Source organism: Trichomycterus rosablanca, chromosome 8, assembly GCF_030014385.1.
Source record: "Trichomycterus rosablanca isolate fTriRos1 chromosome 8, fTriRos1.hap1, whole genome shotgun sequence".
NCBI classification, from domain to species: Eukaryota; Metazoa; Chordata; class Actinopteri; order Siluriformes; family Trichomycteridae; genus Trichomycterus; species Trichomycterus rosablanca.
In genome coordinates this window covers 22,317,496-22,605,853 of record NC_085995.1, presented here as the reverse complement: position 1 = coordinate 22,605,853, position 288,358 = coordinate 22,317,496, and the positions used below count along the sequence as shown (strand labels likewise).

Sequence of the window (288,358 nt, the reverse complement as noted above, 5' to 3'; positions counted from 1 at the left end):
AGCGTGTCTGTCCAGCGCTGCTTTGGGCGGCCTTTTGGGCGCTTTCCGGGCACTTCAAGGCTGAAGCCGATGTGTGCAAGTGAAACGGCATCTGAACGAAGTACGTGGCCGTACCATCGGAGGCGTGCTTCACGCATCTTCTCTGTGATGTGAACGACGCCGTAACGCCGGCGAATGTCGTCGTTTCGGACGTGGTCGAAGCGCGTGTTGCCGCTAATCCAGCGCAGCATCTTTGTCTCCATGACGGCAAGGCGGCACTCGATCTCCTTAGTGGTGGGCCAGCACTCTGAGCCGTAGAGAGCGACTGGGCGGATGACTGCGCGGTAGATCTTTGACTTTAGGCAATCCTTCGTGCGGTGGTCACAGAGCACCCCGGTAGTGGAGCGCCACTTCAGCCAAGCAGCATTGACCCGCGCGTTGGCTTCATGCTTCAGGCTACCATCAGCCGAGATCGACGAGCCAAGATATTTAAAGTGCTCTGTGCGGGTCAGATCAACACCGCTGACCTTGATTGTGCCGTATACGTTCACATCTGTTGTCAGGTACTCGGTCTTTTTGAGGTTCAGTCCGAGCCCGTTTTGTGCGAGGCGATCGTGCCAGGTCTGGACGAGCAGCTGCAGGTCGGTCTTGTCGTGGGTGGCGAGGAGCACATCATCTGCATAGAGCATAGTATAGGGCGGCGTTCGTTGGAGGTCACGAGTGATGGTGTCCATGACGAGTATGAACAGCAAGGGTGAGAGGGCAGAGCCTTGGTGCACGCCTACAGAGATGTGCAGTGGCTTTGACGTTCCGGCAGCGCTTCGAACTCGAGTCTTTGGGTCGCGGTAGAGGAGCTGGACCCAGGTGACGAGTTCCTCAGGCACTTGGTGCTGGCGCAGCGCATGCCAGATCAGTTTGTGTGGGACCCGGTCGAAAGCTTTCTCAAGGTCAAGGAATGCGACGTGAAGCGGCCTCTGCTTCTCGCGATGCTTCTCAATGAGCAGTCGGGCAGCATGGATCGCGTCGGTCGTTCCGCAGCCTTTCACAAAGCCAGCCTGGTTAACTGTCAGCTGGATGAGATCACGGATCCGCTTGTCAAGGATGCGCTCAAACACCTTCATGGTGTGTGAGAGGAGGCGAATCGGCCTGTAGTTGGCGCAATCAGCGGGGCAGCCTTATATATATATATAGCAATTATATGTGCTTCAAACTTTGCAGCAACAGTTTAGGGAGGCCCATTAGCTCCCCCGCGCACAAAGCAAGGAATTAACTTGAACATGAACATCAATTGGGGCTTTCTTGACCAACATCAGTGCCCAGCCATACAAAAGCTTTTTTGACTGAATGGGCTCATCTTTAAACTCTTCTAAAAGCCTTCTCAGAAGAGTGGCTGGTGTTGTAAGTGAAAAGTTCACATAGAGATCACACTTACACAAATAGTGTAAATTAGTGTGTAAATAAGTTAGTGTGTGTCTTGTAACAAACAGGGTGCATTCCTGTTGTGAGCCTAGTGTTTATTTTTATCTCGCCAAAATGGGTTTTAATGAATTTAGATTTAAATTCTGTTAATTTATTTATTTATTTATTTTTATGAATTGTTTTATTCAGACCAGGGTCACAGAGGCCTTCGTTCCGTGAAACACTGTGCCCTATAGATCAATACACCATAAACAGGGCCTCTTTCAATCACAGGCCACTCAAACATTTATTCGTTCACTCAGACATATGAACGCCCTCTGCATATTTATGGAAGATAAAAAAATATATAATACTCATTACAGACAGTAAACATAGATGAGGATTGACCCCAGGTCTCCTACTCATCTTTGTAGCACATGAATGTACAATAATACAGCTGGCAGAATGGGTGTAACATAGCAACATGTTCCTGTGTGGATACTTCTTTTTATAAGCATGCAAAAGTGGATTGTTAATCTGTAGGCGTCTATTGCCATTTGATTGCCTAAGTAAATGCAGTTACTGTCTTTAACAACTGTCTACATGTCTGTAGACATAGCTATATTTGAACAAAAACAGACACTGGCGCAGCTGGTAGTGCATGGCAGCATCAGCAACATGGATCCTGGTGACATGGGTTGGAACCTTAACTTTGATCACTATCTGTGTAGAGTATTGCATGTTCTCCATGTGCCTGTGGGGTTTGCTTCCACATCCCAAAACATGAAGAATTGGATACTTTTAAATTGCGTCTAAAAGTTTAATTGCATGAGTAAATGTGTGTGTTTTGCCAAGCAAAGAATTGGCACCAGGGTGTATACAATGGATTGCACCGCAACCCTGACTACATTTTCATTTTACATTTTCGGCATTTTAACAAACGTTTTTGATCCAAAGCGACCTACATTTGTGACAGTATACAATCTAAGCCATTCTGGATTAAGGGCCCAACAGTGGCAACCTGGCATAGGTGGGGCTTGAACTGGCAACCTTCCGATTACTAGTCCAGTACCCTAGATAAATCAGTTAGTGTTTCCTGATTGCTCTTATGCCAGCATTCTTATACACACTTTTCAGACGGTTGGCTGCTACACAATATTCCTACTCTGTGCAGGTAGCATTACGCATGGTAGTGGCAGTCCATCTTTGCTATTGGTTTAGCTGCTGTCGAAGTTTACTGCAGTTGGTCTGTATTCTTGACAGCCTTTGCCAGTGGATTAAGTAGCTGATATACACTGATCAGTCATAACATTAAAACCACTTCCTTGTTTCTACACTTACTGTCCATTTTATCAGCTCCACTTACCATATAGAAGCACTTTGTAGTTCTACAGTTACTGACTGTAGTCCATCTGTTTCTCTGCATGCTTTGTTAGCCCCCTTTCATGCTATTCTTCAATGGTCAGGACCCCCACAGAGCAGGTATTATTTGGGTAGTGGATCATTCTCAGCACTGCAGTGGCAGTGACACTGACATGGTGGTGGTGTGTTAGTGTGTGTTGCGCTGGTATGAGTGGATCAGACAGAGCAGTGCTGATGGAGTTTTTAAATACCATGTCCACTCACTGTCCACTATATTAGACACTCCTATCTAGTTGGTCCACCTTGCAAACGTAAAGTCAGAGACGAGCGCTGGAGTTTCAAAACACCTCAATGTCACTGCTGGACTGAGAATAGTCCACAAATCAAAAATATCAAGCCAACAGCGCCCCATATGCACCGTTCTGTGACCACTGATGATGGTCTAGAAAATGACCAACTTAAACAGCAGCAATAGATGAGTGATCGTCTCTGACTTTACATCTACAAGGTGAACCAACTAGGTAGGAGTGTCAAATAGAGTGGACAGTGAGTGAGCCACTGCTGTGGCTGATCAGTCTATGAGGCAACTCAGTTTTTATACTTTTATACTTTTTGATCTCATCTACAAACTTTTCCAGAAAAGTTGGGGCTTTTGTAAAATGCAACAAAGGTGTATCTGATTAAAGTAAAATTAAAAGATTTCAATATAATGAACAGTAGATGGTAAAAGACATGCAATCTTTTATTAAGAAATGTACTTTCTGAACTGACTGGCAATTCTTTCTTGATGTTTGGCACAAAGTGGTGAGACACAAACCAGCATTACTTGCAAAGTCATGTCACTACAATATACATAGTCTTAAAACAACTTTACAGAATAACCTCTGAAAAACCTTCTGTTGAGCAAGTAGAGGCAACAGTGGCAAAAAAAAACTTTGAGAGGAACCTGACTTAACAGGGACCCATCTCACTTGGGTAGCCTAGAGGATAATTTAAATACAGTGGTACATTGTAACTCGACGTCCCCTAAACTCGAGAAATTTGTACCCTTAAACTTGACTGTGACTGTTGCTTTGGTCAGCGCTCGGTTTAAACGGTGCAGCAAAACATCATCAAAGTATTAATATGGACATTATTCATAACAAACAAACCTTCAGAATCTCACAATCACATTTATGCTGTCCGTCTTACTTCAAATAGTTGTGAAAAATCCCGAAAAAGTTTAATATTTGGTAATGCTTTGCTATCATTGCAAAATGAAAGCGCACAGTAAACAGCAGCACCGTGACTCAGATCAACCACACAGCAGCATAAAATCATAACCTGCTGCTTACCTGTGACCAAATCTGTATCAGTGTGTTGTTCCATTAGGGATATAATCCACTTGTTTTTCTTCTTGGCGGCCATTTTGTATGTTTCCAGAACATTTCCAGAATATATAAATCCATTTCCAACTGTTTTTGTCCACCTAACTAACGAAAAACATTTTAGTCGGATAATTTATTCTCTCGGCTGATAAAGCTGAAACTGGTAATTCGTTAACTACGCTATCACTTATAGATATACAATAAAGAGAGAGTTTCTCATTGCCAGCTCACCTGAATGACACAGAAATAAAAAAAATGTGCATATATTGCTTTGAATTAGATGAACAACTGAAATTCCACCTAAAATCTGAATTCGGAAGCTCTGATTGGTGTTTTCAGCTGTTTTTCAAGGTTTGAACCATGACTGAATATCTGAAATGAATCTCTTCCAAACAAATGAAGCTTTACCACAGATAAGAGCTCAGCTCCCTGATTCGACTCCAATGAATTATTCGTTTGAAAAGAGTCATTTCTGACTTGTTTTACTCAGTGATTCAGTTTGCTTTTTCACAGACTGACGTGAAGAAATGGGGGAGGGGTAAATTTCATGTGTATGGACAGAGTCTGACAGAGCTTTAGAGCCAAAAAGGCACAAATGTATTGAATAATGACACTATAAAGTACAAATAATTTATCTTACATATTACATGCAATATAAATTTTTTTTTTTTTTTTTTTTGCTTCAAAGACCTTTATGGATAGATACCAACATGGATTTCAAATAATAAGTAAGAAGCAAAAAATTGTATGGTGATTGTAAACAACATTTACCACAGGAATAAGTTGTTGGTAATGATATTTCAGACCTGCATTTCTACTTACATTCACAAAACTTTGGATTATGTTTTTTTCTGATACTTTATGGGGTTTTCGTATAACATTAAACTATACATTTTGTCTTATATGCTTTCTGAATAAAAAGCTTTAAAACTAGGTATGTCCTAGTTGTACAAAATGCACAAAAACAGGCCTGACAGCCAAGAGGTTAACTTTTAAACCTGTGTTATAGCTCAGGGTGCTGAGAAATTGTGAAAATCAGCTTTTTCCAGAGAGTCTAAAATGCTTAGCATTGAAAAAAAGGTTAATGTGACTTTGATTAAAAGAATAACACAGAAAAACTAAACTTCTCTTAATTATTACTGCTCATAAGTTCTCTCCACTAATGAAATTCCTCGCTCGTTGTTTTAGTAAAATAAGTCACGTTAAGCTTTGTGCACCGCCACACTCCATATGAAATAATTACACAGTCGGCACAAAAGCGCTCATAAGAATGCTTTTGCAATTTAGTGTTATTTTCAGTGTAGTGTCAAAAACAAACCTATTATTTAGCATTAGCCTAAAATACTGTATATGCAGTTCCACAAACCATGGAACACATTAACAGGTTTCCCATACATCCTTATAGGAAAAATACCTTAAAACTCTTAACTTAACGCCACTCCCAAAACCAATTGATGTTGGGTTTCAAGATACCACTGTAAATTAAAATCAAACAAACCATACATATAAAACAAACTTCATTTCTAACCAAAATTACAACAACTAAAAAGCACAAAAAAAATAAGTTTATCACCTTTCAGTTCACTCTGTGGTAAAGTGTAATAGTGAGTTCTGCACATTAAGAGTACTGACATGGCAGATTCCCATCATATCCAGCAGGAGTGCTACTGTTGGCATGGCAGCCTCAAACTTGCAGGCTCAGGTAGGTTTAAAAAAAAAAAAAAAAAAAAAAAAAAAAAAAGCTTCACACCGTGCCCAGTGTTTTATTCTGATCCAGAAAAAAAGTTGTTTTAAATGAATTTATATAAGTGTGTTCATTTATTTCTTTATTTTTATGATTCACAGGTTCACAGTGGCTATCATGCCACATGGAAACACTGTGCCCTATGGAGCAATACTCCCTAAACATGGCACCATTGTATTACAGACCACTCAAACTTTTTTTTATTCACTCCAAGGGATATTTTAGAAAATCCAATCCACCCTCTGTACATTTTGGGAGGTGGAGAAATATTTAATATCGAACAAAAATGATGATTAACCCCAGGTCTCCTACTCATCTTTGTTAAGCCACCTTGGGGTAAAAAACAGAGGATGTAAATGTGAACAAAATCATTAACAGTAAGATGTCAATTGTGCAGAGAACAGCATGAGACTCCGGCACCCCCAATTATTATAGCATAACTAAAAGGGAGAACTAGGAGGTAAAACAGCCATGAGGGCTTTCACAGCACATCAGCACACACTTCCCCCACCATCAAGATCACACAAGAGAGGCAGAACCACAGCAACCCAACATCCCTGATCACCACAAATCTCTATGAAATAGAACCAATACGCTCTGTCTTTGTCTATAGTTAGGAGGAACAGTCTAGGTCCTAGCGTTCTAAACCAGGCACAGCCAGATGAGACAGCATATCATAACCAGGACACCAATTCTGACAGAACATGAGCTCACCAGACTGCCCAGACCCTAGACCACTACAAACAGAGCCACACATCTCTGGTTTGGAAAAAAAAGTAAAGATGGACCTGTTACCAATTTACCTACTTAATGTGGAATGCTGGAATCTGAATATTGTTTAAACTTTTAACTCTTTTTGCCTCTTTTTTGTGTGTTACAAGCTTCAAATTATGAATGTGTTTCTATTTACAAAATTGATTGAAACTGATAAGTGAAAACAATGGAATTCTTTTCTTGAGTTTAAAAAAGATTCAAATAAATTAACAAATCAGAGTCTTCTTTTTATTGCTTTTATAAAACATACCAACTTTTTCTTGGAAATAGGGTTTGTATTTTTTCAGATTTTCCTAGCAGTCAAGCATTTTGATTGGGACTTATCACAGATGTAGAGCTCTAGTAAGCTTTACAGCAGGAACCCAGTGCAATGACCCAGCTCTCTAACATAATGTTCTGGGCTTGGCAGATGGGGCTGAGGATAGTGGGTTCTAATCAGGGCCTTTAGGTGTAGTTAAGGAAGGCTTACTGGCAGGTTGTGCCACTGAGGTTTTTGGAGCTGGTGTAGCAGTCTAGGCTTGGACTAGGGTCTGCAAAAGGCCCAAAATATGCTGAAGCACCTGTTGATGTTGACTTCAAATGTCACACTACCCTGACTGGAGCTGAGTGGCTAAGTAAATATACGATGTAGCTCATGAACCTATTCTACAGACAAACTCAAAACAGTTAACTAAAACAAAAGAGTAGAATGCGCTAAGTTGGTACTGCAACCGAACATGACAAACCAGCTACTTGGCTTCTCCCTTAAACGATAGCTTAAAAGGCACCTAGGTGGCACAGCAGGATATTCTGCTAGCACACCAGCGCCGAGATTCTGAACACCCCTGTTCGAATCTCAGCTCTGCTACCTGTTGGCTGGGTGCCATCTAGCAGGCATAGTTGGCAGAGCCTGCAGCAGACACAAATCGGCCACTGTGTCTGCTGGGTAGGGAAATGACCGGACCAGGTGAGTGGGGTCTTTAAAATGCTGTGCAATGACCCTGGTAAGCCGACGAGGCAATGCCTAGAAGCATAGGCATAAAGAAGACGTCCGCTAAGACTGCGCACGTGTTGAAGGGCACGTGAGCAGCATTATACCCTCCTCGAATGCAATTAGTGATCCTCAGCAGGGGAAAACAAATTGACTACGCTACATTTGGGGAGAAAAAGGGAGAAAATGCATAAATAAATAGAAAATAATAATACTAATAATAATTATTATTATAGCTTAAAGTAAAAAGAAACAAAGATTTCGTGGAATTGAGTCCTCAGATCAGACAGCATTTAAATAAAGCAGAGGAAACGGTTTTTAGTGATGATAGCTCTCATGGATTTTCGTTAAAATGAGTAGAACACAGCACCAGCTGTCTACCTTACTAGCTGGATTATGCAAAACACAAAAATCATGAGCCATTCTGAGCTACCCACACCTTCTTTAAGCACTGAGCTCAGGTGTGGTGCATTAGCTTTAATGAGCATTGCAGAACCTAGAAAATCTCATTTTTACTTACTAGTTGACCTGCACTTTCTTTTACTGGTGAAAGCAACAATTACAGATACAAACGATTTATTTACTGCATTGTTTTTACTTGAGACTAAACTTCATTTAGACTACATTTAGCTATTCACGTCAAGTTCACAAGTGATTTTACAGCATTTTAACTTATGATTTCATTCAAAGCAACTTACAGATTTCACCATATACGATTCAAGCAACTGAGGGTTAAAGACCTTGCTCAGCATTACAGCCTAACAGTAGTGAGGTTTGAACCAAGGACCTTCCGATTACTAGTCCAGTACCATAATAGCAGAACTACCACTGCCCTACACATCATGTGCTAAATGTAGGATTTGGCACACAGCAGTTCAGAACACTGCTGTATTGGCTTTAAAATCACCCAACAGACCCAACAGAAGTTTTAATCTCATCACAGTATAAATCTGGCGCCACAAGACTATTTATAAACTCAGTTACCTGGCAAAATATTGTGCAGCATGAGAAAGAATTTCATGTTTTTGGAAATTTTTGAACATTTTAAAACTTTTTTAGTTTGTTTAAAATTGATAAAAGATTTTGGTTGTTTTCTTTTCATTTAATATAGTAACCACTTTATTATAAAACAAATTACCAAAAAACTTAATATGGTAATAATAAAAATAATTAAAAAGGTAGGCCGCTCAGGCGGCGCAGTGGTAAAATATGCTAGCACATCAGAGCTGGGATTTTGAATACATCGTATCGAATCTGAGCTCTTTCATCCAGCTGGGCTGGGCGACTATATGAACAACGGTTGGCTGTTGTTCATCCAAGGAATTATGCTGATCAGGGTGTGTCTCTCCGTGCACAAAGCTGATCGCATATGAACTTGCCTCGTGCAGGTGAAAGAATACAGTCGGCTACTGCTCACGTGTTGGAGGGCGTGTGTCAGTTCGCTCAGCACCAGTAGAGAGGAAGCATAACGCAATTGGGTAAAAATTGGACCCACTAAAATCGGGAGAAAAAAGGGATAAAATGCATAAAAAAAGAAATAATAATTATTAAGGTGAACAAGAACCACCTAATCTCTTTTTTTAAGTTAAGTTTTTATTTGGTAATAATTTTTTAACTGACAGCTGAATATAAGCATTAAGGTTTTTTTCAATAATGATTGATGTTGTTTTAAACTCTTAATTGGTTGAGTTGTATTCTTTCTCACCTAAAACAGCTACTTTGTAAAAAAAATTAAAATTAAAAAATTAAAATTAAAATAAAAAGGCACCTGGCAATTGAATTAATAAAAAATTCTAATCTTGTGTGGTAAAAAAAAAGCAGTAAGAAGAGCACTTCTTCAAGCGCAACCAGCATAATGAAGAAAGAAAATAAAAAATCTGTTAGAGTAAAGAATTCACATGAACAGGTCAGGATGACAGGTTTGCTAATATTTTCACAGGGGCCAAAAATGTGTTCAAACCACACAGAAAGCTATCTCAACAATGGCAAGTTACCCGAACATACTCATTTCATGACCTAGGTTTGGGGTTTGGCTGTTCTTCCGGGATATTCACTAGGACAAACATGAGAACAAATGTCAAATACTGTGGCTGTTATATAAGAGGCCTTTACAACTTATATCATGCTCAAGCAGGGTGGATTTTTTGGGAGGTTTTAAAAACTAATCACACGTCAGGATTTCTAATGTTTGTTTACACTTATGTTGTAATAAAATTCAGGTGATTCTTTTTTAAATCTAGTGCATTTACCCATTCACTCAAACATACTGACAATTGGATTTCGAATACATCATATCGAATCTCAGCTCTGCCTTCCAGCTCTGGGCTGGGCGGCTACATGAACAACGATTGCTGTTGTTCATAGGGTGGGACAAGCCGGACCAGGGTTCCTCATAACTGGTGCAATTACGACCTCTGCTGGCTGATTGATGGCGCCTGCACAGAGTTGGGGAATAATGCTGATCAGGGTGTGGCTCTCCGTGCACAAAGCTGATGCGCAGGTGAAAAGATGCAGTTGGTACTACACACGTCAGAGGCGGCGTGTGTCAGTTGCGAAGCTCCTCAGTCAGCAGTGGAGGGTTGTTTCAGTAGAGGTGAAGCGTAAGGCAATCAAGGTAACTGGATACGACTAGATTAAGGGAGAAAATTGGGGGGAGCGGGGGGAATTGGAGAAAAAGAAAAAAAAAAAAAATAGGGACAATTTTAAGTAGCAAATTCATACATTAAAATATTAGAGGAAACCGGAAAATAACAGAACATACAAAACTTCTTGCAGATTATAACCAAAGGTATCATTCCAACCCAGTAGGCATCCACTCTATTAGTCTTGCCCACATGCCAAACTAGTTTATTTTCCATTTGATACAATTTGCACCATCATGCTACTGTGAAAAATACTCTTAATATGAATGTCACCAAGGTAAGAAGTAGTGTTGGTGTAGAAATAGTGTTGGTACACTGCCACACAGCTTTAGTGCCCAAGGTTTGATCCCCACCTCCAGTTTTTGTAGGTTTATGCTTGGTTCTATGTTTTCCCCAGTAGGTAGATATTCCACGTTCTACTTTTTGTGATTAAATGTCTGACATCCATGACGATTCAGATACAATTTACCTACCGCCTGATGGTAGAAAACCTACAAAGACATATGGAAAATTGTATAGCTTCACACACACAGTAACTGGAGCTTGGGGTCAAACCTTGAACTATAGCTCTGCTAATACTACTTGATGCACCATTGTACCACCCATGCATACATATTAGCAGTTTGAACCTGGAATGGCAAAATGGCAAGATGACTAAGTCCTTGATGTTGATTTATTACTAGGACCGGCTCGATACCACTTTGTATGTCCGATACCGATACTGCAAATTGAGTATCTGCCGATACTGATACCGATACCGCATATCAATGCACCATGGTTAAACTAGCTATCTAAATAACAATACTGTGACAAATATTCTAAAGGAATAAATACAGAACCTACAACATCACACTTATGCAAAACTACTGTTTTTATTTTAACTTTTACACAGAACATTTAGCAGCATTTTTGGTTTCACTTACATTCAAGCTGTTGTTCACGTGACACATCTGGCTTTACGGCGTGTCATCCAAAGTGTCTACAATTGGAAGATGTGGATATCAATCAAACGCCATGAACCAATTAGAATTGATGCAGAGTTGAGATTTTCCGTTCTGTCACGTTTTTAGATGATTAAAAACCAAAGCGCGCTTATTAAAAAAAAAATGTTTTCCTTCCGATATCCGATCCAGTGATTCGGGCCAATATCGGACCGATACCGATACAGTATAGGTGCCAGCCCTATTTATTACATTTAGAGGGTTTTAAATAAAGAAAGAGAAAGAGACCTAGGTGTAAACCTCACACAGCTGCTAGATAGGAAAGAGAAACTATTTGCAGATATTTAATAAATGTGAAAAGATACTGTGACACAAAATGACAATATGTAACCCTCCTTATTTTATACAGGCTTGGGACCAGCGCCTCCCAGTGGCGGGGCAGTTCGGCCAGACACACCAGAGCAAACAGACAGGACAAAGGCAACTCAAATCCAAAATAGTCTCCAAAGACTGGTCCACCACTGCCTTCTTTTATGTCCTATGCTTCCCCTTAAACAGGGTGCAGCTGTTGGTAATTAGCAGCCAATCATCATAATGGGCAGCCAATCATCATAATGGGCGTTGCTTTATCACTGACAACAAGCTTTCCTCTAACATGTGCACCTGGAAAGGTGGGCGTGGCAGGTACACTTGAGTTCCAGAAGCACGTAGAGGCTGGAATCGTGACAATTATTATTTATTATTATTATTAATATTGTTATTATTGATATTATTAATATTATTATTAGAAATGGCATGTTGGTCATTAACCCCCTTTTTTCAGTTCTTCTCAACCACCCACTCACCACATAAAATTAGATAATGGAGAATAAAGATGATGAAAAGGCTGATTTACCAATTGTCATAAAATAGACTTACAAACAGATTAATTTAACATGTCACCTGCTAAAATATTTTATGTCTAGGAGGGTATAGTAATCTGTGACTTGAATGTTTATATGTCATTAGGAGCCATTGGAGGAAACTCACCATGAAGAGGAGACACGACAAGCAGCTGTGTCGCGCCACTGAAAGCCCCTTAAGCCCCAACAGTTTATGGTCACTAAGGTGACCTTAGTGCTCATATTTCATATGTGACTTTGTCGGTTGCCGTGGAGAAGAAGTGCTTCGGGCTCTCCCTTTGGTGACAGCTAATCCTTGAAAGTTCAGGTGACACTCTGTACCAAGGCGATGGCATGTCAGTGCTGCCGCAGCAGCACCCTGGCTGCTGATAATTAAACGCAAGACCTTTTTATCTTCACATTTATATCTGCCTAAATGAATGCCATATTTTCCCCAGAGATATCTTGTACCAAGTTACAGTCGTAACTCATCTTAGGTAATGAGGAATTAGCCTGGTACACTGCACAGTAATGTCAGTTTGAAATTACACATGGTTGTACTCTGATTGTGAAGACTAGATGGTTTGTGAATGAATTTGAGAACTGAAGTCGTCTGTAAAATCCTTTATGCCTTTAATGCCTAGTTCACACTACACGATTTTTGCCCTGATTTTCGCTCGGCGACTGGTTGGCGCTAGATTTGCCGGCTCGGGAGCAACTCGGCGTTCGCTCGGCGATCAAAACTCGGCTCTTAATCGCTAAGTGTGAACTACTCAACAACTTGATCCGACCGGCTCGCCGAGCGCTCGGCAACCGGATCGAGATTTCTAACGTCAGACATCTGATCTGAGTTGCACGTCTGGCAGTGAGTGCTGTGTCGAACAGCCAATGAGAGCGCAAGATACAGTGTGAGGGGAAATGCAGGAGAGGAGTGTAAACAGGTGGGACAGGGGTGTAATATAGTTTATATCAGAATACACCGGCACACACACGTTTTACAGTATTTCTGACTTGATCGTTCTCTACAAAACACCAACGTTGCATTGCAAAAATATTAATTAACCTCCAACTATAGAACAATCCATACTGTTCGTGTTGCCAAATCCACTCAGATTCATTTATTTTTCCTCCTTGATTTTAAACTTTGATCACTCGCTACTTGTTGACGTGCATTTTTGGAAGTGGTATCATTAAACCCCTCATCACTTCTCGCGTTTGTTTTTGTGATTCCAGTTGGTGATAGGTTGTGTAGTGTGGAACCCCCTATCGCCGATCAGTCATGTAGTGTGAAATACACACCGACTGAAAGACTCCCGAGTGCAAAAGATTCAGTCGTGTAGTGTGAACTGTACAGCGACCCGACAAATCATAAAGTCGTGTAGTGTAAACTTGGCATAAGTCTAAGTAAACGAGGTTTAGTCCCCAAGTTCCAGTGAAGAAGATATACCAATTTTGTGGCAACATTTTTGGGAAAAACCCAAAATCTCGGTCCATGCCCCTGCATACAAAGCAACCATAATTTGATGTGGAGGAACTCCAGTGGCCTGCACAGAGCCCTGAGCTCATTCCTTTGGGATTAATTAAAATGTCAATTTTAAGTAAATCCTTTACAACCAACATTAGTGTTTGACCTCAGCAAGGCTCTTTTGACTTAATAGGTACAAATTTCAACAGACACACTTTAAAATCATGTGTCTTCAAGAGTTCATGCAGTTAAATGCAAAGGTGGAGGGGGACTCATATGAATATGTAAGCTCTTGGTTTTGGAATAGGATGTCCATAGGAAGCTTTGGGTCAGATGCTCATATACATTTGGCTATGAAATGTATGTGCATGTTTGTTTTAGTGAAAAAAGCATAGTACTTTTGCTTGCTAGTGCCAATAGATGAGATATGTGTAGTGAATTTAGAAAGTAATGAGACCCCATGAGTTTGTGTACACTTTATTGTGTTGTGGATTTAATTTTAGGAAAAAGCGGCCATTTGTTTCTATTAATCTACACTTAGTTACCCATAATATCAAAGTTAAAAACATGTTTATAAAGTTTAAAAAAATGTTTTACTTGAAAAAACTGTTTATTTAATACTTTCCAAAAGCCCATTTGGAAGCAATAATCAGCACCCCATTATTTATAATTAGGGCCCTACTAAATTCACAGGAAAAAGTGCGACATTTTACAGCAGTCATTAAACACTATAAAACACTTAATAAATAAAAGCTACAATACAGCTCAGCATCCACATAATTGGTTGAAAGTTCTCCAAACTCAGTTACCCGAGTAGTGTTTTCAGCTTCTTTACACTTCGACATCTTGGACATTTTGTTTAACCAAGTTATAAAGAAAGAAATAAACTCTACATAGACAAAATATTGAGAGCATAATACTTTACTGGCTTGTTCTTTTGAGGCGCAGCACAGTGAGATGATCACATGTGTAGAAGGGCACACTTTATGGAACAAAATGCACTCAATACGTAAACACATACATTAAACATTGTTAGCACACTACACCACCGAAAAGTCTGTTATACTAGCTTAATTATGATGCTGTATGATTGCTAGGAGCGCCTCATATTGCATTTTGCGCCTCATATATGCTCAGCGAATAAAAAATTTGAAATCGGTAAACACAAACCTTAAATTTTGAATTTGACAGCAAACTGCATATTACACGGAAAACGGCTCATTTCACGGGAAAAGACTCATTTTATGGTCTGTGATGCGACTTTTGTAGCTGTGAATTAGGTGGAGCCTTATTTATAACATATCCAAGATCTCAACCTTTAGATTGGATGGCAAGGGTTTGTGTGCACTCTAGAAAAGGATTCATTTCAAGGATGTTTTTTTTCATTTGGCTACACTTATTCTTTAATTAAATAATTAATTCATCATCTATTCAGACAAGCAGTGGGTCTAATTCACTGGACATAAGGTAGGATACACCCCGGACCGTTCTCCAGTCCATCACAGGGCATGGCTTCATTTATCTGTTCATTAATCTGTTCTTCCATCCAACGTTTCCTATCTGTGTACAGTGCAGGAAGGTTCATGAGGTTGTTTCTTACCTATCTGACCAAGGCCTTTCTTGCCTATAACTGGATGTGCACCTTAAGAAGGTTTAATATTTTGCCAAGCTTCTTCTATTCTAAAATTATAAAGACCACTGTGGTTCCACAAACACTACAAGCCTTGGATAATTTTTTATTCTTGCCCTAATTTGTGAATTGCCACAAAGTGGAATTGACACAGTGATCATGGAGATCCACAAACAGTTTCTTGGACTTCATGGCCTATCTGTTGTTCTGATATTGCAGCGTAAATAGTGGGCCCTTATAGACCCAGGTGTGTGTCCTTCCAAATTACGTCAAATTAATTCTAATTGCAGGTGACTTCAAGTTCTAGACACATCTCAGGAATAATTTGATGACAATTTTGAGCACCACAGCAAAAAAAGACTCAATAATTTTGGGAATAAAAGATTTCTATTTTTGATTTTATATATTATTATAAATAATTGTTTAAAAACTAATTAAGTAAGGCCGCTCAGGTAGCGCAGCGGTAAAAACAAACGCTGGAACCAGAGCTGGGATCTCGAAGATATTATATCGAATCTCTGCTCTGCCTGTCGGCTAGGCTGAGCGGCCACATGAACAACGATTGGCCTGTTGTTCAGATATGGGTGGGATTAAGCCGGATTGGGTCTCTCTCATAACTAGTGCAATTACGACCTCTGCTGGCTGATTGATGGCGCCTGCACAGAGATGAGGAAAGAGTGCTCTCAGGGTGTGTCTCTCCATACATAGTGCTGAGCTGCACTGCACTCGTCAAAGTGTAGGTGATAAGATGCATACGGTATGCTGCCCAAGTGTCGGAGGGGGCGTGGGTTAGCTTCGTTCTCCTCAATCAGAGCAGGGATCGGCATTGGTGAAGAAGAAGCATGACGCAATCGGGCAATTGGACGCGCTAAAAAGGGTGAAAATGCAAAAAAAAAAGTGTAGATTAATAGGTAGGAAATGTCAGTAATATTAAAATCAAAAGGAGGCATGGCGGTCCGTGTACCTTTGGTAATTCGTTTTTCATCTCAAATCCCAAAGTTGAAAAACAAGAAAACGGGTCGTTTTTCGTTTTTCATTTCAAAAACCAATACTGAAAAACGGGGAAACGGGGCGTTATTCGTGTTTCGATTTAAGATCAAAAATCAAATAACAAATGAGCAGAAATTGAAAAACGGGTCGTATTTTAATTTTCCAAAATCAACATTTTTTATCAGTTCAACCAGAAATAAAAGTGCGAGCGCGTGCACGTGCTGATGTGCGTATAAATGCTTCATATAAACTGTAAATAAGGTACAAGTGTTGAGAAGGCGGAGCAAAAAGTCATAATAAAGTTACGCCGCGTCCCCTGTTCCGACTTTTGTGTCTGCCGTACTTTTTCCTGCCCTTGTAATTCACACAAGAACTATTTATCCTAAAAAAATAGGGGGCTATTCTAAGAAAAAAGAATGCTGCATTATTTTTTACATTATTATTATTATTATTACCGTATAGGACGCAATTCTGTAATACAGGCATAACTAATCGTACATGTCACATAGGGGTGGTAAATTCGGTTCTTTTTATAGACTGGGGTTAGTCTGAGTCACTCAGTGATGTGATTCGGTTCACTGGAGTCACTTGTACTGACATCTTGATTGCGATTGATTTACTGCATGAAAATGCATCCAAATATCACTTGTCTTCCGTGCACTCAGAGCCAGTGCCAATCAGAGGACCTATAGGACCCGGGTTAATTGAGATCTCGGACTCGTGATTCCTGATTCAGTACGAAGATTCGAATCCTTAACCGAGGCGATTCAATATTTCTTGTTCTCGGCCAATAAACATCAAAAAAATTATAAAATTGCACGAACTAACTCTGCAGTAAACAAGGAGCAACAACAGTCAAATATATTTCAAAAAGTTATTTGGTAAATAATAATGCTGATTTAAAAAAGCATTAGATGTTGTAATAGTTTCACCGTGACATGTACGATTAGTTATGCCTGTATTACAGAATTGAGTCCTATACGGTAATATGGTCCGTGTACCTTTGGTAATTCGTTTTTCACTTTAAATCCCAAAGTTGAAAAACAAGAAAACGGGTCGTTTTTTGTTTTTAGTTTCAAAAACCAATATTGAAAAACGGGAAAACGGGGCGTTATTCGTGTTTCGTTTTAAGATAAAAAATCAAATAACAAATAAGCAGAAATTGAAAAACGGGTCGTATTTTAATTTTCCAAAATCAAAATTTTTCATCAGTTCAACCAGAAATAAAAGAGCGAGCGCGTGCACGTGCTGAGGTGCGTGTACACGCTTCATATAAAGTGTAAATCAGGTACAAGTGTTGAGAAGACGGAGCAAAAAGTCATAATAACGTTACACCGCGTCCCCTGTTATATTACCGTAATACAGGCAATACCGTAATACAGGCTTATTTGTTATTTGATTTTCGTACATGTCACGGTGAAGCTATTACAACATCTAATGCTTCTTTTTAATCAGTGTTCTGCCTATTATTTACCAAATTACTTTTTGAAATATATTTGATTGTTGTTGCTCCTTGTTCACTGCAGAGTTAGTTCGTGCAATTTTATAAATTTTTGGATGTTTATTGGCCGAGAACAAGAAATATTGAATCGCCTCGGTTAAGGATTCGAATCTTCGTACTGAATCAGGAATCACGAGTCCGAGATCTCAATGAACCCGGATCCTATGAGTCCTCTGATTGGCCCTGGCTCTGAGTGCACTGGATGCATGGATGCATTTTCATGCAGTAAATCAATCTCAATCAAGATGTCAGTACAAGTGACTCAAGTGAACCGAATCACATTACTGAGTGACTCAGACTAACCCGAGTCCATAAAATGAACCGAATTTACCACCACTATGTGACATGTACGATTAGTTATGCCTGTATTACAGAACTGAGTCCTATACGGTAATAATAATAGTAATAGGATAAATAGTTCTTGTGTGAATAACAAAGGCAGGAAAAAGTACAGCAGACACAAAAGTCAGAACAGGGGACGCGGTGTAACGTTATTATGACTTTGTGCTCCGTCTTCTCAACACTTGTACCTGATTTACACTTTATATGAAGCGTGTACACGCACCTCAGCACGTGCACGCGCTCGCTCTTTTATTTCTGGTTGAACTGATAAAAAATGTTGATTTTGGAAAATTAAAATACGACCCGTTTTTCAATTTCTGCTTATTTGTTATTTGATTTTTGATCTTAAAACGAAACACGAATAACGCCCCGTTTTCCCGTTTTTCAATATTGGTTTTTGAAACGAAAAACAAAAAACGACCCGTTTTCTTGTTTTTCAACTTTGGGATTTAAAGTGAAAAACGAATTACCAAAGGTACACGGACCTAATATAACAGGGGACGCGGCGTAACTTTATTATGACTTTTTGCTCCGTCTTCTCAACACTTGTACCTTATTTACAGTTTATATGAAGCATGTATACGCACATCAGCACGTGCATGCGCTCGCACTTTTATTTCTGGTTGAACTGATAAAAAATGTTGATTTTGGAAAATAAAAACACGACCCGTTTTTCAATTTCTGCTTATTTGTTATTTGATTTTTGATCTTAAAACGAAAAACGAACCAATTTCAGTATTGGTTTTTGAAACGAAAAACGACCCGTTTTCTTGTTTTTCAACTTAGGGATTTAAAGTGAAAAACGAATTACCAAAGGTACACGGACCCATTGTTTTTGTAAGATTCAGTAAAAAAAAAAAATAATTGCTTTTTGTATGTGTATGTACAGGGGTTGGACAAAATAACTGAAACACCTGTCATTTTAGTGTGGGAGGTTTCATGGCTAAATTGGACCAGTCTGGTGGCCAATCTTCATTAATTGCACATTGCACCAGTAAGAGCAGAGTGTGAAGGTTCAATTAGCAGGGTAAGAGCACAGTTTTGCTCAAAATATTGCAATGCACACAACATTATGGGTGACATACCAGAGTTCAAAAGAGGACAAATTGTTGGTGCACGTCTTGCTGGCGCATCTGTGACCAAGACAGCAAGTCTTTGTGATGTATCAAGAGCCACGGTATCCAGGGTAATGTCAGCATACCACCAAGAAGGACAAACCACATCCAACAGGATTAACTGTGGACGCAAGAGGAAGCTGTCTGAAAGGGATGTTCGGGTGCTAACCCGGATTGTATCCAAAAAACATAAAACCACGGCTGCCCAAATCACGGCAGAATTAAATGTGCACCTCAACTCTCCTGTTTCCACCAGAACTGTCCGTCGGGAGCTCCACAGGGTCAATATACACAGCCGGGCTGCTATAGCCAAACCTTTGGTCACTCGTGCCAATGCCAAACGTCGGTTTCAATGGTGCAAGGAGCGCAAATCTTGGGCTGTGGACAATGTGAAACATGTATTGTTCTCTGATGAGTCCACCTTTACTGTTTTCCCCACATCCGGGAGAGTTACGGTGTGGAGAAGCCCCAAAGAAGCGTACCACCCAGACTGTTGCATGCCCAGAGTGAAGCATGGGGGTGGATCAGTGATGGTTTGGGCTGCCATATCATGCCATTCCCTTGGCCCAATACTTGTGCTAGATGGGCGCGTCACTGCCAAGGACTACCGAACCATTCTGGAGGACCATGTGCATCCAATGGCGGTGCCGTGTATCAGGATGACAATGCACCAATACACACAGCAAGACTGGTGAAAGATTGGTTTGATGAACATGAAAGTGAAGTTGAACATCTCCCATGGCCTGCACAGTCACCAGATCTAAATATTATTGAGCCACTTTGGGGTGTTTTGGAGAAGCGAGTCAGGAAACGTTTTCCTCCACCAGCATCACGTAGTGACCTGGCCACTATCCTGCAAGAAGAATGGCTTAAAATCCCTCTGACCACTGTGCAGGACTTGTATATGTCATTTCCAAGACGAATTGACGCTGTATTGGCCGCAAAAGGAGGCCCTACACCATACTAATACATTATTGTGGTCTAAAACCAGGTGTTTCAGTTATTTTGTCCAACCCCTGTATGTTCGTGTGGCAGAGGCCTTGTGTCTGTAAATCCAAGAAGGCATAGTTTTTGTACGTTTTAACCCATTTAATCCCGAATTTTTCCCAGACATGAAAACATCCAAATCATGTGTTATGAGTAACCCTTTGAAATAATCCATCATTATTTTTTTTAAGTTCCATGAAAAAATAGGTAAAAAATTCTATTTTATGTGTGGTCACAATTGTGACCGGTGGGATAATGTGATGCATTCACTAACAACAGTATTGCAGTCATATGGTTTATTTACACTGAAGATAAGGATAGCATTTAGGATAGAGGCAGCCTTTACATATACACAGATCAGGCATAACATTATGACCACCTTTCTAATATTGTGTTGGACCCCTTTTGCTGCCAAAACAGCCCTGACCCGTCAAGGCATGGACTCCACTAGACCCCTGAAGGTGTGCTCTGGTATCTGGCACCAAGATGTTAGCAGCAGATCCTTTAACTCCTGTAAGTTGTGAGTTGGGGCCTCCATGGATCGGACTTGTTTGTCCAGCACATCTCACAGTTGCTCGATTGGATTGAGATCTGGGGAATTTGGAGGCCAAGTCAACACCTCAAACTGGTTGTTGTGCTCCTCAAACCATTCCTGCATCATCCTGCTGAAAGAGGACACAGCCATCAGGTAATAGCGTCTCCACGAAAGGGTGAACATAGTCTGCAACAATGCTTAGGTAGGTGGTACGTGTCAAAGTAACATCCACATGGATGGCAGGACCCAAGGTTTCCCAGTAGAACGTCGCCCAAAGCATCACACTGCCTCTGGCGGCTTGCTTTCGTCCCATCCTGCATCCTGGTGCCACGTGTTCCCCAAGTAAGCAACGCACACGCACCCGGCCATCCACGTGATGTAAAAGAAAATGTGATTCATCAGACCAGGCCACCTTCTTCCATTGCTCCGTGGTCCAGTTCTGATGCTCACGTGCCCTTTGTTGGCACTTTCAGCGGTGGACAGGGGTCAGCATGGGCACCCTGACAGGTCTGCAGCCCCATACACAACAAACTGTGATGCTCTGTGTATTCTGACACCTTTCTATCAGAACCAGCATTAACTTCTTCAGCAGTTTGAGCTACAGTAGCTCGTCTGTTGGGTCGGATCACACAGGCCAGCCTTCGCTCCCCACGTGCATCCATGAGCCTTGGCTGCCCATGACCCTGTTGCCGGTTTACCACTGTTCCTTCCTTGGACCACTTTTGATAGATACTGACCACTGCAGACTGGGAACACCCCACAAGAGCTGCAGTTTTGGAGATGCTCTGACGCAGTAGTCTAGCCATCACAATTTGGCCCTTGTCAAACTCGCTCAGATCTTTATGCTTGTCCATTTTTCCTGCTTCTAACATCAACTTTGATGCCTAATATATATCCCCCACTAACAGGTGCCATGATAAAGAGATAGTCAGTGTTATTCACTTCACCAGTCAGTGGTCATAATGTTATGCCTCGTCAGTGTATTTAAGGATAGAAGTATTAATAAAATAAAATAATCAATAAAATGAAGGCATAAACGTATGATTCAGAACCAACTGCACGATTAGATTGTGCATCACACTTTTGAACTACTGCCCGTGGTATTTCTTGAAGTACTCAATGCAGGGCGAACAACAGATGATTGTGCCTCATGGTTCCAGAGCTCCCATATCCTCTTTTTGTCATTTCATCAAGGAGTGCAAGTGAAGTAAAGAGGTTGTCATGAAAAAACTTGCAACCTTGAGGCACCTGAGCTTGCTCTGCAAGACCAAGGACAATGCTGGGTTTCTGACCCAAGCCAGTCTCAGGCAGGAGAGTATGGGTTCCACCATGAGGCTCCATGTGATACATATAACCACTGGATGAGGCAAGGCTCCATAGCTTGTAACCAAAGCGGATTGGTTTTTGCTTACATCCATGTCGGTCATAGTATGGGATCATGCTCTCATCCACTGACAATCATTCCTGAAATGGCATGACTTTATATTACTGATTGAGCTCAGAGAAGATAGGTCTAACTTTAAAAAATGGGTCATCAGTGATTTTTTTGTGTTGTTAACAACATAAACTGAGGCCATTGTTTCATCAAAATGATTTCTCCGCATGGCATCTGAAATGCTTTCATTATGTACATCACTGTCATGTGACCAGTACATCTGTCTTCGTGGAACAGAGCTGTACCCAGATGTGATAAGGATCCCATAGAATATAAGGAGCTCATCCATACTCAGATACAGTTGTTTGTCTTTGGTCTGGATTGAGTAGAGATTGGACATTGGTAGGGAGTGAAGGAAGTGGTGCCGTGGATGGAGGAGAGGTGGTGATGGGTGGGAGGTCATCATCACTAATAAAGTTGTCTCTGTCATGCTCTGCTTGCATAAGTTCAGCATATGCATTCAACAGCCTGGCTGGCAAATGGCTGTCTCACCTTCGTACTCCATATCTGACCCATCACTATCACAATCACTGAAGACAGCATCTTTCTCATTTAGAGGAATATCTGCAATGCTGCATGTTTTGTCTGGGGAGTCACCTAGATCCAAAATATCCAACCTGACTCAAAGTGAAACTAACAGAAAGAGTAGATAATAAGGTTAGGCAGAAAAAGAACTAATATATGTGCATATGTATACTGTATATGCACTGTGTTATCCTGCCGGTCACTATTGTTGCCATCAACATATTTGCTCATTCTGTGACCTCATTAAAAAATAATTGAGTTATTGCAAATGCAAATATCAAAACTAGACACCCTAAAGACGATATGTTCCAAAAATCTTTATTCTATCTTTATATAAACATACATTACTAATTGTTTTTTGGGGAGCTGTGGTGTAGCCATCCTCTTTTCATGGAACAAGCAGGAAATAAACAGCTTTGGTCATGTGACAATTTACACAACATGTATGACACTACACATATATTTTTCAGACCCTTTATATTTTATTTTTTTGCTAAAATCATATATATACAGTGTATCACAAAAGTGAGTACACCCCTCACATTTCTGCAGATATTTAAGTATATCTTTTCATGGGACAACACTGACAAAATGACACTTTGACACAATGAAAAGTAGTCTGTGTGCAGCTTATATAACAGTGTAAATTTATTCTTCCCTCAAAATAACTCAATATACAGCCATTAATGTCTAAACCACCGGCAACAAAAGTGAGTACACCCCTTAGTGAAAGTTCCTGAAGTGTCAATATTTTGTGTGGCCACCATTATTTCCCAGAACTGCCTTAACTCTCCTGGGCATGGAGTTTACCAGAGCTTCACAGGTTGCCACTGGAATGCTTTTCCACTCCTCCATGACGACATCACGGAGCTGGCGGATATTCGAGACTTTGCGCTCCTCCACCTTCCGCTTGAGGATGCCCCAAAGATGTTCTATTGGGTTTAGGTCTGGAGACATGCTTGGCCAGTCCATCACCTTTACCCTCAGCCTCTTCAATAAAGCAGTGGTCGTCTTAGAGGTGTGTTTGGGGTCATTATCATGCTGGAACACTGCCCTGCGACCCAGTTTCCGGAGGGAGGGGATCATGCTCTGCTTCAGTATTTCACAGTACATATTGGAGTTCATGTGTCCCTCAATGAAATGTAACTCCCCAACACCTGCTGCACTCATGCAGCCCCAGACCATGGCATTCCCACCACCATGCTTGACTGTAGGCATGACACACTTATCTTTGTACTCCTCACCTGATTGCCGCCACACATGCTTGAGACCATCTGAACCAAATAAATGAATCTTGGTCTCATCAGACCATAGGACATGGTTCCAGTAATCCATGTCCTTTGTTGACATGTCTTCAGCAAACTGTTTGCGGGCTTTCTTGTGTAGAGACTTCAGAAGAGGCTTCCTTCTGGGGTGAAAGCCATGCAGACTAATTTGATGTAGTGTGCGGCGTATGGTCTGAGCACTGACAGGCTGACCCCCCACCTTTTCAATCTCTGCAGCAATGCTGACAGCACTCCTGCGCCTATCTTTCAAAGACAGCAGTTGGATGTGACGCTGAGCACGTGCACTCAGCTTCTTTGGACGACCAACGCGAGGTCTGTTCTGAGTGGACCCTGCTCTTTTAAAACGCTGGATGATCTTGGCCACTGTGCTGCAGCTCAGTTTCAGGGTGTTGGCAATCTTCTTGTAGCCTTGGCCATCTTCATGTAGCGCAACAATTCGTCTTTTAAGATCCTCAGAGAGTTCTTTGCCATGAGGTGCCATGTTGGAACTTTCAGTGACCAGTATGAGAGAGTGTGAGAGCTGTACTACTAAATTGAACACACCTGCTCCCTATGCACACCTGAGACCTAGTAACACTAACAAATCACATGACATTTTGGAGGGAAAATGACAAGCAGTGCTCAATTTGGACATTTAGGGGTGTAGTCTCTTAGGGGTGTACTCACTTTTGTTGCCGGTGGTTTAGACATTAATGGCTGTATATTGAGTTATTTTGAGGGAAGAATAAATTTACACTGTTATATAAGCTGCACACAGACTACTTTTCATTGTGTCAAAGTGTCATTTTGTCAGTGTTGTTCCATGAAAAGATATACTTAAATATCTGCAGAAATGTGAGGGGTGTACTCACTTTTGTGATACACTGTATATATATTAGGGCTGTCAAACGATTAAAATTTTTAATCACGATTAATCTCAGAATTTCATATAGTTAATCGCGATTAATCGCATTTTTTTTTTAAAAAGAAGAAAACAAGGATTTTTAAGTGAAATGTTACAGTTAAAATGGTGAACACATTTTATGCTAAATGTACTGATGTTAAAAACTGCTGGGACAAGAGAAAACTGTAATTCACTCACATACTAGGCAGAAATACTATCCAGCAGAGACCCCTGACTTCGTATATATGTCAGATTGTAGGTTAGAATTTCTCCAAATATTGTAGATCAGCGGTGCTTTAGGTGGGATAAGGTGTAGTTATTGTAACAGACTTTTCTGTGCTTGTATCGTGACATTTGATGGACGTTTCTACACGAAGTGAGTGTGTTTTGACCCCTTGGGGCTTCCATAGTTCATGGACTAGCATGCTTGGCTAACGCGATGACTCCAGCTGTCCGGTACCGTAACAGAAAAAGTAATAAAAGTTTTCTGCTCCCGACAACTTGTGAATATACCGTGTATTTATTTCTTTATTAAGCAAGTGCATCACTACACGCTTGGTTACATTATGATAACAAACCGCAAATGAAAAACGCTGGTAAGTCTCAACATGAACTACGGATGACTCGCAGGGCCAAATAGAATTTGCGTTAACGGCACTATTTTTTTTAATCGCGTTAAATTGAGATTGCGTTAATGCGTTATTATCGCGTTAACTTCGACAGCCCTAATATATATATATATATATATACAGTGTATCACAAAAGTGAGTACACCCCTCACATTTCTGCAGATATTTAAGTATATCTTTTCATGGGACAACACTGACAAAATGACACTTTGACACAATGAAAAGTAGCCTGTGTGCAGCTTATATAACAGTGTAAATTTATTCTTCCCTCAAAATAACTCAATATACAGCCATTAATGTCTAAACCACCGGCAACAAAAGTGAGTACACCCCTTAGTGAAAGTTCCTGAAGTGTCAATATTTTGTGTGGCCACCATTATTTCCCAGAACTGCCTTAACTCTCCTGGGCATGGAGTTTACCAGAGCTTCACAGGTTGCCACTGGAATGCTTTTCCACTCCTCCATGACGACATCACGGAGCTGGCGGATATTCGAGACTTTGCGCTCCTCCACCTTCCGCTTGAGGATGCCCCAAAGATGTTCTATTGGGTTTAGGTCTGGAGACATGCTTGGCCAGTCCATCACCTTTACCCTCAGCCTCTTCAATAAAGCAGTGGCCGTCTTAGAGGTGTGTTTGGGGTCATTATCATGCTGGAACACTGCCCTGCGACCCAGTTTCCGGAGGGAGGGGATCATGCTCTGCTTCAGTATTTCACAGTACATATTGGAGTTCATGTGTCCCTCAATGAAATGTAACTCCCCAACACCTGCTGCACTCATGCAGCCCCAGATTATGGCATTCCCACCACCATGCTTGACTGTAGGCATGACACACTTATCTTTGTACTCCTCACCTGATTGCCGCCACACATGCTTGAGACCATCTGAACCAAACAATCTCATCAGACCATAGGACATGGTTTCAGTAATCCATGTCCTTTGTTGACATGTCTTCAGCAAACTGTTTGCGGGCTTTCTTGTGTAGAGACTTCAGAAGAGGCTTCCTTCTGGGGTGACAGCCATGCAGACCAATTTGATGTAGTGTGCGGCGTATGGTCTGAGCACTGACAGGCTGACCCCCCACCTTTTCAATCTCTGCAGCAATGCTGACAGCACTCCTGCACCTATCTTTCAAAGACAGCAGTTGGATGTGACGCTGAGCACGTGCACTCAGCTTCTTTGGACGACCAACGCAAGGTCTGTTCTGAGTGGACCCTGCTCTTTTAAAACGCTGGATGATCTTGGCCACTGTGCTGCAGCTCAGTTTCAGGGTGTTGGCAATCTTCTTGTAGCCTTGGCCATCTTCATGTAGCGCAACAATTCGTCTTTTAAGATCCTCAGAGAGTTCTTTGCCATGAGGTGCCATGTTGGAACTTTCAGTGACCAGTATGAGAGAGTGTGAGAGCTGTACTACTAAATTGAACACACCTGCTCCCTATGCACACCTGAGACCTAGTAACACTAACAAATCACATGACATTTTGGAGGGAAAATGACAAGCAGTGCTCAATTTGGACATTTAGGGGTGTAGTCTCTTAGGGGTGTACTCACTTTTGTTGCCGGTGGTTTAGACATTAATGGCTGTATATTGAGTTATTTTGAGGGAAGAATAAATTTACACTGTTATATAAGCTGCACACAGACTACTTTTCATTGTGTCAAAGTGTCATTTTGTCAGTGTTGTCCCATGAAAAGATATACTTAAATATCTGCAGAAATTTAAGGGGTGTACTCACTTTTGTGATACACTGTATATATATATATATATATATATATATATATATATATATATATATATATATATATATATAATAATTTCTTAGCATTTTACAGCACTAAAACTTACAAATATTTTTGCGGTCACAATTGTGACCAATGGGATTAAATGGGTTTCCATAAAAGATGTGTGGCCTTTGTGCATGTCAGTCCCAGTGAAAGATGCATGACCATCTGTGCCTTTTAGTAACAGTAAATAAGGCTTTGACTTTTAGAATGTCAGTCCCAGTCCCAGATGTGGCCTCTGCACATGTCAGGACCAGAAAAGATGTGTCCTCTGTGCACGTTTATTTCAGTAAAGGTTTGTTTTAGAGGCATAGGTTCTGTACCAGTCATTTCCAGGACTTTCTGTCAGTCATATTAGGGAGATAGGGCTTCTTTTGTGTCACTTAAAAGTACTAGTGAATGGAGGATTGATCTTTCTGCTTGTCAGTTCCAATAAAAAAGAGTGGCTTTAGCACCTGACAGTCTTACTAATAGAGGCTAGCCTGTGTTTCTGCAAGTATTATTAAGAGGTATGGCCTCAGTGCCAGTCAGTCCTATCAAAGAAAGTGTGCCTTTAGTACCTGTCAGCATTACTAATATAGATATGGCTCGTAGTCTATTAGTTCCAGTACAGAAGGTGCAAACCTTCTTTTTAAAGATTTCTTAAATTAATTCAAGTAACAAGAAGTCCACATTACAGTGGGTGTGTTTAAAAACCTAGTGAGCTCTCTACATAGACAGCAATTTACGTCATCCTATGCGCACTCCCAAGAAGATGACTTCGAATTCCTAGATACCTTAAAATGCTGCCTAGTAAGGTACCTTAAATTTGAACAGTATATATATATATATATATATACAGTATATATACAGTGTATCACAAAAGTGAGTACACCCCTCACATTTCTGCAAATATTTTATTATATCTTTTCATGGGACAACACTATAGAAATAAAACTTGGATATAACTTAGAGTAGTCAGTGTACAACTTGTATAGCAGTGTAGATTTACTGTCTTCTGAAAATAACTCAACACACAGCCATTAATGTCTAAATAGCTGGCAACATAAGTGAGTACACCCCACAGTGAACATGTCCAAATTGTGCCCAAAGTGTCAATATTTTGTGTGACCACCATTATTATCCAGCACTGCCTTAACCCTCCTGGGCATGGAATTCACCAGAGCTGCACAAGTTGCTACTGGAATCCTCTTCCACTCCTCCATGATGACATCACGGAGCTGGTGGATGTTAGACACCTTGAACTCCTCCACCTTCCACTTGAGGATGCGCCACAGGTGCTCAATTGGGTTTAGTCCATCACCTTTACCTTCAGCTTCCTCAGCAAGGCAGTTGTCATCTTGGAGGTTGTGTTTTCGAAGGGAGGGGATCATGCTCTGTTTCAGAATGTCACAGTACATGTTGGAATTCATGTTTCCCTCAATGAACTGCAGCTCCCCAGTGCCAGCAACACTCATGCAGCCCAAGACCATGATGCTACCACCACCATGCTTGACTGTAGGCAAGATACAGTTGTCTTGGTACTTCTCACCAGGGCGCCGCCACACATGCTGGACACCATCTGAGCCAAACAAGTTTATGTTGGTCTCGTCAGACCACAGGGCATTCCCGTAATCCATGTTCTTGGACTGCTTGTTTTCAGCAAACTGTTTGCTGGCTTTCTTATGCGTCAGCTTCCTTCTGGAATGACGACCATGCAGACCGAGTTGAAGCAGTGTGCGGCGTATGGTCTGAGCACTGACAGGCTGACCTCCCACGTCTTCAACCTCTGCAGCAATGCTGGCAGCACTCATGTGTCTATTTTTTAAAGCCAACCTCTGGATATTACGCCGAACACGTGGACTCAACTTCTTTGGTCGACCCTGGCGAAGCCTGTTCCGAGTGGAACCTGTCCTGGAAAACCGCTGTATGACCTTGGCCACCATGCTGTAGCTCAGTTTCAGGGTGTTAGCAATCTTCTTATAGCCCAGGCCATCTTTGTGGAGAGCAACAATTCTATTTCTCACATCCTCAGAGAGTTCTTTGCCATGAGGTGCCATGTTGAATATCCAGTGGCCAGTATGAGAGAATTGTACCCAAAACACCAAATTTAACAGCCCTGCTCCCCATTTACACCTGGGACCTTGACACATGGCACCAGGGAGGGACAACGACACATTTGGGCACAATTTGGACATGTTCACTGTGGGGTGTACTCACTTATGTTGCCAGCTATTTAGACATTAATGGCTGTGTGTTGAGTTATTTTCATAAGACAGTAAATCTACACTGCTATACAAGCTGTACACTGACTACTCTAAGTTATATCCAAGTTTCATTTCTATAGTGTTGTCCCATGAAAAGATATAATGAAATATTTGCAGAAATGTGAGGGGTGTACTCACTTTTGTGATACACTGTATATATTATTTATGCATTTTCTCCCCCTTTTCCCCCTTTTAGCGCATCCAATTGCCTGATTGCGTCATGCTTCCTCTCCACCAATGCCGATCCCTACTCTGATTGAGGAGAATGCAGCTAACCCACAGCATGCCTTATGCATCTTATCACCTACACTTTGACGAGTGCAGTGCAGCTCAGCACTGTGTATGTTGAGACACATTCTGACAGCACTCTTTTCTCATCTCTGTGCAGGTGCCATCAATCAGCCAGCAGAGCAACCATATCTGAACAACAGGCCAATTGTGGCTGCTCAGTCTAGCCGGCAGGCAGAGCTAAGATTCAATACGATGTATTCGAGATCCCAGCTCTGGTTCCAGCATGTGTTTTTACCGCTGCGCCACCTGAGCGGCCAATATGAACCTTATTTTGACTGAATAATGAGGGAGCATCCAATGCTTCCTTAGCACTGAAGGCAATCCCGGCATTCAGTGCGGTACAACTTTTAAATAATAAATGATCATTGATTTTTTATTTGTGTAAACATGTACAAGATAAATTTATTTGCAAATTCAGTGTTTTTGGTCCATGGGGGAGATGTTAGTTGACATGCTAGTGCGTTGTGCCACCTCATCCCATTGATTTGAATGGCATTATGCTAACTGTGTTAGCTTAGTAAGCGAAAACTGATGTAATTGCTGTTTAAGTAGTGCGTCTGAATAACCTGAATTATCAAGTCAATGACTTTTTAAAATCCTCTCTACTTAGGCAGCTGCACATGTAGGCAGGAGACAGCAAGGTAGCTCAATAGGTTTTTAAACACACCCAGTATCATGAATATCTGCCATGCCATTATGTGTGGGCAGGATGCATGGAGGTGAAGATGAGTGCCCAGTGCTGTATTCTTTAGCTGTCTGTCTCTGCACCTCAGAAAGCCAGAAAGTGGTGCAGCCCATCAGGGTGGCAATCCAGTTCTTCTGTGTTCTCTTGCTGATCTAATCTTCTCTGCTTTACCGTGTAGCCGTGTGTTTGGTGGGGACTTAATTATGTCCCTATGGAGCAAATGCATGACCACCCGTGTATAATGGATTGGCCTATTCAGAGTGAATTCTCACATATTTCCAGTATGGGTTTCACAGTGACCCTTATAAGATTGTAGGTCTGTGATTTGTTAACTCTCTTAGTCCTCTATGTAATGACAAAATAAAAAGGAATGTAAGCAAAGATTGTGGTTGTGGCTAAGAATGATCAAACAGTAAAAAATGTTCTTGGTTAAAGATGGTAAATAATTAGGTCTTTTAGCATAATGACAAGATAATGTGAGCTTGTGTGGCATAATGTACGAACCATGTAAGACCCTACAAATTGGCACACTTTGTGCATTATGTGAATTTATGGCTAACCGTGATATACACCAATCAGCCATAACAATAAAACCACCTCCTTATGTCTACACTCATTGTTTAATTTTATCAGCTCCACTTACCATATAGAAGCACTTTGTAGTTCTACAATTACTGACTGTAGTCCATCTGTTTCTCTGCATGCTTTGTTAGCCCCCTTTCATGCTGCTCTTCAATGGTCAGGACTCTCCCAGGACTACTACAGAGCAGGTATTATTTGGGTGGTGGATCATTCTCAGCACTTCAGTGACACTGACATGGTGGTTGTGTGTTAGTGTGTGTTGTGCTGGTATGAGTAGATCAGACACAGCAGCGCTGCTGGAGTTTTTAAACACCTCACTGTCCCTGCTGGACTGAGAATAGTCCACCAACCAAAAATATATCCAGCCAACAGCGCCCTGTGGGCAGCGTCCTGTGATCTCTGATGAAGGTCTAGAAGATGACCAACTCAAACAGCAGCAATAGATGAGCGATCGTCTCTGACTTTACATCTACAAGGTGGACCAACTAGGTAGGAGTGTCTAATAGAGAGGACAGTGAGTGGACACGGTATTTAAAAACTCCAGCAGCGCTGCTGTGTCTGATCCACTCATTCCAGCACAACACACACTAACACACCACCATGTCATTATCACTGCAGTGCTGAGAATGATCCACCACCTAAATAATACCTGCTCTTTGGTGGTCCTGTGGGGGTCCTGACCATTGAAGAACAGCATGAAAGGGGGCTAAAAAAGCATGCAGAGAAACAGATGGACTACAGTCAGTAATTGTAGATCTACAAAGTGCTTCTATATGATAAGTGGAGTTGATAAAATGGACAGTGGGTGTAGAAACAAGGAGGTGGTTTTAATGCTATGGCTGATTGGTGTATAAAAGAACTTCCCCATGAGGCACAGTTGATTGTCAATCTAGACACATCAATCAAGACAATCAACTCACACGTAAATCCTCTGTGCTTCCATGCCCCCTTTGCCGGCCAAAATGGCAATGCAGAAGAACATAACGAACTTAACATGACTCATTGTTGAATTCATTAGCAGATGATCTACATTACAGTTTTGTATTGAAACCTGTTAATTATATTAATAAATAAATAGGTTTAAAAATATTGTTTCATATACATCTTATCATATGTTTTGGATCCCATCAGCACTTCTTTTAGAAAGACTTGTATGTTTTTGTTATGGTTAGAAACACAATCAGAATGAGGAATAAAGTGTCAGTACATATGTATTTTCTTCAGGAAAAGCGGGAGCTGTGGCTTCCCACACTTGGCCTGTTTCCCATCTAAAAGCCAAACCTACTGAAATCATCTGTGAGAAGACTAGGTCATGTTTTCCATCTGTGCCGGCATGAACTGCGGTCATATGCAACAATAAAAGCAGTCATAATTGGGAAGGGTGAGAGTACATGTGAAAGAGGAATACATCTGCTAACGCTTACTGAGACTACTCTGCCACGTCAATGTATGCGGCACAAGAGAGCACATACCACAGTGTTCAAATAATGCATGAAAAATGTGTGTAATATTCAGCAAATACCTCATATAAACTTAATATACACACATATATATATATATATATATATATATATATATATACAGGGGTTGGACAAAATAACTGAAACACCTGGTTTTAGACCACAATAATGTATTAGTATGGTGTAGGGCCTCCTTTTGCGGCCAATACAGCGTCAATTCGTCTTGGAAATGACATATACAAGTCCTGCACAGTGGTCAGAGGGATTTTAAGCCATTCTTCTTGCAGGATAGTGGCCAGGTCACTACGTGATGCTGGTGGAGGAAAACGTTTCCTGACTCGCTTCTCCAAAACACCCCAAAGTGGCTCAATAATATTTAGATCTGGTGACTGTGCAGGCCATGGGAGATGTTCAACTTCACTTTCATGTTCATCAAACCAATCTTTCACCAGTCTTGCTGTGTGTATTGGTGCATTGTCATCCTGATACACGGCACCGCCATTGGATGCACATGGTCCTCCAGAATGGTTCGGTAGTCCTTGGCAGTGACGCGCCCATCTAGCACAAGTATTGGGCCAAGGGAATGGCATGATATGGCAGCCCAAACCATCACTGATCCACCCCCATGCTTCACTCTGGGCATGCAACAGTCTGGGTGGTACGCTTCTTTGGGGCTTCTCCACACCGTAACTCTCCCGGATGTGGGGAAAACAGTAAAGGTGGACTCATCAGAGAACAATACATGTTTCACATTGTCCACAGCCCAAGATTTGCGCTCCTTGCACCATTGAAACCGACGTTTGGCATTGGCACGAGTGACCAAAGGTTTGGCTATAGCAGCCCGGCCGTGTATATTGACCCTGTGGAGCTCCCGACGGACAGTTCTGGTGGAAACAGGAGAGTTGAGGTGCACATTTAATTCTGCCGTGATTTGGGCAGCCGTGGTTTTATGTTTTTTGGATACAATCCGGGTTAGCACCCGAACATCCCCTTCAGACAGCTTCCTCTTGCGTCCACAGTTAATCCTGTTGGATGTGGTTTGTCCTTCTTGGTGGTATGCTGACATTACCCTGGATACCGTGGCTCTTGATACATCACAAAGACTTGCTGTCTTGGTCACAGATGCGCCAGCAAGACGTGCACCAACAATTTGTCCTCTTTTGAACTCTGGTATGTCACCCATAATGTTGTGTGCATTGCAATATTTTGAGCAAAACTGTGCTCTTACCCTGCTAATTGAACCTTCACACTCTGCTCTTACTGGTGCAATGCGCAATTAATGAAGATTGGCCACCAGACTGGTCCAATTTAGCCATGAAACCTCCCACACTAAAATGACAGGTGTTTCAGTTATTTTGTCCAACCCTTGTATATACACATGCTAAGTATTACAAACATTTTTATGCCTTATTTAAATTATATGAAATATCGAATAACAGACTATAAAAGACACTTTTATAAGTATCTGAAGGTGTCCATAAATTTGGGTGACTGTCAGGTTTTATCGGGGAGGAAATAAATGGGAGTGAATGGGAGAAACAGGGGATGAGGGGAAAAAAGAGAAATAAACAAGTGCGGGTGCGAGTCAAAACAACTTTGAATTTGTGGTGGTGGCCCTGCCCTGAGATAGTACATCTGAAATTAGGTCTTTTGTTCAAGCAGATGTACAGTACATCAATGTGTCTTTTAAAAAAATAAATCGGTGAATGGGACAAGAAAAGGCAATAAAAACAGGTGTGGTGGGTGAACAAGTGAGCGTAGGATGTTAGCGGTCAAAAATCTGACAGAATAATAGAAAGAATTTACAGTCGGATAACGATAATAATAATAAGTTACACTTATATAGCACCTTTAACCATGCTCAAGGATGCTTTACAGAGTACAACAGGCAAATAAATTTGAAAAAGAAGCATAAGTGTACGTATATACACATGCACATATACTGTATATATTTATTTAATTAAGGGAAATAAGTATTTGATCCCCTACCAATCAGCAAGAACCCCCACAGACCGGTTATGTGCACAAAAGGCACACAAATTAGTCCTGTCCCTGTATGAAAGACTCTTGTCACAGAATCAGTTTCTTCCATTCAAATCTCTCGACCACCATGGGCAAGACCAAAGAGCTATCAAAGGACGTCAGGGACAAGATTGTAGACCTGCACAAGGCTGGAATGGGCTACAAGACCATCAGCAAGATGCTTGGTGAGAAAGAGACCACTGTTGGTGCGATAATTCAAAAATGGAAGAAATACAAGATCACAGTCAATCGCCCTCGCTCTGGAGCTCCATGCAAGATCTCACCTGGTGGGGTAAGAATGATTCTGAGAAAGGTGAGGTCAGTCCAGAATTACACGGGAGGAGCTTGTCAATGATCTCAAGGGAGCTGGGAGCACAGTCACCAAGAAAACCATTAGTAACACACTTCGCCGTAATGGATTGAGATCCTGCAGTGCCCGCAAAGTCCCTTTGCTCAAGAAGGCTCATGTACAGGCCCGTCTGAAGTTTGCCAATGAACACCTGAATGATTCAGAGAAAGCTTGGGAGAATGTGATATGGTCAGATGAGACCAAAATTGAGCTCTTTGGCATCAAATCCACTCTATGCCCCCAGCTCCCTGTACACATACACATATATACAGTACATACATACAAAAAAAACATACAGAGGAATTATAAAAAATGTTCAGAAAAGAGATGTGTTTTCAGAAGAGATTTGAAATGAGGGAGGGAAGAAGAAGAAAGGAGGGTCGGAGGGAGAGAATTCCAGAGATGAGGGGAGGCACAGCTGAACGACCTGCCACCCATAGTGGAGAGCCTGAACCTGGGCACTGCCAGTGAGGTGGGGCGTTTAAGTAAATCAGATAGGTAGATTGGGGCCATGCCATAAAGAGCTTTAAAAGTAAGTACTAGTATTTTATATTGAATCCGTTTAGAGATGGGTAGCCAGTGTAATTTTGCCAGGACAGGAGTAATATAGTCATATTTTTTTTAAAAAAAACCAGGATGGTAGCGGTCAAAAATCTGACAGGAAAATAGAAAGAATTTACAGTCGGATAACCACAGTACAATTACGAATAATACTTAGGACGAACTGCAATCACACAAATAGTAATACTTAAAAAGAACAATAGTGAGATTGTCTACTGCAACCACACTAATAATAAATTTTTATATGCATTTTCTCCCTTTTTCTCCCGATTTTTAGCGTGTCCAATTTTTACCCAATTGCGTTATGTTTCCTCTCTACTGGTGCTGACCCGCGCCCCTGATTAAGGAGAGCGAACTGACACACATCCCCTCCGATACGTGAGCAGTAGCCGATTGCAGTTTTTCACGTGCACCAGCCGAGTTCATATGCGAATCAGCCCTGTGCATGGAGAGCCACACCCTGATCGCATCCCATAATTGCATCATTTATGAGGTCCCTATCCGGCTTCCCGCACAGTATGAACAACAAGCCAGTCGTTGTTCATATAGCTACCCAGCCCAGTTGGATAGCAGAGCTGAGTTTCGAACCGACGAGTTCGAAATGTGTGCAAGCGTGTTTTACCACTGCGTCACCTGAGCGGCTTACTTTGCTTATCTTTAATCTTTAATATTATATAAAAGTAATTAGTAGATTATCTGAAACATATGAAGACATCTGACACATTCAAAAATAGAAGAAAGTGGGCAAGCATTACATGTTTAGTATTACAGTATTTACAGCACTATATATGATCCCAAAAACACCATGCCTACAGTAAAGCATGTATGTGGTAGCATCATAATATAGCAGCTTCTCTGCAAACTGTACTGGGCCATCACACTTCATCAAAGAAAACATGAATAAAGTGATGTATTAAAACCTATTGAAGAAGAATTTATTCTAGAAAGTAAATTTAAAGAAAATATATTTTAATAAGACGAGGAACCCAAACATACAGCTGAATAACTTCACATTGATTTCTAAAAAAAAAATAATAATGGACGGTCCTTGCATGGACTTAAATCCAATTAATTATCTTGTATAAAAGAATCCTTGTAACATTAAATACTTGAAAATGGTTTGGGCTAAAATTATCGCAGGTGTCAAAAAACTGTAATTACCAACCATGACTTTGCAACAACTTTAATGTGTGGTGTTAAATCATTTCATGTATCAGTTTTGCTTTTTGTACATATCTTTTTATGCTTATAAACATATAGTTTTTTTGTTTGTTTTTGTTTATACTTATCTGATACATGTATTGGAAGTATAATAAGCAACTAAAACAGAAGTGGTTGAATAATAGTTCCATCTTACTTTAAATGTTCCTCTGTAAGGTATTTAAAATAACATATCTCGGCCGCTCAGGTGGCACAGCGGTAAAACACGCTAGCACACCAGAGCTGGGCTTTAGAATACATCGGATCGAATCTCAGCTCTGCCATCTGGCTGGGCTGGGCGGCTGCATAAACAATGATTGGCTTGTTGTTCATAGGGTAGGATGAGCCGGACCGGGTTCCTCATAACTAAGTGAATTACAACCTCTGCTGGCTGGTTGATGGCGTCTGCACAGAGTCGAGGAATAATGCTGATGAGGGTGTGGCTCTCCGTGCACAGAGCTGATCGGCATATGAACTCGCCTCGTTCAGGTGAAAAGATGCAGTCGGCTACTGCACGTGTCGGAGGGGGCATGAGAGAGTCTCGCTCTCCTCAATCGGGGTGGGGGTCAGCTCCAGTAAAGAGGAAGCATAACGCAATTGGGTAAAAATTGGACGTGCTAAAAATCGGGAGAAAATGCAATTAAAAAATTTATAAAATAACGTATCTCTCTCTACCAGTAACATTGCTAGCTAGCTATCTAGCTGATTGATGGTGCCTGCACAGAGTCAAGGGTCAATGTGTTGATTAGGGTGTGACTTTCTGTACACAAAGCTGATTCGCATATAAACTCACCATGTGCAGATGAAAAGATGCAGTCGGCTGCACACCTGTTGGAGGGGGCGTGTGTCAGTCTTGGCTTTCCTTAACCAGGGTGGAGATCAACATCAGTAAAGAGGAAGCGTAATGCAATCGGGTAATTGGATACAACTAGATTGGGAGGAAAATTGGGGGAAATTACAAATGACAATATTAAGAACAACAGTACATAAACTTGAATGTCTATGAGTGCAGGCATCTTCAGCTGTTGTAAATAAAGAGATTATAAGACTGTAAGAGAAGTGAGAATGTTCAGTGTGGCTGCAGACAGATGACCCCCCATTTATTTATTTATTTATGAAAAAGAGCTGTGAAGTAAACAGGTAGGAGATGGAAGCAAATATTAATCAAGGTGGAAGGAAGGGAATGATGGGTAAATATTGAGGCGATTCGGCATACCTCATGCGCTCCACCGATGTAAACACCATTCCATCTTGTTCTGCTGGCTCGGGGCTTCAGGTCAGGGCACAACCACCCATGGGGCCATGCGCCACCTGTAAACTGAGCTAGCAGAAACTTGTAATGATAATGGTTTGTAATAAAACAGTGATTAGGACAATTTGTGTACTGTAGACGAATCAAATCATGTGTGTGTTGAGTTTGTGGTTTATTCACAATTACCGTGTTGTTAAGAGTAACTGGGGCCCTGCCCTATTTTGTGCATGTATTCATCTTTGGGTAGAGGTAGTTGCCTGTACCTGTTCTTTCAACCACTGATTTACATCAGCGAGTGAGCGAGTCCTTTTTAATAAAAGGAGCAAAATGATTCCTTGTGACTCGTCTCAGTCTGTGTCGATGCCACAATATATACGCGGTCAATTAGAAGTTGAGAGGAGGTTCAGCCGAGTCCTTTCCTTAACGGCTGTGACTCAATAAAAACAACATTCTGTATTGTCTTCTCAAAACAGTAGCTTAACTTCTGGTCAAAATCTAATTTCTCACATTATTTAACAAAACAGGGCGGCACGGTGGCTCAGTGGGTAGCACTGTTGCCTCACAGCAAGAAGGTCCTGGGTTCGATCCCAAGGCGGGGCGGTCCGGATCCTTTCTGTGCGGAGTTTGCATGTTCTCCCGGTGTCTGCGTGGGTTTCCTCCGGAAGCTCCGGTTTCCTCCCACAATCCAAAAACATGCAGTCAAGTTAATTGGAGACACTGCCCTATAGGTGAATGGGTGTGTGTGTGTGTGTCCTGTAGATGAATGGGTGTGTGTGTGTGTGTGTGTGTGTGTCTGCCCTGCGATGGACTGGTGCCCCGTCCAGGGTGTTACTGTGTGCCTGGCACCCATTGAAAAGCTGGGATAGGCTCCAGCACCCCACACGCGGTTAAGAAAGTGAGTGAGTATTTTATAAAACATAGGATGTTATCTGGACTGCAATAACTCTCCTCTGCTTTGTGTGCAGCCTGATATACTGTAGTGAGTTTCATACCAATATACAGTATATCGTGCATGTGATGCTCTATTTTCTCTGTGTTATATTTACATTTTCAGGATTTTATTTTACTCTATTACCTCAAATTATGATGGGTGGGGGCTTCAGCCCAGGCAAACAATGTCCCTTCTCTTTCCAGTGCCTGTGGCATAACAATATGGACACATTACTTAGAACATTGTATGGCAAGTGTCAAACTCAGTATAAATTTGGCATTTTGACACCCAACATAGAATTTAGCCTCCAGGAAAACCACAATTTGTCTAAGACTTAAAAGGCAGACTGCAATCACTATCACAGGCCCTTTGAGGGCCACCATAATGCAGATGTGGTGAAAATGAGTTAGAAGTGATCATGTGCGAGCCTTAATTTTATCTGGTCACATATCACCACCTTGTGGTTGTAGATGGTGCATGTTATCTTTATAAAGTACAAATGTGTTTCATGATGTAAAATAGTAGAGCTGAACTCTACTTTAGAGTTCTAATTTGCAACAATCAGTTCAGATTTAGAAATGATTCAGACCCCTTTACTTTTCTATCTCTTATTCACAAAGGTAATACGACCCATTTCCTTTCTATACTTTGTTAAAGCTCACTTAGCTGCAATTACAGCCACAAGTGTTCTTGGGTATGTACTGTATCTACAGGCTTTGTACACCTGGATCAGGACAGATCCTCTCAAGCTCTGTCAGAATAGGCTGTGAGTGGCAGTGTACTGCCATCCGTAAATCTCCAAAAATGTTTGGAGTCCACTTTAAAAAGCTGTCCCTGCAGCTAAGACGCACCCTCATAGCGTGATTCTGCCACCATGCTTTGCTGCAGTCATGTGATGCCCTACATGCCTACAAGACAGAGTAAGCTGTTTTGCCCAATGAGCTCAATCTTTTTTCTTTATGCTGCCTTTTTAGACATTTAGCAAACTCCACGATGGCTGTCATATGCCTTTTACTCAACAGTGGCTTCCGTCTTGCATCTCTGCCATAAAAACCGGATTTATGAAGTGTTGTAGAGATGGTTGTACAGTGGTGTTCAAAAAAATAGCAGTCCAACATCATTAACGTGATAAATCACTGTTTTTAGTAGAAATGCTATTTCTACATAGCAAAAAATTTACTTAAAAGTGTAGTAGAGTAATGAAAACAAAACAAACCCAACAATTAGGACATGCATGCCGCTCATTCTGAGTAATCGAAGCATTGATTTAAAGGGGGTTGTTCAAAATAATAGCAGTGAGGAGTTCAATTGGTGAAGTCATTCATTCTGCAGAAGAACGGGTGTCAATTTTGGCCCTTATTTAAGGTAGGAGGGGGCAAATGTTGCACAGCTTGGTCATAGCGCATTTCCTTTTGAAATACTGGGTAAAATGGGTTGTTCCAGACACTGTTCTGATGAACAGCGTACTTTGATTAAAAAGTTGATTGTAGAGGGAAAAAACATACAGAGAAGTGCAGCAAATTATCGGCTGCTCAGCTAAAATGATCTCAAATGCCTTGAAGTGACGACCAAAACCTGAAAGACGCAGAAGGAAGCATGGAACTACTGTTTGAATGGATCGAAGAATAGCCAGAATGGCAAATACTCAGCCAGTGATCACCTCCAGAAAGATCAAGGAACATCCGAAGTTACCAGTGAGTACAGAAGATGATTAAGTGAAGCCAATTTACCAGCAAGAACTCCTGCAAAGTCCTGTTGTTAAGAAAAAGACGTGTCCTGAATGGGTTACAATTTGCCAAGGAACACATTGACTGGTCCAAAGAGAAATGGCTCAACATTTTGTGGACTGGTGGAAGCAAAATTGTTCTTTTTGGGTCTAGTGGCCGTAGACAGTATGTCAGACGACCATCGAGCACTGAATTCAAGCCAAAGTTCACTGTGAAGACAGTAAAGCACGGTGGTACAAAATGATGATATGGGGATGTTTTTCATACCATGGTGTTACACCTATTTATCACAGACGAGGGATCATGGATCAGTTTGAATATATCAGAATACTTGAGCAGATCATGTTACCCTATGTCGAAGAAGAAATGTCCTTAAAATGGGTGTTTCAACATGACAATGACCCAAAACATCTTGGTTACAGACAAACAAGATTGAGGTAATAGTGGCCAGCCCAATCCCCTGACTTCAATCCCATAGAGAACTTGTGGGCTGATATTTGAAACATGTCTTTTTAAGATAAAACCCAAAATTGCAGAAGAACTGTGGAATGTAGTCTAATCATCCTGGACTGGAATACCTGTTCAGAGGTGCCAGAAGTTGGTCGACTCCATGCAACACAGATCTCGGAAACAATTGTTATGCCACTAAATATTAGTTCAGTAATTTAAAGTAAAGTGAAACCTCAAACATTTTTTTTAGTTTATACATACATTTTTTGAGTTTTTAAAAGAAAAATGCTGGCACTGCTATTTTTTTGAACAACCTAATATTTGTTTTTTTTTAACTTTCTGTAAAGGAACAAACTGGCTAAATTTTGTTAATGTGTTGATTTAGAATTGAAAGTGTAGTATTTTCAGTGCGTTTGCATTTATGGAAATAAAAGTTATTATATTGATTTTGCGCTTTATTCACCGTTTTAAAATCACTGCTATTTTTTTGAACACCACTGTATGTTAAACATGTCCTTCCATCTCTCCAAAGGACATCTGGAGTTTTTAATGCCTTTCTTGTCTGGATATCCAGTTTATCCAGCCAACTCCAATTGCAGCATTTAGCAGACGCTTTTATCCAAAGTGACTTACAGTACTGTGACAAAATATTGTCTAAGCAATTGAGGATTAAGAATCTTGCTTGAGGGCCCAACAGTGGCAATCTGGCAGCGGTGGGGCTTGAACCAGCAACCTTTTAATTAATAGTCCAGTATCTTACCTGCTAGGCTACAACTGGTCTGACTCCAGATAAGGTCAGAGTTGTACCAAGCTTCGTCCATTTCTATTTTATTGATTTGTGGTTCCTGGAACATTCCAAGTCTTCAATATTGTTAAATATCCTTGTCCACATATAATTACAAAGCTTCACAAAGAGTTCCTTAAATTGAATGCCTTGATTTTTGTCCTGGCAATGCAGTGTAAATCGTGGGCCCTTAGAGAACCAGGTGTGTGTCTTTTCAAACAATGTCTAATCAATTCACATTGCAAAATGTGGACTTTTAGACACAGATGATTTTTTTTTTTTCTGTATTCAGAAGTCTCCACAGCAAATCATTCTGGTCTGCATACCTAAACTGGCAGTTTTTACAGGTCTTCTTATTGTATTTGGGACCGACACTGAAAGCACACTGCCAAATACACCTTACAATCTCTAGGATGTTCGGCCACCCCAGACATAGCTTATCATGTGAGAGCCCTCGACCTCAGTGGTAGTGGGCTAGCATACTGTACCACCCAAACACCCTCTAGACACATTTCTAGGATAATAAAAAACTAATTAATCCCTAAAATATGTTTATAAAGTAGACTGTCATTTTTTGTTATTCTGGGTGATCAAGGGGTCTAAATACTTTATGTATCCAGAGTAGATAAAACTCATATTAGACCAATGCTTAGTAGTCAAGTTCCCGAGCAAACTTACATTAGGCTAACTGCTAAATATTGTGGTTAAACCAGACACCAATGTCCCTACTAAGGCTATTACACTGCAAAATAAAAGCAGCTGTCAGTTAAAACAGTCAACTTTTCACATCTGGTATTAATCAGTATTTAAAGGTAACAAACTAACATTTGAATAACTGTCCTATTGTTGTCTGGTTAAACCAGAGATGAGAGTCCTTAACCAGCTACACTGAATAATGAGTATTATATTTTGTAACCTGAAGATACAATCGGTGGAATTTCCCCAGTGGTCATACTAGGTAAACTTCAGATATTTTGAAGTCATAATGAAGATCATCAAACTGTATCCCCTCTGTAAATTATATCAACTTTGGGGTGGCACAGTGGCTCAGCGGGTAGCACTGTCACACCACAGCAAGGTGGTCCTGGGTTCGATCCTCAGGTGGGGCAGTCCGGGTCCTTTCTGTTTGGAGTTTATCACCGTGTCTGCGTGGATTTCCTCCGGGAGCTCCGGTTTCCTCCCACAGTCCAAGGACATGCAAGTGAGGTAAATTGGAGATACTAAACTGCCCAGGACTGTGTTTGATGTTAAAACTTGTGAACTGATAAACTTTGTGTCACGAATGTAACCAAAGTGTAAAACATGACATTAAAATCCTAATAAACAACAAACCAAATCATCTTTGTCTTATTTCTTTGGCATCATGACAATTTGTTAGCGTTTTTTGCTTGTCTGGCAGTGCTATACATTAAGCCCCAGACTGGCATGTGCATCTGTAAATACAAAACCATATGTGTACAAAAAAAAAGGGATGTAAACAAGCCAGCAAAACTTTGTTTACCAATATTGAATATGGTCAAGCTGATAAAGCTTATTAAACTGCAAAGGAAAAAAGAATGCAAAGTAATGCTTAACCCCCATGTACAGCCCAAATGTTTGAAAAGAACTGACCACACAAATGCTTTTTAGAAAGTAAATATGCAATAAAGATTTTATTCACACTTTACAAAAATCTACTAAAATCTACTACAATACCTTCAGCAATGCAATATGTTTAAGAGGACAGATATGTGACACACAATATAAAATTCATGGTGCAGAAAAGCCATTTGGGATTTTTTTAAACTGCTAAAATGATTAAAAATATCATCTTCTGCATGACCAGATTAAGATTAAAATGTTTTTAATATTCATTGTAACTCATGGTACAAAATCAGTGTTCGTTCATGAGTAGAACGTGCTGATGAACGTGTAGAAGTGCTGAAGCATTTGATCTTAAACCATGACCCAACATGCCAACAATGGTTAGAATGGCTTGTCGTCTAGTTTGGTCCTTAAGCTTTTAACATTATCATTGAGTTGTATTGGGTGGAGGCTGTCACTCACACTTTGACCAGATCAAGTAAAAAAGGGAAATCTTCTCCAAGTGGCTTTAAAAAAAAGGCTGCACCATGTGGCACTACACAGGAAAGAACATGGCCATACTGAAGCTATTACAGCGAGATGCCAAACCAATGAGATCAGAAACAAAAAGCTCAGATTCTACAGAAAAAGACATTTCTACCAAACATGCTTAAACTGGTTTAGAAATAGGAAAGCTATATCAGAGCCATAATACAGATGCTTCAGCTATAAAAATAATTTGTGATATTACAGACCTGATTCCTTGTGTGGTACAGTAGTTAAGAAACCAACAATGATACGAGGTGTACATCTAACATGACACTGCTATCCAGAAGCGGTAAACGAGAGAAAACAAAACATTGAGGATGATTATGGAACTGTTAAAGGATAAGAGGTTGTTCAGGTGGTCACCGATAGTGCAAGAAAAAGACACACCGAGGCACAATGCAGAGTACATTGCAGACTACAATCCAGACTCCACCGCATGAGTCTGACCCGATCGAGACGGGCAAGGGTGAAACGATTCAAAAATGGATGGATCCAATAAAAAAAAGGAGGAATGAATGCTGTTGTAGAGTGCAAAAGAGTGGCAGTGACACCTGGGGACAACCTCTTCATCGTTTCGAAGCTGGTAAATTTGATTGATAAAAATGCAGTCATATAATACAATCTTTTGTTCAGTTTTTCTTATCCAGATCATAATTTATCTATAGTACAAAAACACACTTAAAAAAGCATTCTGCTTGTGGCTCATATACAACAAAGTAAATTAAATCTGTGTATAGTATATTTGCCTCAGTTTGTAAAAATACTTGGAAAAGGTTAACTGATTACCAGGCGTAAAACTACTGGCCGCAAGACAGTGCTACACAGCTTGAAAGTATGAGGTTGTACACGTTAGGTTCGGGGAAACGGAATCTTCCTTTTCCACGAAACACAGTGAACTGATGCTGGTTGAATACAGACCTGCTGTGAGCTGATTGAGCTTATCATATAATACAACCTCGCATTTTAAGAAACTCAACACACACTGAGCAATCCCAGGCAGGAGTTTCCACAGTGATCTCATCCAATCTTGGTTTTAAGCTAAACAGAACCAGATGCATAGCTCAGTCACACAAGCAGAGGGAAATGAATTAAAATTTGGTTCTCATTAAACGAGCCAATCATGACCTCTAAGAGAAAAGAAATAGTAGAATAAGTGCACTGGAGGAGATTTCATACGTAAGCTTATATAAAAACAATGCCAAAGCTTATCTTCACAATGTTCACGCTGTTGAAAATATTGCACCTTTAAGAAGTAAACGCACAGGACCGAATCCGAACTGCACTCGAGTCTTCACGTCACCTCTGCACCCCTTGGTCCTGCAGCCACTAAGCCTGGAGGACGTAAAGACTGGCACTCATATAAGCAACACGTACACTTTCCGAAGCCGTGGTTTTCTAAAAGCATACAGTTTTTAAATAAAACTGAAAAACGTTTACAAAAAGCACAACTCCTGGATGTGAGCTATTGCTTGTCTGATATGTGTAAAGTTGAGACTTTGAATCCATTCAGGGCTTCGAAAGGAAAGGAGGAGGTTTAATGCACTTGGGTGAGGATTCTGGAATCATTGCTGGCTTTAGATTATTAAGAAACATCTGAGTGCCAATGGCATTATGACCTCCGTTTCCTCCAGCCCAGGCTGCTTTTGTGGGCAGACATACTACACCCTGATGCAAGACCATGTGCCTACAAACTGCTCACAACTATATGAGAACAAAGGACTTGAAACAGTGATTGAACACAAATACAAGCAGTATCCTGCTATAAAACAAAGCTTAAGGAATCGAAATAGATGCCAAGAGGCTCGGTTTCCTCTAAAGGCTAATTTGGCTCCACTTAAATTAAAGAAAGTAAGGAACAAAAGAAAGACATTCAAAACTGCACCAAGAAAATCATTTTTTTTTTTAAAATGGCGTAGTTTAGAGGACGAGTCGTTTCCAGAATTTCCAGAATAAGAGGTGGGAGTGTGCAGCGCCCCCAGTGGCAATAAGGGGTCACTACCTGCATGCAGGTAGGTGGACCCCATTGATAGGGGGATGCTGAGGCAGGATCAGCTCCAGCTGTGCAAACAGAGAAAAGTGATCGGAAGGAATGTGAGGGTGTGGACAGCCAGTGACGCTGTTTTCCAAAAGCCAGTCAGAGTCCAGAGGCCCCAAAACTCCCAACACGTTCAGCTGCGGCTCTGAGCAAAAGATGTAATCGATCACACCCTAAAAAAAGAAAATAAAACACACCTTAGCATAAAAATGTTTCAAAATACTTAGTGTGGCATGTTTATGTTTAAGAACATTACTAAATTTTTACCCTCAATAAAAAAAAATACCAGGAACAATGAATATTAACACATTTAATCAACCGCTTTATCCTAGTCAGGGTTGTGGCGAGTTCAGTTTTAGCAAGAACAATGCAAGGAACTGACGACACCTTGGCCATGAGAGGCCAGGCACTGTCCGGCACCAGGAAAAACCAAGGGCCCACTGCACCAGCCTAAGATCTAACAATGCTTTTATGTACCTAAATTAAATCTTTAGAGCCAAACAGGGTGCCGCTGGCAATCTTGTGGACGTTTGTGCAACCCTCCAAGTATATCCCTCCCCAGACCACCTCTAACCCACTGCCAAACCGGTCATGCTGGATGATACTGCAGGAACACCCTGGAAAGGGCACCAATCCAACACAGGACTTCAGCAGCCATCCCATAGCATGGCCAAACATTTCTGTGTAGACGCCCGGCCAATAACATAGTGAGATTCAAACCTGGATCTTAGCATTGATGGGCCAGCGTACAAAACCGCACCACCACCCCACACACTGGGTGTGTTCGAAAAGCTAGTGTGCTGTCTACATAGGCAGCATTTTACGTCATCCTGTGCGCGCTCCCGAGAAGGAGGCTGTTCGAAATCCTAGATGCCTTAAAATCCACACTTCTGAGGTATCTTAATATTTCAATGTTATTTTGGCTCAAGAACGAGTGAGCATCGGACGCTGCCTTAGTGATCAAGACAATCCCAGCATTCATGGCTGACGGGGCGGAGAAACGAATGGAGTTATTTGTAAACGTAAATAAAATATTACTGATTTTTAACTTGTATAAACTTGTGTTTTTATTTGCAAGTTCGGGCTTGTCAGGAAATTTAACCGTTATCGGTACATGAAAGGAGATGTTATTGACGTTAGCGTGCTGTGCTACCTCAGTTTATTGGTTTTAATGGCGAGATGCTAAATGCTAAACGCGAAATGCTAAACCCGATGGAATCGCTATCTAAGTAGTGCGTTCGAATAACCTGCCTTTTAAGTCACTAACTTATTGGAATCCTCTCTACTAAGTCAGCTGCCTATGTAGACAGTAAGACAGCAAGGCAGCTCCCTAGGTTTTCGAACACACCCACTGTCAAACATTTATACATTTAAAAAACAATTACAGGTGGTACCTTGTAACTCAACATCCCCGAAACTCAAAATCTTTGAAACTCAACATACTCATCAAGAAATTTGTACCCTAAAATTTAACGTTTCCCTTAAACTCAACGGGTGTGCGACTGCTGCTTTGCTCAGCGCTCGGCTTGAGCGGTGCGGTAAAACGTCATGCGAACGTGAGACGAATCTGCATGTGTGTGGAATAACCATAAAATTCAATCTGAACACTCCACATATATCCGTGTTGAGCTGGATTTATCTCCTGTTTCGCTTTGAAACTTGTTACAGCATGGGGTTCTGAGAAATTGCAGGGCTCTAGACTAACTTTTTGAACTGGTTGCACTGGTGCGCCTAACTTTTTTTCTTAGTTGCACCAGCACAAATTTTCGACCGCATCGCATTTAACACCTGTTTTACAGGTTCACTTTTTTTCTTTTTTCTTTTTTTCAAATCGCTGTCCATATAGGCACTATTGACTTGTAAATGATTAACTAACAATCTGGTCAACATAAAGTTCTTTATTTGAAGCACAATTCTACAAGAAAAGGTAACTTACTGAAAAAGTGTTGGTGCTTAAAGTGCTTCACTGAGCTGAAATTTTTACTCAAGATAAATTAAATAAAAAGAAAATCTAAATTAAAAGTGCAAGTGTTTTAAGGGTTTCAAACTGCACATCTCATTTAATGATAAGAATATTACATATGGTTAATGCAGTAACGCGACCCATATTATTCACATAGGCTACATCACATGACATTATTACATTTTGAGTCGGTTTGCCGCTGATATTTTTAAAGTGCCTTAAAAAAAGATGAACTGTGTGATATGACGTGGTAAAAGTGACCCGGACAGAACGAACAACATTTAACATGAAATATAAACAGCACACGTGAAGTAAATCCAGCTAAACACAGATACATGTGGTTTCTTGGTTATTTCACACAGATGTTTGTTTGTATTATGGAACTTTAATGATGTTTTATCTCTTGAGTCGAGCGCTGAGCAAATCGGTTATTTGCGCCGAGAGTCGCGGTGAAAGCTAAGCGCAAAACTCTTCTCACGTCAACGAACTAAAGAAAACAACAACTGAGACAAACAGTCACGTCTTCTAATCACCGATATTTGATTGATGTTTGTACATAAAAACCAACATCTGTAACAGCAGCACAAATGCTCGCACATATTCTACACACTCCGCCATGATATTACTACTCTTAACTTCCGTGTAACGCCCACCGTTGATGAGGCTGGTCCCGCCCTTCACTATCTCCGATTGGTTAGACATATAGATATGATTAGATATGGGCCTAATGTGTGTCTGTTGTTGCACCGGAGACTTTCAGAGTCAGAGACTTTTTTCTTTCCCCTCGAACGGCTGGTCGCACCTGTGCGACCTCAGATTTTTTTCAGTCGCACCATTGAGAAATTAGGTCGCATGTGCGACCAAATTGGTCGCACTCTAGAGCCCTGAATTGTAAGAATCACCTTTTCCGAGAGAGTCTAAAACCAAAATAATGTTTCTTAATGTTAAAAGAACGACACAGAAACACTAAACCTCTCTTAATTATTACTACTTGTAAGTTCTTTTCACTAATTAAGAAGCATAAGAAAAAGTTAAGGGAAAGTGCAGGCTTTATTGTACGTATTTTTATATTGATTTTCAATTGTAATTCAGTGTTTATATTATATTTGTGTTATTTTCAGTGCATAAGCGTCAAAAACAACCCCATTTTTTACATTAGCCTAAAATCTACACAGTTCCATAGGACCATGGAACACATTAACAGGTTTCCCATACATCCTCATGGGAAAAAAAAAAAACCCTTAAAACTCAACACCACTCCCAGAACCAATTGACTGAGTTTCAAGGTACCACAGTATTTTTAAAAAATTACCTACTTCTGATATTTCCTATGACTTTAAAAAAGTTTTTACCTTGAAGTCGAGGGTGTAGTTGGTATAAGGCATGATCCCGTTCTCGTAGGCACTCTTGAGCTTAAAGCCATGCGTAATCCTGGCATTAGAAGAGCTGGTCTTGCCGTTGCAATTGAAGTTGGTCAGACTGTCACTGTAGCGCAGCTCCTTAAAGTCTTTGTGAGTGCAGTCCACTCCACCTGTGCTGAGGAACTCCACCACTCCTGTACAACAAATGCACAGAGCAAAATACATTTTAACAGCTACACAGGCAGGATTTTCTACTTTTATTTTTAATCCTTTAAGTGTAAACTCACAGTGCGGTTTGACAAATGTTACTTCATGGCATATAAGAAAAGACAATAAGAAAACTGGTCTTAGTGGCTGCCAAAAGGCTTACAGCAAGATAAAAGAAGCTGCACACATTTCTGGCAAGCAGTGGTTGTGTAGTACATATGACAACAATCTCCCGTATTCTTCATAAGTCTGGACTAGGGGGTGGGGCGGTAAAAAACCATCCAAGCCTAGCTACATTTCATAAAAACCTACATCAAGCCTGCCAAAAGCATGTGGGAATAGGTGTTATGGTCTGATGAGACCAAGGTTGAACTTTTTGGCCATATTTACTAAGATATGTTTGGTGCAAGAGTGAAATGTCTATAGAATATTTAAGTTACAGCATCCCACAGTAAACAAATGAACTTGTAGCAGGTGAGGGAATCATGATTAGGTATCCCTTTGTGCCAACCTTTAGGAGACAATTGCTAATCAGATTTCTTCTGTTCATATTATTGTTTAAATATTTCGGGAAGACCTCAGTCTGTGCAGGGCAAAACCGAAAACACTGTTCTTTGCACTTTTATCAGTTAAAAAACGTAAAAATAAAGCAACAAATCACATATTCTTCTTCTTATTGCATTTTACAAAATGTCCCAACTTTTCTGGGTTTGTATTAGATTATGGTTGTGCATATTTATGCAACCACATTATTGTAAGTTTTTTATGCCACAAAAACAAGGGTGTTCATTTATAGGAGAAAGAAGCCCCAATTAAGAGCACTTGGCTGGCACACATGAACAAGTACTGCTACTGAAAATAAACAGTGTAGATATACTGAAACAGAATTTGTATTAAATATGGACTAAGTGTTGTGCTTCTCTCATTTAAAACACCTGTCAGACAATAGATCCCTCTAGCCTCTTACCACCATAACTCATGCAATCAATGAAAAAGAATATTTCACAAGAGAATACAAACCAGAGTCAGGCAGCGAGTTGAGATCAGCACAAAGCACCAGTGGAATGCTGTTGACTTCTCCAGAAAGAGATGAGAGCTTGAGGCTGCGTGTAGCTTTATCCACAATGTTCTTCACCTCAGATAGGAACATCATAGTCTGCACCAGTTTTACGTCGCAGTACTCCGGGTCCCAGTGCATATGAGCATTGGCCACCAGGATGAGCTGTTTCTCTTGGTTATGGAGAGACATAGCTATACACGAAGAGAAAAAGCCACAATCAGAAAATGAACCTGCATTACCAAAGTAAGTCGGTGATGCAAATAAACAGTTTGAACGTGCGCCTTTTCCATGTCTTGTATGAACAAGCATTGTGTGTTAATCTAGGGAGGGACTTACGTGTCAGCTCAATCCTTTCCTGGCGGAGCTCCAGCAGCATAGCGACTCCAATGTTGTCCTTGGTCATAACTCGATTTAACATGGCTTCAGAACCCTCAGAGTTAGCCATTGCCAGCTGGTTAAACTCCACGGTATGCTTCTGCACCACACTAAACCTGAATACGAAACAGGTCTTATAAAATGTGCTTGTCAAACTGCAGTTTTACCACAGACCACATACTCCATACATCTATTGAACAGAACATTGCAGGTTTGGTTTGGCATTACATTTGTTAATATACATCTATTCCTGCATTTCAGGCCTGCAATGTTCCAAAAAAAAGTTGGGACAGTAAAGCATATACCACTATGTATTGTTGCCGTTGCTTCCCACAACGCTTAAAAGTGTTTTAAAAAATGCAAACTTTTTGTCTTAAGGTGCAACAGTACAGGGTTGTCTTCATTGAAATTTGCATTTTAAAATTCTCCACACATTCTCTACTCGAGACAGGTCAGGACTGTACCCATACCCTCTTTTCCTGCAACCATGCCTTTGTAATGTGTGCAGCACATTGTTTTGCATTGTCTTGTTCAAAATGGATGGACATGCCTGACAAAAATGACATATTGAAGGCAGCACATGTTGCTCTAAAGTCTTAGTGTACTTTTCTGCATCAGTGCTGCCATCACCCTGGCTTTTGAACTTGTTGCTCATGAGTCTGGATGGTCCTTTTTGACTTTGGTCCTGAGAACATGTTGTCCATTTCTTCCAAAAAGATCTGAAACACTGATTAGTATGACCACAATACACGTTTTCACTGTGCAATGGACCATCCCAGATGCCTCCAAGCCCAAATATACATGGTTATATCAGCCATTAATGAATGGCGGTTCTTGATGCAGTGCAGTCTGAGGGATCAGAGATTACGGGTGTTCGGCTTAGGCTTGCACCCTTGCCCTTTATGGACTGAAATTCCTTCCGATTCCTTGAATCGTTTAATAATATTATGCAGTGCAGAGGGAAAAATATGCAAATTCCTTTTAAACATTTCAATCTTTTTCTCACAGATTTGTTGACAAACTGACAATCCTCTGCCCACCAAGACTTTTGTAAATACTCTTATTGTACTAAATCATGATTACAATCACCTGTTCACATCACCTGTTTAAAATCACATAATTATTTTTTTTGTTTTACCTCATTGCTACCCCTTAATTGTCCCAGTCCCAATTTTTTGGGAATTTGTTTGCAGGCCTGAAATGTAGGAATGGAAAACATTTTTTCCATTTGCTTGTCCATACTGTCCGAATGCTTTTTGATTTGGGGTTGTATCTCAGGTATGCCAGACTCCAGACTTTAAGATCACCATGAGTTTTCCATTACCAACCAATTCAGCTCCTGAAAGGCCAGCTAATTATAAAATAAGCATGGTCAGACAAAGTCGAATGCTGAGCCGTGCAGGGCTAAGGGTTCCCATATTAAAGAGTGAAATGAGCTGCACCCTACTTTTCAGTCTTGTAGAATATTGCACATCCATCCACGTGCTTTCTGTCCGACTCTGACATGGTTCTGGCTCGAGACTTTGGGCTGAAGAATCCATCATATCCCTGCACTTTTAGCTCCAACAGGAAGTAATTATAATACTGCTCAGTCTCCACTTCCTGTACAGCACAGAACACAAGGTCTTTAGAAACACTGGGAAATAGGGCACAGTTGCACTAGACAAGCACTTTTTCATATATACATATCTGATGCATTTACTGATTATTTTTGAGCTACACCTACAATACAGATGTACTTTGTGGACATACATTTACTGACTGTAGCCCAATCTGTTTACTTTTCACCTCCCTTTACTTTAGGGCTGCAACTAACGATTATTTTAGTAGTCGACTAATCTGACGATTATTTTTTCGATTAGACGACTAGTCAGCGATTATTTATGTCATACCCTCCATCTCTGCCTTAACATAACAAAACCCTGTTATGTTATTTAAGTTCCAATATCAAATTAAAATAACGACCCATGAAACATGAATATGAAACTTAAGCTTGATAGTTTAATTAAATATATTTGAAACATTAATACACAATCACAATAAAAATAATTCAATGAAATAAGAAAGCTTTGGACAGCATTAGAAACTGTTATGTTTCAGAAGTTATCACTCTGGAAGTCAAAAACATTTATAACATGTGGTTGAGAAACATGTGAATGCTGTCTGTGAAGACCTCAGCCATCTGAGGGGTGCATGAACCTCTTCTCTTCTGATCCACTCCATTGCTTAGTGCTATTAATAGAAAGAGCAAAAGAGAAAGCTGTATTAATGATCACAAACTGAAGGCTATGTATCATAGTTTATTACAAATAGTGTACTGGCTATGCCAACTAAACCATAACAGGTTAAATATCTTAACTGAATTATCTGCTGCGCTAACTAGCTATCATTAAGTGGAGGAGGCTTATTATTTAGAATGAATGCTCTCATTAACGAGAACAAAAAATATGGAAGACGAGACAGGGTAACGTTAGGCTATAATGTTAAGTTATATAACGTTACTCATATAAATGACTGGTTAACTATTGCACTTAATGAGTTAGCTAGCAAACAAACCTGAAAAATAGCGAACTCTTAGATCTGACAAGTACTCTAGCATTAACAAACATTAACTACGTTGGTTAAAGCACAAAGCGGTGTAAAAACTTACCGTAATAACGCTGCTCATCACAGCTGCAAGGCGTTTCTCCGTGTTGCTGGTGTGAAACCATAACTCTGCTTTGTAGTGTCTGCGTCCAGCTCGTTTCTTTGGGTTATTTTGGCTGAAATACTTTAGAAAGTTTCAGTCTCTTTATCTTTGCCTCTCTGTCTTCATAAACTCCCCGCTGCACCATGGAAGCGATGCTGCGCCCCCTGCAGTCCCTTTAGTGCATTGCAATAATAACGACGCGTCGACAATGAAATTCCACTTCGACAAATTTTTTATAGTCGACGTTATCGATTACGTCGACTAATCGTTGCAGCCCTACTAGATCTAAAGGAACACCCACCTACCAGACATCATTTGGTCAGTAGACAATTCTCAGCACTGCAGTGACACTAGAATGGTAATGGCATAACAGTGCATGTTGTTCAGATATGAGCGTAGCAAGTACAGCAGTGTTGTTGGGATTGTTGGGCTTAGAGGAAGTGTGATCAAAGAAACTAGAGGAAGATTTGTCTATAAGTGTATACCTACAATGAGTGCTAACACGCTATGTGTTCATAATAAACAGGCTAGTCAGTTCAAACAGTACTTAAAAATCCCAACAACACTGCTGTACCTGATGCACTAACACCAGAACACCACACACTACCATGTCATTACCATGTCAGGTCTTTTTCAATTGATAAATAAGATACAGGGCAGTGAGGAAGTGTGCAGAGCAATAGATGGGCTACAGCTAGTAATTATATACCCACAAAGTGACAAGCATGATACTGTACCTGCAGGCTGATTATGTCTGCGTTGCAGTCAAGGATCTCTTGCATGATGGCTTTCTTCCTGTATTCCCAGTTAAGAGCCCAGGGTGGGCAGTAGCCGTATAGCTGCCGTGTGGCATATTTATCACACAGAATGTTGTAGCACATTACTGAGAACAGGGCTGTAAAGACAAAAGGCAGCATGAAGTAAACAATGGGTCTGGTATGTCTTAGCCATTAGCCAAAAATCTGCAAATGAACAAAAAGTATAAACATGTTGGTAAACAAAAGTGGTTACCTGCAGGGCTGGATCCGTCAGGTTCTTGCAGTTCAATCCATGACCTGGGCGGTGGTTGCTCTGTTGGGACTAAGGATGAGAATAAAGTTTAAATCAGGATGTAATTAAACAAATGAAATGAAATAAATGAAATTCCATCACATCCTCAAAATCTAATTCAGATAAGACAGAGTAAACATGCATGGTGCAGGCACAACATTTTAATCCACTCTTTTGTGTAGCTGTTTGCTTGCATGTATATTTTACTATTAAGGGTAGCCATTAGCAGCTAACAAAAGTAAGTATTTTACCCCTTTGCAAGAGAAGTTAATTAATTCTCTGGAAACTTTATTTAACTGACTAAAGTTCAAAGACAATATTCCTGATATACAATATACTTTTACAAACTCCCACAAAGTTTGGCACTTGCTTGCACCTATTTATGTGGAATGTTTAGATAGTGCTGACATATTTTACAAAACATTCCCTCTTAAGTTAGCACAGTCACACTTTCAAGTGTGTTGCATTAAAACATCAGTTCGGTTTGTACTTGCCAGTTAAATAAAGGCTTGAGTATGAACAAAGCACAGAATTTTACACCATGTTCCAACTTTTCCACAAACAGGGTTTATATTTTGAAAAAACAAAAAAATAATAAATTTCAGTGCCTTCAGTTTTCCTGAGCCACTGAGAGCCCCACTTCAAGACCCACATAAAGCGGGGAATATTACTTAATGGGGAATATTAAGCTTTATCAGAACTGGCTCAGTAGCACACTGCTAGATATGTCAGATTCTCTGATCCGAACCAATGTTCTAATAGGGAAAATTAGCAACCACGTTATGTCACCAAAAAAATATTTTTTGTTGTGAGGCTATAATATCAGATAAACCTTAGGTAAGCTTACTTGGACTTTACATTTTAATCTTTTTCAGGTCATACAAACAAAACAAAATATGATTTCTAAAAGGAAAACACATGTGATATAACTTTCTAGTACAAGAACTAGGGCTGGGCGATATGGATCAAAAATAATATCTCGATATTTTTTAGCTGAATGGCGATATACGATACATATCTCGATATTTTTTAATCCCACACGGTAATAACAAAAAGACACTTCTGAGACAAAGCTACATGTTCCAAATGTTATACAGGCACTTTTATTAACATTCCACTGTAGATAAACATGAGAAATTCCTCAAAAATAAACTATTGGCAAATATTAAATCAGGGGTCACCAAACCTTTTTGAAACAGAGGGCTACTTTAAGGGTACTGAGTAAGCCAAAGGGCTACTTGTAGGATACAAACTTCCTGAATAACATAAGGTTGCATGGTTCACCTTTAATGATAATGTTATGATTAATAATAATAATAAATTTTCATATATGTGAAGAGACTGTCTGATCACATGTTAATTATTTCTTGCAATAATTATTAACAATGATTTACCATGGCAGGAAACACAGACATATTTAAACATGTAAAATATGTAAAGTAAGTCAGAGCAATCATAGCTCTGATATTTTTGTAAATATTGTTCCTGACGGTTTTGTATGAATGAGCACATTTGTAGCATTTTGATCAAAATCACACAATTTTTTTTTATTTTTTTATTTTTTTATTTTTATAAATTATGACTTCTGTAGCATTTTTGTAGGAAATCATTAACAGTCCCATCTTCAAATAATGTCCCGTTTGTTCTGATCCCGTTTGTACTGATCACTACTTTTGTTTTAAAACAAATCATGAACTCTGTCCCATGTTTGTACAAATGATCAGTTAAGTAAGATTTTTTAAAAGCTCCGATTTAAATAGACGTTTCTGTGACACGTACTGAAGCCTCTCTCCACACTGTGCCGCTCTCTGTCGTCGTCCCCCGAATGAAACACACACATTTCCTCCCAATCATTGTGAAAATATTAAGTTTTCTTTTGCTTTTCTTGTGTGTTTTTTCATTATTATTTTTTCGGGGTAAAACCCGCATCTCGCTCCCCATGGTAGCTGCGCTCGCTCGCTCGTCTCAGCGTTCTGCGCCCGATATAAAACTCTGCACCCAGACCAGATCAAAGCCCATATAAACATCAAACAGTTTTGTTCTTGAAATTTTATATTCAGTTTTGTCATTTTCAAATATACATCAGTGCAAGTGTTATTGATTCAAAGAGATCAACAACGAAAATATCATTTTTAGACGGAGCTCTATAGTCACTAGAGCTGTTTAGAACATGCCCTGTGGGCGACTCACGTGGTGGGGCGGGGCGAGTTGTGTTCAGTGAGGGAGAGGGGCGGGGCAGGTGAACATGTGCAGAGACAAACTGGGAGAAGAGAAAGACGAACTGTCGGATCTAACTGGAACGCAACATCTATATCGATATAAGCGATATTGTCTTATCTTATATCGCGTATGAAAATATATCGATATATCTTTAAAACTCGATATATCGCCCAGCCCTAACAAGAACTATTAAATATAACTACAGTAAAGGTACATCAATGCATTTTGTGAGTAATTGGGAATTTGCATACCCATTCCCAACCTAAAGAGCTAAAAAAAAGACTCACATCTTTAAGGTTGCAGGTTTGCCTGCTTAAAACTAATTTGCATAAAATAAAACTAATTTGCATCTGAACAAGGCAAGAGTCCAGGACCAACACTCTCCAACAGTAAACACCCTAAAGAAGTGGAAGATAAAACCTACTGCGTTTAATAGCACCGGCAAGATTGTCCAAAAGGTAGTTCAGCAGTCGACGAGTGCCATCTGGCTCCTGGTAGAGGCTCATAAGCTCCTGTGCAAGTGGATTTCCTGTGAGCACAGAAAGCAGAGTTATGCTATATACAGGCTAAATGTTGCCTGCTTCAACATAACTGGGTAGGCAAGATGGACAGGTTAGCACATAAAAGGCCGCACTCACCTTTTAACCCCAGTGTTTGTAACTGAAACAGTTTCCCCAATTCGAAAGGCAGAACCCGCAACTGGTTGTTATTTAAAAGCAGTTCCCTGTGGAGGACACAGCGAAATGAACAATTTAGGACAAGCTTAACAATTTTAATACGCCTGGACCTCTTACTGGAGGTCAATACCAACATTATTATTCTTGCATAATCTGTAGGGGTGTAACGATACTTCGTTTCACGATGCATCGCGATGCAAAAATGTAGCGATGTGCATCGTGGACATCTGCGCGATTGTACGAGTGCACGTGCGTTCTGTAATTTATTAGTGATGGGTCGGTCGTGAACAAGCCGGCTCTAAGAGTCGGCTCTTTAAAATGAACGGCAGGATACGGAGCCGATTCGGTTTTTTTTCCCGGGTTTTTTTTTTTTCCGTTAAAGCCGCACGTGATTGGTCAAGATGCGTGGTGACGTTTGTGTGTTTACACTGAGCAGGAGGGGCGGGGTTACACACACACACACACACACACACACACGGACAGCGTGCACATGAACAGGAGAGAGAGAGAGAGAAAGAGAGCACTTGATGAAGTTTTACATTGCGCTTTACGTAGCCAGACATTACACGCTGGAAAGGTGAGGAAAATGAGTGACAGGAAACAGTAAAGTTTGGACACGAGGAACCACTTTAACAGAGAAGTTCAGACCCACTGAGACCCACATCTTATACATGTCACTGTGTATTGTAGCAACATCTGTCCCCTCAGAGAGAATCTTTTCCAAAACAGGGCAGATCATAACAGAAAGGAGAAACAGGATCAACCCCTCAAAGATGAGCTCGGTTTTTCTGAATGCCAATCTTCACTAAATACTTACAAATACTGTCACCTGGATGCTGCTTTTTCTTTTGCACATTTTCATTTATATTTTGTTGAGTGATGCTTTGTTGATGTGTTCTTTCACTCTAGATGCAAATTTACAAGTAATATACACAATCAGACCTTTTGGTCTAATTGAGATGGGTCTTTGTTTTTGTATTTTATAATTTATTGTTGTAGCACTCTGTTCCATGTTGAGTATATAAATAAAGCCATTTAAATAATAAACATTTGATACAATGTTTTTTTTACATTAGTAATTCATTTTACATGTAATTTGTTAATACATTAGTTCAAGCAACAAAGAAAATTTGTTTAAAGACTCAGCTCAGCTCAATGAGCTTGTTTGATTACTTTGATTTTCAATTTAAGATGGCAATAAGTAACTTAAATTTGGTAAACCTGTTAGGTTACAGTAAAGTACTCTGTTCTTGGTAATTACCTTTAATTGCAAGGGACTGAAGTTTTTTTTTTGTTTAAAAAATTTACAAGAAAATGTGCATTGTTTTGCACTGTTTACACTTCAAAAAAATAATCGTGAGAAAATCGAATCGTTAGCTCAGTATCGTGAATCGAATCGAATCGTGAGCAGAGTGTATCGTTACACCCCTAATAATCTGTCATTTTCTTTTGTTGGCCTGAATATGCAGCATTTCCGACTAGCTAATGTATTACACAACAGTAACAGCAGGACAAAAGATAATGAACACCCAACACTCAAACATCAAATCCAAATTTCAGCACCATTTCTTTAGGACAACACTTTTAGCATGTGTGTATGATCATGCTGAATCAGGTATGGGCATTCCCCCAAACCATTGCATCAAAGATAAGATCTTCCTTTTTAAAACCAAGATTAAGCATAATTCCCTCTCCACTGCACAAATGACACTTAGTAGTACACCAGTTGACTTTTAGTACAATAATTGACTGATTTGTTGAAAAGATGGGTCTGTTTGAAAACCTAGTGCCCTGCTGTCTACTGCCTACCTAGGTAGCTGCCTAAGTAGAGAGGATTCTAAGTTATTGACTTATAAGACAGGTTATTCAGACACACTACTTAGACAGCAATTACATCACAACATTTTTAGCTAACTAGAGATGCATGAGTACCGATACTAGTATCGGGTATTAGCCCGATACCGCGCTCATTAACTCGTACTCGTACTCGTAAACGAGGCTCCGATACTAAACATCCGATACCTTGTGCCTAGTGCACGTTGCTGGCTGCGTTAACGCAGGGATTTTCAACCTGTGGGGCGCGAGTGCCTGACCGGGGGGCGTGACATTGCGAGATTTTTTTACTTCTAAAACTAAAGCAATTCATTTTTCACCCACAGGAGACAGATTGAATTATTCTCACTGACCACGCTCACACGCACGTTTAATGTTATTTAGTTCCGTTTGAAAAAAAAAAAAACTTAAAAATAGAGCTAACAGTGAAGATAACCGGTTACAAAAGCAGCGACCGCTGTTATAGGACGTGTGTGTGTCTTTAATACTCTGTTCACAGTGTCGATACAAGTGATTCAGGAGTCGACTCATTTTAAGCTTCTTTTCTCAGTCATCTCTCCGTGTTTACTGTTATAATGAATGATGCGGTTGTAAATAAACACCAACTACTACAGAACATTTTGTGTGACTCGCTTACATTATAAAGCTCAGGCTTAATTATACTGGTTATTACCACAGAGTGGGAGCCGACTCAGTCGTTTACGATTTACCGAGGTGAACCACGAATGTACAGGGGTTGGACAAAATAACTGAAACACCTGTCATTTTAGTGTGGGAGGTTTCATGGCTAAATTGGACCAGTCTGGTGGCCAATCTTCATTAATTGCACATTGCACCAGTAAGAGCAGAGTGTGAAGGTTCAATTAGCAGGGTAGGAGCACAGTTTTGCTCAAAATATTGCAATGCACACAACATTATGGGTGACATACCAGAGTTCAAAAGAGGACAAATTGTTGGTGCACGTCTTGCTGGCGCATCTGTGACCAAGACAGCAAGTCTTTGTGATGTATCAAGAGCCACGGTATCCAGGGTAATGTCAGCATACCACCAAGAAGGACAAACCACATCCAACAGGATTAACTGTGGACGCAAGAGGAAGCTGTCTGAAAGGGATGTTCGGGTGCTAACCCGGATTGTATCCAAAAAACATAAAACCACGGCTGCCCAAATCACGGCAGAATTAAATGTGCACCTCAACTCTCCTGTTTCCACCAGAACTGTCCGTCGGGAGCTCCACAGGGTCAATATACACGGCCGGGCTGCTATAGCCAAACCTTTGGTCACTCGTGCCAATGCCAAACGTCGGTTTCAATGGTGCAAGGAGCGCAAATCTTGGGCTGTGGACAATGTGAAACATGTATTGTTCTCTGATGAGTCCACCTTTACTGTTTTCCCCACATCTGAGAGAGTTACGGTGTGGAGAAGCCCCAAAGAAGCGTACCACCCAGACTGTTGCATGCCCAGAGTGAAGCATGGGGGTGGATCAGTGATGGTTTGGGCTGCCATATCATGGCATTCCCTTGGCCCAATACTTGTGCTAGATGGGCGCGTCACTGCCAAGGACTACCAAACCATTCTGGAGGACCATGTGCATCCAATGGCGGTGCCGTGTATCAGGATGACAATGCACCAATACACACAGCAAGACTGGTGAAAGATTGGTTTGATGAACATGAAAGTGAAGTTGAACATCTCCCATGGCCTGTACAGTCACCAGATCTAAATATTATTGAGCCACTTTGGGGTGTTTTGGAGAAGCGAGTCAGGAAACGTTTTCCTCCACCAGCATCACGTAGTGACCTGGCCACTATCCTGCAAGAAGAATGGCTTAAAATCCCTCTGACCACTGTGCAGGACTTGTATATGTCATTTCCAAGACGAATTGACGCTGTATTGGCCGCAAAAGGAGGCCCTACACCAAACTAATAAATTATTGTGGTCTAAAACCAGGTGTTTCAGTTATTTTGTCCAACCCCTGTATGTGCTGATAGAATCGGCTCAGATGGGATCGGACTGTATTGTCCTTTTAAAGTAAATATTTCAATCAGCAGACAATCGCATCGCATGTATGATGTGCACAACGTTAATTACGTGCGTTTATTAATGAACATTAACTTGTCAGAAGCTTTCTCAATGATGTCTGTGCGGTGTTTTGTTTTTTTTACAATTAGTGATGGCAACCCAAGCAACTGTTCCACTGCACTATTTTACACTAAAAACTACACTATTCCATAATGCTCCAGATTGCATCATTCTAAATAGGAATCGGTATGGGTATCGGCGAGTACAAAAATACATGTACTTGTACTCGGTTGGGAAAAAAAATGGTATCGATGCATCCCTATAGCTAAGTAAGCTAACACAGTTGGCTGAGGCGGCACAACCCATGAGCATGCCAGCTATGCCAGAGTATTTCTCAGTTTCGAAGAGAACTTCGTTCATTGCTCAGCATCCGCCTTTATATCTTGTGAGAAAATGCTGGGATTGCCTTCACTGCTAAGGATGCTCCCTCGTTATTCAGGCAGTTTATCACTTCAAAATAAGCCATCTCATAAGGCAGCATTTAAGGTATCTAAGAATATCAGGTATCTAAGGTATATAAGGTATCTAAGAATTCGAATTCTTCTCGGGAGTGTGCGTAGGATTACATAAAATGCTGTCTATGTAGAGAGATCACAAGGTTTTCAAACAGACCCTATAACAGTGTTGCACAGACTGTTAATCAGCTCTTCAGTATGACACATTCTATGTCTTTCACTTTTAAACCTGCATGGCTGTGTGCTTGCTTGTTGTGCCCGGTAGAAATGTATGCTGCTAAAACAGCTGAAGTTAAAAGGGCTGTCTTTATACTTTTGAGCAGAACAGAGCTTACTCAAACAATACTACAATGCAAATATGGTCCCAGACCTTCTATTACATCTGACCACAGTGAAAAGCACACGCCAGCCTGCTGTACTCACCTGAGAGATACCATGTTGCCGAGCTCAGCTGGGAGGCTCCTGATCTTATTGGACGACAGGTCCAGGTACATAAGGTTGTGCAGCTTGGCAATGTCGGGTGGAATGCGTGACAGCGAGTTGTCACTGAGGTGCAAAGCTGTAAGGTGGGTGAGAGACCACAGGGCTGAGCTCAAACTTCGCACTTTACCTGAAACCCAAGGAATAAGAAAAAATGTAAATACACACTTCACACATAACACTTTTTTAGAATTCTAATAAGCAGGACTTTAAACCTGTGTATATGTTCAATTGCTCAGACTGTATACTGTAATTGTAATGTAAGTCGCTTTGGATAAAGGCGTCTGCTAAATGCTGAAAATGTAAATGTAAATGTAAATGATGCTTTAACAGTTTTTGCACACTCATGGCCATAAGTACAAATTTTGTTTTAGTGTTTACATTGTAAAGTCATGCTTGGGTGGCACTGCGGTCTATTAAGCTAGCCCTCCACCACTGAGATCTGGATTAAAAATTAACCTCTGCTATTGGTCGGACAGACGTCTACACAGACAATGATTTGCTATGTCTGAGGGGAGAGGGGGGTGGGATGGTCCAAGTCATGTGATGGACTGCTACCCTGTCCTGGGTATTCCTTCCTTGGGCCAGGTGTCTCCCAGTGAATTAGGACCCACCGTAACCCTGAGCAGGATAAAACAGTTGATGAAAATGAACACTAAAAATTGTAGTGATCAAAAGTGAAATAAAAAGCTGGTTCAATTGACGGTAGACCCTGAGATATTTGCAACATCCATAACAAACTGAACAATAAAAAGTTTATAAGTAAACTAGTCACTGAAGTAACTACTTTTAGACACTTTAAAATTAGGACATTTGATAAAATAAATGTTTGATATATTACTCAGTATGATCCAAAGCAGATGTTAATAGAGTAGCTAAAGTCTGAAGACAATATTTCAAGCAAGGTCTGCACAACACACTGATGCGCTAACAACGCCACTCTATGCTTAGACAGTTTTGCATGTTTTTGCATCTGTATTTTTTTTCGAAAAGCGTTCGTCGTTTGTTTATTAGGATTTTAACGTCATGAAAAACTTTCATCGTAATTTCAGCAGTGTAAGGGTTGGGAAAACATGACACAGGGAACTACTGCTCATAAAGCTCTGTTCATGCTAACAAGAAAAAAGCTGCTGATTTTGCCTTTTGTAGGAGTGTGAAGGAAGCTGCTAAGTTCAGTAACTAATCAGAAAAAGCACCCGGTCAAAATGTATACAGTCTAGCATATAATAACTACATATTGCTGTTTTTTCCTGGATTTTCCCCTTTATCTCCTCATCTAGCCAGTTCCACTTCCTGATTGTGAATCCGCTGCTGTTTGCACAACCCCCAATCTGACCAAGGAGAACCAGATTATCGCACACCCTCTGTGACATGTCCAATTTGTGGTAGCATCTTATCGCCTGCCTATGTTGGGTTCCCACACAAAGCATTATAGCATATGAAGAGCCAAGCTAAGATAATAACTACATATTGCTGTTTTTTCCTTATCGCCTGCCTATGTTGGGTTCCCACACAAAGCCTTATAGCATATGAAGAGCCAAGCTAAGACTCACCCCACCCCCCAATCCACTTGCGTAGATGCAGTCCAAAAAGATTATATACTGCAGCGGGAAGAGACCCTGTCTGCCCTTTCCTTCCTCAAACACAGTCAACTGTGTTTGTGTTTATGCCCGGCTATGTCCCTCTCAAGTTTAAGCACTCAGCAGTGGTGGGCTAGCGCGTTAAACTGCTGTGCCATTCTAGCCATTCTGTATTTTTATTTTATATTTATATATAGTGTATCACAAAAGTAAGTACACCCCTCACATTTCTGCAAATATTTTATTATATCTTTTCATGGGACAACACTATAGAAATAAAACTTGGATATAACTTAGAGTAGTCAGTGTACAGCTTGTATAGCAGATTTGTATAGATTTACTGTCTTCTGAAAATAACTCAACACACAGCCATTAATGTCTAAATGGCTGGCAACATAAGTGAGTACACCCCACAGTGAACATGTCCAAATTGTGCCCAAAGTGTCAATATTTTGTGTGACCACCATTATTATCCAGCACTGCCTTAACCCTCCTGGGCATGGAATTCACCAGAGTTGCACAGGTTGCTACTGGAATCCTCTTCCACTCCTCCATGATGACATCACGGAGCTGGTGGATGTTAGACACCTTGAACTCCTCCACCTTCCACTTGAGGATGCGCCACAGGTGCTCAATTGGGTTTAGTCCATCACCTTTACCTTCAGCTTCCTCAGCAAGGCAGTTGTCATCTTGGAGGTTGTGTTTGGGGTCGTTATCCTGTTGGAAAACTGCCATGAGGCCCAGTTTTCGAAGGGAGGGGATCATGCTCTGTTTCAGAATGTCACAGTACATGTTGGAATTCATGTTTCCCTCAACAAACTGCAGCTCCCCAGTGCCAGCAACACTCATGCAGCCCAAGACCATGATGCTACCACCACCATGCTTGACTGTAGGCAAGATACAGTTGTCTTGGTACTTCTCACCAGGGCGCCGCCACACATGCTGGACACCATCTGAGACAAACAAGTTTATCTTGGTCTCGTCAGACCACAGGGCATTCCCGTAATCCATGTTCTTGGACTGCTTGTCTTCAGCAAACTGTTTGCTGGCTTTCTTGTGCGTCAGCTTCCTTCTGGGATGACGACCATGCAGACAGAGTTGATGCAGTGTGTGGCGTATGGTCTGAGCACTGACAGGCTGACCTCCCACGTCTTCAACCTCTGCAGCAATGCTGGCAGCACTCATGTGTCTATTTTTTAAAGCCAGCCTCTGGATATGACGCCGAACACGTGGACTCAACTTCTTTGGTCGACCCTGGCGAAGCCTGTTCCGAGTGGAACCTGTCCTGGAAAACCGCTGTATGACCTTGGCCACCATGCTGTGGCTCAGTTTCAGGGTGTTAGCAATCTTCTTATAGCCCAGGCCATCTTTGTGGAGAGCAACAATTCTATTTCTCACATCCTCAGAGAGTTCTTTGCCATGAGGTGCCATGTTGAATATCCAGTGGCCAGTATGAGATAATTGTACCCAAAACACCAAATTTAACAGCCCTGCTCCCCATTTATACCTGGGACCTTGACACATGACACCAGGGAGGGACGACGACACATTTGAGCACAATTTGGACATGTTCACTGTGGGGTGTACTCACTTATGTTGCCAGCTATTTAGACATTAATGGCTGTGTGTTGAGCTTTTTTCAGAAGACAGTAAATCTACACTGCTATACAAGTTGTACACTGACTACTCTAAGTTATATCCAAGTTTCATGTCTATAGTGTTGTCCCATGAAAAGATATAATGAAATATTTGCAGAAATGTGAGGGGTGTACTCAGTTTTGTGATACACTGTATTTAACTTTTTTTTTAATGGCTTAAAAACCCAGAATAATATGAAAACAGTTAATATTCCTTTCTTTTCCAGCTAAAGGGGCACTAAATGCAAGATAAAAACTAAAACTGTAGGGATGGTCTGACACCATACAATTAGTCTGTTGTATATACTGGAGCCAATAACTGAGATTTGTAGTGAATAATTCCTAATTTGCCAAAACAACTGAAACGTTGCATAATGCCCTAATTTCATTTTGTTTGCAGCTGGCACTGGAATCAGGGCACCCCGTCATGCTTCTATTGAAGAAATGAAGGTTTGTCTTTCTCTGTGGCACAGCAGGTGACATTTAAAATGAAACGCTGCTCTGGTAGAAAGATACAGGCAAACAAGTGGTCATTCACAAACCCAATTTCCAGAAAAAAATAGGCCATTTTGTAAAGCACAGTAAAATAATTTATTTAAAAACTGTATTTAACTAACAACAGTAGAATAAAAAGACTTAAAATGTTTTCACTGATCAACTTAATTGTATTTTGTAAAAATAAACTTATTTTGGAGTGTGTTGCAGGCATCACATTTTAAATATTTGTTACAGAGGTGTGTTTACTCCTGTCGTCAACCACCTTTCCTATTAAAAAGACTTTTAACTAAGGACACTGGGAGGGCACTGGCAAGTGCTCCTCCCAATCGCTAGACTGTTCAGCCAAAGGTGGAACTTTTGAAAGGCATGGGTCATGTTACAAAGGCCACATGGCCAACACTGCATTCCACCATAAAAAAAAAACTTTTTTTCACTTCAATTTACACAATGTCCCAACATTTTTGGAAATGGGGTTTGTATTTTAAACATCATAGTAAACCATAATAAAGCAGTACAAAAGGAATGTGTTGTATGTAATATTGGCGCGTGTCTAGGACAACATGCTACTCACCACTAATCTCAAGCTCAGGCCAGTAGGACTTTTTCCCACTTGCAGCGTCTTCGTTGGACATTATCGTGTACATCCGCCGAGGATCCGGCGGCTCATACTTCTCTTTGGGCATTCCTGGACCACTGCATGGTAACAAAAATGTATTTACATGGCATATAGCACAACAACTTTCACCTTTGTAGGAAATGAAGCTGCAAAAGTAGTGACTTGCAGAACCTAGTGTACCTTTTTACTCAAGCAAGATTGCACTTTTTTTTTTTTTTTTTTTACTTAGTTTTTTTTCACTTACAGTTAAAAAAAGCTGAAAAATCTAGCCAGGTATTTCAAACCAATGCTAATTTACTTGGCAAACTGGCTTAGATAGCTGTTAAAAGATAAATAAAAGAGAAAAGACGTTTTAGCTTTCTTTGATTTGAACGTACTACTGGAGGAAAAAGCTTTTTTTCTTCAGTTGCTTACATGTCACCACAGCATATCATTTTGGTCTGCATACTTGATTTAACACAGTTTTTACCCAACCATCTTGATTTTTATCTGGGCATGGGGCCAGCACTTAAGCTAGACTGTTCTACCAAAGGTGGTACTTTTTGAAAGGCATGGGTCCCATTAGAACAGCTGCAAAGTTGTGACTGCATTGCACCACAAGAACATCATACCAACAGTCAAACATGGTGGTGGTAGTGTGATGGTCTGGGGCTGATTTGCTTCTGCAGAACCTGGACAACATTTCATAACTGATGAAACCATGAATTCTGCTCTCTATCAGAAAATCCTGATGAAGAATGTCTCTCCAATAGAGCCAAGTTTACATTTACATTTTCAGATGCCTTTATCCAAAGCGACTTACATTACAGTTACAGTATACAGTCTTGCTCAAAGACCCAACAGCAGCAGCCTGGCAGTGGTGGGGCTTGAACGAGCGACCCTCTGATCAATGGTCCAGTACCTTAACCACTAGGCTACAGCTAAAACCACTAGGCTACAGCTAAAACAATTTAGAAGAGTAAGGCAAATTTCCTGTACAGCAATCTAAAAGATTCAACAAATGTGTACAGTTTTCATGATTTACACTTAAGTGATAAAAACTTTACCACATTCCTTGATGCAGCAATAAACTGTTCCTTCCACATGAAGATTCATAAAAATTGTATCATATACCTGTGCACTATTTAAGTGTTGCAATCTAGTGTCATCTCAATTTCTATACTATGCAAATTGTTTACATGGTGCAATTGTATTCTAGTTGCAATATCACTACAAACCGTATCTTTAAATCCTTGGGAAATATAATTTAAATATGCAAGATGACGGATATTATCTAGTTTCTTTAATAAACTATTAAAACAATTACCCCCTTTAACGAACTATTAAAAACAATTACCCTAACAACAGCTACACATGTATATGTCTATTGTAATAGATCACATATCTGTTTATATGCATTTACATAAGTTTATTTATATCTGCACTTTCCTTACATTCGGCTTGAGTTTATTTAATTAAAATAATTATGCCTATTTTTTCTGACTGTAACGTTAGCTTTCCAGCACTTTCACAAGCTAAATGGTGTAGATGGCTAAAGCTAACAATACTAACAATACATAAAATAATTTGTCACGACCATTACAAATTTAAGTTTAGTTTGGAATTTGATTTTTGTACAAGACCAACTCTAGGTGTTTAGGACTAATTTAACGAATAAATACAGAATTCGTCGTTTTTTGGTGGCTAAGCTAACGAGAAAGAGCAATGCTAATGCTAGCTTGGTAGTCGCAGTTTGTAAACGATGCGCAACAAACTAGCTACAAAACAAAGCTATGCTAAGCTAAGGTGAGCTAAGCTAGCGTTGGCGATACTTACAGGAAGTCAGATTATACCACTATAAACAAATAAATTCGGTTTTTAACTTCAACGTTTCGGGGAAAAGTAACATGTAGAAGATGTATATTCCTAAAACAAATAATTTCCATTAGCAAAAACATTTAGCTCATAGATATATGATAGATGCACGTATATGTATAATATATTCATATATAATTGAACTATATAATATAATTATAAATAATGCATTATATAAGTATATGTAATAATTACCAGTAAAAGCATATCACCCGACTGAAGTAAAATCGAGTCCTGGTTTAGGATTAGCTGCACTGGTTTCTCGGTTCAGTATTAAAGCTACAGTAAGCAGAGCAGCATGATGCGTTAATGGTGATTACATGGCACTGAGGGCACAACCTGCTTTAACTGCCACTTCACCAGGTGCTTGATTATTAAGACTCCTGTATCGGCGGTTTCACATTCACACGGTTTTATACACGAATCGAAGCATTACGGTAATAAGATTTGTATGTACCGTGATGACTAATAAAAATGTTATTATCTGAACTGCTAATTACAGCTATATTTTATATGTAAACACTGCAATGCTGATTGTTGCCCAGACAATATGTCCATGATAGGCCCATACAGAGCTGGAGGAAGTGAGTCTAGTCTCCTAGGACTCCTTAGTACTCATTCACTGACTGTCTCAGTTTTCATTTCTTTCCAAATATAATTGTGTTATTTATTCATTCCTTGGTTTCTGTTCATATATTCTATATAACTGCTTTATGTTGGATCAGGGTTGCGCTGAAGTTTATTTTGTTTAATTTAAAAAATCAAGTTTCAACAACCCCAAATCAGAAAAAGTTGGAACAGTAAGGAAAATGCAACTAACATAAAAACTCAAACAGTAAAAACCCAAGATATTTTATGCTTTGTCTGATCAATATTACTTCATTTGTTCATATACGTCCATTCCTACATTTCACTTAAGCTGACTTGTACTTACTTACTAACACTTTTTCATTTCTTAAAAAAAAAAACTTTGGTTCTAACAGGGTTTCAGCAGATTTGTGTTCTTGAACTGTTGTCTACTTAAACTAGAATAATGAAATGTTTGCTATGGAAGCACTTCTGTAAGTCGCTCTGGATAAGAGCGTCTGCTAAATGCCGAAAATGTGAATGTAAATGTAATGTAAATTTCAAGCCTGCAACACATTCCAAAAAAGAGTTGGGGCATTTGGAATTTAGGGCTAGTAAAAAAACAAAATAATAATGTGATTTCAAACACGTGATGTCAACAGTTGATTGTGCAGCATTCACAAAAGGTCTTGAGGAGTCTTTGTGGAGTGAAAATGAGCACAGAATCTCCAGCTGGTCCATTTTTTGGAATGTGTTGCAGGCCTAAAATGCAGGAATGGATGTATATTAACATGAAATGAAGTTGACCAGGCAAATCATAAATGATCTTGGATACCCATATTGTCCCAACTTTTTCCGATTTGGAGTTGAATTGATGCCTTGCAGTGTTTTTGTGTGGCAACAGTCCCATCATGACCCCGACTCTTATGAAGCAGTGTTAAAAGGAAGCATCATTCTTGAATGTTTAAACTTGACCCAGACTCGACCCCTTTTAGACTATTATCAAAGTACCTTACCTTGACAAAGGTGAATCCCAGGTGATTGAAGGTATTCTACATGCTGTCCAGTGTTGAATGTTCACTGTCAATATTTTCTACATTGCACCAGCTGATTTCACGACAACAGCCAAAATAACAATTGTTTTATGTTGTGATTAATTATATTGTTTATTATTAAAATGATTGTTTAACCATTTTAATAATTTTAATATATTTTTTAAATCATTTAACATAAAGTAAATATAAATATAAAGTCAATGTCAATGCAGTTGTCAGCACATATCTTAACAATTATGGGATTGAGTAGTAGACTGCTCCACCACCAGAGCACCAACTCTGACCTCATTTTAGTCAATTAAAAAATACACATAACACAAGAAAGAACTCAATCTATAGCAATATATACATGTATTTAAAAATTTCAGAGTAATAAAAAAATATTACAAAATTTTTAGACAATATTCTATTTATGTAAAGAGATGGAAAGTAAGTGTTCCTGCAGCAGTGATAATGACTCTTGTATATGTGATGGGAGATCATGGCCAAGATCCTTCACGGCACGTGACAGAAATGCTTCAGCTGCCTCCTGAACTGCAGCTTGGGTCAAACGATCATTTTGAGTCCACATAGGGGTGCGATTCACTCCAAACCGCTCCGAAATGGGGTAGCGGAGGTGACCTGGTGGAGAAAGGCAAACATTGAATATGCATTATTATATGCTGGTTAAGCAAGCAGTTGAGTAAGAATGAAGTTATTTACCTGTTATCACTTCTTCATAGCTGAGCATCAGCATCCAGATAAGCTGCAGAAGTTCATCCCACCTTCTCCATCTTTCTGAACCATCCTGGTACAAAAATTAAAACCCACGTAAGTCGTTACAACACTGATGTAAAACACTAATTGTCAAGTATTAAAACTCTTATATGAACTGGTTAATAACTGGTGAATGTGATGTGCTGCAGCCTTACTAATGGGTCAGGTGCCAGTGTGGAGCTGTGAAGGAAGTGCAGCAACAAACTAAAGGACATGGGGAGTGCTTTCTTTTGAGAACAGGCCTGATCCAGCAACAGCTCCACCAGCTTACACCTCAGCAGGTTACTCTCCAAAGTGCTTAGCAACAGAAACCTAGCATGAACACACAAAAAGATACATTCAAAATATACAAACTGAAAATGCCCATGATTTTAGAATGTGAATCATTATAATTATAAGTCATTTATTAATAGTGTAGATAATGTTAGCAAACATTTACCAGGCTATCTAATAAGCCTAGTTTACTTTACAGGTAGAAAGCTATGAGTTTACAAAGCCTTTGCATTATGGTGGTTAGCCTTCCTCAAACTCTAAATTAATATAAAGACAAGGTTCCTGAATGGCATTCCTGGGAAGCATCATTTTAAATACAAATAGTTTAGAAGTTCAAATTTGAAACTGTTTTGCTTAATGTGGAGTCAGTCTGTGCTGAACTTTGCACATGTGAATCTGTGTGAAATTATGTGGATGTTTTGGATCATAATCCAGTATTAAGGCTGTACTCTGCTAATCACCTTATAATAACTATGATGTCTTTATTCTTTGATTCCCTACTGGGTTCTGCTCACAGTGGTTATGTTCCTCTTACTGTTCTACGTTATTGCCACATTTACTTCATTATGCTCCATTTATTAAATAGGGTGGCATGGTGGCTCAGTGGGTAGCACTGTCGCCTCACAGCAAGAAGGTTCTGGGTTTAATCCCCGGCTGGGGCGGTCTGGGTCCTTTCTGTGTGGAATTTGCATGTTCTCCCTGTGTCTGCGTAGGTTTCCTTCAGGAGCTCCAGTTTCCTCCCACAGTCCGCAGGCATGCAGAGAGGTGAATTGGAGATACTAAATTGTCCATGACTGTGTTTGACATTAAACTTGTGTATTCAGACAAAACATTTTGGATATTTGTTTAGATCTGTTTATAAATCAGATATTTTGTAAAAATGCAATAAAACAAGAATCTGTAATTTATTCATTCTCTTAAACTGTTATTCTGCGGCCAAAATACAAAGAAATGTCTTTTAATGTTTTAGTCTAAATATGTTTAGGGCAAAGCCAGAAACAGCTGTTGAAAGTGCATGACCTTCAAGCCCTTTACGGCACTATATGAGAAAACATCTTACACCTGTGATAATTACAACCACTTGGCTTGATAGTACTTAAAAAAACCATTGTTATTTAACACTGCATCAAGAAATGTAACCTGAAACTCTATTATGCTAATAGAAAGCCATACATCAATTCTTAGCAGAAACATTGTCATGTTCTCTCGGCCCCAACCTAATAAGTATGGACTGCACGACATTGGGATTGTGTGCTGTGGTCAGTCCCCTTTTCTGTTTGTTTTTGGGGGAAAAATAGACGTCGAGTTCTCTGTGCTAAAAATGGAATGGACCATCAGCAAAAAGTGCAAAAGCCAGCATCTTCATAGTATGGGGGTGCATCAGTGCACACAGCATGGGTTATTTGCATATGAGGAAAAGTACAATTGACACAGGTGTATGTTGGTATTTTAGAGAGACAGATATTCTGCCTTAAAGGCAACCACAGACACAGTTGTTCTGCAAATCTTGTATCAGGCAAAATGGACTGCAAAAATTCCAGTTGCAGTCCAACAAATTGAACAATTAAAAAGGATAACTGTGTGTGTGTGTGTGTGTGTGTGTGTGTGTGTGTGTGTGTGTGTGTGTGTATGTGTGTGTACCTGTGGAACACTAAAGCAAAGAAAACAACTTGAGCCAAACAAATGCATAGCATCTTAAATGACATTCATCATGTGCGCATAATAATTAAAAACAGTTGCTTTAAGTGATTGGTAATAACTAGGAAAATTACAATAAAAGTAACCACCCAGGCGAAAATAAAAACTGTTACTGTTACTTCAGTTAATAAATGTGATTTACCTGAGCCGTCTGCATGGGGCTTGACTGTTGAGGCTGATACGGAGCTCCTGAGAGAGCTTACTGGAGCTGCAAGTGGGTCTGAGGTCCACTTCCATGGATAACAACAGCATTCTCTGTAGAATTAGCAGCATCCTATGAAGATCATTGAAGGCAATATGTTTAGAAACTTTTTCCTTTAATGCTATACATGCAAAATTACAATCATGCACTGAACAGACATGAGTCAACAATCAGTTATTCAGTATATTCCTCTATGTTCTAAAGAAAACTGTCCAGATTAGCAAAAGTTTTGGGAAGCATTTGCACTTCTTACTTTTTTTAAAATCATTTTTATGTTTACCATCATTTCATCCTGGACACGGCCATGGTGGAATTGGACACAATGCAGTAACACACCCTGGACAGGACCCCAATCCATTGTGGGGGCACGGCCACCCACCTTTACACATAGCCAACCATGTCTGTATGTAGACACCGAATTGGCTGAAAGCACCTCTGGGGTTTCTAGCCCTGGATCTTATTGGTATTGGCCTAGGGTAATTTACTGCTGTGCCACCTGAGTGCCCCTCTTCTACCAAAGCAGACCTGCTTCCAAGGAAGGTAATCACTTTTTTTTAACTGAAAGGAAGTCCCTTAACATTGATAACATGGATAGATGGCTCTGGACCACCCTTAACAATTGGATGAATAAATTCTATTCTTTTGCCCTCTTCTCAACATTAAATTACACCCTTGTTTATGTACCTTATTTAAGAAAAAGCAACATTTTTTTATAATACCCACCAAAAAATGACATCCTACTAATGCCTCTGATAGGTCGGTGAGCACCTTGTGACAGAGGCACCTGTTCTAAACCCACACCTGAGATATTAGAAGATAACCCGAATTGCTGGCGACTTAACCAGTGAAGAAAGGAGAAAGCGAAATAATAACAAACTAATGTATAAAATAGAACTTGAGAAATGAAAGCATACCACTTGGCCTGCATTGAGCCATGACCTCAACCACACAACACTTTTGGGATGATTTTAATGGCAAGCCAGTATTTCTCAACCTACATCAGTGCCTGACCTTACAAATGCTTGGTTGGCACTAATTGTCACATATTTATGGGGCTCCAGGAATAAACCCATGCAGACATGGTGAGAACATGTAAACTCCAGTTCCCACATACACACAAAGAGCCCAACTCCATAACAATGCTAATGGTTTTAAAATGACATGGTTGTGTGTCTCCATATATATTTTATTCATTTGCATTAGTCGCTTTATCTGGGTCAATTTACTTTTTTTATTTTTATCAACTTACTTGAGACAGCCGTTTTGCTCCGTTTTTGGAATTTCTTTATTATCAGATGTATTAAAAGACTGCTTTGCTGTATCCATCAACCAGTCAATGAGTTCCCTACAAGAGAAAGTTAGACAACATGTTTAATGTAATTAAAGATCCTTTATTTAAATATGTATGACTGCTAAAATTAAGTATTACACAGAGCCAAATCTTATTCATCTTCAGTAAGTCTTCTATTCTAATCAGGCTGGAGGTAGATCCAGAGCTCTCACATTAACCCATGCCTTCACTCTATTTAATTTAGGAGTAATTTAAAAGGACACACAAGGAATACATGCCAAACTCTTTATAGACCATCACCAGAGGATTAGGTTGCTGGCAGGTCCACAGAAATCTGATGCTGGTACTTGTGGCTCAGCGAGAACATGACTCACCTGACCTGTCTGAACTTCTTGTCACATGACAGCATTTGATTAGCAACAGAGAGATGAAGCTGCTGCATCGGGAGCTTAAACTGAAAGTCGTCTTCTAAAACCTTCAGCATGTACTGAAACAGCAGGCATCGTACTTCACTCCGTAGCCTCTTGGTCTCAACCTTACAAATAACAAACAACAATCCAAACAGTAAGTATGGGAATTATTTTATCTGTATCAACAGTTTTGATACTTAGCAACTAAACAAATTCACTCTGTCCCTCAGTGTTTCTTTATGAGCCATGCACTGAACACACATGCATTCTAACATGATGGACTGACAAGTAGAATGCTTTATATTATCTGCTAGCACACCAGCACTGAGATTCTGAGCTCCCAGGTTCAAATCTTGGCTCTGCTTACTGCTACTGGTTGGTTGGGTGCCCTCACCTGTTTCCCTCTAAATGGCTAATGCCTGCAGCAGACAAAATTGGCTTCCAGTCTGCTGGCTGGGAAAGACCGGACTAAGAGATTGGGTTATCAATGCTGTGTAAGGACCTTGGTTGCCCAGGGCACTTATACAGAAAGTGGAGGAGCGCACAGATCGGGGCGTGGCTCTCCGTTTGTGAAACTGACCTCATGCACAAAAGCACTGAAGTATGGGTAAATATAAAGGGATTGGTGGACTGCGCACACAATGGAGGGAGTGTGTGTCAGGCGAATATACACCCTACTTGGACGCCATTGGGGTCCCTAGCAGCGGATTGGCTATGCTAAATGCAGAAACCCTGTTTTGAACATTAGTGTTATGTAGCGCCCCCTACCTGTTCAGCCATTATTGATGATAATAACTCCCAGTCTAAAGGAATAGATGATTTGTCTGCAGGGTGGTATCTGGAATTTTTGGAAAAAAAAGAACATGACTGTACATGTAATGGAATATTATAACTTTTTAAAGAAGTCATTACTATGTTTAATAGTTAAACTGGCTATTATTTGCTTGATCTGATTGCTAAGATCTGCTAGCAAAGCTATAACATTTTAATGTAATTCGAGCTAACGGTTCAAGCTTAGGGTTATGCCCCTGTATAGAATCTTTTCATAACTACTGGAGCAACATGCCTACTGCATAAACATTAACTGCCACTGCTGGAGAAGTCTGGCAGTTTGTTAAAATGCCTACTGCTGAAATGTAAACTGATAGTCTACCATAACTACTGAAGCACCATACATACCATAAGAACATTCAAAAATGAAGTCTATGTCTGATTGATACTGCGTGTTAAAAAACAGCTGATGCTTAACTTAAATTGAGAGAGGAGCTACATATCTCTACAGAGTAAAGTCTATTTGTAACGTTCTCTCAACCACCCTCACAATAACATCACAACAGTGAAGCTGTGTTGCTTTAGTATGGATTCACAGTACATGGTAAACTCTGCACATGTAAAACTGTGTACAATTATTATTACACAGTTGAGTCACATTATTATGACCACCAGCTAATATCCAGAGTAGAGGCGGGTTGGGAGTGACTCAGTGAGGTCGTGGTAGGTTGTCACAGGTATCTGGAGCCATGCTGACTGCAGTGCATCCCACAGCTGCTGGAGGATCCATAGAGCAAACACAACAATCAAGGTGGTCCCACATATGCTCAATTGAGTTCAGCGAGGGATATACAGTGTATCACAAAAGTGAGTACACCCCTCACATTTCTGCAAATATTTTATTATATCTTTTCATGGGACAACACTATAGAAATAAAACTTGGATATAAGTTAGAGTAGTCAGTGTACAACTTGTATAGCAGTGTAGATTTACTGTCTTCTGAAAATAACTTAACACACAGCCATTAATGTCTAAATAGCTGCAACATAAGTGAGTACACCCCACAGTGAACATGTCCAAATTGTGCCCAAAGTGTCAATATTTTGTGTGACCACCATTATTAGCACTGCCTTAACCCTCCTGGGCATGGAATTCACCAGAGCTGCACAGGTTGCTACTGGAATCCTCTTCCACTCCTCCATGATGACATCACGGAGCTGGTGGGTGATAGACACCTTGAACTCCTCCACCTTCCACTTGAGGATGCGCCACAGGTGCTCAGTTGGGTTTAGTCCATCACCTTTACCTTCAGCTTCCTCAGCAAGGCAGTTGTCATCTTGGAGGTTGTGTTTGGGGTCGTTATCCTGTTGGAAAACTGCCATGAGGCCCAGTTTTCGAAGGGAGGGGATCATGCTCTGTTTCAGAATGTCACAGTACATGTTGGAATTCATGTTTCCCTCAATGAACTGCAGCTCCCCAGTGCCAGCAACACTCATGCAGCCCAAGACCATGATGCTACCACCACCATGCTTGACTGTAGGCAAGATACAGTTGTCTTGGTACTTCTCACCAGGGTGCCGCCACACATGCTGGACACCATCTGAGCCAAACAAGTTTATCTTGGTCTCGTCAGACCACAGGGCATTCCAGTAATCCATGTTCTTGGACTGCTTGTCTTCAGCAAACTGTTTGTGGGCTTTCTTGTGCGTCAGCTTCCTTCTGGGATGACGACCATGCAGACCGAGTTGATGCAGTGTGCGGCGTATGGTCTGAGCACTGACAGGCTGACCTCCCACGTCTTCAACCTCTGCAGCAATGCTGGCAGCACTCATGTGTCTATTTTTTAAAGCCAACCTATGGATATGACGCCGAACACGTGGACTCAACTTCTTTGGTCGACCCTGGCGAAGCCTGTTCCGAGTGGAACCTGTCCTGGAAAACCGCTGTATGACCTTGGCCACCATGCTGTAGCTCAGTTTCAGGGTGTTAGCAATCTTCTTATAGCCCAGGCCATCTTTGTGGAGAGCAACAATTCTATTTCTCACATCCTCAGAGAGTTCTTTGCCATGAGGTGCCATGTTGAATATCCAGTGGCCAGTATGAGAGAATTGTACCCAAAACACCAAATTTAACAGCCCTGCTCCCCATTTACACCTGGGACCTTGACACATGACACCAGGGAGGGACAACGACACATTTGGGCACAATTTGGACATGTTCACTGTGGGGTGTACTCACTTATGTTGCCAGCTATTTAGACATTAATGGCTGTGTGTTGAGTTATTTTCAGAAGACAGTAAATCTACACTGCTATACAAGCTGTACACTGACTACTCTAACTTATATCCAAGTTTCATGTCTATAGTGTTGTCCCATGAAAAGATATAATGAAATATTTGCAGAAATGTGAGGGGTGTACTCACTTTTGTGATACACTGTATGTGCAGACAGCCCATCACACTCTTTATATACACCAAGCCAGGTCATGAAACATGACTACCTTTATGAGCTATGCACAGCCGCGTCGAAAGTAGGAAGTGGTTATAAAGTGTGACTCGACTGTGTATTCTAATTATTATTCTTGTGGTGTACTTATGCCACCTCTGCTGGTGACAATACACATGCTGGAGGAGACAGGTCATAGGGCACGTTCGATGGGTGGTACAAAATAAATAAGTTGAAGAGTAAAAACATTGGAAATCTGTTCTTCGTACTTTTGTCAGTTAAATAAATGTTCAACCAATCACAGAATCTTGTTTTATTGAGCTTTAAAAATAAAGTTTATATAATATGTATGGTATAGAGTAGTATCTATCATATGTATAGTATTGTAAGGATGTTGATCAGTGTTACTGATGATCACTCACTTCTGTGTTCTCATGAGCAGATTGTAAGCTTCCATTGCCAGCACTTTACTACACTGTGGCTCAAGCAGGATTCCTTTCAGAAGGTGGGAGATGATATCAGCTGGAGGGTAATAACATGGCTGAATAAAGTCAGACAGCAGTTGCAGAGTGCCTTCAGGGTAGTTCTCTTCAATAGTACTGTAGACCAGACTTAGGCTCTGTCTACACAGTGGTTCAGCCAGACCAAAGTCTTGATGTTCCTCATCAGCCACATTTAGCTTAAAAGAAAGAGGTGGATTACATCAAGCCTATTCAACACAGTAAAGTTCAATACAGTTGGTTTATACAGTACAGTAATGCAGTGATATACACTGATCAGCCAGAACACTAATACCAAACATCTCCGACCTGTCAAGGCATGGACTCCACAAGACCGCTGAAGGCGTCCAGTGGTATCTAGCACCAAGACGTTAGCAGCAATTCCTTTAGGTTGCAGGGTAAGGCCTTCATGTATTCTTGTTTGTCCAGCACATCCCACAGATGCTTCATCAGATTGAAACCTGGGGGAATTATAGCCCATCCAACACCATGAATGCTTTGTAATGTTCCTCAAACCAATCCTGAACAGTGTGGCAGGGCACTGGCAGGAATGCTGTTGCCATAAGAATGTTAAGATAGATGGTATGTGTCATTGTAATATCCACTCAATGTCAGGACCCAAGGCGTCCCAGCAGAACATTGCTCAGAGCATCACCCTACTTCCACCCGCTTGCCTTCTTGTTAAAGTGCATCCTGGTACCATTTCTTTTTAAGGTAAGCAAAGCACACACACCCGGGCATCCATATGATCTTTAGACCAAGCCACCTTCTTCCAGTACTGCGTGATCCAGTTGTGATGCTCACATGCATCTTGTAAACGCTTCAGGCAGTGGATGGGGTCAGCATAAGCACTCTGAACAGTTTGCAGCAGCACTGCTACAGTGCTACAGGATGTTTCTGCGTAATTGGACCAGAAGGGCTAGCCTTCGCTTCCCATTCACATGAATGAATCCTTGGGCACCCATGACTCTGCCACTGGTTTACCTGGTGTCGTTCCTTGGACCATTTTTGATAGGTACTAACCACTACATACTAGACACACCCCACAAGACCTGCTGTTTTGAAGATGGCCCAGTCGGCTTGCCATCACATTCTGCCCCTTATTCAAAGTTGCTCAGATTCTTACACTTACCCATGTGTTCTGCTTCCAAACATTAAGTTCATTAACTGATTGGTCACTTGCTGCCTTATATATCCCACCCCTTTACAGGTGCTATTGTAATGAGAATCAGTTACTCAACAGTGGTTTTAATGTTGTGGCTGATGAGTGTAAACTTCAGCAATAAACAGTATCAGTGTAAACAGTGCTGATTTACACAGTCATTATAGTGCATCATTTTCATAATTAATTTGGTTCATTTGAATTATTGTTGTTCCAAATGTTATACTCACAATAGGATATGTTTGTTTTTATAGGACCCAATAAAAACTATTCAGAAATAAACTTATGTACCTGCCTATTTAAGGGGACATGTCATGTCTGTTTCTCAGTGTTCTAATACTGAGATACTTAAGATACTTAATGTTGATGATTAATGTTGTTTAGTCAGTTATTCTAAAAGAGCCAATAAAAGATACAAACTACAACATTGCTTATCAAAGCATAGTTAGTAGTATATACAGTGCCTTGCAAAAGTATTCACCCCCCCCTGAGCATTTTTCGTGTTTTGTTGGCTCACAACGTAAAATTAAAATTGATTGTTTGGGGGTTTGCATCATTTCATTTACAGAACAGGCCTACACCTTTGAAGATGTGAATTTTTTTTTATTGTGAAGCAAACAACAAATAAGACAAAATAACAAAAAACTTCAATGTGCATAACTATTCACCCCCCTAATGTCAGTACTTTGTAGAGCCACCTTTTGCAGCAATTATAGCTGCAAGTCGCTTTGGATAAGTCTGTATGAGTTTGCCACATCTAGCCACTGGGATTTTTGCCCATTCCTCAAGGCAAAACTGCTCCAGCTCTTTCAAGCTGGATGGTTTCCGCTGGTGAACAGCAATCTTCAAGTCTGACCACAGATTCTCAATTGGATTAAGGTCTGGGCTTTGACTAGGCCATTCCAACACATTTAAATGTTTGGTCTTAAACCACTCGAGTGTTGCTTTTGCAGTATGCTTAGGGTCATTGTCCTGCTGAAAGGTAAACCTCCGTCCCAGTCTCAAATCACTGGCAGACTGAAACAGATTTTGCTCAAGAATATCCCTGTATTTAGCACCATCCATCTTTCCCTCAATTCTGACCAGTTTCCCAGTCCCTGCTGCTGAGAAACATCCCCACAGCATGATGCTGCCACCACCATGTTTCACTGTGGGAATGGTGTTCTTGGGGTGATGAGATGTGTTGGGTTTGCGCTAGACATAGCGTTTTCCTTGGTGGCCAAAAAGTTCAATTTTAGTCTCATCTGACCAGAGCACCTTTCTCCATACATTTGGGGAGTCTTTCACATGCTTTTTGGCAAACTCAAAACGTTCTTTCCTATTTTTATCTTTAAGTAATGGCTTTTTTCTGGCCACCCTTCCATAAAGCCCAGCTCTGTGGAGTGTACGGCTTATTGTGGTCCTATGGACAGATACTCCAGTCTCTGCTGTGGAACTCTGCAGCTCCTTCAGGGTTACCTGTGGTCTCTGTATTGCCTCTCTGATTATTGCCCTCCTTGCCCGGTCTGTGAGTTGTGGTGGACGGCCCCCTCTTGGCAGATTTGTTGTGGTACCATGTTCTTTCCATTTGATGATGATGGATTTGATTGTGCTTCGGGGGATCATCAAAGATTTGGAAATTTTTTTATAACCCAACCCTGACTTGTACTTCTCAACAACTTTATCCCTGACTTGTGTGGAGAGCTCCTTGGTCTTCATGGTTTTGTTTGGTTAGTGGTGCCTCTTGCTTAGTGGTATTGCAGCCTCTGGGTCCTTTTAGAAAAGGTGTATAGATACCGACAGATCATGTGACACATAGATTGCACACAGGTGAACTTTATTTCACTAATTATGTGACTTCTGAAGGTAATTGGTTGCACCAGAACTTTTTAGGGGCTTCATAGCAAAGGGGGTGAATACATACGCACACGCCATTTTCCAGTTTATTATTTAAAATTTTTATATACATATTTTTTTTTTTTCTCATTTCACCTCACCAACTTAAATTACTTTGTGCAGCTCTATTACATAAAATTCAGATTAAATAAACATTTAAATTACAGGCTGTAATTTAACAAAAGAGGTAAAAAGTCAAGGGGGTGAATACTTTTGCAAGGCACTGTATGTCTTTATTTATAAATAAAATGTTTATATAGCTTTGTAACTCACAAACCTTTTTATGTTAAATAATATTAAAACATAAAAATAATATGCACAGGTTTTGTAGCACTAGCCCAATTTAAATCCTCTAAAGGGCTATAAAAATCATTTTTATCATGTTTTGACCAATTTGCTGATCTAAAAGTTTTAAAAGTTACTTTATTTAAAGACATGTTGAATTCAACAGCCTCTTCACAGCAGAAAAAAACTTTTAGTTTACACTTTGTCTACTTCAGTATATTAATTGAAGACATTTTATTACTGTGCTGTTGTGTAATGGCTGTTTGCGTGTAGATAAAGTGTAAATAAAAGGCTGGGGGATTATTTATTAAGTTTTTATAAGATTTGATTCTACTAAACTACTGCATTGGTATGTTGATTGACCTAAACATTAAAATTAAAATTAATGTTGATATATCATCACACACCTAACTCTGGGTTAAGAAGACACTTCTAGCATTTCTAGAAGGAATTCTCAGTTAATTAGCTAATCTATGTATGATGTGTATGTCCAATCGTTTTCTGCTGTGTCCCTCCTGGTAGATATAAATAGCATACAATGAACAGAGAATAAGATAGATTTACCTTATTTTTTTCTGGTCCTCCAATTAAGTGTTTCAGCTTTCTAAGCTGCACCAGAGAAATTTGCTGTCCATCTTGTGTATTAGGTTCTGGGACATCTATCTCCACACCCAAGTCAGTTCTCATCCACTGACTAGATGGAAGATATTCTGATGATACTGAACCCAATCCTGAGTCTTTCATACCTGATGCCACTGTCTCTGTACAGAAGAGTAGGTGTGATTGTGGACTGGGCAGACTGAGACTACAGGATGGCAAAGGACTGCTGGGTAGACTCTCTAGGTCCAAATCAGACCCAATTTCTAGAAAATCCCAAGCGGGTATTTCTGTAGATGTAGGGCGGATGGGTTCCTCCTGCCCACATGGCAGGCTGGAGATGAGAGATGCTTCACATGAGGTAGGTAATGTCTGAGCATAAGAAGAATTTTTGTGCAAATGTGTTTCTATGTTAGTCATACCGCTTGGTGTAGTATGCTGTCCAATAGTACCTTCTATCCAGGACTCGTCGGAGAATACCATAGCATCTATTTCACTTGGGCAGTGGTATGAACTGTCAAGGCTAAAAGGAGAGGGAAGTTTGTCTAACCAGCTTTGACCACAGTCCAACGTTTCACCGAGTTCAACGTCCTTTTCAGCAGCAGCCGGTGATGAAGACTTTTGTGGGAGTTTAGTGTTTTGTGTTTCCTCAACGTTAACACTGTTCTGCAGCTTATGTGTGGGTGACACCTGGAATCCGTTTGAAATATCAAAAGTCCAAAAGTCCAAAAGATCAGAATTTGAATTATACTGTGACCCATGCTGAGAGAAGCTTACTGATTTTTGATTATTTCTGTCCTCCAAACACGAATGAATCTCATCATGCTGATTTGTTGAAACCTCTTCTTGTCCATCACCAGAATCCAAATTAATTACATCTTTATTTGAGTTTCCATCTTTATTAAGAATTCCGGACTTGACAGATGATTTAAAAAATCGATTTGCTGTTTCATTCAGTGTGTGATCTGATGTGATGCTCTGCGGCTTTTGTCTAGGAAGACTGGGATTACACAGATCTATGACTTCTATGGTAGAACACCGTAGTTTTGGTACTTTCTGTGAGTGTCTTGGTCCATGAGAATAAAAGGGGCTCTGCTTGATATCAATAAGTACCTGTACAAAACATGAACACAAACATGAGAACCAAAAACGCATTGAATAAAAGTAAATTTATTATTATCACAAAAATTAACAATAAAAGTTAACACAAGATTAACTCAGCTAATTACTGGTATCTAATATGATTCTGGACTGGTATTTACTCAGCTCAATTCAAGGTAGTGGTAGTTAATAGAGAAGCTAGCTCTATATGGACATACACCGATCAGGCATAACATCATGACCACCTTACTGATACTGTGTTGGTCCCCCTTTTGCTGCCACTGAAACACACTGTGTATTCTGATACTTTTCTATCAGAACCAGCATTAACTTCTTCAGCAATCTGACCTACAGTAGCTCGTCTGTTAGATCGGACCACACGGGCCACGTGCATCAATGAGCCTTGGCCGCCCATGACCCTGTCGCCGGTTTACCACTGTTTCTTCCTTGGACCACTTTTGATAGATACTGACCACTGCAGACCGGGAACACCCCACAAGAGCTGCAGTTTTGGAGATGCTCTGACACAGTCGTCTAGCCATCAGAATTTGGCCCTTGTCAAACTCGAACAAATCCTTACGCTTGCTCATTTTTCCTGCTTCAAAAACAAAAACAACTTTGAGGATAAAATGTTCACTCGCTGCCTGATATATCCCACCCACTAACAGGTGCCGTGATGAAGAGATAATCAGTGTTATTCACTTCACCTATCATACCTGTCATAATGTTATGCCTCGTCGGTGTAAATAAGCCAACTCATATTACTAACAATTGAATTTGTTAGTTGTCTTGGTAAAGAGTAGCTGTTTATGTATTAAAGTTCAATAACATTGTTGCATGGAAATTTATGCATTTGTCAAATACACATCGCCATGGTGCCGCTAATTACATTAACTTACTTTGCCAATCCAACTCTCACCCCCTGAACCCAACCTTCCACCCAATACAGGTGTCTATTGCCCCAAGCTGCAATCCTCCCCCAAGCGTCCTCTTTTTTGAAAACCAAAACATGATCATCCTACTTCAGACAAATAAAGACCTCAATTTAATTTCAATCACATGATCCCACTCTGTTCAAGACCCTTTAAGTCAAACTGCTAAATCCTTACACCAATACGGGTGTGTTTTGTTTGTTCACATAAAGCATTGTTTGTACAGAAAACATAAACAGTAACTTACAGGTGTGACGGGGAGCAATTCAGCATTGATGAACGGAACACCTAATTGTGTGTTATCCTTAAAACTGCTTACAAACTCTACATCCGAGTCCTCTTCACTGTCCGAGCTCAACGAAATAACATCATCCATTATTACCGGTTTCAGATTAAACCATATAAAAATTACATCGCGCGATTTATCATACTCAAGCACAACTGCTATTAACGGAAGTCCGCGGTCTTCATGTTTGCAGCCAGCTTAGCTTAGCTTAAAAAAGCCAACATACACAGCTGGCAAATAATTAGCTATTAACCACCCTGTGTAAATACCAAGCTAGACTAGCTTTAAACCAGCATTTAAGATATTTGTAATTAAAAAATAACAACATTACGTGACTAGGTGTAAAGATAAATTCAAACGCTGATACACCCGAGACTCTTAACGCGAAGCTGACTGACGGCGTTGTGACGAGTTTGAAAGTGAAATTGAAAATAGTTAGCATGTTAGCTTGTAGCCGTGAATATAAAAAGCCGTGTTGTGAGACGTGTGTTCAGTCAGGGGATGTAGCTCAGTGGTAGAGCGCATGCTTTGCATGTATGAGGCCCCGGGTTCAATCCCCGGCATCTCCAGACACATTATTATATTTTTCATGCTGTGTCATTAATTGTGTAGTATACGTATTGAGTACTTTCACGTAGTTTCACACAGCGTTAAATGTTTTCGGCATAGTATTCTTAATAAAATTGTGTTTCCGTGTCTGTCAGAGGCCCCTAGTGGACAAAAATATCAGCATGGCTGGAATAGAAAGCAGACGTTACAAAAGTTCTCACTAAATATTAGTGGTGGTAAATTCGGTTCATTTTATGGACTCGGGTTAATCTGAGTCACTTGTACTGACATCTTGACTGTGATTGATTTACTGCATGAAAAATGCATCCAAATATCACTTGTCTTCCATGCACTCAGATTCTGTAAATAAATCCTTCTCTCTTAATTTGTCAGTAGGGTTGCCAACTTTCAGAACTGGAAATAAGGAACACCCTGGGCTGGCAGGTTGGCGGAAGGCATAGGGTGGGGGTTGCTTTGGCATAAAAACCTATAAAAAATATTAAGGGTCTTACACCGTCATAGGAACATTATCAAAATGTTTAATATAGGCTGTTTAACATATATTATTTTCGCTCTTTATAACAATAAATCAGAACCATATTTTAGGCAAAACAACATGCATGAAGAACATCATGTAACATTTTTTCTCAATGGTGCAAACTATTGCAAATTTCACTTTAAAAAAAAAATAAAACAGACCTGGTATAAAAAATGCTGAACATTTCTCAAAATTTTTGTCTTGTTTAGTTTATGTATTACAGTGGGCACTGTTTGAAATAAACTCAACTGTGTTAGAGTACGTCCCTTAGCTCTCCATTTTCCCCAAGTCTTGTTATTTTACCCCGGTCCCTTTCTGTGAGTGTGTTGTGTGTGTGTGGGCGTGTGCGGGCTTTCAGGGATCTATTGGTGGAGCGAGTTGTCTTCAGAGCACCAATCAGATCTTCCAGCCACTGCTACCTCTCACCTGATCCTCATTACCTCCTCGTTAAGCAGTGCATAAAGACAGCAGCTTTCTCTCCACTCCTTGCCAGATCGTCTGCGCTACGTTGCTGGTATTGTGCTGAAGCACGAAATGCTAAAGCTACCTTTAGGCTCCTATGCCTGTTGTATTTCCTGGTTTGTTCACTGCTCTTGTTTTTTTGCCTGTTTCAGTTCCTACCTCCTGCTTAACTCCGTGGTACCACCTCCCAGCTGTGTTCCTCGCCGCCAAGACCTTCCTGTCCTGACTGTCCGGATTCAGTCGACCAGCTTCTTGTCTCGTCCTGCTACGCCACACTCTCTGCCTCCTGCCTGTCCGTCCGGTTCTGCCCTCCTGGCCCCCTTGCCGTGTTTCCAGCCTCGCCAGTCAGCTCCCTGTTCCCATCCAGCCTCTACCAGTACCTTTACCTCCCTTGTATTTGCTATAGTTGTTGTTAATAAACTTATCGCCCCGTACCTGGTCTTAGTCTTATTCTCTGCATTGTGGTTCCATCTTTCTGTCCAGTTGGTCTTAGACCATAACAAACTGTGTGGCATCTTTTGCTGGCATGTTACTTTTTTGTATTATATTTTGTTAGAATTTCATATCACACGTACACTGTCAATTTGATATTTTCTTCCACAAAGTAATTTTAGTTAACAAACTAGATTTCTTCCTAGGGTAATTTTGCTGTAGTTCAGCTTCTTCCAGTGTGGAAGTCTCAGTCTAATCTGCAGCATTTCTCTCCCATTGATAAAATTAATTGATAAAAATACGGAATAAAGCGCATTCCATATCAGTTCAATACGGAACACGACATTTAGTTTCCAAATAAGGAACAATTCCATATTTTACGGGACGGTTGGCAACCCTACTTGTCAGTGACAAGTTGACACTTTTTTCTAAGTGGAATCTTGATCATGGGGGATAGGGACAAGGAGGGGGGAGAGGGGGGAGAGGGGGGTGAACTCACCTACCAATCAGATGGGTATATTAATGGATCAAGGGTTCAAGGGGGATGGTCAACAACAAATTGCCATGGTAACTTGACCCAGTCAGGCAGCCACAGTGGCACCAAAACAGTCAATAAATTACCATGGGGAAGGCTATGATACTCATTAGGAAGTGGTACAGTCCTAAAGTAGCCTGTAAACATTTGCATTTTAATAATAATATAACTATATTTTGTTGTTGTTTTGCTTACAAAAAATATGCTGCATTACTAATCTATACCACTACTACTGATAAAAAAATATTATTATTATTATTATAAGAACAATAATAATAGCATGTGCATAAAATCGGCCACATAACAAACACCAGTGTGTTTAACCGCTTGTTTATTGGAATATTTAACTTATTACTTAGATTCACGGACTGGAGTAAAGTCGGTTCAACCAAATCACAGTCCACGGTGTTTCCGGTGAGTCTGCTCACTTGCATTGTGTACTTAGCAGCAGCCAATCAGAGGACTCATAGGATCCGGGTTAATTGAGACCTCGGACTCGTAATTCCTGATTCAGTATGAAGATTCGAATAATTAACCTGGGTGATTCAGGAACCACCCAGCTCTACTAAATATACACACAAAGACACTGCACAATGTTGTGGTAAACTTTCCTAGAGGAGTGATGGTTGTTAACTATAACTGAAAAGCCCAATATTGAATGTCTGTGACTGTCAACCTCTTTGATGTCACTGCATTAAATCTGGCATGCTTCTATAATAAATATAACCACATGAGCTTGGTAATACTTTTGAAAATCCTTTGTCAGTAAACAGTTTCTCTTTGTACCTACAAAGGCAAGTTAAGATTCTACAATGCAAAACAGAAGCAATAATAATAAGCAATATTCAAAAACGCTGCAGAGTTTAAGCTCATCTGAGATGAACTACCACAAAGTGGATAGGTGTGCTGTGGTCTGATGTGTCCACTTTTAAATTGACTTAATATATATTAAAATAAATAATGGACATTGTGATCCCCAATCAAGGCCCTACCTAATTCACGTCCGTGAAAATCGCGTCATGGACCGTGAAATGACCCGTCTCCTGTGTAATATGCAATTTGCTGTAAAATTCTAAATTTAAGGTTTAGCAATTTAACATTCACGTAGCATATGAAATATGAGGCGCTGCACACTATTCAATATGAGGCAGTCCTAGCAATCACATGGCAATTACCTTAATGTAACAGACTTTTCTGTGGTGTAGTCTGCTGACAATGTTTGATGTACTGTATGTGTTTACATATTAAGTGGTTTTTGTCTCTTTGGGAATTCCATAAAGTGTGCTTCTCTACACACATTATCATCTCTGTGTAGTTTGTCTATGTGCAGTTTATTTCTTTCTTTATAAACTCAGCAAATTCCAAAGATGCTCAGTTACATTAGCAATCAGTTAGAAAAAATGTCCAAGATGTCGAAGTGTAAAGCAGCTGAAACCACTACACGTGTAACTGAGTTTGGAAAACTCCCATTATGTGGACGCAGAAGATGGTGTGTCAAAACACGGATGAGCATTTTGGTCTTTGAGAGGGAGCTATTAGGGTAGCTGTGCTGTGTATTGTAGCTTCTATTGATTCTATCATTCAGTTTATGTGTGTTATTTAATGACTGTTGTAATATGTGGCACTTTTCTTTAAAAATCGGTGTAATCTCTGATTAGTGAAAAATTAGGTCCGTGAAATTAAGCACATTTTCCTGTGTGTGTTGATGACAATGATATGGGTAACTTGCATTTCTGTAAAAGAAATAGTTAAATTCCACTTTTACAACAACAACAACTGGTGATACTTATAGTATATGATCCAGAAACTGACCAGATTAAGTTGTTACTTAATACAGTATGTATGAATGTCACCATATACTGTAAATAAAGCAACAGTGGATTCAAAAATAATTGAAAACTCTTGATTTTTTGTGTTGACTTGTTTTAGACTGAATATATTTTTGCCAACCAATGTACACTTAATCACTCATAATGACAAAGTAAAAACATTTTTTACAGAAGTTTTCAGACACCTCATTAGTCGCAGTTACTGTACATCTGCACATTTTGTTGGATATTTACAAGAATGGAACACCTGGATTTGGGCAGTTGACCATTCTTCATGGTGGACTAACCTCCCTTCCCTCTCTCTTGTTCCTTTAAGTGTTTACACATCTAGTGAAACCTATTCAAATACAATCCATGATTAAATATGTTGTTACTGGGCTAGTAAAAGTGTGTTTTGTTTGTCCCACTTAAAGGTCAGTTGTGTCAATTCGAGTTTAAAAATTTAGTCTATTTTGGTTCTGAAAACACTTTACGCCTTAGATATTGTTTTATATCCTTGTCCTGATCCATGACGTGCCACATTTAGAGTGAAGACAGTTCCTTGGGGGCAACATGGTGGCTAAGTGGGTAGCACGGTCGCCTCACAGTAAGAAGGTCCTGGGTTCAATCCCCAGGTGGGACGGTCCGAGTCCTTTCTGTGTGGAGTTTGCATGTTCTCCCCGTGTGTGTGGGTTTACTCCGGGTGCTCCGGTTTCCTCCCACAGTCCAAAGACATGCAAGTGAGGTGAATTGGAGATACAAAATTGTCCATGACTGAGTTCAATATAACCTTGTGACCTGATGAATCTTGTGTAACGAGTAACTAGCGTTCCTGTCAATAATGTAACCAAAAGTGTAAAACATGACATTAAAATCATAATAAACAAACAAACAAACAGTTCCTTGGACATCATGGCTTGGTTTCTGTCCTGGCAGTGCAGTGTAAATTGTGGGTCATTAAAAACCAAGGGGTGTGCCTTTAGAAAGTACGTCAAATAAATAGAGATTGCATCTCCAAAAGTTTTAAAGATTTATTTAAAGTGGTAATATATTTTGCTGATGGTCAGTAGGAGCTCTCTCTAATAGATTCATAAATTCATACAAAATTATCAACTCGGTTAAAATGTGGTGACTATGAATGTCACCTGTTTACTGATTCCTTTATATCAGTAAAGCTCCACGACTTATCATATCAATTTTTAATCTCATGATCACACAATTAGTTGTTATGAAGTCATCATTACAAAATAGATATGGTTTGTAGTGATTAACTCATCTCACATTCTCTGGTCTTCATTGTCGTATGATCATAAACATGTTCCTGTTGGCTTCTCTGTGGCACACAATGGCTATCTATTGTACTGGTGAGTTCCTCAGAGGGCAATCTCAGTTGTTAGGGAAACCCAAGTTCACAGGGTTTTTTGTGGGTGTTCGATCATTCTGTCTGCAACACACAACCCCATTCACACACAGTCCTAAAATACAGTGCATACTATGCTACCAGCCCTCCAGCTTGTGACCTTTAAACTGGGTTAGGCTTGTCACTATGTCAACAGGAGCAACAATGCAGCCTTTTGCCATTTTTAAGCACCCTTAATCCAATAAGTTGTTTCCTGTTACGAAATAAATTATAAAACACATTAACTGTGAACGTTGGTTGTTGTCAGTTAGGTTGTGTGGTTGAACAGTGGACCTCTGATAATGATGATGAACTTCATGCAGACCCTGTTTACAAAAGTTAAGTTCTCTGTGCCAAAGATTAAATGGACCATCTAGACTGTTATCAGAGAATGGTTCAAAAGCCAACATCTGTCATGGTATGGGGGTGCATAAGTGCCCATGGCATGAGTGACTTGCGGAAGCGTATGTTGGGATTTTAGAGAGACACATGCTGCCACTAATGCTACATCTTTCTCCAGGAGGTCCATGGTTATTTCAGCAAGACAATGGCAGGTCTCATTCTGTATGATATGCAACTGTAGACTTTGAATTTATGGTTTAACATTTCCACTTGCAAAATTGTAACAATTAGTGTCCCTAGTTCTCAAACCATTAAAAAGTCTCATTAATAGGAACAGTGGTGGAATACAGCAGCAAACACACCTTTGTCCCAATTTCTTCGGAGTAAGTTACAAGAATCAAATTCTAAATGTGTTTATATTTACAAAACACAATGAAGTTGATCAGTGAAAACATTGGAAAACTTTTACTTGTACTTTTATCAGTTGAATAAAGATTCAAGATACGTAACACTGTGCTGATTCTTATTTTATACATTTCAACTTGAAATGGGGTTTGGACATACAGCAACATCAAGTAAAGTGGTACCTTAAACTCAACATCAGTTGGTTCTGGGACTGGCATTGAGTTTAAAAGGCGTTGAGTTTCAAGGTATTTTTCCCATAAGGATGTATGGGAAACCTGTTAATGCGTTCCATGGTTATGTGGAGGCATATGTAAAATAATGGGGTTGTTTAAAAGTGAAACAGTAAAAATCCAGCTAAACACAGATACATGTGGAGCTTTCAGAGTGAATCTGACGGTTATTCCACACAAATGCAGTTTCGTCTCTTATGCACACTTTGATGACATATTACTGCACTGCTCAAGCCAAGTTATTGTTAATTTAATGAAAATTTGAATAAATACATTTTTAAAAAACAAACTGAACACATTGAGTTTAAGGGAAATGTTGACTTTAAGGGTACAAATTTCTTGACGAAGGGCGTTGAGTTTCAAAGATTTTGAGTTTAGGGGACGTTGAGTTACAAGGTACCACTGTAATAAGCAATAAACTCTGAAGTAAAGTGAGAAGAAACATTCTTGCATGTCTGCTTCTGAGCCCATGGTGAAAGTCACTTGACTATAGACAGTGTCACCCATGTTCCAGCCGCTTGTGACTTATGGCAAACCTTTTTTCCTGACCATTTAGACAAATGTTTCTGTCTGTCTGTTCCTGTCAGTACACTATGTTTGTATGTCTGATTCACTGTAATAAATTTTGAGACTGTTTTGCTTCCAACATTAAAGGATCTTATACTTTTTATAAATGATACACCTGTAATTTAGGCACATATTTGGCCTCTTCTTGGCAGTGTACTGTTTTAAAATATCAAATACCAAATTGGTAATTGTCACAGCACTGATGCATACTGATAATTAACAAATAATCTAATAGACCTTCTTGTACAGCCAGGATTATAATTTTGATTATTTACTCTATAGTCAAGTACTTTTTGTGTTTTTGTGTGTTTCTGTTATCTACTGTCCACCATGTGTGTTGTCATGTACACTCACTGACAAGGTACCCACAAATTACTGGGTGGCATGATGGCTAAGTGGGTAGCACTGTCGCCTCACAGCAAGAAGGTCCTGGGTTCGATCCCCAGGTGGGGCGGTCCGGGTCCCTTCTGTGTGTTCTCCCCGTGTCCATGTGGGTTTCCTCTGGGTGCTCTGGTTTCCTCCCACAGTCCAAAGACATGCAAGTGAGGTGAATTGAAGACACTAAATTGTCCAAGACTGTGTTTGATATAACCTTGTGTAATGAGTAACTACTGTTCCTGTCATAAATGTAACCAAAGTGTAAAACGTGTTGTTAAAATCCTAATAAACAAACAACCCCACAAATTGCTTTACATGAAAATTATCACAAATATGATGCATGAATTCTAAAAACTCAGTTCCATCCTTTTACACACTTGACATCAAGCAGTTTAGCATATTTTGAAGGACAAGCTGATTCACAAGCTGTCAGAGCCTTGCCTCAGAGGGTGTTTTTTTATTAGATTAATCTTCTTGAACCTAAACAGTTCTACCCTGTCCGAGAGACTGACATCACATCTGGAATTTCTCTATGTTCTATCTGTTATAGTCTTAAACTCTTTTAAGATTGCATGTAAGAGTCCATGTGTAAATGTACTTATCTCCAAATCTCTCTGTACAAATTGTTTATCTTTTTTATTCATCTTTATCCTCTATCAAGCAGAAAGTAGCTGACCTGTCTAAATCTATCTGTCTATAGTTTTTATTATTTTTGTTAAATGGGTTTTGTTAAAAAGTAACTATCCAGCACATTCTGCACACTTCAGACAAACCACAAAAATCACAGTAATTTATCCACAGATGTTGTACACAGTAAAGAATGGCATTATTACATGACAAAGGTTAGTTTGAATTGCCTCTGTTGCATAATTGTCCCACTGGATTATTTTAGATCATTACACAATCAATTAGTTCACCAGATTTATCTAGCAATAATATTTAGTCCTTATCATGCTGCTGTGTATGTTAATCAAACATGGGAAGGTGGTAAGATGAAAACCACAGATGATCAACAACATTTTGCTGATGTCTGGCTTTTGCAGAAATGAGACATTCTGGCATTTGCAAAAATACACCTAGATGATCTGCACAATGTTCTATTTTTGTAACAAGAAGGGTCTCATTTTATCCTGCAAAAAGGAACTATAGCAATAATAGTAAGAACATTATACCAACCAGTCAATCATAATGGTGGTATTGTGATGGGTATGGAGTTGTTTGGATCTTGGTGTCTGTAAGAAAAAAGACAACTCGCTGTTATAAAAAAAAATCCACCCCTATCATACAGTTCTTAAGAATAATGTAAGTGCATTTGTCCATGAGCTAAAGCTGGGGTGTAATTAAAAGTTAGGTTGTGCCCTAGTCAAAGTTCTACATTTAAACCAATCAAGTTGCAGCAAGTTGAGACCTGGAACAAGTAATTGATGCCCAAACCTAGCATTGTGTCTGATTTAAAGTAGTTCTGGAGAAAAGAGTGGGCTTCATTTAATCCGAAATAAGGTGCAAGACTAATATCAAATCATAATAGATGTTTTGACAGTCATTGCTTTCTGCAGTGGTGCAACACATGCATACTATATTACTATGGCGATATGGTTATTGGATAATTTTTTCTCAAACAAACAAGCAATGTTTTTGTTTGCTTTGTGTTTATCTGTGGTTAATAATCTAAAATTATTTTGTGTTATAATATCCAATAATAGAAGCAACTGTTAACATTTTATAGCTGTGCAAATATAGGCTCTATATCTTTTTGCACAAAACATCGGTGTTAAGTAGATCTTCCCTTACAAACATTCACAACTGGCCAGTGTGTTCTCTTGTGACACGGGGTGATTTGGGGAGGGTTGCCAGATTTAAGAGCTCATTGTGTTAACAGGGTGGTCATGAGGGAGGGGATACCCGGGGTGAAACTACAGGAGTTGAGAGAGACACATCTGTTCAAAGAGACAGAGACAAGAAAGGAAGTGAAGGACTGGGCAGGCAGAAGCAAAAAGAGAGAGATTTGGATCAGAGGGAAGGTAAGTTCTTACTTGTTTATTTAAGAAAATTCTAAATTCTTTTGTGGTCTTGCTTTGTGTATTTAGGAACAGGAATTATGTGTATGATGTCGAAAACTAGATTTACAAACTTTGTTTTACCATAGATTTACATTTTTATGTAAAACCACATCTGGAAGAATTTACTATTACAACTTTTATTAATATTATTATTATTTAAATGAACTGTCTTTTGGGACTGCTTTTGTTTCTGCATATGTGTCACCCACAATTGTTTATAGATCATTTAAATAATATAACACAAAGGGAACTGGAGTAAAAACTCATGATTTAAAAGACAACATTATTCAATTCCAATAACCTTTTGGTAAAAAAAAAAAAAAAAAACATAATTGCATCACCTTTAGCAATAAATGTTTAGCAATTTAAATGTTTAGAATTTAATATTACTCGTCCACATCACTGTGGCACTTCTTTGCATAACAATTTTAAATTAGACTGCCAGATTTTTACACTGCTTGTTTCAGGTGTCACAAAAGCATTTGGTTCCAGTCCTCACTTTAACTTGGCCTCTCTAAAAAATGAATTCTTGCTTTTGCATTTTAAACCATTTTAAACCTGCTGCATAACCCTCATTAAACCTCATGGACAGATAACCCTATGTTCCTTGATGTGGAATTCATTTACATTTAAATTTTCAGCATTTAGCAGATGCCTTTATCCAAAGCGACTTATCATTGAGAGTATACATTGCAAGCAATTGAGGGTTAAGGGCCTTGCTCAAGGGCCCAACAGTGGCAGGCTGGCAGATGAGGGGCTTGAATCAGCAACCTTCTGATTACTAGTCCTGCACCTTAACTGCTGAGATACCCCAGCCCCTCATCATTTTCTCAATAACTGCAGTTCAGCCAGGTCGTAACAAGGGAAAGCATCCAACACCACCACAATAGCACCATCATGTTTGACTGTTGCTATAAAGTTCTGGGTCTCTGTTCTTTGCGTCTTTCATTTTTCATTTTATGTTTATGTTTTTCCACCACTTTATCAATGGGCACAATATAGTCACACATCGTGGTGCCTTGGTCATTCCTCACCCAGACATGGCCAATCATGTCTGTATGTAGACACCCGACCAGCCAATAGCACAGCGGGGGATTTAAACCCTGGATCTCTCTACCATCTTTCTTGTCTGGCCCTTTTCATTATTCTGCTGCTGTTTACATGCATTTTTCTTTTGCTTTTTTGTTCACCCTGCCAGGAAGCCCCCTCTCTTTAATGAAAATGCCACTACAAATTAAATTAAACCCCTGCACCCTACATGCTACTCAGTTCTCCTCATCCAATATTTTATATCCCCACCCCCTGTCTTTTTTCATCTTCTCTCCTCCTTTTTAATCATGCAAATTCCTCTTTCTCTGATCATCTCTTTAGTCAGTACATTTAATATTTAGAAGTAGATTTAACAGCACATTTACAGCATTTCTTATTAGAGCTGTTTTTACTAGACTATAGATTTGTTTTTGTGCAAAAGCATTATTTTTTCAGTTATTAAGAACTTACATTATTATTTAAATTATTGACACAAAATGAATTTATCTTTCCTTATTTAAAACAATACTTTGTTAATATATTTTTTAAAATTGAAAAGCAACAAAAACGTGTTTAAAGGACTAAATTTTTTCTCTAGTATATAATATGCTGCAAGTGGAAGTGCACACAAAATGGCAACAGAAAAAGCTTCAGACAAAAATGCAAATTGAAATTATTCTCAAGATGTCATGCTCACACTGATAAACTCATTGAGCTATCATAAAACCTGAAGAAAATGGTCATTCTTTACTTATTTAATATAGTTTGTTTAAAGGGCATTTTCCAACAGAAAATACTTTCACTAAGTGTTGTTTTCTTATTTTTTTCTATTTTGTTTTATGCATTTTCTCCCCAATTTAGCGTACTCAATTTGTCTTCCGCTGCTGGGGGATCCCTGATTGCTGCTGAGGTGGGTATATTGCTGCTCAGGCCTCCTCCGACCAGCACGCAAGCCCTTAGCAGAACTTTTTTTCACCCATGCACTCTGCACAGGCGCCTCTCTATCTGTTAATCAGGGTCCTTACACAGCGTTTGATTTATGTATACACAAGTATAGATTTTTAGATAAAATGTATAAAAGCCATGAGATTTTATTATTTGCTATTCATTTTACAGATTTAAATGACCTTTGTATTAAATCATATTTCATTAGAAAATTACTTTTCATCTGGTTAAAAAGCCTTAATTTAATTTAAGTAAATTAAAGGGAAAAATACAATTATGCACAGCGTGTCAATAAATATATGACGATAACAACACAGAAACATAAACTGGATACTATGATTTCTTATTGTATTGTATTTTATTTCATGGTGTCGTCTTTTTGAAAATGACTCTTTTTCATTTCTGTAATATCTTTCTTTTGTAGGTGTGAGGTCTGACACCCCTCCTCTCAAGTACATTAATTCAGTAAAGATGAAACCTGTAACATTTTCACCTGGATGAAGGGCAGTGTGGCCATTGCATATCCAAGCTCAGAATGTGGTGGTTATCATATATCATGGATGTGATACATGTTCTCAGCTTGAGGGTGGTGATACTGCTTGGGCTCAGCTTGTGTAAACCTGAATGGACAGTCTCTGCCCCGCTGACTCCACCTACTGAACTAGTGGAATATGTGACACCCACAATAGATGAGAGCGCAAGACTAGTGGTGAGATTCTTTCCTTTGTAGTAAAGCTTTTTTTCCCTATGTTTCCACCAAAAAAGGAGGTGCCAGGATTGGTATTATCTTGTTATCATGACATCAATCAGATTAAATATTTCAATTGTGAGTCAATGGACACAAAAATGTAACAACTAAATCAGAACGTCATTGTGACACAGCTGGTAGAATGAGTACCACACAGCACCTCTTTAAAATCAATGTTCCTCAAGGAAAGATGGGATTTGCATGTTTCTCTCTGTACAGTGTATAATATAATTAAACAGTTCAATAAATCTGGAGAAATCTCAATCTCTCAGATGGCACTGCATCAAGAACACATTCATCAATAGCTAATATACCCACATGGGCAAGGGATTACTTTGGCAATCCTTTGGCACTACAAAAAACAGAGTTACAGTTAAATCTTTACTATACAAAAAGAAGCCTCATGTTAACCATGTCCAGAAGTTCTCTGGACCATCACAGAGTGCACGTGTGTATTGTGGTCAGAAGTATCAGTATTCTAGATTTTTTGGGAAGGAGTGCTCCAGACCAAAGACTAAAAGGACCACCCAGAGTCTGTAATGGTATGGACAACCAGGGTCTGTTATACTATGGGACTGTGTCAGTGCCCTTGGCAAAGATAATTTACACTTCTGTGATGACATTAATGCAGAAAAGAAAGTTTAGAGCAACATATGCTGCCTTCAAGATGACATTTTTACAGACTCATGCATTTTTCAACAAGACAATGCTAGACCACATGCTGCACACATTACAAAGGCATAGCTACAGAAGGAGAGGATATGGGGACTGGACTGGCCTGCCTGCAGTCCTGACCTGTCCCCAATAGAGAATGTGTGGAGAGTTTTAAAACGAAAAATGCAATGTCAACTACTGTTGCACACCTTAAAACATTTTTGCAGGAAGAATGGGACAAAACAACACCTGAAAAACATTATTACTTTGTATCCTCAGTACCAAAACATCTTCTGAATGTTGTGAGAAGGAATTGCAACATTACAAAGTGTTAAATGCTTTACTGTCCCAACTTTTTTTTGAATGTGTTGCAAGCCTGAGGTTCAGGAATGGATGCATATTAACAAATTAAATAATGTTGACCAGAAAGAAACCCATAAAATATAAAAATAAGAAACATGAGAAATGAAAATCAAAGTAAATGTAAGAAACACTGTGGTCCATGCTCTCCCAACATTTTCTGATTTGGGGTTGTATATATTTTCATTTAGGATGATGAATTCATGTTTGTTTATAAGTACAATGTCCAAAGTACTTTAAATAATATATTAAAGAGTAAATGTAAAATTATAATATGTGGAACAGAGATTTACACATGTACAAGTACAAGGCAACGAAATGCAGTTTGTGTCAGATTTGCAGTTTTTATTACACTTTCATTGTTATCACTAATTAGAAGTACATCCTTCAATATCTTTGATAAATCTTCTGCTGGTTTTATAGGATTGGCTGACAAAATATGGCTACTTGTCTCAGCCTGATTCTTCCACTGGCCAACTTCAGGCCTGGACAGCTGTCACAGAAGCACTGAAGGCCATGCAGAGGTTTGCTGGTCTAGAAGACACTGGAACTTTAGGTATGAATACAAAGCTCTGTTTAAATGTATTCTCCTGCTATCAATGATCAATGAACTGTACATTGTTCTTTCAGATGGAGAGACATTAAGATTGATGCAGAGCCCACGCTGTTCACTCCCAGATAATGACGGCAGTCAGATCAGTCCGGTGTCAGATACTGAGGATCATGGTAGAAGGACAAAAAGGGAAATATCTACATGGACTCGACGGAACATTAACTGGAGGTTTGACTCACACTGCAGTCTTGATCTTAAATTCCTGTTTCTCTTTTTCTTTTGTTCCTTTAATGTCTCAAACATTTATGACTAAGTAGTTGTACCAAACAATTGCAGGGTGGCATGGTGGCTCAGTGGGTAGCACTGTCGCCTCACAGCAAGAAAGTATCTTAATAAAGTATCTATCTATCTCTAAGAAGGTCCTGAGTTCGATCCCCAGGTGGGGTGGTCCGGGTCCTTTCTGTGTGGAGTTTGCATGTTCTCTGTGTTTGACATTAAACTTGTGAACTGATGAATCTTGTGTAATGAGTAACTACCGTTTCTGTCATGAATGTAACCAAAGTGTAAAACATGACTTAATCCTAATAAATCCTTATAAATAAATAAACCAAACAATTGCAAGTTATTTATCTCCCATTGCAAATTATGTTTATTAGCAAAATCTACAAGTTTTCAGCTGTTTGCAATAAATTAGTCAAACAAGAACAATTAAAATAGCTCAAAACTAATGAAACAAGTTTCTACAAATTAAACAAAATGCAAAATGACTACTGCAGTCTTAGAATTATATAAGTAATTCATGACAAGCTCTTGTGTCCAATGTTTTCTGCTTGGTGCCGAACCCACAGCAACCCTGACCAGTATGCTCTTGATGAAAACAAATAAATTACAAGTATAAAAGGTACTTCTTAGCATTTAATTTGGGAACATTTAATTCCTGTTTTTCCATTTTTTTCCTCTCATAGGTTGCGTTCATACCCTGTCTCCCCGACTCTGTCCCGTGACATAACTCGCTCTCTAGTTTTCTATGCTCTGAAGGTGTGGGCAGAGCCAACACTGCTTGAGTTTCATGAGGTTAGCCATTACTAGTTTCATTTATACACTAATATGAATACAGTTAAGATAAAATTTAGTTGCTTCCTGTCACTGCTTCATGTCACACTCTGAAATCATCTAGGTTGGAGGACCATCGGGGGCAGATCTGCAGATTGATTTCTTGCATGGTTTCCATGGTGATGGGTACCCCTTTGATGGGGTGGGTGGAGCTGTTGGTCACGCCTTCTTCCCCTCTGATTCCGACAGAGCAGGTGAAGTTCACCTGGATGCACAGGAGGATTGGGCTTTCAGACAGCCAGGTGACTTTAAAACATACATACAAGCTGTTATTTTCAGCTGTCCTTGTTTAAAAAAGTTTATTATAGTAATTTTCCATGCATACACATTGTATTAAATTCTAAAGTAATAGTTTTAAGAATTCGATCAAGCCAATCAGTTATGAGATGAAAACAATAGCTAGATCCATTGTTACTGGTAAGATTGATGGTTTTTGCTTTGAGGTTGTGGATAATTTAAGGTAGTAGTTGTAGTAATTAATAAGGCAATTTTCAAACTGATAATTGTTAAGTGCCATCAAATCGATTCTTACTCCTTCCAGCAAGTTCAAAGCCACCAATATTCTTTCTGTACCATATTTTTGCTGTCCAACTTTCACATTCATAAAGGACTATAGTGAACACTGTAGTCTGAGCATATCTGATCTTTGGATAGACAAGATCTTCTCCAGTTCCTTCATTTTTGTTCAGCCAGTGACACTCTGGGTCTTATCTCTCGACTGCAACACAGCTCCTGCTATTCCTATTGCCCACCAAAGGCTTCCTGAAACTTTCTTCTCAGAGTGTTTACCCTGGCCAGTTCTGTATGTCCAGCCCTGATAGTGCTTGGGAATTTTAACATCCATGTTGATATTAGTTGCTCACTAATAACTGAGTTTAAGAGCACATGGCCAAACACTGGATGTAATCTGTTCTGGTCTATCTGTTACCTCTATATCTGGCTGTTGTTGGTGTTTCTGACCATGGACTTGTTGAAGCAACAGTTAACATCTTAGTCTCACGCTGGTGCAGTAAATCAAGAGTCTCCTTTTGTAACATCAAAGCTGTCGATCTTTAAACCTTTTCTGCTCTTCTTTTATCTATTTCTCAGCTGTCCTGTCCTGATGATATTTTGACTCTCTTTAATGGTACTGTCTCTGAGATATTAGACCAAGTGGCTCCACTAAAGACTAGACAGGTTCCTGCTGGCTGCTCCTTCCCATGGTTTAACTCCATGGTTAACCTTACCACTGAAAACCACTGGTAGGTGTCTGGAGCACCGTTTTAAAAAAATGGCCACATTTATTTGCATATACAGACCACACTATTATTTATAGTGCTCCATACATTTCATCACTTATTAGTGGCTGTGGAAACAAGCCCTAAATACTTTTCACTACTGTTAAGAAATACATTAAGCCCCCGACAACCTGAACCTGAGCAATGTGAGCAGGGCCGGCGCTAGGGTGGGGTATTTCTCACTACCTAACCCAAAACACACAAGTGCAACGCAAGCAAAGGCTATTTTTTTTTAATTATCTCTGAACCTGTAACAGGGCGAGCGGCTTCAACGTTTGGTTATTATTTTAAGTAGTGGTTATTATTTTAAGTATTATTTCACTTTTAGTCTTAGTAACGCCGTGTGTGCGCAGGTTATATCAGCATTACAATGCGTTTAATACACCGCTGTTTGAGTAGTGCAGTGGGCAGAGCGCATCTCGCATATTTTTCCTAATGTAAAACATGCAGGGCCAGTGTTATGGGGGTGCTGGGGTGGATTTTCTCACTGTCCCCCCAATCAATGCAGTCCAGAACCGGGGCTGAATGTGAGCAATGTGACACTTGGCTACTTGTATAGTTTGCTGCATTCTAGACAGCTGGCAGACACTAGAGGAGTGGTAGCTGGCATAATGTCCTTTTCCTCATGATTAATGATCGTTACCTTGATTTCAATAATGGCAAATCACTAAGAACTAAAATATTTAAAAGAAACTAATAAGGATAAAACAAAGTATAGAAAGGTAGCAGAGCAAAGCAGAGACACATTTGTACGGCAGGAAGCAGCAGAAAACCATGGATGCCCTTAGCAACTTGAGGTTCTCTTTCATATCTTCTGTAAAACAATTTTTGTTTTTCCACAATTGTTTCCATCATCAATGTCTTTACAGATATTTTTAAAGTACAACATAAAAAATACACTAAAAATACAGTGTTTTCCTTTTTCTGATTTCCAACGTTGGCAATCCAGTTTCCCATAACCATCAGGACATCTTGTTTGCAGGTCCCATACATTTTAGTTGGAACTTCATCATGAAACCTTACCATGAAAGTCTTTTTTGCTTCTTTACTGTTCTGAGCTGTTAACCATTTCATAACTTGTGTATTTTACAGGGTCAAAAAGATAAATAAATAACTTTTATTTCTAACCTCAATATTTCCAAATGTTAAAATAATTAATAAAGAGCCTGCATTATGTCCTGACAGCTTCTAAAGGCACGGATACATTTACAGTACTGGTGCACGAGCTTGGACATGCCCTCGGACTCTCTCACTCATCAGCACGGGGATCTGTTATGAGGCCATATTACCAGGGACCTCTGGGGGACCCACTGCACTTTAACCTTGGGTCTTCGGACCTTGAACTTATCACTGCACTCTACGGTAACTATCACCAGAAAATCTGTCTATATGTCCATCCATCCATTCATCCATCATCACAATCTTCATAATCAATATTACAGGTAGTAGAATGGGTCATAATAAAGACCTCATGGGATGTCACCTTTCCATCAAGTGAGTTCAGGAAATTATAGTAAATTTAGCCCTGTAAGACATTACGTGTTTACGCACAACCTGTTTATTTAAACCTTTATTTATTGGATTCTCGTGGCTAAGCAAGCACATTTAAGCTCACATTATACATAAAAGTTGGACTAAATAGTCTTATGCTTAAAGCACACAGTGACATTCTAGAAGGTTGTGTGGCTGCTGTTCGCAGAAGGTTTTAACATAACATCGTCCCCATGAACAACAATGGGGTCTATAAAACAATGGTACCATATTTGATGTGGAAAAGCTTGACTGGCCTGCACGGTGCCAACACCCTATTTTTTATTATTCAACATCACTCAAGTGCAAAAGTGAAACTGTACATTCATATTTTCATTTCTATTAAAAGAAAAGTGAATACAAAAAGGACCAATCCTTTATTGATCTGAGCTGTCCATAAACTTTCTGTTCAAGACATACGGAGTTCCTATCTGAAAAGGCTTTCTAAGATTTTATTTAATGTATGCATGCGTTGTTCTTTTTTAGGAAAAAGGGGTGATCCTTTACAGACAGACAGTCCTCTTCCAGAAGCCGACGTCCAGCTAAACCAACGTGGAGAGTCACACAAACTTACACACAGATACCCACAAAGCCACCAGGACAGGTGTAAAAATAATTTATGCACTAACTCGAATTTTGTGTAGTCTGTTCAGAAAGTGTATTAACTTAGTTTAAAATTTGTATTAGTTTTTCTTTTATAATTTTAACATTTCCTATCTAAAATTACACAAATAATTCCAAAATTGCTTCTATCAGACACATAAAATGTCAAGTAAAAGCAATATTTGAAATACTTCTGGAAAATGCAATATTAAGCAGCAGAACTGCAATAGGTGTTATGCAGATGTAGAAACTAATGTACACAAAAGCACACCCACCAGAGCTGACATTTCGAACTTGTTGGTTCGAAACTTAGCTTTGCCATCCAGCTGGGCGGCTACATGAACAACGATTGGCTTGTTGTTCATACAGGGAGGGACCTCATAACTGATGCAATTACGACCTCTGCTGGCTGACTGATGGCGTCTGCACAGAGTCTGGGAATAATCAGGGTGTGGCTCTCCGAACACAAAGCTGATCCGCATATAATTCGCCTTGTGCAGGTGAAAAGATGCAGTCGGCTACTGCACACCTGTCGGAGGGGGCATGTGTCAGTTCGCTCTTCTCAATCGGGGCGGGGGTCAGCACCAGTAATATATATATTTTACTTCACTTTATTTGATAAGCTTGTTTAAGTAATTTTTAATAGGTGTGTTTAATAGGTGGCTCGTTTGTTTACATTCCCCCCACGTTCGAATGTGATATTCAAAAATTTGCCTTCATTTTAAAAAATGATATTTATCAATTTCCATTTACAATAATTATTATACTACAGCAAGTAAATACATAATATTCATAATGTAATTAAAAATACTGCAAAGTTACTTTTCTGTAAAAAAAATTATTGATTTAAATTAAATTTTAATAAGTTGTTTATATACAGAACAATAAGGTTATTCATATTCTTAAAATGTTTGCTTTATTCCAGTCATATGTTGGATAGGTGCAACACAAGTTTTGATGCGGTTGCTAAAATCAGAGGAGAGACATTTTTCTTCAAAGGTATAATTCTTATTATTATTAAACTTTATTATACAGATTCTTATTAACTGTGGCTGTGAGAATGCTCTAACAGTTGAATACAGTAGACCCTTGACTTACGAATTTAATTGGTTCCGAACGGTTGTTCTTTAGTCAAAATGTTCGTTAGTTAAACCTGTTTTTCCCAGTAGAAATCATGTAAACAGAATTAATCCATGCCAGACCTCCCAAACCCCCCCTTACCTAACCTTTCTAATGTCTTAAATGGTCTTTTTTGTTATAAATACAACTATATTTTCCCTTAAATCTTAAATTATAGAATAGACATTCCTGTAATAAACAATAATAAACAATAATACACAGTATTACTGTACATAAGACACACATCACATTTCAGCACAGTATGTGCTGTACCATACACCATAATAATTTCCTTCTTTTTATTTTATAAAATGTATCTACCAGAAACAACAATAACTCTCATATTTCTCTAATATTTCCTTCTTTATTTCAATAGTGTTGTATTTTGTAGTTGTAATTTCACGAAAAAAAGAATACTTTACTGAGCCGAATTCCTTCTTCTCTCTCACTCACTGTCCCCTCTGTCTGATACACAGTGACAGCTACTGGCAGGAGTAATTATACAACAACAAATAGTAATAGATTTGTTTATTTTCTCAGCACTACACTTCCTCTGCAACTTCTTTGAAGCCATTTTAATATTGAATTTTACAAAATGTAAAGAAAACACCGAAAAAACACTGTCCACATTTATACAAACTAATAATTTCTGATGCTGAATGCAAATGTGTCAGAATTTGGCATAGAAAGCATTAATTTATGGACTCTGTCTTGCGTCTTTAGTTCAGGCGCATGGTGGTGATGTGGTGAATGTTTCTTACCAAACATTGGACCCCTTAATCGAGTTGTTTGAATGCTCCAACTTAAGCAAGACCACTGAATCCATTTGATGACCACAATTAATCCTCCTACCATGGCTACATACAGCATGATTCTACCAAATCAGAAGCAATCTCAACTCTTGACAATGACAATAAGAGATAGGTATATTTTAGTTGAATGTATCTTAAGAGGGACGGCATGGTGGCTCAGTGGGTAGCACTGTCGCCTCACAGCAGGAAGGTCTTGGGTTTGATCCCCAGGTGGGGTGGTCTGTGTCCTTTCTGTGTGGAGTTCTGTGTGCATGTTCTCCCTGTGTCTGCGTGGGTTTCCTCCGGGAGCTCTGGTTTCCTCCCACAGTCCAAACATGCAGTCAGGTTAATTGGAGACACTGAATTGGCCTATAGTTGAATGAGTGTGTGTGTAACCCCAACTGAATGTCCAACTGACAATTCTGCAGCAAATATGTAACATAATTATGTCAACATGGACCACATACTTAAAGAAATGTTTGTTCAACACCTTGTAAACTCCCTCCACAAACAACTAAGGTTGTTCTGAGAACAAAAATAGTGGAAAAAGGTCCTATGAAGTCCCTAATGACTGAATGTGTGCAATTTTATATTATGGTAATAGTGGTAACAATAAATATTATGATATAGTGCTGGTACTAGTGGTTCTGCTTTGTGTATGTTTAAAAATGTATATTTACTGGCATAGCTAATGGGCCCTTTAATTATAAACACCACTCATTTATTTCTCATTACTTGCTTTTATTTGATTTGATATAAGCAATATACAGATGTGTGACAATTTACAGCACAGCATTAATGATGTGTCTATTATCTATAGCATAGTCCAAATGGTAGAGACAAAAATACTATATAATTGAAATAAAATCTACTTATAGGTCTTAGTATGTGGAGGGTACATACAGGAGGTCTGATCTCTCGGAAAGCTGTGTCTGTGAGGAGACTTTGGGCCGCTTTGCCCACCTCTCTACCCCCACTGAGAGCTGTTCTGGAGAGACATGAGGATCACGCCATCATATTTATCAGTGGTCAGTATCCCATATGAACATTTTCCATACATAATTAGATTACATCTTACTCAGAAACACATATGGTGATAAGCCAAACATTAAAACCATCAGCCCCTCCCAGTCTATATTTTAACATTGAGTTAGATAAGGACCAAATGTGAATGACTTTGTTATGAGCCAAATTGGTATTTATGGAACAGCAAGGGTTGCCTACAGGCAATGTTGTGTGGCACAGGCCAACAACAGTGCCACTGTGGCTTTAAATGCATATAAGTTTAATACTGGTGATGAGATAAATGTCACAATGAACAATGCATTGAACACTTCTGTCACTATAGTCACTATACACAGGGCCAGTCAAGCCTCCCATGCACACTCCTGTGCACCTACATTGTGCACAAAGACTGGATATTGGAGTCATAAGTAAACCGGTGTATTGTTTACCTGCAGAATGCACTGTAGTAAAATGTCCTGGTACCATATACCAGCCTTTCTCAACCGGGGTGCCGCGGCACCCTGGGGTGCCGTCTGGCTTCGTCAGGGGTGCCGTCAAAAATATTCTAATAGTGATGAGTTGTTCGCGAACGATCCGATTCTATTGAACGGCTCTTTAAAATGAACAAAAGGAACCGAGTCGCGCCTCTGGAAGCCACTATATATGTATATCTTTTTATTTCTGCGCAATTCTTATCGACTGTAATCCACCCAGTCCGCTTCTATCAGTGAAGGGAATTGATCAGTGATAATAAGAGCTGTTTATTGTCGAAATTCAAATCCGAAAACGGAAAGCGGAGAGCGAGCGAGACACACACACACAAACTCAAAAGAAGCTTTATTGGCATGACAAATAAGGACATTCGTATTGCCAAAGCAAGTTACAGAGAAATAATAAAAATAACAGTAAGAAAGAACAAATATACAAAAGTTACATGTGCAAAAATATAAAATAGAATAAAATAATAATAAAAACAGTGCAAAATATTAACAATAAAAATTATAATATTTACATTAATGAGGTAGTAATAACGATCAGTTAATGTGCGCACACAGAGAGAGACTGATCGTTATTACTACCTCATTACTGTAAATATTATAATTTTGTTATTATTTTGCACTGTTTTTATTAATATAATAATTATTTTTGCACTTGTAACTGTTTTAGTAAGTAAGTAATTTATACACATTTACATTCAAAGTGCTGTTTTGTATATATTTGTTCTTTCTTACTGTTATTTTTATTATTTCTCTCTAACTTGCTTTGGCAATATGAATGTCTTTATTTGTCATGCCAATAAAGCTTCTTTTGAGTTTGAGTTGAGAGAGCGTAACCGAGCTACAGAGAGAACATGCAGAAAAGAAGCAGTGCTCTTATAATGACAAATAATTGAGAAATAAACTATAAACTTGTTTAATTATGGTAAATCTGATTTGTTCATGGCGCAAACTGAGCTTTTCGAGCGTAACTTGCATCAAGAACAAGTACAGGGAGCGACTGAGGGCTCTGGACCAGGGCTCTCGACTGTCTGCCTCTCATCCATCCCTGCCAGAATAGGGTAAATGTGTGCATCATCCCAGGCTCAGGTTTCCCACTAAAAGTATGTCACGTTTACCCCTCCCTCCCTAAATGACACCTTATGGTGTGTGTCCGTGTGTGTTAGCAGTCCGAGGGATGCAGAGTGTAAGTTTTTTTAATACATTTTAGACTGGGGTGACTTGAGATTTTGCATACTTTTAAAGGGTGCCGTGACTGAAAAAAGGTTGAGAAACACTGCCATATACCACAGGACTACTTCAGATGTCTTGTGAAGTCCCTGTCTGTGTTTATTTATAAAACACAACAGACCCACGTCTCTGAAACTAAAATTACTATAGCTCAAATAAAAAATTTTACAAAAAAAGTAACAAATCTATTCTAAAAACTAATTTTAAACATTGACTTACTGAACTACTAGCTTTTTATATATTGTATTTACTAATCGCATTTGTATCAATTTAATTTCCTTCATATTCATGTCACTGTGTGTTTCAAGGCTCTCAGTTTTGGATGTTTAAAGATCTGTCTCTTGAGGACGGCTTTCCCAAGCTGCTGTCTGATCTAAGTCCTGCAGGATCGGACGCACCTGGGTATGGCTTACACTGGGACCCTGATAAAGGAGTGACGTGGGGGCCTGTTGAAAAAGAAGGAGACAAAAGAGAGGAGGAAAATCACATGTGGACAGAGCTGACTAAAGAGGGTGTGAATGGAATTATCAAAGATAATAATGGTGAGAGAAAATATGTTTTGGTTTGCATGATCAGCCATAATATTAAAACCACCTCCTTGTTTCTACACACACTGTCCATTTTATCAGCTCCACTTACCATATAGAAGCACTTTGTAGTTCTACAATTACTGACTGTAGTCCATCAATTTCTCTAAATATTTTTAGCCTGCTTTTACCCTGTTCTTCAATGGTCAGGACACCCAGAGGACCACCACAGAGCAGGTATTATTTAGGTGGTGGATCAATCTCAGCACTGCAGTAACACTGACATGATGGTGGTGTGTTAGTGTGTGTTGTGCTGGTATGAGTGGATCAGACACAGCAGCGCTGCTGGAGTTTTAAAATACTGTGTCCACTCACTGTCCACTCTATTAGACACTCCTACCTAGTTGATCCACCTTGTAGATGTAAAGTCAGAGACGATCGCTCATCTATTGCTGCTGTTTGAGTTGGTCATCTTCTAGACCTTCATCAGTGGTCACAGGACGCTGCCCATGGGGCGCTGTTGGCTGGATATTTTTGGTTGGTGGACTATTCTCAGTCCAGCAGTGACAGTGAGGTGTTTAAAAACTCCATCAGTGCTGCTGTGTCTTATCCACTCATACCCGCACAACACACACTAACACACCACCATCATGTCATTGTCACTGCAGTGCTGAGAATGATCCACCACCCAAATAATACCTACTCTGTAGTGGTCCTGTGAGAGTCCTGACCATTGAAGAACAGCATGAAGGGGGCTAACAAAGCATGTAGAGAAACAGATGTACTACAGTCAGTACTTGTGGAACCACAAAGTGCTTCTATATGGTAAATGGAGCTGATAAAATGGACAGTGACTGTATAAATAAGGAGGTGGTTTTAATGTTATGGCTGATCGGTGTATATTGTGTTGCAAATGCATATACAGTATGCATATACAGTATATACTGTATACATATATGCATGAGAGCAATCTAATTTTTTATTTAAATGGATATGATACATTTATACCTACAGTTAAAATCTAAATAACACAGCTCTCATTATAAATTAGGTTGATTTGCAATCAGCTGTTTGCAATCAACCAATCAAACAAGAACAATTTAAATAGCTCAACACAACTAATATAACTAGTGGTTTCTCCAATTTCAACACAAAATGCTACTATTAATGACTACTGCAGTTGTAAATTACTAAACTCCTATATAAATATATATATACTATATATATACACAGTGGGGGAAATAAGTATTTGATCCCCTGCTGATTTTGTAAGTTCACCCCCTTACAAAGACTTGAACAGTCTATAATTTTTATGGAAAGTTTATTTTAACAGAGAGAGACAGAATATCAACAAAAAATCCAGAAAAAAAACATTAAATAAAAGTTATAAATTAATTTGTATTTAATTAAGGGAAATAAGTATTTGATCCCCTACCAACCAGCAAGAATTCTGACCCCCACAGACCGGTTATGTGCCCATGAGGCACACAAATTAGTCCTGTCCCTGTATAAAAGACTCCTGTCACAGAATCAGTTTCTTCCGTTCAAATCTCTCGACCACCATGGGCAAGACCAAAGAGCTATCAAAGGACGTCAGGGACAAGATTGTAGACCTGCACAAGGCTGGAATGGGCTACAAGACCATCAGCAAGAAGCTTGGTGAGAAAGAGACCACTGTTGGTGCGATAATTCAAAAATGGAAGAAATACAAGATCACAGTCAATCACCCTCACTCTGGAGCTCCATGCAAGAGATCACCTGGTGGGGTAAGAATGATTCTGAGAAAGGTGAGGTCAGTCCAGAATTACACGGGAGGAGCTTGTCAATGATCTCAAGGGAGCTGGGAGCACAGTCACCAAGAAAACCATTAGTAACACACTTCGCCGTAATGGATTGAGATCCTGCAGTGCCCGCAAAGTCCCTTTGCTCAAGAAGGCTCATGTACAGGCCCGTCTGAAGTTTACCAATGAACACCTGAATGATTCAGAGAAAGCTTGGGAGAATGTGATATGGTCAGATGAGACCAAAATTGAGCTCTTTGGCATCAACTCCACTCGCCGTGTTTGGAGGCAAAGAAATGCCCGGTGGGGATGGTGTTCTTGGGGTCATATCCAGCATTTCTCTGCTCCCAGCTCCCTTGAGATCATTGACAAGCTCCTCCCGTGTAATTCTGGACTGACCTCACCTTTCTCAGAATCATTCTTACCCCACCAGGTGAGATCTTGCATGGAGCTCCAGAGTGAGGGTGATTGACTGTGATCTTGTATTTCTTCCATTTTTGAATTATCGCACCAACAGTGGTCTCTTTCTCACCAAGCTTCTTGCTGATGGTCTTGTAGCCCATTCCAGCCTTGTGCAGGTCTACAATCTTGTCCCTGACGTCCTTTGATAGCTCTTTGGTCTTGCCCATGGTGGTCGAGAGATTTGAACTGAAGAAACTGATTCTGTGACAGGAGTTTTTTATACAGGGACAGGACTAATTTGTGTGCCTCATGGGCACATAACCGGTCTGTGGGGGTCAGAATTCTTGCTGGTTGGTAGGGGATCAAATACTTATTTCCCTTAATTAAATACAAATTAATTTATAACTTTTATTTAATGTTTTTTTCTGGATTTGTTGTTGATATTCTGTCTCTCTCTGTTAAAATAAACCTTCCATTAAAAATTATAGACTGTTCAAGTCTTTGTAAGGGGGTAAACTTACAAAATCAGCAGGGGATCAAATACTTATTTCCCCCACTGTATATACTGTATATATATATATATATATATATATATATATATATATATATATATATATATATATATACGTATATATATATATATATATACAGGGGTTGGACAAAATAACTGAAACACCTGGTTTTAGACCACAATAATTTATTAGTATGGTGTAGGGCCTCCTTTAGTGGCCAATACAGCGTCAATTCGTCTTGGAAATGACATATACAAGTCCTGCACAGTGGTCAGAGGGATTTTAAGCCATTCTTCTTGCAGGATAGTGGCCAGGTCACTACGTGATGCTGGTGGAGGAAAACGTTTCCGGACTCGCTTCTCCAAAACACCCCAAAGTGGCTCAATAATATTTAGATCTGGTGACTGTGCAGGCCATGGGAGATGTTCAACTTCACTTTCATGTTCATCAAAGCAATCTTTCACCAGTCTTGCTGTGTGTATTGGTGCATTGTCATCCTGATACACGGCACCGCCATTGGATGCACATGGTCCTCCAGAATGGTTCGGTAGTCCTTGGCAGTGACGCGCGCATCTAGCACAAGTATTGGGCCAAGGGAATGCCATGATATGGCAGCCCAAACCATCACTGATCCACCCCCATGCTTCACTCTGGGCATGCAACAGTCTGGGTGGTACGCTTCTTTGGGGCTTCTCCACACCGTAACTCTCCCGGATGTGGGGAAAACAGTAAAGGTAGACTCATCAGAGAACAATACATGTTTCACATTGTCCACAGCCCAAGATTTGCGCTCCTTGCACCATTGAAACCGACGTTTGGCATTGGCACGAGTGACCAAAAGTTTGGCTATAGCAGCCCGGCCGTGTATATTGACCCTGTGGCGCTCCCAACGGACAGTTCTGGTGGAAACAGGAGAGTTGAAGTGCACATTTAATTCTGCCGTGATTTGGGCAGCCGTGGTTTTATGTTTTTTGGATACAATCCGGGTTAGCACCCGAACATCCCTTTCAGACAGCTTCCTCTTGCGTCCACAGTTAATCCTGTTGGATGTGGTTTGTCCTTCTTGGTGGTATGCTGACATTACCCTGGATACCGTGGCTCTTGATACATCACAAAGACTTGCTGTCTTGGTCACAGATGCGCCAGCAAGACGTGCACCAACAATTTGTCCTCTTTTGAACTCTGGTATGTCACCCATAATGTTGTGTGCATTGCAATATTTTGAGCAAAACTGTGCTCTTACCCTGCTAATTGAACCTTCACACTCTGCTCTTACTGGTGCAATGTGCAATTAATGAAGATTGGCCACCAGACTGGTCCAATTTAGCCATGAAACCTCCCATACTAAAATGACAGGTCCAACCCCTGTATATATATATATACAGTGTATCACAAAAGTGAGTACACCCCTCACATTTCTGCAGATATTTAAGTATATCTTTTCATGGGACAACACTGACAAAATGACACTTTGACACAATGAAAAGTAGTCTGTGTGCAGCTTATATAACAGTGTAAATTTATTCTTCCCTCAAAATAACTCAATATACAGCCATTAATGTCTAAACCACCGGCAACAAAAGTGAGTACACCCCTAAGAGACTACACCCTAAATGTCCAAATTGAGCACTGCTTGTCATTTTCCCTCCAAAATGTCATGTGACTTGTTAGTGTTACTAGGTCTCAGGTGTGCATAGGGAGCAGGTGTGTTCAATTTAGTAGTACAGCTCTCACACTCTCTCATACTGGTCACTGAAAGTTCCAACATGGCACCTCATGGCAAAGAACTCTCTGAGGATCTTAAAAGACGAATTGTTGCGCTACATGAAGATGGCCAAGGCTACAAGAAGATTGCCAACACCCTGAAACTGAGCTGCAGCACAGTGGCCAAGATCATCCAGCGTTTTAAAAGAGCAGGGTCCACTCAGAACAGACCTCGCGTTGGTCGTCCAAAGAAGCTGAGTGCACGTGCTCAGCGTCACATCCAACTGCTGTCTTTGAAAGATAGGCGCAGGAGTGCTGTCAGCATTGCTGCAGAGATTGAAAAGGTGGGGGGTCAGCCTGTCAGTGCTCAGACCATACGCCGCACACTACATCAAATTAGTCTGCATGGCTGTCACCCCAGAAGGAAGCCTCTTCTGAAGTCTCTACACAAGAAAGCCCGCAAACAGTTTGCTGAAGACATGTCAACAAAGGACATGGATTACTGGAACCATGTCCTATGGTCTGATGAGACCAAGATTAATTTGTTTGGTTCAGATGGTCTCAAGCATGTGTGGCGGCAATCAGGTGAGGAGTACAAAGATAAGTGTGTCATGCCTACAGTCAAGCATGGTGGTGGGAATGCCATGGTCTGGGGCTGCATGAGTGCAGCAGGTGTTGGGGAGTTACATTTCATTGAGGGACACATGAACTCCAATATGTACTGTGAAATACTGAAGCAGAGCATGATCCCCTCCCTCCGGAAACTGGGTCGCAGGGCAGTGTTCCAGCATGATAATGACCCCAAACACACCTCTAAGACGACCACTGCTTTATTGAAGAGGCTGAGGGTAAAGGTGATGGACTGGCCAAGCATGTCTCCAGACCTAAACCCAATAGAACATCTTTGGGGCATCCTCAAGCGGAAGGTGGAGGAGCGCAAAGTCTCGAATATCCGCCAGCTCCGTGATGTCGTCATGGAGGAGTGGAAAAGCATTCCAGTGGCAACCTGTGAAGCTCTGGTAAACTCCATGCCCAGGAGAGTTAAGGCAGTTCTGGGAAATAATGGTGGCCACACAAAATATTGACACTTCAGGAACTTTCACTAAGGGGTGTACTCACTTTTGTTGCCGGTGGTTTAGACATTAATGGCTGTATATTAAGTTATTTTAAGGGAAGAATAAATTTACACTGTTATATAAGCTGCACACAGACTACTTTTCATTGTGTCAAAGTGTCATTTTGTCAGTGTTGTCCCATGAAAAGATATACTTAAATATCTGCAGAAATGTGAGGGGTGTACTCACTTTTGTGATACACTGTATATATATATATATATATATTGTTCTTGTTTTATTGGTTTATTGAATAGAGCTGAAGGTTTATGGCATACATTTGTATACATACACTCTAAAATGTGAAAGGCCTTCCTAGTAGAGTAAAGACATAATAATAAAGTACATGCAGTAATAATGCATCATAGCAGACTTCTGTACTTTTGTATAGAGGCGGATCCAGGCATTGTCCACAGTTGAAATCTGATAGTGTTGTATTTGGATATAAATGGACAGTAAAGTGAAACTGCTTTATTCCACTGTCTGTGCTGTCAGACAGTCTCCTGTCCAGACATGTTGCCTGAACCTAATGTGGTTTTAAGGCTTTAACTATCTATAGTACACTATTTGGCCAAAAGTATGTGAATAACTCCTCCTAATGAATAAATATAGTTTTTTGCCACATCCATTGCTAACAGGTGTATTTATATGACATAAGGTAATTTATATAATTTTAATGTTGTGGCAACAGTTGGGGGAAATCCTTTTTTCCTTTTAGCATGAGTATGCCCCTGAGTACAAAGCAAGGCCAATAAAGACATGATTTGACTAATTATGTGCAAAAGAGCTTAATTTGCCTACACAGAGCCCTGGTCTCAGCCGTACTAAACACCCTTGAGAAGAATTACCCTTGGATTGTGAGACAGGCCTTCTCCTTTAACATTAGTGCATGACCTCACTGATTCTATTTACTGAATGGGTGCAAATTCTCACAGATACGCCCCGAGGTCTTGTAGTAAGACTTCCTAGAAGAGTGGATGATATTAAAACTACAAAGAAATTAGGGACAAAGGAAAGAGGTAGCATTGTAATGTAAATGCCCATGTTTTGGAATGTTCAGAAAGCTCACGTTCCCTGTGTGAGTGCCCTGTTTATTACACAAAGCAGTAGAGCCAACATTAAACAAGAAAATATTAGTATATTATTGTATAAACTCACTGAATGAAGAATTACGCTTGAATGTAGGACATTATATGGACAAAAGTATTAGGACAACCCTTCTAATTATTAAATTCATGTGTTTCAGCCAAATCAGTTGCTAACAGGTGTTATAAATAAATCATATAAGGAAATTATATGTTTAGGGTAGGCCCCTTCCTACTCCAGTATGACTGTGAATGTGCACAAAGCAAGCTTTATCAAATCATGAAGAAAAGCTTGGTTTAAAGAAAATTCAGTAGCCTGCACAGAGCCCCGACCTCAGCCACATTGAACAGCTTTGGAATCAACTGGAACATCAATTGAGGCTTTCTTGACCAACATCAGTGCCCAGCTTTCCAAATGCTTATCTGACTGAATGGGCACAAATTCCCAGAGACATACTTCTTAGAAGAGTGGCTGCTGTTATAGCTCAGGAGATTACATTTAAAGATTACTCTATTTGCCGCTCAGGTGGCGCAGCGGTAAAAACACACGCTGGAACCAGAGCTGGGATCTCGACTACGTCGTATCGAGTCTCAGCTCTGCTGAGCAGCCACATGAACAATTATTGGCCTGTTGTTCAGATAGGGGTGGGATTAAGCTGGATGGGGTCTCTCTCATGGCTGGTGCGGTTGCAACCTCTGCTAACTGAATGATGGTGCCTGCACAGAGATGGGAAAAGAGTGCTGTCAGGGTGTGTCTCTCCGCACACAGTTTTGAGTTCTGCACACAGTTTTGAGTTCTGCACTGCACTCGTCAAAGTGTAGGCGACAAAATGCACACGGCATGCTGCCCACATGTCGTAGGGGGCTTGGGTTAACTTTGTTCTCCTCAATCAGAGCGGGGATCGGCATTGGTGGAGAGGAAGCGTGATGCAATCGGGCAATTGGACAAGCTAAAAGGGAGAAAAAGCATAAACAAAATGTATATAAAAAGATCACTCTATTTCAGTGCCATTTGTTGTTGAACTGAGATGTTCAACAAGCTCATAGTCAGATGTCCAAAAACTTTTGGCCATATTGTGTGTCTTGGGTCCCTTTGTTTTGAGCATGGCCCATTTGTAGCCCCTGATTTTGAAAAACCTGTGACAAAATAATTGAAAAATGTCAAAAAAGTGTACATTTGAGGTTATTTTTTTCTACTAGTTACTTTAAGGATGAGGTGTTGGCTGAAGAACCAGGACACAAATGCTCAGACGATTGCAAAATAGCAACTAGCAAAACATTAAGCAATATGAAACTAGGAATAGACCAATGGCAAAATTAGAAACACAGAGACACAGAACAGAACAAACACTACCATCTATGAATAAATCCACCACCATGCGGCCTTTAAAACACAGTAAATGCTAATACTAAATATATGCTTACATGACTATCGTGACTCTTAAATTACTGAAAATAACCAGAAGAACCAGAAGAATAATGAAACTAATCACTATGCTAACCCTAAACTATGAAACAGGAGAAGAACAAAACTAAAAGCTATGCTGAAATCAAATAGAAGCCAACATAATGCAAGACAAAATGAAAACGGAACAGAATGGTCCCTACTGTATAGAAAGAATAATCAAAGGAAACATTAGGAGCAGGTGAAAGCATTACACAATGGAAGAAATCACAATTAAGGGCTGGGAAATGGAAGTGGAATACATGACAACAAAAATTTGACTACAGCTGGTGACTTCTCTTTGTCTATAAAACTGGAGCTTTGGTTCAGCTGCACCCATTACAAATTACATAGAACAGTGGTCGTTTGGCTCAAAATGATCAGAAACCCAGACTATTACTTTATGCTTGGAGGAGATTTGAATCATAAAACAGTCAATTGAATGAGAGCTTGCAAAAACACAGGTGACACTGTCAACAGTTAAGTGAGCTTCAGATTGCCAGACAATTTAAAAATGTGCCAGGTTCTGTACATTCAGTAAAATTTGTATGTGCCAGTTTTGGAACAGAGGCTTTTTTCTTGCCCTTGACAATGCAAAGCATATGGAAATGCAAATCTTCAAGAGCTTCTTATTCATAATCTTATTCAGACCTGTTCTTGTTGTTAACTTGTGGACTTCTTAATAATGCAATTTTATGTCCACCCTGTCCTGAAAAACATGTAGGAATACAATTATTGATAGTCAAGCCATCATTTTTAGACTTTTAGATGCAAAAAAGTTAAAATAATTGGGGTTTAAGGCGATAAAATAAAAAGGGTCGGTAGAATAATGTGATTTATATAATGTACTTATTAAATTACAACCCCAAATCAGAAAAAAGTTGGGACGGCATGGAAAATGCAAATAATAACAAAAACACAGAGTTTCTTACATTTACTTTGACTTTTATTTGGTTGCAGACAGGATGAACCTAAGATATTTCATGTTTTGTCTGTTCAACTTCATTTCATTTATTAAAAAACAGTTACAGTTCCAAAAACAGTTGGGACAGTAAAGCATTTACCGCTTTATAATGTTGCCATTCATTTTTACCACACTTTGGCACCGAGGATACCAAGCGATTTAGTGTTTCAGCTTTTATTTTGTCTCATTCTTCCTGCAAACACGTCTTAAGATGTGCAACAGTACGGGGTCGTCGTTGTCGCATGTTTCGCTTTAATATTCTCCCCCCTTTTTTTTTATTGGGAACAGGTTAGGATTGCAGGCAGTCCAGTACCCGTACCCGTACCCTATTCTTCCGCAGCCATGTCTTTGTAATGTGTGCAGCAGGTGGTTTTGCATTGTCTTGTTGAAAAATGCATGGTTGTCCTTGGAAAAGATGATGTCTTGAAGGCAGCATTTGTTGCTCTAAGATCTCAATGTTCTTTTTTGCATTAATGCTGCCCTCACAGAAGTGTTAATGACCTTTGCCAAGGACACTAACACAGCCCCCATACCATGTGACACCCTGGCTTTTGGACTTGTTGCTGATAACAGTCTGGATGGTTCTCTTCGTCTTTGGCCTGGAGCACACAACGTCCATTTTTTCCAAAAAAGACCTGAAATGTTGATTCATCTGACCACAATACACGTTTCTCAAATAAATCACATCATTATTTAGTTTCACATTACTAGCCCTAAATTGCCTCTGTCCCAACTTTTTTTGCAATTTGTTGCAGGCCTGAAATGCAGGAATAGAGGTATATTAATAAATGAAATGAAGTTGTGCAGACAAAACATTAAATATCTTGGGTTCATCCGGTCTGCAATCAAATAAAAGTCAAAGTGAATGTAAGAAACTCTGTGTTTTTATTTTATTAGCATTTTTCATACTGTCCCAACTTTTTCTGATTTGGGGTTGTACTTTAAACATAATAACAATGCACTTGTGTGCCAAAAATGTGATCGTGTATAAATACCATGTACAAGAGCATGTACATGTGTTCCTATGAGACTCAATAGCATCGCCAATTTTTTTCTCCACCAGGTTCATTGTACCTCTTCAAGGGTTCTTCCTACTGGAAATTTTCCCACCCCTTCGCTGCCCCTGAGAAAGGATACCCTCGTCCTGTGGCCACAGACTGGCTGAACTGCCCAGACCCTACCCCTCATAATCCAGCTGGCGTCTCCCTGACATCTATAACTGGTCAGCTTGAGCTGCAAAAGAGAAAAAATCAAGGAGCAGCAGACCAGATCAGGCACAGAGACAAAACCGCAGCAGGACCCATACAAGATCAAAAGGACTGTCACTGTTTCAACGAAGCAATGCAATATAATATGGGTCTGGTTTTAGTGATGCTTAGTCTACTCTTACACATGGGTCATATTTACTAAGATAAATGCTAATTGCATATATTTTAGCAAGTTTGTTTAGTGACACAGATATGGTATCTGTATAAATATAAACACAGACAAAGTTTGCCTGATTAGGATATGCCTATAACCTATAAAACATTATAACCAGTATTAACCTTTGGAGTCTGTAGGTCTTCCTTTCAGCAAAAGCAGAGGGTGTACTGCCATGTGCATATTGCTTGACTGAGAGTATCTAATGTCTGTAACATTATTATCTTATCAAAAAATTATCTTTTAAATTAAAAACATATTTGTCTCAAGCTAAAGAGGAAGGGGTTTAGTTTTGTCTGCAATTTCCCAGTGCCAGTTTGAGCATGGACATTGAAACACAGATGGATACCAGGAAACTATACTCATACATTATACAGTAAATTAATGTAAATAAATAGAAAGCAAAACAAAGCAGACAAATAAAATGTCTTAGTAAATTCATGTCAAAGTAATATTTATTATTTTAAACCTTATTAGTGTGATTGCAGAATGCAAGCACACTATTGTTATTGTTATTTTCGTTTTCAATATATTATTATTATTCTGCCCGTTTTTTGTCCGTGCTTCTTCTCCCGCAGTTTTCGAGATATCGACCCCGTTCCAGCGCCAAATCGTCCGGCCCATACGGGAATAGAGCGCTTGTATACAACTTTTGGATCGAACCAACACTGTGGGCACAGTGCCCGTTTTAAGGTGCCCGTTTTTCCCCATTGACTCCCATTCATTTTGAAATGAATTTCGAGCTATCAACGCCGTTCCAACCCTTGATCGACCGGGTCATTAATTAGCGCCCAAATCCAAAAAATCATCCGGATACGCCCATCCGTGTGGCATTTATGCCCGTTTTTGCCCGAATTTTTGGACAAAAATCTTGACACCTTTGGCTTTCCACAGAACGTCAACGTGATGACGTAGACGGCATCTTCAGGCCGTTCTGAGAATAGAAAATGGCGGCCGCCAAAAAATCTGACTTATTTTGGTCTGTAACTAAAGTATTAGTGATTTTTAAGATGAAAACGCTGCACAGAATGAAATTATAGTGCAGTTAGACTTTGCAGTGAGCGTCATATCGTTCGCGCTGCAACAGAAACAAAGATATTTATATCCGTTAGCTTCAAGGCTAACGGATGCATTGAAATCAATGGGAATTGCTAAATGCTAAAAGAGGGACCGAAGTCTGAGTGCACTATGCCTGAAATCTGTAAATGAGACACAGCCGATCATAGATTGCGCAATACCATGGCCCCTGCAGTGATAATCACATGTAAATGAATGAGTACTGATTTGTAAGCAGTACAAACGTGCAGAAATGCATTTTTTTACAGGTTTGGCTTTTCAAACACACCCAGAGTGAACTTGTGCTCACACCACAGCTTGTGCACAGATACAGTGGCCTGTCTGGGAGAAAGTATTCACACCCCACGCACCGCACCACTTCTAAACGCATGCGCGCCCCCGACCTGCGCACGCCCGCCGACCGGCACACGGCAATCACACTCGCATTTTCTCCGGAAATGCACTCTCTAGTTATTATTATTATTATTAATAATAATAAACTTTATTATTATATTTACATTTACATATATTTACATCAGCATTCAGCAAACGCTTTTGTCCAAAGTGACTTATAGTGTTGTGACAGTAAATTGAAGTAATTAAGGGTTAAGGACCTTGCTTAAGGGTCCAACAGTGGTAACCTGGCAGTGGTGGGGCTTGAACCAGCAACCATTTGATTACTAGTCCAATACCCTAACCGCTACATTGCCCACAGTTATTATGCCCACAATTATTATTATTATTAATAACCTTTTTTATTATTAGTGTGATTGCAGAATGCAAGCACACTATTGTTATTGTTATTTTCGTTTTCAATATATTATTCTTATTCTGCCGGTTTTTTGTCCGTGCTTCTTCTCCCGCAGTTTTCGAGATATCGACCCCGTTCCAGCGCCAAATCGTCCGGCCCATACGGGAATAGAGCGCTTGTATACAGCTTTTGGATCGAACCAACACTGTGGGCACAGTGCCCGTTTTAAGGTGCCCGTTTTTCCCCATTGACTCCCATTCATTTTGAAATGAATTTCGAGCTATCAACGCCGTTCCAACCCTTGATCGACCGGGTCATTAATTAGCGCCCAAATCCAAAAAATCATCCGGATACGCCCATCCGTGTGGCATTTATGCCCGTTTTTGCCCGAATTTTTGGACAAAAATCTTGACACCTTTGGCTTTCCACAGAACGTCAACGTGATGACGTAGACGGCATCTTCAGGCCGTTCTGAGAATAGAAAATGGCGGCCGCCAAAAAATCTGACTTATTTTGGTCTGTAACTAAGGTATTAGTGATTTTTAAGATGAAAACGCTGCACAGAATGAAATTATAGTGCAGTTACACTTAGCAGTGAGCGTCATATCGTTCGCGCTGCAACAGAAACAAAGATATTTATATCCGTTAGCTTCAAGGCTAACGGATGCATTGAAATCAATGGGAATTGCTAAATGCTAAAAGAGGGACCGAAGTCTGAGTGCACTATGCCTGAAAGCTGTAAATGAGACACAGCCGATCATAGATTGCGCAATACCATGGCCCCTGCAGTGATAATCACATGTAAATGAATGAGTACTGATTTGTAAGCAGTAGAAACGTGCAGAAATGCATTTTTTTACAGGTTTGGCTTTTCAAACACACCCAGAGTGAACTTGTGCTCACACCACAGCTTGTGCACAGATACAGTGGCCTGTCTGGGAGAAAGTATTCACACCCCATGCACCGCACCACTTCTAAACGCATGCGCGCCCCCGACCTGCGCACGCCCGCCGACCGGCACACGGCAATCACACTCGCATTTTCTCCGGAAATGCACTCTCTAGTTATTATTGTCATCATTAGTAGTAGTGGTAGTATTATTATTAGTAGTAGTATTATTCTTAGTAGTAGCAGTATTATTATTCATTGTCTGTATTACCACCACCCTATCCTATTCAGGGTTGTGGTGGGTTCGATTCAAAGGGGGAAAGGCAGGAAACATCCTGGACTGGTCACCAGTCTATCACAGGGCAGACACACACACATTCACACACACACGCACACTCATGCATGTATTTGGACTGTGAAAGAAAACCTGGAGCACCCAGAGGAAACGCACACAGACATGGGGAGAACATGCAGATTCCACACATAAAGGACCCGGACCGCTCTACTTGGCAATCGAACCCAGGACCTTCTTGCTGTGAGGTGACAGTGCTACCCACTGAGCCACCGTGCTGCTGTAATATTATTATTATATTATTATTATTTTTTTGTTTATCATAGAAACAAACATTAAAAACAACATTAAAGCTGCAGTGCATAACAGTGCACAACCTGTGGGGATCTTTTTTATTTAAAATGTGTTAGGTAGAGGATCATAGTTAAATACTCCAGGTTAAATCCACCTCAGCACTTTGTGGGGGTAACTTTTTAATCCTGAACAACTCTTTAGTACTGCAGCTTTAAAAAAAAAAGTGCTTCAAGGGTTTGTTAAAACAATGTATCATTTAGATTTGTTTTAAATTTTATAGACCTGGAAAATCTTTAGAAAATCATTCAGTAATAATTGCCACATAAATCTGAGGCTATAAAACTTATGCTGCTATGTTTGACATTGTAAAAGTTATATATTATACAAATAGAGTACTTGATTACAGTGTTATGTGTGGACAACCAATCACCATGCATCCAAGTAAGTCATACAGCTCATACATGGGCTTTTAAATAACAATAACTTATTTATAATATAAAATAATGCAGAGGAAACTTTTAGAACCTCAATCTATTCGTCGTAAAAAGTACTAATACAAAGTAAAGTGGACAGTGAGTGGACATTTTAAAACTCCAGCAGCATTGCTGTGTCTTATCCACTCATACCAGCACAACACACACTAACACAGCACCACCATGTCATTGTCACCTGCTCTGTAGTGGTCCTGACCATTAAAGAACAGCATGAAAGGGGGCTAACAAAGCATGCAGAGAAACAGATGGACTACAGTCAGTAATTGTAGAACTACAAAGTGCTTCTATATGGAAAGTGGAGCTGATAAAATGGACAGTGAGTGTAGAAACAAGGAGGTGGTTTTAATGTTATGGCTAATCGGTGTATATAAAGAGGTGAGTAAGGTAAATGAACATAAATAAATAATGTAATTGTGCATATATAGACAGGTGAGTGAGGTAAATGAACATATAGAGAGATAAATAATGTAATTGTGTGTATATAGACAGGTGAGTGAGGTAAATGAACATATAGAGAGATAAATAATGTAATTGTGCGTATATAGACAGGTGAGTGAGGTAAATGAACATATAGAGAGATAAATAATGTAATTGTGCGTATATAGACAGGTGAGTGAGGTAAATGAACATATAGAGAGATAAATAATGTAATTGTGTGTATATAGACAGGTGAGTGAGGTAAATGAACATATAGAGAAATAAATAATGTAATTGTGCGTATATAGACAGGTGAGTGAGGTAAATGAACATGTAGAGAGATAAATAATGTAATTGTGCGTATATAGACAGGTGAGTGAGGTAAATGAACATATAGACAGATAAATAATGTAATTGTGTGTATATAGACAGGTGAGTGAGGTAAATGAACATACAGAGAAATAAATAATGTAATTGTGTGTATATAGACAGGTGAGTGAGGTAAATGAACATACAGAGAAATAAATAATGTAATTGTGTGTATATAGACAGGTGAGTGAGGTAAATAAACATACAGAGAAATAAATAATGTAATTGTGTGTATATAGACAGGTGAGTGAGGTAAATGAACATACAGAGAAATAAATAATGTAATTGTGTGTATATAGACAGGTGAGTGAGGTAAATGAACATACAGAGAAATAAATAATGTAATTGTGCGTATATAGACAGGTGAGTGAGGTAAATGTACAATATAGAGAGGTGAATGAGGTAAATCTACAGAGAGGTGAGTGATGTACATGTAGAGAGAGGCAGTAGGGTAAATATACACAGTGAAGTAAGTAAATAATGTAAATGTGTGGATATAGACGAGTGAGTGAGCTTAAAGTACTATGTAAATGTACAATGTTAATGTTAATATAAAGAGAAGTGAATGTGGTAAATGTGTGTATAAAGAGGTGAATAATGTTAATGCACATAGATAGAGAGGCACGTTGGGTAAATAAGGTAAATGTAAATGTAAAGTGCAAATTAACTGGTGGAGGGATGAGTAAATATACTGGTACTAAGCTAAGTACTGTATAGTACATGTACAGGTAGAGGGGTGAAAGAGAGAAATGTGAAGGGAGGAGCTTTCACTGAGCAGGTAAGGAGACAATGCCATTATGTCACACAGCTCGTACCATCAACCGGCTTTTTACTGAACACTCGCTGTGACACGGAAATGCAAATAAGAACAGGTCCTTATCGTGTGGAATTTTTTATTCTTGGTTGGACTTTAACGCGTAACGGTGGTACAGATCGGTACACATGTTGGTGTTGGGAATGAGATGCCACGACAGATTTGTTGTTCTCACCTGCCTACTATGTGGTGGGTTTCTAGTCCTGACCTCCTGGTACACTACCTCCTGGTACACCACCGAACAAGGTAAGCTTTTCCTAATTCATCCCAGTACAAACTTAACTCAAACAATGAGGTATTTATACCACTTAGTATACATCCAAACACTAAGTTATTCATAATTAACTTTGAGCATAGCTCTGAGGATGGGCAGAAAGATGGGGAGATGGGGTTGGTTGTCAGCTCTCAGCAGGAGACACTAAATTTAGAGATTGGGTACAGTGTATATAAACCCTGCATCTTTCTTTAAAATTGTCACTTGTTAAATTACAGCTTTATTTACTCATTATGCCTTACAGTATTTAAGTAAGATAAGTATTTAAGATTTTGATAATGAATGAAAAAGAAAACCTTAAAATACAGGGTTGAAAAAGTGATCAGTCCTCTTTATTTAATACTTATTTAATAAAGCCACATGTTTGTTTGAAAAAGTCTCTACCACTCTTGCACACATATATAAGAAATATTTGCTATTTTTCCTGGCAGAATTCGTGAGCAATTTACAGTGTTTTTTGTTTGTTTTGTTGTTTTTTATTCATCCACAGATGATTTAGGACCTCTCTCAGGTAGGGATTATCCTTGACTGGTTTTGAAGTGTATTTAAAGTGTATATCGTGACAAAAGGTGAGGATTTTGACAGGATTTTGGAATTAGCCTGGTGTGTGATCTGAGCGGTGATATGTTATACCTGAGCCAGTTTATAATGATTACTTTAAGAAGCTGAGTACTTATTCAAACCAGGTATTTTACTAATTTAATTTTAATAATTGATTGAAAATAAAAAACAAATGTTACTCTCGCCGTTATGTCAATGGTTATAAAGTGTAAAAGCAGCTGTTTGTTACATTCATGACAGGAAAGGTAGTTCAGATTCTTCAGTTCACAAGGTTATATCAAACATGGACAATTTAGTATCTCCAATTTACCTCACTTGCATGTCTTTGGACTGTGGTAGGAAACCGGAGCACCCGGAGTAAACCCACGCCGACACGGGGAGAATATGCAAACTCCACACAGAAAGGACCCGGACCGCCTCATCTGGGGATCGAACCCAGGACCTTCTTGCTGTTTGTCATTTTAACGCCATGTTTTACACACTTTGGTTACATTCATGACAGAAACGGTAGTTACTCGTTACACTAGATTCATCAGTTCACACGTTTTAACGTCAAACACGATCATTGACAATTTTGTATCTCCAATTCATCTGACTTGCATGTTTTTGGACTGTGGGAGGAAACCGGAGCTCCCGGAGTAAACCCACGCAGACACGGGGAGAACATGCAAACTCCAGACAGAAAGGAGGCTGTGGGGCGACAGTGCTACCCACTGAGCCACCGTTCCGCCAAAATGCGGCTGTAATTAATGTACATAGTGTATACTGTGACAAAATGTAAGAATTTTGACTGGGTATGATGATTTTTCTGTGAGCATGTGCATGCGTGTGTGTGCTCAGATGCAAAACTTCTGTGACGTTTTGTACTTACCATTGTACTGTTTTCTAATTTGTTTACCAAGTTCTAAAGAAAGAACTGCTGTAGGCAGTGCAACTGTAATTTTATTTTTTGTCCTGTATAATGTGTTGAACAAAAATACAAGTTATGTCTTGTACCCTTCACCACTTATTCACTTTTCTTTTGATTTGTCCTGAGAATATTTTTACACAGGTAAAAATGATTGGGGCTAAATACGGTTTCAAAGCTTTATTCTATGTGTCAACCAGGTAGACATACAGTATATGGGTCATTATAACATCAAATGAGATATTATTTAATAAAATACTATAAATCCTTGATTTGCTTATGTAGCAATACTTATAAATATTACAGAGATAAGATGTAGCACCTACCTACAGAAATATCTATAAATCTGGCTTATCTTTGGGCTGACTAACTCTAAAGCTGATAACAGAACCAACTCCTAGAGTCCACCTAGCAGCACTGTAACCTTTAAACCTTGTTTTGAAAGCCTTAATCATAGGCAATATAGACGTCTTCTAGTTGTATAGTCTATTTTTAGGAACAACAGCAATGACTATTGCTAAACACTCTTTACTTTATTAATTATTATAATACAATATATGTCATAAGCGCTTGAGTGGGGCAGAAATCTATTTTGCTAGAACACCACCCCTGAGATCCGGATTAAAATCTCAGTAGTGCTGTATCAGCCCTGTGCTGGATTGGTGCCCTGTACAAGGTGTTGCTCCTGCCTGGCACCCACTGTTTCCTGGGGGAACCAGAACTGTCAGGTCATGTGGCAGTCTCTAAATTTCAGTTCTTTCTGCTGCTGTTTTTCTTCTGATTAAATGATTAAAACAAATACTTTGTTGGTGAGCTCTTAAACACATTTAAGTCTATAACTTTTCTTTTCTTTCTAAATGGGGTGAGTTCAGGGAAGGTTACTGTAGGTTCTCCATGTTGTTAAACAACAAGTAATTGATGTAAAATTAGAAATGTGAAAGATCTATAATTAACCATTATGTGTGCTGTATGTACTCTATATATGTATTGTCATATTTTATAAAAAACAATAAAACTATAAAACAACTTAAATGTATGAAAGTGTTTACAACACAGTATATTTGAATAATTCCCTCACGTAAACAATCCCAAGACAATTCTTCTTCAAAGTTAAGTGTTTCATAGCATATATTTAAGCCAAGCTAGAACCCTATCTTCGATTGTGGTTTTAGAGGGACTAGACCAATTCCAGGACCTCTACATGAGGCTGATGATAGCTGAGCAACATGGAGAGGTCGTATCACACAAACTGCTTCAACTGCTGAAAAACATCACAGTGACTACTAATTCCACTACTGACAACCCATTAGGTAAATCTACACAAACATCCATGAATATAAATCCATACATATACTTTATTATTTGGTATTACAACCATACAACTGTTCTTACTATTCATTCTGACCCTTCCACCAACAGCTCTGTTGCCAGAAAGTAGTGCTGTTTGGAGTTTTTTATCTCCACAACCTAGTGCGCTTCTGTACCTGCCACACCTAGGAGAGCACCGTGACAGCCTGGAGCCCAACATTCACCTGGGACAGGGACGCACCGGAGGTCAGTGACTGTTTCAGTTTGATTTTATAGGCAACCAGGGTCAGTGGACCAGTAGATCTTTTTTGAGTTCCATTGCTGGTGGGCTAGTGTTTTAGATTTCTAGGCTTTGTGAGTCATCTTTTAGGAGAAAAGCTGGTCCAAAGGATTTGTAAAAAGACTGTAATATGCACTTGTATGCAACCATTTGGGCAACCTGGCATATTTTGGCAGGCAATTTTTCAATTCTTCAACACAACCTATGCACTATTTTTTTTTTTTTAAACTGCAGACGTTAATGCACAGCTCATTACCCCAATCCATTGACTCTTCTGTGAAGGTTTTGTCACCAAGTATTTAAGTGTGTCTGTGGAAGTCAACAGATCATTTGTGATGTCAGACACTGTTGTTAGACGAAAAGACCTGTTTCAGTTCATTGACTTCAGGAGAAAACAGCCCACGCACACCCTATCTACATCAGTGGCACTCCTGTTAAGATTGTCCAGAACATAAAGTTCCTAGGGGTCCACGTTACGGACAACCTGACCTGGTCCTCTATGGTCAAAAAGGCTCACCAGCGCCTGCGTTTCCTACGCCGATTGAAAAGGACACATCTCAGCGCACCCATCCTCACCACTTTCTATAGAGGCACAAAAGAGAGTGTTTGAACCAGCAGCATCTCTCTCTGGTATGAGAGTTGCAACACCTCAGAAAAAAAGGCCTTGAGGAGAGTGGACTTACCCTCTGGTAAAAGGTACAGTAGTCTACGCTGCAATACGGTCCGATTTAGGAATAGCTTTTACCTGACCGCCATTAGACTCCTGGACAGAACAAAATAACCAAATCTGATGCATATTAAACCATTTTATATCCTTTATTTTATATATGCTCTATATTTTAAATTTGCAGTGTTTTAGGATGAACCGAATGCTCGCAGTTTTGTTTTTCTATACACTTTGGTGTACAGTAAAATGACAAAGTTAATGTTGAATCTTGAATCTTGAATCCCAAAGGTGCTTTTCCTCTACACCATGTACTTGCTTTGTGCACAAATGTCGTCCCCCAAATGTTCACACAAAAATGGAAGCATACATCTATTTTATAGACTTACTTTTACGCACCTGTAAGCCATGGGTGTTGCTGAAACACCAGAAATTAGTTCCTATAGTGAACGTGCCTCATTAATAGACACCTTTAAAAGCAGTTTTAAACACACATACCCTGGGTCTTATGTTTGAATGATATATTGATGCCCATGGTTTTGAAATGGAATGTCCAACAAATTCATCCACATAGTTTTGCACATATAGATTTGCCATATATTGTAGGTAAAGGAGGAGATATAGGAGTTATAGGAGATGTGTACTGCAGGATCTAATACGATCCTTTCTCTCGTCTGTGTTCATGTGTGTTCAGTGTCACTGGTGTTAGGGGTCCCCACGGTGCAAAGACCAAAGGACAGTTATCTAATGACCACATTAAGCTCTCTTGTCTACGACCTCTCACCTGAACAGAGGGCGGACCTAATCATTATCGTTCTTGTAGCAGAGGTAAGTCTACAGAAATCTTTGATTGTTTTCCACTAGTCTCTTTTGCAAGTTTTTGCCAATAGTCAGACATGAACCACAAATCCCTGTTTGTTCATCATATGTGGCTGTTGTTGATTGCTGGTTGTGTGGCTTGATAAATACTCACCAGCTACAGTTGACTGGTGTTAGCCATGGCAAACTAAAACTGATGAAGAGGTGGAGTTAAGGTCTAAAAATAAAACTTTGGTGACTAAATGAATGTAACACGCTCATGTAAAATTCAATTTACTGTGAGTTTTTGTGGGTTGGTTTAAAATTGGACATAACAGGGTATATGGTGCTTAACCTGTTTCACCTTTTTTAGCAGCATTTGATAGCCATGAACCAGCCAAACGAGGCAGAATTCTGGATCTTTGTCCACTTGCAGAATTAAGTTTAATTATTTGTTTAGAACATAGTTTTTAGCGAAGTCCACAAATGTTTTTTAGCATTGCAGTCAGGACTCTGTAAAGACTATTTTAAAAGCTCATTTGTGCTGGACACAGTTGAGTTGCTATTCTGAACTTACCAAAAGTAATGCTTGTGGCTCAGTCTAATGAGTGCAGTTAAACTAGTCTTTATACGACGACCAGGCATAACATGACCACTGACAGATGAAGTGAATAACACTGATTATCTCTTCATCACGGCACCTGTTAGTGGGTGGGATATATTAGGCAGCAAGTGAAAATTTTATCCTCAAAGTTGATCTGTTAGAAGCAGGAAAAATGGGCAAGTGAGTTTGACAAGGGCCAAATTGTGATGGCTAAATGACTGGGTCAGAGCATCTCCAAAACTGCATCTCTTGTGGGGTGTTCCCGGTCTGCAGTGATCAGTATCTATCAAAGGTGGTCCAATGAAGGAACAGTGGTAAACTGGCGACAGGGACATGGGCGGCCAAGGCTGGCCCGTGTGATCCGATCCAACAGATGAGCTACTGTAGCTCAAATTGCTGAAGAAGTTAATGCTCCATACCTCAACGGGTCAGGGCTGTTTTGGCAGCAAAAGGGGGACCAACATAAAATTAGGAAGGTGGTCATAATGTTATGCCTAATGGGTGTATGTGGGCAGAGAGAAGTCACCAGATTTTGTCAGTCAAAGTAACTAATAAGACATTAAGAGGTCAAACCACCTCCATAAATAGCGTTTTACAACTTTATACACCAAGCTGCTGTAGGTAAAGTTTTTATTGCAAAGATTTTATCATATTATCTGAAACACACAAAAAGTGTCATGTTTTGGACAAAGAATATGTCTCAATAATTCAGTCACAGTGAGCAAGCATGTAGTGAAAAAAGACCATGATCTGGTTGATGCCAGTATCATGCTATGGTTGTGCTTCTTTGTGGCAAAGACAAGGAGACTGGTAAAAAGATGAATGCAACAAATGTAGCGCACTGAGATGACAGTTTACCTTTCAACAGAAAAAAGATGTGAAACATACAGTTACAACCATTCTGAAGCAGCACATCTGTGAATGTCCCTGAATGGCCTAGCTTAAGTCCATAATTAGTACCCACCCAGCATCTGTGGAGAGAGTTGAAGATGGCAGTTCACAGAAGCTTACCATCCAATCCGAAGATGCTTGAGAGCATCTGCCTTAAAGAATGCAACAAATTATTGAATACAAAGTGTAAAGACTTTTGTAAATGATATCCAGAATGTTTATGCTCTCATACCAGTGCCACTGCTTAATGGTGCATACATGTTACTATAATATACAGCGTATCACAAAAGTGAGTACACCCCTCACATTTCTGCAGATATTTAAGTATATCTTTTCATGGGACAACACTGACAAAATGACACTTTGACACAATGACAAGTAGTCTGTGTGCAGCTTATATAACAGTATACATTTATTCTTCCCTCAAAATAACTCAATATACAGCCATTAATGTCTAAACCACCGGCAACAATATTTTGTGTGGCCACCATTATTTCCCAGAACTGCCTTAACTCTCCTGGGCATGGAGTTTACCAGAGCTTCGCAGGTTGCCACTGGAATGCTTTTCCACTCCTCCATGACGACATCACGGAGCTGGCGGATATTCGAGACTTTGCGCTCCTCCACCTTCCGCTTGAGGATGCCCCAAAGATGTTCTATTGGGTTTAGGTCTGGAGACATGCTTGGCCAGTCCATCACCTTTACCCTCAGCCTCTTCAATAAAGCAGTGGTCGTCTTAGAGGTGTGTTTGGGGTCATTATCATGCTGGAACACTGCCCTGCGACCCAGTTTCTGGAGGGAGGGGATCATGCTCTGCTTCAGTATTTCACAGTACATATTGGAGTTCATGTGTCCCTCAATGAAATGTAACTCCCCAACACCTGCTGCACTCATGCAGCCCCAGACCATGGCATTCCCACCACCATGCTTGACTGTAGGCATGACACACTTATCTTTGTACTCCTCACCTGATTGCCGCCACACATGCTTGAGACCATCTGAACCAAACAAATTAATCTTGGTCTCATCAGACCATAGGACATGGTTCCAGTAATCCATGTCCTTTGTTGACATGTCTTCAGCAAACTGTTTGCGGGCTTTCTTGTGTAGAGACTTCAGAAGAGGCTTCCTTCTGGGGTGACAGCCATGCAGACCAATTTGATGTAGTGTGCGGCGTATGGTCTGAGCACTGACAGGCTGACCCCCCACCTTTTCAATCTCTGCAGCAATGCTGACAGCACTCCTGCGCCTATCTTTCAAAGACAGCAGTTGGATGTGACGCTGAGCACGTGCACTCAGCTTCTTTGGACGACCAACGCGAGGTCTGTTTTGAGTGGACCCTGCTCTTTTAAAACGCTGGATGATCTTGGCCACTGTGCTGCAGCTCAGTTTCAGGGTGTTGGCAATCTTCTTGTAGCCATGGCCATCTTCATGTAGCGCAACAATTCGTCTTTTAAGATCCTCAGAGAGTTCTTTGCCATGAGGTGCCATGTTGGAACTTTCAGTGACCAGTATGAGAGAGTGTGAGAGCTGTACTACTAAATTGAACACACCTGCTCCCTATGCACACCTGAGACCTAGTAACACTAACAAATCACATGACATTTTGGAGGGAAAATGACAAGCAGTGCTCAATTTGGACATTTAGGGGTGTAGTCTCTTAGGGGTGTACTCACTTTTGTTGCCGGTGGTTTAGACATTAATGGCTGTATATTGAGATATTTTGAGGGAAGAATAAATGTATACTGTTATATAAGCTGCACACAGACTACTTTTCATTGTGTCAAAGTGTCATTTTGTCAGTGTTGTCCCATGAAAAGATATACTTAAATATCTGCAGAAATGTGAGGGGTGTACTCACTTTTGTGATACACTGTAGCTATATATACAATATATAGCAGTGTTGTGGCCGTAGCACTAATTTAGCTCTGGTCCAAAAGCTTGTTTAAAAGAAAATGATAGATTTAGGATTTTCCTGTCTTTATACCACAAAACAAGTTTCAGAACAGGTTAAGCAAATTAGAGATCAGAGTTAATGTTTACATACAATGTCTTTTGTTCATTGCTCCTGAGATTTCACTCATGTCCATTGATCTTGATATTTAAGTTGGCCCTAAACATTTGATTGATACATTTATTATTTTTTTCATTTTACCTTCATTCCCCCATTTCAATCACCAGCTTTTTTCCATTTACAGACAAACAGTGAGTTTTTAAACAGCGTGGCAGCCAGCATTCAGAGAAAGTGAGTTATCATTTTTATTTTTAATTCCATTGCATTTTATTGTTTTTAAACCATGCAGTGTTCTTTTAGTTGATTTTTAAGATTGCACATATAGAACATTTTGGGATTTAAACTCAAAACTATCAGGTGATCTCTGAAACAGTGTACAAAGGATACACAGGCATCATAAAGGCACTTAACATACCCCATTACTTAAGTTTATTGATCTTAGAGCAGTTATAAATAGAAAATAGAAATAGAAAACCATGGCTACTATATGGATCAGCCATATTAATGTATTATGAGAAAATACACTGATCAGCCATAACATTAAAACCACCTCCTTGTTTCTACACTCACTGTTCATTTTATCAGCTCCACTTACCATATAAAAGCACTTTGAAGTTCTACAATTACTGACTGTAGTCCATCTGTTTCTCTACACTTTTTTAACCTGCTTTCACTCTGTTTTTCAATGGTCAGGACCCCCACAGAGTAGGTATTATTTGGGTGGTGGATCATTCTCAGCCCTGCAGTGACACTGACATGGTGGTGGTGTGTTAGTGTGTGTTGTGCTGGAGTTTTAAAATACCGTGTCCACTCACTGTCCACTCTATTAGACATGCTCCTACCTCGTTGCTCCACCTTGTATTGCTGCTGTTTGAGTTGGTCATCTTCTAGACCTTCATCACTGGTCACAGGACGCTGCCCACGGGGCGCTGTTGGCTGGATATTTTGGTTGGTGGACTATTCTCTGTCCCGCAGTGACAGTGAGGTGTTTAAAAACTCCAGCATCGCTGCTGTGTCTTATCCACTCATACCAGCACAACACACACTAACACACCACCACCATGTCAGTGTCACTGCAGTGCTGAGAATGATCCACCACCCAAATAATACCTACTCTTTGGTGGTCCTGACCATTGAAGAACAGGATGAAAGGGGGCTAACAAAGCATGCAGAGAAACAGATTGACTACAGTCAGTAATTGTAGAACTACAAAGTGCTCCTATATGGTAAGTGGAGCTGATAACATGGACAGTATGTGTAGAAGGAGGTGGTTTTAATGTTATGGCTGATCGGTGTATATTTATATGGCATAAAACTACAACATTGTGTGTGTTTGTGTATGTTTGTGTGTAGTTTTCCAGAGGAAGTGAAATCTGGGCTGATTGAAGTAATTTCACCCTCTCAATACTACTATCCAGACTTTACCAACCTGAAGGCAACCTTTGGCGACTCGAAAGAAAGAGTCCAGTAGGAGTTTACATGTTTACCTTTATTTTAATTTAGCACTCTGTAATCACTGTGCAGATTTATATAAAACCAATTATGCAAAATGTTTACCTCTAGATGGAGAACCAAGCAGAACCTGGACTACAGTTTCCTTATGATGTATGCTCAGCATAAAGGTGCATACTATATTCAGGTAATACCTAAATAGATTTTACATGCAAAACACATAGACCAAAAAGTGCTTTGCTCTGCAAATGTCTCAATGATTACGCCTGGGTTATTACAGCTGGAAGACGACATTGTTGCTAAGTCAGGGTACAGTGAGGCTATAAAGGCCTATATCAGTACTGTGAGAAGTCAGAAGTGGTTGTTCCTGGAGTTTTCTGCACTGGGCTTTATTGGTAAGTTTCATCTTTTCTAGTAGTTCTATTCTTGTCTCTGTTGGTATTTTATATTTATATATCTATGAAATTACAAACAAATGTTCAACATTAGCCTGTTACATTCCACCATAGCTTATACAAAGAATGATTGTCAATGATTGTCAGAAATGTTCTTTTAAAAAGCCCCATACAAAAAAAGCACACAAATACATGCATGCATAATGTCACATTTATGCTAAAAGCAAATAACAATAATTTTCTGTCTATAACGGATGGGCTAGACGAGACAAGCGGGGACGGACACACACGCAGAGATGCTTAACAAAGTATTTATTAATAATAATAATAATAATAATAATAATAATAATAATAATATAAGACAGGTTACACAAGACAAGACTCTCCAACACATTACTTAAGCTAAATGCTAAGCTAACTGCTAAACTAAACACACCTTAGACCTGACCATACTATTCTAGACCCTAAGCCAAGCTAACCATGCTAAAGCTAAACATGAACAATACTAACACAAAACAAACATGGGCAAGAGCAAAACAACATGAACATGAACATGAACATGAACATGAACATGAACATGAACATGAACATGAACATGAACATGAACATGAACATGAACATGAACATGAACATGAACATGAACATGAACATGAACACCAGTACATGACAAACCAAAAGCATGACCATCAAAGCCAAAATAGTCTCCACCAAAGGATCCACAGCTCCCTTAAATGCCCTGAGCATTACCTGCAATGAGGAGCAGCTGTGGATCATTAGCTTCATTGACCAATCATTATGAGGAGGCGTTGGCCTGACATCCTAAACAAAGCCTCCTCCACTGTGTGCTCTCAGAGACATGGGTGTGGCACCTACGCACTAAACATGCTCTGGGAGCACAGAGGGGCTGAATTCGTGACACTGTCTGACATTTCAGAAAATTAATACAGCTGAAACTATAGGGACATTGTAGCTAATATGATACATAACTTAGCCTGATTTAGCCTAGTTTCAGGATGCTAATTTATTCATACCTTGTGTTGTTAATTTTAAATTCTATTTCTGTTATTATCAGGAAAGCTTTTTCAAGCTTCAGACTTGCCAACTGTTGTGGAGTTTTTTCTCATGTTTCACAAGGACAAGCCCATTGACTGGCTGCTGGATCACATCCTCTGGGTCAAAATGTGTAACCCAGAAAAAGACTTTGTAAGATTCAATTACATAACATTTATTTAATTTATTTAAAAGTGTCTTAGTCTATAAATTTTCCTCTTACATTTTTATAAATATAAGGTGACACAGTGGCCAAATTGTTATGGTTAAATAACTGAGTAAGTTTAAAACCGGAACTGTAGGGGCCGCTCAGGTGGCGCAGCGGTAAAAACCCACGCTGGAACCATCTCGAATACATTGTATTGAATCTCAGCTCTGCCTACCAGCTAAGGCTCTGCCTACCAGATTGGCTTGTTGTTCAGATATGGGTGGGACTAAGCCCGATAGGGTCTCTCTCCCATGACTGGTGCAATTATGACCTCTGCTGGCTGATTGATGGCGCCTGCACAGAGATGAGAAAAGAGTGCTCTCAGGGTGTGTCTCTTCGTACACAGTGCTGAGCTGCACTGCACTCGTCAAAGTGCAGGTGATAAAATGCATACGGCATGCTGCCCACGTGTCGGAGGGGGCGTGGGTTAGCTTTGTTCTCCTCAATCAGAGCAGGGATCGGCATTGGTGTAGAGAAAGCATGACGCAATCGGGCAATTGGACGTGCTAAAAAAGGGAGAAAAAGTGGAGAAAAAGCATAAAGAAAATATAAAAAAAAAAAAAAAACGGAACTGCAATATGGTCGTCTGGAAGAGAACGCAAGACATCATCACAATTGATATTTGTCACATTTTTTAATGTGTCTGGGTCTATTTTAAAGGCTTTACCTTGTGACATAAATATCATTAAAATACATCTGTATAGTGTTTCTGAAACTACACCATCTAATGTAACTAATGTAATGCCTATTTGGCTTTTGTCTAAACAATATAATTACTGCTAAAAGACTAACTGCAAAAGCTACCAGCTATGATGGACCAACGATCCCTCTAGAATTGCATGCAGTGTAAAAAGATGGCCTACATTAATGGGTTTGGATCCTAAGCTAAGGGCTGGGAATTTATTGAAGGACACAATTCACATGACAGTTTGGTTCTGCTGGATTGTGGTCATGCGACCCAGATCCCATAGGTAAAAGATCCCTTTTAAATTAAGCAGGCAGCTTTTTCTGCATCACAATTTGGCAACTTGAATTCCTTGTGCACTCTGAAACAGTGTCGGTATTGTTTTGCTGTAAGTGCCAGCAGGAATCGCTATTGTAGCAGAAAGGTTAATATCCCTATGTGGTCTATTCGCTCTCAGACAAGACCAATTGTGTCTGTTGAGTGTACAACCAGGATGGTGGCACATCTAAAACAGCTAATAAAAGGGTCAATTAAAAAGATCAATTAGAAGATGCTTGGGGTGTTCTGGGCGCCAATTGTATCAAATGTCATAGTCGGAAAATGTCCAGCAGTGTTTATGTGATATTTTGTGAATGAGATTGTTTCTCCATGGTATTCCTGCCTTGCACCCAGTGTTTCCCAGTTGACCCGGACCCGCAGCAACCCTAATCAGGAAAAAGCGGTTGATGAAAATGAAATGCTTTAATAACCAGCTTATATCACTGTGGTCTTGTTTGCAGAAACACTGCAATAATGAAAAGGCCAAAATGAAGCGCACCTACAAACCCTCCCTGTTTCAGCATGTGGGTCTGCATTCATCTCTGCCCGGCAAAGTACAGAAGCTGAAAGTAATGCTCATTTTCAGTTGGCACATATCTTTTTATTTGTTGGTGGTTTATTGTTGCAGCTTGCTTTTTTATTCTCTATTGTCACAACTTGTGTTTTACAGGATAAAGACTTTGGAAAACAGCCCCTGTTTAAGCCCCACCCAAACCCATCTGCTGTGTTGAAGAGCAGCCTGAAGGTTTATCAGGTCCACTCTCTGGACAGGGCTTATAGAGGACAAGACTTCTTTTGGGCTCTGACACCCTCCAAAGAAGACTACATCCTTATCACATTCAACCGACCGCAGAACGTCAATGGGTTAGAGCACACGCACACGTTTAAATGTACATCATTATGTCACTTAGTTCTGAACAGTTTAGTGCCTAAAACCCCAATGTCTGAGCCAAATGTCATGTACACAGATCAGAGTGGCAGAGAGGTCAGATTCCCTCTTACTTCTAGCACTTTTTTCATATTATCTTCATTTTTAAAGACCCTGGCCATCAGTAAACTCTTAGTGTACACTACTCTTAGTGTTTCTCTACTCCTCAGGCTAGATTTTTTTGCATTTATACAAATTTGTTTCAGGTTAATGCCTCCCTTTAACAGCCAGTAAGATTGTGGTCATTTTAAAGACTATGTTTATGGTACAAGTGACCTAACTCCAATGTTGGCTTTATGTGATAGCAAATATTGGAATAATTCTGACATTTATAATTCCAGTTTGGACCACTTTTGGAAGTGATATGTAGCTGATTTGTGGTAGTGTGACCTAATAATGATTAGATCATGATTGTAGAAGTTATTACAATGATTTATTTTGTCAAGGTGGCTGTCAAATTTCTTGTTCATTGATACTATCCTCTTTATCTTGGGTAAGGTCATGCTTTGTCCAATGCCTATTCACTTAACACTGGGTGCAAGAAACACAGGGTATCCCACACTTTTTTGAGTTTTTTGAAGGAGGAAACCAATGTATCTACTTAGATTGACAAAACAACTCAGGTTCAATTTGGGGCCCTGTAGACTGTGAGACACTAAAGCTGTGCACCTAAGTGTGCCACCATGCTGCCCTAATTAAGATTTGCTATTGTGCATTTACCCGCACATTTTTGTTGCTGATGATTTACATTGCCTGCATTCCTTAGTATTTACCTCCCTTTAACTTTTTCCCTTTAACATTTTGTGCTATTAAAACTTGGAATTAAAATGAATTTAAGTGGACGAATGTTTGAATATTTAGCATTTGACTAACGTTATATGCCCAAAGTTTTAAATGTCCACAATATGATTTTATTTTATATTCATTAGAACAAGACAATTAATTAAAGTAAACACACAACCAGTCCTCCTGGACAGGTCTATATTTGCTTTACACATTTGGATCCTGATATTTTAATTAGAAAAATTGGGACACATATTGGGTATTCTTCGAGAGTCCTGGAGGAGCTGAAAACACACCAGGCTCGGGTGGGGAAAATACCACAGATTGGTGGACACCGCGGCTTCCGGTTGAATATGCTGAATATGCAGCACCAATAAGTAAGAGGGAGAGCCACTGGAACCACGGGCAGTGCTCCCCAGCAGCACAATGCACCCCAGCAGCACGACGCACCCCAGAGACATGACACAACCCAGCAGCAGAAAGCAGAGGACGCCATTAAGGAGCTGTGGCAACGGAGCAGCGAAGGCCTGACACCAGAACAGCGTAACAGTCTTTAAGAGCCTTTGGATGGTTTTTGTGATGTGTTAAGGCAGACTGCGAGTGAACACACCTGGTCCAGCACATCATCGCCACGGTGACAGCAGCACCGATTAGTTTGAGACCCCACTGTTTGCCACTAGTAATACACTGCTGAGAATTTAAGGATTAAAATCGATACTCTGATAGTAAAAATTTCAACTTGTTTCTATTTATGGCTAATACATGCTGAGGTCACTAGCACCTGTGGCAGCATGGTGGTAACCAACCAAAAAGCAAGTTCTGCATGTTCTCCCCATGTCTACAAATGTTTCCTAACAGTACTGTGCATGTGTTTATTTGGTGTGCCTCTAGGTACCTTTTCAGAAGTGGAAATATTGAGACAAATTCAGATAAGTTTTACAACACTACTGTGGAGGTGCTACCAAGTGACGTAAGTGATACTCTGCTCTAATACATTGTAGCCCACAACTGATGTTGAGCTCAGTGTGGTTTGTGTATATATAAAATGGATTTAGTGAGTATTCAGAAACCTCTATTTTTTTGCACACATTACTGTGTTGTGGATTTTATTTTGAATGGGTATTTTAACCATCAATTATACTTATTCGCCCATAATTAAGTGAAAACATGGGTAAATGGCAGTTATATCTATTTATAATCAAAGCAACAACTCAATAATGTGTACAAGAAGTTGCTTCTACTACTTGCTTCAGTTTAGAATAATTCTGTAGTATGATTTATATCTAATCTGTGTTTTTCAGGTTGCAGTAAGAGAGACTGGGGAGAAAGGACTGCTCCAGTGTTGTAGACATTCCTCAGATGGCTTCGTAGTAGTAGGTAGCATCATTTGTTTACAATTTGCTTCAGCCCCCTTTTCTGTTCCCTGTATTGTCATTGTGAGCATTTGCATAACAAGAATTTGAATGTCTGAAGTGAGGAGTCTGATGCCCAGAGTGAAGGAGCAAACTTTTAACTTCTGGACTGGCGGCCTTTTTATGTCAATTTTGCTTGTACATTAATATACAACACATTTTGTATATAGTATTGTATATAGTAAAGCTTTTTGGTGGCTTGGCTGGCACAGTCTAATGCACAAGGCCACCATCACTGTGATCAGAGTTTGAATCAACATTTACATATCTCTCTTTAATTTAAAAGCTTTTTAAATAGCTACTATTTAAAAGCTACCTTTTCATGTGTGTAACTGTTGCTTTGTCTCTCTTATAGAACAGTAGAGGTACAATGGTAACCTAATGAGTTGAGCTTTGGGCTATCAATTGAAAGGTTGAGAGTTAAAATCCCAGCTCTGCTATGCAGCCACTGTTGGGCCCCTTGAGCAAGGCCCTTAACCCTGTCTGCTCTAGGGGCGCTGTACTATGGCTGACCCTGCACTTTGACCGCAGCTTTCTAACAAGCTGGGACATCTAAAGAAAGAATTTCATTGTACTGTACATGTGTACAGTATATGTATATATGACAAATATATACATATGTTGTAACCTAGTGGTTAAGGTACTGGACTAGTAATCAGAAGGTTGCTGGTTCAAGCCCCACCACTGCCAGGTTGCTGCTGTTGGGCCCTTGAGCAAGGCCCTTAACCCTTAATTGCTCAAACAGTATACTGTCACAGTACTGTAAGTCGCTTTGGATAAAGGCGTCTGCTAAATGCCGAAAATGTAAATGTAAATAAAGGCATTACATTCTATTAAATATACCTACACTTCATCTTTGCATTAATGGAAAGAGGGGTACATGTTTGCTGTCTAATTGAAGAGAAAAAGAAAACTAGAACAAGCTACTGTCAGTAATTAAATACATTTACACATAAGGCGGTTGCCCAAAAGTGTGTGGCCCATAAGTGCAGGAAGAAGTGCAGGAAGAAATAAACCTTATATGCTCATAGCTAGGTATATGTTCATATATATATATATATATATACATATACTTATGGGCCACACACTTTTGGGCAACCGCCTTATGTGTAAATATATTTAATTATTGACAGTAGCTTGTTCTAGTTTTCTTTTTCTCTTCAATTAGACAGCAAACATTTACCCCTCTTTCCATTAATGCAAAGATCAAGTGTAGGTATATTTGTAGGTATATACATACAGGGGTTGGACAAAATAACTGAAACACCTGGTTTTAGACCACAATAATTTATTAGTATGGTGTAGGGCCTCCTTTTGCGGCCAATACAGCGTCAATTCATCTTGGAAATGACATATACAAGTCCTGCACAGTGGTCAGAGGGATTTTAAGCCATTCTTCTTGCAGGATAGTGGCCAGGTCACTACGTGATGCTGGTGGAGGAAAACGTTTCCTGACTCGCTTCTCCAAAACACCCCAAAGTGGCTCAATAATATTTAGATCTGGTGACTGTGCAGGCCATGGGAGATGTTCAACTTCACTTTCATGTTCATCAAAGCAATCTTTCACCAGTCTTGCTGTGTGTATTGGTGCATTGTCATCCTGATACACGGCACCGCCATTGGATGCACATGGTCCTCCAGAATGGTTCGGTAGTCCTTGGCAGTGACGCGCCCATCTAGCACAAGTATTGGGCCAAGGGAATGCCATGATATGGCAGCCCAAACCATCACTGATCCACCCCCATGCTTCACTCTGGGCATGCAACAGTCTGGGTGGTACGCTTCTTTGGGGCTTCTCCACACCGTAACTCTCCCGGATGTGGGGAAAACAGTGAAGGTGGACTCATCAGAGAACAATACATGTTTCACATTGTCCACAGCCCAAGATTTGCGCTCCTTGCACCATTGAAACCGACGTTTGGCATTGGCACGAGTGACCAAAGGTTTGGCTATAGCAGCCCGGCCGTGTATATTGACCCTGTGGAGCTCTCGACGGACAGTTCTGGTGGAAACAGGAGAGTTGAGGTGCACATTTAATTCTGCCGTGATTTGGGCAGCCGTGGTTTTATGTTTTTTGGATACAATCCGGGTTAGCACCCGAACATCCCTTTCAGACAGCTTCCTCTTGCGTCCACAGTTAATCCTGTTGGATGTGGTTTGTCCTTCTTGGTGGTATGCTGACATTACCCTGGATACCGTGGCTCTTGATACATCACAAAGACTTGCTGTCTTGGTCACAGATGCGCCAGCAAGACGTGCACCAACAATTTGTCCTCTTTTGAACTCTGGTATGTCACCCATAATGTTGTGTGCATTGCAATATTTTGAGCAAAACTGTGCTCTTACCCTGCTAATTGAACCTTCACACTCTGCTCTTACTGGTGCAATGTGCAATTAATGAAGATTGGCCACCAGACTGGTCCAATTTAGCCATGAAACCTCCCACACTAAAATGACAGGTGTTTCAGTTATTTTGTCCAACCCCTGTATATATATATACAGTGGGGAAAATAAGTATTTGATCCCCTGCTGATTTTGTAAGTTTACCCCCTTACAAAGACTTGAACAGCCTATAATTTTTATGGAAGGTTTATTTTAACAGAGAGAGACAGAATATCAACAAAAAATCCAGAAAAAAAACCATTAAATAAAAGTTATAAATTAATTTGTATTTAACTAAGGGAAATAAGTATTTGATCCCCTACCAACCAGCAAGAATTCTGACCCCCACAGACCGGTTATGTGCCCATGAGGCACACAAATTACTCCTGTCCCTGTATAAAAGACACCTGTAACAGAATCAGTTTCTTCCATTCAAATCTCTCGACCACCATGGGCAAGACCAAAGAGCTATCAAAGGACGTCAGGGACAAGATTGTAGACCTGCACAAGGCTGGAATGGGCTACAAGACCATCAGCAAGAAGCTTGGTGAGAAAGAGACCACTGTTGGCGCGATAATTCGAAAATGGAAGAAATACAAGATCACAGTCAATCACCCTCACTCTGGAGCTCCATGCAAGATCTCACCTGGTGGGGTAAGAATGATTCTGAGAAAGGTGAGGTCAGTCCAGAATTACACGGGAGGAGCTTGTCAATGATCTCAAGGGAGCTGGGAGCACAGTCACCAAGAAAACCATTAGTAACACACTTCGCCGTAATGGATTGAGATCCTGCAGTGCCCGCAAAGTCCCTTTGCTCAAGAAGGCTCATGTACAGGCCCGTCTGAAGTTTGCCAATGAACACCTGAATGATTCAGAGAAAGCTTGGGAGAATGTGATATGGTCAGATGAGACCAAAATTGAGCTCTTTGGCATCAACTCCACTTGCCGTGTTTGGAGGAAAAGAAATGCCCGGTGGGGATGGTGTTCTTGGAGTCATATCCAGCATTTCTCTGCTCCCAGCTCCCTTGAGATCATTGACAAGCTCCTCCCGTGTAATTCTGGACTGACCTCACCTTTCTCAGAATCATTCTTACCCCACCAGGTGAGATCTTGCATGGAGCTCCAGAGCGAGGGTGATTGACTGTGATCTTGTATTTCTTCCATTTTCGAATTATCGCACCAACAGTGGTCTCTTTCTCACCAAGCTTCTTGCTGATGGTCTTGTAGCCCATTCCAGCCTTGTGCAGGTCTACAATCTTGTCCCTGATATCCTTTAATAGCTCTTTGGTCTTGCCCATGGTGGTTGAGAGATTTGAACGGAAGAAACTGATTCTGTTACAGGTGTCTTTTATACAGGGACAGGACTAATTTGTGTGCCTTTTGTGCACATAACCGGTCTGTGGGGGTCAGAATTCTTGCTGGTTGGTAGGGGATCAAATACTTATTTCCCTTAGTTAAATACAAATTAATTTATAACTTTTATTTAATGGTTTTTTTTCTGGATTTTTTGTTGATATTCTGTCTCTCTCTGTTAAAATAAACCTTCCATAAAAATTATAGACTGTTCAAGTCTTTGTAAGGGGGTAAACTTACAAAATCAGCAGGGGATCAAATACTTATTTTCCTCACTATATATATATATATATATACGTATATATACAGTGTATCTCAAAAATGAGTACACCCCTCACATTTCTGCAAATATTTTATTATATCTTTTCATGGGACAACACTATAGAAATAAAACTTGGATATAACTTAGAGTAGTCAGTGTACAGCTTGTATAGCAGTGTAGATTTACTGTCTTCTGAAAATAACTCAACACACAGCCATTAATGTCTAAATGGCTGGCAACATAAGTGAGTACACCCCACAGTGAACATGTCCAAATTGTGCCCAAAGTGTCAATATTTTGTGTGACCACCATTATTATCCAGCACTGCCTTAACCCTCCTGGGCATGGAATTCACCAGAGCTGCACAGGTTGCTACTGGAATCCTCTTCCACTCCTCCATGATGACATCACGGAGCTGGTGGATGTTAGACACCTTGAACTCCTCCACCTTCCACTTGAGGATGCGCCACAGGTGCTCAATTGGGTTTAGTCCATCACCTTTACCTTCAGCTTCCTCAGCAAGGCAGTTGTCATCTTGGAGGTTGTGTTTGGGGTCGTTATCCTGTTGGAAAACTGCCATGAGGCCCAGTTTTCGAAGGGAGGGGATCATTCTCTGTTTCAGAATGTCACAGTACATGTTGGAATTCATGTTTCCCTCAATGAACTGCAGCTCCCCAGTGCCAGCAACACTCATGCAGCCCAAGACCATGATGCTACCACCACCATGCTTGACTGTAGGCAAGAGACAGTTGTCTTGGTACTTCTCACCAGGGCGACGCCACACATGCTGGACACCATCTGAGCCAAACAAGTTTATCTTGGTCTCGTCAGACCACAGGGCATTCCAGTAATCCATGTTCTTGGACTGCTTGTCTTCAGCAAACTGTTTGCGGGCTTTCTTGTGCGTCAGCTTCCTTCTGGGATGACGACCATGCAGACCGAGTTGATGCAGTGTGCGGCGTATGGTCTGAGCACTGACAGGCTGACCTCCCACGTCTTCAACCTCTGCAGCAATGCTGGCAGCACTCATGTGTCTATTTTTTAAAGCCAACCTCTGGATATGATGCCGAACACGTGGACTCAACTTCTTTGGTCGACCCTGGCGAAGCCTGTTCCGAGTGGAACCTGTCCTGGAAAACCGCTGTATGACCTTGGCCACCATGCTGTAGCTCAGTTTCAGGGTGTTAGCAATCTTCTTATAGCCCAGGCCATCTTTGTGGAGAGCAACAATTCTATTTCTCACATCCTCAGAGAGTTCTTTGCCATGAGGTGCCATGTTGAATATCCAGTGGCCAGTATGAGAGAATTGTACCCAAAACACCAAATTTAACAGCCCTGCTCCCCATTTACACCTGGGACCTTGACACATGACACCAGGGAGGGACAACGACACATTTGGGCACAATTTGGACATGTTCACTGTGGGGTGTACTCACTTATGTTGCCAGCTATTTAGACATTAATGGCTGTGTGTTGAGTTATTTTCAGAAGACAGTAAATCTACACTGCTATACAAGCTGTACACTGACTACTCTAAGTTATATCCAAGTTTCATGTCTATAGTGTTGTCCCATGAAAAGATATAATGAAATATTTGCAGAAATGTGAGGGGTGTACTTACTTTTGTGATACACTGTATATATATATATATATATATATATATATATAATAAAATGTGTGTGTTGCAGGCTCTTTTTTAAATGGAATAGCAAAAGGTCAGATTGCCCCGGAGCTGCATAAGGTAGCTGCCATGCGTATGACTGTTCATTCCAACTTAGAATCCTGGGTCATCCTAAGTGAGGTAAGTTTCCCACCTTCCTGCTAAGCTTATTCTAAACATCAGAAGGGAATGATAGCTTGTACCAAGACATGAACTTACATGAAATCATTTAATGCCCTAAGAAACCAGGTTAGGGTGTTCGGGTGGCTGTGTAGTCTAATGGGCTAGCACAGCCTTTCTGAACCGGGGTGCCGCGGCACCCTGGGGTGCCGTCTGGCTTCGTCAGGGGTGCCGTCAAAAATATTCTGATAGGGATGAGTCGCTATATATATTTTTAATTCTGCGCAGTTCGGCTGTAATCCACCCAGTCCGCTTCCATCAGTAGAGGGAATTAATCATAATAAGAGCTGTTTATCGAAATTCAAATCCGAAAACGGAGAGCGGGGAGCGAGCAAGACACACACACACACACACACACACACACACACACACATACACACACACAGAGCGCGAGAGAGAGACACTCAAACTCAAAAGAAGCTTTATTGGCATGACAAATAAGGACATTCGTATTGCCAAAGCAAGTTACAGAGAAATAATAAAAAATAACAATAAGAAAAAACAAAAATATACAAAACAGTTACATGTGCAAAAAATATAAAATAGAATCAAATATTAATAATTTAATATTTAAATTATTAATATATAAAGACACACAAACACACAGAGCGAGCGACACACACGCACACACACAAAAGAGAGAGAGACACGCACACACACACACAAACACACACAGAGAGAGAGAGACGCACACACACACAAAGAGAGAGAGAGAGATACACACACACACACAAACTGATCGTTATTACTACCTCATTACTGTAAATATAATATTTTTTATTGTTATTATTTTGCACTGTTTTTATTAATATTTTATTCTATTTTATATTTTTTTATATAACTGTTTTGTATATATTTGTTCTTTCTTATTGTTATTTTTATTATTTCTCTTTAACTTGCTTTGGCAATACGAATGTCCTTATTTGTCATGCCAATCAAGCTTCTTTTGAATTGAGAGAGCCGTAACCGAGCTACAGAGAGAACATGCAGAAAAGAAGCTGTGCTCTCAGTATAATGACAAATAATTGAGAAATAAACTATAAACTTGTTTCATTATGTTAAATCTGATTTGTTCATGGCACGAACTGAGCTTTTCGAGCCAAACTTACATCAAGAACAAGTACAGGGAGTGACTGGGGGCTCTGGACCAGGAGCTCCGTTTCTGCCTCTCATCCATCCCTGACAAAATAGGGCGATTGTGTGCATCATTCCAGGCTCAGGTTTCCCGTTAAAATTAAGTCACGTTTACCCCTCCCTCCCTAAACGACACCTTATGGTGTGTGTGCGTGTGTGTGTGTGTTACCAGTCCAAGGGCTTGCAGACCCCTGTTGGCTGATGGCGCCTGTGCAAAGACGAGGGATAATGTGTTGATCAGGGTGTGGCTCTCCATACACAAAGCTGATCCGCATATGAACTCGCCTCGTGTGGGTGAAAAGATGCAGTTGGCTACTGCACACGTGTTGGAGGGGGTGTGTGTCTCGGCTCTCCTCAACCAGGGTGGAAATCAACATCAGTAGAGAGAAAGCGTAATGCAATCAGGTAATTGGATACAACTAGATTGGGAGGAAAATTGGGAGAAAAAAAAAAAAATTACAAATGAGATTTTTATGAGGTTTATCATCTACCGGACATAATATTGTGAAAATCTGGAGAAATCTTAATCCATGTATGGATCCATGTCCTCAGATGGAACTGTATGAGAAACCACCATGCTACCATGATTAATATAACACTGGTTTGGAAATACTTCAGTAAACAATTGTCACTTAACACAGATCATCACTGCATCAAGAAATACAACCTACATTACAAAACACACCACTGTATTAATGTCATTGCAGTGCTGAGAATGGTTCACCACCCAAACATTACCTGGTCAGTGGGGTCCTATGGGTCCCTTACACTAGATAAACAACATACAGCAAGGTAACAAAGTGTACAGAGCAACAAATGAGCTACAGTTAGTAATTGAATACCCACAAAGTACAGGGGTTGGACAAAATAACTGAAACACCTGGTTTTAGACCACAATAATTTATTAGTATGGTGTAGGGCCTCCTTTTGCGGCCAATACAGCGTCAATTCGTCTTGGAAATGACATATACAAGTCCTGCACAGTGGTCAGAGGGATTTTAAGCCATTCTTCTTGCAGGATAGTGGCCAGGTCACTACGTGATGCTGGTGGAGGAAAACGTTTCCTGACTCGCTTCTCCAAAACACCCCAAAGTGGCTCAATAATATTTAGATCTGGTGACTGTGCAGGCCATGGGAGATGTTCAACTTCACTTTCATGTTCATCAAACCAATCTTTCACCAGTCTTGGTGTGTGTATTGGTGCATTGTCATCCTGATACACGGCACCGCCATTGGATGCGCATAGTCCTCCAGAATGGTTCGGTAGTCCTTGGCAGTGACGCGCCCATCTAGCACAAGTATTGGGCCAAGGGAATGCCATGCTTCACTCTGGGCATGCAACAGTCTGGGTGGTACGCTTCTTTGGGGCTTCTCCACACCGTAACTCTCCCGGATGTGGGGAAAACAGTAAAGGTGGACTCATCAGAGAACAATACATGTTTCACATTGTCCACAGCCCAAGATTTGCGCTCCTTGCACCATTGAAACCGACGTTTGGCATCGGCACGAGTGACCAAAGGTTTGGCTATAGCAGCCCGGCCGTGTATATTGACCCTGTGGAGCTTCCGACGGACAGTTCTGGTGGAAACAGGAGAGTTGAGGTGCACATTTAATTCTGCCGTGATTTGGGCAGCCGTGGTTTTATGTTTTTTGGATACAATCCGGGTTAGCACCCGAACATCCCTTTCAGACAGCTTCCTCTTGCGTCCACAGTTGGTTTGTCCTTCTTGGTGGTATGCTGACATTACCCTGGATACTGTGGCTCTTGATACATCACAAAGACTTGCTGTCTTGGTCACAGATGCGCCAGCAAGACGTGCACCAACAATTTGTCCTCTTTTGAACTCTGGTATGTCACCCATAATGTTGTGTGCATTGCAATATTTTGAGCAAAACTGTGCTCTTACCCTGCTAATTGAACCTTCACACTCTGCTCTTACTGGTGCAATGTGCAATTAATGAAGATTGGCCACCAGACTGGTCCAATTTAGCCATGAAACCTCCCACACTAAAATGACAGGTGTTTCAGTTATTTTGTCCAACCCCTGTAGGTGTAGATTATAAATTATATTGAATAATTCATTCATTTTAAAATAATTTTTAGTTAATAAGTAACAATTGTTTTAATTAAAATGTGTAGTTTGAATCTTAAATACATAGCCAACCATTCCAAACTGAAATGTAGAACCAAATAAAATACATTAAAAATAATAAAATCAGTCAAAAACAGTTAACATTCTCAGCATAATAATAAAAGCCAATGTTTAATAAGAAATCATGTCTTCTCTCTCTTACTAACAGATCTCTATTAATGTGCAATGAGCCAGCAAGAGCAGAAAGCTGAGATCATCAACAGATACTTCTTCTGTTCAGAGGAAACAAGCACAACAGGACCAATATTTTCACCTGGATTCTTTATTTTTCCAAAAGCTGGATGTGCACTTGCTTAAAAGCAGCAATAAAATGTTGCGAGACAATGTTACCCTGCAACAGCACTCTACCTCAGTGGAAGACAACACTATTGCTTTATGTTGATAAATGTGCCTTTTGGGTTTGTCTTTTTTTCCAAATAATGGACACTAGACCTTGTGTATTGGAGATATTTTTTATAAACACATTTGCATGTGAGTAATAACCTGATATTTGGTTGATTATGTATATATATCACATTATTATAACCACCAGCTAATATTCAGAGTAATCGCAATGTGTAGCACGGACAGAAGCTAGACTGGCTGGGAGTGACTCAATAAGGTCCTGGTAGGTTGTCACAGGTATCTGGAGCCATGCTGACTGTAGTCCATCCCACAGTTGCTGGAGGGTGCGCAAGGGAGGATCCATAGAGCGAACACGATGATCAGGGTGGTCCCACAGATGCTCAATTGAGTTTAAGTCTGGGGAATTATGGGTCCAGGGTAGTACATGGAAGTCTTGGTCATGCTCTTCCAACCAATGTCCGACATTTCTAGCCATGTGACATGTCGCATTGTCTTGCTGGAAGATCCCATTCACCCCAGGGAAGACAATTGTACCCATGATACTTTTACCCATGATACTTTTACCCATGACAGTATCGAGGGATATATGTGCAGACAGCCTATCGCACACCTTATATAACCACCAAGCTCACAAATCATAAATTCCTTCATGAGCGATGTGCTGCCGCCATCGAAAGTAGGAAGTGGTCATAATAATGTGACTTGACTGTATATATATATGTGTGTGTGTGTGTGTTATTACACATTATTACAAAGTATACTGATTTACAAAATTACAATAAAGGTCAATATATTATTATTATTACTTATTTCATCTCCTACTGTATACCACTATAGCAGAAGGCATTGAGAACGGCCAATTTTTAGTCATCAGTCTCGTCCCACCTATCACAAGGAAAGCTCTATGAGGATGAGATGAAGCCCAGTCTTCTTAAATATTAAACCTATTAATACGCTTAAGTCACATAATACTGTTCCAATCATACATTTACATTTTCTGCATTTAGCAGACACTTTTTTTTCCAAAGCGACTTACAGTTGTGACAGTATACAGTCTAAGCAATTGAGGCATAAAGGCCTTGCTCAAGGACCCAACAGTGGCAACATGGCAGTGGTGAGGCTTGAACCGGCAACCTTCTGATTACTGGACCAGTACTTTAACCACTAGGCTATGAACTGCCCTATTATACAATTTCACAAAAAGAACAGTTGTAGAAGTTATTATCCACATTATTTAATACAATCGTTAAGAATGTGTGTGTCCAAAATACTTAAAACTGGGAGGCAGCATGGTGGCACTGTCACCTCACAGCAAGAAGGTCCTGGGTTCAGTTCTCAGGTGGAGCGGTCTGGGTCCTTTCTGTGTGGAGTTTGCATGTTCTCCCTGTGTCTGTGTGGGTTTCCTGTGGGAGCTCTGGTTTCCTCCCACAGTCCAAATACATGCAAGTGAGGTAAATTGGAAATACAAAATTGTCCATGACTGACATTAAAGACTTGAACTGATGAATCTTGTGAACTGAGCAACTACCTGTTCTTTCATGAATGTAACCACAGTGTGTAAAACATGACGTTTAAATCCTAATAAATAACAATAATAATAATAAACTTAATGTGATAAGGGTTACCCACATATTTTGGCCATGCAGTGTAGAATCTGTGATTTGTTCATTCTTTTGAATCAACTTTTATTTAACTCACCATCCCAATTTATTAACCTACACTATAATAAAGTTAAGAGATCCACAAAAGAGTCTGAAGGGGTTCTTTAATCCCATAAAGCATTACTGCAGCTCAGTGGGTACCACTGTCGCCTCACAGCAAGAAGGTGCTGGGTTCAATCCCCAGGTAGAGCAGTTTGGGTCGTTTGCATGTTCTCCCTGTGTGGGTTTCCTCTGGGAGCTGCTGTTTCCTCCCACAGTCCAAATACATGCAAGTGAGGTAAATTGGAGATACAAAATTGTCCATGACTGTGTTTGACATTAAACGTGATGAATCTTGTGTAACAAGTAACTACCGTTTCTGTCATGAAAAAATCCTAATAAATAAATAGACATTATAGCAGATCTTTCTTTGCTAACTTTTTTTTTATCAATTACTTTATCCTGTCCACTGGGAAACACTGGGCACAAGAGCTTGGACAGTCAATCGCAAGGCTTTAGACACAGCCAATCACATCTGTGTACACTGAACCCAGGCACGGATCTCAGCAGCTGCGTACTTTGCTAACATACTACAGTATTACTAATTACTAAATGCAGGGTTGTAGGTATGACTTTATTCTCTCCGAAAGAATACTTTTTACTGTAGATTTTAAGATTGTTTTCTTTCAATACATTTACTTCAAATAACATTAATTGCTTTTGTTTGTTTAATTTAAGACTGATCTGATTTATCCCAGACATTTTTAGTGTGCAAGTAATTCTGCAGCTGGCCATTTAAAAACAGGCTTTTAAGAAGCATTACATATTGGTATATGATCCTTAGCCAAAAAAAGAAATAAATGAGCCAGAATTCATGACATTTATTTAAACAGGTTTGATAATAACAAACAATAGTAAAATATTACATAAAAATGCTAGACTGTTCAGGTATGTGTGTGTGTGTACACAGCTGTGATAAAAGCTTGTCAAACTACTTACTTGACTTGAATGACCTATCAGGTAATCTAAAACACACAGCAGTTTCACACTGTAATTCATCACAGCTGTGTTCTCATCACCAAAACAACTATATATTATAAACAAATTGACACAAAAACGTAACAAAAAATAACCAAGAACATGTTAACCACAATTAAACGCCATCGATAAATTAATGGAACTTATTATATTAGCAGCCTGCCCTAACATAAGGCAAAATAATCAAATATAACTGAGAATAAATACATGATGGTTAAAACCTTTTTATATGGTGGTAGATAAAACAGGCTCGTAAATTAAACCTTCACTTAAGCTGTGTTAGCGGTACATAAAGCTCAATGTCAAGCAGCATCATCGTTACTTTTGTTAACAGTGTCTGAAAAAACTCTATATGACATGAAGGAGAGTGAAGAACGTTAATGAAGCCAGATTGCAAAGAGTTACTGAATTCCAGCTGATCCCAGGACAGGATTCTTCCTCACTTCCGTTTGCTTTTGGAGTCAGTGGTCTGAAAAACGCTGGATGCCGACATCAGGTTCTCAATGTACTGACCCAGAACCTGGTTCTCCGATTTGAGCTTCAAGTTCTCCTCTTTTACAGCATCCACTCGTGCTGACAGATCTGGAACAAAGAAATTACATGTTGTGTCGATAATATGATCAAGTGAGTTTTTGAAATTAAATCTGATTCTGTGTATGGGATTTCCCACGCTCAGCAGGGTTTAAATTTTTTTGAGTATTGAGCTTTTTGACAAATGAAGAACGCCTGTAGCACAATGGCTAAGCAGTGGCTCTTGGCTCTCAGTGTGTTGCAAATGAAATCCTATTCAAATGTAATTATTTACAGGTCTACAACACATTTACAAAATATTGAAATTTTAAGGAAGACTGTAAAAATGTGATACAGGTTCAGCTCTGCTACCAGTTGGCTGGGCGCCACCTAGCAGTCACAATTGGCAGTGCCTGCAGCAGACACAATTGGCAGTGCGAACTTACCGAAGGACTTATGGACTTACAAAAAAAAGAAAGAGTGGGGGGGTCTTCAAAGCTGTGTAAGGACCCTGGTTCATCAGATCAGGGGTTGTGCAAGCAACAGCAGACTCACAACCATAAATCAGAAATGAGTAGTTTGGTAGATAAAGGTAAAAATTCAAAAAAAAAAAAAGTGCAAATAAAACATTTTAAATGTTTTTACTGACCAAATTATTTGTATTTGATCATATTTAAATTTGATGCCTGCAACACATTGTAGAAAAAAAGATCTTCTAAATATAGAGACAATTCTGGACATCAGTGGTCTCTCAAAAGTTATGTCAGAAAGACATTTTATTGCAGACAACATAGGTAAGGTGGTCCATGGATCATCTGATCCAGTTCCAAGCAACACAGACGTTTTTACAGCTTTTGGCATACGGTTGTTTGTACCTCATACCTTGATGGCACCAAATGTATTTCTAAAATCTCAATATATGCCTCTGTGTTTACCGTAGCTTGTATATGCAAGTCACCCAGGCCATAGGCACATACCATGACAGTTGTTAGTTTTTCCTGATAAGTCTAGATGGTGCTTTAAGTCTTTGGCATGGGAATCCTAGCATATGCTTTTGCAAGAAAATCTGACACATATTTGACCTTTTTTTCATATAAATCAATAGCAATAGCTCCTTCATTTTATGCCATTTTGGTTTACTAAAAGTTTTTAGGAATGCTTCACTTTCAGAGAACTAGGGATATCTGTAAATTCCCAATTTTTATTTCATTATCCAATTTAAAAAAAAGTTTTTAAACTTTTGGGCTCTTAAAAAAGTTTCTGCACTATTTTTTAACTATATTTATTAGGAATTTCAAAAACAAATTACATCTACATTTCTACAGTCACCTTCCGATGCATTTTTCCCAGTGTCAACTTTTTAATGCCATCAGCACAAAATGTTTTTGGTTGAGCGTGTAGCCATAAATGCATCGCTGTTTTCACATCATCATCACATGACAACCTTCTTCCCCTTAAAGCTTCTTTGAGCGGTCCAAAAAGGTGGAAATCAGATGGCGCTAAATCTGGACTATAAGCTCTCTCTCAGTCTATCAGTCTAAACTTTTTGAAGATCCCTCATATATTGCCCTTTCTGTTGAGTTTATGCCACTTTTTGAATACAAACATAACAGTGAACTGATGCATGCTTATTATGATTAGACGATTGTGTAACAATCATAAACAAGTACCAGTTTCATCACTGGCACTATATTGGTCACAATTTTTCCATCTCCATCCCCTTTTCTCCCTATATATCAAATTAAAAATTGCACTTGCAAACTCGGTCAGCTTCTTTATAATGGAAAGCTATGAATTAACCCAAAGAGCTTTTTTTATTACCTTCAAGAGTGTTTTGCAGCTCCAGCACCTGGTTTATGAGCCTCGTTTTCTCCTCCAACTCCACCTGATTTTCTAGGTCACCTACACAACAGAGAATCTATGAGCATTCATCATTTCATCCTTCATTCTTCCAGTGATCTGCTGAAGAACACTAGTCCATTGTGGACAAATTGTATATATAATTATATAATTGTGTATGTAATCAGGTTTTGTTTATTGTTTATTAGGATTTTAACATCATGTTTTACACTTTGGTTACATTCATGACAGGAACGGTAGTTACTCATTACACAAGGTTCATCAGTTCACACGAGGTTATATCAAGCACAGTCCTGGACAATTTTGTATCTCCAATTCACCTCACTTGCATGTCTTTGGACTGTGGGAGAAAACCGGAGCTCCCGGAGAAAACCCACGCAGACACGGGGAGAACATGCAAACTCTACACAGAAAGGACCCAGACCGCCCCACCTGGGGATCGAACCCAGGACCTTCTTGCTGTGATGAATCAGGTAAATGTAGGTGTCCATTTGACTAAAACCATATGCTTTAAACTGGTACATTTTAGCTTTTATTCTTACATAACCAATAGAAGCAGAACTAGTTCAGCGTTCTGAATGCAGATTTTAAACAAAGTCAGCAGCAAACAGTTCATTACACGGGCTAAAAGGCTTGCTAATCTCAGAACAGAGATCCCGGGAGTATATTAAAGCTCTTCCTGTCGACATTAGTATAGTCTTTATATGATACGTTGAGTTTTACCTCTATGCTGGTACATGATGTTAAATATCCAATCCATTATTGTAAACAACTATAAATAATATTACACACAAATTCAGAGCTTCACTGTTTAATTTAATGTGTAATAGTGTAGTCGTTCATGAGATTATTTATATATATATAGTAGGTATCCGGTTAACTGGTTAATCATTGACATCTATATTTCTTACTATATAATTTTGCATCAAATATCCACAGTTACTTTCTTACCATCCAGGTCAGGGTTCATGGTGAAATAATCGTCTTCCTTTTTGGGATGCAGGGCTGCGGCTCGGGTGTACTGAAATAAACCATAAAGGGTTTAGAAAATGGGTGCATCAGAGAGCAAATCTAATAACTTTATGTGGTTTGTTTTTAAAATGTGTATCCTGGGAAACATAAGAAATCTGTTAGGGAAACAACAGGAAACAATTACTGTAATTAAAAAAAATCAAACCTGGTTACATTTTCAGCATTTAGATGACGTTTTATCCAAAGTGACTTACAGTAGTGTGACAGTATACTGCCTTAGCAATTGAGGGTTAAGGGCCTTGCTCAAGGGCCCAACAGTGACAACCTGGCAGTGGTGGAATTGAATCAGCAACCTTCTAATTACTAGTCCAGTACTTTAACAATACCTGTTTGTAAGTACTGTTTTATTTTCTATTGCAAACAATATTGACAATTTAACTCTAATTGTTAAATGTATGATATAAAACGGACAGTTCCGGTCCTAAAATCTGATTGGCTGAGCCGTGTTCGAAGTCGTTGTAAAATCCCCGATAAACTCACACCTATGACCACCTCACATCATTCCATATTAATACGCCACTGAAAAGAAAAAGTACAAACTTGGTTGAACACTATTTTAAGTCATGTACTATACATGGAAATGTCCAGATTAATATAAACAGTAATCTTAATCATTAAGCGGGTGTTTCGTCCAAGAAATAGTGTAATAGTGTTTGTGGAGGAATGTTATGTTCGCCCTCATGTTGCCTAGCAACACTGTTAACGAACTACCTGATTTCACGGAAGAATGCTTTTTGTAAGTGTTTTTGTAAATAAAAACATTTATAAATTGAACATTGTTGTATTTTATTATATTTTATGTTGACCGCCGTTTTATAAAAGCCACAAGCCACTCCGCTTCGCGTCGTGCCAAAACATCCTTCCCCGTGATAAAATCGCAGTGACGCACGGTCTCTCGCGGCTTATTGCTTTAGTATGTATATACAGGGGTTGGACAAAATAACTGAAACACCTGTCATTTTAGTGTGGGAGGTTTCATGGCTAAATTGGACCAGTCTGGTGGCCAATCTTCATTAATTGCACATTGCACCAGTAAGAGCAGAGTGTGAAGGTTCAATTAGCAGGGTAAGAGCACAGTTTTGCTCAAAATATTGCAATGCACACAACATTATGGGTGACATACCAGAGTTCAAAAGAGGACAAATTGTTGGTGCACGTCTCGCTGGCGCATCTGTGACCAAGACAGCAAGTCTTTGTGATGTATCAAGAGCCACAGTATCCAGGGTAATGTCAGCATACCACCAAGAAGGACAAACCACATCCAACAGGATTAACTGTGGACGCAAGAGGAAGCTGTCTGAAAGGGATGTTCGGGTGCTAACCCGGATTGTATCCAAAAAACATAAAACCACGGCTGCCCAAATCACGGCAGAATTAAATGTGCACCTCAACTCTCCTGTTTCCACCAGAACTGTCCGTCGGGAGCTCCACAGGGTCAATATACACGGCCGGGCTGCTATAGCCAAACCTTTGGTCACTCGTGCCAATGCCAAACGTCGGTTTCAATGGTGCAAGGAGCGCAAATCTTGGGCTGTGGACAATGTGAAACATGTATTGTTCTCTGATGAGTCCACCTTTACTGTTTTCCCCATATCCGGGAGAGTTACGGTGTGGAGAAGCCCCAAAGAAGCGTACCACCCAGACTGTTGCATGCCCAGAGTGAAGCATGGGGGTGGATCAGTGATGGTTTGGGCTGCCATATCATGGCATTCCCTTGGCCCAATACTTGTGCTAGATGGGCGCGTCACTGCCAAGGACTACCGAACCATTCTGGAGGACCATGTGCATCCAATGGCGGTGCCGTGTATCAGGATGACAATGCACCAATACAGACAGCAAGACTGGTGAAAGATTGGTTTGATGAACATGAAAGTGAAGTTGAACATCTCCCATGGCCTGCACAGTCACCAGATCTAAATATTATTGAGCCACTTTGGGGTGTTTTGGAGAAGCGAGTCAGGAAACGTTTTCCTCCACCAGCATCACGTAGTGACCTGGCCACTATCCTGCAAGAAGAATGGCTTAAAATCCCTCTGACCACTGTGCAGGACTTGTATATGTCATTTCCAAGACGAATTGACGCTGTATTGGCCGCAAAAGGAGGCCCTACACCATACTAATAAATTATTGTGGTCTAAAACCAGGTGTTTCAGTTATTTTGTCCAACCCCTGTATACTTGCATGGACAATGTATGTCATGGCTGTTTGGGATCTCGAAAAACACTTTTATTTTTCTATGACTGCAGAAACACATACACTATAAAGACAAAAGTATTGGGACACACCTCTTATTGTCAAATTTCATTGCCAAAGTATAAAACCTTCTTTCAGAAATCGTCTGCCTTTATAAGCATTTGTGAAAGAATGGGTTGTTCTGAAAAGATCGCTGAATTTGAGCATGGTATGTACTAGAATGCCACCAATGCAACTAGTCAATTCATAGATTTCCTCCCTTGAATTCGTGAGTGGTATTATTAAAAAGCGTTTAGGAACCAAAGCACCTCACTCCCAAAGAGCCGAAGAGTGGGGTCGCAGAGTGCATAGAAGTCCCCAACACTCTGCTGACTCAAAAACTGAACAGTTCCAAACCTTCTCTGGCATTATCAGCACAAAACTGTGCACCAGGAGATTTATATGGGTTTTCATGGACAAGTTGCATGCAAGCCTTACATCACCAAGCACAATGCTAAGCGTCAGATGGTGTAATGCATGCCACCACTGGACTCTCGAGCAGAGAAAACAAGTCACGCTTATCTGGCAGTTTGTCGAACGAGTCTGGGTTTGGCGAATGCTGGAAAAATGTTATCTGCCTGACATTGTGCCAGCTGAAATGTTTGGTGGAGAAGGGATAATGCTGTGGGGTTGTTTTTCAGGGGTTATTATAGGCCCATTTGTTGGGAAATGTCAATGCTTCAGCATACCAACACATTTTGAACAATTAAACAGTGGAAACTGCATAGTTTTGTTCCACTGTTCTTCAGTATAATAATATTTCTACAATTGCTTTCGATGAGCCTGCAGTAGAATACACAGTAGCATAAAAAATATAACTTGAGGGTAATTAGTTCAATTGATATATTTTAAAAACGTCAGCTAGCTGACGAGACTGGTGTTTTATCTTCCACCTGTATTGCAGCAAAGCCCGCCTACTACTCTAAAATGGTCCAGTCATCTGCGCTATAAATAGTACGTAATAGGCTTATCGTCCAATATGCGGTCTGCTATTCATAAAAAAACCCACCAATCCATGCACAACAAGGAGGGGCAGGGTTTGCCGGAAAACGGGTGGGAAAAACAAACCGCCGTCCTGGCCAACATAGCTAACATAACGGTAAAATTTTAGGCAGTTCAAAAGCACAGAAATTGCGCTTAAAATAAACATTGTTTATTCACAACAATAAATAAACAAAATGGAAAGACTTTTCGATCATTTGAATTAAATACAATTCAAGCAGCTAGTCGCTATCACAAGCTGAACTAGCTAGTAGACCTAATAAACAACTCATTGCTGTTTTGTCTTTCTGTTGTTTAAAGATGGTATTAATTAAAATGCAATCGTAGTTATGTGGCTTGAGATGTTAATAATTCTAGTGTACTTACCTTTTAAACAGAGTAAAGGGGATGAGCTAATGTCTGATGTGATTCAGAGTGAAGCAGTCCGAGTCTATGACGTCACTAATCACTCAAACATTAACCACTTCATCACTGCGTTCAGTGTAGTTTTAAAATAATCACAATTATAATAATCATTAAGCGAAATTTTAAAATAAAAATGCTGTATTACAAGTAAGCTTTTAATAATATTTAAGATCTGGTAAGTAACCTTTATTTTACAAATGAACAAAACGCCATTATAAAGTCAGTATATGGTTCAGGAATGTGACGTCATGCCCTGGTTGGTTGCCAAAATGTCCAGATTCACTGTTTACTATGTAACCAGCAATTTTATTTATTTATTAGGATTTTAACGTCATGTTTTACACACTTTGGTTACATTCATGACAGAAAATGTAGTTATTCGTTACACAAGATTCATAATTTCACAAGTTTAATGTCAAACACAGTCATGGACAATTTCGTATCTCCAATAAAACTCACTTGCATGTCTTTGGACTGTGGGAGGAAATCAGAGAACATACAAACTCCACACAGAAAGGACCCAAACCGCCCCACCTGGGAATCAAACCCAGGGCCTTCTTGCTCTGAGCAGTGCTTCCCACTGAGCCACCGTGCCCCTCTTAGCCATTTTAATGCTTGCAAATAATTGTTGTTTGTTAATCAACAACACAGTGTTCAGATCTAAAGTGTACAGTAACACATTAACACGTATTTATCTGTAAACAATAACACATTTTACATGAAAAATGTAAAATCAAATGTATATTATCCAATTTGATGACAAACTTATGAAAACAAGGAATTCATTCAACTCCTTAATTAACTGTGGTATTCCTCAGTGGGTAGCACTGTCACCTCACAGCAAGAAGGTCCTGGGTTCAATCCCCAGGTGGGCGGTTTGGGTCCTTTCTGTGTGGAGTTTGCATGTTCTCCCGAAGTTTGCGTGGGTTTCCCCCGGGAGCTCCGGTTTCCTCCCACAGTCTACAGAAGTGCAAGTGAGGTGAGTTGGAGATACAAAATCGTCCATGACTGTGTTTGACATGAAACCTGTGAAATGATGAATCTTGTGTAACCAGTAACTACCGTTTCTGTGATTAATGTAACCAAAGTGTGTAAAACATGACGTTAAAATAATAATAAATAAATAAATAAATATTACAGGTGGCTGCAAATATCCACTTACAAATTATACATGATCCTCAAGCTATTCAAAATTCAAAACGTATCTAAAGTGTAAGGATTCTTGTAGAATACAATATCTAAACCTAAAATAAAAGCAATTAAATACAAAATTCTAGTAAAAAAAATAATGGAACTGGCATATGAAATGTAAACAAAATAAGGAGTTCAGTCCTGACCTTTGGTGCTGTTTTCTCAGACAAGCCACAAATCTTTTCTTTATAAGATATGTAATTTTCTTTTTTCCAGCAAGAAGCATAAAATATTCATTGTTACACATTAATTTACCTTGACCCATTTTGATACCAGTGCTTGTATATGTAGATTCATGTATTACTTTTGGTTGAGGCATTTGTAGTTGCTAAAATGACCAGGTCCTTTATTCCCGCAGCCATCAGGGCTTACAACAACATGTAATATATCACTCATATACTGATCAGCCATAACATTAAAACCACCTTCTTGTTTTTACACTTACTGTCCATTTTATCAGTTCCACTTGCCATATAGAAGCACTTTGTAGTTCTACAATTACTGACTGTAGTCCATCTATTTCTCTACATACCTTTTAAGCCTGCTTTCACCCTGATCTTCAATGGTCAGGACCCCACAGAGCAGGTGTTATTTAGGTGGTGGATGATTCTCAGCACTGCAGTGACACTGACATGGTGGTGGTGTGTTAGTGTGTGTTGTGCTGGTATGAGTGGATCAGACACAGCAATGCTGCTGAAGTTTTAAAATGCTGTGTCCACTCACTGTCCACTCTATTAGACATTCCTACCTAGTTGGTCCACCTTGTAGATGTAAAGTCAGAGACGATCGCTCATCTATTGCTGCTGTTTGAGTTGGTCATCTTCGAAACCTTTATCAGTAGTCATAGGATGCTGCCCATGGGGTGCTGTTGGCTGGATATTTTTGGTTGGTGGACTATTCTCAGTCCAGCAGTGACAGTGAGGTGTTTAAAAACTCCATCAACATTGCTGTGTCTGATCCACTCATACCAGCACAACACACACTAACACACCACCACCATGTCAGTGTCACTGCAGTGCTGAGAATGAACCACCACCCAAATAATACCTACTCTGTAGTGGTCCTGTGGGGGTCCTGACCATTGAAGAACAGCATGAAAGGGGGCTAACAAAGCATGCAGAGTAACAGATGAACTGCAGTCAGTAATTGTAGAACTTCTATATGGTAAGTGGAGCTGATAAAATGGACAATGTGTGTAGAAACAAGAAGGTGGTTTTAATGTTATGGCTGATCAGTGTATATACACTTATGTCTGTAGTGCAATACAAAAAGTGCAATATGTAGTACATTTTTTATATTTCTTGTTTATTATATATATATATATATATACTGTATGTGTGTATATATATATATATATATATATATATACTGTATATATATATGTATGTATATATATAAATTAAAGAGAATCCTTTGTGTGCAATTTTGTCTAGCAACTTCTAAGTTTTTCACTTTTTCACAGTTGTATTTTTTCTGTTTTTACCACTTTTCTTTCATACTGCTAAAACAATTTAATTGCCCCAAAGATGTTCATAAAATGTTATCTGGAACTCTGGAACTCTCTTCCTCTCCCTCTTCGTCTCTCTTCCTCTCTCTCGTTGTTTAAATCTCTTCTTAAAACGTTTTTGTTTACTCAACACTTTCATTCTCGTGTTTTTATTTGATTGTTGTTCTTGACTGGAACTACTTTGTGAAGCGTCCTTGGGTATTATGAAAGGCGCTATATAAGTTGAATGTATTATTATTATTATTATTATTATTATTATCTTATCTAAAATAACCAAAGTCACTTAATTAGAAAGGGTGTCCACATATTTTGCCATATAGTCACAACAACATAAAACAGAGTTTCTACTACACTACTACAGAGAGAGAGAGAGTAGACAGAACAAACAGATTGTCCTTTAAGAGAACGTTTCGGGAACCGCTGATCTCGTTCCATTTTGAGCTGCTCAAATTCGCTGATTTCTATGACGTTCTACCACAGCGACCCCCCTGAATATGACTTGTAGACCAGCGGAACTACCCAGCGCATGTTTAACCACGCGTTCTCTCTTCCTGCCGGAGTGGGTTCAGATCAGGGTGTTATTCAGTTTGTTTGCTGTATAGTTCTTGTGTACTTGCTAAAGTGATGAAATACATGTGGAAATGTATTTATATATTGTATAGGGATTATGGTGAGCGTTAATTGGATGCTCACGCTGTAAAACGGCTGTACCTCAGTACTTTTTTCGGTGCGGCGGGTTGTACGGACGGACACTTAAACTAAACACTGAGATTATTCTGTAGCAGATAATATTTTTGCTTAAAATTGTAGTTGAAGTAAGCGTGCAGAAAAATGGACAGCGACGACGACAACGTGGAGGAGGTTGTGGAAGGTACAGTACGTACGGTTCTATTCATACACACAGCGCGTGCGTAACGGACGCTACTACGTCACGTGCACGTTGCTTTCTTAATGCTGCTAATTGTGTTAACAACATTAAGGTGGGGCAATCGGACCGGGTCCTTTCTGTGTGGAGTTTGCATGTTCTCCCTGTGTCTGCTTGGGTTTCCTCCGGGAACTCCGGTTTTCTCCCACAGTCCAAAAACATGCAAGTGTGTAACAAGTAACTGGGTCAATAAAACAAACAACATTAAGCTCTCCATGATCTACTTTAAATACTGTGTTTTCTTACTTAAGCATGTTCTGGATTCAGAATAAGCTCACAATCTTTCATTCATAATGGTGTGAGGTTGTGTTGCATAGACTTCTACAACTTTAACATCGAGTTTTAGATTATTTATATGCAAGTTAATAAAACTAATACATTTAAATGTATTAAAAGCATAAATACAGAGACTAACAAAAGCAAAACGTTATGGAGTGTTACTATTATGACCTGTGTCATCAAAGGAACATCAACTTAACTTTTATGTCATCTATGTAGATGAGTTGGGATACTTTGTCACAGCTGAGCCAGTGTATTTATTATTAAGATTGTTAAAAAGTCCCAGACCTAGTGTTGTCCCATACACACTAGCCTATTACTAATTCACACATTGTAAGTTTTCTGTGCTGACTGACCATGTCTTGTTCACAGGGCCACTGGATGAAGATGATCTCCCCCATGGCTACTGCACTGTCATATATTCCTCCAGTGACCGCTTTGAGGGCCACTTTGTTCACGGAGAGAAAAATGGCAAAGGCAAATTCTTCTTTTTTGATGGCAGGTACAAAACTGCACTAATACTGCAGTGTTAAACTTTACTTTCTGATTTACAGCTTAATGTTATTTATTGCTTTTATACAGGGCATAGCTTGCTTGGATTTTCAGGCATAAGCAGTACTCACATTTCAAATGAGTCACTCTCTTACAAATTTACAGACAAATGTAGCTCTAACTGGACTGATGTGAGTCATATGTGCTATGTAATACCAGTCCGGTAATAACTCCAGTTTGTAACCTCCTATAACCTTTGTTCTGTCTGAGACCAATGCAAAATCAATCCCTTTGTTTATTCATAGAAGTCTATAAAAATCTTATTTTTGGATTCAATGCTATCTATATTCAATGAGGTCACAAAATTAAATACTCAAAAGGAAACATACCAAATCTGTAGATAGAAATATAGAAAGAAAGATTTCCAATGTTCTTACTAATAAACTTCATTGTAGTTGGCAAATAAAAACACATTTAGAATTTGATGTTTGCAAAACACTCCAATAACTTTGGGACAAAGGTGAAATAAGAGTTAGAAGCTTATAGAATATTCAAGTTACAGTGTTTTAAAACATCCCACAATAAGCAGGTGAATTGGTAACTGGTGAGAGAATCATGTCTCGATATAAAAGGAGGATCCACCTAAGGCTCAGTCTGTACAAGCAATGATGGGTCATGGCTCAACTTCATGAGAGAATTGTCAATCAGTTCAAATAATTTAGGTCTTTCACCATTTACTGATAACAATATTGTGAAAAGTTTCAGGGAATCTGGAGAAATCTCAGTCTATGTAGGCTAAGAACATAAACTACTACTGAATGTGCGTGACCTTTGAGCCTTCAGATGACATATGCTACTGTGATAGCCACAAGGGCTTCGGAGTACTTCAGAAAACTGCTGTTACTTGACTGTACACCTCTGCATCATGAAATGCAACCTGGAACTCTGTTACACAAAGAGAAAGCCAGACAATACCATGCAGAAACACCACAGAGTTCTCTGGGCCCAGGCTCATCTCAGATGGACTGAAGGACAGTGGAAACATGTTCTATGAGCAGTTAAATACACAAATTATCTTGTTTTCTGGAGAAACAGTTGTTGAGTTCCTTGTGCCAAAGATAGAAAGGACCATCCAGACTGTTATCAGTAAAAGCTGCAAAAGCCAACAATTGTCACAGTATGGGAGTGCATCAGTGTCTACAGCTTTGGTGACTTGCATATGTGTGAAGGTACCATTGATGCAAGGATATATACTGTATATTGATTCTAGAGATATGTGCTCATTTTGTACAACAGAGTGTGTGTGGTCTTAACTTTTTTGGAGTGTGTTGCAGGCATTAAATTTTAAATGTGTTTATGTTTACAAAATGTTGATCAGTAAAACATAAAAAAAAAAACATTTTATTAAACTAATATTGTCAGTTAAATAAAGATTCACCAGAATTCACAAATCACAGATTCTGCTTTGAATTGCATTTCACAAATTGTTCCAACTTTTTTGGAAATGTGTTCTGTATACACAATAGCCTAGGCTAAGTCTTCAACTTGACTTTTTGCAGACTTGTTGGGGCTTTGGAATAAATTTTGAATGGAAATAATTGCAATTTCACTCATGAATCTACACTTACTGTGCTAGGTGGCGCTATAACATGCAAGATAATGTTATACTAACAAAGATTACCATGAAGTTTGAAATAGTGCTTGTCCTAGGTGTTCAAGTGCTCCCATACTCATGCTAGGACACTGGAAATTGCAGCTTTGTGGCTATGTTTCTTCTTTTTTGTCTCTTTGCAGTACACTGGAGGGCTTCTATGTAGATGATGCTCTACAGGGTCAGGGATTGTACACGTATGAGGATGGTGGAGTGCTTCATGGCACCTATGTAGATGGAGAGCTCAACGGACCCGCTCAGGAGTTTGATCCAGAAGGACATCTGGTCTTTAAGGGCCAGTACAAAGATAATATCCGCTGCGGCATGTGCTGGACTTACTACCCAGTGTGTTATACTTTCTATTTTTTGTTTTGTTTATTAAGATGCCATAACAACTATGTACATGGTGTTTATCTGACATTAGACTTCAGAATTATCACACTTTTGGTAATGAAAACGACAAACACAAATGTGAACAAATACTTATTTATACATAAATACTAAGACAAATCAAAATTTTACTGAACTAAATGATGATTGGTTATGACTGAATGATTGGTTATGTCTATGGGTGGGCAGGCCAAGGGGATTACCCATTGCTGCTGCAACACAGAAAGAGAAGATGTGCATAACTATATACAATATATTGGAAAATAAAGGGACAAATGCATTAATAAAATAATTTTAAAAAAACATTTGATTTAATTTCTTAGTTGTGTTAGTGTGACCATGAATAACAAAACTAAAAGCTGGCCTTGATTTTAATGCAGTGCTGTCAGATGATAGTCTGCACTATACCTAACATCTAAAATGATTATTTAATGTATCAATTTATCTTCCGCTTTGCTGATAGGACCGAGGCTGTGTGGTTGGAGATGTCAATGATGATGGCGAGATGACTGGTAAAGCAGTGGCTTATGTTTACCCCGATGGACACACAGCTCTGTATGGCAGTTTTGTGGACGGAGAGCTCATCGAGGCACAACTAGCTACATTGAATAAGCAGGAGAACGGCAGACCTCACTTTACTGTTCAACCCAACAGTTAGTACAGTTTATGGTTTATGTTTCGATTCATGAATATTTGGCTTGGTCATCATCATTTCAATTTTTCTTTTAGATTATTTATGACAAGTGTGACTTTTTGTATAGATATTAGTCTTGCAGGGCCAAACATAAAGTCTTAAATGATAAGTCTGGAGAAACCTGTGAAAAATTTTGGCTTGCTGAAGAATAGCACTATAGGGTTGTGTTTCTAACCACACCCTACATGACTGAATACTTTGTCTAATTACTAATTAGTGCATTACATATAGTAATTACACAAAGCACAAGTTACCACTTGATGAGATCACTTAAAAGTTTGTCAGCTATGTGTGAAGTCCTGTTTTATGTGGACAACAAGAATTGGCAGTTTTGGTTATAAAAACATATATAAAAAAATAACAGAAGAAAAAATCAAAAGGACACCAGTGCAGTAAAACACATCAGAGAGAACTGAATCAAATGACTCATTAGTGACTCATGTATGAGCTTGTGAGTCATCATGGTAAAGAGCTATGCTGGTAACAGCAATGGCATTACCAAAAACTGGAAATCTCTTCCAAATAAGAAAACTGGTCTGCAGGGCTGCCAAGAGCAAGTACTTGTTGTGCACCACATGTGACAACAATCTCCCTTATCCTTGTCTGTGCTGTGAGGTAGGGTGGCTCGACAAAATCCTTTTCTAACTAAGAAAAATTCCAAGCCTGGCTACATTTTGCGAAAACCTACATCACATTTACCAGAAGCATGTTGAGTTTTGGGGGTTCGAATCCCAGAACAGGCTCACAAATGCTAAAGGCACATGGCAGCATGTAAACCTTGATATATGGGAAAATAGGAAAAAGGAATAGGAAGGGCTGAATGCATACAAAACTATGCAAAGTCGGGTATACGTTTGAATGATCTGCTGTGGCAACCCCTAACGGGAGCAGCTGAAAGGTGTCTTTCACATTAATGTAACCTGAGGACCATTTGGCTGTGTGCTGCCGTCTTTCAGGAGCAGTGTCACTGTGTTCCAGACAGTTTAACTGTTGCAGAATTAAAAGGACTTATTTATTTACTACTAAACACCTTTTTATATATATTATTATTTTAGTTATTTAGAGCTAGAACAGTCTGTACTATGGCCTCTTTGTTTTCATCTGAGTATTTTGAGTAAGTCATAGTTAAGCTTTATTTTATCCTGAGGATTGACCTATGCCCTTCAATGGATTGGCGTCTTTTTCAGGGTTCTTCCCTGCACCCAGTGTTTCCTAGTGAAACCGGCCCTGCCACGGTCCTGATCAGGAAAAAGTGGTTGATGAAAATCAGTTTTTGGCCTACTGGTTATTAGGTGTGTGTGATATAGCCAAAATTCTGTATCACAGTAATCGTACTGTATTTGTGAAAATTTAGTATAAAAGCTTGTTGTTCTTATTTTCCTATTATGGTCTCTTAAAGTTAATGTTCCCTCTGCTATTAAAGCCACATTTTGGTTCTCCAAGGGACTTTTTTATCATATTTGGTTGGTGCTACAGTGAGCTGAATAATCAACACCAAAAAGAATGTTCCTTACATACATTTATACTGCTTCACTAAGATAATTCAGTAGTAAATTTGAGGCATTATTAAAATGTTATTGAAGGACAATTTGTCAAAATGATCTTAAGAGAACCTTAACATGGTTCTTTCATGCAACCACTGTAAAGAGTCCTTATAGTCATCTTTATTTTCAAACCAAATTATTCACACACTTTTAGTTCTCCTGTACAGGGGTATCAATCAAATGTCACTCATGTCTCTGTAGTTTTGTACATTTCATCTTAAAAATGATGTTTGAAGTTTGACAAAAGCATCTTATTTATAGCACTGTTGATATTATGTTTTTTATCTCTTCCAGGTCCTGTTTACACCTATGACAAATCCACTTCTTCCTGTATTGCTAGTCACAAGGTGATGCCGGACCCATACGAGAGCCAGCGGTTGGTACTATTTAATACTTTCTGTGACTAGTTAGTTTGTGTTATGCCATTTATTTTTATAAGAACAATGCTTTGACAGATCATATGCGCAGATGCATGGCATGGCATGCATCTAAATGGCGCTCCATTGTTCTGTAATTATGAATTTGGCATTGTAAAAGTCCCTTCCCCCGATATTTTTCTTAATAAAACACTTAACAGTTTCTTTTGTCATATAATTAACTTCCACGTTTTTAATGGAAGACAGGTTTGGACTACAGACAGGTCAATCTAGCACTTGCACTCCCTTACAAAGTCACAGTGTCTCTGGAAAAGGTCTAGATTGCAGCGTATGTTCCCTGGAAAAGCTCTTGATTGCAGCATGTGTCACATATCTTTTCAATGTTTTCAAATTACTGCTATTTGTTTTTCTCAACATTTACCTGCTGTCCAACCTTTTTTGAAATTGGAATTATATTTCACAAAAGTATAGCTGTATCATTTGTTCCTCTGCAGAAATACAGAGACAAGACAGGGTGCCAATATATCACAGGGTATCACTCACTCATTTAACCATGCATAGGTGTGGTTTAACCACAATCGTGCATGTGCTTGACTGGCCTGCCTGCAGTTCAGAGCTGTCTCTTATTGAACATGTATGGTGCCACATGAAGAGGAGAATCAGATAATGGCGACCATAGACTGTTAAGCAGCTGAAATTGTCTACAATTTGTGTTTAGTTCACAAACCATTAAAAAGATTCATTCTTAGAAAAGGTGATGGAACACAGGGTAAACACACCTCAACTTCTAAGTGTGTTACAGGTATCAATTGTGTTTATATTTACAAAATACTATCAAGTTGATCCAAACAATGGAAATCAGTTAAATAAAGCTTTTTTTCAGAGTTGGGGTTTGTAGTATGATTTGGATGACATGTGCTTTTACATTAAATAATCCAAATGAATAAAGTAGAAGCTGGTTATGACACAAGTCAGTGATGTATGTGTTGTACTTGGCATTAGCATGCCACTGAATAAACATACTGCTTTGTGTGTTTCTGACAGTGTGTATGTGGGCCAGTCACTGATCCCTGAAGCAGGGGAAGGCTTGTTTGCCAAAACCGATGCTGATGCTGACACAGTTATGGCTTTTTACAATGGTGTGCGTATCACACACTCAGAGGTACGTTTGTGTGTGATGTTATGATGTGTGAGAATACTCAAAAACAGTTAAACTTGACTTGGAAAGTAGAGACAAGATGAAAAGTATAAAATATTGTGTAGTGCTGCTTTCCAAACTTAGTTCACAACAATTATTCACATTTCTGGAAAAGTTAGGACAGGAAACATTAATAAAAACAAAAATGTGTGATTTGGTAATTTTTTATTTAACAATGTACTAATAAATGACATTTGATTGATTGTATTTTGTAAATATAAATGCATTTTGAATTTGACGACTGCAACATGCTCAAATTTCACCCTCTAACGGACATAATATTGTGAAAGATTCAGGAAATCCTGTGAAATCTCCATTAATGTTGGGCAAGGCTGGAAACCACTGGTAAATCTGTGACTCTTGAGCCCTCAGACAGCATTGCTTGACAAATCATGAAAGGAGTACACCAGAAAGCTTATGTTACTTAACATAGTCCACTGCTCTATTATCTACTACTCTATTACCATACATTAATTCTATGCAGAACTGAGTTCCCTGGGCTAAAGCTTAACTCACATTAACGTAGTATTAAAGTGGAAACATGTGCTGTGGTTAGATGAGTCCACGTTTTAGCTTGTTTTAGGGGAAAATGGATGACAAGCTCTCCATATTAAAGACGAAAAGGACTCTGCAGACTCTCAACATCTGTCATAATATGTGGGTGCATTACTGCCCACTGCATGGGTGACTTGCATATGTGTAAATGTACCTCTGACTCTGAGGCCTATATTGGGATTTTAGAGGGATGTAAGATAACAGCAAGACAAAGTCTAGTTATTTCAGCAAGACAATGCAAGGTTTACTTCTGCACGCAGTAATGCAGTGTGGCTTTGTAGACACAGTGTGTGTGTGTGCTTGACTGGCTTGCCTGCAGTTCAGATCTGTCTCCTGCTAAAAATGTATAGCACATCATTAAGAGAACAGTGACCACGGGCTGTTGATCAGCTTAAGTCCGCTGTCAAGCAAGAATAAGCAAAAATTCCACATGCAAAACTGCAAAAATGTGTATTCTCAGTGTAATTACATAGGGAAGATGATGTAAGTGTTAAACATGCCATGTGAATTCAAGGCATCAACTCTAAATTTGTTTATAATTAAAAAATACAATTAAATTGAAGTTGAAAGTTAAACATTGGAAATCTTTTGTTTATATTTTTTCAGTTAAATAAAGGGTAAAATGTTATTTTTGTGAACAAAACACAAGTTCTTGTTTTTATTGCATTTAATAAAAATGTTCCAAATGTTTTTAAAATAGGGCTTGTCTTAATATTTTAATTTTGTACTTAATGTGTAATCACCAGATACTTTTGCCACACCAACTGACTATACTTGCGGGAAAGTACTTTTGTGTTTTTATGTGTTTAATCGACAGGTGGATGGACGTGATTGGTCGATGAATGGAAACACCATTTCACTTGATGACGACACAGTAATTGATGTACCTGTACCTTTTAACCTCACTGAAATTTACTGTGCTTCACTCGGACACAAGGCCAATCACTCCTTTACCCCTAACTGCAAATATGATCCGTGAGTATGAAAGTGTCATGTGCCTTCTGGTGGTTGGGTAAGAAGGACGAATAAGGTTGTTTGGAAGAGTCATTCCACTAAATAATTTATTCAGTCTATGCCTACCATACAGATTAACCTTGTGGGTACACAATTACCAACTGCATTTGTTGCTCTGTATACTTTGCCACCCTCTGTGCTCCACTAAGAAATTGAAAGAAAAACCACTAGGACCCCCTCTGACTAGATCTTATTTGGGTGGTAGACCATTCTCAACACTGCAATGACACTAACATGGTAGTGTATGTTTAAGTTGTAGAAATAGAGCAGGTGCAGCAGTGTTGCTGGCAAAGCCTTAATCACAAAATATATTGGGGTAACACGCGGTGCCCCCCAAACTTCAGATATGTTTTAGAATAAACATGCCAGGAGTTTTTTTTTGTTTTTTAATTTGACCACCCAGATTGTGTTGGTGTTGAGTATGTTTTATATACAATTTTGCAGCAAGGTGCTTGGCGTGCATTTTTTTCTAGTTCTTTCCAACTTTCTGACCAATGATTTGTACAATGAGTTGTAACAGGGTATGTCCTTTTTGAGCTCTCTCTAGATATAAGTCTATTATACAGTAATGCTTGTAAAATGGAACAGTATGTGTGTAGTAAACAAATCGGTCATTAAAATAAAAGTCCAATTAAATTTGTTTGTAGAGTTTTAGTAGTTTCGTGAATCCTAAATATTCTCGGATTGTCTTTTTGTTTCTTAGGTTTGTTCATCCTCGCTTTGGAGCAATAAAGTGCATTCGAACTATCCGAGCAGTTCAAAAAGATGAAGAACTCACAGTTGCCTATGGTTACGACCATGAACCTTCAGGAAAGTCAGGTCCGGAAGCTCCAGACTGGTACAAACAAGAGCTACGTGAATTTCAGCTAAAAAAATTAATGAATAAATAAAAAACTCTTGGTTCATGCCGGGAGTGTTCTACTACCCAAACCTTATCTTTTACTCTCTCACTGGTGGCTAGTGCTAACAGCATTGTCTTAAATACTACATCATGCATCCTCTCAGCAAACTCCTTTGTCTCATTGGGTTTTGAGAGTAAATGCCAGCCTAATGCAGAACTGTATCCTATTTTTATTATATGCAGGTGTGCAGGTCTTAGCACTTCATCAGAAATGCAAAGAATTATGTGGTTTAGCTTAATGGCTTATTTAAAGAGAGAACTATACAATGCAAAACTAAATAGTTGAACTAGTGCTACACCACTTAGTAACTTCTACAAGCCATGTAGTCTGCTAGTGTATAGATGATTTCCCATCAGCTATGAATCATTGCCTGTATACTCATATATGCACAAATGATGAGAACAATAATCACTGCTGCATTTGAATTGAAAATGTTACTTGTAGCACAGTTATAATTGTCTGATACCTGCATTGCCATCACACCTTAAGTGCAAGTACTAATTGTGTTAAGAAGAACAGTATTATTAATGCTTACACACTAAAAAATCATATATTTACCTATGGGAAAATGTTAGAATGTGTGAGAGAGTGAATAAGTGGCAGATAATCAGTACAAGGAATGTTTTTACAAAATTGACATCAGGTCTTTGGTATGCAGTATCGCCAAACAACGGTTTTATCAATAAATATTACAACAATGCAAACATCATTGTTTTGTCTTATTGTAAGATGTCAAAGAATGATACTAGACTGTAAGTTATTAAAACTGTATAATTTAAATAAGTTGTTTTTTCAAAGATTTAAGATCAATAGATTTATTTTAAAATAATTTAATAAATTTAACCTAAATGTAATCTTTTTTTTAATTCCCAGGGTTTAATTAAGATAAAGATGACACAGTGATGCAGCAGCTAGATGCAGGATCCTGGTGACTTATGGATGATGCTGCCAGTAAAATAAATAAATAATCTATTTTTTCATGTATTATTAAAAATGTATATGCTGCTATTGCTACCCAAAAGAAAACCCATGTTGACATGGGGAGAACATGTGCAACTCTGAACATTGTTTGAGGGCAAAGCTCAAATCCAGGTTTTTAGAACTCATTTTGCTTTGGGGCAACCATTCTACCAGCTGCCCCACTGTGCTCCTCATTACCATTTATGCCAGTTCAACGTCCAGCAGATCAGAATATTGTACTGTATGTGAAATATACTGTACATCTATTTGTATTGTGTTGGTTTTAGTTTATTATCTTGGTTTCAGAGCACTTATTAAGTGTGTTATAACCCAAACAGTTCTGAAATATGCAGTGCCCTGGTTTAAGAAAATGTAAACCTTAAACCAGAATCTTTTGGGACAAAAAGACAGAAGTCATCTACTTTAAATAATTCAAAATAATTTATATGTTGTGTTGGAAAGTAACTCCCAGTGAAAGTAAAAGGTGACTGTTGTATTTTTTAGGAATGTCAGAACTGTTATAATATACAGACTATAGACATAAAAAATATACAGTATACAAAAAAATAGTAATGTTATCATACACTGAAGCAAAATGGCAATAATGTGAGGGCAGCATTAAGAAAATCCTTGCTAGCCAAAAGAAACAACCCAGCTTGATTAACAACTGCTAAATAAGTCCTGGATTATTTCCAAAGCTATTGGAATTATATTGTAAGGACATAAGGCAAAACTGAAACTTTCTAGACAAAGGTCTGGCAAAAAAAAAGAGAATGCAGCATTGATGAAAATGAAAAATATAAAAACAAACATGCCCTTCTAAGTCAAGTGATTAACTTGCCATTAGGAATTCTTGAGAAGAAAGGTCATATTTCTGCGAGCTAAAGCTGAAATGTAATTAGATTATGCAGCAGGGCTGTGATCAAAAATACAAAAAAATTTGCACATCTGAATGGCTAAAAAAGCTAAAATGTTAAAGAGTGGCCTATTTAGAGTTTTTAGTAAACCCAATAAAGATTTTCTTACTACTAAAGAAAATCTTTTTTACTACCTAAGAACATTTTGTGTATTTTAGGAACATTTACATAAATGCATTCTAAGCTAGAATGAAAAAGGCAAATGTTGGTGGAAACATACAAGATGTAGAGGAAAAGAATTGAAAAAAACAAAATAAAAATAAAGGATGAAAGTTATAAAAAAAAAACAAGGAATACAGGTAAACAAATATTTAAATAAACTGCTTTTAATCAAAAGCACCCACAAGTTAAAAAAGAAGGGAAGAAAGGCAGGAATACGATCTAGACAAATGCCAATCAATTACATTTTAAAAATTAAACGTATTATCAATAAAATGCAGTTGATAGGTCGTTTTACTGCCTTTGTGGTGGAATCACCGCGACCTTGACCAGGCCGAACCAGTTGAAAGTGTTGTCATTGAATCGAAAAAAGAATTGAATTGAAGCCCTGCCCACTCTGACCGCTACAGTGGACGAGGGGCGTGTCCTGCGAGCTGCACCTGCGCGTGAACAGGTGAGCGGCACGCGCTGGACTGGTCTGGCGCTTGCGCGTTGCGGAAGATAGGCGGTCAGTGGAGACACGGTTCAGGTAATATTAAATCTTGATTGTTTGGTGTATATATCACCATAATTATGCCTCTTAATCAATATTTACTTGTATTTTCTTGTTTACGCGCCTAAGTTGGGTTAAATGAGTGAATTTACAGTAAAGTTGCAGTAGAAGTGGAAAGCGAAACCCACAGTGTTTCAGGTTGTAGACAATAAGGTTTATGTTTATAGCAGTCCTCGCGTTTGACGTGCTGGGTGCTTGAACCAGGAAAGCAGTGTTCTTTATATACTTTAAATACTTAAGTTATACAAAACTAAGCTACAATGTTCATTTTTACAAAATTACTACAGACTCTGTGGGTCAGACTGATTTTCTTTCCCCACAAAATGTATTCAGGCCCCGAATGGTCGCGGTTTTGAATATACTGTTTCAGCGTTTTTACAATTAATGTTTATTGTTAAGTTTGTATAAATGATGTATAGATTAGTAATGCTAATACCAAGGCAAATTGTGTAGCTGCAGTTTTATTTTATACCACTCCTACAATGATTCACTCTCAAACAAAAGTACTGCTGTTTAGTGTATGAACTTATGAATCCATAGCTTCTCTGCACCCACATATTATATTTTTAATAATAAGTTCTGTTATTATCGAAGTTCATCCTTGCAGTACCCTGACAGACCTTCCTATGAAACTGAGGACTGATTTTTTTTAATTAACTTTAACATACCCCATCATCACAGCTTAAAAAAGAAAAGAAAATGGGCATCACTGTAATTTCTCCTGTCCCAAGGTACTATACTAATAATTTAGCTGTATTAGGGACAGTGGTAGCCTAGTGGTTAGAGCTTTGTGCTATCAATTGAAAGGTTGAGAGTTCAAATCCCAGCTCTGCCATGCAGCCACTGTTGGGCCCTTGAGCAAGGCCTGTAACCCTCTCAGCTCCAGGGGTGTCGTACAATGGTTGACCCTGTTCTCTGACCCCAGCTTCCAAACAAGGTGGGATCCTTGAAGAAAGAATTTTGTTGTACTGTACATGTGTATATGTATATATGTCAAATAAAGGCATTTTATTCTCACTCACTTTCTTACCCGCTTATCCAGTTAGAGTCACAGAAGGTGCTGGAGCCTGTCCTGGCTCTTTAATGGGCGCAAGGCACAAAGTAACACCCTGGACGGGGCGTCAGTCCATCGCAGGGCAGACACACATACACACACCCATTCACCTATAGGGCAATTCAGTGTCTCCAGTTAACCTGACTGCATGTTTTTGCACCCCGGAGCTCCCGGAGGAAAACCACGCAGACATAAGGAGAACATGCAAACTCCACACAGAAAGGACCCGGACCGCCCCGCCTGGGGATCGAACCCAGGACCTTCTTGCTGTGAGGCGACAGTGCTACCCACTAAGAGACCGTGCCGCCACATTTTATTCTATTCTATTTTATTAACCAAACATACCCAATTCTGTTCATGCCTTTAACCTTTGCCACAATGCAAGTTTTAACCACCCTAATGTCTTCAGCCATGGATCCCTGAAGGTGCATTGTTTTTGTATTTTGTTTGTTTCATTTGTATCTAATGTGGAGCCACTGTCTTTCCACATTTACTTTTATGAAAATGGTTTCCACAAGACTGTGAGTCTTGAGTGTGTCTCTGAAAATATCTGCCTGTTTCGTTGGACACTGTTGTTGGACAAGAATGCCTGCCTCACAACTCATTTTGCAGTTCAAGATGGTTAATAGGATTAGGATCATGGGTTTGTGCAATCCACTGGAAGTCTTTCACAACTTGACAAACTTTCACAAACTTGACAAACCATGTCTTTATAGACCTTTTGGCCATATAGTGCATTTTTACTTTCTCACATTAAAGTACAATAAATATTAAAGCTACAAAATGCATGCCCCTAAGGATACCACCCCAGCAAAAAGTAAACATAAATTTCAGTACCAGACAGTGCATTCACATTTGCCTGTGCAATAAGTGTAAATATTAAAAAAAGCAGTAAAAACATTAGCAGGGGAGAATTCAACAATACATTGCAATTATTTTATGTTACAATGATTCTCTGGCGAGGGTTATTTATAAACTTAGGCAGTAAGAGAAAATGCAGATATATCCTGTTTACAGTTATCTTAAAAGAAAGGCAATACAAAGTATAAGTATTTGGGTCAGTACTGTGAACACATGACACAAATTATTAACATGAACTCAAAACATGTAGCATTTTAATATGTGCACTTTATACATGTGTGTTTAAATCCCCAAATTTTTAAAGAAGCCATGGCAATGGAGCGCTACAAGTACTTCATCCTGAACCAAAAGCTGGCAGTAGTGTGGGGCATAATGCAGGTGGCCTGTGCAGCGCTGTGTTGTGTGTGTGGCCTAATGGATGCAGTCTTTCGCAAGAACACCACACTCAGTGAAACTAGAACTCCTCTCTGGGCTGGACTGGTGAGCAAAAGCGATTACTAGTTGACTAGTCATGCACTGCACCAAAAGCTTTGACTCATTAACTGGAAACATGTTTGATTTTTTATTTGTGAGGTTTAATACAAGCTATTTCTGTTTCCACAGATCATGGCAGTTCCTGGAGTCCTTGCGCTTTTTGCTTCAGAAAGGAAAAATCCCACCCTGGTTAGTTTCATATGTTTCTGTTTCTGTGTGTTGCCAAACCTACTGTAAACCTTACCAGAATAAATAAATTATTTATTTACACAAGCATTTTGCAAATATATATTTGACTCCCCAGAATGCTACTAAAAAGTATGATTAAAAAAAGCTATGTTGTGAGAACATTTGTTCTTAATACAGTAATATTAATTAAAATACCTTATTGATTAATTGACTATATACAAATTGATGACTAGACATGGATCAGTCTCAGCCTAAATCTAGAGACATAACTTTGTATCATACAGTAATATGCAGGTGTTTAGTTTAGCCTACATGTTGGTGTTAATTAAACTCATGTTAATATATATTTCCCCAGGTCAGTGTCATGATGGCATCATCTGTGATCTCTCTTGTTGCCACTTTAATTGTATTTGTTTATGCCGGTGTGACACTCAGTTATGGGGAGGAAGATGATGAGCTGTTTCACCCCCGTCACGTCGATGAAGTGGTACAACCTTGATAAACTATTATTACTTCTCACTTAACATACTTTATTACTTACTAATGTTATTGTAATTTTACTGGCATTACAACTATATACGGTATAACTTAGTTTAAACAACAAATAGTCTTGTGCAGTCTTGTTTTTAAATTTAAATGAACTTAACAGTGCAGGTAGGATGTTTGAGAGTTTGGGATGCGGGATTGAGATGGTTTGGGCATGTGCAGAGGAGGGATGATAGTTCTATAAGGAGAAGGGTGCTGAGGATGGAGCTGCCAGGCAGAAGGAGTAGAGAAGGTAGAGAAAGCAGCAGTTTAGGGATGTGGTGAGGGAGGACATGCAGGTGGTTGGTGGGACTGTAGAGGGTTAGTGTATTTATGTGCTCTAAACTGCTTTTGTGGGTTGGTGCGTGCCCTGTGTTGGAGTAGTCTCCTGACCAGGGTATGTTCCTGCATGCTCCAATTATTTAGCTTTTTTTTATAGTCACGTAATACCTGTTGTTCCTGTAGAAAGTAACATACACTCTATTTTGCTGTCAAATTAATGGTTGCAGTAAATCTTGTCACCTCTTTGAGTAGCAGACAGTATTTTGTTTTAGTGTAACTGTGTTGTCCTGTACACTCGAATATTTTTGTACTGTATTGTGTATAGAAATTTATTTGTGTGTTCTATATAGAAGTTTTTGTGGATTTGTATTGTGTGTTTGTTCTTTACTGTGTGTGAGCGCCACGTCCTGTAATGTTTGTCTTTTATTAATTGTGTCAGTTGCTCTATGTCTTCTGTACAGTATGTTGGTCTTTGTGTGTACGTGTGTGCTTACTGTGCACTGTGTGCTCTGTACAGAAGTTTGTGCTGAGCCGCATGGTAAAGGGAGCGAACAGCACTATGGTGCTAGCTGGAGCTGGCTCGCTCATCTTCTCCACTTTGATTGCATATGTGGGGTGTCGCAGTCGGCCTACCTGTGGCTGTTACGACTCAGTCACTGGCATGGTGAGTACACACACAAAGTCTAAAGGTTTTTATAAATTGCTAAAGGCAGTGAGTTAGGGGGGACTGGATTTGCTGTGGAAGCTTGAAAGCTATGATGCATTTCTAGAAAGGCTGGCTGACTACATGAGAATAAGTCCTAGTCAGTTTTACAGAACCGATGTTGAATATAGGCTACAAACATTTTTATAAGCCTTGAAACTCTGTCATTTGGTTCTGGGAGTGGCGTCAAGTTTAGAAGCCGTTGAGTTTTAAGGTATTTTTTCCCATAAGGATGTATGGGAAACCTGCATATATTTTAGGCTAATGTAAAATAATGGGGTTGTTTTTGACACTTATATACTGACAATAACACAATATAAAAACACTGAAATACAATTAAAAATCAGAATCTTTATTTTCGCCAAAAAAATACAATAAAACCAAAGTGCATGGTGTGCACCGCTTAGGGAAGCACAGCGGCAAGTTAAGCAGCATCGCCAGACTCCATAGGAAACGACAGTATAGCCAGCGCAGTTTTGCCGCATCTCATGTACCTTTGTTTACATCACATGCAAGTCTAGTTTAAGGAAAACATTGATTTTAAGGGTACACATTTCTCAACGAAGGGTGTCGAGTTTAGGGTACGTTGAGTTACAAGGTATGACTGTATATTGATCTCACAACACTGCTGCATGTATGTGTTTTCTAGGAGTCGCTTGTTCCCCAGAATGACCCAGGTGCTCCAGCTGAACTGATTTTTTGTTGTAATAAAAATTGTTATACAAGTTGCTGGCTTTGACATTTTTCTTGTTGACATTACTTTTACATTTTAAATATAGGCCAAATAATAATGTAATCATACATAAACATACACTCATGAACCAAAATTGTGCACGTCACTGTCAGGGATTTATTAATAACTCTTATCAGACAAGAGTTACTTTGATAAGTGAAAATCAGTATGACCATATGACCAGGGTTGTAGTATCTCTGACACAGTCATTGTTTCGAGGTGAGACAAACCATAAACCGCTGATTGCTGAGCAGCCAGGACTCACAGATGCCTGAGGACATGGTGGTCTACTGCAGCTCTAATTGCAGATCAATGTAAAACTAGTGATACATTGAATGGGTCATAATACAAAGTGCATAAAACCATTTTGTGTGTAGGGATGCATAGTTACACATCGAAGTACCCATGCTAACTCCTGTCCAGGGTGGCTCGGTGGGTAGCACTTTGATTTTCAAGTGGAGCGGTCCAGGTCCTTTCTGTATGGAGTTTGCATGTTCTCCCATTGTCCGCGTGGGTTTCCTCCAGTAGCTCTGGTTTCCTCCCACAGTACAAAGAAATGCAAGTGAGATACAAAATTGTCCATGACTGTTTGGCATTAAAAACTTGAACTAATGAATCTTGTGTAACCAGTAATTACCGTTCCTGTCATGAATGTAACCAAAGTGTGTAAAACATGACGTTAAAATCCTACTAAATAAATAAAAAATGTGCTAATTACATTACTCAATTCAACACATTTCATATTTACTTTCATACATGGTGTGGTCCTGAGCTTGCTTGAAGCAATCCCTAGATCCCCTTTTTCAGGCAGACAGGCAGGCAGGTTTGTTACCCAGAAGCGCCCTGGGCTCAAAAACTGATTTCACACACCATTTCAACCATAAGCAAACTGTGTAACGAGTAATTACCTGTTCTGTCATGAATGTAACCAAAGTGTGTAAAACATGATGTTAAAATCCTAATTACTAAATACCTTCATTATTTTTTGTTGTTAAACATTTCATTATATTTTGCAGACGGAGATGAGCGAGTGTTTAACTCTCCGGTGTCATTCATGGAGCGCTGTCCCGAGCAGGAACAGGAAGAGCCCTCCACACTTCCTCCATACAGCAGGTTTGCTTAAGGAGTGGATCATGCATTTCTGATTGTATTTACTGTAAACTTTCTGTGCCATTTAATATTGCTGAATTTAAGACTGATAGCTGTTTTTAACAAGAGACCTGTGGAAACCATTTTTATGCCATTTTTTAATATGAATTGCCCTTGTTTACTTCAGAAAATGGTTCTGTAAGTTTGATTGCACTTCCTTTTGTATTTTTAACTCAACATGAATGTTTTTCTTTTATTTTTGTTCATGCATTTAATTTATTTAATTTATATTTCCAAAAACTGTACATATATATAAATAAACTTTCAATCTTACTCAACTGTTAATGCTTTGTCACACTTTGTATAAATAAGAGTATAAAACATTTAAAAAGTATATTACAGAGTGCAGGCTAAACTTCAGCATGGAACATCTAGTTATGAATTCCTAAACAACATAAACAGAGCATTGATCATACAGTATATGCCTCATCAAATCCAAAAGGCATTTAGATTTTCATTAGGCTTTAGATAAGAGTGGAAGTTAAGTGTACGTTTATTTTGTAGTAATACACCGATCAGCCACAGCGTCAAAAAATTTGCAAGTTGTAAGGGTCTAAGCAACTTTGACGAGGACCAAGTGATGGCTAGGTCTCCAAACAGCAGGTCTTGAGGGGTGTTTGTAGGATGCAGTGGTTGAAGAAAGGACAATTGTGAACCTGCAAAAGGGTGGGTGTCCAAGGTCATTGATACATGCAGGGCTAGTCCAAACTCACAGAAGAGATACAGTAGCACATGTAGCTAAAAGGGTTCATGCTGGCTGATGCCAGATCACACAGTGCATCATAAAGTAGCTTGCTGCATAGCTGCAAACCAGAGTGCCCATGCTGACCCACTGCCAGGGGTGCTTTTGATGCGAGTATCAAATTTGGACCATGGAGCAATGAAGGAATGTGGCCTAGTCTGAGCATACCAGAATAGAGAACATGTGATCTGAGTGATTTAAATAGTTGCAGGGTTGTTGGTGTCAGATGGGCAGGCTTGAGTATTAAATTTTGGGATTAAAAGAATAAGTACATAAAATGGTGCTTTGTTGATTGAAGAGGTCAGAGGAAAAGGGACATAATACTCAAATTTTAAATATTAACAGTGGTAAGTGTATTGTACAACACATTGAGCCTTGAGGTAGATGGGCTGCCATAAGACTGTTGTCCGGCTATTTAAAACTGTATTTCGGCTGGATCAGAATTTGACAAATGCGGATTGAATCTATGAGCTGGTGACGGTAGTGTAATGGTATAAAGGAATGTTTTGTGGCACACACTGGCCTCCCCAGTCACTACATCTAAATCCAGTAATGTACTTTTGGGATGTGGTAGAACTGGAAGTTCACAGAACATGCCAAAAGAGCTGTACTGGATTCAGAATGCATAGTATTTTCATCTTGTAAAATACATACCACAAAGAATCGAGGCTATTCTTTTTTTTTTTTTTTTTTACCCCTTTTTCTCCCCTTTTAGTGCATCCAATTGTTCAATTAGCATCGTGCTTCCTCTCTGTCTATGCCGAACCCTGCCCTGACGGAGGTGATTGAAGCTAACCCGTATCCCCTCCGAAACACGAGCAGCAGCCAGATGCATCTTTGCCACCCACACATTGACGAGTTTGGCGCCACCTAGCGTTGCATGCGGAGAGACACACCCTAAGGGCACCCTCTCCCATCTCTGTGTAAGCGCCTCCAATCAGCCGGCAGAGAACGCAATCGCATTCTGACAGAGAGAGACCCACATCCGGTTCTTTGTCCCACCCCCCATATGAGCAACCGGCCAATCGTTGCTCATATAGTCACTCAGCTTCGAACCGGTAAAGCAAGGCTGGATTCGATACCACGCTTCTCAGAATCCAGCCCTGGTTGCAGCGCGTTTCTTTTTACCGCTGCGCCACCTGAGCGGCAGAATCGAGGCTATTCTAAGATCTAGATTTAGTCCTGATGTCGATACACTACTGAAAGTAGGAGGTGGAATAAAAAAAAAAACAACCAAGGAGCATTAAAGTATCAATGGAGTCTTTTTGAAATATTCTTCCATTTATTGATTTAATAATATAGTTTTAACAAAAGCATAACATACTGCAGCTTCAAAATAAAAGGACACTTTAAAAAAACATTAATTGGCAAAACATTGAACCAAAACCCAGTCTACCTCAAGCAGTAACAGTGATTTTTGGGATAATACACCCGTAGTTCTCAAAACAAATACAGATGCCAGTGGCAGACAGATAAAGTGTAACTTTAAATGTAGCGTTTAGGTTTTATAAGACCTATGATTTGACTTCATTAAAATGTTTTAAACGTTAATGCCTGAAGGTTAGTGTGCACCACCAGACCTGCTGTGGTAACTACAGCATTAACAATGAGCGTTGCTGCTGGAGTGAACAGAATAAAAACTGAAAATGGGAAAATGAGTAGACTTCTCTGTTCTGTAGACATTCTTGACCAACAAAAACAGAAAAAATATGACTTTACTATTAAAAAATGAAGAAAATCAGTGCCAACAGATTGCCAAATCTGTGCCAATAGATGCACAATGCTCTTCCCTCATCACACAGCCTCGAACTAGAGTCTGACACATTTTGTGCTGCTCTCCTATTTTAGGGGTCACCACAGCAAATCATTCTGGTCTGCGTACTTGCTTTGGTGCAGTTTTAATTTTATTTGGGCTTGGAACTGGCATTAAGAGTGCACACCTTCCAATGGCTAGGCTGTTTGGCCATCACCTTTACCCCCAGACATAACCAGTCATGTCTATGTAGACACCCAACTGTCCACGAACACCACTAAGACTTAAACCCTGGATCTCAGCTGTATTTTAATGCTGTGCCAGCTTAGCAGAGGAATGTGGTTTACCTATAAAACATCTAAATAAGCATGAACAGTGTTTTATTTTTCTAGTAGCCTACATTCTTGTGGAATAAAGATACTTATATTGGCCAACTAAGATAGTAGTTGGGCAGTGAACATTTCTGTTGGTTTACCCAAAGTCTCCTATTAACTTATTTTACTATTGATAATGTAGTGTAGCTCATTTGTTGACTGGCCTGTAAATACATACAAGTCGTGTGTTTTTGTTGAAATACAGTATGAAAAATGCAGAATTAGTTAGAAAATTGCTGGGAAAAGAAATAATGTGAAGAAAATCTCCCCAACAGCCCTGTGTGCCCATGTGCCATATTAAGACACCAACATTTGCTATCTTGGCCATCCAGAAAGGTTAGAGGCAGATAGAGAGATCATTTTGCTGCTGCTCTAGTAATACAACACCAGAGTAAATGCACTGCACCATATGAGGTCTGCATCGTAGTTTAAAGCAGCCATGTGCATTATAAGTTATCAGTTATATATAACAGTAATCAGTTATATCAGCAACAATATCAGTCACATAATACACCATTTCATTCCATGTGCACAGTATTTTATTTTCTGGACACTTCCTTTCTCGTGAATGCGGTCAACACACAATAAACACATTTTTGGGCCATGTTAGTACTACCGAGCACTGACAGCTTGTTCGAACAATATTAAAAGCAAAATTTTAGGTGTTTTTCCAGACCAAATGACACTGTCCTCTGCCTCAGAAAAAATATTTGTAGATACACATATTGTAATATCATATCCTGTGACACAACAATACGCATTCTTTTTTAGATCAGGGACCCATCCTGGAACCTGGATGGCCACTGTCCCCTAGAATTTTCCTGATTCTAACACACCAAATTAAGAAGGGGAAATAGCTGAACTAAACTGGCTCAAGAGTGTAGTTTAGGATGTAGTCTTGTCTTGTGTCTAGTGTTTCTGGGTGCTGCCAGATCCATTGTGACCCTGTGTGTTTTCTCTTCTAGCAATCCAAATTTAAAAAGTGGAGTGATTGCTCTAAACTGCCTCTATGTGAAAAGAAGTGAGTGGGCACCCTGTTAAGAATGTATTCTTGCCAAGGACTTCATAACCCTGACCAGGATGAAGCAGTAGGTAAAATGAGTGAGTGATTGAATAAAGGTAAGGCATTTTTCCCTAAATGCTGACTGATTGCCCATTTATACTAGAGTACAATGGAACAGTTAACTGTTGTATACCTAAAGCATGTTTTATTTTGTGTCTGTGTACACTATTGCGTGTTTGTATTTTATGGCTGCACAATACATCATTTCCTGGTCACTATCACATTACTGGCTTCTGCAGTACTGTTATTGCACAATCATACAATATGCAACTGAGTACACCTAACATGCTTGTTATACATCCCATTCCAAAACCATCAGCTTTGCGGCTTTAACAGTCTTCACCCTCCTTGGAAGGCTTTTCAAAAGATTTTGAAGTGTGTCTGTTCCATTCCAATTTGCCACTGGTATTCCTTCATACCAAACTTGTCAAAGTATGTTTTGCTTTGTGCTCAGTGGCACAGTCAGGCTGGAACAAGGGTCTTTCTTAAACTGTAGCAGAATATTTGAAAGCATATAATAAAGATTGAAAAGTATTTATTCTCTTCTTTCATGATATGGCCAAAAGAACATGGACACTTGACCCAATCCAAAACTATGGGCATAGAACTGATTTTATGCACCTCACATGTTAGCAATTGGTGTGGCTAAAACACCTGAACGTAATTATTTTGGCCATATACACACATTTAGATGGGTCGACCAGCAGATTCGAGCCAGAACTCAGCAGTAGTGGGCTAGCGTACTTGACCTCTGCACCACCGAGTGCCCTAGTATAGGTTTAATGATATTAAATTGTAATTATATTTTTTTCACTGTGTGATATGCTCTGTAAATAAAACACATCAGTATGGCCTTTTGATTTAATGATGCGAAAAAACCCCAGACAGAATAACAGACCTTTAGAAGCAACACTGAAATTAGTGGAATTTTAAAATTTCTTAGACATTGTTGAGACATTTGTTCTCACAGCCTTCCTAAATATACCACAGTGCTTTTCTCTTTGTGAACTTTTTTACACTGTACTCGACTTTAAACTCTTTGAACCTTGATAGAACTGCAAAGTCGATATGTTAACAAAGTGAGCACTTTAAGTGTCTAGGGTGCAGGTGTATCTGGAACAGAGCCTCTGTGTGTCACGGCAGTCTTTTAATATGTGTATATCTGAAAAACTGGAACTGGAAATAATGTAAATGATAAACACCAGGTACTTTCATTACCTCAGTTCACATGGTTAGTGTCACAAACATTTTTACTACGTTGTTGCTTGCATCCATCTATTATCAGTGCTCTAGATGCAGTGTTGCTACTGATTTCCAATTTTTTCACAATTTTTTTGACTACAGAATGAAAAAAGCTGAACTTGTGTATTGTACTAGTGTACTAGTGTATTGCTATTCCCCAATCTGTATATATGATAGATTTTTTTTTTATCTGTTTATGCATTTTACCCCATTTCTCTCCCAATTTAGCATAGCCAATCCGCTCCTGGGGACCCCGAGGGCGTCCAAGAAGGGTGTATATTTTCCTAAACACACTCCCTCCGATGTGTGCACAGTCCACCAATCCCTTCTAATTCACCCATACTTTGGTGGATTTGCACATGAGGTCGGCTTTGTGTACAAAGAGCCACGCCTTGATCTCTGCGCTCCTCCACTTTTTGTACAGACACACTGGGCAACCAAGGTCCTTACACAGTGTTCATAATCCCACCCAGCAGACTGGAATCCAATTTTGTCTGCTGCAGGCATTAGCCAATTGTGCCTGCTAGAGGGCGATGATAGATTTTGACAGGAAAAATAGCACACAATAAACAAAAATAAAAAGGGTAGTTTTAGGATGTCCATCATTAATGTCAGTTGTTCAGGTGTGAGGAAATTAATAAGAATTAGTGTCCAATCAATCAAGATCCACCACTTAAGAGATCTTTCATTAAGGATTTCTAAAGAAAACGAAGCAAAGACCATTTTTAGACGTCAGTTCAGGTATAGATACTGTATAATATCGCTATAGGCTTAGATGCAGTTTGTGAAATCCTTTAACAGATCTGGTCTGTAATCACAGCTGAGCCGTCCTGTTTGCAATCTCAGAAACCTTCCCAGATGCCCAAGAGACTTTGAAACCACTTTTCTTGTTGGCTACTAAATAAGAGTAAATCAGTCCCGCCTCTCATTAGCTCCTCCAGCAGTTGCAGCCCCAGCTCCCGCGTTGATCCTCCTCTTGGTTTTGGCCCTTCAGAATGACCGTGTTGGCCGGCTGACTCAACACCAGAGGCTTTTGCGACTTTAGCTTGTGCGCCACCGTCATAAAGATGGCCTCCACATGGTCACTGTCGCTGGTGCCCCCCTGTGGGCTTTTAGCAGATGTCTCAAACAGGGGCATGGAGTGAGCATCAGCAAACTGCTGTGCCAACTCTGTGCTCACCTGAGCGGCGTGGCGCAAGTCGCACTTGTTGCCAACAAGGATCCGAGGAACCTCATGCCCGAGTGCGTGTTGCCGGCACTCCTCGATCCACCCCGGCAAGCTGCGGAAACTGGCCGCACTGGTCACGTCGTACACGAACACAACGGCATGTACGTTCCGGTAGTAGTGCTGCACCATGCTCTTCCGAAAACGTTCTTGACCTGCCGTGTCCCACAGCTGAACCTGAAATGAAATACAGCAAAAGAAGACTTTAAGTAATTGGGACACAGTAAGGAATACATACTTAAATACAAAATACATACTGAAAAATATTTATTCTCTTCTTTCATGATATAGCCAAAACACCATGGACACTTGACCATGAGCTAACTGGAAATCTAAAATCATGGGCATTCATATGGAATAGGAGATGCCCCAAATTATAGCAGCTAAAACTGCCCTTATCCTGCTAGTATGGCGTTTCCCAAGTGTCTCCAGGGAAGTTTGTGCCAATTCAACATTCCAATTCATCCCAAGGGTGTTCAGTGGGCTTTTTGTCAGGGCTCTGTGCAGGCCACTGGAATCCTTTTACACCAAATCTGATGAATGTCGAACCATGTCGAACTATGGGCCTTGCTTTGTGCACAGGGCCACAGTAATTTTGGAATGGGAAAGGGCCTTCCCCAATCAATAGATCTTAAACTTATCATTTACTCTATAGAATTATTTACACATTATATCAATAGGTGTGGCTAAATCACACGAGTTCACTGATTAGGAGGATTAGGAGGACTGTTTTGGCTGTATAGTGTGTTTCCAGTGTTAAACAGTATTTAGTATAGACAGACAGAGAGTGTATACGAGTTGGCACAGAGAAAGCAGCAGACTGTGCTGGATGAATGTGGGTGTTTTTGTCCGACTACACAGAATGCTCACAAAATTCAGTGTCAGTGTGAAACTGCAGCACAGAAATAAAGCAGATAGATGATCTGATACTGAAGAGACAGGCACGGGAAATAGCTTAGAGGAACAGCCTAGCATAATATCCTATTCACACAATTATTCTTTCTCAAATGTACGTATTTTATAACGGCAACGAAGCTACGAGGCTAATGTGTGTCAGTAATGTAATGAATAAGTAATGAATGGTAAGCTCAAACTAAATCATGTTTTTGTTATTTAATATAAAAGCAGTTTACATATCCATGACAGATTCTCTCATTTTGACTTTGTACATATAAATATAAACAAAAATTTACAGTATATGGACAAAGATATTGGGACACCTTTCATAATTCCTGAGATTCAAAAGTTGGGACACTATGAAAAAAACACTGTTTCCTACATTTACTTTGACTTTTAGTTTTGTTGCAGAGCCCATTGTATACAGAACCTATCACTGTATGAACTCAAGATATTAATATAATATTATATAATTTCATTTGTTATTATACCTCTATTCCTGCATTTCAGGCCTGCAACACATTCCAGAAAAGTTGGAACATGGGCAATTTAGGGCTATTAATGAGGTAAAGAAAAAAGCTAAATAATTATGTAATTTCAAATAGGTGATGTCAACAGGTGATTTGGATCATGATTTGGAACGAACACAGTATCCATGAAAAGCTGAGTCTTTGAGGACAGTTGTAGCCTAGTGCTTAAGGTACTGGACTAGTAATCAAAAAGTCCCCGGTTAAAGCCCCACCACTGCCAGGTTGCCACTGTTGGGCCCTTAAGCAAGGCCCTTAACCCTCAATTGCTTAGACAATATACCGTCACAGTACTGTAAGTCGCTTTGGATAAAAGCGTCTGCTAAATGCCGAAAATGTAAATGAGGAGCAAAGATGGGCAGGCCATCTCAAGTTTGAACAAATGTCTGAGGGACTTATTAAACGGTTTTAAAACAAAGAAGGATTATAGGGAATTTGCATAGTTCTCCCTCTACAGTGCATAATATTATTAAACGATTCAAGGAATTTGGAGAAATTTCAGTGTATAAAGGGCAAGGGCGCAAGTCTATTTTACCCACAGACATGATCAGTTCTGGAAATGATAAAATGCTGCAAGATGACATCACAACAAGTAAGGGTAACATCATATTAACAGAAACTAAAGGTAACATCATATGTACTGCGACTAACAGCAAGCGTTGCAGTATCATCACTGGTACTGCAACATGGTGACATCATATATAGTTACAGAAACTAAGGATGACATCATGGGTACTGCAACTGAAAGTGACATCATAGACATGGCTACTAAGAATTACGTTATATTTAAAGAAGATCGAATTTCTGACCTTGATTTTCTCTCCATCGATCTCGATGATCTTCTCCCGGAAATCCACCCCGATAGTGGCCTCGGTTTTGTCGGGAAATTTGCTGGCACAGAAGCGGTAGGTGAGGCAGGTCTTACCCACCCCGGAGTCTCCGATCACTATAATTTTAAAAATCCGGGTGCGGGGAGGAGGAAGAGTGGAGCTGGTCAGTGAGGTGCTGAAATCCAGAGAAGATTCCACATCCGACATGTTCACCCTCTGTCCCTGTAATGAATTACAAATAAAATAAACGTGTCACCGCACTGACTGAAGCATGTATGCGGATGATCCAGTGTCAGCTAGCTAAGTTACTACTGCCAAACACCACACTCTCAGACTGTTCTAATAAATAAACTGTGGTGTGTATTAACTGATCTACTGGAACTTGGATTGAGCACTACTAAGTATTTTCCTGGGCTCATCACAGTTCTTGCACATTTGCTACACTGCGCCGTACTGTTTTGATTTTTAGCCACGTACCGAACTGACATAGCGCACAATCTCGCGAGATTGCACTGTTTACGTAGCATATTGTGAAAGACACACGAGAGTCTCGCGAGAGTTTAACTAATAGCCGACACAAAAGTAAACATTCAGTTAAAAAATAATAACATGTTTTGTAGAGCATTTGAAGTGACAAAAGTATATAAATATGTATTTTAGTAATTAAATAAATTAAATTAAATTAGCTTAAAAATCTCTACAGTGAACACATGGCTATCTATCTATCTGTATGTCTCTATCTATCTATCTATCTATCTATCTATCTATCTATCTATCTATCTATCTATCTATCTATCTATCCATCCATCCATCCATCCATCCATCCATCCATCCATCCATCCATCCATCCATCCATCAGGCTTCTTTTTTGCACAGTGAAGTTTTAAGACACATTTGGGCCATTACCACCAGGCTTAGGCTTTGATGTTTTAGCAAAGTTTTAATGACTTCATATTTATTTTTGGTCTCTTCTAATAGTGGCCAAAGACATTCGCACATTACCGTGTGTGTACGTGTGTGTGTGTGTACTGTGTAACCATTTGCTACTTCAAATCCTCTTTATATTCACTTTTTACAGTAACTGAACTCTGTGAAGCACAAAAGGGTATAAAAGCAGTCTCTTATCTCATACATTACAAACCTTTACTATAATAAGTACACAAGTAAAAAAATAAAAATTTATAACCATTCATATGTTACAAAGCTGTCCTGGATCAGTAGACTGTATATGTTTTGGTTTGTTTGACTTACCGGGTTTTACCCGCTAGAGGTGCACTGACCCTTATCAAAGTCCAAGTTGAGAAAAAAACTGAGCAACCAAGCAGAATGCTGGTAAGTGTTCCATGTTTGTTACTTTTTAAAGACAATTTCTGATTCATTTACATTATTTATTACCACAAAATGTATATTAAACCTAAAGGTTTTTGACATTTAGCAGTCTTTATCTAAATAATAGCATGAAGCATGCAAAATGTTGCAGTTTAAGTAAAGACAATAGCTAAACTATTTTCAATATACAGAATGGTTAACTGAGCCTTCTAATATGCTAAACTATCACAGGTACCCAAAGGTGTGGATGTGAATCCCCCTCCTTCAGGGCTGCAGATGGAGTTTCAGACTCTCTTCAGCACTGACGCCCTGCAGTTTCTGGCAGATTTGTGCTCCACATTCCAGCCAGAGGTTGACAAGGTAAACATGAAAAGCACAATAGCAAACTATTGTATACTGAAAAATTACACTTAGCCTCTTAAAACTGTTTTCTCAGTGTTGCATAGAAAATGCTTGTATATTCAGTCGAAAATAAATTCTGAATATAAAATATTAAAAATATTTATTAAAGTGTCGTAGTCATAAAAAAATCATTTTTATGTTCTTGCTGAATCTAGCACCTGCACTTTCTTATTATTAAGTCACCAACTGTGGCTGCGCTCGCTGATGTTGATATATGGCTTCCTCTTGGCATAGTAAACTAAGGCAATAAGCCACGAGAGACCGTGCATTACTGTGATTTTAGCACGGGGATGACGTTTTTGGCACGACGCGAAGCGGAGTGCCTAAAACTTCTTTCCCCGTGCTAAAATCATAACAGTAATGCACGGTCTCGAGTGGCTTATTGCTTTTATAAAACGGCGGTCAACATAAAATATAATAAATACAACAATGTTTAATTCATAAATGTATTTATTGTGTATAAACTTACAATAAAGCATTCTTTCGCGACGCAAAATAGTTCGATTAACAGTGTTGCTAGGCAACATGAGGGCAAAAATAACATTAACTTTTTCTTTTCAGTGGCGTATTAATATGGAATGATGTGAGGTGGTCCTAGGTGTGCGTTTATCGGGGATTTTACAACGGCTTCGAACGCGGCTCAGCCAATCAGATTTTAGGACCGGAACTATCCGTTTTATAAACTTGCATGAGTAACATCAAGAATAAACTGTCTACTGATAAGCATTTACCAAAGTCTTTCCAAGCCCATGTGTATGTATTTATTACAGAAGCTTATCAGATTTTAATGCAGTGCCTTGTAAAATATTTATTATTGATTTTATTTTACCTTTTTTCTTTATATTATTTAAATTGATGTTAAAATTAAAAATTTTCAAGTTTCAAGTTTATTTGTTATTTGTACAAATGTTAGCAGCAATTGAACATTGAAATGTGTGTTGGGAGGCTCGGAAACTCTACAAGTATGCCAGCATAAGAGAAAAAAAAGAGGGAACAGAGAAAAGGGGGTGGGGTAATAAGAATAGGAGAAAATACAGTATATACAGCTTAGACACGTGAGCAGTACCCGACTACATCTTTTCACCTGCATGAGGCGAGTTCTTATGCCAATCAGCCTTGTGCACGGAGAGCCACACCCTGATCAGCATTATTCCTCTACTCTGTGAGACGCCATCAATCAGCCAGCAGAGGTTGTAATTGCATCAGTTATGAGGTCTCTATCTGGCTCCCTACCTGGATGAACAACAGCCAAACGTTGTTCATATAGCCGCCCACCCCAGCCCAGCCGGATGGCAGAGCTGAGATTCAATACGATGTATTCGAAATCCCAGCTCTGGTGTGCTAGCGTATTTTACCGCTTCGCCACCTGAGCGGCCAGAACCCTAAATCTTTACAACAAGTATATTCACAGTACTTTTCATAAATGAATTTAAAAAAACTCAGTGGAATTAAATTTGGCGTTGTTTAGACTTCCGATTACAATACAGCATAAAACTGTTACAACTACATAATGTTCTTATCAAGTATTATAAATGTGGTAAATAATTGATCATCTATGTAAAGATTTTTAAAGAGTTTTGTGCATTAGGTCCTTAAGATGAGAATTCTTCGGAAGATTCAGCTGGATTTGACTGGAGAGCTACCAGGCTTCAGAGAGGACACAGCTCACATCCGTAATGACCTGTCCTGGAGAGTCAGTCCTGTTCCTGAACGACTGCAATGCAGACATGTGGACATCGGTGACCTTGCACCCTGTGAAACACAGCGCTTTATACAGGGTCTCAAGTCCCCAGCTCAAGGAATACAAGTATGTAATACAGAATGTAAACATTATTAAACTAGCTAATAAGCAAACCTGATGTTTAGCATAAGATGACTTTGTACATGCTGTGATTGCCTCTGTGATTAGTCACAGTAAATCTTCACAAATTATTAAACAAAAATTATATTACACAAAGGCAATTTAAGAACACATTTTGTAATACCATTTTTTAGGGAACACCTCTCTCAATTATTGAGTTTAGGTGTTTTAGCCACAGCCACTGCTAACTGGTGTATAACATTTGTTTTACACAGTAATCTATATGCTTTCAACTTTACTGCAACAGTTTTGGGTCCATGAAAGAAAGAAAGTTCACTGACTCAGTGGCCCTGTTTAACACATGTAGGAGGAAATGGAATGTGTATTGTGAGCCAGGCCTTATCAACTAACATCAATGCTTGAGCTCACAAATGCTCTTTTGTCTAGATGGGCACACGCTGACATAGATGCACTTCAAAATGTTGTGAAAAGCCCTCCAAGACGAGTGGAGTCTGCTATTGCCTTATGGCAGGAGGCAGCTCCATAGTAACGCCCATAGTTTTGGAATGAGATATCCAACAAGCTCATGGATAGGTGTCCACTTACTTTTTGCCTTCCTGGTTACTTAAAGAGATTTGCAGTTTTAAACCAGTCTGTCTGACACCATAAGCATGACACAAAGTTACTTAGATCACATTGTTTCCACAGTCTGCAGTGGCACAGTGACTCGGTGGGTAGCCTCACAGCAAGAAGGTACTGGGTTTTATCCCCAGGTGGGGCGGTCCGGGTCCTTTCTGTGTGGAGTTTGCATGTTCTCCTTGTGTCTGCGTGGGTTTCCTCCCACAGTCCAAAGGCATGCAATTGAGGTCAATTGTAGATACAATACTGTCCATGACTGTGTTTGACACTGAACTGGAGAATGATGAATCTTGTGTGTAATGAATAACTACCTGTCCTGTCATGAATGTAACCAAAGTGTGTAAAACATGATGTTAAAATCCTAATAAATAATCTAAATTAATTCCACATTCTGATGAGTGATATGGACAGTAAACTCTTGACCAGTGTTTTTATTATTTTATGCCCTGCACTACTGCTTCATTATCTAAGCTGTTTTGCCTTGCATTAGCCTTGACATACTCATTTGGTTAACAAAATAGCAGGGTCCTTGTCACAAGGATTTAATTTCCTTTTCCCTGTTGCAGGTGGATTTTGATGATGGAAACTGTCCAACATACTATAATCAGATAAAAGGCATCTATAATGTTTACAGGGCAGTACACAACCAGTTTCATGGTAAGTCTTGCTGCCTCTATTACAAGTTCTCAGTTTCCTCCTTATGATCCACTACCAAGACCATAATGGGCATTTTAACATAAAACACTGTTGTAATAAATTCTGCTCCTTTTCTATTAACCAGATGTGCCAGCAATATCTCAGGCTCCAGTTCTAATGCTTCGCCCACGTGCCTGGAACATGGTGGAACACAATGTGTTGGTACTTATGCTGGTTTTGCTATAATAGTGATGCTGATGTAATAACATATAAAAACCTAAATTAATCCATTATCAATGTTGGATTTGTCTTTTGGAGGAAATGTGGAAAAAAACAGGATCTCTGTCTGTGTCTGTGTATCCATAGGTGAATGGTAGGGAGGTCCCTGGTCCTCTCTTCGATTTTGGGATGCTGATGTTTCATAATGCAAAACTGCTGTTTGAGAACCAAAGTGGACCATTTTTCTACTTGTCTAAGGTCAAGCTCTAAGCCAAATATTTCATTTTATTTAATAGAATGAAAGGTTTATTTTTATTAGAAATTAATACACATTACAGTTGAAGTTAACAGTTTATATACACCTATTAGGAACCTGCTGAAGATGTCATGAAAGTTTTGTAATTTCAATTATTTCTGCAACTGTTTCTTTCCTCTCATCTTATAATACAACCATTTTTTCCAATTATTTATTTGATAATTTTCCTCCTTTTTCTTCGCATCTAGTCACCCATTGTTTTCTGATTGTAACCTTTTGAAAAGGACCACAGATTTTCATGCAGCCCCTCCAACGCAAGCAGTTCCTGACTGCTTCTTTTCAACTGCCTGAAGCTGGATCACATACAAAAAGCCAGGCACTGCCATCTGATCCACCGTCCCTTGTGAAAGTGCCTGGACCAGCCAGCAGAGACAGTAATTGCAGCAGCAATGAGGAATGCTTGCTCGATCATTTCACTCCCCTGCAGACACACAGCCAATTGTGTCTGTGTAGGTGCTGCATAGTTCAGATTCAACTTGAATCTCAACATTAGTAGGCCATTAGTGGAGTACGTTAGTGGTGTATTTTGTATAAATGTATATTACTTTTGGTGATGTAGAAAGCTCTATAATGTTATTTAACCTTGTGATGTGGCTTCCTTTTTCCTTGTTAGTGATTGTGAATGACAATAGCTGGTGACTTTTTGGTGCAAATGTCACATAAGACAAGTACCTATCAATTTCAAGTCTGTACAAACAATTAACAAACATCTTTCTTAAGTTTGTAGGGTCAAAATGGTTTAACAACAATTGAATAGAAAAGTTTACAAACACTGTAAATATCCTTGTGAGTGTATTTAATTTAACAAAAAGTTAATGGAGCCACTAATCATCCCCAGACAGGTGCAGGGTTTTCTTTAAACTAACTAAATAAATAAAGTGAATATGCTTGCAAGGCCCAGTCAATCATGGACTTAAATCTTTTTTATGAGTCCATCACGTGGATTCTTATAACCATGTTGAGTTCAAGACAAAAGAAAAGCGATCAAACCCCAGCACTGCAAATTACTTAATTACATAAGTAATTTATTGTATTAATCACCTAAATAATGCTTTGTGAGGTAAACGTGTGATGATTTAACTCAAGGCTTGTATCATTATCTAAAAAATGCTTAATGAAAGAGACTTCCATCACATAACATTAGTCTTGTAGGTCTAGTAAGAAATGTCTAAGCTTATAATCATTTATTTTCTTTTGTTAGGTTGAGAGCTGCCTGGAGGCCAAACTGTGGAATCAGATTTTTCTTTGGACTGAGGACAGAGTAAGAAAATTGTAATTGTAATGTAAAAACCATTAAACAACAGACAATAAAAGGATAAACTACATGTAACAGGGCTGAATGTGCCTCGCTACAGAAGAGCGTGAGGCAAATCCCATACACTTGCATGCATGGAAATAGAACACATTTGCAAATATTTAGAATAGAATAGACTATCATGACCTATTGGCTTGGCTATGAATGAACAGAAACATTGGTGCCTCCCACACATAAAAGGGTTTACGGGTGGTTTTGCCCCAGAAAGCTGACGTCACGCCACCACTTGGACAATCCACTCTCCAAGAGCAACTCCATTGCGAGGCCAAAAAACCAAAAGAATGCTTACATCTCACAGAAAAGGGAAAGCTTCACCTGGAGTGTATCAACGCTCATGAGCCAAGGTGATTGTCAATCAATTTAGATAAACAGATTACACTCAACTGAGCCTTCACGCCCCATCTGCCAGCCAAACTAGGTAGTGCAGAGGGACACAACGCACAGGTGTAAATTAAGATTGACAGATCACATGCTTCTGGAGCCTAAATACACCATGCAGAGGGACACAACTTCTAACATGAAGCAGCTCTTAAACAGCTGCCACATGGTTCACTACATTAAGAAAACAAATAAGCAAAAAGGGCTTTTTAGGGAATTTATATATTTTTTAGTTTGTGTACATATTTGTATGTGTCCTAGCTTGGCTTGCCAGTGGGCAGTATCAAGGCCACAGTTCTAATAGAGTGTGTACTGGCCACGTTTGAAATGGAGGAGATCCTGTATGAACTCAGAGAACATTCTGCTGGTTTAAACTGTGGCATCTGGGATTACTCAGCTTCCTTTGTGAACAAATTTGGTAAGCCTATACATTTAATTCTTTAAAGTATGATTTAACACTTAAATGTCAGATCTAACAAGTAACAGAACAGACTTTTTTGACCTGTGCAGGGCACCGTACAGACTTCCTGCTTCCAGATCGCAGTAAGTATGTGAACATGGAGAAGCACTTCCTGCGCAGCTACATGGACCTGCTGGTGCAGACATGCCATCGCAGAGGTGCACTGGCGACAGGAGGCATGGCAGCATTACTGCTACCCAAAGACAAAGGGAGTCCATTTTACAGGACTGTAGTAAACACGGTCACCAGGCAAGTTAAAGAAAATGTTACTATTAGTCAGACACAATTCCACACACGTACACTAATAATTCATAATGTTAAAACCATCTGCCTAATATTAAGTAAGACCCACTTGTGCCATAAAAAAAAATATATTCACAGGACCTCTGAAGGTTTTCCATGGAGTATGGCAATTAGATATCAGCAACAGATTATTTTAAGGTCTGCAAGTTGCACCTCCATGGATCAGATTTGTTTGTCCAGCACAACACAGATGGTTGATTGGATTCAGATATGTGGAATTCAGAGACAACCTCTTAAAGCCCTCTCGCCACATATGAGGACATTACATTTTGGCTTTGTTATGCCTTATACCTTGTTCTGCTCAACTTGGACCTGTTGTCCCCATTAGTAGACACTTTTGTAAGGTAAAAAAAAAAAACAGCAGAACATTGCTCAGAGCTGCACCCCTGGAGCAGACAGAGTTAAGGGCCTTGCTTAAGGGCCCAACAGTGGCTGCATGGCAGAGCCTGGATTTGAACCGACAATTTTACGACTGATAGCCCAAGCTCTACCCACTGGGCTACCACAGAAACTGTGATTCAAACTGTGGCTACCTTCATCCATTACTCCATGGTCTAGTTCTGATGCTTAAGAGCCCATTATAGGCACTTTAAGCACTGGACATGGGTCATAACAGACACTCTGACCTGTCTGCGGCTACACTACCCCCCATATGCAGAAATTTTACATCAATTTGTGCTCTGGTAGCTGCACGATTAGACCAGATTTGTATCAGTAAGCCTTAGGTGCCTCTGTACCTGTCACTAGCTCACCAGCTGATCTACATTTGGGAGGTACTAATCATGGCATGCTGTTTTGGAGAGGCTCTAGATGTTTAGACATTATAATTTAGCCTTTGTCAAAGTTGCTCAGATTTTTGTGCTTGCCCATTTTCCCATTTTGATGATGTAGCCAATCAGTGTATATATGTTTTAAGGCACTGTATATGCTAAAAAACTAATTACTTTGGGTCCATGTGAAGCGTTGTACTGTTTCATCTCTATGCAACTGATTTGTTATTTCAGACTAAAGCTACTTGAAATTAAAGCTGGTGTTGATGGTTTCATGGTCTATGACATGGACCTGATTGAGCCCATGCAAAAAGTAAGCCCCATATCTAACACAAATGTATATTAATTCATATAAAGGATCTTATAAGGAGTAGAGACACCATGTCATCCACAACAGTTTAGATTCTAAATGCTTTTATACAAATCCTAAATGGACTGGAATGTATTTGTAGTTCTATTTGGAATTCTTCAAAAGAAAGGTCCAGTTTTGAATAAATGACTAAGGTAGAAATCCAGTGGGCAGTCTCCTTCCCACTATGGTTAATGTTGGTTAAATTTAGTGACTGGTGAGGCCATAAAGTGTGCTTACAGTTTTTCTCGATCGCTTTGGTGCATTTCTCCGATCAAAATTAAAATTCTCATAACTGTTAGTTCAGCCGCCACAAGATTTAGTCATTTGTGCACATCATAGTAGCAGTTTCTCATTCCTTCCAACAAATTGCAAATGCTTTTGGACATGCATCAATTGCTTCCATACAATTCTCTGCTGTTTTATAACATTATCATTTGCTTATGTCATGTCAGTCAAAATGAACTATACTTATGAATGCTGAATAGTCATTCCCTATGAAACTAATAGTCCTCATTTCATTGCTTGAATCATTACATACAAAGATGTTGAACTAGTTGTCAAAATCAGTATGTTGTATGTTCCAATTCAGTTCCAATATGTACTGCAATATTGTTTACAGTTGTGCACAGCTCTACCCAAAGGGTGTTTCTTATGTTTGTTGTAAATAAGTTTGTACTTTGCTTTAGCACAATGCTGTGAACAAATTAGAATTCCAAAGAGCATATGCAGTAAAAATGTGAAACATACGTATTGAGTGTCTTGTACTCATTTACCTCACTAAACACAGTAATGTGTAACTTAACTGTAGATTTCAAATGGGTGTGCTAATAGTGTATAGTGCTCTCTTGAGCATTTTCAGGTAGTGTCACCATGATCTGACTTTTTTGCATTGGAAAACACAGAGAACACTATCTTGTTCATAAACAATGGTGTCAGGATTTTTTATTTTGATGCCACTGACACTTTCATTGACATGAATACTTGCTTTTGAGGAATGAACTATCCATTTTGAGCAAGTGACACACTTTTGCAGGTTATCAACTAGGTTTTGCAGTTTGTACTAATTGTTTTGAGAAATGCACTTACTGTTGTGCAAATGTTAATGGTGATGTGAGAAATGCACCAAAGCGACTGAGAAAAACTGTAATGTAATTCATCAAACCATCTTAGTAAAACCCCAAATAGAAAAAATTAAGACAGTATGAAAAAGACAGTTATTTTATGTTTTGTCTGATCAACTTCATTTGATTTGTTAATATACCTCCATTCCTGCATTTCAGGGCTACACCACATTCAGGTCAGGAATATAGGAAGGCCAGTCCAGTACTAGTCACCTCTTCTTCCGCAGTCATATTTTTGTAATGTGTGCAGCATGTGGTTTTGCATTGTCTTGTTGAAAAATGCCAAGTCCAACATTTACTATCTTGCCTTTTTGGAAATCTGTCAGCTGCCTAATTTGCATTCTGCTATAACATCATATCTGAGCTGTTTAAAATCAACATTGGAGTTTGAGTAACTAATGTCTCCTAAATGTTCTTTATCTGTCTCCATTGTTCACTCAGCTATTCCAACTTCAATGTAAGGGCCAGAACCAGCTCCAAGTGCTAAGGAGTGACCTTATTGTAACCCAGGAAGATCTTCTTACAATGCCAGCAGTAAGTCCAATCCCCTTAGTCATTTTTCAATTGGTAATATCTAAGAGACATGAAAACTGAATGTACTACTTTAGCTTTTTGAGGCAGGTTGTACAATTATGCAATATAATATTTCTTTGCAGGGTGGAGTAACATTTGAAGGATTAAAGCACAACATTGCAGTGGGTGTATTGTTCATTGAAGCATGGCTTTCAGGTAAAAAAAAAAAAAATTACACATTACACATTAAAAAACACTGCTACAAAAACTGAGGGCAGCTGGCACTTTTGTTAATTCGACCATGCTTATTCTTTTATACACTAAATGATATGCATATACTGTTTCTAAAGATGTTCTGTGAGAAGTCCTGTAGGTTGCAAGATGGGGCCTCCATGGATCATACTTGTTTGTCCAACACATCCCACAGTTGCTCAGATCAATCAAATTGGAGAATTAAACAATTCACAAATGTAAATAAAAAAAACATGATTCTTCAGATCAGGCCACCTATTTCCACTTCTCCATGGTCCAGATCTGATGCTCACATACCCATTGTAGGCACTATTGGCAGTGCACGGGGTCAGCATGGATATGTGTTTTAACATCTATAAGCCTGTGTTAACAGCTGTATTTTCCAGAAGCTCTTCTGTGAGTTTGAACAAGACAGGTTAGCCTTTGATACTTACATGCATCAGTGAGCCTGTCACTGGTTCACCGGTTGTACTTTCTTGGATCACTTTTGGTATGTGTTAACCACTACATGCCAGGAGCACCCAACAAGATGTTTTGGAGATGCTCTGACTCAGTTGTCTGGCCATCACAATTTGGTCCTTGTCAAACACATCATTTTAAAGAAATGACCATTCACTTGTTGACCAATATATTCCATCGCATTACAGGTGCCACTAAAAGCAGATAATTAAAATAATTCACTTCACCTGTCAGTGGTTTTAATGTTGTGGTGGTAAAGTGTATAATTGTATGGCAGCAAACAGTTTTAATATTCATTGACAATTTTCCCAGTAAGAACATTTACAATGTTTCCCAGACCTGGACTAGAGGTGAAGATTAAACGTTCCAACTGTGCCACGGTACCCTAACCCATATTTTTGTGTTGTTACTTAACAAGGATAAATACCCCATGGTTATTACTAATAACAATGTTAATGGCTCAAAGACCAAAGCATGACTACAAATATCAAAGCAGAAAGTCTTGGGTCTAATAAGGCTGAAGTCATTCATCTTGAATTATAGGTGAAAGTCAGAAAGTAACCAAGTAACACTATTCCCACTGTATAAAACTGTAGTTGTGGCATTGCAATAGATGGAGATGATTTCTAGCAGCAGGAATTGGCAAGCTGGTCAGGAATGATGAGAACATGAGCAATGCACATTAGAAAGAGAGAGAGATCTTTTATAAAACCTTCTTGGAACTCGATGTCTTCACAGAAACCTACTGATTTTCACATGTTTTTGGATTAAGTACTTCTTCAACAGGTGTTTATGATGTGTGACAGGTCGAGGGCATTTCATCTATAAGGGGCAGGTGGAGGACTCAGCTACTGCAGAAATCTCACGATCTCAGGTGAACTTCAACCATGCAAAACTCAATATTAACCAGTTTTTCTGGATGAAACTTTTTTTTATGCTGGCCACTCAGGCGGTAAAACACACGCTGAACACCAGAGCTGGGATCTCGAATACATCGTATCGAATCTCAGCTCTGCCTGCCGGCTGGGCCGAGCTTCCACACGAACAACGATTGGCCTGTTCAGATAGGGGTGGGATATTAAAAGCCGGATAGGTCTCTCTCATAACTAATGCAATTACGACCTCTGCTGGCTGATTGATGGTGCCTGCACAGAGATGGGGAAAGTGTGCTGTCAGGGTGTGTCTCTCCGTACACAGTGCTGCTCGGTATTGCACTTGTTAAAGTGTAGGTGACAAAATGCATATGGCTGCTGCCCACGTGTTGGAGGGGGCGTGGGTTAGCTTCGTCCTCCTCAATCAGAGCGAGGATTGGCATTGGTGGAGAGGAAGCATGATGCAATCGGGCAACTGGACGCGCTAAAAGAGAGAAAAAGGGGAGAAAATGCATTAACAAAATATATTAAAAAAGTCAACTTTTTTTTATGCTCAGGTGTGGCAGTGGATCCGGCACCAGGTAAACCTGGAGGATGATAGGAGGACAGTGACTCGTGGGTTAGTCAGTAATTTAACCCAGGGAATGATGGGTGATCTGAGGGCAGCAATGAGCTGCCAGACACAACGGTACAGTAAAATAAAAAAAAAGTCTTACTTAACTGTGTAAATATATAGCTATCCTTTCCACATTGCAACTTTTCCTACTTTTAGATATATCACAAGTCCACTTAAATTAAAAACATGAAATTAAATGGAAATTCTTGGGTGTTTTGCAAAAGCCATTTAAAAATGCATAAATAAAAGCATAGTATTGTATAATAACACATTTTAGCTTTTAATACCATAAATAACTTTCTTTAAGTTAAAATTAAGTTAAAAGTTTTGCAAAAAGCACCCAAAAGTCAGCAGATGACACACCAAAGCCTGAAATGTAGAGTTACATTTAATATTTAGTACTTCATCTTCTTCTTTCTTCGGCTGTTCCCCTTAAGATTTGCCACATCAGATCATTTATCTCCATCTTGCCCTGTGCGGAGCAAGCATGTCCTTTCTCACCGCATCCATAAACCTCCTCTTTGGCTTTCCTCCTCCTCCTGCCTGGCGGCTCCATTCTCAGCACCCTTTTCCTAATATAACTCTTATACCTCCTCTGCACATGCCTAAATCATCTCAAGCTCTCCTCCCTAACTTTGTCTTTCTAATTCATTCCTAATCCTGTCCACCCTCATCATTCCTAATAAGAATTACAGCATCTTCATTTCTGCCATCCCTCCTCTCATTCACGCACATGTACTGTTTTACTCCTGCTACATTTTCCTTCTCTCCATCACACACCTCTCTCTCTCCAAACTCTCCTCAATGCCAGATCACAGATCAAAATGCCATCTGCAAACATCATAGTCCATTGAGATTCCTGCCTAACTACTGTATGTCAGTCTGTCCATGACCACTGCAAATAAGACAGGAAACATAGCTGATCCTTGATGCAGTCCCACTTCCACCTTAAACCCATCAATCATTCCTACTGCACATCTCACAGCTGTCAAAGTCCTCATAAATATCTTGCATTATCCTCACTTCTCTGCCACTCTTCTGCTAACTCCCCATACACTACCACCGCTCCTCTCCTGGCACCCGATCATAAGCTTTCTCTAGACCTACAAACACACAATGCAACTCCTTCTAGCCTTCCCTAAACTTCTCCATCAACATTCTCAAAGCAAACAACACATATCTCACCTAAACATGCTTTCACTTGTATGTCATCTAGACCAACTGTCTTTCTTTAAAGCAGTTCTTTAAAGTGCTATTTTACTTTGTCTCAGTGCTCTCTTTTCATTTGTCAGCTCATTCCATCTGCATCCTTGATCATTCTAATCTGTTGTATATTTTTCCAGTCAGGAAAGAATCAGTCAGGAAATCTCATTTAACAATAGATCATAGTTCTTGTTCGCCAATCTCTTGGCCTTCTTAAACTATCCTGCCTTTTTTCATTTCACCACCGGCATTCCTCTGTCCAGATGGCACATCAACCTAGTGCTTGTCTCACCTCTTTTCTGAATTTCATACCTCCAGCATCTGATTTTTGGTTCCACCCTTAATCTCTTTCTTCTGGTGGCAACAAGTTTCAGAAATATCTTAACTGATGGACAGAGCACAATGCATTAAGCTGTAGCTTAATGCATTGCAGCTAGTGATTCAGTTAGTAGGTTGTAATGTTAAGATATGATTTGAGAGCTTTTGGTTTAATAATGGGTTTAAGTTTTGCAATGATTCTTCAATCAGTATCATCATCATCATCACTGACCATTAACATCAGGTTGATTCTCACTCTTGGTAATCATATGGGTAGTGTTTCTCCAGTACATTTTGTTTGGGTCTTCAGGCTTACTAATCACTTTTTCATTATTCCTCTTATTGTATTCACCTATCTTGTTGCTATAAGACAAGTTTTATAAGCAATTTTTGTCAGGCTGGACTGGAATACTGTTAAAGCTGCATTTCATATTCATACAGACCAAGGTCCCACCACAATCTGAAACAGCAGATGAATGCAAGACTACACATGAATTGCACTGAAAGAGGAACTAAAAAACCATTTGGCAAAACAGTTTAGCAAAAAGCTCTAACTGGGGGTTTTAACCATGTCTCATTATTCACAGCTACTGATGTACAGTGGTGTTCAAAAAAATAGCAGTGATTTTAAAAAAGTGAATAAAGCACAAAATCAATTTAATAACTTTTATTTCCATAAATGCAAATGCACTGAAAATACTACACTTTCAATTCTAAATCAAAACATTAAGAACATTTAGCCAGTTTGTGTCAATCCTTTACAGAAAGTTAAAAAAAAATAATATTAGGCTGTTCAAAAAAATAGCAGTGCCAGCATTTTATTTTTTCAAAAACTCAAGAAATGTATCTATAAACTGAAAATGTTTGAGGTTTCACTTTACTTTAAATTACTGAACTAATATTTAGTGGCATAACAATTGTTTCTGAGATCTGTGTTGCATGGAGTCGACCAACTTCTGGCACCTCAGAACAGGTATTCCAGTCCAGGATGATTAGACTACATTCCACAGTTCTTCTGCAATTTTGGGTTTTGCCTCAAAAAAACACGTTTCAAATATCAGCCCACAAGTTCTCTATGAGATTGAAGTCAGGGGATTGGGCTGGTCACTCTATTACCTCAATCTTGTTTGTCTGTAACCAAGATGTTTTGGGTCATTGTCATGTTGAAACACCCATTTTAAGGACATTTCTTCTTCGACATAGGGCAACATGATCTCCTCAAGTATTCTGATATATTTAAACTGATCCATGATCCCTCGTATGCGATAAATAGACATAACACCATGGTATGAAAAACATCCCATATCATCATTTTGTACCACCATGCTTTACTGTCTTCACAGTGAACTTTGGCTTGAATTCAGTGCTTGAGGGTCGTCTGACATACTGTCTACGGTCACTAGACCCAAAAAGAACAATTTTGCTTTCATCAGTCCACAAAATGTTGAGCCATTTCTCTTTGGACCAGTCAATGTGTTCCTTGGCAAATTTTACCCCATTCAGGACACGTCTTTTTCTTAACAACGGGACTTTGCAGGAGTTCTTGCTGGTAAATTGGCTTCACTTAATCATCTTCTGTACTCACTGGTAACTCCAGATGTTCCTTGATCTTTCTGGTGGTGATCACTGGCTGAGTATTTGTCATTTTGGCTATTCTTCGATCCATTCTAACAGTAGTTCCACACTTCCTTCTGTGTCTTTCAGGTTTTGGTCATCACTTCAAGGCATTTGAGATAATTTGCTGCACTTCTGTATGTTTTTCCCTCTAAAATTAACTTTTCAATCAAAGTACACTGTTCATCAGAACAATGTCTGGAACAACCCATTTTACCCAGTATTTCAAAAAGAAATGCGCTATGACCAACCTGTGCAACATTTGCCCCCTCCTACCTTAAATAAGGGCCAAAATTGACACCCGTTCTTCTGCAGAATGAATGACTTCACCAATTGAACTCCTCACTGCTATTATTTTGAACAACCCCCTTTAAATCAATGCTTCGATTACTCAGAATGAGCAGCATGCATGTCCTAATTGTTGGGTTTGTTTTGTTTTCATTACTCTACTACACTTTCAAGTGAATTTTTTGCTATGTAGAAATATATTTTCTACTAAAAACAGTGATTTATCAGGTTAATGGTGTTGGACTGCTATTTTTTTGAACACCACTGTATGCATGTTCATGTAATACAATCCAGGCAAAAATGACGATGTTGGTTCTGGTTGTTTCTCCCTGTACACAGAGATGAGGAGAGGTTAAGTACAGCTGTGTCCATGTTCCTGGAATTGGTACAAAAGAATGACTTCCCAGAGTTCCTCACTACGTATTTGTACCTGGACCACACTTTCCTGAGCTCTCAGTGTCAGCATGTGAACAGTTGGACAAACAGACCTCACAGAGCCAGACTGTGATTTATCAACACATCTATGGTACATTTGTAGAAAATACAAAATGCTAATTAAAGCAATGATGAATAAAGATGCAGCAGCAGTGGTGTGTATCTCTTATTTAGGTACTTAAATGATAAGTCCACAAAAATATTGGATTTTCAAATCTAAATGTATTAGAGTATCAGAATATGGTAAACAGAAAAGCATTTCAGAACACACATCAAACTTTGAAGCAGCAAAATTTTACTCATACAAAAACACACATCTAAGGCTATGGTGGACACAGGCTCACTGAAACTGAAACCTTCAGGACCGGAGGTGTCTTGGTGTGGCAAATATTCTCTCGGCTCATCCTGTTTTCATGGCTGCTTTTAACACGAGAATGTATCACGTCAAAGCACAGGTCATGTCAAACTGGTTCCATTAGGATGACAATGGGAAGGCAGTGGAATTAGACAAGTCAGTAATTAAATTTGAATACAATAAAATGCCATTGGATGTGGTAAAACAAAAGAATGTGCAGTTGACAAATTCTGCAGCAATTTATGTGCTGTAACCATGTCAACATGGACAACAATCTTAAAAGAATGCACTTTGAAATCAAAATAATGGGTGTTTTACCAACACAGTATACGCACCAATCAGCCTTAACATTAAAACCCACTTCCTTGTTTCTACATACAGTACATTGTCCATTTTATCACGGCCACTTACCATATAGAAGCACTTTGTAGTTCTACAATTACTGACTGTAGTCCATCTGTTTCTCTGCATGCTTTGTAAGCCCCCATTCACCCTGTTCTTCAATGGTCAGGACTCTCCCAGGACCACTACAGAGCAGGTATTATTTAGGTGGTGGATCATTCTCAGTACTGCAGTGATACTGACATGGTGGTGGTGTGTTAGTGTGTGTTGTGCTGGTATGAGTGGATAAGACAGTGCTGAGATAAGACAGTGCTTTTTAGTGGTCCTGACCATTGAAGAACAGCATGAAAGCAGGCTAAAAAGGTATACAGAGAAACAGATGGACTACAGTCAGTAATTGTAGAGCTACAATGTGCTTCTATATGGTAAGCGGAGCTGATAAAATGGACAATGTGTGTAGAAACCATGAGGTGGTTTTAATGTTATGACTGATCGGTGTATGCACCAATCATCAAAGCATTGGAACTTCCCAAAATGGGCGTGACAATTTAACTCGTGTAGTCTTAACATTCTGTATACTTCCTTTGTCCTAAGAGTCAAAAATTACTTGCCCTCCCTAAACCCTAAAATAAGGCAGCTTAATTAAATTGAAAAACCTAAACTTATTTTGAGTTAAAATAAACTGTCATTCATCACAAACTATCAGGGGACACTCTAGGAAAAGCCAAATCTTAGGTTAAAATAAGACCGAGTTTGGTCAGGGCCAAATCGTTATTGCCAGATGACAAGTTGTGCAACCAAGACTCACTGATGCCAGAAATGATGGCTGTGGTATCTAGTATGCCCAACAGAGAGGCTACTGCAGCCCAGACTGCTGATAATTGTAATACTGGTGTTGATTTGAATGCGTCACAATACACAGTGCATTAAACACTTTTGTGTATTGAGCTGGACAGCGCAAAGCCGCAAGACAAGCATCAGCATCAAAAGCACCTACAAAAGGGCATGCAGACATTGGAACTGGTCATAGGTGTAATTAAAGAAGGTCGACTGACTGGGCACATAATTTACCCATGATACCAAACACCACAAGACTCCTTTAGATGTATTTTGGGGAACCCGTGTTATTGATGTGTTAGAGCTGTTTTGACAGCATATTAGGCTGGAATCCTGATGCAAGTACACTACATGTATGGCAAAATATGAATTAAAAAAGCATTATCCTGGAGTAATACTGCTACCTTCCAGTGTGTGACATGTTTAAAATCTATTGCAAAACGACAAAGCATAGGCCGTTCAGGTGACGCAGCAGTAAAACACGCTAGCACACCAGAGCTGATATTTCAAACTCGCTGGTTCGAAATTCAGCTCTGCCATCTGGCTGGGTGGCCATATGAACAACAATTGGCTTGTTATTCATACGGGGCGGGAAGCCGGATAGGGACCTCATAACTGACGCAATTACAACCTTTGCTGGCTTGTTAATGGAGCCTGCACAGAGTCGAGAAATAATGTGGACAGGGTGTGGCTCTCCGTACACAAAGCTGATCCGCTTATGAACTTGCCTTGTGAGATATAGAGAGATTTATTTGTCATATATACATATACAGGTGTACAGTACAATGAAATTCTTTCTTCGCATATCCCAGCTTGTTTGGAAGCTGAGGTCAGAGCGCAGGGTCAGCCATCGTATGGCACCCCTGGAGCAGACAGGGTTAAGGGCCTTGCTCAAGGACTGCATAGCAGAGCCTGGATTTGAACCGCCAATCTTCCGGTTGATAGCCCAAAGCTCTACCCACTAGGCTACCACTGTCCCTGCAGGTGATAAGATGCAGTCGGCTACTGCACACATGTCGGAGGGGGCGAGTGACACACTCCTAAGTCAGAAGCAGGAATCAGCATCGGTAGAGAGGAAGCGTAACGCAATTGGGTAATTGTATACGACTAGAATGGGAGGAAAATTGAGGGGGAAAAAAACGACAAAGCATATAATATAAGCTAGTAATCGGATTTAACTGTTTATGTACCTTTACCCTGCTTTTATATACCATATCACCATACAACACATTTTGTACTTGGATCAACCTTATGATCATCATAATAAACCAATCATTTAACATATGAAAATCATACATAGTCACAGCCAAAAAATGTTTTTTTTACCAGTTGTGTTTTATTCAGAACTGTTATAAGTGTCAAATGAAGAGACCAAGCTCAGACAGTGGGATGATTGGCAGACTCGTGTGTTCTAGAATGAGACAGTGTTCAACACAACTTATAAAAATCTGGGAAATGGGAAAGAAAAGAAAGCCACAGAATTATGGGCACAGTAAAAGCTGAGAAAACCATAACCATTCACTGAATAACCACATTTGGAAGACAGGGACAGTAAAAAAAAAAAAAAAAAAGAAAAAAAAAAAAGAAAAAAAAAAAAAAAAGAAATGAAAGTGGGGATAGGCAAACAACCTCTATTAGCTCACCTGGTGATGTCTGTTTATCTGTTTATTAGATGAACATCAGTCTCTCTCTAGCAGCTGTACTTGGCTTTATCACACACGTACACACACATTTTACCAGTTCTCCTGAACTGTTTTACAGTCAGATAAGCAGTGCAAGCCAGTTTACACCCCACAATCTCTAAGCTTTTCAAACAAGCATCACCATCTTAAGACCTGCCACACATTGGCACAGAGTTAACGGAGTTAAACCAGAACCAGTATTGCTGCTTGATCGCTTTTTTTGTTCACTTTAATAATTCTTTTATATAAATTATTCCTAAAAACATGAGAAGCAGGTGCACACATCAGGCAAACTTGGCATCGAGTTCATCTCAGCCGTCTCTCTCCATGGTCCGTTTTTCAATACCGCTTATTGGTTATTTGTTTGGGAGCGGTCATTACTCATTTTAAAAATAAAAGAAAGAAAAGAACCAAAAGCTAATGTAAAACTACTTTCTTTTCCCCATCGCCCGTGGCGCAAGACGACGGTACCCCATCTGGTAACTACCACAGAGTGGTGCCCTCCGTTAGGCATCTTGAAATGGCAGCTGGCCAAAAACACGAAAAAAAACCCACATTATCTCCAAGTGTCTCACATCTCATTGGTCACGTCCTCATGGTCGCCAGAAGACAGGTCTCCGTTGGTAGTGACAGCAGTGTTGTCCTGGTAACCAGGGGGCATGAAGGCCAGGCTGTAGGGAGAGAGAGCATGGCATGATGCACGGTATGACTCCAGAAATTTCTGCTGTTGAGAACCCAGACCGCCATCTTTCAGTGCTTCCAACACATCAGTGCACACCTGTCACACACAAACAACTCAGGTTAGAAGAAAATACAAACGTAACCGCTTAGCAATGGATTAAGGCAAAATGTAATGCAAGCTACTTGTGTATTAATAAGGTGATACCTTTATAGTTCTGCCTGTGAGAGACTCATCCATAGAGACAGCCAACCCAGCAGCCGTGCTCTCAGAAGAGGGATCCAGATATACCATCATTTTGGCAGCTACACACACACACACACACAACGTCAATAACCTAAATGCATTACTCTGAACACAAAGCATTTGTATATTCACTAATGGTGCCATCTAAGAGATTTCTGTCTAAATAAAACAGAAAGCAGATTAACACCACTGTTCTATGGACTCAGAGCTCAGACAGTAGTCAATGCCCATGTCGGAGTTTATTGTTCTACATTACTGGATATATTGCATTATAAACAACATACTTTGTATTAAACAGAATCTGAGATTTGTTCATATTCTTATACCTTCAATAAACTAAAAAAATGTTAACTTCTGTAAATCTGTAAACACAGACATTTTGTATTTATTTATTAGGATTTTAATGTCATGTTTTACACTTTGGCTACATTAATGACAGAAATAGTAATCACTCGTTACTCGAATTTATCAGTTCACAAGTTTAATGTCAAACACAGTCACAGGCAATTTTGTATCTCCAATTCGCCTCACTTGCATGTCTTTGGACTGTGGGAGGAAACCGGAGCTCCTGGACCCTCTTGCTGTGAGGCGACAGTGCTACATTTACATTTTCAACATTCAGCAGACACTTTTATCCAAAGCGACCTAAAATACTGTGCCAGTATACTGTCTAAGCAATTGAGGGTTGAGGGCTTTGATCAAGGGCCCAACAGTGGCAACCAGGCAGAGCTGGGACTTGAACCAGCGATCTTTCGATTACTAGTTCGTTACCTTAACCCAGGGGAGGGGAACCTCTGGCCCGCGGGCTGTATACGGCCCCCCGCTCAATCAAATGTGGCCCGCCATATATTTCCTACATTTTATTGTTTGGGCTTTATGCAATTAATCATCATAATCATCTGTTCCGCATAATCCGTTTCAGTGTCGCATAGCAACAAGGTAAACAAAGCCGCCCAGGCGTCTCTGTCTCCGCAATTAATGATGACGCGTATATCAAATTAACCAATGAGCTGCGACAACCGTGGCTGTAGGTTCATCCAATTAGCTGAGTCTTTCTGGTTTGTTTAAGTTTGTAAAAATGTCAAAGCGCAGGAAAGTTGATGATGAATGTCACGTCTTGTCTTTCAAGAAAAATGGACAACGGATTTCTTTTTTGTAGAAGTGAATGGAAAGCCAGTATGTTTAATTTGTGGAGAATCTCTCGCTGTTCTAAAGAAAAATAATATTGAAAGACATCATACCACCAAACACGCAAAGTATAGCACTCTGCAGGGACCGGAACGAGCGGAGAAAATAAAGGTGCTCAAAAATAATTTGATTGCACAGCAAACTTCTTTCACACGAGCCAGAAAGGGACTGGACAGTGTGACTGAGGTGAGTTATGTGGTGAGTGAACTGATCGCAAAACGACTGAAGCCTTATTCTGATGGTGAGTTAATAAAGGAGTGCATGGTTTCTGCTGCTAAAATATTAACTCCAGAAAAGTTCAAACTATTTCACAACGTCAGCCTTTCCCGTTGGACAGTGTCTGACCGTATTGGTGATATGGCAGAGGATGTTAAAAACTCTCTGAAAGATTCCATCACGGATTTCGAGTTTTACTCACTGGCTTTAGACGAGACGACAGACATAACAAATACCAGCCAGTTGGCAATTTTTGTACGTGGAATTACGGCGGATTTTGAGACAAGAGAGGATTTACTTTCATTGGAGGGCATGCACGATACAACCAGAGGTGAGGACATTTTTGAAAAACTAATAATAACAGTGCACTCCTATGGTTTAGCTCTCAACAAACTAAGTGGAGTTACTACCGACAGTGCACCAGCAATGGTGGGGACACAAAAAGGATTGGTGGCACTTCTGAAAAAAAGACATGACACGTCTTGGTCTGGATCCAAGCAATTTAGTTACATGTCACTGTATCATTCACCAAGAAAATCTGTGCTCACAGTTACTTTGTATGAAAGATGTGATGGCGACGGTTGTTTCCTGTGTGAACTTCATTAAAAGTAGAGGGCTGAATAACAGACAATTCAAGGAATTCTTAAAAAGCCTGGGAACAGACTATGGAGATTTGGTTTACTACTGTGAGGTGCGATGGCTAAGCAGGGCAAACATGTTGAAGCGATTTTATGAACTCAGAGATGCTGTGAAAAGGGAAAGGGAAATGTGTGGAAAAACTCAGTGATGTCAAATGGCTCTGTGATTTGGCATTTATGGTTGACATCACAAGCTATTTGTCAGAGCTTAGTGTTAAACTCCAAGGGCCTAACCAGCTCCTGGTCACACTCCTTTCTCATGTAAAGTCATTTGAAGCCAAATTAAAGTTGTGGCAAATGCAACTCGAAAAGGGAAACACTGGGCATTTCCCTACTCTTCGTGATCACAATCCTGTGCCTGAGAGAACAACAGAATATGCAAAGGAATGTGCTCATTTGCTAGAGGTGTTTTCCCAACAATTTCAAGATGTGAAAGCAAAAGCATTTTTGCAACACCATTCAATGTAAATGCAGTTGATGTACCAGAGTGCATGCAGCTAGAGGTCATTGAACTTCAAAATTACTGTCAGTTACGTGCCAGGCACAGCAACATGGACCTGCTATAAGTGCTCAGGAATTTCCAAATTTAAGGACACATGCACTTAAGATGGCATCACTGTTTGGAACCACATACGACTGTGAACAGTTCTTCTCAAAGCTGTCACTTGCAAAAAACCAACTGCATTCAAGACTAACAGACATCAACTTGGAGAACCAGTTGCGTGTTGCCACGACATCATTGCCCCCAGATATTCCACAGCTGGTCAAGACCAAACATTCACAACCGTCACATTGAAATAATGATAAGGTAAGTCTGAGATAAAATATAAGCACTACATGCCATCAGCATAATTTATAAAGCCTGTATTATTTGGCTGTATGTTGCATCATTGTAGTATGTGGCCCATGACCAGATATGTAATTATTAATCTGGCCCTCGGTGGATAAAAGGTTCCCCACCCCTGCCTTAACCACTAGGCTACAACTGGTTTTGTACAAATACAACAATATTATGTACATCAGATGGTTAAAGCCCTACATTATTTACAATCTTGTATTTAGAAAATTTTTTATGCTTTATAAACTGATTGACAATCCTTTCACAATATCTGGCACAACGTTAGTAGATCCTCTCACCTGTCACCAATTCACCTGCTTATTGTGGAATGTGTAAAACTGTGTAACCTGAATATTCTAAAAAACTTTTCACTCTAATTTAACCCCATCCCAGCTTAGTGTGTTGTAGCTATCAAATTTTAAACACGTTCATACTTATAAAACACAATCAAGTTGGTCAGTTGAAATATTAAAAATCATTTATTTGGACTTTTGTAAGTTGAATAAAAGTTTAAGAGAATGAAGGAATCACAGACCTTGTTTTATTACTTTTAAAAAAGGCCCAACCCTTCTTGAAATATGGTTTGTAAATTGTAAATAAAATTAAGTACTTTTTTAATAAAGACCATTACTGTTTTAGGCAGAAGACTTACAAAGGAAAGAAAGAAGGAAAATGTGTATGCAGATAGGTTTGCTAAAGGCATGCAGGTGTGTGTGTGTGTGTGTGTGTTACCTGCTAATCTGTGGGGTATGGAGCTAATGTGCTTGCTCAGGAAGTTCTTGTTGTAGGTTTTAGGGTCACTTTCTCCAAACAGACGTGTAATCTCCTGCTTCAAAACGGTGTGCACAGGCTGAGCCAAGCTCTTATTATCAGCCACTTTGAAGACACAATATCATTACCAGTTATTATGGATCTAAACAAAGTTTCTCTTCAAATGAAACTGTGGTAAGAAAGATATAGAAAAAAAAGGTGTCTGTGTACCTCCTTTGAAGAAGCGAATAAGACATTGGTGAAGCCAGGGGTGGTCAGGGTCTAGAGTGTAGGCTCTCTTCACTGACTGCAGCATCAACAGATACTTCTCTGTGTACACACACAGTGAAAGATAGATTAATAAACAATCAATCCCATAAAGAAACTGATCAAACATTAAGTTTGCGCCTCTGTAGAAAATGGTAACAGTGAGTTTTATAAGGAAGGAATCCTTGGCGATTGCTTACCTTTGCGGAGGTAGATCTCAAAAGCCAAGAGGTGAGTCTCAATTTTGTTTTGAACCAGAGTTTTTAGAGGAATTAGGAATTTCACAGCTTCTTCCAAAGGATTTTCCACCTGCAAAAAGACACAATTTGCATGAGTCACTTGAAATGATTTTCACAAAGTTTACTAATCATGTCTCACACACAAGTATATGGCCTTCCACCTTATATACATTCTGACCTTTATAAAATACAAATAGGAAATCCTTCATATTATTTATATATTTTTAACATGATAAATAGACATGAAAGAGTTTTACAAAGGATGCTCTTACTGACACAACAATCTTATTTCTATTTCCATCCGGGCTTGGGACTAGCACCGAGTTTGCACTGACGAGTGCACCTCCCAATGGCTAGCACTGCATAGCAGCAGCTATGTAACTTGTAGACCAGCTCTTCTCAGGCACAGCCAGTTGCACCATCAAAGAAAAAAATTAAACTTTATAAAGACTGACAAACATCAGTTGAAATTAATACTTCATGTTTGTTTAGGATTTTACCGTCATGTTTTTACACTTTACTGGTAACACGGCCCCTTCTTGTGCAAAGTTAAATTTGACATGTGCAAAGTCACAAGCTGTATCTTTTCACCTGCCCTCAATGAAGTCTAAGAGAGAGACTCATTGTGTTCAGAGAGAAACATTAAGCTCTCCAGATCATCCCTCGCTAGTGTAGGTGCCTCCACAACCAGAAAACAGACGCCACAATTGCAGCAGTGAATTTTCCCTTCCACACAGGCACAGCCAATTGTACCTGTGTGTGGACACCTGTCTGTTTAATAGCACAGCTGAGAGGTGGGGTGGGCTAGCGCTTTAGACCCAAGTACCCCTATGGTCTAAAACCAAGAAAATTAAAAACCAAAAATTGGCGGTTATACGATACATTATATGTTGGTTTTAAAGACTGCATTAACGTGTTAGATGAAAACTGTGAATAACCAAGTTAAGCTAAAGCTAATTATAATGATTTATTAGTATGAGCAGGCAGATCTTACCCATGAATAAATAAACAAAAGCACCCACCTTTGCCAGTTTTTCGGGTATGAGTTCCTCTTTGGGTCCTCCAACCTCCTCCTCATCTTCCTCTTTTTTCTTTTTCTGGTTCTTCAGTTGTTTCTCTTTTTCTGCAATCTTCTTTTCCTCCTCCAGCTGAGCCTTCTTCTGCGCCCGTCTCTGTTTGTTCCGTAGTTTTTTCAGCTCCTTATCAGTCAGGTTTACTTCACAGAAGGAAAAAAAAACAATTACACAATAAGACTTTTTTTATCCAGTCTACGCTATCTAATGACAGCTGTCAATTTAAAGGCTAGCACTTACACACAGATGTAGGGCCAAATATCTACACTGGCATCTAAAAGCTCTGTTGTGTGAACAAGGGCAGACAGGCTAAAACTGCACTGATGTAAAGAAGGAGGACAGAAATGCCATCCCTAATAACTAGAGAGCAGCTTCCAGCATAATCAGGGCTTTAACTGAACTTCAGATCGATTGGGCTATCTTAGCATTTTCTTCCAGCTCACTGTTTAATGAATCCAACTCAGCTTATTTATCTCTTTTGAGCATCTTCTGCACATCATGTTTTTGCCTCAAGCTTCTGTGTTATCCACCCAAAGGTGTCACTGAAAATGCAGTTCTTGCATTTGTTGCAGTCTGTGCTGTTTCCTTAGCAGCTTTGAGCATGACATTCATCATCTGATGCCACAGTCTGTCTGGTGTTTGTGTGTGATTCTTCAAATCTTTACAGCTCTTCAAATCTGTTGGCAACCTTCACTTGGTATTGCTACTTGAACTGGTAATTTATGAGTTTTTCAAGGTCCAACATCAGTGGCTTCCTAATTTACTTCCCAACCCCAAGTTTTTAGGAACCCACAGTTCTCTGCAGCACTGCTAGCCAGAGTTATAGTTCCTCATGGGTGGGGTTGTGATCACTCCTTGTCTGGAACCTCCTTTTTAAAGTCTCCATCAAGTGTGACCCAACCACAAGCACAGCTCCAGATCTTATCACTCTTGGGTTTATAGGTTCACTCAAACTTCTGTACTACAGCAAAGTAGTGATCCCATGAGGAAATATTACTGCTCATCATGAAGTTATTTACATTTCATAAGGTTAATGTAACTACGCAAACTCCATTCTCACTGGGTCAACCTCACACCTCTGCGTTAACAGGTTAGTTTCTAGTGTGGTAGTGGTCTATGCATCAGCAACTACAGTGTGTATGTAACATTACTTACTATTGTCTGCCTGGGACTCTTTGTTGTCGTCACACAGTGGGTTGTCATGTAGACTGAGGTAGATCTGAATGGCAGTTTCTGCAGCTTTAAAATAGAATGGGTGCATGCGCAGAACATCCTCCAGCTTAAGCAGGGAGACGTAGGAGCGTAGGGTCATCTTCCTCATGCAGTACGTGTGGAAGTCAAACTGGTCATCAGTTATTTCTACAAAATGCTGTCAAAAAAAACAGAAAGAAGAAAGAAAAGAACAATGTCAAATTCCCCATAACAATAAAAAAATATATAATAATAATAACAAATGCTGTAGCTGGTTTCATGACAGCCATCAACTTACTCTCTCGATTTCATGGCACTTTTTAAGCGCCTCTCCGTATTTGTTCATTGCCTTGTATGAAAGGGCACATTCGGTTTGGAACCACATACACTGCATCTCGTTCAGGTTCTCCACTGCTGATGTGCCTTCCTGCGACACACAACCAAAACCACAATGAATACAATTTGCAAACAAGAAGAAAACGACAAAGATATTTACATTTTCAGCATTTAGCAGACGCTTTTATCCAAAGCTACTTACAATTATGACTGAACATGATTTTGAGCAATTGAGGGCTCAGGGACCCAACAGTGGCAACTTGGTGGTGGCAGGACTTGAACTGGCAACCTTCTGATTACTAGTCCAGTACCTTAACCACTGAGCTACCACTGCCCGTTAATAATATTTTTGTTATTTTAGAGTGAGTTTCAAATGCACTCAACCCACATTTACATTTGTTTGTTTGTCTATTAGGATTTTAACCTCTTTACACTTTGGTTACATTTATGACAGGAACGGTAGTTACTCATTACACAAGATTCATCAGTTCACACAAGGTTATATCGAACACAGTCATGGACAATTTAGTATCTCCAATTCACCTTACTTGCATGTGTTTGGACTGTGGGAGGAAACCGGAGCACCCGGAGGAAACCCACACACACACGGGGAGAACACGCAAACTCCACACAGAAAGGACCCGGGCCGCCCCACCTGGGGATCGAACCCAGGACCTTCTTGATGTGAGGCGACAGTGCTACCCACTTAGCCACCGTGCCACCCTGGCAGGTGATAAGAATCAGCCACAAATTAATCAGATCAGGGGTTGAGCAAGCGGCAGCAGATTCACAATCAGAAAGATTCAAAAGAAAACCCAAACACCTATAACAAACAACTATAAACTATTTTTTCTACCATCTAGATTTTAAACCTTATTAAATTTTTATACTTTATTAAAGCTAAACTGACAGCCCAAGCTACACTGAAACACACAGCACATACCCTTGTAAATTTGGAGCACATCTCTTCAGCCTCTTTGATCAGGCCTGCTTTCAGCAGGTACTTGGCACATTTGGAGTTGATAAAGCGGTCTGCCGTGTCGAGAGCCTGAGCCTCGTCCATCCAGCGAGCGGCTTCTCGAATATTTCCCGCATGCTGCAAAACCAGAGAATGTTGGCATGAGGGAGCAACACATAAAAATTTTAAAGGAAATATACAGTTGCAATCAGAAATACCACCCAAGAAATAATACTTAGTGATACATACAGCCCCTGACACCCCTCTTGTGAAATCTTCACTCATTCTTCTCTTACAAAAGCTACAAGCTCACTGAGGTTTGATGGCTGCATTGAAGCTTCAACTGCTTTCTTTAAATCCCACCTAAGATTTTCTGGGGATTTGAATCTGGAGAGTGAGAAGGCCACTAAAGGATAATCCAGGACTGGTTACTTTACCAAGCCTTTAGTTGAACTGGAAGTGTGCTGGGGATCATTGTCTTGCTGGAAAGTCCATTATCAAAGATCAGTTTTACCACAGAAAGCAAAACATTTCCCCATAAAATGCCTTGGTATTTCTGTAAATCTGTGATACCAGTCACACCCATCAAGTTTGACATTTCCTGTAGCAGAAAAACATCCACACCTTCATGCTTGACCATGTGGATAGTATTCTTCTAGTCATAAGCCCTGCCATTCATGGGGACAGATTCACCCCAGCCTTCATGGGGTCATTCTGTAAGTAAGTCTTTTGCTAAGGTCTCGGAAATCTTATACCCGCTGCCCTTTTGGTACAGTGAAATGATCTCCTCTCAGCTTTTGTGACAGCCGCTTAGTTTTCACCAAGGTAGCAACATACCTTAAAAACATCCATAAATGTTACATTTTACATTACATTTTTGACATTTAGCAGATGCTCTTACCCAGAGCAACTTACAGAAGAGCTTTCACAGTAAACATTTCTCTACTTTACTTTAATTAGACAACAGTCCATGGATACAAATCAGCTGAAAGTCTGTTAGACTTTAGAAACAAATAGTGTTAGTGAGTACATGTTAGTTCTCAGCCTAGGTTCTTAGTAAAGAGGTGGGTTTTAATCATCTTTTGAGGACAGCAAGAGACGGCAGAAGTTTGTTCCACCACTTGGGTACAAGTACAGAGAAGAATCTTGATGTGTGTCATTCCTGAGTTCTGGGTGGAGGATCAAGGCGAGTGAGACTAGTGGCTCGGAGGTTGCATGGTACAGAATGGGGTTTTATTAGTTCTCTAAATTTATGTGGAGCTAGTCCATTTTTGGCTTTGTAGGAGAGCACCATTGAATGAATGTTTATATAAACATCACAGCTGAAGCAAAATAATGGTCATTATTGATGTTTTAACCTTGTAACAACTTTAGGTCATACAGACAACAGATAGCAGTAGCTTTTAAGATCAGCAATATTATGTGGGGATTAAATAATTGTGGCAAGGCAACAATAAAATATTCTGCTACATTATATATTAAATATAATACTACATTCATATTCTTTGTTCATTTGCTGAATCATTCATCTGATAAAGTCTTCATTTAAAGTAGAATCTAACACTGCAGAGTGGGTAATTTCTGATTGCAAATGTGGCCACTGATTATAAATAGTCTGTGAATGTATCGGGAGAGGTTACCTTGTAGATCTTTGCTTTGATGAGGAAGAGCTCTATAAGGGTGGGGGTACTTTCGATGGCTGTGTTGATGTACTCCAGTGCCAGACCTTGCTGGCCGATGTGGTCGAAATGCTGAGCCAGAAAATACTGAACCCACAGCAGAGTGGTCGGAGGTTCCGTTTTTTCATCATCTACACGTCTCACACACACGCACGCACACACACACAAACACAAACACACATTCACATTAATAAAATTACTATTCCCAGCGTTTCCTAGGGCTACATTTTAAATATAAGGTACTCACCATTTGAGCTAAACACTTTGCAAGTTCTTAAACTTTCCTCATAGCTGACCACCAACTTCTCAATGACTGACACCTGCCAAACAGAGGGAGTCTTTATGTCTAGGGCACACACACGCTTTGCTTCCCATAAAAAAACTAGATTATTAAACATAGATTTCTCCTTCGGTTGTTTTCTTACCTTTTCCTTGTCATGATAAAGAGATTTCAGTGTGGTGAACAGTGGAGGGCATCCTTTACTAAAGTTTAATCTCAGATAATAATCCAGACACTCCTTGAACTTCTCCCCTGAAAAAAAAAAAACCCAGACACAAGGACATTACAAGAATAGCCTGAATTTCTTTTGTTTCTCTCCATCCATCTCCAATTCTTGATTATAAATATGTTGCCGCTTGCACATTCCTCAGTCCGATCAAGGAAAACTTGATCACCACACGCGCCCTCTGGCACATGTCCAGTCTGCGACCACTTACAATCACCTGCCAGTGTTGAGTTCCCACATAAAGTTATTTATTTTATTATTTATTACCATTTTAGCACACAATAGGCAATATCAATGACATACTCGTTGGCAGTTTTGGTTTACATTTTAAACACAGAGGTTACATGAATATATTAAGGCGTTAAGAAAAGTCCAGCTTTTCTTAGGTAGGGTCATCTTAAAAATGTCTTTGAGATTTTCTTCTTAATAGTACATAAACAATAGTGTTTTACAGAACTATAAGTAGGGCAGCAATGAAGAATCCCTTTAGCACACCCACCCTCAGAGCCAATTATGTCAGTGTAGGTTCCCAGCCAGCCAATAGCAGAGCTGGGATTCAAACCTGGGAGCTCGAGATCTTAGCAGTAACTAGGAGTTAGACTACAGCGTCACCTGAACGCCTGACATAACTTTTTGTTTGTGATCAAAGCATATCTTATACATACAAGCATTTAAATGTTTGGTAACCACATGACCAGCAGTAGTATATAAATAAACTACCACAAGAGGTTGCGTTAAATGGATCAACAAATATGCAAGAGGTTTGTGTTTGATAGGTCAAAATAGGGTCTTATAATCAGTTCAGTAAATGTCAGTCAGAGCATCGTTTTTCCATATTAAACTGCTGACCCAGATCATTGCAGTAGGAGAGAAACGCTTACCTGTAAGGAAGTTAAGGGGCAGCCTCCTGGGCACTAAACCCTTAGGAAACTTTAGCCAGGTGTCTTCATAAAGCTTTTGCCTCTCCTCCACGTTTCCTAAACATACACCACACAGTCAAAACCACCACGTTAAACCCAAGGCAAAGCTGCGATGGATGTGAACAATGTCGGGGTTTGTTCCCGTACTTGGTTTCAGAGATTTCTCCAGTCCTTGGTAGTAGCTCCAGTTTTCAGGATTTCTCTCCTGCAGGTGGCGATACACATCGGAGGCTTCATCAGCCCGATCCAACTGTAGCAACAGCTCTCCTACACACAAAGGCACAATCAGATCAGTTGTTCTGTTTTACACACTTTGGTTTCATTCATGACAGACAGTTAATTACTGGTTACACAAGATTAATCAGTTCAAGATTTTAATGTCAATCCCATTCACAGACAATTTTGTTTCTCCAATTTACCTGGACTGTGGGAGGGAACCAGGAAACAAACCCAAAACCTTGCTGTGAGGCAGTGCTACCCAACTAGCAACCATGCCGCCCCATGAGGAACATAGCCAAGTATAGCTACAACAGCTGGCTATTTCATAATGGAAAAAGCTAATATTACCCACCTTTTTCTCCAAACTAATTTCAATTTTTGAATTTGTCGATTTTGACAAATTATCTCCCAGTCTAGTCATATAGCTTTTCATCCAAAATGAGGAAAATCAGCATAAATTTGAAATTTCAACATAGTATTATTTTCCGTAAAACTAAAGCTGATAGCTGCAGCCAAAAAGCCAGGTCAACCAAATACTCCAGAATTAAGGTGAACACTTAACACATACATACCTCTAGTTTCCTCCACGGCCAATTTGTCACAGATTTGTTTCTCGTAACTGATGAGGTGATCGAGAGCCTCTTTGAAAAGTCCTGCCTCTCGCAGCACTTGATTCTGATACAGTAACAGCTCACTGTACTCATAGTCCACTTTATCTGGAGATGTCTGTGATGCACACATTAACATACACTATAAATTCACCTGTACGAACTGAAAACTAATCTCACTGCTCTTTGATCTCTTGCATTATTATTATTATGTGCATCCCAATGAACAAAACAGGAGAGGGCAGTTATTATTAGGACGAAATAGTCCAGCATTTACACTAGCAAGCAACAAAGTACAGGCTAAGAAGTGTTTCTGCATGGCTATATGTGCACATAACTGCACTGTACACAGAGAGAGCTTTGCAACCCCAAGTTGCTCATCAAATATTCAGTGACTCATAGAGCCGGGAACTGCACTTCGTAGAGTCGTAGAGTTGGATAAAATGTCATTTTCAATGCATTACAGAACGAGGGGAAGACACCAGATGTGCAATGATGTACGTTATCTTTTTTTCGACTGCTCCTGTATTTTGGGGTCACTAGTGTGGATCATTTTCGTCCACATACCAGAGTTGGTTTGTTTTTTGCCAGATGCCCTTCCTTATTTTATCTGGGTTTGGGACCTGCACTGCACCTGCTAATGACTAGGCCAACCATCCCACCTCATACTTAGACAATCATGTCTGTGTAGATGCTGGACAATAGCACTGCTTGGATTCAAACCCATAACTCAGCAGTGGCAGGCTAGTGTTTTTTCCATGCTGTGCCAATCGAACATCTACGAAATTATTAACCTTATTCATAAAACCATACTTGCTTTACTGATCGGTCATTTATTTATTCAGATGTTTTACACTGTGTTTACACAATGGTAGGTAATTTATAAATCAGTCTATAGCCCATGTCAAGCATCGGGTTAGTACAGCACACAATCTTTTATACTAAGAAGCCACATGCCTACTGCTCTGGTTGCTTATTATATGCATCAAAATCAGGAGGACTTAGACGTGTTAGGTTCCCTTATTATTTAAGACTAGCATGTTTAGTTAGCACCGATCTGGTTCTGCTCACAGCGTTCATGTCCATTTTCTGTTCTAAATAATTGTTTATGTAAAACTCAGTGATGTGTTTTATATTTAAATGGAACACTATACGCTTGTTAGTTAAAAGAAATTGGCAAAATTTGCATCCCTAGCATGCAGGTCAAAATGTATATTATTTTAATAAGTGTGTAAAGGTAAACTGTGCCTGCTGGGTTTTGCGAAACTCCTCCACTATCTTGGCTGCCATCTCATAGTCCTGCAGGAGGTGATAGGCAATGGCATAACCAATCCACGATGCTCTCTGGGCTGGCCGCAACTGAAGCAATTGGTACCTGGTCTCCTAAAATAAAGAACACAGAAATAAATAGGAATGATGCAGTTTTCATTGTTCAAACATTTTGCTTTTCAAAGGTAAACAAAAAAGAAAAAAGAAAAAGATGTGGTCCTACTTCTAATTTTGGCTAAGCCTATTAAGGCATCTAGCTATTTATTCTAGGTTTACAAGCTTCTATTTAATATGCTAAAATTAATTTGCACAGCAATGTAGCTTTCCAAATTGTTCAGGCTCCCTCAGACTCTCTTCACCTGCAAAAGATGGGGGGGTCTCACATAAAGCAGTCTAGGGACTCTTAGAGAGTCTCACTACTATCCATAAATCAACTATACCTCATGCAGGTGCCTAAGCCAAACCAGCAGAGGTCACCATTGCAGCAGCAATAAAGAGCCATTGCAATACTTCCTCCCCCAGACACAGCCAACTGGGCTGACAATTTCTTGGGGACAGTGGTAGCCTAGTGGCTAAAGCTTTGGGCTATCAACCGGAAGATTGGCGGTTCAAATACAGGCTCTGCTATGCAGCCACTGTTGGGTCCTTGAGCAAGACACTTAACCCTGTCTGCTCCAGGGGTGCCGTAAGGTGGCTGACCCTGCGCTCTGACCCCAGCTTCCAAACAAGCTGGGATATGCAAAGAAAGAATTTCATTATACTGTATGTATACAGTACATATGTATATATGACAAATAAAGTATATCTTCTTCTTCTTTTACTGTAAAAGATGTAAATGAAAGTTTGCAAGCTGAACTTGCAGTACAAAAACCTGGTACGATTAGGGAACACGCCATACAATATATTCTCTCTTACCCGGTATCCCTCGAGATCCCTCATTTGAATTTGCAGCAGTGAGAGGTCTCTAAGTATTTGCAGATTATCTTTGTCCCATTTCAGCGCGTTTCTGTAGCACTTAATGGCTTCGTCATACTTTTTATCGGAACGCTGCAGCAAACCATACACATGCCAGCCTGTGAAAGTAGAGTCAAGGACAGAAAACAGCGTGCAGCTTTCAGCCTGCTAATGGCAATAAGACTTACACTCGTACTGCACTTGATTTCTTATCTCCTATTTTAATCTGCACTCAGATAGCATATATAAAACTTGCTTTCTTAAAGATTTTACACTTGCATTACAGTGTGTTCATACATTGAGTTTACAGTTTATAATTACAAGCATTTAATATCCCCAAACCGGTGGATTAGAAACTTGAACGACCTGTAATTTCTTAACAGAAGTGCCGTCAAAAATATTGTGACGTTGACATTTAAAAAGAATGATAAAACTACAGTAATTAATAGTTACATACATTATAATGGAAATGCAGAGAAGCTTAACTATGACAAATAGCCGAACACTTTCTTTAAGAAAGGCTAGCAGGTCAGATAAGTCTGTAATTTTAAGCCATCAATTTCATTATCCAGTGTTAGCAAGTACAGGGAGGTACTGAGGGCTATGGACCAGCAGGTCGTGTCTGCTTCTTATCAATTTCTGCCAGAATAGGGAAGTTTTGTGCATTGTTTAGGGCTTAGGTTTTGCACTGATAATCATGTTTACCCCATCTCCTGTCTTCTAATGACCACTTGAGTGTGTGAGTGTGTGAGTGTGTGAGTGTGTGAGTGTGTGTGTGTGTGTGTGTGTGTGTGTGTGTGTGTGTGTGTGTGTGTGTGTGTGTGTGTGTGTGGGCTGCCAGAGTGAACATTTTTAATACATTTTAGACTGGGGTGAGTTTGCATACTTTTAAAGGGTGCCATGAATAAAAAAAGCCATTGCTTGAGCCATTAATAAAAAGATTTTTTAAAGTACAGCTTAACAAACCAGTACTTTAGTGGTTGAGGTTTGTGGTCATTTATTCATCCTCCGTAACAAATCCACCCTGATTAAGATTACAATAGATTGGAAGCCCATCCCAGCCCTATGTTAAAGAAGACCATTCAGTCCACATGGATATGTTTAGTGCTGTCTAGGCGTTTACATGCATGTACTTTTGCTCCACAGCTACTTACAATTATGACTGAATACAATGTGAGCAATTAAAGATTAAGGGCCTTGCTCAGGGCCAACAGTGGCAACCTGGCAGTAGTGGGGCTTGAACTAGCAATCTTCTGATTACTACTCCAGTACCGTAACTGTTGAGCTACTACTGCTTTACGTGTTTGATACTGCACACAAAAAGGATACAGACATGACTCTTCAAATCATTACGAAGTCCTCTCCTGACCAGATCGTACGCCTCTTCTTTTCTCCCCAAACAGTTCAGAGTCAATCCTTTCATTGCCAGTGTCTCTGGAAGGGAAGAGAAAAACCAAATAAGAATGGACATCAAGAAGAAAAAAAAAAAACAAGGCTGATCAATTAAGCCATTTCCAGTATTTTACAATATTTTCCATTATTTTATAGTTACATTTGAAGTTTATTTATTTATGTATTAGGATTTTAACATCATGTTTTACACACTTTGGTTACATTCATGACAAAACAGGTAGTTACTGGTTACACAAGATTTATCAGTTCAAGTATTTAACAGTCATGAACAATTTTGTATCTCCAATTCACTTCACTTTCTTTTCTTTGGACTGTGGGAGGAAACCGGAGCTCCCGGAGGAAACCCACGCAGACACGGGGAGAACATGCAAACTCCACACAGAAAGGACCCGGACCGCTCCACCTTGGAATCAAACCCTTGCTGTAAGTGCTACCCATACAATTAAAGCAATTGAGGGTTAAGGGCCTTGCTCAGTGGCCCCAACCGTGGAAAATTGGCTGTGGGAAAACCAGCAACCTTATGATTACTAGTCCAGTACTTTAACAGCTGAACTACCACTGCCCCAGAAAACAAACTGGTTCATACATTCATTTTATCGTTTTATTAGACATAGCAAAATTTAAAAAAACATTTTAAGTATTTTAATGCTTTAAGATGAGCAGAGACAGTAATTAGAGGCTGACCATTTTTAAATCAACAACAAAAAAGACTAAATGCACCGATGTGCTAAAGCAAAAAAAAACAACCTTATAGAGTTTTTAAGCTAAGCTTTTTCTTTTTTTCCACATAATGCCAAGTTCACACTACACGACTTTTTGATTTGTCGGGTCGCTGTACAGTTCACACTACACGACAATCTTCTGCACTCGGGAGTCTTTCAGTCGGTGTGTATTTCACACTACATGACTGATCGGTGATAGGGGGTTTCACACTACACGACCTATCACCAACTGGGATCGCAGGCGAGCTTCTCTGCTCTCCCAAATATCGTTTTGTTACGAAAACACACGCAAGATGTGACGAAAGGTTTAATGATACCACGTCCTAAAATGCACAAGTAGTGAGCGATCAAAGTTTGTGCACGTAAAAACAAAGAGAAAAAATAAATGAATCTTAGTGGATTTGGCTTGGGTTGTTGTGTAGCGAGTTGGAGGTTAATAAATATTTTTGCAATGCAACGTTGGTGTTTTGTAGAGAACGATAAGGTCAGAAATACTGTAAAACTTGTGTGTAACACCTGTGTATTATGATATAAACTATATTAAGCCCCTGTACAGCCTTTTACACTCCTTCCCTGCATTTCTTGCGTTCTCATTGGCTGTTCGACATAGCACTCATTGCCAGTCGGGAAACACCCATTCAGATATCTGACATGCTAGATATCTCGATCTGGTCGCCAAGCGCTCAGCGAGCCAGTCGGATCGAGTTGTTGGGTAGTTCACACACAGCGATTGAGAGCCGAGTTTTGATCGCCGAGTGAACGCCGAGTTGCTCCCGAGCCGGCAAATCTAGCGCCGACCAGTCGCCGAGCGAAAATCAGGGCAAAAATCGTGTAGTGTGAACCAGGCATAATATGCCTGATAGCTAGTGTCAATAGTAGAGTCTATGCTCCAACTTGCAAAACATTGTTAATACAACATTACTGGACAATCTCTGCAAAAGAGGGAGGAGAACTTAAATGCTTCTGCTTCAAAAAGCTTCTAAATATTGCTGCCTTTTCTGGGTGCCTATCCAACTGTCAAACACAAACCATGTTGTGTCAACGTAGCAGTTGTTTTTCTGCGTCTTTGCTAATTCATTGTGCACTATTCCTTTGGTGACCTTTAAAGCACGAACCTGTTTGAATGTAGTAATAAAATGTGTCTTACCTCCATGTTCGGCAAACTTTGGGTTGGACAGAATCTGCTTGCAGAACTTCAGGCCATTTCTGTATTGCTTGTGCTCGTAGCATCTCTGATGATCAGAAAAAGAGAGGGGAAAAGTTATTCTCTTCACTTCACCAATGTAAAGCAGACCATGGGCAGGAATGTTTAATCACCTTACAGTATGATGCAGTTATGGTTTAATGTGTTGCAAAGTGATAATTCTTTTTCATTCAGAACCGTTTCATATCTATGGTATTTAATGGACACTTATCTAAAGCAAATAAGAGTTAACCCTGTTATCTTGGCAATAATGGGGACAGGACTGAATCATATCTAATCAGAACAATCTGTCTAAACCACAGCCTAAAAAAACACATATCTGTTTCATCTTTGAAAACTCGGGAATACCTTAAATACATGGCTTACAATGATTAAACCACAAACCAACCTCAGTTGCAAATAACAGACATTCCAAGTTGCAAAAACTCATTTCAGGGAGGTACCCCCGGACCTCGACCCCCCCAAGCCCAAAAAAAAAAACCGCTCAAAAACCTCTCGCACACACTAAAGGATATGGGTGATAACAGAACTTTTAGGAGCTGCTAACTGAACTACTAAGCTGACTGTTCGCGTCACAGACACATTACTGTGTACTTCACGGTGCACTAGATAGTGTGAAAGATAATAGATTTATGTTCCTTACATAGTGCACTAGATTGTATATTAGAAAAGAATTTATGTTCCTTACTTAGTGCACTGGATAGTGTACTAGATAATAGACTTATGTTTCTTACATAATGCTTTAGGTAGCATATTAGTTAACTATATATCTGTAACTGTATATCAGATAACTGATTTATGTTCCCTACATAGTGCACTAGACAGTATATTAGACAATTGATTTAGGTTCCCTACACAGTGCGCTAGATTGTATATCAGATAACGGATTTAAAACGCGATCGGGGAAAAAAGTCTGTGTCGCCTGCGTGCGCGCGTGTGTGCGCTCTTGGCCGCTCGTTCTAGATTTCGGGAGATTTTATCTGACTTGCGGGCATCAGGGAGCCGCTATGTATATGCGGGAGACTCTCAGAACTTCCGGGAGATTTGAGATGTCTGAAATAAAGTTGGGACAGGATGTAAAACACAAGACAAAAAAAGTATGCGGTCATAAATCTAATCCAATGTGAAATTATGCTGAAGTATAAAGAGAGCAGAACATAAGAGTACATAATATTATCTAAAGGAATCAGGAGATACCCAGTGTCTGTAAGATCTGATTCTACAGATGGAACTGCATTTAAGCACCAGCATGCTTAAGGGATGGAAGTCCCAGAATTAGCTTGAGAATACACTAACAAACTAAGTTAAAAACATACTAGGCAAAGCAATAGCAACAACAAAGTTCAGGAACACTGTTGACCTTTCTGAGCTGAAGTTTTCCTGAAATGGATGGGTGCACTTTTCAGCATGCTTATGGAAATAATAGGCTTTGTGTTGTTTAGGTCAAACAAGCGCAAGGACCAACTAAACTGTTCCCACTGTAAAGAAGCCATGGTCTGTCATGGGAACTTGCATATTTGGGAAGACCATCAAAACTATGATTTATTCACACTTTCTGGAGCAACATGCTGCTTTCTAGGCAATTTTTGTGTTTCTTTTTTTATTTCAGAGAAACCAGCAAGTACAGATGCCAGACTTGTCTGGCTGCAGTCTAGACTATGTCTTTAGGGTTGGGCGTTATGACGGTATTACGGTATACCGCGGTATTTAAAAATGGTGACGGTATTTTAAAAATGTGAAGCGTCAAATTTCTGCTTAAGGTCCACCTTGAAAACGGAGGTGCGCGCATCCACAATAAGGGAGGGGCGGGAGTTGTAGACGGTTGGAGCTCACTGATTGGTTGTGGGGGTGCTCACTTTTTGAGGCGATAACACAAAAGCTAAGGAGCGCTCTGCATAGGGTGTGTTCAAACACCTAGTGAGCTGCCTTGTTGTCTTACTGCCTACATAGGCAGCTGCCTCAGTAGAGAGGATTCTAATAAGTCAATGACTTATTATAAGGCAGGTTATTCGAACGCGCTACTTAGACAGCGATTCCATCGGGTTTTGCTTGCTAAGCTAACAGTTAGTATCTTGCCATTCAAAACCATGGGATGGGGTGGCACAACGCGGTAGCATGTCAATATAACATCTCTTTGTACCGAATACAGTTACATACAAGCCCGAACTTGCAAAAAAACACACTTGTGCAAGTTTATACAATATAATATTATCTCTGTGTGTGTGTGTCGCGCTCACTCTTCGCAATACTCGGATTTCGGATTTGAATTCCGACAATAAACAGCTTTTATTATGACTGATTAATTCCCCGTACTGATGTGAAGCAGAATTGGTGTATTACAGCCAATAAGAACGGCGCAAAAATGAAAAGAACATATAAAACATATATATAACGGTTCCAAGAGATGCGACTCGGTTTATTTGAAAGAGCCGTTCAATGGAATCGGATCGCTCGCGAACGACCCATTACTGACAGAGAGACGTCCGCACCCAAATACCAACACCCCACGGTAATACCGTATACCGCGGTACTTTATGTAGACGGTATGAAAATCAGCAATATCGCCCAACCCTACATGTCTTTGTTAAAAATGTGAGGTGAGGGCACTCAGGTGGCACAGGGGATTCCTCATAACTGATTACGACCTCTGCTGGCTGATTGATGGCACCCGCACAGAGACGGGGGATAACGTGACCAGGGTGTGTCTCTCCGTGGCAAAGCTGATCCACATATGTACTCGCCTTGTGCAGGTGAAAAGATGCAGTCGGCTACTGAACACGTGTCAATACATAAACCAATTAGGGTGTTAGTCACGGCTCTCCTCAGTCAGAAGTGGAAGTCAACATCAGTAGAGAGAAAGAATAATGCAATCAGGAAATTGGATATGACTAGATTGGAAGGAAAATTGCAGGGAAAATGAAAAATAAAATGTGTAGTGCATTATAAATATCAAAGTACAACATAGAAGGCCCTGAACAGCAAATACCAGATTTACCAAAACTTTTAATGACTATTTAAGTCTAGTGCACATAACATTACACTGAGAATAGTTCGACATGTTCCTTTACAATTAGGAATGTCAATGAAGAAGTCATTGCTCAATTTATGGCTGTTTGTTGTATGTCTTTTAAATTAATCACTGATTACAGCTGACACTTAACAGCAATTGATATTGCAGCTACACTTTGTAAAGAGAAAAGACAAATTTGCCACAAATTAGTACTACTAATGTAGTGTTAATGTTACTGTTATACATTACTGCCATGCTCACTATGTTACACGGTTTTGTAATCAACATGATTGTTATGAAACACTGTTATATGTTTTTATTTTTATTTCGATGGGGTGCTCTATGCTTGTCGGCTAACTGATTTATGGACAGTCAAACATCAATCAAAATGAATACATACAGATTTTTTTTTTTTTAATGGCAACATTTGCATCCCTAGTCACAATATATGCATTTATTTCTGAGAAGCATGTAAAGACATGGTTGGTGGTGCATTACCCTGCTAGCCGTTTTGGCCTATATGGCTGTAGTGCAAGTGACAGGGGTTTTGCAAAGGGAAAACTGTATATACCCCAAATGGAGAATACTTTATGCAAAAAAAACCCAGACATAGCATCAATTCTTCCACAAAAATGTAGTTACAGATAAAGGAATCAATACAGAAAACTTTTTTTTTTTTAAAGCTGAGTAAGTAGTTTTACCAGTTGAATTCCCTTAAAGCATGCGTCCTCTCAACACTTTTTGTTATCTAGCACACAAGACTCTTGGCATGTCACAAAATACATTGCTGGTGCTAAAAATACAAGTCCCAGAACAATCAGCCAGCTAACAGCTCAACACTAAGATTCCCATCCACGTTTATCAGCACATCAGCATAAGGCATAACTGCCGGCCAAAATGTTCTCAACCACAGTAATGTGCTGGAATTAACCAGGCACGGGGTTATTTCAGGCTGCCGTCCAGAACTGCTGTACCAACTAGGCTCTTAGAAACGGAATGCACTGTACAACACTGACTTGTTTGTTGGTTTTATGCCATTTGCACTTCCTGGCAAGGGTCAAAAGGGAATTCAGCGTGAAAACATGGTGAAGTCATGCATACAGCTGTAATTGGATGATTCACTGCTAAACAAACCCATGAGTTGCCAATGAATGGAGTCAAGGTATGCAGACTCCAAGACTTTTGCACACTGAGTTGATTTTATTTTAAATTGATATACCTGCCATTTGACCCATCAAGCCACACTTTTTTCCAAAAATTAAATAAAAACTGAAATTTCTTATTCACAAAAGTATTCAGATCCTTTATCTATTACTGACAAGTGTCTATAAACTACTTTCTCCACAGATGTTCAATGGAGTTGAAGTCTTTGCTTTGGTTGAGCCACTCAAACATTCAGAGAAAAAGGCACTTCTGTTGTTTTGGCTGCATGCTTCAGGTCATTGCCATGTTGAAAGGTGAATCTTCACCATGCATGAATTTGCATGTGTTCTGAAAGAGCTTTTTAACAATTATGTTCATACACCTGTCTGTTAATTTTTTCCAGTCCCCTTCTTTGCCACTGAGAAGCAATCCCTTAGCATGATGCTACCACCATGATGTTTTACCATAGTAATTGTATTATCCAGGAGATGAGCAGTGCCTGTTTTTTTTTTTTACCATACAAAAGTGCTTGCTGTTTAGCCCAAATAGTTTTTATCATTTTTCTTATGTTGCCAAAGTCCTTTACATGACATTTAACTTCAAGTGGGCTGTCAAGTGACTTTTACTCAACAGGAGCGTATGTCTTGTCACTCTGCTATAAAGGCCTGATTTATGAAGTACTGCAGAGATGATTACCAATCCAACAGGTTCTCCCATCTCTTCCCTAAACTTTTAGAGCTCATTTCAAGTGGCCGTTGACTTCTTTTTTACACCTGTGACCAAGGCTCTTCTTGAACATATGCCTAATTTGGCAAGATTTGCTAATATAAAAATAATGGGTTTTATATTTTTATGGGACACTATAAGCTTACTGATGATTAGCAGTTAAAAGAATCCATGTGCGATACAGATCTTCATGTTAACTTTTAATGCCAGTGTTTGGGCACCACTGGCAAAATTACATATTTTGTTGTTTAAATTTGTTTAAAACAAACAATTTCACACCAAACTGGTGGTGAAAGGTGGATTTTGACTCTTTTAGGTTTAGTTTATTTGCTACCAAAAGCTGTTAGTATTTAGCTTAATGCATTGTTCCATTGGCTGCCACGCAGTGTTCATTATCAAATTCTGCTTCTTTCCGTTAATTTCAATAATTCACACCATTTCTTCCCAAAACGCCATTTGCTGATGTGCTTCGCTCTTTCAGATTCCCAGTTTTCCCTAACCACTGGTACATAATGGCATTTTGAAAAGTGGAAATGGCAGGCTGGAGGGAACTTTGAGATCTTTATATAGAATTTACCATTTTAGATCAACTACTTGTTGAGTGTACACACAAGGTTTGATACTTCATAAGTCAGATACTTTAATTTTAGAGTTCACTAAAATAATTTTTTGGCCAGAAATACAACATACCTACCTTAATTTAAGTAAAGCTTGTTATAATTGTATAATTTAAAGTGGCTTATGGTCGTCTGTAAACTGCATGTTCATTTATTACACCAAACTCTGAACAGTGTGTTACTAATGTCAGAGGGTTCATAAAATTAAACTGGAACTAGGGCTGGGCGGTATGACGGTACATTCGGTATACCATCTTTGATTCCTCATACCGGATGGATCATACCGCCATACAGTAGCATAGTTAAGACAACAGCTGTAGGCTTCAGTAGGCAGCAAATCATATAATATTCCTCTATAGACAGTTGAGAAAGAAGCTTTCAGAGCAATAATTTGAACAGTGGATTCCAGGTATGTCTTACAGGGTAAAAATACTTCAGGTCAGTTGCTAAACCAACGTTATAAGTGAACTGGAAGCGTGGATATATAAAGTTGTCAACTTTTCTACAACAGACCTGTGGTCAAGTTGTACAGTGGAGTTTGCAAACGGCATTTTATTTGTTAAAGGGTAATTGTACAATACTTAAATATTAAATAAACAATAAAAAACTGTATTTATTGCAACAGTTTTACACGTACTGATTCCATTACATATTGTGTCACTTTGTGGGGCCAAGCAAACCGTATAGTACTTAAAACCTTCACTATATACATGGTAATTTTAAAACTTTTTATATTTTATGTACTTGTGACAGTAGAATAAGCCACAGACATATAGAAAACCCATTAATACAAAAAAAAAAAAACATACTGTAAGTGTCAGAATACAAATTTTTGGTCATACCATCCAGCCCTAACTGTAACCCAAACACACCTGTGCATTATCTATTGTTGTACTAGGACATGTGCATATTTGACTGTGGTATTTTAACAAACTAAAACAATTACTTCCAAACATGTTTTGAAACAAGCATTTTCAGCCTTCTTGATAGCATGATAAGTAGCTAGATGAGACATTATCTACTTCAACAATATTGAACATGTTGTTGTGTCCAGCCAGGGCGTAATGGAACATTTCCATCCACATTATAAAAATATAATTGTTGATTACTGTTACAGTACTAACAGTAACCTTCCCAACAAGGAGAGAAGTAAAGCCAAAACAAGCCAGCAAATGTCTAACAGTATATACACTGGCAATGGTTCTCCACTATTAATTCCATGTTTAGTTCGATGTTCGATGCTTTGTCTTTCGTGGAAACTTCTGCAAAAAGAGACTTGTTCACTGTCCATAATACAAAGCAAACTAACGGATAGCTAATTAGCTAACAACTTGTTCGAGGTCCGTTTGATTAAAACACATTATAATTGACATTTCTTTTCTTATACTTTACAGCAAACCATTAATCAATGAAAGTGAATAAAACGCCAATATTGTAGTTATACATGGTAATACAACAGCTTAGCAGTTAGTTGGAGAAATAGCCATAGTTCGAAACATTATTAAATTTACTTACAGCAGGTTAGCTACATTGCTAGCGAATTAGCTTGCTACACAACCTAGCTACATTTCGCAACTACAGACACTGTAATAACTCTCCAGAAAAAGCTAACTACGCTAGCCTATAGCTTATTGAGCATAAAACAGGTGGACGTTAGCTGTGTGACTAAACTCCGTGCTTGCATTGCAAATCGTTCTTAAATGACTTCACAGGTGAATCGATAGTGCAAATAAGTGATTAGATCACATCGTTTGGTGCACTTATACAGAGATGTTAGAGAGTTATCTGCACATCAGTGCATGGCTCCATGTAGCGACCTGATTCAGCTATATTTAACAAACACTAGGAAGCTAATGAACCCGATTAAGTCCAAAACAGCACACCACACAGTATGTGTAGTAATAACTGCACCAGTTGTATCGCACTGATTTAGTGTCCTTTTTAGTGTTGATTTGGAACACAACCCCTGTATCACTCTACACTAGTTAATTAAACTTAACTTACCAATATTCTCTTAAACAGAGCGTTCTCTTTAGGCGGCAGTATAATCGAGGGCATGTTGACAACTAGAAATGTGCTATAATCATAAGAGAGAGCTCCTGTGTTTAACAGTAATTCTCTTCAAAACTGTTTCTTTTTAATCTCCACTCTAACTTCACTGTCTTGTAGCTCCGAGTCTTCACGTGGTAACGGAACCAACATGGCGACTACTGAGTCTCTACTTGACAAAACCACAAGTGCGCATGCGTGACTCACTCAGATATACTTTTAGGGTAAGACAGACCGACAGACAGACAGACAGACAGACAGACAGACAGACAGACAGATAGACAGATAGACAGATAGATAGATAGATAGATAGATAGATAGATAGATAGATAGATAGATAGATAGATAGATAGATTCAACTTTATTGTCATTGCTTAGTACAGGTACAAGGCAACGAAATGTAGTTAGCATCTACCAGAAGTGCAAATAGTAGCATTGTGTAAAAAACAGAGAATATCGGTAAACATGTATCTATGATTAATATAAATAAAAAGTTATAACCATAGCTATTTACATATATGGAATTATATCTTTCTATCTATCTATCTATCTATCTATCTATCTATCTATCTATCTATCTATCTATCTATCTATCTATCTATCTATCTATCTATCTATCTATCCATATTTAATCTATATGTATATATATATATATATATATATATATATATATATATATATATATATAGTACGATATACATAATATCAATAATAACAATAAGCATACGAATAAACATATGTATTATAATAATAACAGTAATGATAATAAAGGATTAGTTAGTTACATTATAATAGTAATAATTATAAAAAAATTAGGTATATATTATAATAATAACAGTAATTATAATAACTATAACTATAATATATATATAATATATAATATATATATATAATATATAATATATAATATAACTATAATATAATAACTATACAACTGTAACTATATGTAAGGATGGTGAAAAATAACTATAACTATACATATGTATGACGGTTGTGTAAACTGGAGGTGCAAATGATAAAAAATAATTATAACAGTCCAGTGTGTAGTCCGGGGTGATGGTAAAGTGCAGGTGCAATAATAAATAATAATAATAATAATGTAGGGGGTCATTGCAATGTAAAAAAATGAAGTGTCTGTTCCAAATTCAGCAGTTTTTAAACTTTTTTTATTAAATGGCTTAATAAGTTTTATTATATTGCGTGCTTATTTACAAAACACATCATCATACTTTATTGGAACCTTTGGCTTCCTTCAAACAAAAATCATGCCACATGTTAAGAATATGTTGACAGTGGGTTATCAAACCATTATACACTTTTTGTCATTAATTAACCTTTAATAAAATATCAAATGTTCGAAAATGTCATTGCTACTAACAGTAATCTTCCCACCAAGGAGAAAAGTGAAGCCAAACCATGCCAGCAAAATGCCTGTGACAGCATTGGCAATGTTTCTCCACTATTAATTCAATGTTTTAATTTTTTGCCTGTCTGTAGTTAGCTTAATCTTTTGTGGAAACTTCTGCAAAAAGAGACCTGTTCACTGTTAAAGCAAACAATTAAGTTAAGGGGCAATTTCTTTTTCACACAATTATATAGGTGTCATATAATTTTTTTTACTTAAATACATGTTTTACAAAATGTATTTTGTGTTTATTGGGGTTTTCTTTGTGTAATATCTACTTTGAAAGAGGATTATGATCAACCAAACCTTCCTTTGGCATAAGTTGATAGTTTTGGTTTTCTTCCTGACCTTGGTAAATTGACTACTGTTCCATACACTTTCTATTTATGAAAAACTGTGTTCATTTTTGACTTTTCTAAACACATTTCTAAAACTGCAAATTAATAATCTTTTAATTGATGTTTCTTATTCTATCCACAGTATGAATATTCTATTCACAATAAATTTATGATCAAAAACATTGTAAAAGTTTTTTTGACCAATTGTTTCTGTCATATTCTGGCCAAAAATACAGAGATCTTACAGATGGTTTGATAAGTATGATGTCGAGGAACTTCAATGGCCTGCATACTTTTGGTCATATAGTGTGGGCTTACTTTGTATCATGAAAGATCTTAATATAAATGCAGCATCTATTAAATACATCACCAGCTGAAAGCTTGAAGTCATAATTATAGTGCATTGAATTCTGTAGTGCATTGAGAAAAAGCAGCCTAAGAGTGCAGATTTGGGAACTTCAAAATGTTATTAATAGTAAATTATGAGTTTGCAAAGCTGTTTTAATTTTCATGTACATTATCATCGTTGTATGAATAAAAACTTTTCTTTATTGCATAATTCCACATTAGACATAAATTTTATACTTGCAAAAACAAATGGTTTTCTGATCGGTGTAAGATTTCTGTATTCGATTACCCGATTCTGGTTGTAGTTATTTTCAGGCAAGGTGAATCACACACCAATCGAATCGAGCAGTGTGTCCTTTACAGTAAATCAGTATCAAAATGCCTCTGGGTCGCTCGTTATTACGGACTGTAACACTCAGTAGAAGTAAGTATTAGATTTTTAATAGAGTTTAGGTCTATTACATAAATTATTATAATCTATAGTGTTAGCAATGCCTATTTATATTTTTTTATTCTAGGTCTAAATGGCTGACCTTGTTTATTCTGTATTAGCCTAGATAGCGTTAGCCGGACAAGTTGTGCATAAGTCTTACTATTTTTGTTCATGTTTTTTAATCTGTAAATAAATATTAACGTTATATAAAAGTTAACGTTATATATTTAATCTCTTCCATTGTTACGATGTGTAGTTTAGGTCGTTTTTTTTATATATATTTATGTTATAGCTGTCGCAGTGTTCCAAACTTTACTAACATACTACGTAGAATGTCTAAATAATAACGTGGTGAGGGGTTTTGGTAGTGTACTAGCATTATTCAGATCAGATGTAATCTGGTCACAGTCGCAGCGGGCCCGGTTCCACCAAGAAACGCTGTGCGTAAGGCAGGAATATGCTGGATAAATTGCAAATCCATCACGGGGCTTTGGCTATCATCCATTCAGACAGGCCGGCCGATTGTCAGCCCAGAGCTGGCCCATAGCACTGAGCTGCTACTGCCACTAATGGCCTCACAGCAAGAAGTTCCTGGGTTCGATCCCCAGGTGGGTCTGGGTCTTTTTCTGTGTGGAGTTAGCATGTTCTCCCCATGTGTTTCCTCCAGCAGCTCCAGTTTCCTCCCACAGTCCAAAGACGTGTGAGTGAGGTGAATTGGAGATACAAAATTGTCCATGAGAGAGTAACTACCTGTTCTGTCATGCATGTAACCAAAGTGTAAAACATGCCATTTAAATCCTAATAAATAATAATAAAAACTAGTACACAACGGACCACGATGTTCAGTATTTAGGCCGGTGATAGCTCAGTGGTTAAGGTACTGGACTAGTAAACAGAAGGTTGCCGGTTCAAGCCCCGCCACCACCAAGTTGCCACTGTTGGGTCCCTGAGCAAGGCCCTTAACCCTCAATTGCTCATTGTGTAAGTCGCTTTGGATAAAAGCGTCTGCTAAATGCTGAAAATGTAAATGTAGTCTCACTTAGCAGATTGTCTAAGACTGACAGAAGCAACACAGTGCACATGTTTAAAGTTCCCTAATACATTTACGTGTAATCTTGTAAACGTGGTTTTGTCATAAATCACATCAAATGATCTAGACTACAACTGGAGAAGAGTCGTATTTAAATTTAGTTTAGTTGTTGTGCTGTTACTGTGTGTGTAAGTGCAGTAGAAATGTACATCGAAAAAGCGTTACGATATGATAACGCAGGTAAAGAAGAAAATACACATATACTAAATAAATTAAATGACAATTTGTCATCCTGCACACATCCACTCCTAGTTTATTCTTGGGCAGTGGTAGTTGTTAAGTTACTGGACTAGTAATCAAAAGGTCGCTGGTTCAAACTCCTTAAGCAAGACATTTAACCCTCAGTTGCTTGGATTGCATATGGTCATAATTGTTAGTGTCTTTGGATAAGAGCTTCTGCTTAAAAAAACAAGAAAAGCTGCTTTCCACTATTTGTAACAAGCCCGCCTGCCAAACTGTATTGTACTGTTGAATAACGTAGTGGAAAAGGAGCTTTAGATGTTCCTATGGGTTCTTTTGTAATTTACCGAATTAGTCGTCTGCCTTTGAAGGAATTTTTGTAGCCCAGCCACTTCTGGAAATATTCATCACAGTTTAAAGTTTTGTCTATTTGTAGGCAATAGCTCTTACTGTTGTGTACTGGCATCCCAACGCCTTAGCTTTGGAACAATCTTCTTTGATTGTGACTAGGTGTGTTGCCCTGGAATCAACTTACAATGCTAGAAAGGTTCAGTTTAGGTGATGTTTAGATTAAATTCAATTCTGGGTTATTGGTGGATTAAGTAAATAAGGAGGCAATTACTTCTTCTTACAGGTCCAATATGTGTTGGATAACATTTTACTTTAATACATAAAACAACCATTTACAAATTGTGGTTGTTCGGGTTGACATTTTTGATTACAAATCTGAAATAATTGTGTGACAGGCAATAATAGGGGTCGAATAGTTCTTTACAGCATTTCAGGTGTGCATTATGACTGTCAACTTGTTTGTTTTCTGTTTGTAAATTGCTTCTACTTTCTTTTAAGTCATTAGCAGAAATGCTTTTACAGCAAGCAAACCAGATTCATCCAAACCAAATATGCTTCGAGTGGGTCTAACATTAGGAACCACAGCTCTACTGTGGGGACTGGTAATACTGCTATGTTATTTGTGACAAAATGATTACATGATCAGTTTGGTTAGTTAAATTTGCTCAGTGACCACAACTGTCTGTGTTTCTTTACTTGTAGCTCTTCAAACAGCGCAGTACTGACCTGCAGGAATACAAAGCAAGAAATGGACTAGAGTAACACATTGCAACACGTAAGAAATTGTCATTAGCGTTTATAACATCATTAAAAGCTTTTGTCTCAGATTACATTACAAACACCACATGGGCAAAAGTATGTCTTCTTTATGGCACCTTTAGGCACCTTCTCTAAACTGTTGCCCCAATGTTTAAAGCAACGGGTGTGATTCAAACACCTACTTAGGAGGAGTATCCACATACTTATTCCTGGATTTTACCCCTTTATCTCCCATTCTAGTCATTTACAATTACCGTTTGTGAATGCCTCGATCTGATAAAGTAGAGCTGGATCACCAAAAGACCCCCTGAGTTTTAAACGCTGCATTGTTGTGCTAGCACATTAAACCGCTGCACCACCTGAACAAACTTTTGATTATATAGTGTGTGTTTGTGCACTGGGAACAAATCTAACAAAATATGTGACTAGTACCTGGATGACACATCAGAACCTTTTTAAAGGCTGTCATTGTGTGGTTCAATTGTACATGTGGAACCACACAGTAATCTGTCAATTACAATTAATCTGCCCAAATTCCAACCTTTACTTTTCTTTAAAATTAAGTTACCAAAGAGTCCATTTTATAGGTTATTGCTTCTCCACACTAGCCAAGTAAAAACATTCTGCATGTCAGCTGTGGCTATTAGTAATAGTTCTGACAGCAAACCTGAAGATTTAACAGAGTGCTATGCTTAGATCAGTCCACATTTCCGCTTGGTTTCAGGAAAAGTGGATGTCAAGTTCTCTGTTCCAACGACAAAGAGGACCATTTAGATTTATTAATGAAAGGTGCTCAAGCCACCATCTGTTATGCCCATGGCATGTGAGACTTGCATATGTGTGAAGGTAACATAGAGGCATATATTTTGATTTTACTGAAACATACAATGCATGAACAAAAGTATTGGGACACCCTTTCTAATTGTTTGAATTCATCTGTTTTAGCCACAACAATTGCTAACAGGTGTAATAAATTAATTATACAGTATAAAGGAAGATATATTGTCCCAACTTTGCAGCTGAAAAAAAAGAATGATACAGATGATAGATGTACAATATTTATTTATTGCATTTTCACTGAAAGGCGCATGGTCGTTTCTACCACTTATCAGTTATAAATTGTGTATTGAGTAAAATCTATGTTTTATTAACATGCCTTGTAGTGTTATTTAATGTATTTTTGTTTTCTCTTCACAGGGTACATTTCTATCTTCATGTTCCTACCTTGATAGATGTTTGTGTGATCATACAATAATGTATAATAAAATGTTTATGGATGAAATATTCCTTCTATATGGGTTTGTTCCTGATGTTATTAAATTCCTGAGCAAATTGTTATTTGCATGTGTATCTTAACAGCAACTGGTTTAATGATTTGGAAGGTTTTTCCTTTGTTTAAAGACCTGATTTGTTTGGTTTGGACAAGTAAGATTAAAATTGAAAGTAAGTATTTATGGGTTTGGTAAAAAGCCATACACACAGACAATGCTGTCACTGTAATCTAAATACTTTTTGTAAAAACAAAGGTAATTACTGGGATATAGTAATTATCACTATATTACTTTAACACCCCAACCCTGTTTGATGCTAGTAATGAATTTCCTGTACCTGAGTTTACACAAAATTTGTAATTCAAACACTTGAATCGAAAAACCCTGAGTTAGAGCAAACACCTCAAGCGTGCCTGCTAGTACAGTAGCTTTAATAATTTGCAAGTGAAAGGTTAAAGGGCCACAAGCTCTCTGTACTGGTGTGTAACTAAAGATTTCACCACATGTATTATAACTTATGACAAGGAAGGTGAGAGAGAAGCCAGTGGGAAGAAACAGCAGGAAGAACACTACCCTCTGGCCAATAACACAGCACTGTAGAATAAATAAAAATGAATCAATGTATTGGGACAAGTAAAAGGACAATATCATTTTATAGTCCAAAAATGTAAACATGACAACTACCCCAAACAAAATCCTACAAAATTCTGTTTTTGGAGGGGTAAGAAAGTTGAAAGCAAATCTCCTAAATCTGATTAAATATTTATAGAGGATTTTTAAAATGTTCACCATTATAACCTTGGGAAACAAAAAAAATGCCAAATTAATGTGTTGAAAGTACACCATACACAGTAATGAGATTATTTTACTTTTCTTTAATTGAGAAAATCACATGGCATGGGATAGAGATTTCTTGTGATGTCATATAAATCAATTTTAAACTACCTATAGACTATATTGGGTCTTTGAAAATGGACAAATATTTGATCTGTTCGTTTTCCATCATCCGGCACTTGAGTGGCGCAGCAGACAGAGTGTTATGCTAGCTCACCACCGCTGAGATCCTTAGTTTGAATACCAATACCCTTTTCTAACTGTGAACCTGACCAGGATGAATGTACTGTTATTAAAATTAAAAAGTAAGAATAAAAAAAGACAACCATCATGCTGCTACATTGCCCTAGAGTTGTGATTCCTCTCTGACAGTCCACAATTTACTCTACAGGACTACAGATAGAGGTCCATCACATTTCTCCTTGCGTATCGTAATTATATTACTAGCTAAGTATTATATTCATGAAACCAAAAATGCTAAAAAAAATTGCCATATTTTTATTTCTTAGATAAATAATAATTAGATAAAGATAACACATTTATAATAAGAGTTTTATTTTATTGTCTCTTTTATATTATATGTTGTGGTGTTGGAACACTCACTCACTTTCTTAACCGCTTATCCAATTAGGGGCAGGGGTGGGTGGGTGCTGGAGCCTATCCCAGCTTTTCAAAGGCACACAGTAACACCCTGGACCAGACACACCCATTCATCTATAGGGCAATTAAGTGTCTCCAATTAACCTGACTGCATGGACTGTGGGAGGGAACCCACACACACACACACAGACACGGGGAGAACATGCAAACTCCGCACAGAAAGGCCCCGGGGGATCGAACCCAGGACCTTCTTACTGTGAGGTGACGGTGCTACCCACCGAGCCAAGATATCGGAACAAGATTTCTTAAATGATTTGTTTTTTCTTTGATATTTGTATTTTTTATATTTTTGTTGAACGTATACTGGTTATTGTTGTTTTGATGTTAAAGCATATTTTTGGTAATATGTTCATATATATTAGGTGTACTGTTATGTTTACTTCATACTGTTTCTTTAAAGAAAAAAGAAAAAAACACTGCTAGCTACATGTTAGCAGCTACATTGGAACATAGTAAGAAAGCGAAATACATTTTAAACTGAGCTTTTATTAAAATAAATTTCACCAGTTGAAAACATCTTAGTTTTTCCATTATGATAGCTTTAAAAAACTTTAGCTCAGAGTAAAAAAGAAAATATTTAAAATAAAGTGTGTGTATGCGTTTAACTAAAGCAATAAGCCACGAGAGGCCGTGCATTACTGTGATTTTAGCACGGGGATGAAGTTTTTGGCACGACGCGAAGCGGAGCGCCTAAAACTTCTTTCCCCGTGCTAAAATCATAACAGTAATGCATGGTCTCGAGTGGCTTATTGCTTTTATAAAACCGCGGTCAACAAAAAATATAATAAATACAACGTTTAATTCATAAATGTATTTATCGTGTATTAACTTACAATAGAGCATTTTTCCGCGACGCAAAATAGTTCGATTAACAGTGTTGCTAGGCATTATGAGGGCGAAAATAACATTAACTTTTTCGATTCAGTGGCGTATTAATATGGAATGATGTGAGGTGGTCCTAGGTGTGCGTTTATCGGCTTCGAACGCGGCTCAGCCAATCAGATTTTAGGACCGGAACTATCCGTTTTATAATACTTCATTTACACCAGTCAGGTGAATACTACTTCCGACAGCAGTGTTACGTGTAATCCTCTTCCCCCGCGGTGCGTGCGCACACCCCCCCTTTACCTCTCACTGTTCAGCACTGATCTGCAGCTCTGTACTCTCCTGCATTCCTCCTCTATTCCTGCTCCACTTCTGTTTCATTAACCATAAGCCATGTATCTGTGCAGAGCAGCCTTGCAGAGGTTCTCTCCCCTGACACGTCCCTGCATTACACACCGAGCAGTCCTGCACAGAGATGGTAAGTAATACCAGCATTTTAGCACATCAGAAGACTTGAAGTAAAGCTGCTTGCTCCTTAAAGGCGATCGTTACATTAAACTAAATGACACTTATTTGAATGAACACATAGTTAGTAGTAGAACAATATTGAAGTTGTTTTAGTGTAGATTTCATGTCTCGTACGTTATGCGGTTATGTGTCATGCTTTGCAAGGTAAATGGGGTTTGAAGGTCAGAGAGCTGGTTTAGAACATGTTTGTACGAAAGATTAATGCTACATTCCAAGTCTTTCAAACTGGCTGTTATTTGTAGTTGTGTTCAATTTAGTTCGAGTTGTGCACATAATGTTTAAATCCTATACAGTATACAATCTAGAGACCCGGCAAATGTATTTAATCCAGACTAAATTTACTGCTGCTGTACAAACGTATCCTTGCATTTTAAAATTAAATGTCATTATGAATGTAAATAACTACTTGTGTAACTGTGTATGAACATATATGTATATAAATTTGTATTTATAACCACTTTGTTCGTGGAGTATCTTATTCGTGACCTTTATTGGTTTCGGAGGGGGTGGGAAGTATGCTCACGTGTGTGGAAACGTGGATTCACTCACATTCACCAGTATAAAGTGTTCATACAGCGTTCCATGTGCCTTCTTTTAAAATAACATCCACATCATTTATATTAATAACGTTGTACAGTATTTCTTTTGGGAAATAAGTTGTTCTTTTTATATATAAAAATTTATATATTAAAAGAACAGTGCAGAATGTTGCCCTTGCCGCGATTGTAATCAGTCAGGCTCACGACAGTTCGGTGTCCAAAGTTTGCTGCTTTTTTCAAATAAAGCTACATTGCTCGTGTTGCTAACAAACAAAAGTACCCTATACAGCTGAAGTCAAAATATACTTTTTCAGAAATATGTTTGTTAATTACTGAGTTTTTTCTGTGACTGAATATTTGAAACACACTTTTTTTGTGAAATAAACTTTAATAAAGTTTATTCAGTGTTGTCCAAAATTATGACAAAATCGGTTGGGTCAAAAACATACACACATGAACTTGTGATTGCAGATTACTTTTTAGTAGTATAGAAAGTTATTTAATGTAATTTTACCTTGTGACATGACCAATAATTCTGATTAACAACAGAGGACTTATTTATGCCCCTATAATTAGGGCTAGTTTGACTTTAGACTGAGCAAAAAGCAGCACAAGGGAAAATCTTTGAAGCTTAGTAGACCTTAGTAGGTCATTTACAAGTCAGGAATGTCACCTGAGGTCGTATCTGTAGGTCCCAGTGTTATCAAAGAATTGTCTGTAAGTACAAAGTACATAAAACAGTATTTGCCAAGTTAGGGAAGAAAGCATAGTAGTTGTTGAAATCATTGAAATCCCAAGACTGCTATGAAATACATCCTTGTAAGTGTATCTTATTGTTCAGTGTTAGACTTTACCTGTAACTGTTAGTCTACTGTATAACTTTACAAACATACAACATCCTAGTTCAAATAGAACTTTGATATAGGACTTGCAATATAAATTGTAGCAACACAGCTAAATAGAATAGAATAGAATAGAATAGAAAACTTTGTAAACAGGACTAAGACTAGGTACACATCTTCTTGGGTTGGTCCAGATTATAGATATTTGTAAAGATAAAAAAGACAGAGATTAAATGTCAGTTCAATTGGTTAGATTCTTAAAGGGTCTGAGCACTCCTATGAATAATAATCTGATACACAGCACTTCACTGTGGCAATTTTGCTAAACCACGTAATCTTCATTATACTTATAGTTATCTATAATAATAAATAAGTAATAAAGAAATAAAACCAGATTTTAACTATATTGTACTTAGTTTGGCAGCACCCACGAATGGCTGGTATTATACCTACAGAGTCCATATTATTAAGTACATTTTGTAGTACCCATTGACCCATTGAAATATTAGCTGGCATAAATAACACTCCTGCGTAATGCCTATTAATTGCAGGGGTTTGTGAATGACAGGGTTACCAGCATCAGAAAGTTTAAAAAGGAATAGAGCATCTAGAACATGGTTTACACTTTATTTTGTAATTTAAAATAGATACTTTTGCTGTCAAAAGAGTATCTATTTCATTTTCACGTTTATCACCAATTCATCCTGGTCAGGGTTGCGGTGGGTGTGGTTCCCCCCAAATTGCTTGTCGCAATGCAGTAATGTAACACGCCCTGGACAAAATGACTATCGATTGTGTGGCCTCAGCCATCCCATCTCCGACATAGCCATAGCCATTTTGTCTGCGTGTAGACGCCCAGCTGGCCGATAGCACCACTGGGGTTTCGAACCCTGGATCCCAGTGGTAGTGGGCTGGGGTTGTATAAAGTGTTATCTTATATATAGCTGCATCACCCGAGCACCCTTAAAAGACTACTGTTATGTTTATTGTGTTATCTTTAAGTCTTAGCCTTTATCAACTTTTGGGAATATTATGTACAAATTCAATACAGTGAAAGCAGGTTTACTAGGCAATGCCAAAGATTGTCAGCACCTGTCCTGCTGGTAGGCATGTTTGTCTGCCCTAATAATTTTTTAACTAGTCCGGTTTTGCATGACCTACACTTTTAGCTCAAGGTAATGTCACTGCAGGCTAGTTTTGACCTCTGAGGTGAATTACTCCTTTCACCACTTTAAAAATATGAATTAGTTACAAAATGTTTTGTACAATGTGAATCTATTTTTAAAACCACATTTAATTTTCTTTAAGAAAAAATTTAATTAAACACTCTTGTTAAGTCCTATAACTGTCATCAAAAACTACTAAAGACTGACCTCTTTACAAAGTACTTCAATGAAAAGCAGCCTTATATTTATTAGTCTACTTATCAAATGTAATCTTTTTCATCTAAAAAAAAAAAACTCTTCTTGTACTGAAATAAGGAAGTGTTTACTAGGGAAACATTTTTCTCTGGATTTTATTTATCGAATCATTTCCAATTCCCAATAGTGAATCTGCTATCACTTGTACAGCCCCTGATCTGATCAAGAAGAGTAGGATTGCTACACGCCCCCTCCGACATGTGTCCGATCTGCACCCACTTCTTATCATCTCCCAGTGCTGGGTTTCTTACACAGAGCCATATTGCACTAAGCTCATTACGACAAATGTGAAATAACAGACGCAATTGAAAAAAGTTACTATTTACATCACCATATTTGTTTTCCATAATGACCAGAGACAGTGTAAGGCTAAGCCACACTGATCTACAGTGTATCACAAAAGTGAGTACACCCCTCACATTTCTGCAAATATTTCATTATATCTTTTCATGGGACAACACTATAGACATGAAACTTGGATATAACTTAGAGTAGTCAGTGTACAACTTGTATAGCAGTGTAGATTTACTGTCTTCTGAAAATAACTCAACACACAGCCATTAATGTCTAAATGGCTGGCAACATAAGTGAGTACACCCCACAGTGAACATGTCCAAATTGTGCCCAAAGTGTCAATATTTTGTGTGACCACCATTATTATCCAGCACTGCCTTAACCCTCCTGGGCATGGAATTCACCAGAGCTGCACAGGTTGCTACTGGAATCCTCTTCCACTCCTCCATGATGACATCACGGAGCTGGTGGATGTTAGACACCTTGAACTCCTCCACCTTCCACTTGAGGATGCGCCACAGGTGCTCAATTGGGTTTAGTCCATCACCTTTACCTTCAGCTTCCTCAGCAAGGCAGTTGTCATCTTGGAGGTTGTGTTTGGGGTCGTTATCCTGTTGGAAAACTGCCATGAGGCCCAGTTTTCGAAGGGGGGGGATCATGCTCTGTTTCAGAATGTCACAGTACATGTTGGAATTCATGTTTCCCTCAATGAACTGCAGCTCCCCAGTGCCAGCAACACTCATGCAGCCCAAGACCATGATGCTACCACCACCATGCTTGACTGTAGGCAAGATACGGTTGTCTTGGTACTTCTCACCAGGGCGCCGCCACACATGCTGGACACCATCTGAGCCAAACAAGTTTATCTTGGTCTCGTCAGACCACAGGGCATTCCAGTAATCCATGTTCTTGGACTGCTTGTCTTCAGCAAACTGTTTGCGGGCTTTCTTGTGCGTCAGCTTCCTTCTGGGATGACGACCATGCAGACCGAGTTGATGCAGTGTGCGGCGTATGGTCTGAGCACTGACAGGCTGACCTCCCACGTCTTCAACCTCTGCAGCAATGCTGGCAGCACTCATGTGTCTATTTTTTAAGCCAACCTCTGGATATGACGCCGAACACGTGGACTCAACTTCTTTGGTCGACCCTGGCGAAGCCTGTTCCGAGTGGAACCTGTCCTGGAAAACCGCTGTATGACCTTGGCCACCATGCTGTAGCTCAGTTTCAGGGTGTTAGCAATCTTCTTATAGCCTAGGCCATCTTTGTGGAGAGCAAGAATTCTATTTCTCACATCCTCAGAGAGTTCTTTGCCATGAGGTGCCATGTTGAATATCCAGTGGCCAGTATGAGAGAATTGTACCCAAAACACCAAATTTAACAGCCCTGCTCCCCATTTACACCTGGGACCTTGACACATGACACCAGGGAGGGACAACGACACATTTGGGCACAATTTGGACATGTTCACTGTGGGGTGTACTCACTTATGTTGCCAGCTATTTAGACATTAATGGCTGTGTGTTGAGTTATTTTCAGAAGACAGTAAATCTACACTGCTATACAAGTTGTACACTGACTACTCTAAGTTATATCCAAGTTTCATGTCTATAGTGTTGTCCCATGAAAAGATATAATGAAATATTTGCAGAAATGTGAGGGGTGTACTCACTTTTGTGATACACTGTATATTAGTCAGTACAGGAGAACCACTTTTTAACCACATTTAATTTATGATTTTCTACCACAGTTGTTCCTCGGAGGCTCATGTCATCAGTTCCAGGCGGCTCCGGAGAAAACTTAGTCTATGTATTGCTGTGTGGTGGAGCCTTTGCTGGTTCTGTAGCATATGTGAGTTTTTCTGTGTCATTATTTTTGCTTTAAGCTTTTAAAAGCCCTCACTTGATTTACATAATTTGCTGTTTCATTTGCAGACTTATAGAACAATAACCAGAGACAGTGCTCGTTATTCTGACCGTGTCTCAGAGATTGCAGCAAGACCAAAGGTTGAGTGGAAACCCAAACCATGGCCACCGAAGAGTAAGTTTGCTGCATGTTCCTCCTAAATACTATACTGTTTTTTCAGTAGTGCAAGAAACCATTCCAAAAGACTAACCCACAAAAGCAAAAGGACTCGCATTTTATATACTTAAACAATGCATGTTTTAGGAAAATCTCTAACTATTGCAAATTACATACAAGATTTTGCTATACAAAAAACCCAGAAAGCTCACTTAAGCTATTTAATAAAAGCTATAAGAATTCCAAGGTGGGAGTACGCACTAGGCTGCCAATACATTGCAAGGCAACACACTTTCTCATTTACAGTTTACCTTATGATATTATAGGTCGGAGGTAGGAGGAAACCCATCTGGACAAAGGAAGAACAAATCAGACTTCTTACTTTGATCCCCAGGTGGGGCGGTCTGGGTCCTTTCTGTGTGGAGTTTGTATGTTCTCCCCATGTCTGCGTGGGTTTCCTCCAGGTGCTCCTGTTTCCTTCCACAGTCCAAAGACAAGCAAGTGAGGTGAAATGGACATAGTAAATTGTCCATGACTGTGTTTGATATAATCTTGTGAACTGATGAATCTTGTGTAATGGGTAACTACTGTTCCTGTCATGAAACAAATCAGACTTCTTACAGTGACCAAAGGCTAGAATCAACCCAGGGTCCATTTTGTTTATAGTGATATGTTTGCTTATGCAATAACTTTATGGGACAGTAATTAAAGGGTCACATTTTCTTTCCAAGGGTCATAATTTTTTTATAGCCCCCTGACTAGTTAGGTTGTAGTGGGATTTTTACTAAATACAGCACACCATATTCACAAAGTTATGTGCTATTTTGGGAGCCCTGCAAGGACAGCTGCAAGGTCTTGTAAGCACATTATCAAAGCTCATTGCACTTTTCATATACCATTCTATATTGGTGGAGAAAAAAAGGTCAGTAATAAACCAGGTTAGTGGTGTTTTTTCCATCTGTGGATCCCGTATAGAGTTTTTGGACCGTTACACAAAGAATATATGGATTATTGATGTGTGATGGGTACACCAGATTTTTTTCACCTCCCAAAAACACGATATACAGGTACCACCAAACCATGTTGCTATATTTGTATTGAATAATTTAAGATGATTGTAAATTATTTAATTAAGTAAGCATTGTGAAATTGCATATCACTGCAAATTCCATTAAAATAAATGCAATTATGTGTGCAAAATTTTGGATCCAAAAACCCAGATAAATAATAAACATACCAGCGATTATGCGCTTGAGTGGTACAGCAGTCTGTTAGACTAGCCCACCACCACTGGGAACCGGGTTTAAATCTTAGCTGTGCTATTGGCTGGCCAGGTGTCTACAGACCTCTGATAAGGACACTTACTTTGGGTCTAGAGATCAATCCAGTTAACTGCAATCCAGTTTTTCTACATTACAGCTCGGTCACTTTTACATTCCATCTTTTAATACCATGTCTTACTTCATTTCTTTTTATTTGATTTGAACTACTGTTGTATGAAAGGTACTATTTAAATAAAAATTATTATTATTATTAGACTATTGTCAGTAAATCTATACCCATAAATTGTATCTGTAGGGTAGATGTAGCTCAAAATAATCAATTAATTTATGTACCCAATAAAGTTCTTGGTGAGTGTATAAACATTTGTAACAGAATATATATTTTAACAACCTCTACTTTTTTATCACTAACATTGACAAATTTAAATTCATAGCTTGCTTGGCACACTTAAAAGTTTAAAATTGACCATAATAAAACAGTGTGATGTAATGTGCAACTAAAGTTGCACTTAAAAGCGGTATCATTATTGGGCAACGAGAACACCAATAGGGTGCCTGGGTGGCACAGTGGTAAATTACGCTAGCCCACTAATAGCCCACTATTAGCGAATGAGGGTTTTACATTTATTCTAACAGCTTCTGTTTCTCTCTTCTAACTCTTTTTTTCAGACGCTTAACTAACTTGGGGTTGAGACTCTGCACTTTTAGTCCTTGATTCTTGGATCTGTCACTTCCTTCTGCTGCACCACTGCTTCTAACATTGAATCCTGTGTTCTGTCCTGTAATCCCTCTTTCCAAAGTGTTGAGCTCTTCTCTCACAAAACTGTGTACTAATCAAGGACTTGTACTAATCAAGGACTTGTGAGTTCATGCTTGATAAGCCCTGCTTTTAAGTTGATTGTGGGAAGCTGTGTAAAAGTATGTTTTTCTCATAGAATTATTAAACTTGCTTATCAAAACCCTCTGTTGTCTCTGTCTCTGTGTCTCTGGCTTTGAACATGGTAAGGTTCATCCTACTATTTCTTTTCTCCCTACCTATCTTTCCCTAGTTTTTCCTACTTGTTCTGCTCTGCTTATTTCTGCATGCTGTCTGTTCTTGCATGTCAACTGTAATGAGTGGAGAGTGAAGCCGCATGAGAAATCTGTATGCAGGTCAAAACATAAAGTTTATTATCTATTGTCTAATTATAATTATTGTACACTTTAATAATCTTTAAGTTTTGCCACATTACAACATACATTAATCAAACTCTTTAGCTGTATTTTATACAGTATAACCCTCAACATCAACGTTTTTAAATTGGTTTTGATTTTAAACTTTAAGACAAATATTTTGAAATGTTATTTTTTATTATTATTTATAGATTATTTTCTAAAGCCACTGTAAATAGTTAGTGAATATATTTGTAAATTGTAATGATAACAGAATTGTAATGTTCACATTGGCAGAAAACAGATTGGGGAAGGTCCTTTCCTGTTCCAGAATGACTGTACCCCTGTGCACAAAGCAAGGTGGATAAAGACATGAACAGCTTGGTTTAAAGAACCTCTAGTGGCCTGCACAGAGCCCTGACTGTTCCATGTACTTTGTATTTGGACAGTTGTCTGTTGTACTGACTTTTGAAAATCTATAATCCACTTTCTAAGATGTGTGTACATAGCTTCTTACACTTTCCCAGTGTAATACTAGTGGTTTAGTCTAATAGGTGTGTTCAGATTAGACCTATTTGTATGAGCACAGAAAAATCAAAAGCTGTAGTCAATGATAATCATATTATAGACATTTTTATATAATCAAAGAATTAATTTAGCTTATGATTTTGTCATGTAAAATTATTAAATAACTTTAAATAATTGTGAAATTGTGAAAAGTAAAATGAAATAATTGTGAAAGTAAAATAATTAATTATTTATTATTATATATTAGAACAGTTAATATTAATAGTTCTAATTAAATAATTGTGAAAGTGAAATAATTAAATAATTATTTATAATTATAAAATGATATTTAAATTATTATTTATTTATAATTATAAAATAATCATTAATAATTTAATTAGAACAATTAATAATAATAGTTGTAATTAAATACTTGTTTTAAATTATTTCTTTGAAGAAAAAGAACAGCTGCAGAAATCATTTGAATCTCAGGACTGTCATAACATGTTATTTACCACTGTATTTAAACTTTCAGTGTGTTTAGAAGCCAAATCTATTATATAAAAGAAACAAATAAGATGTATTTATGATGGATGCACCAAAACCTTTGTGTTTATCCTCTGTATCCAAGGTGCTGAAGAAGCAGAAGAGGCTGCTGAGGAAACAGCTGAGACAGTAGTTGAGACTGTATCTGAGGTTGTCGTAGATGATGCAGAGCCTGTTGTACTGGCTGCTGAGGTAAAAACGGAGGCTGGCTCAGTTGTGGAGAAGGTTGCAGAGGTAGTTGTCGAGACGGCGGAAACGGTCGCTGAGGTGGCCAGTGTTGTCGAGATGACAGCACAAGAGGTGGCAGCGGTAGCTCATGAGGTGGAGAAGATTGCAGAAGAGGTTGAGGCAGCAGCAAAAAAGCTGGAAACCACTGTGCTACCTGCTGTCGAGGAAGCAGATGCAGAGAGCAACGGTACGGCAGCAAGCTCACAACAGGAGGCAGCTACAGACTCAGCTGAGACTGAGGCATAAAGGGCATTAGGGGGGCACATACCCATGCACACATGCAAACTATATGGTAAAAAGTGCATTACCCTCAAAAGATAATAACTCAACACGCACTAGATTCCACTAAAGTACCATGCAATAATTTATTACAACGAAGAGATGTGTAAAAGCAGAGTAGTGCATTATTAAATTATATTTTATGATTAGAAATTATTGTGGTTGTGGTATGTGGTTATTTTTAGTTTCTGATAAAGAGTCTATTTATATTTGATTGTTTAATGCATCTTGTATACAAATTGTATCCTGATCATCCCTTTATATACACACATCTTCAGTTAGCTAGATTGAGAACCAGTTGACATATTGCTGATAGATGTTGTAGCTTATAGTTGGTTTTGCTGCACAATTGAGTTTTTGATCTACTAGGCACCACCTGTTACAAACCAGCAGCCTTCAGCCTACACAACTATAAATTATCAGTCCTGTGGATAATAGGAATATTGCATTAGATTTAGAAAACAAAAACAGTATAAGATTGTAAGAGTAAGTATTGAGCTTAGTGTGTGTATGAATCGACTTAGTTGGCTTGATTTTTCCTAATAAAGTAACAATGACATCCAGATTGTGCTAGTGGTACAGCATAGTGTAAGTGGATTTTTCTGTAGGCTTCTGCTCCTGCTGGATTTGTTGACATGCAACAGCTTAAATCTCACATTGGACCAATTACCAACACGTCTTGCATCCATTCCAGGAATTGCTTTGTAACAGCATTAAACAATGCTTACAATTCCTGGGACCCAGTCAATCTGAAATTAGTTCTTACCCTGACTCTGATCTCACCCAGTTCTACTCACTCGTATCCACAAAGAGCCACAATGGTTGTAGGTTTTACTACCAACCATGCAAAAGCTTCACCTAATTCCACTAATTAGAAGTTTAAAGTCCAAGACCAACTAAATGAGCCAGTGGAATCAAGTGTAGCTCATAACTGCTTAGTATACAAACCTACAGAACTGCATTATTAATGTTTTTAATTAGTAAGTACCAATGATATATGAAATGTAATTGGCGCATGTAGTTTACAATGCCGTATCACAAGAGTTTGTGGTCAACAGCTGTGCCTTGGAAAGAGCTAAAGTACTGCAAGAGATAACAAACAAAAATGAAAAGCGCCCAGGTGGCGCAGAGCGATATTCCGCTATCACAGCAGCGCAGACATTCTGAACTCCAGAATGGTGCCACCAGTTGACTGGGCACCATCTAGCGGGCATAATTGGCAGTGCCTGCAGCAGACACGTCTCTGCTAGGGCAGGATGACCGGACTATGTGGGTGGGGTCTTCAAACGCTGTGTAAGGCAGATAGAGAGGTGCCTGTGCAGAGTGCAGGGGTGAAAAAGGGTTCTGCTAAAGGGCTGCGCGCTAGTTGGAGGAGGCATGAGCAGCAACATACCTGCCTCGACTGCAATCAGGAATCCCCCAGCAGCGGAAGACAAATTGACTATGCAAAAATGGGAGAAAATGTATAAATAAAATAGAAGAAAAAAAATTAAGACCAAAGTGTAGCCTTAGAAATGCAACAAGCAAACAGCACAAAGAGGGTTATCATCTGAACAAAATAGATCATTTATTAATTGCATCATCACACTGCTCGTGTCCCCACGAATAGAATTTGTCATAAAGTAAGCAATAACTAAGCCCACTCATTTAAAGGGAAAATGATCATTTTAATTGTAATTTGAAATTGGGCTCTAATTGAATTACTATTTATAGCTGGACCTCTAATCACCATCATTCTCTCCAGCAATAGCAGAGGTGGCAAAATTCTGATAGGTAGACAAAGAGGCTTCACATTCCAACACATTGGTTAGGCAGGTATGATGCATTTATTTGCTTAGATTTGTATCTGTTTAAATGTTGAATGTAAAATTATAAGCAGATGAAATTAGAACTCACTTTTAAAATATTATTTTTAGAATATCTTAGGCCTCTCTGAGGGCGTAGAGAGCCATGGCTGTTCTTCTCCAATTTAATTACATTAAAATGCTAAAATGATCGGTTAATTGGTTTTAGATGCACTTACACATCTACTTCTGTATACACAGCCCCTATCTAATTACTCGAGAGTCTTTGTTAGTAATACGTTGTGTAGATTTCTTTTGCCAGTTTTAGACTTTGCTTAAATGTCTAAACCTTTAGAAATTGAAACCCAAAGACGATGCATTACTTTTTGTTAACACTTTCTCCAGTTTAGAAAAAAATAATATAGTTTAACATCAGGGACCTTAAAATCTACTGTGGACTTGGTGCTTTTTGTAAAATGTGACCAAAAAGATCTCACCAGCAGGTAGTTCTTTTCTTCAATCTACTAATATACGTTTCTGCTCTTTGTCCTTGTACACATTCACTTTAAGCACTGTTTACATTTAACCTCTTAAAGCCACTAACTGCCTCACCTTCTCTATATGCATGTGAATATTGTCGCCTATATCTGATTTTCACTGTTGCAATACAATTTTCAGTACTACTTTATTTAACTCTATAATGGCCTTAAGCTTTCTGCCAGATATCACTTAGTTTGTACACACAATTTTACTGTGAATATCTTAGTTCTAAAATCTGACTTCTGAGCCTCAACTACTATAAATCAAAAGCTGCTTGTTGTGGGATGATTTATTTTTTGTTTTGATTGTGCATAGTCTTCAGTATTACAGTGTATATATAAACTAAATGGAACTTAGCAGATTAATAGGAACCAAGTATTTGTTCAGGCATTCAGCCTTCTACTCATGTAATAAAAGTGGTCAAGAGAATTGAAACGATTAATAAAAGTCCATAACAACTCAAAATATCTTGTGTCTATTTTTTTCCCAAAATTCGATCCTTTTTTGAAACAGTTTAAAAAGTGAAAACATAATCAGAATATTGTTTGCATTTCTTTGTGATATTTGGCAGTAAAGCCTGGTATAAGTAATTTGTGTAGTAGTCCAATAGTCTGATTAGCAGCATACTCTTTAAATAGCAACTTAGTATTTGGAGTTAGAGCAAAACAAGCTTGCCATTTTTAAAGATATTCCCTTTTGTCCTTGGAAAGAATGCATGTGCATGTACACAAGCTCTACAGTGTCCTTCCTCTAACCACATGTGTATTTAATGTTTTCAAAAGTTACAACTGACATTATAAATGTTTGACATTTCAACATGCCATACTAATAGTTATTTTATATACAAGGGATCTTCAAAAAGTTTCTGCACTTTTAGATTTTCATTGGAAACGCTGAGGGCGGGAGGAGTAGTAATTGGTCGTGTCTGAGAGACCGAGAGAGAACTTATAGTCCAGATTGAGCGCCATCTGATTTCCACCTTTTTGGACCACTCAAAGAAGCTTTAAGGGGAAGAAGATTTTTATGTGATGCATCAGTGGCTCATGTAACACACAGTCCTCTTGCTCAACCAAAAACATTTTTTGGTGATGGCATTAAAAAGTTGGTACGACGCTGGGAAAAATACATCGGAAGGTGACTTGGTAGTGATGTACTTTGTTTTTTTTTAATTCTTAATAAATAGAGTTTCAAAAAAGTGTGGAAACTTTTTGAAGAACCATTGTGTGTGTATATACTGTATATGTCGTGTGAGTTTGGTGTATATACACAAGTGTAGACGTGACAGGGCAGTCACCCCAATAGATGTTAGTGTAAATAGCAGAGCTTTATGTCTTTCTTTAGGATGTTTTCATTGTTGGTCCCTCAATTAGCATCCGACATGTGGCATTACCTGACATCCGGGCCATTACCTAACTAGTAGACAAGTAGGGGAGGGAAAAATCCCAAAACCAAGATATGTCATGAAATGTAACACAGTCCTCTTGAAAGCGTCAAATTAAGCTTTGCTTAGGTTTAATGTCATAAATTACTTAATATCTCACAAAAAGACCAGCTGTAGGTCCAAAGCTACAATTCAGTCAAAAGTAGAAATGTAGAAAAGTAGAATTTTTTTTCAATAACACTTTCTCAATTTATTTTTCAAATGCATTGTGCATTGATTACAAATGGACATTCTTTGTGCCCATATAAATGGGGCCAGTTTGACTGCACTTGTTCTAAAATCTCTTTGACAAGGTTGTACAGAACACTCAAACTGTCACCTTTGTCCTGATGGTCAGATGTAATCCAAGAACCCTACCACAAAAAACTGAAACATGAGCAAGTGTCCATGGTAACAGAAACATTACATTACCGTATCATTAGAGGTTTTCAGGCAAGTAAAACAACTGATGTTGTGGTGAAGTTTGTTGTTTGACTATGTAAACAAAAAATAAGCAGGAACTCTGGTCTTTCTTGAATGGCTGCCTCGGATCCTATCGCACCATAAAGTTATCTTGACTGTGGACAGTGTCACCTGGATTTTTAGCAGTTTCTAATTTGCGGTAACTTTATTTTAGCCCATTGGTTTTGTGATAACCAGTGCCAAAAAAGTAGTACATTTTGTTTGCTAAGAGTATACCTTAAGAGTAAAAAGTGTCAAACGCATGTGAAAACCACTCCTAATTATTGAGGTTAGGTGTTTCAGCCAAACCCCTTGCTAAAAGTTGTAATAAATAATAATTATTAATATTCTCTCAACTTTGTTGCAGCAGTTTAAGAAAGGTCCTTTCCTTTTTAGCATTACTGCACAAAGGACAGTTCAATACATGAGTTTGTTGAGTTTGGTGTGGAGAAACTGCTGGTCTGCATAGAGCCATGTTTTTAACCCTTCTAAACAACTTGATATTAAAGCCAATGGATTTAGAATAGAAAGTCCAACAAGATCATGGTTAGGTGTCCACATACATTTGTCTCCATGGTGTGTTTCCAAAAGACTGAAGAAAAGTAAATCTCTGTTAAGTGCAACATAGGTGGGAAAAATAATGCTGCACCATTAAAAATGAAAGAAAATAGTTTGTTATGTCAGCACCAACTTACAGAATACATAACTGCAACATTTATTTACAGGTTGGTATGAATTAGATACAGTATTTTTACAAGTTAAATGTTACGTATTGGTGTTATTAAGCAAGTTGTAACTTAATAATGCTGACATATTTACACTGGAATGCGATGTTATTGGGGCATTTTCTTTATGTGAGACAGCGTGTACCAGTAAACATTCAACATTTATATGAAAATTGATTCATAAAGACATGAAGATGACTAATAATGACTATTACACAAAAGTGCTAGTTTTATGTAATAACCTATTCATGTGGCAGCAGCACAAGGCACAAAATAATAAAGTTTAAGATATTAAATATAATAATGGGGGGAAATTACCCAAATGACTGACCATGGTATGATTGCTGTTGTCAGACAGACTGGTTTAGCTGTGTCAGAAACTGCTGATAGGTTACTTTCTCACACAATAGTCTGTAGAGTTTACATAAAAAATGCTCTCTGTGTCTGCGTGGGTTTCTTCCAGGAGCAACGTTTTTTTTGGGGTTTTTTTAATGCATCCCCCCTTCCCATTTTCCTCCCGATTTAGCGCACTCAATTTGTCTTCCTCTGCTGAGGGATACCCGATTGCATCTGAGGAGAGCACGTCGCTGTACACGCCTCTTCCGATACATGCACAGTTCTCCTCTTCTCGCCCCTGCATTCTGCACAGGCGTCTCTTCCGCCAATCAGGAGCCTTACACAGTGTATGAAGACCCACACACCCACACAAATTCCAGCTCCCCCCTGCAGATACGGTGGCCAATTAGTATCTGCTGCAGGCACTGACAATATGCCCGCCAGATGGCGTCCAGCTGACCGGTAGCAATGGGCAGGAGGAGTAGTAATTGGTCGTTTCTGAGAGACTGTATAGTCCAGATTTAGTGACATCTGATTTCCACCTTTTTGGAAGGGGAAGAAGATTTTCATGTGATGATGTGAAAGCAGTGGTGCATCAGTGGCTACACGCTCAACTAAAAACATTTTTTTGCTGATGGCATTAAAAAGTTGGTATGACGCTGGGGAAAAAAGCATTGGAAGGTGACTGTGTAGAAAAGTGATTTTGTTTGTTTTTGAAATTCTTAATAAATAGAGTTTTAAGAAAGTGCGGAAACTTTTTAAGAACCCTCATAGTTCTAAGAAGATGACTATGTTCAATTTGCTTGTCTGACCATAACCAGGCCATAACCAAATCTACTGGAGAATGGGGTGTGCAATTTGCAAATCTTCCACAGCTGAATGGTGCAATTATGTCAACACAGTCCTAAAAGACTGTTTTGATCTTAATACCTGAGGCTATTTTAAGTGCAAAGGGGGTCTCCAGCATGGCCTTCCAATAAAGTCGTCAGTAAGTGTGTATCCGTTTGCAGTTGAAGTGTTTTGAGGTATCACATTAGGTAATAGAAGAATTCTAGATAACAAGCATATGGACATATCCCAGATCACGCTGGGCTCTGTACTAGTTAAGCATTGCTGCTGTAGGTAAACTCAATAGTGGGTTATAGTAAAAATTCTGTCAAAATGGATATAATAGGTCTCATATTTCACATTTTTTATTAAACATGTTTCTTGGATGCTCTGTTTACTGTGCTAAAACAAAAGTATGTTTGTCCTGTTGACAAATTATTTCACATATTATATTGAATCAGTTAAACAATGTACTGCTTTTTACCAGTTAACAGTATACTCCACCTGCCAGTACCTCAATTACCCCATACTCTGTTAAAAATTACTGTTTCTACACATAACACAGTTTAATAATTTCCAGCTTATTGGCTGTGTCTTGCAGAGGCCAAGGATAATGCAGAGCTGACTGCAGCTTCACTGTCTGACAATTCATTGGATTCAATCACTGAGGATATAGCATCACTTAAAACTGAGCCAGAAAAGTCAGTTGTACCCGCAGCAGAAGAATCTCCTGTAGCAAAAGTTGAGAATGTACCAGCATCACAAGCAGACGAGGAAGCCAATGTTACACCAGTAGTTGAAGAGGTATTAGTTGGAACAGCAGTGGAACAATCCGTGGTTGCCCAAGTAGATAACGAGGTACCAGTTGCCCCAGAGGTAGAACAAACCCCCTTTGCCACAGTACTCGAAGAGCAACCAGCTGCCCCTGTAGAAGAAGACACTGCTGTCACAGTAGTTGAAAATGTACCACTTGCTACAGCTGAAGATGAAGAAGAGTATCAGGCCGTGGCAGAGACTACTACTCCAGTTAAAACAGCAGAAGAGGAACCGGCCTCAGAGACCAAGCATGAATATGTGGTAGTTGTACTGGAAGGTGCACCAAAAGCAGTAAAGCCTAAGGTTACCCCAATGCCTGATGATATGCAGCCATCAGCAGAGATAACAGGTAACCATGGCATTGTGTTCTAATCTACGTATTTAAAATAAACATTGTAGTAAAAAATAATTTATATGGCCAAAAGAATGTGTGTACTTAGCTATAAGCTTGTTAAACATCTTATTTAAAAACCATGGGAACGTGATATTAATATAGTGGAACTTCAATTTAACATATTTCGGATTTAATGGACAAAATCTGGAAAACCAAATGTCCATTACGACTGTTTAAAATTCCTGCAAAAAAAGTGTACCAAGACCAGAGGTTCAGTAATTGCTTGCTAGCTGGTGCATATCTCTCTCTATACATGAGTGATAGGCTTTATTTTGTCAGGAGGCTCGCTTTGTTCTCACCTTTTTTTTCTCAGTGTTTTATGCTTAATTTTTGAAAGTTCTAGTGCTTAGTTATGCACCAGCACTGCTCCACTAACCACCAGCAGTGCTTCAGACTTGGAATAACAGATACTTTGAGTCTCCACTATACGATCACGCCAAAAAAAACAGTTTAGGCACCAGTTGCTTTGCATTATTTGACTGTGGGAAAATTATGACTAAAGGTTCCAAACTACAATGTTACAGTCATCGACAGTGCAGAGATAGAGTCTCATGTGGAATATGTTCCCCCTCTGTAAGCATAAAGTGCAGTAAAACCTGACTGAGTTTCTGTTCATTTGGATAAAGACTGTTATTTTTGGACCTGATATACCACCCCTTGGGACACACCAAGAAATCTGGTGATTTAGTTTGACATGTGTCCCTTTGCCATAACAAATGTATTAACATCATTTTGCTGCAGTGTGACCTTCTACTTGCCAACCAGTTTTACACTGTTGATTGCTCTTTACATGTTATGCAAACATTTACATTTTGTGCATTTAGCAGACGCCTTTATCCGAAGCGACTTACATTATAGTTACAGTATACAGTCTGAGCAATTGAGGTTAAGGGCCTTTCTCAAGGGCCCAACAGCAGCAATCTGGCAGTGGTGGGGCTTGAACCAGCAACCTTTCTGATTACTAGTCCAGTACATTAACCACTAGGCTACGGCTGGCCTATATTGTTTGTCCTTACACTGACCATGACATTTATTTCGATGTGAAACCTATTGACCAATAAGGCACTACTGTTTGTGGATGCAGTTGTTCTTGTCTATTTTATTTGAAAGTGTATCAATATAAATATCAATATAAATGATTGTATTCTAACATGCTCTTTTTTCCACAGGGCAAGAAGTGACTGCTTAAAATAGAGATGCGTTAATACATGCTAAAAGGGCAAATAAGGTAATTCCATCCAGATTCAGTGTCATATTTACACAACCCACTTGTAGCACTTTCTAATTGCTAAATCACTCACATTTTTTAGAAACCCCCATATCATGATGCTCCCACTTTTATACATTATTGTGGTTATGTTGTTCTTGGGATCATGTGCAAAAGTGTTTCTTTAAACATTCTATGACACTGACTTAAGATTTTAAGGCATTGGCCGCTCAGGTGGCGCAGCGGTAAAAACACACGCTGGAACCAGAGCTGGGATCTTGAATGCATTGTATCGAATCTCAGCTCTGTCTACCGGCTAAGGCTGAGCGGCCATATGAACAACGATTAGCCTGTTGTTCAGATTTGGGTGGGACTAAGCCAGATGGGGTCTCTCTCCCATGACTGATGCAATTACGACCTCTGCTGGCTGATTGATGGCGCCTGCACAGAGATGAGAAAAGAGTGCTCTCAGGGTGTGTCCTCTCTTTACACAGTGCTGAGCTGCACTGCACTCGTCAAAGTGCAGGTGATAAAATGCATACAGCTGCTACTTACGTGTCGGAGGGGGCGTGGGTTAGCTTCGTTCTCCTCAATCAGAGCAGGGATCGACATTGGTGGAGAGGAAGCATGACGCAATCGGGCAATTGGACGCGCTAAAAGGGAGAAAAAGGGTAGAAAATGCATAAACAAATATATATATATATATACTGTGTATATATATATTTAAAAAAATATATTGTGATAGCTTAGTGGTTAAGGTACTGGACTAGTAAACCGAAGGTTGCCGGTTCAAGCCCCACCACCACCAAGTTGCCACTGTTGGGTCCCTGAGCAAGGCCCTTAACCCTCAATTGCTCATCGTGTTCAGATCATTGTGTAAGTCGCTTTGGATAAAAGCGTCTGCTAAATGCTGAAAATGTAAATGAAAATATTTTAAGGCATTAAAAATATTATTGTATTAATGTGGCTTCCTATGTATTTTTATCTTCCCCCTCAGTGATCCTGTTGTAAAGCCAAGAGTCCTATATAGCTCATCTGTTTCCTGTGCCTTCCCTGTTTTCATGTCCTACCAGTTACTGTGACCACACTTTCAAGTTGGATTCTTAGATTAGCCTGCACTGATTTAGCCTAGGCAGTGAACGGTGCTGGTTCATGAACGTCTTCCTAAATCTTTTCATCACGATTACTAGAACATGTTTACTTCCATTGAACACATACTTACACTACTTACATGTCATTACTATATAATATTCATTACATGATCAAATATTCCTTTTACTTCTTACATTTTTAACTCCTGGATAAACTGTTGGTATTGTATGTTGTGAAGGATCAGGTTAATTTTGTACCTTTTTTACTTAAGCTGTGCTTCACCACTTTATTACACTACCTCAAACCTCACTCCAGTTAGCCATTGCTTTGTTAGATTAAAATTGTGTTAAAACTGCCAACCATGACACATACAACCTCCAAACCTATACTAGCTATAAGAAAACTACCAGCTTAATACTCAGGTATTTTGCGTTCTCAAACTGCATTTAATAAAGAATGCAAATATTACAGTGTTAGAAAGTACAATATATGGCCAAAAGTATGTGGACACAAAAAAACAATAATGTTAGTAATAATTTAGTCTCCCCCTGCTGCTTTAATGACCTCCAATTTTTTGGAAAGGTATTCCACCGCATGAGTGTAGGGATTTGCTACAATCTGCTGCAACAAGAGCATTAGGACAGGTACTAATGTTGGTTGATATCTTTGTAAGTTGTATGATTCTTTACTAAAGACCAAGTGGCCCATCACAAACTACAACATCTCCAAACCATTAGTGCTCTTCTAATAGTGTATTTGGGTAGGTGTATTCTCTTGTCCTTGGTTAATTACTCACTCACTGTCTTAACCGCAAATCATACAGTAAGACCCTAGACAGGGCGCCAGTCCATCGCAGGGCAGACACACATACACACACACACATACACACACCCATTCTCCTATAGGGCAATTCAGTGTCTCCAATTAACCTGACTGCATGTTTTTGGACTGTGGGAGGAAACCGGAGCTCCTGGAGGAAACCCACGCAGCCACGGGGAGAACATGCAAACTCCGCACAGAAAGGACCCGGACCGCCCCGCCTGGGGATCGAACCACGGACCTTCTTGCTGTGCGACAGTGCTACCCACCGAGCCGCCCATAAATTAATTAGCTCATCAAATTTAAAGATGGTGATGCCTAATTAATTCCAGCAAAAAATAGGGTTAGGGTTAGGGTTAGGGTTAGGGTTGGTACCTTAGACCACTCCAGCCACACCAGGAATTGTGCATGGTAATCTTAGGCTTTTGGGCCATGGAAACCTAACATGTAAGGCTCCCAACTAACAAATACTCAATATGCTGATGTAGCACGTCTTGAAAAAAGTGCAGATGATTATTAGCAATTACCTTTACATGAAGTTTACTGAGGAGGTTATTAGAATGGTGGCAGTTTATAACAGTTTCACGTTAAAAGGCACTGAACTTATTATCATGATCCATTCTACTGCCAGTGGCTGTATACTGTGAATTGTACTTGGCCGCTAATCTTTATTGCTGTGACTCCTTTCTACCTCACCTAAACTGTAGTTGCTGATCCTTCACAATATTTTTGAGAAAATAGTAATAATAACAATACTATTATGAGAAATAGTATTATTACCTCAAAAACAAGAACTGTGACAGTTTTAACAGCAAAAGACTTGCTTTTAAAACCTGCTGTGAAGACTACCTAAAAAACAAGATTTGTTAAGCATAAGCTTAATTCCAGACATTTTCATGTGTCATATAGCATCTGATTGAGCAGTGTACATTCTTTTAAAAATATATTTGTGAAAAGGAGATTGTAGACTTAATGTATGTCAAAAATAAAGTAAATTATTTCAGTGCATTTGTTTTTGATGTCTGAGGATTGTGGGATGTATGAGGGATATGTGATCTAGAGTTTTTCAGTGTGTTTAGTGATCCTTATCCTTGTAACTTGTGTATTATGAAATAAAAAGGGAAAATTAAATTGTGATGTGCAGTTATGTGGGTGTGGTAAATGAGCATTAATTGTAATGAACCTAAAGCATATATGTGTGACCTCCCCCCCTTTTTTTTATTACAGTACAGATACTGTATATCCAGTTCTACGGCGCTTGGGTGGTGCACCGGTCAAACAAACTTGCAAGTTTGAATATCAGCAGAGCCAGACATCCACAGAAACACAATTGGCTGTGCTTAATGGAGGGAAGGTTGGATGAGGTCTCTTCCTGCTGCTGCAATATGCTCTGTGGTGATCTGGCTCGCCTTGATCTGATGTCCAAGCAGATAGGTACTGTATATCCAGTTCTACGGCGCTTGGGTGGTGCACCAGTCAAAGAAACTTGCAGGTTTAAATATCAGCAGAGCCACCCATCTAGCCAGACATCCACAGAAACACAATTGGCTGTGTTTAATGGAGGGAAGGTTGGACTCTTTGGTTGGGGTCTCTTTCTGCTGCTGAAATATGCTCTGTGGTGATCTGGCTCTCCTTGATCTGATGTGCAAGCAGCAGTGGATTCACAATCAGGAGTTTAAAATGACTAGGTTGGGAAATAAAGGGGCAAAATGAAATAATAATACAAATATAAATCCAGTTGCCCTGTGCACTTGTAATACCTATGCTTGCTAAAGAGGGCTGCTGGCTTGGCGCCCAGGTGGTGCAGCGGGACATACACCAGCTCAGAGATTCTGAACTCCTCAGCGTTGCCACCAGTCGGCTGGGCGCCATCTGGCGAGCACAATTGGCAGTGCCTGCAACAGATATTAATTGGCCACCGTATCTGCAGGGTGGGGGCCGGACTATGTCTTGTGTGGGATCTTCATAAGCTGTGTAAGGACCCTGATTGGCGGAAGAGACACCTGTGCAGAATGCAAGGGTGAAAAGAGGAGGGTTGTACACGTGTCGGAAGAGGCGTGTATAGCGACATGCTCTCCTCACATGCAATCGGGTATCCCTCAGCAGCGGAAGACAAATTGGGTGTGCTAAATTGGGAGGAAAATGGGGATAAAATGCATTTTAAAAATGGCCACTTCCATTTACTGGACAGCAGCAGATTTCTACAGAGAGTTCCTACGGATATGGAGGACGTGCTTATTCTGTAGCTTGTGCCTCCATCTGACAGTAGGCATTGATGTTTTTGTGGGAATCAGCCCCAAACCCCAAATTAGCCAATGATGGTTAATAGTCTGACAAGGTTGTAGCATTAGACCTGAAGGAATCATCAACGTGCTTAAGAAGAAATTTTGCAGAGATAATTCACCATTGTTCCAGGTTTCATAATTACTGTAATAATAATTATACTAGATAATGGTCCTCGTTTGATTCCCTGAAGCCCCACTGCCTTAGAAATGGCTTTATAACAGTTTTGTAGTTGTAGATTTTCTGGGTTTAGTGCATACTTAAACGATAATTTATGCAGATTTAATCCACGTAATAGAAGTACTAGAGAAGAACAAAATGGCAGAAAGTAAAATACATATGTAGAAGAATGTTTAACTTGTTTTGAATTGTTTTCTTTTAATGTCCAGGCTTTTTTTATTTTTTTATTTAACAAATTAGGGTTTAAACAAAGATAGGCAGGAATGCTTAACTCCTTTTGTGTCAATTTAACAAAAGACTCTTCAAATTAGAATTTAATATGATTTTGATTTAAACTATAGCCATAGGCAGGGGTTCTCTCTGATTGTCTTGCAGGTGTGCATTAATCCTTTATATTCAGATTTACATCCGATCAAAATTCTAATCAATGCTACACCAACATAGGCAGTTGCATTTTATTAATAGTGAAATTAGCTTTTAATATAACATTATGAAAATATGAAAAAAAAATTAAAGTGCCAATCAAGTCATCATACCTTGTAACAAATTGTTTTAAACTGGCTGCACTGTAGGTAGGAAAGTACATGAGCAGTTGAGGTCATTACTCTTACTGATGTTTACGGTGGCTCAGTGGGTAGCACTGTCGCCTGACGGCAAGTAAGTCCTGGGTTCAATTCCTAGGTGGAGTGGTCTGGTTTCTTTATGTGTTGAGTTTGCATGTTCTCCCCATGTCTGTGTGGGTTTCTTCCCATTGTCAATGACTGTGTTCGACATCAACCTTGATCAATCTTGTGTAACTAGTAACCACCTGTCCTGTCATGAATGTAACCAAAGTGTGTAAAACATGACGTAAGATTTAGACGTTAGATTCGAGATAATAAAGATAATTTAAGACAATAAATAACTTTTTGGAAGTGTGGTTTGTAAGAGCAGTTGCTGGACTGGCCTGCCTGATCTCACAGCAAGAAGGGCCTGGGTTTGATTTCCCATCTGGGTGGCCAGGGTCCTTTCTGTGTGGAGTCTGGATGTTCTCCCTGTGTCTGTGTGGGTTTCCTATCACAAGTCTAAAGACATGCAGTCAGGTCAACAGGAGCTACTAAAATTGTGTGTGTGTGTGTGTGTGTGTGTGTGTGTGTGTTTGTGTGTTTGTGTGTGTGTGTGTGTGTGTGTGTGTGTGTGTGTGTGTCTGTGTGTCTGTGTGTCTGTGTGTCTGTTAGTCTGTTATGTGATGGACTGGACATCTGTTTAGGTATTTCCAGCATTTTGCCTAGAGAATCAGACCCATCATGACCCCGACCAGGATAAAGCAGTGGTAAAACATAATTTACATTTATAAAAAGAGATCACTGTGATTGTAGAAGACGTCTACACTAAAAATCATAGCATTTAACGTTTATTTTAGTCTGTTACTGTCAATATAGTTCATAAAAGCAGGAAATGACCTAAATTCTATGGAAAACACTTGATTTCATTCATTTATTTAATTTTACCATCCACTCAATTGCTTGTTGAACATGCAAAACTCCACAGGTCCTCAGGACTCTAATTCTGCCAGCTGTGCCACCGTACCGTGATTTACTTTTGTTTAATTCTTACATATGAAACACAAGTGGCATTACTTTGTTATAAATCGTCATGTGTGTTTTGGATGACGTCTCCGTATCCTGGTGACGTCAGAGATTGGTGTTTGTCAGCGCTGCGGATCAGATGAGCTTCATTTGAGTCTGCAGAGACACTGAGCGGAGAAAAACAGCACACTTTAGTCTAAATACTAAGTTTGTGCGTAGTTTTAGTGCTTTCCAGCTATACTTTGTCGAATTTGAGGACATTTATAAACTTTTAGTTACGACAATCAGGTCGTAGTGAACGACTGGCTACATTGTTAGCTGAGCTATTTATTTACGTAGCTAGGTTGCTGTTAGCATTAGCCTACTTTAGCCTGCTCGGTAGAAGCTGCGGTTTTAAACCTGTGCAAAGCAGCTTCATTTGGATAATAAAGGAACCGAAACACAACGGGTAAGAAGTGAAATTATTTTTACTGGCTAACAACTCAAGTTATTGCTAGACGTGTTTGCGAGTTTTCTGGGTTGACAGCAGAGAAGTGACTGGCTAGCTTTAGCTTCTGCTGGCCTACTCGGAGCACGACTTGCATACTACTGTGCTAAATAGTAGGTCAGAGTAGTACGTCACCATCTGTCAGTTAATGCTGGCGCGTACTCATTAAAACCATAGTACGTATGCGCTTATAGAGCCGCAGTTTCTTTGCTAGTTAGCAAGCCATTTTCAGTTTGGTTGTTTACATATGTCACAGTTTTGTCTCAGCTTGTTATGCTTTATTTGTGTTTAGTCTTATTTTGTTATTATTTATTTGCTGAAATTTAGCCGTTTTTTGGGCTTAGCCAGCTCGCATGATGAAACGACAAGCTAGATGTGACACCGCTGTCACAACTACATCAGAGCTGCATATGTAATATGTATACTTAAGTGCAGGATTCGAAGAATAATATAAGTTAAACAAACAAGGTAACGCGTTTCATTACTCCAGCGGTTCCAGAGAATATGTGAAAGTGTTTATTTAATCATTTCATTTTACTAACCACTTGGTTTTGGTCAGGGTTGCAATAGGTCTAGTGCTACTGAGCAACACTGGGCACATGACAGGAAGAATGAGTATATTCTTGTTTATTCGCTTTCTCCTTTTTACCAGATGCAGTGTTTATAAGCAAGGGCTTCTCTTGTTTGTGTGTTTTTTCTCTCCAGATTACTTAGTCTGTCAAAGTGACTAAAACACATCTGTAGTTGTACAATATCCCAGTTGATTAGGTCTTAACTGGCACTTTATTTACTTTGTACTTGTAGTTCTCTTAATCAAAGAAAACTAGTCTTACTTATGTTTCATACTTATTACTTATTTCAGGATTAATTCTTTCCACGTGGATCTGGGAATAAGGGTGAAAACCCCTTTTTTAGTCTTCAGAAACACCCTTTATCCATCCACAAACTTTACAAGCTGTGAATGTCATGTGGGAGAGTTTAGTCACACAAAAAGACTTTTGATTCAAATGTAAAAGTCTATGCATTGCCATTTTGTTTAATCTGGATAAGTGAATTTGGATTGTAGTTGAAATCTAATCTGGTCTGGTCAGAAAAATTAGAAAAGCTCCTAAACCCGGCTAGAAATTCCCTATTTGCCCAAAAGCAAAATAATGATTAATATGATTAATGCCATTAAGGCCGTTTCTATCTGTTCGTGTCCAGGCTAGTTGCAGGAAATTGTGTTACGAACAAAGATTGTGTAAACAAGCTTAGCAGGAAATCAAGTGAAAATATGTTTCCTAATTCCTATTTCTCCACCCTTGGTTTTCTTCCTTTTTATTTTCTTATAAAAACAATGCAGTTCAGACGAATGTGCATTTTTAAATAGCTGTTTGCAAATCCAGTCAACAGATAGTCTTTTGTCTGAACAGGCTAAATTACTTTTATGCTAAAAAGTGGGACATATTGTAGCTTGGCCTTGTAAAGGCAAGAAGGATTTATGCAGAATGTTTGCCAAACCTTCATCTTTTTGACATTTTTATTAAACCAACTCCACTGCAACCTGTATGATTGGTCTGAGAGGATACTACTCTATTTTTCTGTTTTTGTTTTGTTTTCATGTAGCTGTTAAAATCTGTTAAAAAAATTTTTTTTTTATAAATATGTAAAAATGTGGGTTTGCTTTTTAAATGTGATAATGTAATGTGGTATTTTGGGTTTATTGCAGATGTTTTACCCTAACAGCTTTAGAAAGGTTCTTGTCATCTTCTTAATCCAGCTGCCCTGTTCCATTTTGCTTTCCTGTTTGTTTGTTTTTGTTCGTTTGTTGTGGGAGAGGCACTTAAAATCAGGTCACAAGCAAGTGTAATTTTCCTGTGTAATATTTTGACTGTAGTTTTGCCACAAATATCACTTATCAACCAATATTATTTATTAAAGACAAATTATATAAGTATGACATTGTTTACCATTGACTGTCTGGGACTTATATTACGTAGCACTAAAACGTTTTAATGCTTAAAGGCCTTTTGAATCACATCCAACTTTTTTAAACAGAAGAACGGCAGCTGTCCCCAAAGTTTCAATGTAAAGGTTATTGTTGCTTTGTTGCTTGTCTTGAATAAGGCAAGCAGTAGCCTAGTGGTTAAGGCACTGGACTAGTAACCAGAGGGTCGCTGGTTCAAGCCCCACCACCACCAGGTTGCTGCTGTTGGGCCCTTGAGCAAGGCCCTTAACCTTCAATTGCTCAAGCTGTACACTGTGATGTAAGTCGGTTTGGATAAAAGCCTCTGCTAAATGCCGAAAATGTAAATGTAAATAAGGAGATACAATTGTGCAGTGGTCTTTGACAAGGCAACATGGAAGGCATCTTTGACATCCAAATGATTTTAACAAGTGTAGTAGCAAACCAACACTCTTCAAGACTCTTTGGGTTGAATTTATTTTGTATAATTTGTGTTTTTAGTTTAGTTAGGTCATCTTTGGCAAGGTCTTTATCACTGATAGTGTCTAAGTCAGCTAGGAAAGGATTATGAATCCATGTTTCACCTAAAATAACCTTTGAGTCTTGCGGTGTATCCAAATGTCTGCAGATATCTCTCTTCAGAGCAATGGACAGGGCTTTGTCATTCTTGATTTTATTTTTTGCAAGAGCACTTCTAACATGAAGAAGTTGGAATAGTTGTCTTCCCTTCCACAGTGGCAGCTTGGTCAGAAAAGCTTGTAGTCTTTTAGCAGCATCAGTAATGGTTACTGCAGGGCCTTGAATCAAACGATTTACCTTATTTACATGGCCAAAAATATCAGCCAAGTAAGCTAAGCCATAAATGCTCTCATTCTTCTTTGATGGCATCAGAATTCATGTAACGGATGAAAACCATGAGCTGGCTGCACTAAGAGACATCAGTGATTTTTATTCAGTTGCCTGCTAAACGGAAATTGTGTATCTTTCGATTCTCACATTAATTGTCTTAATATATTAGTAAAAATGTTGACTTCTGAAGTGGATAACATCATTTGACAATGGCACTGCTTCAGTTCTTTTATTTTGCTTTAAGGTACAAACAAGCTCTACAATTTTAATGGCACATGGCTTTACTAAGGTCTGTCCAATCGTATGTGTCTCGACAATGCAATAAGCAACCTTATAGGATACTTCAAGATCTGTTTTTGAACCACATTTGCCAAGAAGATGAAAAAACAGAACTTTAAACTTAAATAAGAATTTTTATATTCACGAACCTCCTGAAATTCATCCATCCCTCTCAGTGCTGGTCCCATGGCCAGATAAAATAAGGGGGGTTGCATCTGCAGAAAAGGCATCTGGCATAAAAAAAACCTGTCAAATCGGATATGCAGGCAAATGACCCACTGTTACCCCTTAATACGGAAGCAGATGCAAAAAAGGAAACGGAAAAACAACACATGTATGCAGTTTTTAGTAAGTTAAACCAGCCATAAATAGTAAAGCACTCCAATTGTATATGACGTTTAAATGATTTGCAAAGGATTTAGCCTTCTGACCAACTGCGAACCAGGTTACTACATTTTAATGAAATAATGTATGGCTGTTTTTTCACATTTTAGCTGGTACAGTTAGGGCTTTAGCTATTGCGTATCATCTGCCGCCTCAAAGGTTGACTTAGCTGAGTGGCTTTGCTCTTGGTCAATGTACTGCTATCTTAGAGGTCAACCAAGCAAAGCAGCTCTTTTGTTGTTTAACAGTGCAGATTTTAACTAAATAAACCAGAACCTCAGAAATGTGTCAAGTAAAGCAATAAAACAAAAGCACTCATTTATAGTACCACACTAGTGTGAAGTAAGAAAACTTTTCTGTTACTGTTATCGGCTATCTGTTCCTTTTTTTGTTAATAGAATAATTTGGCGTGTGTTATGCAATGTATGAGAAATATAGACATTTAACAGTTATGCCTTAAGGAAGTTTAAATATGTTTGTATTGCATACAACTGTTACAAACCTTTCCAAAAAAGTTGCGGAATTTTGTAAAATGCAATAAAACTAAGAATATGGGATTTGTTACTTCTCTCGAGTGTTTAATTCTCTTGCGTCTTTCTAAATAACTGTCAGAAGTAGAAAGAGTATTTTGTAAATAGAATTAAAATTTGATGTCTGCAGCACACCCCAACAATGTTGAGACAGATGCAAAATGAGTGTGAAACGTTTATAGAATATTCAAGTATGTCAACTTTTTTGCAGTGTGTTACAGGCATCCAATTCTAAATATGTTATATTTACAAAATACAATAAAGTTGATTAGTGAAAACATTTAGAAATATTTTCTTTATACTATTATCAGTTTAAAAAACAAATCACATTTTTCTTTTTATTGTGTTTTTACAAAACTTTTCTGGAATGGGGTTTGTAAATACAGCAGAGCAAGATGACCCTTAACGATGAATTTGCTTTGTTTATTAGGGTTGCTGGAGTTCTGGAGCTGACATTCAGGGTTGCTGTGTGGCACAGAGGAATGAGTCATGACCTCTGTGGTGGTAATAGATGGTGGAGGGAATGTGCTGGAGTATGTGACTGGAGATGAGGAGGTACAGCAGGTATGTCTTCACATAATGTTACTATTATTATCATTTGTCCTGTATTAATCTGTGATTACCTTCATCGGATGTGCATTGGAGAGCCATCTCAAAACAACTTTCTACAAAACAACAAAACTATTGTTCCTTAAACAATTCACAATTGCCAGAAGTTAAAGGGCCTGCTGGAACTGCCCTTGTTTTGGGTACCAGAGAAGTCCTTCAGATGTTCTGTAGTATCTGCAAACTGATGTTTTGTGTATCGGCAAGCAAAGCTTTACTGGCAACCTGTTAGACTGGTGGTCCTAATGTTTTGGTTCATCATTGTGTATAGCCCTTGACAATAAGCACACATATTGTACAGCACTTGAGATGTACTTGTCAACATAAATAGAAAAAGTGTACTCAATTAATGTTTATAGTAATTTATTAATGACCCTGCAGTCATTTATTTCATACAGGTTCTGATTCAGAGGCATTTCTTTTATCCCTGACTTGAGCGATTTCTGTGTGTTGTGATTGTGTGTCTCAGTGTATGGCTCTGTGTTGTTTATTTCCTCTGTAGTGCATTTTTTTATTTTTTATTTTTTTTTTTTTAAGAATTGTTCATCTTATATAGGAGATTCTAGTTGCTGTGTCCACTGCTGTCTGTCCTGAGCATGTCTGTCTGTGCACTTAGGAGGTGTGTTCTGATGGCATGATGTTGACCGACGACGAGGCTGAGTGTCCTGCGGTAATCGTGGAGCAGGTGAACAGCGCTGAAGTGGAACAGTGCTACGCCGCTCAGGTGCTCGTCTACGATGATGAAAACACCTACGTAATGCAGGATGTGGCAGAGGAGCAGGTGGTGGAGCAGGTGGTGGAGACAGAGCTGCAAGATGCTGGCATAGGTAAGCATTTTTACAGCCTGCTTACAGTAAAGAATTGCCGATCTAGTAATAGTAGTCTATTACATTCATTCATCTTCATTTGAAGTTCATAGATGAATAGTTGACTGGAGGGCCTTTAGCACGGTGCTTGTGTTCACATTGTTGTACTGCATATGTTGTAAACTGTTTGTTAGGCTACATTCACATTATACACGGCAAACTCCTCCTATGGAATGAGGCGGTGTCCCTTACCATGCACATGTGCCACACGTTTAATCTGATTGAACTTTGACCCATTTTGCCGCTGACCTCCTCAAAGTGCCGCCAGTGACATGAATTGTTTATATGACGTAGTCTAAAGGTGAAACAGACATGGTGGAGAAAAACTCTCACTGTTGCACAAAACCCTGATCTGTTCAGTTCAACATGTAAGAACAATATACAAAGTTTCATTAACCCATTTCCTTTTTTGGTAATTTGGTTTTGCCTCGTATCGTGTGAAAGGCTTAAACAAAATTCTTACCTCATTGTGAACGAAGCACAACATTCTTATCATGTGAAAGCAGCTTTAGGCTTACATGACCCGGTCTTGTTGCAAAGAGCTAATTGATTGTTCAGAGTAGAAACTGTGGACAGTGAAAGCTCCGTGGTTTAGGTACTGGACTATTCAAACTCAAACTCAAAAGAAGCTTGATTGGCATGACAAATAAGGACATTCATATTGCCAAAGCAAGTTAGAGAGAAATAATAAAAATAACAATAAGAAAGAACAAATATATACAAAACAGTTACATGTGCAAAAAATATGAAATAGAATAAGATATTAATAAAAACAGTGCAAAATAATAACAATAAAAATTATAATATTTACAGTAATGAGGTAGTAATAATGATCAGTGTGTGTGTGTGTGTGTGTGTGTGTGTGTGTGTGTGTGTGTGTGTGTGTGTGTGTGTATGAGACATGGTCCCTCACTGTCCCTCACCTGGTGGCAAGTGTGTGTATAGAGTCCTGCTAGTGTGCAGCTCTCTCTGTGCTCCCCCAGTAGGTGGGGCAGTTTGTCGGGGTCTGGGAGGGAGTTGAAGTTGGGGATGACGGTGTTGAATTCAGGGAAGAATTGTGACTGGTGGATGTGATGGTACTTGGTACACTGGGTGAGGAAGTGCAGCTCCGTCTCTACTGTACTGAGAGCGCAGTGCTGGCACAACCTCTCCTCCCGGGGCAGCCAGGACCGGGTGTGTCGCCCCGTCTCCACGGCCAGGTCGTGTGCACTCAGTCTGTACCTCGTCAGGGTGTTTCTTAATTTAGGGTCGGATACTGTGCTCAGATAATTTGCTGTACTGTACAGTAGGGCCAATTAACACTGCATTTTACTCTGAGCTTTAGTTTCAGTTTCCCAATAAGTCAGATATTTAGTTCTGAGTTTTTGTGTAATTTGGTTTATTCTAATTGAGTTTGCAATTATTCTATTATTCATTATTATTAAATATTATTAAATAGACTATTATTCAGTAGGTTGCTGGTTCAGACTCCACCACTGCTTAGTTGCCACTGTTAAGCCCTTAAACAAAGCCTTCAACCCTCAGTTGCTTGCATACATGGTCACAGTTGAACTTGCCTTTTATTTTAAAAAAGGTTCTGCTAAGTGCCATGAATCTAAACTTAATAGAAGGATAACGCTAAATGTGTTAAGTAAAAAACACAAAACTTCCATCATCCAAAGACTAGATTCCTAGGACTGATAATGGACAGTACACTTTTTGTTAATCTCCATATCCAACAACTAAAAAATGTTTGAAGATCCTAAACATTATACAAATTATTGCCAGCACAAGGTGGGGAGCAGATTTGACTAGAACATTTATACAAAATCCTAGTTTGGTCTTAGCTGGACTATGGAAGCACCACGCATATAGAACACCACAAGTGGAAAGCCTTTACGTCAAAGCAAGCAAATCCCCACTTCACATAAGGAGAAAACAAATAGGTCTTTAATGCAGCATCAAGCCCCAAGAAAACAAACAGAACCCAGCTTTCCAAGCCATCTTTAGTAACCAGTATATTTATGTCATCTGTATGAAAAAACCAAAACAAATGAAACCATTTCATTTCATTGCACACCAACGGCCCCCTCCATGAGAAATGAAGAAACCAGTAGTCATCCTCAAACTGTTCAAACCACTACCAGTCACCACAGCATCTGCCTACCACAACACTGTTCTATCCTCAAGGTAGAAGCCTATTCTCTACTACCTGTCATGGACTTTATACAAAGCAGCCCTCATAAGCTCTTTTTAATCTGCTAAAACAAGGATGTAAAAAAAAGTTTGAGTATTTATTTTACTCATGTTTTACAGTAAGCAGGTAAATTGGTAACAGGTGACCGCATCATAATTGATTATGAAAGGTGGATCCACCAAAAACTTTGCAAGCAAATATAAGTTGTGGCTTACCAATATGTACCAAACTTTGTGAAAGAATCAGTTAAAAAAACATTTCTTAACGCAAGATTGCAAATAATGTCTTCCATCATTTACCTGACATACTATTGTGAAAAGATTTTGGGAATCCAAAGTAATCTCAGTCTGTACAGGACAAAGCCAGGAAAACCTTTTGGCATGACCTTTGAGCCTTCAGATGGCTTTGCATGAGAAACTGTCCTTCTACTGTGACGTGAAGTATAGCCACATAGAAAACACAGTGTGCTAATGCATTTAAGAATGTAGCCTGATACACTGTTCCGCAAAGACAAAAGCCATGCATAAATTCTGCGCAGACACACTGTTGAGTTGTCTGGGCCTGTGCTTATCTCAGATTGACTGAAAGATAGTGGAAACGTGCTATGGTCAGATTAGTCTATGATTTAGCTTCCTAAAAAACAGACGTCAAGGTCTTAATGCCAATGAAAAGGACTATTCAGACAGTTTTGCAAAATGTGCAAAAGCCAGCAACTGTCATGGTATGGGGGCGCATCAGTGCCCATGGCATTCCAATATGCAAAAATACCATTATAAATGCATGCATAAATGATCACGTGTTTTCAGCAAGACAATGCCAGGCCTAATTCTGCATGTGCTACAACAGTGTGGCTTTGTAGAGACTAGTGTGCTTGGCTGGCCTGCCTGCAAGATTGGTACAATCTTCTCGGGCGGCACGATGGCTAAGTGGGTAGCACTGTCTCCTCACAGCAAGCAGGTCCTGAGTTCGATCCCCAGGTGGGGCGGTTTCCTCCCACAGTCCAAAGACATGCAAGTGAGGTGAATTGGAGACACTAAATTGTCCATGACTGTGTTCGATATAACCTTGTGAACTGATGAATCTTGTGTAATGAGTAATCGTTCCTGTCATAAATGTAACCAAAAGAGTGTAAAACATGATGTTAAAATCCCAATAAACAAACAAACCAATCTTCTCCTATTGAAAATGTATGCAACATGAACAGGAGAATCAGACAACAGCGACCATTGACTGTTGAGCAGCTGAAGTGTTGTATCAAGCCAGATTGACCAGAGCATTTACTTGCAAAACTGCAACAATTTGTGTCCTTAGTTCCGAAACGAATTAAAAGTGTAATTAATGGGAAAGGTGATGTGACTCTGTCCTTACTTTTTGAGTGTGTTGGCATAAATTTCTACACTTTTTTATATTTACAAAATACAATTAGGTTAGTGTGTAAATCTTTAGAATTTAACATTGGACCTTTTGTACATTTGTCAGTTAAATGAAGTTTTGAGAGAATGAACAAATCACAGATTTTTATTTTTTACTGCAATTTACAGAATGTCCCACGTTTTCTGAAAATGAAGTTTAAGCAATGTCGATTACTTAAAAACATTGTGAGTGGTTATCATTGGCTACGGCTGGTGACTACTTTGTGCCCATATAAATTAAATTAAAAAGTACAAGGAACAGTGGTCTGTTGCCAAGATCTGAATAAAAACTGTTACCTTATTCTAAAAGGAAATTTGTCCAAGATTGTTAGAAGTAATCTAAGAATGACCAGAAGTTCTATTATGAATTAGAAGTGAACTTGATCCCGGTTTCTAATACTTTTTTGATGTTTTTGATTAAACTAGCCCTATTTATTTTTGTACAGTGAAGCGACCAGTTAAAGTCACTCTTAACTAATAAGAAATTAGGAGATGTAATTGCAGAACTTTTCCCCCCCACCAAATTATTAAAGTTCATTTGATGATGTCGCTGTATGTATATTTCGGACCCAGCAGAATTTCCCATTAAAAAAGTCCTCAGTAAACATTTAAAAAAAGGTGATGGTTCAAGCTCTTGATCCTAGTGTTAATGGGCTAGCACCCAGCTTACTGTTCATAGGGTGGCATTGTGCAGTGAATGGAATCTCTGCAATAAATTGGCACCCTGTCTAGGGCAGGGGTTTTCAACCTGTGGGGCACGAGTGCCTGACCAGGGGGCGTGGCATTACGAGATATTTTTACTTTTAAAACTAAAGCAATTCATTTTTCACCCACAGGAGACATATTTGATTGGTCTTACCGACCACACACACACGCACGTTTAATGTTATCCAGTTCAGTCTGGAAAAAAACTAAAAAAATAGGGTTAACAGCAAAGATAAACCGGTGACAAAAGCAACGACTGTTATAGGACGTGTGTGTCTTTAAGAGAGATGCTCTGTTCACAGTATCGATATAAGTGATTTAGTAGTCGATGTATATAAAGCAACGCGTAAGTTTCTTTTCTCAGTCATCTCTCCGTGTTTACTGTCATTAATGAATGTTGTGGTTTTAAATAAACACCAGCTACTGGAACATTTTGTGTGACTTGCCTACCTTAAAAAGCTCAGACTTAATTAAACTGCTATTGCCACAGATTGGTAACCGAGTCAGACTCATTCTGCCTGTGGAGCTAAAAGTTTTCTGTCAGTCGAAGCAGATCATCCTGAACTAACGAACTTAGTAATTGATGTACTTTTGCCTCTGCTTGGCTCTGTGAAGTAACGTTTTCTGCTCTTATCTACAAAAGCAAGAACCGCTTACAATTTACGAAGTAAACCACGAATTTATATAATGTGCTCATAGAATCGGCTCAGATGGGATCGGACTATATTATCTTTTTGAAGTAAATATTTTCAATCAGCAAAATTGCATCATATGTATGATGTGCACAGTGTTCATTATGTTATTTTAGCTTGTCAAGAGCTTTCTCAATGGTTTCTGTGCGATGGTTGACGAAGGGGGGCGCATGTCCAAAAAGGTTGAAAACCCGTGGTCTAGGGTATTCCTGCTTTGCACCCATTGGTTCCCTGGTGGAAATGGACCCACCGCGACCCTGACTGGTATAAAAGCGGTCGATGAAAATGAAATAAAAGAGCCGAACGTGATGAATTGCTTGCTGTAGAGAGACATTGGTATTGCTGCATGTTTAAATAACACATTAGAACTTGTTTTTTTTTTTCTATAGATGGAATAATGCAGTTTTAAGAACAGACATAAATATGCCGATTACTAAAAAATAAAATTGAAAAAATAATAATGTTTAGGTTTTAGAGGTGATTTGGAGTAATTGTAAACTTTGTAAACTGGGGCGGAGTGATATTGGTGTGCTCGGGCCCACTTGTAGCGTTTCCTATTGTGTGCGGAGTGATATAGGTAACGCGACCTAAATTGTGCCTTACTACGGAAAGTAGTTCTGCCCGCGTACACTGCTACTTGCAAACGGAAAATATGGCGGCTCAATTTTACGAGGAACCAGAAAATCAGCTGGATTTACTAATCAAAGCCGGTAAAGGATAAACACAGTAGTGATTATGGCAGTGTTACCGCGGGAATGTGGGCATGCTTTGCTGTGTTTAGTTAAGTGCACGAGTTTGAGAGGATGTTCCTCTCGGAAGTGCAGGATGCAGCGGTGCTGGCTTTAATCAGGAAGTAAAGATAACTCGCATCTGTAACACTGGAAAACTATAATAGTGTTATTTATTTTCGATTGTCTTTAAGCAGTAAATAATGATTTCATCTGCGCGTAGCTGAGCGGGGTTTTTAATGTTATGTGTAGAGATTGCGTTTTATTCCGTGTCCCATGTAGCGGGACTGATGTAAGTGGTGGGAAGCAGGAAGTTTGGCTGGATGTTGTGTTTTTTCCCCCCTCACAATGAGCACGCTGTCCGATTCCCCTCCATAGTTGTATGCGTTTGGTTTGAGCTTTGTTTTTGTTTTTTTATTTTTTATTGTATTGTTTAAGCGTGTTTTCTGTCTTCTAAAATGAAAAAGCGCGCTTGTCAGCTGTTATATGAAAATATTAATGTATGTAAATATGATCTATTATGTGATATTTACGCATCATATAATTACAGAACCAATGCGTGTAACTGGATCTTTTTTTATGAAATGAAGCATGTTTTTTGTTGTACGTGACGATAAAAAAAAGAAATTCGATCTCCAGTTAATTGATCAGTCCTAATCAATATGATGAACGAAACTATGTGACGTAAAATGCTTTTATGATTTCGTTAACTTGTGTATTAAAACCTATTTTTGCTGTTGCTTTGTTAAATTAGTTTCTCTTTTTTTTAATTCTGCTGTTGATGGCGGAAGTATTTAAAGTGAATGGGTGTGTTGTTCGATGACTGACAGCCCCTCGAACACACATTTTAAATATATATCTTGTCTAGCCAATGGCGAAGCTAAGATGCTGAGTCGAAATCTCCATTCAGCCAATCAGATTACTGGGCGGGTTTACTAAATCTGGACGTCAACTTGTGTCCGGAGGGAAAGGAGATAAGTTTGTAAACACGGAAGTCGCTCTTTGTTTATTAGCGACACGAGACTGAGCCTCACAAGCTCGATATTTATACCTTATATTATTTACAGTCAATCTATTATCAAGTGTGTGCTAAACTTGTTCTAATGTGAACTTTGGTACAGTGTTTCTTCTACATATAGTATATACAGTTAGACTCAGTTTTAAAGTTTAGACATGTCAAGAAAAGTGCAATACACACAGTCAAAGTAAAACTGCCAAAATCAGTCACATCTAGTAAAGAAGAGATAGGGTTTGTTTATATCCTTTATGGTTTGCTTTTTTTTTAGTTATTTACAAATTAACGACATTATCTACTAATTGTAACAAAGTAACAAAACTGGCTTGTTGATCAGAATCAGAATCTTTATCATTCGCCAAGTACCAGATGTACAAGGAATGTCTTTTGGTGCAGGTGTCAACATACATACAAGTTAAATAATAAAAAGGTACACTGTATATAAACGTATAATAAACAATATAGCAGAATTGATGTTTGTATTTCTAAATTGAACAGTCTCATAAAAGGTGCATTAACCAATATGCCATAACATTTGCATGTAAATAATTGTGATTGTTTTACCCTTCGTGCTCAATTCAGCAAATAAAAATGAAATTAGGAATAAAAGTGCAGAGATTTGTTCTTGGTCTGTTCATTTATTTTTACTTTAAAAAGTCAACTACACCGTCAACTACACATTGTGTTTGAACAGACCTGTCTATTATTTTTCCAAATCAATGTCCTTCATTTAACACTTGAAATTTATGACACCTTTATGTGGGTCTTGCTGACTACTTTTGAGCTTGACAAAATATTGCTAGTATCAAGTAATACATCATGTTCTGGAGACCGTTTGCATTTTTGTGCTCTGCTTTTGAAATTGTTTCATTATTCATTATTTCAGTATTTCTGGGTCTAGGAGTCTAATATATGTAGCAAATATGTATTTGTACTGTTTAGCCTTTTGCGTTCTCATTAACTGTCAATAGTCTGTTGTCTATTGGGCCGCATGCATCATTAGAACGAAGGGCAACACATTAAGTAGACCACTATACATGTTTGAAACAGTTTCTGTAAATGTCCTAATGTTAATTGTTCTCTCTTCCAGTGGAGGTATCTGTTCATGACAAAACCATTGAAGCAGCTGAAGCTCTGCTTCACATGGACTCTCCAGCCAGCTTGCATGGAGACCACAGCCCAGGTATGAACCCACATGTTCTCTGCCTGCAGGTATATTTTTCTCGCTCACAGTTTAGTTACTAGATCCCAAAGAAGTCTGGTTATTTTTTTCATTGTGTGGCTGCTTCTTATCACCTGCCAGTGTTGCATTTCCACATGGCTATATCTCATACAGAGAGCCAACCACACCCTGTGCAGGCTCTTGGACATGTCCCGGAGATTGCATATTGCAGCGACAGCAGGAAGAGACCCTTTTCAACCCTGTCCCTTTCTCTGCTGAAATTTAACCCGGACAGGATACATATCTTACATGTTGGATCTTATGGGTCACATCAATCTTCATATATAGAGAGCTTTGGTGTTTCCAGTATTTTTGGTAACTGATTTGCATTGCTGTCCTGATGCACGTTCTCTGTATGCATCTGTAGAGGAGCTTCTGTCTGAGATGGAGGTGGAGGTGAGAACTGAGGAGATGGGCACAGTCATGGAGGAATCCAACAGTGTGCTGCAGCAAGTAGACCTGCAAAAAAAGAAGAGAGGTACAGCATATCAAAACTGTTATCTCACATCAATGAAGCTAAGCAGTTATAAGTCGTGTTTGAAAACATTACTGTTATGAGCATTTATGAGATCATAAATGCTAATCACAATAGTGCCAGTGGGTGGCAGTGTTTGCCATAATATATGTTTGCCTTGTCTTCTTTTTTTTTTTTTTATCAGGTCGGAAGTCCAAATTGCCACGAGGATGCTGCGATGGCTCTTTAGATATCATATATAAGCGGAAATCAAAAGAAAGCAAGGGTAAGTGTGTCTGCCCTGTTTGTAAATTAGAGAAAAAAGGCTTGGTGTCCAAGTATGTCATGGGCTTTGATAGAGTGTAGGTTTCAATCTTTAAAAAAAATTGTTTCTATATTAACCCACAATTTCCTTGCACCAACCCTTGTCTTTTATGCTTACCCTCCTGCTAATCCTACTGTCTATTTTCCTACTTAACCTTCTTACTCAGCTCCTCACTTGCCTGGCTGCTTAGTTTTCAACACATTTGCACTCTCAACCTGCTCACTTGCCCTACCTACCTTCACACTTACCTACTTACATCTGTGTGGTTGTATGTTATTTTATTCGCCCACCCTCATGCCTGCTCACCAAACCTCTGTCTCTTTGCTAACCTGTCCAGCAGCTCATCCACTCTCTTTCCTTAAGGTTTTGCCTAAATAAAGATTCTCCTGGAGCTTTTAACACTCAGTTGGTGTTAGTGTTAATTACTGTACAGTTAAGCTAAAGCAAAGCAGTGTAGGTTAATATATTTGTGTGATATCTGATGTGCATTGCAGGCACCACCACATACCTGTGGGAGTTTCTCCTAGACCTCCTGCAGGATAAAGAAACTTGCCCCAAGTATATCAAGTGGACTGAAAAAGAAAAGGGCATTTTTAAGCTGGTGGACTCCAAGGCGGTGTCCAAACTGTGGGGCAAGCACAAGAACAAACCGGACATGAACTATGAGACTATGGGAAGAGCACTCAGGCATGTAAAAAGTTGACATTTACCACATATGCAACAGATATAAATGCTGTTCAATTGTCAGTTTAGTAAGTTTGTAACATTGTCTTTGCGTGCGCAGGTATTACTACCAGCGAGGCATTCTTTCAAAGGTAGAGGGCCAGAGGCTGGTGTACCAGTTTAAGGAGATGCCCAAAGACATTGTCTTTATCGACGATGACATGGAAGACTGTGTGGAGAAGGGCAAGACAGAGAGCCTTACAGCATCAGACTGCACAACTCCACGGAGAAGGAAGGAAAGAATCTCTCCAGTCTCACCTACAACACCAATCAGCATTATTACCTCAGGACCCGAAGGCATCATGTCAGTGCAACAGACTCCAGTTTCTGCAACAGGCCCTAGGTAATGTCATGGATGTTTGTCAATTCTAATTCTAAAAATAAGTGTCCTGTTTTTTAGTTATACTTTAAGCTATAAAAACATTATTTGGCCGGCATGTAATCATGTCATACCATGGTTTGGAAAAGGGATGTTGTAGCCTAGTGTTTAAGGTACTGGGCTAGTAACCAAAAGGTCACTGGTTCGAGCCCCACCTTTGCCAGGTTGCTACTGTTGAGCCCTTAACTCTCAATTGCTGTCACAGTACTGTGTCACTTTAGATAAAGGTGTCTGCTAAATGCAGAAAATGTGAATGTGAGCATAATTTCCTTAAAACCAGGATAGTTCTGCATCCAGTTAGGTTTAAATAACTCCATCTAACTAAATGTACCCCTGAATTAAAACATAAATGCCAGAGCAGCATTGCACAACCGAGGCACGAGTCACACACAGGTTAGTGTGTTTATGCAGTAAGAAATCACTTAGACCAGCCCTTCAAGACCAGAGTTGTGCAATGATGAGCTAAGCATTTTAAGATGAGAATAATTGGGGTTTGCCTCTCATTTGCTGAATAAACAAACAATTCCTTGGAGGAATGGAGGCAGCATAATTGGAACAGAACAACATATGTAAGGATGTATTGTCAACAGAGGAACAAGGCCATAGAAGTTAACAAGATGTTTATTTTCACTTTTTTTAATAGAAATTAAGGTATAAAGCAGTGTTAAATTCAGTAGAATTGTTTTCAGTCAGTCAGTGTTCTTTTTTATCTTTTCCCCTTCCAAGCAAGACTGTAAAGAATAATGTTTTTGATTTATAATTTTTTATTATTAAATTCAATTTTTTCATTTCCCTTTTTATTTCCAATTGGCCATATACAATTAGTGAAACTATATTAATGACCATGCTTTGAAAAAGGGATGTCAAACAAGCTAACGGTCAGGTTTCCATAAACCTTTGGCCATAAGTTGCTTCTAGACTAACTTTTGGTAAAACAATTCGAAAATGAAGTGCCAATTCTTAGTGCCGATCTATTTAATCGTCATGTATATTTTACCCACGTTTTTGTTGTTTTCATTTGTTTTAATGAGCTTCAACAGATAGCTGTGCAGCTTTATCTATAATGTAAAAAGCAAACACTCACTGCACTCTTTAACAGGGATTGGGAAAGAAAAAAGATTCAGCACATTCCAAATCAAAACAGCAGCATAAAGCTTATAATTATTATATAACAGAAATGCAACCAAATAAATAAGTGGTGTTTTTACAGAAATTGGGATGCAAAACTTTTTTAAAAGGATGCAACACCTTATCCAATTCCCTTTTTTTGCTTCTTTGTTCTATTTTGTATTTATGCATATTTCCCTTTATCTGTACTTGTATCCAGTTACCCAGTTGTATTTTCTCTACTGGTGCACACTACTACCTTGACCAAGGCCCATACCTAATGAGGAATCTCCTCCACCCGCCCTCCTTCAGACAAAGCCAATCAAGTCTGTGTAGGTGCATGGGCGACCGATAACAGATCTCAGTGCATTAGACAGCTGTGCCACCCAGGCACCCCCAAAATCTGGGTTTTTGAGCTGGTACAAGAAGAGTGAGAATCAGTGATCTGTTATTAGAAAGCTCAGAGCTGTGATTGACAACAGTGGCTCTGTGTATATAATAAAGTCAAAAAAGATACTGTGTGTAAATGTTAAGTGGCTATATGCACTGAAGCTATATAAAATAACAAAAACTAAACTGATTGAATACATTATCCTGACTGTATCTCTTACGTAGTGTTTATTATAATGTTTCAACTTTTGTCCTTTTTAATGTAAAAACATTTGTTTTTTTGTTTTAAAGTAAAAATGTTTAGAAGAAAATCACTCCTTCATCTTCCTCTCATCCTCACTCCCTCTCCCCTTGTCTTATCCCTCCACTTCTCAATCTTAGGACAATGAGGCTTGCCATACAGGTGCCGATGGTCATGACGACGGCCCAGGGTCAGAAAGTCTCCACGGTGACCATAAACTCACCCCACGCCTCCTCTCCAGTCCTGACGGCAGGTGGCACGGTTGCGGGGACCAACAGTGCGGGAAAGTTGCTGTTGCAGACCATGCCCACACTGGTGCCAGCACAAGGCCAGAACGGCGAGCGCATCACGTTGCAACTCATCACGCTCCCCGCAACGGCGGCTAAACCAGGAACGCCCATCACACTTCGCACTCTTGCGCCCTTTACGGGTGCCCAGGTGTTGCATCTTGCCATGCCCACCACCACCCACGCCCCCAACACGGTCACTGTGCGTGCAGAGCCTTCTGTGACCATGCGAGATGTCAAGGTCATAAAGCTCGAGCCTCTGGCAGAAAGCGCTGTCGCTGTCCAGGCCATCACCCAGAGCTGAAGCTAAAAAGAAACAAGAGAACGTCATCATGAGGACTTGAGAGATTAAAACCAAGCAGCACTACACATAAACCCCACATTCGTGCCCCAACACTATGATTGCAGGAATCATTCTCCAGCCTTATTATGTAGGTAGTGATGCATCAGCGCAGAGGATGGCTTGGTTTTTTTTTTGTTTATTCCAGCTGTTGTATAGTTTTGCCCTATCTGACCCATTGACCCATTGACCTGTTGACACAGACCGCCGAGTTTATGGCAGTGAGCTATAACTGGACAGAAGTAAACAGGACACTGTAAATAAAACGACTGAATACTTGTTGTAACATGTAAAAAGACAAGCAATCACAAATCTTTTGTTTTCTCTGAACTTATAAAGCTTTTCTCTGTGTAAATATGAAATAAGAATTTTTTTTTTATATTTTGTATCAGGCAGTATTTTTTTTTTTTATTATTATTTTTTTTTATTATTACAATTTTAAAAGCACCCATGTTTAGAGGAGCTCTTTCAACTTTGTAGAATGTAATCATTTCACTTTGTATTTCTCCAGTATCTTTTTGATGCATTTCTTTCCGACTACGCCTGTTCTATCTTGTCGTCTCCACCACACATTTCCTTGTCTTATTTACTTGTGTAAAAAAGGGAGAAGCGCACATGTTTGTTTGAACTAAATAATGGTCAATATTTGAAGCTTCTATTTTGTTGTACTCCTATCCAAGCTTGTATCCAAGTAAATTTAAATATAGAAGTTATTATTATGCACAAATGTCTTTTTAAGTGCTTTCTTTTTTTGTTCCTGTTTGACACATGACCCAGCTCTTCAGAATGTTGCTTTACTTCATTATAAATCCTAAATCCAAAACCAGACCACAACAATCTTAGTAAAACTGGCCTATTATCTGGCACTTATCTTTCTGGACATACAGCAGGTATCATCAGTACTTGAGTACACTGATCAACTCTGTTAATATTAAATACAGTTTTCATTTCCAGTTAGGATATTTTGTAAAAGAAAGAATTTGTAAATTGTCTACACAACAGTGTGGTCGTCTGCAATCCAGATCTATCTCCTATTGAGGGGAAAAAAATACACACCAATCAGCCATAACATTAAAACCTCACTGTCCATTTTATCAGCTCCACTTACCATGTAGAAGCACTTTGTAGTTCTATTACTGACTGTAGTCCATCTGTTTCTCTGCATGCTTTGTCAGGACTCTCCCAGAACCACTACAGCACTGCAGTGACAATAACATGGTGGTGGGTGTGTTAGTGTGTGTTGTGCTGGTATGAGTGGATCAGACACAGCAATGCTGATGGAGCCACCTCACTGTCACTGCTAGACTGAGAATAGTCCACCAACCAAAAATATATCCAGCCAACAGCACCCCGTGGGCAGCGTCCTGTGACCACTGATGAAGGTCTAGAAGATGACCAACTCAAACAGCAGCAATAGGTGAGCGATCGTCTCTGACTTTACATCTACAAGGTGGACCAACTAGGTAGGAGTATCTAATAGAGTGGACAGTAAATGGACACGGTATTTAAAAACTCCAGCAGCGCTGCTGTGTCTGATCCACTCATACCAGCACAACACACACTAATACACCACCACCATGTCAGTGTCACTGCAGTGCCGAGTGATCCACCACCTAAATAATACCTGCTCTGTGGGGGTCCTGACCATTGAAGAACAAGGTGAAAGCAGGCTAAAAGTATGTAGAGAAATGGACTACAGTCAGTAATTGTAGAACTTTAAAGTGCTCCTATATGCACTAGGAATAATCACAGATTTCTCTTTTAACTGTGTTTTACAAAATGTTTTGACCTTTCTGAAAATGAGTTCTAAGGTAAAATTTCACTAAAAATGACTGTGTACACTATATGGAAGTATTGGGACACCCCTTCTATTTTTTTTTATTCATGTATAAAGGTATTTACATGCTTCCATTTTTCTGCAGCAACAGTTTAGGGAAGGCCCTTTCCTGTTCTAGCATGACTGTGCCCCTGTGCACAATACAAGGTCTTTAAAGAAATGAAGAAAAGCTCCAGTGGCCTGCACAGAGCCCTGACCCTAGTCCCACTGAACAGATTTGGAATGAAATGGAACACCAGTTGATGTTTTCTTGACCAGCATCAGTGTCAAGACATACAAATGCTCTTTTGACTGATTGGTACAAAATATACTTCTACAGATAAGCCTTCTTAGAAGAGTGGTTGTTGTTATAGCTGAAAAGATTACATAGAGGTCACTCTTCAAATTGGATGTCCAACAAGACCATGGTCAGGTGTTCTTTATACGTATCTTTATACATGTTACAAAAATGTGATTTTGTTAGGTTAGGTGCGAAGTCCAAATAATTGTATTCTAGAAAACCACATGACAGACAAGTAAGCTTCACTTCCAGCAATGTGTGTAGGTGTATACCTCTCATACAGGGCTCTTAAGTTTTCTTTGCATTGTAACAAATAGCTGTGTGTTTTATTCACATTTTAATACAACAGCCCATAGATCTATTTTCTAGAATGTGTGCCCAGATTTACTGGGTTTGTTCTAACACTGTTTTATGTGTCAGATTATTTTGTGTATACAGTAGTGTTCAAAAAAATAGCAGTGATTTAAAAAAAGTTAATAAAGCACAAAATCATTATTATAACTTTTATTTCCATAAATGCAAATGCACTGAAAATACTACACTTTCAATTCTAAATCAAAACATTAAGAACATTTAGCCAGTTTGTGTTCATCCTTTACAGAAAATTAAGAAAAATGAATATTAGGCTGTTCAAAAAAATAGCAGTGCCAGCATTTTTCTTTAAAAACTTAAAAAATTTATCTATAACATGAAAAAATGTTTGAGGTTTCACTTTACTTTAAATTACTGAACTAATATTTAGTGGCATAACAATTGTTTCCGAGATCTGTGTTGCATGGAGTCGACCAACTTCTGGCACCTCAGAACAGGTATTCCAGTCCAGGATGATTAGACGACATTCCACAGTTCTTCTGCAATTTTGGGTTTTGCCTCAAAAAGACATGTTTCAGATATCAGCCCACAAGTTCTCTATGGGATTGAAGTCAGGGGATTGGGCTGGTCACTCTATTACCTCAATCTTGTTTGTCTGTAACCAAGATGTTTTGGGTCATTGTCATGTTGAAACACCCATTTTAAGGACATTTCTTCTTCGACATAGGGCAACATTATCTCCTCAAGTATTCTGATATATTTAAATTGATCCATGATCCCTCGTATGTGATAAATAGGCGTAACACCAAGGTATGAGAAACATCCCATATCATCATTTTGTACCACCATGCTTTACTGTCTTCACAGTGTACTGTGGCTTGAAT

General features: G+C 39.2%; 13 protein-coding genes, 1 long non-coding RNA gene and 1 other non-coding gene across 24 annotated transcripts; 10 read left to right on the top strand and 5 right to left on the bottom strand.

Moving 5' to 3' along the window:
• Positions 1–45,692: 45,692 nt before the first annotated feature.
• cnot6b (CCR4-NOT transcription complex, subunit 6b) lies at positions 45,693–68,938 on the bottom strand. Its single transcript, XM_063000587.1, has 12 exons — positions 68,683–68,938; positions 66,589–66,710; positions 62,246–62,432; positions 57,414–57,499; positions 57,200–57,304; positions 54,517–54,585; positions 54,243–54,400; positions 52,264–52,418; positions 50,778–50,932; positions 50,402–50,632; positions 49,166–49,368; positions 45,693–46,023 (listed from the first exon to the last, which is right to left on the bottom strand). The coding sequence occupies exons 2-12, from the start codon at positions 66,698–66,700 to the stop codon at positions 45,811–45,813; spliced, it is 1,674 nt and encodes a 557-aa protein (XP_062856657.1). The 5' UTR covers positions 66,701–66,710; positions 68,683–68,938; the 3' UTR covers positions 45,693–45,810.
• Positions 68,939–70,317: 1,379 nt separating this feature from the next.
• Positions 70,318–84,943, bottom strand: simc1 (SUMO interacting motifs containing 1). Of its 2 annotated transcripts, XM_062999943.1 has the most exons (11): positions 84,656–84,943; positions 83,153–83,488; positions 82,343–83,065; positions 78,379–78,635; positions 75,508–75,577; positions 74,704–74,864; positions 74,288–74,383; positions 72,979–73,110; positions 71,021–71,177; positions 70,812–70,896; positions 70,318–70,730 (listed from the first exon to the last, which is right to left on the bottom strand). In XM_062999943.1, exons 1-11 carry the CDS (start codon positions 84,782–84,784, stop codon positions 70,516–70,518), a joined length of 2,361 nt encoding a protein of 786 aa, XP_062856013.1. In that variant the 5' UTR covers positions 84,785–84,943; the 3' UTR covers positions 70,318–70,515. The 2 variants fall into 2 exon arrangements, with proteins under 2 accessions (XP_062856013.1, XP_062856012.1); XM_062999942.1 differs by having other exon boundaries at positions 82,343–83,488.
• Positions 84,944–85,191: 248 nt separating this feature from the next.
• On the top strand, positions 85,192–85,263 carry trnaa-ugc (transfer RNA alanine (anticodon UGC)). Its single transcript has one exon. It is a non-coding gene; the product is annotated as a tRNA-Ala (tRNA).
• Positions 85,264–86,181: 918 nt separating this feature from the next.
• Positions 86,182–86,677, top strand: LOC134318983 (uncharacterized). The gene is made up of 2 exons (XR_010013456.1): positions 86,182–86,295; positions 86,396–86,677. It is a non-coding gene; the product is annotated as an uncharacterized LOC134318983 (long non-coding RNA).
• A 10,252-nt stretch (positions 86,678–96,929) lies between these two features.
• Positions 96,930–119,247, top strand: mmp17b (matrix metallopeptidase 17b). Its single transcript, XM_062999635.1, has 11 exons — positions 96,930–97,082; positions 98,559–98,691; positions 98,766–98,916; positions 99,654–99,762; positions 99,866–100,043; positions 102,264–102,440; positions 103,095–103,212; positions 104,137–104,210; positions 106,000–106,149; positions 108,162–108,395; positions 118,448–119,247. The coding sequence occupies exons 1-11, from the start codon at positions 96,930–96,932 to the stop codon at positions 118,792–118,794; spliced, it is 1,824 nt and encodes a 607-aa protein (XP_062855705.1). The 3' UTR covers positions 118,795–119,247.
• Positions 119,248–124,324: 5,077 nt separating this feature from the next.
• Positions 124,325–146,886, top strand: zgc:154054 (Alpha-1,3-mannosyl-glycoprotein 4-beta-N-acetylglucosaminyltransferase B-like). Its single transcript, XM_062999634.1, has 16 exons — positions 124,325–124,427; positions 127,096–127,288; positions 127,395–127,477; positions 128,870–129,003; positions 132,667–132,713; positions 133,836–133,949; positions 134,046–134,121; positions 134,215–134,329; positions 135,402–135,532; positions 137,052–137,159; positions 137,261–137,454; positions 139,193–139,271; positions 139,603–139,678; positions 145,399–145,511; positions 145,838–145,870; positions 146,857–146,886. Exons 1-16 carry the CDS (start codon positions 124,325–124,327, stop codon positions 146,884–146,886), a joined length of 1,629 nt encoding a protein of 542 aa, XP_062855704.1.
• Positions 146,887–151,688: 4,802 nt separating this feature from the next.
• On the bottom strand, positions 151,689–158,947 carry scocb (short coiled-coil protein b). The gene is made up of 4 exons (XM_062999940.1): positions 158,863–158,947; positions 155,182–155,251; positions 154,192–154,272; positions 151,689–152,442 (listed from the first exon to the last, which is right to left on the bottom strand). Exons 2-4 carry the CDS (start codon positions 155,198–155,200, stop codon positions 152,300–152,302), a joined length of 243 nt encoding a protein of 80 aa, XP_062856010.1. The 5' UTR covers positions 155,201–155,251; positions 158,863–158,947; the 3' UTR covers positions 151,689–152,299.
• A 3,173-nt stretch (positions 158,948–162,120) lies between these two features.
• setd7 (SET domain containing 7, histone lysine methyltransferase) lies at positions 162,121–172,846 on the top strand. Of its 4 annotated transcripts, none has more exons than XM_063000585.1 (9): positions 162,121–162,470; positions 163,176–163,305; positions 165,090–165,291; positions 165,800–165,989; positions 167,869–167,950; positions 168,996–169,113; positions 170,522–170,679; positions 171,422–171,537; positions 172,494–172,846. In XM_063000585.1, the coding sequence occupies exons 1-9, from the start codon at positions 162,431–162,433 to the stop codon at positions 172,502–172,504; spliced, it is 1,047 nt and encodes a 348-aa protein (XP_062856655.1). In that variant the 5' UTR covers positions 162,121–162,430; the 3' UTR covers positions 172,505–172,846. The 4 variants fall into 4 exon arrangements, with proteins under 4 accessions (XP_062856655.1, XP_062856654.1, XP_062856656.1 ...); XM_063000584.1 differs by having other exon boundaries at positions 171,422–171,556; XM_063000583.1 differs by lacking the exon at positions 172,494–172,846 and having other exon boundaries at positions 162,125–162,470; positions 171,422–172,324.
• A 1,264-nt stretch (positions 172,847–174,110) lies between these two features.
• zgc:113425 (uncharacterized protein LOC541425 homolog) lies at positions 174,111–180,464 on the top strand. 2 transcript variants are annotated; one of them, XM_062999938.1, is made up of 6 exons: positions 174,111–174,185; positions 176,432–176,604; positions 176,728–176,787; positions 177,143–177,274; positions 178,112–178,258; positions 180,047–180,464. In XM_062999938.1, exons 2-6 carry the CDS (start codon positions 176,434–176,436, stop codon positions 180,173–180,175), a joined length of 639 nt encoding a protein of 212 aa, XP_062856008.1. In that variant the 5' UTR covers positions 174,111–174,185; positions 176,432–176,433; the 3' UTR covers positions 180,176–180,464. The 2 variants fall into 2 exon arrangements, with proteins under 2 accessions (XP_062856008.1, XP_062856009.1); XM_062999939.1 differs by having other exon boundaries at positions 174,157–174,185; positions 176,429–176,604.
• A 1,714-nt stretch (positions 180,465–182,178) lies between these two features.
• Positions 182,179–189,275, bottom strand: rab33ba (RAB33B, member RAS oncogene family a). The gene is made up of 2 exons (XM_063000582.1): positions 188,812–189,275; positions 182,179–186,755 (listed from the first exon to the last, which is right to left on the bottom strand). Exons 1-2 carry the CDS (start codon positions 189,037–189,039, stop codon positions 186,282–186,284), a joined length of 702 nt encoding a protein of 233 aa, XP_062856652.1. The 5' UTR covers positions 189,040–189,275; the 3' UTR covers positions 182,179–186,281.
• An 864-nt stretch (positions 189,276–190,139) lies between these two features.
• On the top strand, positions 190,140–205,583 carry ugl (ureidoglycolate lyase). The gene is made up of 15 exons (XM_063000579.1): positions 190,140–190,164; positions 190,393–190,521; positions 192,152–192,370; positions 193,570–193,660; positions 193,785–193,861; positions 194,006–194,116; positions 195,376–195,435; positions 196,129–196,285; positions 196,378–196,576; positions 197,635–197,713; positions 199,315–199,407; positions 199,530–199,602; positions 200,904–200,971; positions 201,527–201,657; positions 205,348–205,583. The coding sequence occupies exons 1-15, from the start codon at positions 190,159–190,161 to the stop codon at positions 205,514–205,516; spliced, it is 1,662 nt and encodes a 553-aa protein (XP_062856649.1). The 5' UTR covers positions 190,140–190,158; the 3' UTR covers positions 205,517–205,583.
• A 2,692-nt stretch (positions 205,584–208,275) lies between these two features.
• naa15a (N-alpha-acetyltransferase 15, NatA auxiliary subunit a) lies at positions 208,276–234,462 on the bottom strand. Of its 2 annotated transcripts, XM_063000577.1 has the most exons (20): positions 234,273–234,462; positions 226,716–226,800; positions 224,763–224,867; positions 223,395–223,552; positions 222,459–222,593; positions 221,175–221,328; positions 220,531–220,650; positions 220,345–220,440; positions 219,383–219,489; positions 219,205–219,277; positions 218,919–219,088; positions 217,264–217,416; positions 216,283–216,411; positions 215,949–216,162; positions 214,743–214,936; positions 213,682–213,790; positions 213,446–213,544; positions 213,197–213,340; positions 209,546–209,643; positions 208,276–209,437 (listed from the first exon to the last, which is right to left on the bottom strand). In XM_063000577.1, the coding sequence occupies exons 1-20, from the start codon at positions 234,324–234,326 to the stop codon at positions 209,231–209,233; spliced, it is 2,604 nt and encodes an 867-aa protein (XP_062856647.1). In that variant the 5' UTR covers positions 234,327–234,462; the 3' UTR covers positions 208,276–209,230. The 2 variants fall into 2 exon arrangements, with proteins under 2 accessions (XP_062856647.1, XP_062856648.1); XM_063000578.1 differs by lacking the exons at positions 208,276–209,437; positions 209,546–209,643; positions 213,197–213,340; ... (4 more) ...; positions 216,283–216,411; positions 217,264–217,416 and having other exon boundaries at positions 219,019–219,096.
• A 2,267-nt stretch (positions 234,463–236,729) lies between these two features.
• ndufc1 (NADH:ubiquinone oxidoreductase subunit C1) lies at positions 236,730–240,503 on the top strand. The gene is made up of 4 exons (XM_062999937.1): positions 236,730–236,832; positions 238,961–239,064; positions 239,165–239,237; positions 240,419–240,503. The coding sequence occupies exons 1-3, from the start codon at positions 236,787–236,789 to the stop codon at positions 239,222–239,224; spliced, it is 210 nt and encodes a 69-aa protein (XP_062856007.1). The 5' UTR covers positions 236,730–236,786; the 3' UTR covers positions 239,225–239,237; positions 240,419–240,503.
• Positions 240,504–242,088: 1,585 nt separating this feature from the next.
• mgarpa (mitochondria localized glutamic acid rich protein a) lies at positions 242,089–252,605 on the top strand. 2 transcript variants are annotated; one of them, XM_062999935.1, is made up of 5 exons: positions 242,089–242,187; positions 243,219–243,289; positions 248,183–248,283; positions 248,367–248,472; positions 252,028–252,605. In XM_062999935.1, the coding sequence occupies exons 1-5, from the start codon at positions 242,129–242,131 to the stop codon at positions 252,414–252,416; spliced, it is 726 nt and encodes a 241-aa protein (XP_062856005.1). In that variant the 5' UTR covers positions 242,089–242,128; the 3' UTR covers positions 252,417–252,605. The 2 variants fall into 2 exon arrangements, with proteins under 2 accessions (XP_062856005.1, XP_062856006.1); XM_062999936.1 differs by lacking the exon at positions 242,089–242,187 and having other exon boundaries at positions 243,110–243,289.
• Positions 252,606–267,013: 14,408 nt separating this feature from the next.
• On the top strand, positions 267,014–285,762 carry elf2a (E74-like factor 2a (ets domain transcription factor)). 3 transcript variants are annotated; one of them, XM_063000574.1, is made up of 9 exons: positions 267,014–267,351; positions 271,808–271,941; positions 272,600–272,810; positions 280,668–280,760; positions 281,167–281,277; positions 281,459–281,539; positions 282,073–282,265; positions 282,363–282,644; positions 284,559–285,762. In XM_063000574.1, exons 2-9 carry the CDS (start codon positions 271,867–271,869, stop codon positions 285,007–285,009), a joined length of 1,497 nt encoding a protein of 498 aa, XP_062856644.1. In that variant the 5' UTR covers positions 267,014–267,351; positions 271,808–271,866; the 3' UTR covers positions 285,010–285,762. The 3 variants fall into 3 exon arrangements, with proteins under 3 accessions (XP_062856644.1, XP_062856645.1, XP_062856646.1); XM_063000575.1 differs by lacking the exon at positions 267,014–267,351 and adding an exon at positions 267,809–267,858; XM_063000576.1 differs by lacking the exons at positions 267,014–267,351; positions 271,808–271,941; positions 272,600–272,810 and adding an exon at positions 278,486–278,544.
• The last annotated feature ends 2,596 nt before the right edge of the window (positions 285,763–288,358 follow it).

Bases quoted from the DNA above. Each gene is read 5' to 3' on its own strand.
- cnot6b (XM_063000587.1), bottom strand. From the start codon at position 66,700: ATGCCCAAAGAGAAGTATGAGCCGCCGGATCCTCGGCGGATGTACACG. The intron at 57,500-62,245 runs GTGAGTACAGCA...TGTCCTCCACAG, and splicing joins GGCAACATGGTATCTCTCAG to GGAACTGCTTTTAAATAACA. The intron at 49,369-50,401 runs GTTTGTATTCTC...TTTGTTGTACAG, and splicing joins CAACTCGCTGCCTGACTCTG to GAGTGGTGGAGTTCCTCAGC.
- simc1 (XM_062999942.1), bottom strand. From the start codon at position 84,784: ATGGATGATGTTATTTCGTTGAGCTCGGACAGTGAAGAGGACTCGGAT. The intron at 83,489-84,655 runs GTAAGTTACTGT...TGTTTTGTACAG, and splicing joins AATTGCTCCCCGTCACACCT to GTACTTATTGATATCAAGCA. The intron at 73,111-74,287 runs GTAAGTTGATAA...TGATCTTCATAG, and splicing joins GAGCAAAACGGCTGTCTCAA to GATGCTGCTAATTCTACAGA.
- mmp17b (XM_062999635.1), top strand. From the start codon at position 96,930: ATGGATGTGATACATGTTCTCAGCTTGAGGGTGGTGATACTGCTTGGG. The intron at 103,213-104,136 runs GTGTAAAAATAA...GCTTTATTCCAG, and splicing joins CCACAAAGCCACCAGGACAG to TCATATGTTGGATAGGTGCA. The intron at 106,150-108,161 runs GTCAGTATCCCA...GTGTGTTTCAAG, and splicing joins CGCCATCATATTTATCAGTG to GCTCTCAGTTTTGGATGTTT.
- zgc:154054 (XM_062999634.1), top strand. From the start codon at position 124,325: ATGAGATGCCACGACAGATTTGTTGTTCTCACCTGCCTACTATGTGGT. The intron at 133,950-134,045 runs GTAGGAGTTTAC...GTTTACCTCTAG, and splicing joins GACTCGAAAGAAAGAGTCCA to ATGGAGAACCAAGCAGAACC. The intron at 134,122-134,214 runs GTAATACCTAAA...GGGTTATTACAG, and splicing joins AAGGTGCATACTATATTCAG to CTGGAAGACGACATTGTTGC.
- scocb (XM_062999940.1), bottom strand. The intron at 152,443-154,191 runs GTAATAAAAAAA...TCTTTGTTCCAG, and splicing joins GCTGCAAAACACTCTTGAAG to ATCTGTCAGCACGAGTGGAT.
- setd7 (XM_063000583.1), top strand. From the start codon at position 162,431: ATGGACAGCGACGACGACAACGTGGAGGAGGTTGTGGAAG. The intron at 165,292-165,799 runs GTGTGTTATACT...CTTTGCTGATAG, and splicing joins TGTGCTGGACTTACTACCCA to GACCGAGGCTGTGTGGTTGG. The intron at 167,951-168,995 runs GTTGGTACTATT...TGTTTCTGACAG, and splicing joins GACCCATACGAGAGCCAGCG to TGTGTATGTGGGCCAGTCAC.
- zgc:113425 (XM_062999938.1), top strand. From the start codon at position 176,434: ATGGCAATGGAGCGCTACAAGTACTTCATCCTGAACCAAAAGCTGGCA. The intron at 177,275-178,111 runs GTACAACCTTGA...TGCTCTGTACAG, and splicing joins CCCGTCACGTCGATGAAGTG to AAGTTTGTGCTGAGCCGCAT. The intron at 178,259-180,046 runs GTGAGTACACAC...TATATTTTGCAG, and splicing joins ACGACTCAGTCACTGGCATG to ACGGAGATGAGCGAGTGTTT.
- rab33ba (XM_063000582.1), bottom strand. From the start codon at position 189,039: ATGTCGGATGTGGAATCTTCTCTGGATTTCAGCACCTCACTGACCAGC. The intron at 186,756-188,811 runs GTCAGAAATTCG...ATTTCATTTCAG, and splicing joins TCGATGGAGAGAAAATCAAG to GTTCAGCTGTGGGACACGGC.
- ugl (XM_063000579.1), top strand. The intron at 193,661-193,784 runs GTAAGTCTTGCT...TCTATTAACCAG, and splicing joins AGTACACAACCAGTTTCATG to ATGTGCCAGCAATATCTCAG. The intron at 196,577-197,634 runs GCAAGTTAAAGA...TTGTTATTTCAG, and splicing joins GTAGTAAACACGGTCACCAG to ACTAAAGCTACTTGAAATTA.
- naa15a (XM_063000577.1), bottom strand. From the start codon at position 234,326: ATGCCCTCGATTATACTGCCGCCTAAAGAGAACGCTCTGTTTAAGAGA. The intron at 222,594-223,394 runs GTAAGAGAGAAT...TCTTTATTTTAG, and splicing joins GGGATCTCGAGGGATACCGG to GAGACCAGGTACCAATTGCT. The intron at 213,341-213,445 runs GTACACAGACAC...GTGTCTTCAAAG, and splicing joins TATTCGCTTCTTCAAAGGAG to TGGCTGATAATAAGAGCTTG.
- ndufc1 (XM_062999937.1), top strand. From the start codon at position 236,787: ATGCCTCTGGGTCGCTCGTTATTACGGACTGTAACACTCAGTAGAA. The intron at 236,833-238,960 runs GTAAGTATTAGA...CTTTCTTTTAAG, and splicing joins GACTGTAACACTCAGTAGAA to TCATTAGCAGAAATGCTTTT. The intron at 239,065-239,164 runs GTAATACTGCTA...CTTTACTTGTAG, and splicing joins CAGCTCTACTGTGGGGACTG to CTCTTCAAACAGCGCAGTAC.
- mgarpa (XM_062999935.1), top strand. From the start codon at position 242,129: ATGCAAACTCCGCACAGAAAGGCCCCGGGGGATCGAACCCAGGACCTT. The intron at 243,290-248,182 runs GTAAGTAATACC...TTTCTACCACAG, and splicing joins AGCAGTCCTGCACAGAGATG to TTGTTCCTCGGAGGCTCATG. The intron at 248,473-252,027 runs GTAAGTTTGCTG...TCTGTATCCAAG, and splicing joins CAAACCATGGCCACCGAAGA to GTGCTGAAGAAGCAGAAGAG.
- elf2a (XM_063000574.1), top strand. From the start codon at position 271,867: ATGACCTCTGTGGTGGTAATAGATGGTGGAGGGAATGTGCTGGAGTAT. The intron at 272,811-280,667 runs GTAAGCATTTTT...TCTCTCTTCCAG, and splicing joins GCTGCAAGATGCTGGCATAG to TGGAGGTATCTGTTCATGAC. The intron at 281,540-282,072 runs GTAAGTGTGTCT...TGTGCATTGCAG, and splicing joins GAAATCAAAAGAAAGCAAGG to GCACCACCACATACCTGTGG.